Consider the following 288,358-nt stretch of genomic DNA (forward strand, 5'->3'; position numbering starts at 1 on the left):
TTTTGCACCTTGCTTGTGTGTTCACTAAAATTAGAAGTTTTTCAGAAATAAATGTACAATAATATATCTTGAAATTTTTTGTTGTAATGTTTTATATTCTGTGTAAGTTTAATGAACTACACTCCTGATTGTTTTAATGGAACATGTATAGGTGGGTAACATCAATCATTTTAGTTACAAGACCAAAATACCATGATTATATATTTTATCACAAAAAGTAAATCAGGGAAGGATTATGACTCCTTGCCCTTGGATCAGTAACATATAACACATGATTTCCTGGGTTAAATATGAATGAACTCTATGCCATGTATATGTTTAACTTTCATAAACTTATGACTTATACTCCAGATATTAATCTTACATTGTAAAAATTTAGTATATGTAAGAATATTTCACCTGAGTTATCAATTCATAAATTAATTGATCAAATTTTATACTTTTAATTTATGAAAACCAATATATACACTATTCTGATGAGATATTTATGAGAATAGTAAAATGAAAAATGGTGTCACTGCTCCCAAACCCCGTGGGAGAGAGAACTCAACGCCGGGATGGGTGGGCACTCCTGAGACTGCAGAGCGGAAGAGACCACCAACACTGCCCACCCCTGCCCACATCCCTGGCCCAAGAAGAAACTGTATATGGCCTCTGGGTTCCTGGAGATAAGCGCACAGGAGCAGCAGGTCCCCTGCATCTGAGACACCTCCGGAACCTGAAGGGACTGACCAGATAAACAGTTCTCTGCACCTAAATCCCATGGGAGGGAGAGGTAAACCTTCAGACAGGCAGATATGCATGGGAAACCAGAAGAGACTACACTCTGCCCACATTACTGATTCCAAAGGAAAACACCAAATGCCATTCTGGAACCCTGGTGCACGGAAGCTCCCGGAAAGGGCAGTGCAGATCTTCCTGGTTGCTGCCGCCGCAGAGAGCTCGTGGGCAGCACCCCACAAGCAAACATGAGCCTCGGGGCCACAGGTAAGATAAACCTTCCTGCTCCAAGCGACCTGCCTGGTGAACTCAAGACACAGGCCCACAGGAACAGCTGAAGACCTATAGATAGGAAAAACTACACGGCTGAAAGCAGAACACTCTGTTCCCATAACTGGCTGAAAGAAAACAGGAAAACAGGTCTACAGCACTCCTGACACAAAGGCTTATAGGACAGCCTAGCCACTGTCAGAAATAGCAGAACAAAGTAACACTAGAGATAATCTGATGGCGAGAGGCAAGCACAGGAAGTCAAGTAACAGAAACCAAGACTACATGGCACCATCGGAGCCCAATTCTCCCACCAAAATAAACGTGGAATATCCAAACACACCAGAAAAGCAACATCTAGTTTCAAAATCATATTTGATCATGATGCTGGAGGACTTCAAGAAAGATATGAAGAACTTTCTTAGAGAAACACAGGAAAACATAAATAAACAAGTAGAAGCCTACAGAGAGGAATCACAAAAATCCCTGAAAGAATTCCAGGAAAACACAATCAAACAGTTGAAGGAATTAAAAATGGAGATAGAAGCAATCAAGAAAGAACACATGGAAACAACCCTGGATATAGAAAACCAAAAGAAGAGACAAGGAGCCGTAGATACAAGCTTCACCAACAGAATACAAGAGATGGAAGGGAGAATCTCAGGAGCAGAAGATTCCATAGAAATCATCGACTCAACTGTCAAAGATAATGTAAAGCAGAAAAAGCTACTGGTCCAAAACATACAGGAAATCCAGGACTCAATGAGAAGATCAAACCTAAGGATAATAGGTATAGAAGAGAGTGAAGACTCCCAGCTCAAAGGACCAGTAAATATCTTCAACAAAATCATAGAAGAAAATTTCCCTAACCTAAAAAAAGAGATACCCATAGGCATACAAGAAGCCTACAGAACTCCAAATAGATTGGACCAGAAAAGAAACTCCTCCTGTCACATAATAGTCAAAACACAAAATGCACAAAATAAAGAAAGAATATTAAAAGCAGTAAGGGAAAAAGGTCAAGTAACATATAAAGGCAGACCTATCAGAATCACACCAGACTTTTCGCCAGAGACTATGAAAGCCAGAAGATCCTGGACAGATGTCATACAGACCCTAAGAGAACACAAATGCCAGCCCAGGTTACTGTATCCTGCAAAACTCTCAATTAACATAGATGGAGAAAACAAAATATTCCATGACAAAACCAAATTTACACAATATCTTTCTACAAATCCAGCACTACAAAGGATAATAAATGGTAAAGCCCAACATAAGGAGCCAAGCTATACCCTAGAAGAAGCAAGAAACTAATCGCCTTGGCAACAAAACAAAGAGAAGAAAAGCACACAAACATAACCTCATATCTAAATATGAATATAACAGGAAGCAATAATCACTATTCCTTAATATCTCTCAACATCAATGGCCTCAACTCCCCAATAAAAAGACATAGATTAACAAACTGGATACGCAACGAGGACCCTGCATTCTGCTGCCTACAGGAAACACACCTCAGAGACAAAGACAGACACTACCTCAGAGTGAAAGGCTGGAAAAAACTTTCCAAGCAAATGGTCGGAAGAAGCAAGCTGGAGTAGCCATTCTAATATCAAATAAAATCAATTTTCAACTAAAAGTCATCAAAAAAGTTAAGGAAGGACACTTCATATTCATCAAAGGAAAAATCTACCAAGATGAACTCACAATCCTAAATATCTATGCCCCAAATACAAGGGCACCTACATATGTAAAAGAAACCTTACTAAAGCTCAAAACACACATTGCACCTCACACAATAATAGTAGGAGATTTCAACACCCCACTCTCATCAATGGACAAATCATGGAAACAGAAATTAAACAGAGACATAGACAGACTAAGAGAAGTCATGAATCAAATGGACTTAACAGATATTTATAGAACATTCTATCCTAAAGCAAAAGGATATACCTTCTTCTCAGCTCCTCATGGTACTTTCTCCAAAATTGACCATATAATTGGTCAAAAAACGGGCCTCAACAGGTACACATATACATATATAGATACACATGCAACCAGCTGAAATATCAATTGAAAATTTGTGATGGGGAAATTGTGTAAATAAATCATACTCCCCCAGGTGCACTGAAAAATAAAACTTAATACATAAAGAAAAAATAACCATAAGTACAAGAAATAAGAGTGTAGATAAAGTGTAGAAATAATGAAAGCACAGTAGGAAAGGAAATAGGAAAAAAGGTTGGCTATTGTTAATGTTTTTAAGCATTTTGTTTATCATTGGAATTATAAAAATAAATTAAAAGAATTTGCTTAAAAGAATTAAGGGACAGGTAAGAATACTAGAAATAGAAACACACCAAAGTTATTGGATTCCAAGAAATCCAAGGAAAATTGTATGTAAATTTTTGAAGGTAATGATGTCCTGGCTGGGATTATCAGTGATATGCAGGACAGCAAGTGAAATATTAAATGCAGAAACAGCCAGAAAGAAAATTTTAAGAACAGTAAAAATTAAAACTGGTAGAAACCTTACTTTTTAAAAGTATAGGTAAGTTGATAAACATGGAAGACAAAATTGTTCATAGTGTAAATTTGAAGACAATGATATAGTGTTGAAATGTTAACATATCAGTATAAAATAAGAAATAGTATATATTTAGGTCAAAAACACAGTAAACACTTAACATGGCCTTGCGTGTAATGATTTTTTGTGAAGGTACGGAATGCAGTGAAGAAGAGAATCATGCCTATTGAAGTGTCGCATGCAGTACATGGAAAACTTAGGAGGGATAAATGACAGAAAACCCACATATACATAGAAGCTGAACTAAGCTCTATTCAATGAAATCTTTGTCAAGGAAAAAAAAGAAAGGAATTAAAGACTTTAACATTTAATGAAAATGAAGGAACAACCTACCCAGACATATAGGACACAATGAAAGCAGTGCTAAGAGGAAAACTCATACTGCTGAGTGCTTCCAAAAGAAACTGGAGAGAGCATACACTAGCAGCTTGACAGCACACCTAAAACCACTAGAACAAAAAGGAGCCAACATACCAAGTAGGGGTAGACCTCAGGAAATAATCAAACTCAGGGATGAAACCAACTAAGTAGAAACAAAAAAAGGAAAAAAAACTATACAAAGAATCAAAAAACAAAAACAAAAAAACAAAACAAAACAGGGGCTGTTTCTTCGAGAAGAGCGACAAGATAGGTAAACCCTTAGCTAGACTAACAGGAGGGCATAGAGCATCCAGATTAAGAAAATCAGAAATGATAAGAAGACATGAAACATGAAACTGAGGAAATTCAAGAAAATCATCAGATCCTACTAAAAAAGCCTATACTCAACAAAACTGAAAGAGATGGATGAAATGGACAATTTTCTAGACTGATACCAGGTACCAAGGTTAAATCAGGATCAGACAAACCATCTAAATAGTCCGAAAACTCCTACAGAAAAAGAATCACTCATTAAAAGTCTCCAAACCAAAATATCCCAGGACTAGATGGGTTTACTTCATAATTTTATCGACCTTAGCAGAAGACCTAGTAGCAATACCGTCGGAACTATTACAAAAAATAAAAACAGTAAGTTCATTACCCAATTCCTTTTATTAAACTACAATTCCACTATACCCAAACCACACATAGACCCAAAAAAGAAACACAACTTTAGAAAAATTTTCAAGAAAAACTATGCAAAAATCCTCAATAAAAATATTGCACTTTGAATTCAAGAACATATTAAAAAGATTGTTTACCATGATCAAGTAGGCTTCATCCCAGGCATATAGGGATATTTCAACATACAGAAATCCATCAACCTAATCCTCTATATAAATAAAATCAAAGAAAAAAGCCCACATGAACCTCTCACTAGATGTTGAGAAAGCACGTAACAAAATTATATACACCTTCATGTTAAAATTCTTTGAAATCTTAGGAATTCAAAACCCATACCTATACCACACGTGTAGATTTTATGATATCTTCTAGTTCCATCTATTTACTTGTGAGTGAAGTCATTCATTTCATGAAGTCATTGATTTTAATAGTTACGTAGTACTCCACTGGGTAAATTACCATATTTTCTGTATCCATTCCTCTGTTGAAGGGCATCTGGGTTCTTTCCAGCTTCTGGCTATTATAAATAAGTCCACTATGAACATAATGGAGCACGTGTCTTTTTTATATGTTGGGGCATCTTTTGGGTATATGCTCAGGAGAGGTATAACTGCGTCCTCAGGTAGTACTATGTCCAATTTGCTGAGGAACTGCCACAGTGGTCGGTTGTTCCAGCTTGTAATTCTAACAATAATGGAAGAGTGTTCCTCTTTGTCCATATCCTTGCCTGCATCGGCTATCAGCTGAGTGTTTGAACTTAGTAATTCTGACTGTGTAAGGTGGAATCTCAGGGTTTTTTTGATTTGTGTTCCCCTGATAACTAAGGATATCGAGCATTTCTTTAGGTGCTGCACAGCCAGTAGATATTCCTCAGCTGAAAATTCTTTGTTTAACTCTGTACCCCATTACTAATAGGCTTATTTGGTTTCGTGGAGTCTTAACTTCTTGAGTTCTTTGTGTTTATTGGACATTAGCCCTGTGTAAGACGTAGAATTGGTAAAGATTTTTTCTTAATCTGTGGTTGTCATTTTGTTTTATTGACAGTGTCCTTTGCCTTACAGAAGATTTGCAATTTTCTGAGTTCCCATTTGTTGATTCTTGATCCTAGCACAAAAGTAATTGGTGTTCTGTTCAGGAAATTTTCCCCTGTGCCCATGTGTTTGAGGCTCTTTCTTAATTTCTTTTCTATTAGTCTCAGTGTAACTGGTTTTATGTGGAGGTCCATGATCCACTTCGACTTGCACTTTTTACCAAAGGTAAGAATGGATCAATTTTTATTCTTCTATATGCTGATGTCCAGTTGAATTATTGAAAATGCTGTCTTTTCCCAATTGAGTTGTTTTAGCTCCTTTGTCAAAGATCAAGTGACTATTGATGAATGGGTTCACTTCTGAGTCTTCAATTCTATTCCATTTATGTACCTGCCTATGTCTGTATCAATACCATACAGTTTTTATCAATATTACTCTCTAAATAAGGCTTGAGGTCGGGGATGGTCTTTTATTGTTGAGGATAGTTTTTTCTCTCCTGGGTTTTTTTTTTATATTCTAAATGAATTTGCAAATTGTTCTTTCTAACTCTATGACGAACTGAATTGAGAGTTTGAAATGAGGATTGCATTGAATCTGTAGATTGCTTTCAGCAAGATGGCCATTTTTACTATATTAATCCTGCTAACCCATGAACATGGAAGGTCTTTCCATCTTCTGAGATCTTCTTCAATTCCTTCCTTCAGAGACGTGAAGTTCTTGTCATACAGTTATTTCATTCGCTTGATTAGAATCACACCAAGGTATTTGGTATTATTTGTGGCTACTGGGAAGGATGTCATTTCCCTAATTTCTTTCTCAGCTTCTTTATCCTTTGAGTAGAGGAAAGGTACTGATTTGTGAGTTAATTTTATACCCAGGCACTTAGCTGCAGTTGTTTACCAGGTTTAGGAGTTCTCTGGGGGAATTATTGGGGTCACTTAAGTATACCATCATATCATCTGCAAATAGTGATACTTTGACTTCCTCTTTTCTGACTTGTACCCCTTTGACTTCTTTTTGTTTAATTTCTCTGGCTAGGTTTTGAGTACAATATTAAATAGTGTTTTCTAATTAAAACACAGATTCTTTATTAGTGCCTACAACTGAAGAAAATGGCATCGTCTTTTCTAAAATCCATTAGCCGACAATAGATTTGTGTAGCCCTGTCTTGTGTATATTTTTTTATTTTTTGGTTACGATTTTCACTACTCCAGATCTTTCACTATTTTTGTCCCATTCTCAGTTCTGTTTCCCATGTCTAGGACAGTCTTAATGAAAGCATCCCAGGTATGGTTAAGCTTTATATCATATAACTTTATATCATATAATTTTATATCATATAACTTTATATCATATAACTTTTGCCACTTTGGTCAGTTATGACTCTTTTAGCTGTACATGCATCAGTAAAAACATTTTCTAATGAAACATGAGATCAACAATAATCTTTTTGTATAAACACTCCTTAAAAGTTTGCTTTACAGCATGTCTATGAGCAATAATATTACTAGGTCTCCTTCTAGCAACTATTAACTTCCAGCCATGGGTTCCTTGAAGCTTTGCAATACCAGCATATTTTTTTTCATGTGGAGAAGAATTCTAATCCAGTAGAAAAGTGGCTGATAACTTCTTTTTTTTTACATTTTATTTTTTTTATTAACTTGAGTATTTCTTATATACATTTCGAGTGTTATTCCCTTTCCCGGCTGCTAACTTCTTAACATTGTGCTTCTGTTGTACCAGTTAGCACATTTACTCAGAAAGGTGGTATTGTATCTAGACAGATGTATAGCTCCATGGGCCACTAATGGCTTTTCTCTTGCACCAGCCTTCTGGTGGGGAACCAACCAGCTCAATTCCATCTCTATTTCATTCTTGCTGTCTTCAATGTGTATGGGAGCATTCTTGAACAATGGATTCTTATAATGACATTCTCATAGACAACCAAGACATAAGTATTTTAGAGACCTCTGGGGCTTCCTGGAGGGAAAAACTATTAGAGAGAAGACATATTACATGTAGTAGAATTTTAATTTAATAATATATGTATTCTGTGATGTTTATTATTCATTGGTGCATGGACTTTCCACTCAAACTATTTTTTATTTTGTAAAGTTAAAGTTGTTAGGTTTTCATTTTTGTTCAAGTCATACAGAGTGTTGGTCACATATCTCTTATATTCACTTTCTGTTTGACTCATGCCTGATTAAAAACATTATTTCCAACACAGTTCCCCTATATCCTCTTTTAAGTCCATGTTTTAAACCCAAAGGACTTTAATTTCTCTTCTATCTCATTTTTCATGGTCTCCACAGGTACTCCAAATTGTGCAATCCTCCTCAATGCCTTCATAAGGAGACACAGTTCTTTCTTTTTTAGTTCTAAAGTTTCACTATTCCAGATCTTACTCCAACGTCTCAATTTTATTTTGAGATGGTATTTTTATATGGCGAGAAGCAAGGAAATAGTTTTACTCCTTACACATGGATATCTGGTTCACAGCATCAGTTGATAAAACTATATTTACTTATTATGCATATTTCTAATATTATGAAAAATTTCAGGTAGACACTGTTATGACTAATCCCTGTAATTAAAACAAGGACTCTATATCTGCTTCACCTTAGTCTTCATTAAGCATGTATAGTTTCTTTGAACTGTACAGCAATTTAATGTAGACTATTTTAAGAAATATTTTCCTTAATTATCCCAATGTATTGTACTCCAAGTATTAGATAAAAGAAGCAAAAATTAATTCCCGTGAATTCATATATGGATAAGAAAAAAAGGTTAGTGTCATTTATTTGTAAGTAAATCAGAGATCTCAAATGTGAAGAAATAAAACTTCTGTTAAGAAGGAGCAGAGTATAGACTTGTTGGAGGACCAGTGGAAGGAGAAGCCCTTGGTCTTGCCAAGGTTGGACCCCCAGTGCAGGGGAATGTGCGGGCCAGTAAGAGGGATGGATGGGGGGAACACCCATGTCGGGGAGGAGGAGGGGTTGGAGAGCTTATGGACAAGAAACCAGGAAAGTGAATAACATTTGAGATTTAAGTAAAAAAAAAATATCTAATAAAAAAAGATAATGTATCACCTTTGGATGTGGTGTAATAACAAGAAATCAAAATTGTCTTTGTTGGTGATAGGCTTAGAGTTTAATGATTTCAAAATACCATCCGTCCTCTTGAGTGTCAAATAAGAACTCAGTTTTTCACCATAGCAGATTATGCTGGGCCTGGCCTCACTGACCAAGCAATTGGATGACTACATGAGATCTCCTCAGGAAAGAAAAAGTTACATATTTTTGTCACACTTCTCTCATTCACGGAAGAGAAATTTATAAACATGAATATTTCACAAATTATGTATTTTTACATTAGCATGTAATAATGATTACAGGTTACATACAGTACTTTTGAATCAGAATAAAATAATTTTGTAAATTATGTTAATTTAATATTTTCTTCCAACACAATGCCTGGGTAATTAGTAGACAATATTATGTCAAATGTGGCTATATAAAATAGCTAGTTAGAAATTAGGTGGTTTAGTGGTAATTGAGGAATTATCTCAAACTCTTCTTCTAGGACCTGACATCTTTTGACCCTACTAACATTAATCACAATTACAAAACAATAAGAAGTGAATTCACAATTTACTGACTATGCATTGTCAAGAGGATTATCTCTTGTACAGAACTATGCACATTTGTCAGTTATTTTCAGCACACCGAACAGCACAATTTTCTTCATTCTTCTCCGTGCAATAGAAAATGCTCATTTACTAAAGCTTATGGGAGCATTTTCAACAGAAATAATCATAAGTATTTTAAAAGACTCTTGTGATCTATTTCCATTAAGCTAGAACAGTTTTTTTTTAAACTGGGGCTTATCATCTCTACCTTGCTGTAATTTTTAACAAACATAGAACACCATTACTTTTTTTCTTTCTGTGAAGCAGATCTCATTTCTTCACCTTTTGCCATAGTGCCACTGTTGTGCAGGTTGGAAGAAGTTCCTGGCACCTTTATCCCCATGGATCATAGGAATCAAAGATAGGCAAGGTGTGTCTCCTGGAGATCCATTAGTTACCCTCTAGAGACCAATGAACACAGCGATTAAATTACTCCTAACAACATCTTTTATCGCACAGTGCCTTGCACAGGCATCATCAGTAATTGGAAAAAATACAGAGATCCTCAGCCAGACAATATCCAAAGTTGGAGACATTGGCACAGTCAGTGTTTAAGAGAATCTCTCTGTCACCTGCTTGTCATATTTCAGAGATCTTTGTGGAAGAAGAAGTAAAGGGGCCATAAAAGCCAGGGGACAGGAGTGACAGCATGTAAACAAGACTTTCTAGAGGCAACAAGACGACACACAAATGTGGCACAGGGACAACATTCACAAAGCCTGCACGGGTCTGAGCATGATGCAGTACCAACAACACAGACTGTCACCAGCTGATAACTTTGGCAAAGGAAATATTGGTTTTCTTCAATGGAATCTCACTGGGTACATAAATCACAAGTAAGGGCCCCCACTTCCAACAGTAAATAAACAAAACAAAATAAACTCAATGATGTTTTTGGAGTTTTTATTATTTCTTATAATGCTCTAAACATTTTTTTCTTGCAAGTTCTTTGCTTGTAATGTTCCAATTTCGTGTTTAATGGGATTTCTGTTTGTGTCAAGGTGAATATCTCTATGTCTGTGTGTTTCTTCTGGTTTCTCATTGACTCCTACTTGTTTGTTTATGATTTTAAACATTTTTGTTTTCTAATGAAAGACAGAAAGAAAGGGTATGGACTTGGGTGGGTAGAAAAGTCATTTCGGTCCCCAGCCCCGAAAAAAAAGAACCAAAAAAAAAAAAAAAAGAAAAGTCATGTGGATCCAGGAGGGGTAGGGGAAGGTGAGATTGTGACCCATATGTATCGTACGATAGCCAACAACACTCAGAATAAAATAAAGAGAACAGGGCAGAAAGGCATAGCAGGTGATTTGTGCAGGAGATGATTTTCTCCCATTAAATAACTGTTAATTTGATAGGTTTTACTTTCACTTTCTTGCATAAAATGTATTGTGGTCTATAAAATGAGTTACCATCAAAAGTTTGGGATCTGATATTCGTCTTCAGCCAGAGTAGATAGATGGTTTTCTGCACTGCCAGAAAGTCTGAGTACAGCATCTGACAGGAGGCTTTTGTGAAAAGAGTGGTGATAACTTACTCTTGACCCATCTTTCTACAGTTAATCCAAATCATGGGCCTGAAAATCAACCAGGCCTAAAAGACACCTGAGCAGATCGGTTTTGCTAGAGATTCTAGAAAATACTACGTTTTGTGATAAGACAGGGATGTCAATAAAATGGCACCTTTGGACATTTTCTACATCCAAACATAAGAGCAGTGATCGTCAACCTATGGGTCATGACCTCATAGAGCTCAAAATGACTCTTTCACAGTGTCTGCATATTACATACTCTATATATTTAATATCTACATTATGAATTACTACAGTAGAAATTACACTTATTAAGTAATAGCAAAAAATAATTTAATACCTGGGGGAGGGTCACCCATAACAAGAGGAAGTGTATTAGAGGGTCAGGGCATTAGGAAGGTTGAGAAACACTGCCTTGTAGTCCTAACTTATAACAATCCTGGGCCATTGTGTTTGCCTCTGCACTGCACCCTAGAGTCATTTATCCCTCCTAAGTTTTCCATGTACTGCATGGACACTTCAATAGGCACGGTTCTCTTCTTCACTGCATTCTGTGCCTTCATAAAAAATCATTACACGCAAGGCCATGTTAAGTGTTTACTGTGTTTCTGACCTAAATATATACCATTTCTTATTTTGTACTGATATGTTAACATTTCAGCACTATATCATTGTCTTCAAACTTACACTATGAACAATTTTCTCGTCCATGTTTATCAACTTACCTATAGTTTTAAAAAGTAAGGTTTCTACCAGTTTTAATTTTTATTGTTTTTAAAATTTTCTTTCTGGCTGTTTCTGCATTTAATATTTCACTTGCTGTCCTGCATATCACTGATAATCCCAGCCAGGAAATCATTACCTTCAAAATTTTACATACAATTTTCCTTGGATTTCTTGGAATCCAATAACTTTGGTGTGTTTCTATTTCTAGTATTCTTACCTGTCCATACCCTTAATTCTTTTAAGCAAAGGCCATTAATTTATTTTTATAATTACAAAGATAAACAAAATGCTTAAAAACATTAACAATAGCCAACCTTTTTTCCTATTTCCTTTCCTACTCTGCTTTCATTATTTCTACACTTTATCTACACTCTTATTTCTTGTACTTATGGTTATTATTCTTTATGTATTAAGTTTTATTTTTCAGTGCACCTGGGGGAGTATGATTTATTTACACAATTTCCCCATCACAAATTTTCAATTGACATTTCAGCTGGTTGCGTGTGTATCTATATATGTATATGTGTGCGTGTGAGCATATACACATATATACACATATTTATACATCCACATGCTGATATTTACATTAAAATCATTAGAAATTATTCATGTACTAATTTTTAGGGTTATTTTAATTTCTAAAGTATGTAACAGCCTCGATAACCTTTCTATGTGAACTGGTTTTGTGAGGTATCTCCTTGTATATAATTCCCTCTCTTCTGATTTCTTATAGTATTTATTTTTAGAAATGTAAATTGACAGTTTTCTGTCTATTTCTTTGCAACATATTTCTGTTCCCAGTCTTCGACTAACTTCGTAAGAAAGAAATGTTTCTCAAGTGAGAACTTTCTCCCTAGAGGATTAACCTGGGAACAAAGCAAACCTATTTGGCAGTGTCTATGACAATTGGGGTTAAACTAATTAATTTCAATTCTCAAAAAAAGAAGGTTTAGCACACCGGGCAGAATAGTCCCTGGTGGACTTTGGTAATTTTCTGAGTTCAGCTAAAATATCCACTGGTGTTTCAGGCAAGTCCAACGAGACTACTTACTGCAACCTTCTAGATACTAATTGCAACCGTCAGTCCTAAAGGGAATATTTCTTAACTGATTATCTTGCCAAGTACTATTTCCAATTTTTCTTTGATACTAATATGATGTCTCAGAAGAATTATTTTAAAAATAACACGGATCTGATGGGTTGAGATGCAACTCAATAATACAGGCTTGCCTAGTTCTTGAAAAATGTTTTCAAGTGTTACCATCATAGAAAGAGGGATGCAAGATAATTAGGGAGGAGAAAAGAAGAAGAGAAAAATGAAGAAAGTAAAAAGAAAGAATGGGGATACAGTAGGGAAGGATTAAACACATCTGTATATATTAGCATCTTAAAAATATAATTTTAAATTAAAATTTTATGTATAGGTCAACACACTCATATTAAAAACATAATAAATTGCTTAAATCTAAAATGTATGCATGCATGTTTACAAGATAAAATAAAGGCTGAAGGACCACAATGTTTTAATTCATAGTGTTATAATCTCTAATATTCATTCTTCAGTAACAAAAAACAATAGTAAAATGGCCACGGAAGCCAATTGGATATACTATAAAAAGTTTAAAGAATATCTCACAATTGTGTTAATGTATATACATATAAGGGTATCACAAACCTCTATGATTTCTGATTCCCTTTTTAATTATACCTCTAAATGTCAATGTCAGACGTCCGTATTCGACTATCTATTATACACTTCATTGTTTATTTTCTGTTCACATTAAAGAATATCTGTTTTAAATTTAACTCAGTTGAAACTAATGGCAAAGTTGCAGCTTCCAAAAGTGTGAGGCTACTTGGGCCATCTAAGGATATATAGAGAGGAAGAGCATGGATCGGTGCATTAGAAAGCAGCTGTGCCTTCTGTTTGCTAAGCACAGGAATCCTGGGATTTTGACATAGTAGCCATCGGGAACTGTCATGAGTCAGAAAACCAGTAAGTCCCATAATCAGTTTCATAGGGCTCAGTGGTTTAGAACGTCCTGGCATGTCACTCTTTTTTTCATAGGTTTAGCATTTACAACAGAGCACAAGCTAATTGTTTACTCACTCAGGTGAAATGGATCCTTAAGGCGAAATACAGAAATAATGACCTGTATAATTAAGAAAAGAATGATGTTCTGAATAATTGGACCTGAGAATTTAATCTGTCTCCAAAGCAAGTGAGCAGCATGAGAGCAAGAGCACAGAATTGAGAGCAGTCTGCTTTTCCAGCAAACACTCAAATCGAGAACATTGGTGGTTAGAAAACCACCAAACGAATGAAAACCAAGTAGAGAACTTTAATATACCTCATGTTACACACTTTATAAACGTCACATTTATTCCCTGTAAAATATTGCAAGTTTCTTTAAAAACACTAATATTTTTAGTCTTTTTACAAGGCAGAGGAAAACAATGGTCATACAAGTTCATATAAATGCATTCTATGTGAACATAGGAAGTTCGTGTGCTGACCCGTTCTTATGGTTTTTCTTATTTCTGATTCTTTGTCTTCCTTCCTTCTCTTTTTCCCGTCTTTCCTTCCTCCTCTTCTCTTCGATTTCTTCTCTTCTTTTTTCTAGCTTCTCCTTCTTCCCTCTTCTCTCCTCTGCTTTTGCTCCCTTGAAAGTTGCTCTTACATTTAGTGAATATTATGAACACAAATTCTATTCCTGGATCTACAGTATCTATGCACATAAAATTCACATTAACACACTGAAAGCAAAAAATTTCAGATTGGGTTTACCTCTTACATTCATTTAAATATAAATGACTTGTGTATTTGGCTTGATTTATAAACATTAAATTTCATAATTTTTGTCTCAGATTGACACCCATTTTAGAAATATCATTAACTGTTAATATTGGCAGTTTTGCCTATAATAATTATAGGAAAATAGTCATAATTCCTATTGCATTGTCTTGCTTGAAAAATTATGAGTTTATGTGAAACTGTTGAATTGTGAAAATGTGTGAATTGTATAAATACAAAGAGAATGTCTTACTGTATAAAGACCTTTGGTTTTCTATTGCGTATGGCTGTATATTTTGTTAAAAAAGAACAAATGGGTTTAATATGGTGTTTCCTTATATAAATGCTGCTTCTCCAGTGTCTTATGCTAATAAATTCAATGTCATGTTATTAATTAATTCTTAAAGTAAACATTTCAATATAGTAGTTCTTGTTTTTTTTATTAATCCATAGAGAATAATTTAACTTATTTTGTCATTTTATTTCTATCCACCTTATCTTTATCCTTTTTAACTATTTTTTTTGTTTTGGAATACATTTATGATTTTATACACTTATACTGAGATAAACAAACACAACATTTTCTGATAAGTTAAAGAAAATAAGAGAATGCATTTCTCTCTCCAGCCTGTCAAGAAAAGAATAATCAAAAATTATTTTCACTTAATGAACATGTATAATAAAAATACTCAACGATTTACTTTTATATTACTGGTAAAAATCAACTTTAATACAACTCATTCATTTCTATTAATCTCATTTTCATTTAGATATATCAATTATACTTTTTCCATTAATTTATTCAATTTACATCCAATCACAGATCACAGCCCCCTTCCTCTCAGTCCCTCTCTTACACAGCTCTCCCCCCTGTACCTCCTTCTACTTTTCCTCTAGTTACCAACCTACTCTGGCACATAAAATCATTGAAGGACTGTGCCTATCCTCACACTGGGTTAGACAAGACAGCCCTGTTAGGAGGACAGGATCCATAGGCAGGCAACAGAATTCTGGGCATTCTCTGCTCCAGTTTTGAGGGATCCACATGGTCATCAAGCTGCACATCTGCTACAATTTGGCAGAGAGTGGTGGGGATTAGGTCCAGTCCATGTATATTATTGTTGGTTCAGACACTGGGAGAACCCAAACTCCAGGTTAGTTGACTCTGTTAGTCTTCCTTTGAAATTCCTAACCACCTGTGTCTCTTAGTCCTTCTTGGAAGTATTCCACATAACTCCCTTAGCTGCTCATGTTTGGTTTTGGTTCTCTGCATCAGTTTCAGTCATCTGCTGAGTGGATCCTCTCAGAAGACAGTTATGCCAGGATAAGGTCTGCAAGCATAATAGATTATTATTAATAGTGTCAGCAAATAGTTCTTGACCATGTATACGGCCATACTATACTGAACACACACAATCACATCTGATACATTTTCTTTTCTTTTATTATATATTTGTTATTTACATTTCAAATGTTATTCTCTTTCCTGGTTTCCTGCCCTCCAGAAACCTCCTATCCCATCCCACTCCCCCTGTTTCTACCAGGGTGCTCCTCCCACATCCAACCACTCCCTCCTGCTTCCCCGCCCTGACATTCTCCTACATTAGGGCATTGAGCCTTCACAGGACCAAGGGCCTCTCCTCCCACTGATGCCAGAGAAGCCATCCATCTTCTGTTATATATGTGGCTAGAGCCATGGGTGGCTCCATGTGTACTCTTTGGTTGGTAGTTTGATCCCTGGGAGCTTTAGTGGGTCTGGTTGTTTGATATTGTTGTTCTTCCTACGGGGTTGCAAACCCCTTCAATTCCTTCAGTCCTTTCTCTAACTTCTCCATTGGGGACCATGTTCTTAGTCCAATGGTTGGCCTCAAGTACTTGCCTCTGTATTTGTCAGGCTCTGACAGAACCTCTCAGGAAACATCCATAACAGGCTCCTGTCAGCAAGCACTTGTTGGCATCGGCAATAGTGTCTGGAATTGTTGACTGTATATGTGATGGATCCCCAGGTGGGGCAGACTCTGGATAGCCTTTTCTTCCATTTCTACTCCACACTTTGTCTCCTATTTCCTTCTGTGAGTATTCTGTTCCCACTTCCAAGAAGAGCTGAAGCATCCACTCTTTGGTCTTCATTCTTTTTGAGCTTCATGTGGTCCGTGAATTGTATCTTGGGAATTCCGATCTGAAATTCCACCTCATATCAGTCAGAATGGCTTAAGATCAAAACCGCAGGTGACAGCAGATGCTGGCGAGGATGTGGAGAAAGAGGAACACTCCTCCATTGTTGGTGGGATTGCAGACTGGTAAAACCATTCTGGAAATCAGTCTGGAGGTTCCTCAGAAAATTGGACATTGAACTGCCTGAGGATCCAGCTATACCTCTCTTGGGCATATACCCAAAAGATGCCTCAACATATAAAAGAGACACGTGCTCCACTATGTTCATCGCAATCTTATTTATAATAGCCAGAAGCTGGAAAGAACCCAGATGCCCTTCAACAGAGGAATGGATACAGAAAATGTGGTACATTTTCAGCTATCAAAAACAATGACTTCATGAAATTCATAGGCAAATGGATTGAACTAGAAAATATCATCCAGAGTGAGGTTACTCAATCATAGAAAAATACACATAGTATGCACCCATTGATAAGTGAATACAATCTGATATCTTTAAATGATGTATATATCTAATTTTCTTTTAAAATTATATCTTAATATTTTATTTAGTCATATACAACTCATTTATATGTATGATTTATAATTGTTAATCATAACTTAATTCTATCTTGTTATTTAAATTTTTCAATTTCATGATACTTCAATAATTACATGATTAACTAGAAAAAATTAACAACAAGCTAGCTATATGGGATATGACTGAAAGAAATAATATAAAAATAAAATCTTGAAATTGTGTATGTTTTGAAAATAACAAGTCAAAGAACTTTAATTTTTTGTACCATGTAATTAAAAGATACATGAAACTGTAATTGAGAGAGTATATCAGGAATTTTGAAACTTTAATTCTTTTGCTTTCTTCCTACTATTCAAATACATGTGTTTTCCTACATAGTATATACTGATTATGGTTACCGCTTCCTCTATTCCTCCCTTTGTAATTAGCACAAAAGAAACAAACAAAAGGAAAGGGAGGCTAAGGATTCTAAGGGAGGCTACAGGAAATATATTGATGCAAAAAGACATTTGTTCACAGACCCAGGAATTTCATAAAATATGGTATGCCACAGTAGATACACAAAGGACCAATAAAGTGCAATTATAATTCTTTATAATATATACATATATATAATATAGAACATAGAACATAAAATATATGATGTACAACATGTGATATATGACATACCATATACAATGTGAAGTATATGGCATATGATAAATATAAATTATAATATAAATAAAAAACTAAAATATATAACATGTGCAAATATATAAGTAAAATATATTATTTATAAATTAACAATGTGTGTGTATATATATATATGTGTGTGTGTGTGTGTGTGTGTGTGTGTGTGTGTGTGTATTCTAAAAGTTTTGATATGATATTATGCCATTGAGTTAATTTTCTGTTGGCCATGTAATACTGGACATGCAGCCTACCTGTAGTAATAGTTTATTTCAACATTGATACTTTCCTGGGGAAAATCAAATTTTTTTTGCAAGTGTTTATCAATTAGGGATAGGTTTTAGATTAGGGTCTACTTCTATCTTTAGCTCTAGGATCCCATTTGGTGCAGGTCGATGAAGGCTCTCGCATTCTGCCTCAGTCAAGTTCATACATGCATTGATCCATTTGTTGATATAAAGGACCTGGTTTTCTTTGTGTCCTCCACTATCTGTGTTTATCTGGGGCTCTTACAATCCTTCTGCATCTTCTCCTGCAGCATTTTCTGAGCACTTAGAGGAGGGATTTGATTGAAATATCCCTTTTAGAACTGTGATGCCAGGTATATTATTCTTTGCAAACTGTCGAACTGGTTTACTCTGTCAGTATTTGTTTTCATCTGTTGGAAGACAAAGTTTCCCGGATGATGGTTGAACAAGCATCTGGAATATGAGAATAACATTATAATTGATAATCATTTTATTGCTCCTTCAAAAGAAATTAGGATGTTAGTATTTGATTTTATACTAGGACCCTGTATCAACTCTCAGTTTCTTATTCACCCAAGTTCGTTATTGGTTCCATTCTGTGTAGTTGGCCTTAAAGCAAATCAGATATTCATTGATTATTCACTTAAGCTTTGTGCCACCATTATCTTAGCATATGTTCCAGGTCCTAAACCATCGTAAATCATATGGACTGTTGCTGGGTTGGTGCTTATGTTTCTCCTTTGGCCTTATGCAGAGTACCTTCTTGTACAAATAAGGCTAGCATATAAGAGACAAGGTTCTATGTAGACACCAGATATATATATATATATATATATATATATATATATATATATATATATATATATTCAATATATATATATTCAATGAGTTTTCTATGTGTGGGGCTTTTTTGGTGGCAGTTGGTGGCATTTTGTTCCTTCCACCAATGGGATTGAGACTTTGCTCTCATTTTGGGGATAATGACCATACAGCTTTGACCATAGTGTGGGTTGTTTGTGTACCTATGTACCTAATAAATGTACCATGTTTGAGATTCTGCACAAACTACATGGACAACCCTCTTCAATACCCAAACAGAGAATGTAATATTTAACAGTTTACTGATACCCTGGTGCGAAGATAGATCAAATGTGTCCTAATCCACCTTTTTTATGAAACCTTTACTATGTTGCACAAGGGATATCATTATTGCTATAGAAATATTAAATTGGTTGTTGAATTTATTATGAAATTAAATGAGCAGCTCTATAAGAAGTAATGTAAGAGTGAAGTAGACATTGGACAGGAATAGGCCCATTATAGCTTAGGAAATATTTGAAAACATTTATAAGATTGAGTGATCAATTATGTGAAATTGTTGTATAAATGGATAATGTAGACACAACTTCTCATTTTTCCCCATTATTACTGTAATTAGTTCATTGGATTTAAATATAAATGAGGAAATGTAGGTTGAAAATAGGAGTAAATTTCATGTAACACCAGAAAACATTCATTGATATCATCTGAGTACTGAAGAAATAAAAGGATAAAGTAACTGATGAAGAACATGTTATATTCTGAGATATTTGATTAAATACCAGTTTACACAAATAATGAATTATAGATTATATCATGTTTAAATATGAATGGTTAAGGTGATATGAGGACAGATTTTTGATATTTCTGCAATGGATGAAATAACATTATAAATCAATTAATACCTACCATAGAAATTAAGTAATAGTTAACCTTTTCAGAAGGATGAGTGTCTACTATTCAGAATGGCATATAGTTACTGTTAAGTGGTACAAAAAAATTGAAATCAAAAGATACAAATGTTAATTTTCAGCCTTCTAATATGTAAGTTTAAATATATTAAAGTAACCTGGTAGTGAATTCATGGTGATATTTGGCAAAAAAAAGCAACAATTACAGTTCTCCAAGATAATTAAAAATCTATAAAAGAGTACAAACTTAATATATTCTTCTACATGTGTATTGTTCACTTATTGAAGATTTAATTATGTATTAGGTGATTAAAATTTCTAAGTGAGGAGAGTGTATATTGACATACAAAAAGAAAAATATACTTATTATTTTTTACCACAATTAATTGTTGATAAATATATGTAAAGTTAACTTAAATTCCACAATCCTACCCCCATATTTCCCTTCCGTTTGCCACTGAGGGAGTAGGGACCAAGGTACTATATGACCTTAAAGTACCTCAACACATTATGTTGACACTAAACAGTGGAGAGTTCAGTCATGTGCATGAATGAACTATTAAATATCTCCCCTTTATTCATTCATGGGAATAGAAAGTTCACGACACCTAGTGGATATTTCTGTTATCCCAGTTAACAAAGTTCCTAATGGCCACACTACAGACCAACCTAGTTTAAACAATTTTACACTGAATATCATTTCCAAGGTTATTTCATATTGTGCCAAGTAAAATATGAAAACTATGAATCCTAACAAGGTAGATTATTTTTGGTTTTAACTTTTGAAATTTGTATTTCACTTACAATTGGCACCACTTGATTTTCAAGGCAGTTTTCTCACTAAAGTTGGCACCAAGGTAATATAAATCATTCAGGAGAAAATGTTTTTACATTTTGCAGTCAAGACAAGTTCCAAAATGTTTTTAAACTTATTGCAGCAATGGTTTTTATATTGTTGAAAATACAGATATTAAAAAGAAACATTTCTATATTTTTTCAAATTTAAAGTTATTGAAACATCTTATTTTATGTTATATTTTCCCTCCCTATATAGCGTGAACAACAAAATACCTAATTTGCAAACTTTATATCTTGCCAAAATACAATCTGTGAAAATTCAGTTTTAATTTGGTTTAGCATAATGAAAATTTAGAATATCTAGTTTAGCAGCACATTTTAGAGGTTGTATGAAGCGAGATATAAGAAACACCTGGCAGCCTTGGCTTGTGTTTTGTACACACACCATAACACACCAGATAAATGCAGATATCATAAAGAATATAACAATATGGTACAAAAAAAAAACCCACGCATTGTGTTAATCAGCTTATTCCTAATGAGACATTCACTATAATTTTTTTATTAAATTATTTTAGTAATTTGCTTTGGAAAAGTTCTCTCCTTACTGGTTTCCCCTCCCAAATTTCTTAATCTCATCACCTTTTCCCAAATTCTGAGAGGGTGCTCCCTCACCGACCCACTCACAGCCATATCATTCCCAGCAGGATACACCTTCCCTGGGACATCAAGACAGGATTATGCACATTCTATTTCTCTGAGGCCAGGCAAGGTAGTACTCTGCTACATATGTGCTGGGGGCCTCGGACCAACTCATGTGTGCTCCTTGGTTTGTGACTTAGTTTCTGAGTGTTCCCAAGGGTCTGGGGTAGTTGACATTGTCTTGGGTTGACATTCCCTTCAGCATCTTCAGATCTTCCCCTAACTCTTCCATAGTGGTCCCCAACTTTAGTCTAATGATTGACTGTTAGTATCTGCGTCTGCCTTAGTCAGCTGCTGGTAGAAGCACTCAGAGAACAGGGATGCTGGGCTCCTGTCTGCACCCACAACATAGCATCAGTAATAGAGTCAGGATTTGACTGTCACTGCATGTGGGACAGTTTCCAAGTTGGGTGGGTCACAGGACAGCCTTTCCTTAAGTCTTTGCTCCATTTTTGTTCCTGCATTTTTTCTGTTTGCTTTTTTGATAATTTTTTTATTAATTTGAGTATTTCTTATATACATTTCGAGTGTTATTCCCTTTCCCGGTTTCAGGGCAAACATCCCCCTCCCCCCTCCCCTTTCTTCTCCGTGTTCCCCTCCTCATCCTCCCCGCATTGCCGCCCTCCCCCAACAATCTAGTTCACTGGGGGTTCAGTCTTAGCAGAACCCAGGGCTTCCCCTTCCACTGGTGCTCTTACTAGGATATTCATTGCTACCTATGAGGTCAGAGTCCAGGGTCAGTCCATGTATAGTCTTTAGGTAGTGGCTTAGTCCCTGGAAGCTCTGGTTGCTTGGCATTGTTGTTCATAAGGGGTCTGGAGCCCCTTCAAGCTCTTCCAGTTCTTTCTCTGATTCCTTCAACGGGGGTCCTATTTTCAGTTCAGTGGTTTGCTGCTGGCAATCGCCTGTGTGTTTGCTGTGTTCTGGCTGTGTCTCTCAGGAGCGATCTACATCCGGTTCCTGTCAGCCTGCACTTCTTTGCTCCATCCATCTTGTCTAATTGGATGGCTGTATATGTATGGGCCACATGTGGGGCAGGCTCTGAATGGGTGTTCCTTCTGTGTCTGTTTTAATCTTTGCCTCTCTATTCCCTGCCAAGGGTATTCTTGTTTCCCTTTTAAAGAAGGAGTGAAGCATTCACATTTTGATCATCCGCCTTGAGTTGCATTTGTTCTAGGCATCTAGGGTAATTCGAGCATTTGGGCTAATAGCCACTTATCAATGAGTGCATATCATGTATGTCTTTCTGTGATTGGGTTACCTCACTCAGGATGATATTTTCCAGTTCCAACCATTTGTCTATGAATTTCATAAAGTCATTGTTTTTGATAGCTGAGTAATATTCCATTGTGTAGATGTACCACGTTTTCTGTATCCATTCCTCTGTTGAAGGGCATCTGGGTTCTTTCCAGCTTCTGGCTATTATAAATAAGGCTGCGATGAACATAGTGGAGCATGTGTCTTTTTTATATGTTGGGGCATCTTTTGGGTATATACCCAAGAGAGATATAGCTGGATCCTCAGGCAGTTCAATGTCCAATTTTCTGAGGAACCTCCAGACTGATTTCCAGAATGGTTGTACCAGTCTGCAATCCCACCAACAATGGAGGAGTGTTCCTCTTTCTCCGCATCCTCGCCAGCATTTGCTGTCACCTGAGTTTTTGATCTTTGCCATTCTCACTGGTGTGAGGTGAAATCTCAGGGTTGTTTTGATTTGCATTTCCCTTATGACTAAAGATGTTGAACATTTCTTTAGGTGTTTCTCAGCCATTCAGCAATCCTCAGCTGTGATTTCTTTGTTTAGCTCTGAACCCCATTTTTTAATAGGGTTATTTGTTTCCCTGTGGTCTAACTTCTTGAGTTCTTTGTATATTTTGGATATAAGGCCTCTATCTGTTGTAGGATTGGTAAAGATCTTTTCCCAATCTGTTGGTTGCCGTTTTGTCCTAACCACAGTGTCCTTTGCCTTACAGAAGCTTCCTGCATTTCTTTTAAACAGGAACAGTTTTGGGTCTTGTGAGTATTGGGAGAATCATATATCTGACTCATACTGTCAAATCTCTCTTTTTTTCCATCTTTATTAAATTGGGTATGTCTTACTTACATTTCAAATGTTATTCCCTTTCCCAGTTTCCAGGACAACATCACCCTAACCCCTCCGCCTCCCTTCTATATGTGTATTCCTCTCCTCATCCTCCCCCTATTACCTCCCTCCCCCCAAGAATCCCATTCAATGGAGTTCCAGATTTGGCAGGACAAAGGGCTTTCCTTTCCACTGGTACCCTTACTAGCCTGTTCATTGTCACATATGACATATGCAGTTGGAGACCAGGGTCAGCCCATGTAGAGTCTTTGGGTAGTGGCTTAGTCCCTGAAAGCTCAGGTTGGTTGGCATTGTTGTTTATATGGGGGCTCAAGCCCCTTCAGCTCTTCCAGTCCTTTCTCTTATTTGTTCAATGGGGGCCCCGTTCTCAGTTCAGTGGTTTGCTGCTGGCATTCACCTAGGTATTTGCCTTATTCTGGCTGTGTCTCTCAGAAGAGATTTACATCTGGTTCCTGCAGCCTGCACTTCTTTGCTTCATCCATCTTATCTAGCTTGGTGGCTGTATATGTATGAGCCACATGTGGGGCAGGCTCTGAATGGGTGTTCTTTCAGCCACTTTTCTAAACATTGCTTACCTATCCCCTCCTAAGGGTATTCTTGTTACCCTATTAAAGAAGGAGTGAAGCATCCACATTTTGGTCATTCTTGAGTTTCATGTGTTCTGTACATCTAGGGTAATTAGATCATTTGGCCTAATATCCACATATCAATGAATGCATTCCATTTGTGTTTTTCTATGATTGGGTTACCTCACTCAGGATGATATTTTCCAGTTCCATCCATTTGCCTATGAATTTCATAAAGTCATTGTTTTTGATAGCTGAGTTGTATTCCATTGTGCAGATGTGCCAGATTTTCTGTATCCATTCCTCTACTGAAGGGCATCTGGGTTCTTTTCAGCTTCTGGCTATTATAAAGAAGGCTGCTATGAACTTAGTGGAGCATGTGTCTTTGTTATATGTTGCGGCATCTTTTGGGTACATGCCCAAGAGAGGTATAGCTGGGTCCTCAGGTTGTGCAATGTCCAATTTTCTGAGGAACCTCCAGACTGATTTCAAGAATGGTTGTATCAGTCTGGAATCCTACCAACAATGGAGGAGTGTTCCTATTTCTCCACATACTCGCCAGCATCTGCTGTCGCCGGAGTTTTTGATCTTAGCCACTCTGATTGCTGTGAGGTAGAATCTCAGGTTGTTGTGATTTGCATTTCCTGTATGACTAAAGGTGTTGAACATTTCTTTAGGTGTTTCCCAGCCATTTTGGCATTCCTTAGCTGTGAATTATTTGTTTAGCTCTGAACCCCATTTTTAATAGGGTTATTTGTCTCCCTGCGGTATAACATCTAGAGTTCTTTGTATATTTTGGACACAAGCCCTCTATGTTTGGTAGGATTGGTAAAGATCTTTTCCCAATCTGTTGCTTGCCGTTTTGGCCTAACAACAGTGTCCTTTGCCTTACAAAAGCTTTGCAGTTTTATGAGATCTTTGTTGATTCTTAATGTTAGAGCATTCGGCATTGGTGTTTTGTTCAGGAAATTTTCTCTAATGCCCATATTTTCGAGTCTCTTCCTCACTTTTTCTTCTATTAGTTTGAGTGTATCTGGTTTGATGTGGAGGTCTTGATCCACTTGTACTTAAGCTTTGTACAGGGTGATAAGCATGGATCGATCTTATTCTTCTACATGTTGACCTCCAGTTGAACCAGCACCATTTGCTGAAAATGCTTTTTTTTTTCCCCATTGGATGGTTTTGGCTCCTTTTTCAAAAATCAAGTGGCCATAGGTGTGTGGGTTCAAATCTGGGTCTTCAATTCTATTCCACTGTTCTATCTGTCTGTCCCTGAACCAATACCATACAGTTTTTATCACTATTGCTCGGTAATATTGTTTTTGAGTTCAGGGATAGTGATTTCCCTGGAATTTCTTTTATTGTTGAGGATAGTTTTAGCTATCCTGGGTTTTTTGTTATTCCAGGTGAATTGGCAAATTGTTCTGTCTAACTCTATGAAGATTTGGATTAGAATTTTGAGTGGGATTGCATTAAATCTCTAAATTGCTTTTGGTAAAATGGCAATTTTTACTAAATAAATTCTGTCAATCCATGTGCATGGGAGATCTTTCCATCTTCTGAGAGCTTCTTCAATTTCTTTCAGAGGCTTGAAGTTCTTATACAGATCTTTCACTTGCTTGGTTAAAGTCACACCAAGGTATTTTATATTATTTAGGACTATTATGAATGGTGTCGCTTTACTAATTTCTTTCTCGGCTTATTTATCTTTTGTGTAGAGGAAGGCTACTGATTTATTTGAGTTAATTTTATACCCAGCCACTTTGCTGAAGGTTTTTATCAGGCTTAGTAGTTCTCTCGGGGAACTTTTTGGATCACTTTAACATACTATCATATCACCTGCAAATAGTGATATTTTGACTTCTTTTTTGCAATACGTATCCTTTTGTTGTTTTTTTTTTTGTTGTCTGATTGCTCTGTCTAGGACTTTGAAAACTATCTTGCATAAGTAGGGAGAGAGTTGGCAGCATTGTCTAGTTCCTGATTTTAGTGGGATTTTTTTCAAGTTTTTTTTTTCATTTGGTTTAATGTTAGTTATGGGTTTGCTGAATATGGCTTTTATTATGTTTAGGTATGGGCCTTGAATTCCTGTTCTTTCAAGGATTTTTATCATGAGGGGTATTGAATTTTGTCAAATCCTTTCTCAGCATCTAATGAAATGATTATGTGGTTTTTATCTTTCAGTTTGTTTATATAGAGGAATACATTGATGATTTTCCATATATTAAACCATCCCTGCATACCTGGGATAAAGCCTACTTGATCATGATGGATGATTGCTTTGATGTGTTCTTGGATTCGGTTTGCAAGAATTTTATTGATTATTTTTGCATCAATATTCATACGGGAAATTGGTCTGCAGTTCTCCTTCTTTGTTGGGTCTTTATGTGGTTTAGGTGCAAGAGTAATTGTGGCTTCATAGAAGGAATTTTTTAGCACACCGTCTGTTTCAATTTTTTGGAATAATTTGAACAGTATTGGCATGAGGTCTTCTATGAAGTTCTGATAGAATTCTGCAGTGAACCCATTTAGACCTGGGCTCTTTTTGCTTGGGACACGTTTAATGACTGCTTCTATTACGTTAGGAGTTATGGGGTTGTTTAAATACTTTATCTGTTCTTGATTTAACTTCAGTACCTGATATCTGCAAAGGAAATTGTCCATTTCCTCCAGATTTTCAAGATTTGTTGAATATAGGATTTTATACTAGGATCTGAATTTCTTCTGATTCTATTTGTATGTCTCCCTTTTCAATTCTGATTTTGTTAATTTGTACACACACTCTGTGTCCTGTGGTTAGTCTGCTAAGATTTTTATCTATCTTGTTGATTTTCTCAAAGAACCAGCTTTTGGTTCTGTTGATCCTTTGAATAGTCCTTTTTGTTTCTACTTGGTGGATTACAGCTCTGACTTTGATTATTTCCTGCCTTCTACTCCTCCTGGGTGTATTTGCTTCTTTTTGTTGTAGAGCTTTTAGGTGTGCAGTCAAACTGCTGATATATGCTCTCTCCTTTTTTTGTCTGCAGGCATTCAGAGCTATGAGTTTTCCTCTTAGCACAGCTCTTGTCATGTCCCATATGTTTGGGTATGTTGTGCCTTCATTGTCATTAAATTCTAAGAAGTCTTTAATTTCTTTCTTTATTTCTTCCTTGACCAGATTATCATTGAGTAGAACATTATTTAACTTCCATGTATATGTGGGCATTCTTTCCTTATTTTTATTGAAGACCAGCTTTAGCCCATGGTGTCTAATAGGACACATGGGATTATTTCTATCTTTCTGTACCTGTTGAGGCCTGTTTTGTGCCCAATTATACGGTCAATTTTGGAGAAAGTGCCACAAGGTTGTGAGAAGTAAGTATATCCTTTTGTTTTAGGATAGAAAGTTCTATAAATATCTGTTAAGTCCATTTGGTTCATGACTTCTCTTAGTCTGTCTATGTCTCTGTTTACTTTATGTTTTCATGATGTGTCCATTGATGAGAGTGGGGTGTAGAAATCTCCTACTATTATTGTGTGAGGTGTAATGTGTGCTTTGAGCTTTAGTAAGGTTTCTTTAATGCATGTAGGTGCCCTTGTATTTAGAGCATAGATATTTAGGATTGAGAGTTCATCTTGGTGGATTTTTTCCTTTGATGAATATAAAGTATCCTTCCTTACCTATTTTGGTGACTTTGGTTCAAAATTGATATTATTTGATATAGAATGGCTACTCCAGGTTGCTGCTTCAGACTATTTTCATGGAAAGTTCTTTTCCAGCCTTTTACTCCGATGTAATGTCTGACTTTGTCTCTGAGGTGTGTTTCTTGTAGACAGCAGAATGCAGGGTCCTCATTACGTATCCAGTTTGCTAATCTGTGTCTTTTTATTTGGGAATTTAATCCATAGATGTTGAGAGATATTAAGGAAGAGTCATTATTGCTTCCTGTTATCTTCGTATTTGGAGGTGAGGTTATGTTTTTGTTATTGTCTTCTCTTTGTTTTGTTGCAAAAACAATTAGTTTCTTGCTTTTTCTAGGGTGTAGCTTGCCTCCTTGTGCTGGGCTTTACCATTTATTATCCTTTGTAGGGCTGGATTTGTAGAAAGATATTGTGTTTGGTTTTGTCATGGAATATCTTGGTTTCTCCATCTATGTTAATTGAGAGTTTTGCTGGATACAGTAACCTGGGTTAGCATTTGTGTTCTCATAGGGTCCATATGACATCTGTCCAGGATCTTCTGTCATAGTCTCTGGTGAGAAATGTGATGTAATTCTGATAGGTCTGCCTTTTTGACTTTTTTCACTTACTGCTTTTAATATTCTTTCTTTGTTTTGTGCATTTGGTATTTTGAATATTATATTATGGGAGGAATTTCTTTTCTGGTCCAATCTATTTGGAGTTCTGTAGGCTTCTTGTATGTTTATGGGCATCTCTTTCTTTAGGTTAGGGATGTTTTCTTCTATGATTTTGTTGAAGATATTTACTGGTCCTTTGAGTTGGGAGTCTTCACTCTCTTCTATACCTATCATCCTTAGGTTTTATCTTTTCATTTTGTCCTGGATTTCCTGTATGTTTTTGGGCCAGTAGCTTTGTGTGTTTTACATTATCTTCGACAGCTGTGTGAAGATTTCTATGGAACCTTCTGCTCCTAAGATTCTCTCTTCTATCTCATGTATTCTGTTGTCCATTCAGATCCGGAGGCAGTATGGATGTCAGGGTTCCTGCAGCTTGACTGCCCCTATCTTCCTGTTCCCAGAGGCACTGTACAGTTTCCTCTTGGGGGAGGGATGTGGGCAAAGGTGGGCAGTAGTGGCGGTCTCTTCTGCCCTGCAGTCTCAGCATTGCCCACATGTCTGGCCAAATCTCTCTTTTATTTGCCACTTAGTATGCCACTCGATTTCATGTCACTTTCAAATATAGCTACTTCCTTCTACAAAACAGTTTTACCCTAAAGGTGTGAAGTAAGGTTATGTCTGTATTCCAGCCAGAGGGATTAAAAATATAGGATCTTATGCCAGAGCAGTCATTTTGCAGGATTAAAATTAATTTACAGATGGGAGACAGAAGGAGGAGTGACTAAGAGGGAGAGTGGAGGTAGGAAACATCTTGGAAAGGATGAGACTATGCTCAGGATGTATTATATGAGAAAAGAATATATTTTCAATTAAAAAACTGGGGAAAAAGAAATAATGCATGAATTTTTTGAAAAATAAAAGTCCTGAAATTAAAGTAAAATAAATAAACAATCAAATTTATAACAAAAAAAATTAAAGTGTGTATATTGAGAAAGTGCTGTGGATGCACTTTTACCAGTTTATAAAGTTGTTACCTTGTATGAACAGATCTCAGAGGTCAGTATCCAACACCATGTAAGCTTGATGTGGTAGAACACTCATAGAGTCCTACCATGAAATATTTTTTTCAACAATTGAACTATATATTGCTTATATTTAAAGATAAAAACTTTAAGATAGATAAAGAAGTAAGACATAATCAGTATTATAAATCTCCCATGTGCTAATAATATTTTATAATTAACTACATTGAAATAGTATATAAATAATAAATGTTAGGATTGCTGAGGTGTACTGTGACAGTCTATTAAAGGCAAATGATATTATTACAAATATGTATATAACAAAATTGAAAGCTAAACTGTTATACAAATTAAAAAGTACAGATATTAGGAAAAACATTTTATAAATTTTTTCAATGTCATATGTGAAATAATCTATCACTTTTAGTAATATAGTGTTACAAAAGGAGAAAAGCTAATTGAAAAAACTGATATTTAGTTCAAGTAATGGTTTCCTAGGCAACTTCAATTTGTACCAATTAATGTTTTTATTTTTTATTTACTTCAACAGATATTTTGAGTATTATTTACCAATTATATATTTATTTTGTTTCTTGTATTTGCTCTAAGAAAAATTCTTCATGATTAAATATTTTTAACATAGAAATGGATATAACATACATCTAAGAAGTTGGAAATTTTGGAAATTAAGTCAAAATGAGAATTCTGAAAAGTCAACTATGGTTTTAGAAGAAATTATTTGTTTTCTCACTAACTGTTATCTTTAACTGACTTGAAAACTTTAGGCTTTTTTCTAGATCAATAACCAAACAAAGCAAACATATCAATTTGAAAGTGAAATACTTTGTAAAACAATTTTTAAAGTAGAGTACTAGATGGTGTAAGTTGTAACAAGTCTCTAGAAGTTGATATACAGCCCTGGAAAAATGGAAAATGCAATTTTATAATCCAGCCTTTAAATATGAGTTCACTTCAACAGAACCAGAATTTCTTGCAAAGTGTTTTAAATAGGAGTATAGAAAAAAAGAATGTTATTAGAATTATAATTATTAGTGGTTTAAACGTATTAAGTATACACTGACTTGTACAGAAATGCATATAAAATGAAGGATAAATGTAATAGTGTGTATATTAGCATACATATATGCATATATAGATAAATATATAGAGATATACCTGTATAGGTATATATGTAGATATAGATATAAATCTTCCTATCTATATATAGGTCTACCTAACTATATCTTGATAGATAAATAGATAGACCTAGTTCTCAAGATTAAATATATCGATAGATAGATGATAGATAGATAGATAGATAGATAGATATAGATAGATAGATGATAAATGAAACACAAATACACATTTACTTATTGATAAATGTATGTATAAAGACTGAGACACTTTAAGAGCTATCAGAATGTTTCTTCAGAATAGTTATATTTTGTGCCAACTTCCTATAGTTTCGTTCTTTACTGCTTAATCTGATAAGAGCCAGATTTTATATGTTCATAGAGAACTATTTACACTGCAGAGAAAAATCACAGAGCTGACTAGCAACAGCTTGCCTATCATCTTTTAAGTTTGAGAAGAAATTCCCTTTTCTCTGGTATGCAAACTTATTATCTACTGAGCACATTAAAGCTCTAGCTTTTGTATGCACTGGAGATGAAGCAAGTGGCTCTATCATGACAAATCCTCATGCCTCTCAAGAGATATACACTGCCACTTATTTCCAGGATGGATGGGTCATTAATCACCCTTTGATAAAGAGAATGTGAGGTTTTTGTCCTGAAAACCTTGCCATTTCAGTAAAACAAACAAAAAAGAAAAGAAATAGTGTCAAGTGAGTCATCAGTCCATATTTACTATGAAATTTTCAAATATAACATGGAATTTTAACATGTATTTTATGGTTTAGATAGATTTTGATAGGAGTTGCAACTATATTCATTTTCCAGAAGAAAGGCTTTGGATACACAACAATCACTGATATAAAATTATGACAAAATAGTGTTGTGCTCAACAGGGTAAAACCTCAAATACTTGCTTTTGAGTTAAGGATGGTAGGAGGAATAATAGTCATACAATCATATTTTTAAAAACGTAATTTAGAACCATCACCTATTTTGACTAATACAATTATAATTATATGTCTTAAATAAATTAATCTTCAACCCAACAATGTGTTTTTAATTTTGCTTCTGTCTTGGAGAATATGAATAATCATTCAATGTTCAAGCAATATTTGCCTGGTTTATTGACTTCTAACACAGTGGCTCTCATTAATTACCAAAGATTTCCAGTGGACAGATGTAGCAAGTTACTCCCTTACTGGGACAGCTTTGAAAGACAACAGGGAAGGAACTCCCATTAGATAGAACTTTGAATAGTACATCTGGCTGCACAATTTCTTTAGAAGAATAAGTAGCCAGATATAGTTTGAATGAATCATGAACTGTAGTTAAAAGTGTCGTTTGCTGGTTAGTTGTTTCTGGAATGAAGAGTTTTGAAAACTGAGGAAAAGATAAAGAAGATTAAGAAAATGCTTGAATGGATCATTTTTGAAGATAAAATGCTTATGAGCCATATTAATATTTCTTAGAACAGTGGCTCTCTATCTTCCTAATGGTGTGACCCTTTAATATAGCTACTTGTGTTGTGAAACCACAACCACAAAATTATTTTAAGTGCCACTTCAGAACTATAAATTTGATGCTGTTATGAATTAAAATATAAACCGTGACCTACAGGTTGAGAACTGCTGATTTAGAGGATTTGCAAATATGTTTTGAAATGGTTCAGTTGTTCTATGTATTCAAGTTAGTTTTTTTTTCTTTTTTCTAGATAGCCTGCCATGCCCCACAGTTATACAGGAAGAGCCATAATTATAGGGATAGGACTATGCCTGGGTTCACAATATGTTCTTCAAATCATAAAGCTTGAAGGTTTCACAGTTCATAATGAGTTCCCAGTAAGCCTACAGCAGAATCCAAGGCTGAACATAGTTTCAAGGGACGAGTCCATTATTCTGTAGGCAGTGTGAATACAGTCGACCTCAGTAACTTCACTGTAGTGAAATAGAACAAGTGTTACAGTATATGATTCTAATCAAAGCTTTCACAGCAAAGAAAATAAATCAATGGCTATATGTATAGTAATGCATTAGCCTTACTACATCCATCTCTTATGGCTGCTAAAGTAGGACACTTGCCTTCTAAAACTTGGAAACAGCATTCAAGTTAAAATTATCTGTAAAGAACAGACAATTAAATTGAAAATATTATAGCATTTTTTCATTTTATTTTAATTTTTATTAATTTATTTATTCACTTTACATCCCAGTTGCCACCCCCTCCCAGTACCCCCTCACACAGTCCCTTCCCCTTTTCCTCTAAGAGGATTCAGGTCTCCCATGGTATCTACCCACTCTCGCACATCAAGTTTCTACAGCAATAGACACACTTCTCCAACTGTTGTAAGACAAAGTAGCCTGTTTGGGGGAACAGATTCCACAGACCAGCATCAGGTTTGGGAATAGGACCAGTTTCAATTGCTAGGAGACCCACGTGAATACTGAGCTGTACGTCTTATGCACATGTGCAGGGGTTCTAGGTCCAGCCCATCTATGCTCCTTGGCTGGTGGTTCAGCCTGTGAGAGCCCACAAGGGTCTGGGTTTATCGACTCTGTGGGTTTCCCTTCCCTTTCATGGCCCTCAATAGTTTTCTCAGCTCTTCCAAAAGAGCACCTGAGCTCATTCCTATATTTGGCTTTGGGTGTCTCTGCAAGCATAACAGAGTATGATTATTAGAGTCAGGGATTGGTGCTTGACCATAGGATGGAATTAAGTTAGGCTAGTTATTGATTAGCCATTCCCTCAGTGTCTGCTTCATCTTTATGTATGCATTTCTTGTAGACCTGACAATTTTGAATCAAAATTTTCGAAAACTATTCAGCTAGTTTTAGAAAAAAACAATATGGCGAATTTTGCTAGCAAATGGATGGCACTACAAAATGTCATTTTGATGAAGTTAACATAGTCACAAAGGCCATGCATGCTATGCACCCACTTATAAGTGGTTATTATCCATGAAAGTTAGGATACACACACTACACTTCACAGACCCAAAGACACTAAATAAGAAGGAGTGTCCAAGCAAGGATGCTTGAATCTCATTTTGAATGGATAATGAAATAATCATAGAAAATAGATGGAGGAAGAGAAGGGATGTAGAAGGGGGTGGAGGGTTCAGATTGGGTTTGGGGAGAGACAGGAAAGTGAACGGAGATGTGCACCCAACAGGGTTGGTGGAGTATCTCTAGGAAGTTTCAGAAACCTGGGGTTTGCGAGACTACCAGGAGTCTTTAAGTCTATGAGCTATAGACGGTGGCATTAGCTGAGACTCACAGTAGAGAGGATATCGAACTTGAAGAGGACACCTCCTGTAGCCAGGCGGGATCCACAGTGGAGAGATAAGGAAGCCAACCGACCCACAAAACTTTAGCCTCTATTTTAAATCATGATTTTGGTTGACTGATCGTGGTGATGTGGAACAAAAACAGTTATCATATTCAAGAGAGTCATTATATTAACCTAAAGTACACGTCACATCATGCCAACCGCCTGAGGTCATTCTGGTGACCATCCTTTCAAGAACTGTTCCACAAAGCCAGAGGAGTTGGGTTTTAGCACCTAACCAATTCAGATGCAGATGTTTTTTTTAGCTAACCATCATATTAAGCATGGGGACTCCAGTGGAAGAGTAAGGGGAAGGACTGAAGGAACTAAAGGATTTTGCAACCCCATTGAAAGAATGACATTATCAACCAAACAGATTAATGAGAGCACCAAGGGACTAAACCGCGAACCTTAGGGTACATGTGGAGAGACCCATGGCTCCAGCTGTATTTGTAGCAGAGGATGGCCTTGTCAGGCATCAATGGGAGACAGGCCTTTAGTCCTGTGGAGGATTAATTCCCCAGCATAGGGGAATAGTAGAGTAGTGAGATGGGAGTGAGTGGGTGAGTGGAGGAGCACCCTTGTAGAGAGAGTGGAAGGGGTATGGGAGAGGGAATTTTCAGAGAGGAAATCAGGAGAAGGGGACAACATTTGAAATGTAAGTAAATAAAATAACCAATTAAAAAGTATAAAAATAAATAAATAAAATAAATAATTCTGTAAATTCCTACTCTTGCATAAAATACATGCCTGTCCTTGTGGATCCAACCTGTTTGTTATCCCTGTGTAAATGCAGAATGACCAAAACAACATCCATAGAAACACTGATATTCAGAAGGCAAGAAAAGGGTTATGACTGTTTTGTCCCCATCCATATTGTAATTTTTATGGCTAAAGATAGCCTTGAGTTCTACAAAACTTCAACAATGTTTCTATTTCATAATGCTATTAGAACAACGAATTATTGTTTATTGTAGTCTGTAAAAGCTGATGTTTCAAACTGTGTGAGTAAAGAAATTGAGAACATAATTATAGAAAAATTAGAAAAGAAGAAAGGGTTTTTATGACTTGTCTACCTCTTCAATTAATTCAATAAATATTTCTCAAAGCATAATACAGAAAGGATTCACATACCCACTCCTGCTTCAAGCAAAAGGTTGTCAGCATGCTTTAAACAGTGCTTTTAACTCTCTCTGGGTGTAAACCCCTTTGGGAATGGAGAGAGGTTTTGAAAATATACTTCTGTGCTAATTGAAACCGTACCTCTGAAAACAGATGTCCACACTCTCCTGTTCTCCACAGTTCAACTGAGCCTCAAATACATAATTAATGGCTTTTATAAATAATTCACATGATATTTAATGTTTTTCCCTCAACATAATATTTATTATCAGGTGTAATTAATGAAAAACTACAATCACAGTAATGTTTAGTCTGATTTCTCTATTTAAAATAAATTAATCTCTGAATATCTGGATATTCTGATAAGGTGACAAATCATAGCTTAATATGAAAATATCCTCTGAATAGTCACAGGCATATCAGTCTTATAACTTTTTTTCAAAGGTCTTAATTACATTAAGATTCTTAGCATCTATACTATTTGCTAAGTTATGCTTTGCCATTGTTCCTAATTTTTTTATACCTTTTGCTTATTTCTGGAATCTTCCTTCCCATATTCAGGTAAGCACTGAATCTTTATCCTGATATATATTACTTTAGTTTTATTGATATTCTGATACATCTTGGAATTAGGAATGATAGCCATATTTTCATTTTTGAATGGGTAAATTTATGAACTATAGAACAAGCAAAGAAAACAAAAAAGTAAAGAATATCAGATATGTAGACAGATAAAGCTAGAGATAGATGATGGATATAGACAGTAGATAAATGACAAACATCATACATAGAAAGTACAAAGAAGAGTTGAGGATTTAGCTCAGTGGTAGAGCACTTGCCTAGTAAATGCAAGGCCCTGGGTTCAGTCCTTAGCTCTGAAAAAAAGAAAAAAAAAAGAAAGTACAAAGAAGAAAAAATAGATGATACATTGATAGATATATGGTAGATAGAAAGTAAAAGATCAATAGATGTATAGATAAATACCAAGTAGCATTAAATCTGATGCTCAAATATGCATCAGGAAATTACTGAGAAACCTTATTAAGAGTCCTAGTAAGAGACATCTGTCCTTGACCAACCTTTTCATGGACAAGTTGATACTATGGTAATAAGCAAGCGTGGCATCTTCTAGACAGGGTTTATAGTTCCTAAGGGCACAATGATTTCAGTCACGATATTTTGCTGATTCCTTACTGTCTTACCGTGGAGGCTCAACTGATTTTGAGAAAATAAGTCTTAAACCACTTCCAGACTCAGCTCTTCTATGAGCTTACACAGCACTGACAATTTTCAACATAAACAACTTCACAGTTGGAGATTGAGTTATATATAGATGATTTCATATATCATCGTGGACACAGTTGGACTGTCTGGATGAGAGTTGGTCATATACTTCCAAGATGTCCTTGGAAAATTATAAATGAATAGAATATTTGCTCTGGTCAATCAGGGTTGGAGTTTCCATGCCTTGCAAAATTGTTCCTTGAAACTGTCTACTTGATGTTTTTTTCTGTCACATAAATTTACCAGCAAATTCATACCAGCAATTCTTTTCTTTTTTATTATCTATCTATCTATCTATCTATCTATCTATCTATCTATCTCTATCTATCTATCTATCTATCTATCTATCTATCTATCTATCTATCTATTTCTATATATCTATATATCTATATATCTATATATCTATATATCTATATATCTATCTATATATCTATCTAAATATCTATATATCTATATCTATATCTATATCTATATCTATATCTATATCTATATCTATATCTATATCTATATCTATATCTATATATGTTAGGCCAGTCCAACATTATAAAGATGTATCAAAACAGTATATTTTACTAAAGAATGATGGGGAACTACAGAATGCTGAAACCAGGTAATTTCATCTTTCACAAGAATGAACTCCTTATTGGTTATCTAGTATCAAATGGTCAGCTCTGAAAATATATACATACAGCCATCATTAAATGGACTCTGTGGACTGTGTTTATATATGTGTATAAGTAAATATATGTAGACATAAATATATGAAAACAAAAATACTGTTTTATGTATAACTAAAAATGTCATTCAATATGTATTAATTTACTTCTTTTCAGTAATACATATTTTTTATAATGTCTCTTTTAAGATGTACAACTATCAGGTCATACATTTTACATAAAAACACTATTAATAAAGTTTCTACATTAAACAGAATCTCAAATCCAAATAATGTCACTGTAGTGAGCAGCAAAAGTATATTAAAACACAGAAATAAAAAATTATTATGCTTCAGACATTTATAATTTACCATGATCAGTTACTAATGCCATTAGTGGATTAATAATACTCCTTGAAAATTATAGTAAGTACTTAAGAACTAAATCTATATCCAAAAGAGAGCAACGACTAAAGGAACGGTCATTCAGAGCCTGCCCCACATGTGCCATATATATATATATATATATATATATATATATATATATATATATATATATATATATATATATCTCAAAACTAGATAAGATTGATGAAGCTAAAAAAATGCATGCTGAAAGGGGCTGGATATAAATCTCTCCTGGAAGACACATCTAGGGCATGTCCAAAACAGAGGTCAATGCTAGCAGCAAATTACTGAACTGAGAACAGGGGTTGGGGGTAATTAGAGGAAAGATTGAAAGAGCTGAAGGAGCTTGCAACCCCATAAGAACAACAATGCCAACCAACCAGAGCTTCCAGGGACTAACCCACTACCGAAAGACTATACATGGACTGACCCAGGGCTCCAACTGCATATGTAGCAGAGAATTCATTTGTTGGGGCACCAGTGGAAGGGGAAGCCCTTGGTTTTGCCAAGGACACCCATGTAGGGAATGTTGTGGTGGGGAAAGGGGGTGGGAGCGAACACCCTGTGGGGGAGGGGGAGGGGATAAGGGACTTATGGACAGGAAACTGGAAAAGGGAATAACATTTGAAATGTAAGTAAAGAAATATATCTAATAAAAAATAAAATAAAAGTATATTATAGCTAAAAGTAAATTTCATCTAATTTCTACATATTGTTAGTATGATATTCTAAAGGGAAATGGTACATATATTTAAGCACAGAGTTAATAGAAAATATATATGATGAAACATTTTTATGATAAAGTTATTCCTAATATTTTCATATTACCATCATGAAATTGCAATGGGTTTGAAGTGAAACTAATTTAAGTACCCAACTTTTTTCTACTTTTAAACTAGTATATTGACTTTTATAATTCTATATTTCTTCATTTGGAGTAAATTAAAATTTATAAAACCATTTATAGATTAAAAATAAAGTATAGATCAATTAATAGTACATAAATACAAATTTTGTTGATACAAAGTCTAGAAAATGTTATGCCTGCTCCAATATTTATTTGAATATTTTAGAGATTGTTCAGCTACTTCAAGAAAAGCATTGAAAAGCTATGGAAAGCATGATGATTGTGACTATCAAGTACACATAACTTTATATTGTTCTTCCATAAATCCGCCTTGCAGAACTACAGGCTAGTGGTCCTTTGGCAGAAGACAACCATTGTCTTTAACTGTGTGCTCACTGAGGAGCTCACCAGTATCCAGTGTATTGGAAAAATATCATTTTGTTTCAATTCACTGGGTCTCAGACAACACGGCAATGTAGTGATGAGTCATAGCAGGGATCTGTAGTTCAGAGAGACCAAGGTAGAGGGATGTTAGATGGTTAAATACAATGATATGAAGACAGGTTGCAAATGCATAAAATTGTCGAAGAATAAACCCAATAGAAATTTGATTGAACCAAATTGATTTGTAAAGAGGTTGTTGAATAAGAAACCTATGGAAATTCTAGGTTAGATAAGTTTTAATAATACACAAATTTCTAAGATTGCTTTTAAAACACTTCAAAATTAATTAATACATCTGAATTTATTAAGGTTCAATTAGATCATATAATAAAATTTCAATCTTGAAAGTTATATATGTATATATGAATATTATACCTGTTAATATATACATATACGGTATATATAGATATACATATATACACACATATATATATATAAGCATATATATGTTTGTGCTTATGAAAACAGTCACTGAAAGTATATTAGCCTCAATAATAGGGAACAAAAAATTAAACACTACAAATTTCTATTACAATTTAGTATTCACTTGTACTTCCAATTTGAACTATAGCTCTATTCATTAAAAATGATATCACTACATTGGCATTAATTTATTAAATATATTATACACTTATAAGTATATAAGTATATAAGTATATCAAATGATTAATCTTGTCAAGGACTATGTTAGTCATTTATTAGACTGGGTCATTTTTAACTGAGTGTAAAAATGTACTTGAAATGTATTTGGCACCACGCTATGGTCTGAACATCTGGAATGAATGCAAAAACATAAGAAGGGTGGATTAATACAGCATTTCTGCCCTTAGAGTAGAGATAAATGTGATGAACTATCTCATCGTTCAGTCGCCACTGTCACAAAGCATTGTCTCCAACTGTAAATCAAAGTAAGTAAGTGTCTTCCTTAAAAACAAACTAACGTGCCTAGAGTCTTTTCTTTTTCATTCTTTGAAAGTCATTCATATGGCTGTGCAGTCACAATGTAGCGTCACATGAACTTGGAATCATCCTCATATTAGAGGAAAGAGGAGGAAATGATTGAACTAGAAGGCCCTTTATGATTAAGTCTACTCATTTTGTAATGCAGTAAGGTTTCTGCAAACTTGGTTCTTCCCATAATTCAAATATTAATTTTTCTTTAACAAGAAAAGAAAAATGAAGGAAAGTGAAAGTTTGTGCCCAAGCAGTCTATGTTTTTTTCTATAGTAAAAGATTCTATTGTAGGTCAATACTGAACACGCTTGAATAGAAAATTAAGAATTGAAAGATACATGATATTTTGTTTAGTATTTATTGAAATATGTCTACATACATGCTATATTTTGAAAAGAAAAAGATTCTATGAATTTAAAATACATAAATATATATTCTAACCATTTTATTGAACATTGTGTGTGTGTATGTGTGTGTGTGAGTGTGTGTGTGTGTGTGTGTGTGTGTATAATGTGTAAGGTATAAAGTTTGACATATCACAACTTATTTTGCCTCTAAGATTCTGAGGATATTTTTTAAGACTTACTCTGATCTCAAATTTTGCTTTAAATGTCAGCCCATGATTTAGTCCTTTTATCATAATTGATTAACATCCTTTAAAGTTGACTATACTGCTAAAGTTATAATTTGATCACTATTACAATGTAAGTTGAAAAAAGTAAGTTTGTTTGGTGCACTGTCTTTTCTATTTGATCACCATTACTGATGTAACTATAGGAAACAAATGACAGATTGAGAAGTTGCATAAAACCATCTCCATTAGTTCTAGAGTGTTATTACCATCAGTGACACTGTTAACTATTTATCCTCTGATAGATATTCTATTCTCAAAAGTAATTTGCACCTAAAGCAGTAAACTAAGGTTTAGAAAATAAGCAATCAGGCAAATAACAAAGAAAACTGTATAAGAAGTATGTTTTCGTAAAATGTCTTTGAGAAAATGAGTGTTACAAAGTGATAGATAATTTCATATATTTCAGATATTTCAGTCTGAAGAGAAAGCCAGATCATTGTTCTGGCAATTTGAAAAGGAAGACAGTCATTACACTTTTGTATTTTATAAGATGTGTGCTGCATGGCACATTGTAATAGCACTGTGCATCATTGTACTGTGCTAGCAATCTGGGTAAGCCGCTTGGAAAATAACGTGGTATATGGCTTCTATTATCAGGGAAGGCCAATAAGAGAGATAAAAGCTCTATAAACAGAAGCAGAGAAAAATAATTAAAAGCAATTCTCACAGCCACATTTGTAAAACATTTTGTGCTAAAAATTATAAAACACATTTTATCCACATTATCACCATAGCCTTTTATATCCATATTATCACCATAGCCTTTATGAAGCACATTACTGTCAATAATAAAGAGCTAAATGTCTGCAAAATATTTTCTGAAACAAAATACCCAATTGTTTAAAAATGCCAAATTATTTCACATTTGATGTTGTATGTAACGAATTTATGCGAAGCCTAAAATACAGAATAATACTGTATACAAAAAAATCACAACTACAACATTAGTAGAGATATAAAACAGCTTCTAAATGTATTTTAGATCTTTTATGCTAATTAAGACAGGGCTTAGATTATAAAATTTTGTTGTCATTTTGAAATGTTTTGATTGAAGGATGAACATTTACATTTCAATCCTACATACAAATGCAGATTGGACTGTTGTTCAGTGGGAAAGTGAGAGTACCATGCTTGCAGTGACCCTGCTCTGAATTAGCCCCAACACTGAAAGACAAGGATCTGCTTGGAATGGATGTCCTGAGGAACTTGTCTATTCTGGACTTTATCTGAGTTCTTGACGCTACTGCGAATTGTTGCTCTTGGGATATACCTGTAGAATTCTCTTAAAAATTCTCTTTATTGTCTTTAAAGTAACCTTCCTAAACCCCTCACTAATGAGATGCATCTGGATTCTAGAGGAATCTGTACTGTTTGAGACGAAAGCCACAAACCCTTTCGCTTAAAAGGGGCTCTGAACTGCTTTGAATGAACAAAGGGACTCTAAACACTGAATGATGGAAGGAAGGACCACAGCGTGAATAAGCGCAGGTAATGAAAAGACATAAACTTTTGGAGTCATGACGTTTAAAAACGTCATCGTAAACAAAAAATAAACTTACAGATGGAGACACGTGAAACTAACAATGAGAACTAGCGATTTTCCATTGGCCTGACATTGCGTATCACCTAGTCCTTATAAATGCCAGTCTGGTGGTGACCTCTCAGAAATGCTGATTGGAGGGCTCATAGCCCTATCCCTTTCATGCTCATACGGTATCTGCACAAGGCCTATACAAAGTATTTTTAAACTGTGGTTGCTAAATACTTGACTGATGAAGCGCTCCATCCCACAGTACTTTTACTTGTGTGTATTCTGTGGACAGAAATGTGTTATTTAGAAATGGAGGTGTTACATATGGTAAATGTCAGGAAGAGCATCCACTGTTCGGTTCAATTTATCTCCTCTCTTCATATATCACAGTCTAGCTCTGTTCAACTCTGATTTTTCAGGGTTCAGACATATCTAGGGAAATATACTTATGTGTAACTTCTTAAATGTGGCATTTTCTCTCTTTCATGAGTAAGTATCTGTAAGATTTACTGGCAAATGTGTTCCATCAATGCTTCAACGTAAAAAACAAGCAAAATGAAACAGGAGTTCATATTTTAGGATATCAATCCAACCATCCAGTTTTTATGGTTTCCTTTATGATTTTAATTTTTTATTTTAGTTTGGTAACCTTGAAAACACGTTGCGACTATGTCAGTAACGTCTGCAAACACCATTATTGCTTTTCCTTTCTTGACAAGAGTCCACGAATGACCCTAGACATTTAAAATTTAAATAAAATTCATTTATGAATATAGATTCTCACAGCATGTATTGTGAATTAAATTACAGTGTTCATATTCTTAACCTCCAAAATAAAAAGAAATAGAGTCATTGAGTTAACTACATAGAGAATGAATATTTTAAATATTTAATTTAAGGGAGGAATTCAGGTTTTTTGTTCCAAAGAAATGAAAAGGGGAGGTACCTTGGGATATGTGTTTTCTTGATGTTTTGAGTTAAAATAAAATCTTTCAGTAATTAAGTTCTTGGGACAGTCTCTAAAATCACACAAACATGCATTGCAAACTTGTGCAGAGGAAATGACTTTTATCACGTACATTATGCCAATACCAGGAACACATACTTAATGTAAATGTGAGTGTGAGAGTAGAAAATAGTGTACATGAAAGGAAATAAGAAACAGTGAACGCACCAGCAATCTGGGCCCTTCAAGAGCATAGCCCAAAATACTTACTTAAGGAGAGCCAAGGACAAAATGTAAAACACTATCATTAACAAAAAAAAAGACACAAAATGTAAGCATAGTAAAATTGAAAAGAACAATCCATTAGTGAATACAAAGGCATATAAATATTCTATTCTGGTTTTTTAAAACATTTGTTATTATTTAATAAAATATTTAGACATTGCACTATAAATTATGAAGTTTGCAGACATGTCTACTTTTTCTTAATAAAACCAAGTCGATCTATTTTCTATCTATTTATTTATGTTCGACCCTTTGCTCTTCAGTTTTAGTCATTCAAAAACTAAATAAGAGTTTAATGTGGACAACAGTCACCTTCCATTTTGCTGAATACATCTTGTACCTAATTATCCTTTTGTCCTTCATTTAACTTTTTTTTTTGCCATGTTCAACTTTTCTAGGAAAAATGAATCATTATTCCCCTGCTGTTTGTTCTGAGACAGTATATTCAGTGTCCATTTATGAAAGAGAAGATGCAATGTTTGTCTTAATTCATTAAACATGCCCAGGTCTTTTGCATTGATATGGCTGAAAAAGTATTCCATTGTATATGGCTACCAGATTTTTGTATGCATGCATCTGAAAATGAACTTGTAGATTACCCTGCGGCTTGGCTATTGTGATTATTGGCACAATTACAAGGAGAGTAAAAAGATATCTTTTTGAAGTACTGATTTAAACTCCTTTGAATATAGACGTATACCCAGAAATGGGATGACTGAGTTTCCTAGTCAATATTCTTTGTTGCAAGGAGACAACATGGTCATGGTAACTCTAACCAAAAATCAGTGTGATTGGGACTTGTTTATAGTTTTAGATGTTAGTCCACATATGCCTATGACTGTGAGGTACCATGCACAAGAAACTGGACAAGTTAACAGAGGACACACGGCTGAGGAAAACTGATTATTGTCCCAAGCAGCCATCCAAGTTAATAGAACCATATATAGCTATAGAGACATGTGAGTTCCTCTGCTCTCCATGCTGGAGTGTTCATGGGCTTTTTCCTTATGCCATCTAAATTAGCATAGATTTGTCGACCTGGCACAGCCATTCAATATGTTATCAAATCATCTAGGTTTATATTTGCCAACAGCTCCCATGAGTTCTGTGCTAAAACTCCCTCTTTGGTTTAGTTCTGTAACAGTGAATACCAAAGCAGCTATATTTCTAAATGACCAAAACTTCAAGTTTCCAACTATTATTCATTTATTTTACATTGATAATGATTTAAATGACAGCGATAACATTTTAAAATAATATGATATTCACCTTTTGAAACAGTATTGACCATGTTCAAATGATTTAAAGTGAATTGTCTTAACTGCATAAATAAAAATCCTGCATATTATTACTAAAAATGACTGCAGTTTTATCAATAAAGATTATTTAAAGTTTAAAAAGTCAAAATATTTCTTTGGTGTGATAATTTACAATTAAATTCATCGATAAAAATACCTCCTTAATATGACTAACTTGAGCAAAACAACATCTGTCACAATAAAGTAATGTGATTTTAGACTTCACTTTTATTGGAAAAGATAATATATTTTAATAATATAAAGATGTATGAGTTCAAGAAATTTACTCATACTTATACTTCTGTAATCAAACCTTATGCTATAATTGCAAATCTCTTGAAGAATTCATAATGCTATACAATAAAAATCCTATATCTTAATTAATATACACTCTTTACAAGTGCATTTGAAAGTTAATGGAATGGCCAGTATGAATTTTCTATGATGGTCTATTCATTCAAAGAAATCACTGACCTATATGGTACCTTTCCATATGAATGTTTCACATATATACACATTAGTTCACAAAAGTTATATAGCCCAGTGACTTAACTTACGTCATACTTTAAAATTCATGAAGAAATAAATTTAACAATCTGAGGCCCTTCTCCTCTCCTTTAGACATGTCTTAATTTGCCATTTTTCTAAACTCATCACCAAGAAACTGTATTTATTTTTACTTACTTAGTGACTATCCCAAAGACAAGGTTCCACAGCACCAGCAAAAAATACAAGATTCTTATCTTGATAAACTGCCATGTTTCCAAATCTAAATTTAGTTTACACTTTAATGACATAATTTTTAAACATATTTTTATTCTCTTTGTGTTTTATTGCTTTCTTCTGGATATTATCTGGATGTCATTCTTTTCATATTAATCCCTTTAATTTTATTGTTGTCGTGTATTGGAGGCATCTTTAACTGTATCACAGGTTATCTGTCCATTTGAGTTTGTGATCAGAAGTTAACTTAGAATTAACAGTCTGCTTTGTAATATTATCCATTTAGGAAATGGTGTGAGGTGTTAAAATAATGGTGAGATTTTTTTAATTGTATTTTGTTGGTGTGTGTGTGTGTGTGTGTGTGTGTGTGTAGGAAAAATGTGAGAAGGATTGTCAGATTTTCAGGACCACGAGTTACATTTAGAGTCAGGCTTGCCTGTTGTGAATTCTGAGAGGCAAACTCAGATCTGACACAAGAAAATCAAGCCAGTCTCAGCCCCACTACAGAAATATAAATGTTTTATGTTTTTATCTCTGATCTATAGATTATCTTCAATGAATTTCATTTTGTTCAGAGAATAGTAAGTTTCAGTTAGGCTTTCTTCTTTTTTTTGATAAACTAATTGACCAAAATGACCAGTAATAGAGATTTTTACAACATTTAGTTTTTTTTTTTTTTTGCAAGACAAGACTGTACAAATTCTACTGACATGTTAAAACCACATTGATCCTGAAAGTCAAAATAAAATATGTAAACTGAACCTGCAACTGTTCCTCTTCCGGTCTGACTTTGCCTTGCTCAGTTGCTCTTGTTATTCTATGTGGACTTGAAAAGATCAAGGTTTGCTGAAAATTGAATACCATCTAACTTTTCTACATATCCTCAAGAGAAATAACACATTTCTCCTGGTGGATTGAGAATTAAGATATAGTATTGTTAAAAGACTTTCTCTCCTCAAAACTATCTACAGATATCAATTTTAGTTTCATGGTTTCTTTTATTTCTTTTATTTCTTTCTCTGTAAATCTTGATACTACATGAGGCATCGAATTACAAACATGTGAATATGTTCTACTTGTCACAATCTGTTACCTGAACCTTAAAATGCTATAATTTTCAATATTTCTTTCTATTTTCTGGATGGTCTGTTTGTTGTTCTTGAATAGAAATTCAGCAATAAACACTTCTACACAATATTTTTCTATCCTTCTTCAAGTATATTACCTCGTGACTAGCACTGCTCTGCAACACTTAATCTCTCTGTGTATGTAAGATTTGAAACAAAACTCTGTTTATATATGTGTTTTATTAAAATAAAAGATTTCATGTAAAGAATTGCAATTAATGAGAAAAATTTGGGGGGGAAGGGAGTTGAGAATCTGGGACTAGGGGAAGAGGGTGGAAGAGAAGCTGTGATTAGAATGTGACGTAAGGTAAGTTAATTAATGAAAAGAAAAGAAAATTTCCTGTATTTTACCTTTCACGTCCAGTTGTACACTAACAATTCAATTCTAGTAATTATATTTCACTCATAGAGTATTCCCTTTATCATACCTGGACAATCTTTTCTCCACAGTGAACATAATTTGTGAAGATTTTGAGGTCTGTATTCCAGGTAATTTGAAGAAAATGGCTAGAATAATTTTACCTCATAAGTTTATTGGGAATACATTCAAAGTGTCTTTTGAATTATTCATAAAGTATGAGCCTGTTTTCACAAGCTCTTTTGTTTCTCCATTATTCATACTATTGTTCACATATATCATTTACAATCAATGTTAAATGTTAAAATTTTAAACTCAAAGCACAAATATCTGATACTAATGTGTAATTTATCTTTCACAATACGGTGGTTATTATTGCATACTTTGAGATATACTTCAGTGCTTTTGTTATTTTGAGTTTGGTTTACTAATTTTTACGCAATATAATTCATCCATGGTTTCTGCTACCACAACTCCTCCCTGATTTGCCTTATCTCAGTATTCAACAGCATTGTTTTAGCTCATTTATAGCTTTACAAAAGAGAAAATAAGGAAGAAAGAAAGAAACAGAGGAGAAAGATAAAAAGTAATAAATCAAATGTAAGACAAAAATGAAAATTTAAAACAAATGGGTATAAGATTGATAAGAAAATATGCCGAAACAAAGAAAAATATATCTCAAAGTGAGCATACTATCATTGAAATTGTATAGCCCAATTATTTAGTCCCAGGCTCTACTTTGAAATGTGGTTGATATATCCTGGCATACTCCACTGGCTAAAACATTCTTCCCTCTTTCTACCAAATGTCACTGTAAATTAGTCTCATGATGAGGGGTGGGGTCCTTCATCTGCTTCTTCGACTTTGTTCTGTAACCAGTCTTGCTTGAACTTGTGGTGCCTTTGTATGGGCCATGGTTTCTGTGAGTTCATACCTGATTATTCCTGTTGTGTCTGAAAGGCACTCTTAAAAGTCATTAATCATCAATGATATTATATATTTTTACCTTTTTTTACTCATAGAACGGAGGGCCTAGGGGATTAATAAAAAAAAAAAAAACCTCTTTCTGTTTTAGAATTTAAACATATAATCTAATGAAAATTATATTAAATCACCAGACCTGATATACTCATTTTTTTCTAATAACTGATAAAAAACTACTAAGAGCTAAAATTTCTTAATAGGCAATTTTTTTCAAGTTGTCCTCTTGTTTCTTGTTTTCTTTAGATTCTGAGGTCAAAAAGCACTTGAATTTGCAATCATCCAACTTGTGAACCCTCATGTATACAATTTACATTCCTACCCCCATTATAATAGACTGAATGTTATGATACCTTAAGAGAAAATAAACCCTTATTTTGTTTTCTGTCTAATATGATTAAATATTAAAGTGTCTAAGTTATTTTGCTCTATAACTGACAGAACACATTTACTAAATATAGTCTTACATCAACATTATTGAGTCTACTTCATATTTTTCAAAATGTTTCTCAATTTTATTTTACAGTACAACAAAGACATTTTTATAATACTCTACTAACCAAAATGCAAGGCTCTCTTAAAGAAATAGCAAACCATGCTTCATTGTTACTGTTGTTCTACTTTTTTTTTAGTAAAATGGATTGACCATTGATAAATATATTTCTCACTTGTACCAAATTAAGTGTGAGTATCTGGCAAAATCCAATTTTCCAAGTATGGATTTAAACTTTTGCAGTGAGTCTTAGATTCATTCAAAGAATGATTGGTTACCACCACAATATTCATGCCACTATCACACTACATGGTGTATCAGGTCAACTCATTCATTATTACAGCTTGAAGTTTCACAACTGTAGAAGGCCGGTGATTACATACCTCCTATGGTAGCTGACCTAATACTTTCTTGCAATATGAAAGCTTTATGGTATAAATGGCTATTCCAAGTTAGTCCCAGTGTGAATTCTCTATTCTGATTCAAATTTACTGTGTCTTCAGGAATACAGTTAAATTTGGTAAAGTAATCAAGAACACTGTCATAAACTTCATTGCCCAACAACTTCAAATAAGTTTTCAAATATTTTTCTTCTTTTTCTCATTAATTAATTAATTAATTAATTAATTAATTAACTTTATATGCTGATCACAGCTTCCTCTCCTGCCCTTGCTCCTCTGAAAAGGGAAAGCTTGGTCTTTTCATAGGGTCCCAGATTTCATGGATATTTTGATGGAGGAACCTTTTAGATTTATCAGTTTTGCTGACCAAAGCATCAATTGCTATTGTATCCTCTGTGCCTGAGATTCTCTAGTCTGTCTCTTCTATTCTGTTGGTGATGATTAAATCTGTAGTTTCTTTAGTATGGCATCTAGAAATTAGAGTTGGGGAAAAAGAAGTACCTCATTGGTGCTGGGCTTGCCTAAGGGGACCAATCAGGCAGGGTATTGGAGTTGGGGAAAGGTCTCATTTAGTTGTCTCTGGTGCTTACAGTCCTCTCAAAATGAATGTGAAGCTTTGGCCTGGGAAATGCAGTATCCAGGGGACTGAGTGAAACTCCACTGATGCTGGGATTGCCACAGGACGACAGGCAAGCAGTGCACTGGGTGAAGGTGTCTCCTCTGGTGGTCACTGGTGGCTGCAGGCTTCCAGGAATGTATGCAGAGCTGTGAGCCAAAAGAGTGAGGCCTTCATGGGGCAGGGCACTCTCACTGCTGCTGGGCTTGCAGTTTGTATGTTCTGCCCCCTCAAATTTTCCTGATGGCCCCTTTCAAATTTTCTGCTGTGTATCTATATTCCAAATGAAAATCATATATCTGAAGATTCTAGCCTAACATTCAGAAATGACAAAACAAAAACATACATTTTTCGTGTTTCTTGGTTTGTCTTCTCTAACTAGATATAGCTCTCTAATAGAAATTCACCCCTTCCCATATAACAGTCACAATATTTATTTTTTCTTAGTATCTGAAAGTATTCAATTACAAAAGTAAATTCTATTGCTATCATCCATTCGTTATTGTGATCAGCAAGTCATGTATGTGTTTTGAGTATTGCGTGGGGAGCATAAATAAACACAGGTGAACAGATTTTTCTACAGCCAGATCTGGAGTAATTAGGGTAAATATCTGGAATTGTTTTGTTGGATAACAGTATACATTTATGCTATTTTGGAGAGTATCCACATGAATTGCCATAAAAGGTAAACCTGTTTATACTCCCACCCTTATCTGGGACAAGGGGCTGTAACTACCCAAATTGTAGGGTATAGGGGAGGAATTGTAACTGTTTCTTTGTTAGATAAAATATTATTATCTTATTTTATACTATAAGTTGTTGCATTTTTCATTAATCTTTTTTTCTTTGTTTTTCTTCTTTTTTAATACTTTTATTAGATGACGAGCGCACACACACACACACCCACACACACACACACACACACACACACCAGCTCAATCCAGACAAAAATTCCCACATGGAGAGTAGAGATAATTCCAGAAATCATTAACAGGGCACCTACTGGTAGTTGTAACATTCATGAACACAGAACGACATATAAATCTAAGCATGTATCCAAGTTAAGACAGTCATGCTCCAGAAGAAATCTACACATCCAAGCATATATGAGTAGCACAAATTGTACTTTATGAGTCTTCAAAAACAAAGAATATATAAACTTGTTTGGGTGAAAAGTAGGGTTTGATCTAGAGTGATTTTGGATCTGAAGGTGGATAAGTTCAACATATATTGGATAGAATTTTCTTTACTTTTTTTTTTTTTCTGGGGCTGGGGACCGAACCCAGGACCTTGCGCTTCCTAGGTAACCGCTCTACCACTGAGCCAAATCCCCAACCCCTGGATAGAATTTTCAATGAACTAATTTGCAGGAGCCATCTTTTGTCTCCTGGGAAAGATGCAAGAATATTCCATAATTGCCCTCCTCGAGATAAGACCCTTGGAATTTCTCCGCCACTTGGGAAGGAACAGTAGGACTGATATCCAGAACAACTGCATCAGTCCTCAGGAGACGGGGCCACAATTCCTGCTTACATAAAAGGTTAAGCTATTATTGATCAAGAACTTTAAAAAAGATTCCTTAGTGGATGTCCTCAAAAATTGATAGGATTATTTGAAGAAAAAGTAAGGGAATGTCAGGTACTTTTTCTGAGGACTTAAGCATACCAGTACATTATAGTGAGGGAAAGTTCAAACCCTACTATGAAAAGATAGGGTGTAAAGAGATAGGGCTTAAAGTCAACAGTAAAGATTTCATTCTCAGGACAAGTTCATCCTTAGGTAAAGTTGATAAGTAAAACTTACTATGCTCTTAAAAAATAACTTGGATAGATTCATCTTTCCCTTAGTTAAAGGGTTACATATAAGAAAGAAATAGTATGGGTTGATGGAAAAAAGTTAATTGTAAGTCTCTGCTCTTTATGGAAAGGCTGTGTAGAGCAGAAACATACTATAATACTAACACAGATAATAAAGCAACTTAAAACAGATGGTGGGCTTGTTAAATCAGATGGTGATTAAATATGAAGATTATATTTCTTTTAAAACTTTGTTTTGATTCTAATTGTCTTTTACTTTGACACTATAGGTCTGATGCCAACCAGTGCACAATCCAAACAGGATGTCCCTAGCTAGATATAACCACCTGGCTTGCAGTAGAATATTTAGATCATTTGGCTTGCAATATGTAGGTATACTGAGCTATGACATAATCATTCAGATTATAATAATATACTTCTTAGATATGGGAAAAGATTAATTACTGACCACAAGAAAATAAGGAGAATTTAAAGGGGATGTCATTAAGTACTTATTGAGATTCTTGGATAATAATTAAAGAAAATCTGATACTGCATCTAAAATTCTGTATAAAGAAAGATGGCTCCAGCTACTTGGGGACATTTGCTTGAACTTCAACAGGTAGTCAGTCTTTCTTTCTGCCGACTCCACACCTTTGTCCCAGGTTATTGAACTCACCAGACTAGATTCTTTAGTAACTAATAAAAATAGTAGAGAAGGACAGTCTGATCTAGGTTTGTGTTTTAAGTTATTATTTTGGTTTTGTTACTTTTCTAAACATTTGAAATGACTTCTTTAAAAAATAACTTAAAACAATATAGAGATTTAAGACCCCATGTTTACATGCCAAATTTATTGAACACATTTGCTAGATTACCTTTTTCAAAGAAAACTAACGAAGCAAGAGTAAACAAGTATTTGTTCTTCTCTGCGTATTTTCTATTGGGTTTATTTTTCTCTATTTCTCTTATTATTACTGCTATTTCCTGATAGATATTCTATATGAATATTCAAAGCTTAAAAATGTTAAAATACTAACTTTGTAAAAATTCTACTTACAAGTTATAGAAATAAAAACTTAGAGATTCGTTGTGTGTATAGAGTCTTTTTTTTTTTTTTTTTTTTTTTTTTTTTTTTTTTAGGAACAGAAAAAAGTCAGTGGCATAAGGGGAAAGAAAGGAATGAGCCATGTAGGTATAACAATAAGATATAAAACAGCAAAAGCAAACAATATCCAGAGAAATGTTTCAAGGACTCAGCACAGCTACATACAAGAAAGCCATCAGAACAGTAGATTGTTTTATCTTAACATTCATGAATCCCTTTGGAAGAAAATGCTCTTTGAAATTCAATTATCCTTGTGAGGTCACACAGATGCTTTAAAATTTTCCACAAGAAAAGGAAAAAAGGGTATGAGGTATGCCTCTCATAGTGGAAAGGATAATTCAGCCTCGGCTGTGCTACTAACGCAGCTGTATCAGTTCATAGTTTACTGCTTTATAATTTGCCTGGTTACTTTACACAGCCTATATGATAGATTGAAAACAGTACCTATCAGAGCAATTTTTATAACATTTACATTTAAACGAGAACAGTCATTAAAGCAAACATGCAGCATTTAGTTAATTATGAGTTCACTTTACCAACTTTATTCCACTTTATCAAAACAATATTCTAAAATGTTAATTGCGTGTGATATATTAAAGGAACACTATATTTATTTCTTTGTCCGAAGGTTAATTTGTCTTCCTGTACTACGTTCTCTCTCTTTTTAACAAGGTACACACACACACACACACACACACACACACACACACACACACACATATATATATATATATATATATATATATGTATATATGTGCATCATAAGCACCTTCGTCCAGAAATTTCCTTTTCATGATGCTTACTCAAGTCTTTCCCTGGTCCCACATCAGTCAAGAGCTCAGCATGTTCTTCTGGTTTGGGATTCCTGCATTGATTTAGCCACATAATGTAAAACACTATTTACCCTTTTTGGTTTTGTTTTAGTTGTATCTTTCTTTGTTTGTTCCCTAGGGACATGTAAGGAATTAGTTACAAATTATCCTCCTGCCAACAAGTATTTCAGTGTTTTGAAACGTTTTTAATTATTCACTTTATACAAGCACAATTAATCTGTGTACTTGAAATTTTGGACCTAAAACTCTTTCTCAACTGTTGTCTACAGTAGAAAATTATTTAAATCAACAAATGAATTTCAATTTTGTGATGAAATACAATTAAAAACCCTATATTCTAATTCCTCTTCCTTGGGAAATTCCTTCTTCCTTCTGGGAATATTAGTACACAGTAGAATATCTGTGGATATTCCACACGGACACACATATCCAAAGAATTTCGGAAATAATCAGCCACATATAAGGGAAGGCCTACAATGTTTGTCTTTTTGGACATGGATTATCCCATTCAAGTTGATTAACTCCATCCATTTTCCTCCAAATTTCAGAACTTTTCTTTCTTACTGAAAAGGGCCAAAGGGGATTCCAACCACATAGGAAGAACAAAAGTATCAACCAAACAGACCACCCAGACCTCCCAAGGTCTAAACCACCAACCAAAGAGTACACATGGAGGGACCCATGGCTCCAACTGCATATGTAGCAGAGAGTTGTCTTGTCTTGCAACAATGGGAGGGGAGGACCTTGGTCCTGTGGAGGCTTGGTGCCCCAGCCTAGGGGGATGTTAGGGTGGTGACAGAGGAGTCGGTGGATGGGTGGGTGGGGAAACACCCTCATAGAGGCAGGGGGATGGGGGAAAGGATGGGGGAGTTGTGGAAACCAGAAAGCGGGACAAGATTTGAAATGGAAATAAATAAAATAACCAATAAAAACAAGACGACTGATATTCCACTGTGAATAAGTACCTCATTTTCATTATCCATCAGTTGAAGAATATAAAGGCTGTTTCTTATTCCTTGCTATTGTGAATAGAGCAGCGATGATTATGATTGAATAAGCATCTGTGTAGTACAGGGCTAGCTGCAAGAGTGTCACAGCTATTTACCTGCATCCTTTTGAGGGACCTCCATACTGATTTCCATATTTCCTGTACCAGTTGTGATCCCATAAACAATGAGTACAAAGTAGATACTATGTATTTTGTGTGCATCTTTTGTTTGATTTGGTTAATTTACTTTTTTATTTTAGATTTTGGGCATAGAGAAATGGTATTAAGTTGTTTCTGTGGGAAGGAAATGGGTCTGGAAGGAGTTGGGAACAAGAAAATATTACAAAGTATAGGATTTGACAAGCATTTTAAGTTAAAGCATAAGAATATTTAAAAATGAATTAACAAAAATGTTTTAAATAATGCTTCTATACTTAAACTTATTAACTTTGAGCTTTTTTATGTTTATTTTAAAAAAAGTGTGAAGTGATCTTTTGAAGACAGAATTGGGTCAGAAAGCTCTGTTTTATTGGAAGCATTTCACAAGGAAAAGGTGATATGCAAAATACAGCTTTTCCAAATTAAGAGAAGGACTTGAGTTATCTTTTCAGGGAAGCCAGGAAACAGGTGGTTAAGAAGAAGAGGAAACCACAGGTGATTCTGAGCATGGAAAGAACAAGTCACAATAAAGGTAACCTTTTGAAAGGCCTCTCCCCAGCAACATTGAGAAAAAGGCCAAAAAGCAAGCTGTGATGTGCAAACCAAGCTAGACACAGTGGAGTTGTTGATTTTATTTAGTAAGAGATGAAACAGAATGGACAATGGCGGAAATATATTGTTTTAACCATAATATATATCCTCAGTGTGTGATCTAAAGTATAGAAATGAGTAGCTTAGTAATTTGAAATACTGCTTGGCCCCTCCCCTCACTTTATGGTTGAACTGGGTAACCTATGAGAAGAAAAGGGGTCCCAAAAGCAGGCAAAAGGGTCAGAGACAATTTCTCTTCCCACTTTTAAGATTTCCATAAATGCCACGCTTCACAATCATAGCGCATATGCAGAGGTTTTATAGGTTAGACCCGTGCAGGATCCCTTTTTTGTTATTTCAATCTCAGCCCTTATACGTCTAATTTTCTTGATTTTGTGGATATAGAGTGGTATCCTTGACCATTCTGGCCCCTACAATGTTTCCTCACCTTCTTCTTCAGGGCTTACCTGAATGAGCAGGATACATATTATTTGAATCTCTAATATACTGTGAAAGATTTTCAAATGCATAGAACATGGATTACTTCGGTGACAAGCGGTTTAAGTTCAGGAAGAAAAGCAAAATAATTACATTTTATATTTTTTCTAAATTCCAAGTCAGGAGCCATTGTGCAATTTGATACATAATAATAATGTCTGCTTTTTGTTCTTAGTGTTCTGACACTGATGTGCCTGGGGGATGTTTTTATTTTATTTTATTATTTATGATTTCAGGTTTTTTTATAATTTTACTTGGCTTGGATATTTTATGTATTTACATTTCAAATGATATCCCCTTTCCCTTCCCCTTCCCATGCTTCTATGAGGATGCTCCCACTACCACCCACCTACTCCAAACTTGCCCTGGCATTACACTACACTGGGGAAACAAGCCTTCACGAGACCAAGGACTTTTCCTCCCACTGATGCTGGACAATGCTACTCTCTGCCACATAGGTGTATTTGCTGTCTTCTGCTTCTCCAGGGAAATAAACTTTTACTTAATTTATAAATTACTGCAAGATTATAGAGATAATTTCCGTACAAATGTTGATACCTTCAAAGGACAACTACAGCGTCAACCCATTGTCATCTAAAGACAAAATATATCTAAAACCAAAATGAAAACATGAATGCTATCTAAATTTTGAGGAAAATTAAATTTTCTCTCACCTAAACTAAACCTAATTTGACTTTTGGAACAAATATTGAAAATGAGCATTTTAATTTATATTCATATATTTATGAGACACCAAACTAAGTAAACAGTTGATTTTAAGTATTTTATTCACAAATTATTCTGGCATATACTATAATAAATGAATGATCAGATAAAATGCAGTAAATCTTTCTTTGATTATTTACTTATAGCTAACTTATAACATATATATGTATATATATATTAAAAACATTTTCTATACATTATATTACCATTGGGTAATAAGAACATAGTTAATAAATGAAAATCAGATTATAAGTAGTCAATAATTTAGAGGTAATACACTTGTTTCAATTGATTGATGAAGTAAAATTCCTTACTGCAAAAAAGAAAATTAGCAAGTTTTAAAATATAAGTGGCTATACAAATAGTTATTTTATGCAAGTAAACTAAAATGTATTAAATCAAATATGTCTTTAAATATCTGAATTATAAACATTTGTTTATAATCCTGATATATTTCCCAGTATCATTTTTATTGTGTATCAATATTTTAGCCTAGCCAAGACAAATTGTTTATCTCTTCCACACTTTTACCCTTCCATTTATTTTCTTCAAATCAATATAAAATAGCTTAATACAAGCAGGAAGCAATATCATCATACTAGAAGTCAACTTATGATTCCTATATTCATTCATACCAATTAGAACAACAGCTTTAACTGTTGCAAACTTTGGATTCAGCCAACTTCTTGCCCTTTTATTCTGCTGCTTACATCTTCCACAAGCCAAACTATTTGCTTGTGTAATGAAATATCAGCTGACTTAGCCTTCAAATTGCAGCCTTGTATTATAAGAACAATAATAAAGTTATAAAAAATTAATTTAATTCTATGAAAACATTAAATATGTACCTTATTTTAAAGCTTTCCAAGAGTTTCATTTTCTTTAGAATATTTGAAAAAACACTAAATTCAACCATAAAAGTGAATCAGTCTAGACCTCCAATGCTGTTACTGCACCACCTCCCATGATTAGTTTTCATATGATGTCAAGAGGCATCTAGCAGATGATTTTCATGAGATGGTCCACTGTTTCTCCATAGTTTATAATGTGAGAGCTCTGGGAAGAAAGGCCTCAAGCGACTTCATGTCAGGATTGCTTCTTGCAGCTGATATGCCCTTTCTGCCATTTATAAATTAATATAACAATCTGTCAGCAATTTCCCACGCTACTAGGCAGATTTTCTACAGATAAACATTGTTGTACAATGTAAACAAATAGATATTTTCTTCCTTTTCTTTTTTCCAGAGCTGAGGACCGAACCCAATAGATGTTTTCTTAATTCTTAATAATGGTTCTATAGAATTACTATATTTATTCAAGTAATTTTTGGCCCTCTATAATACAAAAACTGTAATTAGGATTCTGCAAATTTTTGTGTGTCACAAGTTAATTGCACTAAGAATACAAGTGTGTAACAGATCCTCAATCAAGGAAGACATTGCTTTTGTGCTGCTGCAAAAGTCTTAAAGGAGAATGGATGATTTATGTGCAAGAACAGAAGATAAAATATTGACTGGGATTATCTATACAAAATTTTAATACTAATGAGACACTAGGCAAATGATTTGCCTCTTGACAGAATTGTGCTAACTTAGACATAAGAATTATAGCTTTTAACTTTTAATGAAGTTTTGGAACCAATGGCAGATAAGAAATATTTAGTTAGATGATTAGTCTTAATGGAAACTCATGTAAACACCTTCGTTGTGACTTCTTATTCAATTTATGATTTGAATTTGCATTTGAACTTGTAAACTTTTGAAAAAATATATATGTATTATTTAAAAAATAAAAAGTACGAGAACTAGGAATGATAACAATATTTGGTCAGAACAGAAGGAGAACTGAGGCTGAATAAAGGAGAGCAGAAATCAGAGGAAAGCGGAAAAGAGCAGAGCAGAGAGAGCAGTCAGGCTTTCAGTTAAGATCAGTAGAAAGTTAGTTCTCCCTGTTTCTTTCTCTTCTGAAATAAAAATTAGAATCTCTTTTCATTTCTTTTTCTTTTTGTGACTTTCTCTACCTGTCAAACAGTCTGTGAAGTCTTATCTCAGAGCCCCTGTTGTTTATCAGTTGAGTATTAATCTCCAAACTTGTATAGCTTCCAGTCTCAGAATAATTTAGAGTCAAGACAGGTAATGTTGAGCAATCTTTTGTCTGGCGAAACCAAGTTTTATCCTTTGCCTGATCTCTAGATTTCCAGAGATAGTTGGTGCTCAGGCAGGCTCCCAGTGACATGTTTAAATTCCTCCACTAATACTGGCCTATTGTTTTCATTAACTGATTTAGTATTCTCCTCCTCCTCCTCTTGTTCTCTTCCTCCTCCTCCTCCTCCTCCTCCTCCTCCTCCTCCTCCTCCTCCTCTTGTTCTCTTCCTCTGCCTCCTCCTCTTGTTCTCCTCCTCCTCCTCCTCCTCCTCCTCTTCCTCCTCCTCTTGTTCTCTTCCTCCGCCTCCTCCTCTTGTTCTCCTCCTCCTCCTTCTCCTCCTCTTTCTTCTTCTTCCTCTTTCTACTCCTTCTTCTTCTTAATATTTTTCTCTCAATAGTTCATATCATTCATTTTCTATCTATGATCCAACACTTTAACCATGTGATTTTACCCCATATAATCTTAAGTTTAATTTAGCATCATAAGGGCTAATGAGTACACTAATGTTTTGAAAAACTCAGGAGACATTTCAGACCACCCTTTAAAGTTTGAAGTGTATCAGATATGCATGAAACAAACTTAATAAAAAAAATGGGCCATGAAATAAAAAGAAAGTAGGGAGTGACATATTGAAACATTTGGAGTAAATAAAGAGCAAGGGAAAATGACAAAATTATATGATAATCTCAAGAATAAAAAATAATTTTAAAAATGGCATCTTCTGACAGACATTATAAGGTCATCTTTCTATTGCCATACCAAGGGGATTGATTGGTTTGTAGCTAGCGTATTGCACTCTCTGAATGTTTAAAAGATAAAAAGTTTCTATTTGATCAAATTAATCTCCATGTCTAGCTGTACAGCTTTGTACAAGATTATTATTAAATATTTTCTTTAAAGGAAGTGAAGTTTAAATGAAATAGAACCACAAATCATTAAGAAAAAGATCTGACATAATTGGTATATTATATTTTTTATTTTTTATAATAACTTCAGAAGTATAATTTGTAAATTTTATTGACTATGTATTTACATATAAATAACATTTATTTTTCTTGGATTTATGTTAGCATAAGGCACATTTATATTCAGTTCATAAGTGTGTTTTTTAATGCCTACATTCAAACTGCTATGACTTCTTCGAATGTAATACATATCCAAGGCAGTTCAATAAATATTTGGCATATAGGTAGTTGAATTTGAGAATATATTTGCCACTTTTCCCATTATAATAATTTGAAAACAATGCTTCTAAAAGTATCTGTATTTCAGTTAAGTAAATTAAAGCTATTTTCAAAAATTTATATAATTTTATCATCAGTAAATGGAGTTATTGCTTTAAAATATTTAAAATAAAACAATACATTGAAAATCTTTAGAGATTAAAATTTATGTACATAATTTAGAAATAATGGCAGTTTGTGAACAATTGTAAAATCTATATAGATCACATCATAAGTAATTGGAACTCACTATAGATGGGTAGCCAAATTTTACAACCAGAAAATTGCTACTGGCACAGCTAAGATACAAACTATTCAATGGCCACAAATATTTCATAGCATCTATTCAAACTCATTCTCACTTGCCTACTGCCACATGTTTCCTTCAACACTCGACAGTAAAGATTCTCCCCCAGTTTAAAAATATTTCTTTTATAAGTTTTCTAAAAGTACAATAATTTATTGTGTGTGTCAAATTCCTGCATACCAATATTATGTCATGAACGGCCCAAAATTATGACATGTACAACTCAACTCTCTACAGTTTCTCTTACGTTTGCTAACTAAATTTTTAAGGAAACTAATATATGATTATTTTTTCTTTTAAAAAACGTATTGGATATTTTCTTTATTTACACTTCAAATGTTATCTCCTTTCCCCTCCAGAAGCCCCTATCCCATCTCCCCTCCCCCTGCTTTCATAAGTGTGCTCCCTCCCTCCTCTCAACTCTGACCTTCCCCTACACTGGGAATCTTGATTCATGTCTTTAATTTTCTTTCAAATATTTCTAATATTAGAACTTGAGACCATTTTTTTTTTTTTTTTTGGAGCTGGGGACCGAACCCAGGGCCTTGTGGCTGCTAGGCAAGTGCTCTACCACTGAGCTAAATCCCCAACCCCGAGACCATTATTCTTAAATAGTTCTTATGAACCTACCTCTAAAGTAAAAATAATGACAGCTATTTAATCACTATATTATATAGTTCTGATTTAATGACCTAATATGAATGTTACTCATTGCCACTTATATTTCCTAGTAAACTGGAGAGATAAACCTTTGTACAAACATGTATACATTAACTTTAATAGTTAAACATTAACTATTAAAGTAGCTTAAATATTTTTAAATTATCATATTTATACTATTCAACTAATACCCCAAATAAGCAATAATTTTAGCAAGCGAGTTTTAATAATCTCTAATGATTAACAGGACCTGGTCAGTGCCTAAGAATGAAGGCAGACACCTATCGGTTTATTTAATCATCTCTTACACACTTACTGGTTGAATTACCCCTAACTGATCCTTCCATTTGATAGACTGTTAATTCCCCAGCTGCACTCCCTAAATGCTTGCTGTTTGAGTCTTACTTCTAATCCTGCAGTCTGTCCTGGGGGTGGGTGACCATTTCACTCTGGCACATGCTCCTGCCCATCATGTGCAATGGACACCTCCTGCTCTCTCCATCATCTTTCTCCTTTACCCTTCTTCCTTTTCTTCCTGACATGGTCCCTAGCTATGTCACCAAGCTTGGTAACTGAAACTCTGCCTGCCTCTATTCTCTCCAGTAATTGGATGCAGCCACCTTTATTTAACCAATAGTTTTAAATTGGGGAGCAAATTTACATAGCATAACTTGATGTACACAAGATTCTGCTTGACTGGGACAATCAGCTCTTGAGGGCTAATATTCAGCATTCAAATACATAGCAGCATCAGAACAAACCCCAACAAAATTTTATAAGTACATTAGGAAGGCACACTTGATCTTTGCCTAATATTGTGGAAACAAAATATTGCCAATCTCTAAATTATTGTGTTGGCTTCAGGAGACCTTTCTTACAATGCTTGGACTCTAAACAGGGCGTGTGTGATCTTGTCTATATTAACAATTTTCGCTATCTAAGTTGTAGCCAGTTCCTCTTCATTTCTCAAGGTTCAGTCCCGTCTCTTGTCTATTTAAAAATGTGATTTTGGTAAGAAAAATCTACCATGAACACATAGTAGATTTCGATTTTAGAAAACTTTTACTATATTACTCAATTCATGAAGAAGTTTTTATGTACTCTCACCATTGGTTACCTCTTGCTTCACATTTTTATCTAAAATAGTGACCTATTGCTTACTACAAAAGCCAGTTTGGTATGCTTTATGTATTTACAACAAAATCCATTTCTAAGACAAAAATGTACCACTTTGTTAAGGTAAAAACTATCAGATCTGATTTTAAACACTTGACCATTTTTTCAACAAGGGTATTTCTCAGTTTTGAATGCTTCAAGTACAGAAATGAAACGAACATAGAAATCTAAATTATAATTCAATATCTTTATTCTAGAGAAAATGAGTAAACAAATACATTGTAAGGATTGACCTGGTTCCTAAAATATAAAAATTTTCTGATGACTATGGTTATATATTTACCACCATTGCGGATAGTTTTGTTATGCATCTAAAGTGGCGAACATATGCTTAGTAAACAATTGTATAAGCCATTGGTGCATGGAAAGTCCCCTACCACCCTCATACTATCACCTGGTTTTAAATATGGAATAAATCTTATCTGCATATTCTGCTGTGTATTCTCATTTTATTGTATTATCTATAATCACATAAATCAGTGACTGTCAAGAGCTTAGTCTATGCCAGGGCAATTGAAAGAAAAGCTGACTCATTCTTTTTCCTTTCAAAGTGCATGGCATTTGTATGAAGAAACTAGGAAAAGTCTTTGTAATATCCCAGGAGAAAATGCAACTGAATGACTAAGATATTTGATGACACTATAAAAACTGATACTTAAATGACGATGATAACGACAAAGGGTTATCAAAATCTAATAGAAGTATTCTACTGAAAGAGCTTCAGCTAATAACAAGCTTTTATTTAACTGCATATGATTATTCCAAGGTCTAGAATTTATGTTTTGCAGGTAATTACATTTTTACACCTTTCAGTATGTTTCTAATCAGAAAGGATAGACAAAGTTATTATATAGTAACTTCTCAACAAGTTAATGATTTATGTTTAGAATAACAGGTCAAAAATTGTGCTCGGGAGTAATAAAGCTATGTATGAGTGTTCATTAGAGAAAGGGCAGCTGTGTCACAGACAAGAGTATAGGTTTGGACTCATCTTGCCTCTGGGAAATCATAAAAAGCTGTAAAAAGCTCTTACATCCTCAAATGAAAGGAGATATGAGATGAAAATACACGCTCAGAAAACAAATTTCATTTTTGTTACAATATTAGTGTTTAAAATCATTTCAGAGAAAATGACAACTAGATTGGATAGGTATGTCGAGAATTGATTTTATGTGTCTAAGTTAACAAATGGAATTAATCTCAAGATATGTAAATATGAAGCTATTAGTCTCATTGTCTTCTCTCTGGTTATTAAATGAGTATTTTTATGGACATCTAATTTTTTTATCTTACTAAAATATGAGAAAAGTAAGATAAATAACTTAAATCAAAGATAGCAGTTTGAGACTAATGAAAAAATATAAGACAGCATAAAATAGTGGTGTAATATTATATAATATGCACACATTTCTTCTTTTTTGATCCCTCTCCTGCCACAATGATGAATAAATGTGCATTTAAGAACAATAACATTTCCAGGATACATTCAGATGTAGACACATCACAAAAATTTTATTCAGTTCCTATCTAATTCTATATTAATTTCCTCTCTCAAATATGAGGCCTAACACAGATTTAGAGACACTTAGCCATTATTTTGAAAGTCACTTCTGTCAAATCCTACACCACATACTGGAAGCAAAGGAGGATTCAAAAGCTATATTGGGTTTTGTTGGGTAAACACAAAATGCACTTCCTTTTCAGCTGGAACCCAGGTGACAAGAAGATGCATCTATAACGACTAGTTCCTTCAACCTATATAATCTTTTATACAAATGCTTTCATCAACAACATAAAACAAGCATTGTTTAAGCAGAAGATAATTTCTGAGACCAAGTTTCCAGTAGCCATTATAACGAGCTAGAGTTCTCTTCTATTAAGACTTTCCCTTAAATAAGACCATGCATTTGACTCAAATTTTTCTTCCTAATTTGTAAATTCCATGATAGCAGGTGGGAGGAGGGGAAAAAATTCCATGATAGCTTTTTTGAAACAACAGAAAAAGGACAGGGCAAGAGTTAGGGTATAATCACAATTTACTAGTATGTATCTACATGTGACTTTATATACTGAGATTTTTTTTATAAAAATAATCCTAAGAAATTCTCACACCGAGTACTACTGCATGCCAAGGTGCTGGTGGCTACAACGAAGACACAGAATTAAACTCAAATTGCTGTATATTCAAAGGCTTGAAAATCCAAAACACATTGTGAACCATCCACAAAATGTTTGAAATTGACCCAAAACCCGTGGGGAAGAGAGCTGATCACCCAGGAGTGCAGACATCCTGAGACCAAAGTACAGGCTGCCACCCCTGCACACCCCTGCCCACATCCCTGGTCCAAGGGGAAAATGCAAAGTGCCTCTGGACACAGGGATATAGGACCAGACAGCTGCCTGTACCTGTGGTTCTGTTCTGCACCTAGGACCAAACTGAACCGGCCAAACATCTCCCTGCACCCAAATCCCATGGGGGAAACAGCTGGACCCTCAGAAGTGTGGATACTCCTCAGATGTCAGAGGAGACTACTCTCTGTGCCAACTGTGCTCGCTGGGCGCAAGGATCTAAACGAACAATCAGGGTCTGTACCCTTTGGTTCCTGCCCACACCGAGACAGTCTCCAGAAGCGCTATCACAGCTGAGAGCAAAGCTAAGGCCCACTTTTCTACTACCAAGTGACCTGCCTGGTGGATTCAGAATACCCAGAGGCAGAAGTCCTGTGGATCAGGGCAGTTCCAGTTTCTGTCTCTTCCTGGAAGTGAACTGATACAATCCCACAGTTCCCTGCACCAAAATCTCATGGAAAAGGGAGATGACCACCCAGGAATGTAGGCATCCTGAGACCACAGGACAGGCTGCCACCTCTGCACACCTCTGCCCACATACCTGGTCCAAGGGAAAACTGCACAGTGCCTCTGGACACAGGGATGTAGGAACGGACAGCTACCAGTACCTGTGGTTCTGTCCTAGCCAGAGCAATCAGACAGCAAAAGGAGGTCAAAGGGATACAAATTGGAAGGGAAGAAATCAAAATATCACTATTTGCAGATGATATGATAGTGTACTTAAAGTGACCCCAAAAGTTCCACCAGAGAACTACTAAACCTGATAAACAACTTCAGCAAAGTGTCTGGATATAAAATTAACTCAAACAAGTCAGTAGCCTTCCTCAACTCAAAGGATAAACAGGCTGAGAAAGAAATTGAGGAAATGACACCCTTCACAATAGTCCCAAACTATAAAAAATATCTTGGTGTGACTTTAACCAAGCAAGTGAAAGATCTATATGACAAGAACTTCAAGTCCCTGAAGAAAGAAATTGAGGAAGATCTCAGAAGATAATAAGATCTCCCATGCTCATGATTTGGCAGGATCAATATAGTAAAAATGGCCATTTTACCAAAATCGATCTACAGATTCAATGCAATCCCCATCAAAATACCAATCCAATTCTTCAGAGAGTTAGACATAACAATTTCCAAATTCATCTTGGATAACAAAAAACCCAGAATAGCGAAAACTATACTCAACAATAAAAGAACTTCTGGGGGAATCACCATCCCTGACTTCAAGCAGTATTACAGAGCAATAGTAATAAAAACTGTATGGTATTGGTATAAGAGACAGGCAGATAGATAGTGGAACAGATTTGAAGACCCAGAAATGAACCCACACACCTATGGTCACTTTATCTTTGACAAAGGAGCTAAAACCATCCAATGGAAGAAAGGTAGCATTTTCAGCAAATGGTGCTGGTTCAACTGGAGGTCAGCATGTAGAAGAATGCAAGTCGATCTATTCTTATCACCATGTACAAAGCTTAAGTCCAAGTGGATCAAGGACTTCCACATCAAACCAGATACACTCAAACTAATAGAAGAAAAAGTGGAGAAGAGTCTCATACACATGGACTCTGGGGAAAATTTCCTTAACAAAACACCAATGGTTCATGCTCTAAAATCAAGAATTGACAAATGGGACTTCATAAAACTGCAAAGCTTCTGTAAGGCAAAGGACAAAATGGCAACTAACAGATTGGGAAAAGATCTTTACCAATCTTACATCTAATAGAGGGCTAATATCCAAAATATACAAAGAACAAAAGAAGTTAAGACTCCAGAGAGCCAAATAACCCTATTAAAATTGGGGTACAGAGCTAAACAAAACATTCTCAGCTGAGGATTATTGAATGGCCAAAAAGCACCTAAAGAAATGTTCAACATTCTTAGTCATCAGGGGAATGCAACCCTGAGATTCCACCTCACTCCAGTCAGTCAGAATGGCCAAAAACAAAAACAAAAACAAAAACAAAAAAAAAAACAAAAAAAAAACAAAAAAACAAACAAAAAAGCAAACAAAAAAACAAAAGCAAAAACAAAACAAAACAAAAACTCAGGTGACTGCAGATGCTGGTGAGGATGTGGAGAAAGGACCATTTCTCTGATGACTATGAATTTTGAATATTTCTTTAGTTCTTCTTGGCCTTCCTTAGTTAAGAATTCTCTGTTTAGTTCTGTACCCCATTTTTAATTAGGATATTTGAATTTTGGGAGTTTAACTCTTTGAGTTTTTTATTTTGAATATTAGCCCTCTATTGGATGTAGGAATTGTGAAGATACTTTCCCAATCTGTAAGTTGTCAGTTCGATCTACTGACCTTTGCCTTACAGACACTTTTCAGTTTCTTGAAGTCCCATTTGTCAATTGTTGATCATAGAGCCTGTTCTACTGAGGAATTTTCTCCCATGACAATGCATTCTAAGCTTCCTTACTTTCTTCTCTATTAGAGTCAGTGTATCTGATTTTAGTTGAGGCCTTTAATCTACTTGGCTTAAGGTGACAAATATGTATCAATTAGCATTCCTCTACAAGCAAACTGCCAGTTAGATAACCATCATTTGTTGCAAATGCCTTTTTACCCCTATGGTAGGGTAGGGTTTAAGTCTTTTGTCAAAGATCAAGTATCTATTTACTATCTATGAGTCTGAGTTTATTTCTGTCTTCAATTATATTCAAATGATTGACCTGTCTGTCTCTGTACCAATAGTACAAAGTTTTTTGTTTTTTTTAATTTTTTTTATCACTATTGCTTTATAGAACAGCTTGAGGTCAGGGATGGTGATTCCATCAGATATTCTTTTATTTCTGAGAATTGTCTTGGCTATCTTGTGTTCTTTGTTTTACCACATGAGGTTGAGAATTGCTCTTCCCATGTCTGTGAAGAACTGTGTTAATATTTTGTTAGGGACTGCATCGAATCTGTAGATTCCTTCTGGTAAGACAGCCATTTTTATTATGCTAATCTTGCTGATCCATAACTAGGGAGATACTTCTGTCTTGTGAGGTCTTTTTCATTTTCCTTTTCCAGGGATCTTGTCATACAGATCTTTCCCTTGCTTGGTTTGAGATACTCTAAGATATTTTATATTATTTTTGCCTATTGTGAAAGGTATCGCTTCCCTAATTTCTTTCTTACCCTTTTATCTATTTGTATAAAAGAAGACTACTGTTTTTTGTTTTTTTTAAGAAAACTTTAAATCCAGCCACTTTGGTGAATCGTTTATCAGTTTTTGGAGTACTCTGGTAGAATTTTGGGGTCATGTATGTATACTATCATTCCATTCACAAATAGTGATACCATGACTTCTACCTTTCCAATTTGTATCCACTTGATCTAGGTTTGTTGTCTAATAAGAAGTAGGGTATGCACAACTCATATGAGAATAGCACAGGAAAGAAAGACAACTTGAGAGCTGCCCAGGTTCAGTAAAGTTCAGTTGCATTGAATTCAGTACAGTTGGATGCAAATGAGTTGGGTGCAGTTGAGTTCAGCTGAGTTTGTTCTATCCTGTTCAATTCCTTCCAGATCATACAATTCAGTGCAGTTCATTAGAGGCAGTAAAAGCCAAAGGGAGCCAGAAGATTAGAACAACTTATCATATTGTTAGTTTGAGGCAAAGCAGAGCAATTCAGTGAGAAGCTGAGAGAAGCCAGTCAGCTTGCAGAAGAGTTTAGGCCAGAATGGCTGAATTGATCCAGCTAGTAAGAGTTTTGACAGGCAGAAGGATGAATTTATTCAGAAGTAAGTCTTGGAAGCTAAAACATTCTAGGCCAAAGTTAGCACACATACGCTGGAAGCTAAATAATTTAAGATTCATATTTGCAGTAGATCAGATTATATGGAAGCTAGAAGCTTCATGTATTAGGCTAAGGGCTAAGTAGAGGGAAGAAAGAAATGCTCTGGGCTTAGTTAAATACAAGCTGTGTATTCCTACTACCTGAGTATGGCTACCATCACATCCCATCATCAGAAGCAATAAAAACAATTACATCTTATGCACAAAAGATACTTTTATATTTATGTATCTCAGTTTTTCCTATCTGTACAAAATGACATACTTATGCCTATTCTATTGAGGTTTACATTTCACGGTGCTCTATATGTGCATACATATACATTCAGTAGAAAAAAGAAACGTCATATTTTGAAATTTAAACTTTCTTCTTAGACAATGATCCTATTGTGCCTTTTCTCCCAATGGTGAGTGTATTACCACATGACATTCTGAGTAATCTTTTACTTAATAACCATCTCACTGTTCACATGGTATGTACCTGTCATGTTGATAAAACAAATGAGACTTATGTTACATATTTTTGTCCTACATTAATATATTTTCAGATTTTTATGCATTTTTATTGATAATAGACTTATCTCTTTATATGTGAGTGTGTGTGTGTGTGTGTGTGTGTGTGTGTGTGTGTGTGTGTGTGTGTGTGTGTGCAGCCTTGTCTAGTCCCTGATTTTAGTGGGATTGCTTCAAGTTTCTCTCCATTTAGTTTAATGTTAGCTACTGGCTTGCTCTATATGGCTTTTACTATGTTTAGGTATGGGCCTTGAATTCCTGTTCTTTCCAGGACTTTTATAATGAAGAGGTGTTGAATTTTGTCAAATGCTTTCTCATCATCTAATGAAATGATCATGTGGTTTTGTTCTTTCAGTTTGTTTATATAATGGATCACGTTGATGGTTTTTCATATTAAACCATCCCTGCATACCTGGGATGAAGCCTACTTGATCATGGGGGATGATTTTTTTGATGTGTTCTTGGATTCGGTTTTCAAGAATTTTATTGAGTATTTTTGCGTCAATATTCATGAGGGAAATTGGTCTGAAGTTCTCTTTCGTTGTTGGGTCTTTGTGTGGTTTAAGTATAAGAGTAATTGTGAATTCATAGAAGAAATTCTGTAGCACTCTGTCTATTTCAATTTTGTGGAATAGTTTGGATAGTATTGATATGAGGTCTTCTATGAAGGTCTGATAGAATTCTTCACTAAACCTATCTGGACCTGGGCTCTTTTGGGTTAGGAGACTTTTAATGACAGCTTTTATGTCTTTAGGAGGTATGGGTTTGTTTAAATGGTTTATCTATTTCTGATTACCTTTGGTACCTGGTATTGGTTCAGAAAATTATCCATTTCCTACAGATTTTCAAGTTTTGTTGAATATAGGCATTTGTAGTAGGATCTGATGATTTTTTTACATTCTTGTGGTTCTGTAATTATGTGTCTCTTTTCATTTCTGATATGATTAATTTGTACAAACTCTCTGTGATCTCTGGATAGTCTGGCTAAGAGTTTATCTATCTTATTGGTTTTCTCAAAGAACCAGCTTTTGGTTCTATTGGTTCTTTGTATAGTCCTTTTTTGTTTCTACTTGTTTGATTACAGCTCTGAGTTTGATTATTTCCTGCCTTCTACTCCTCCTGGGTGTATTTGCTTCTTTTTGTTCTAGAGCTTTTAGGTGTGTTGTCAAGCTGCTGATATATGCTCTCTCCTATTTCCTTCTGCAGGCACTCAGAGCTATGAGTTTTCCTCTTAGCACAGCTTTCATTGTGTCCCATAAGTTTGGGTATGTTGTACATTCATTTTCATTAAATTCTAAGAAGTCTTTAATTTTTTCTTTATTTCTTCCTTGACCAGGTTATCACTGAGTAGAACATTGTTCAACTTCCATGTATACATGGGCATTCTTTCCTTATTGATATTGGAGACCACCTTTAGGCCATGGTGGTCTGATAGGACGCATGGAATTATTTCTATCTTTCTGTATCTGTTGAAACCTGTTTTGTGCCTGATTATATGGTCAATTTTGGAGAAAGTACCATGAGTTGGTGAGAAGAAGGTATATCTTTTTGTTTTAGAATAGAATGTTCTATAAATATCTTTTAAGTTCATTTGGTTCATAACTTCTGTCTATGTCTGTTTAATTTCTATTTCCATGATCTGTCCATTGATGAGAATGGGTGATGAAATCTCATACTGTTATTGTGTGAGGTGCAAAGTGTGCTTTGAGCTTTAGTAAGGTTTCTTTTATGTGTGTAGGTGCCCTTGTATTTGGAGCATAGATATTTAGGATTGCATCTTGGTGGATTTTTCCTTTGATGAATATGCAGTGTCCTTCCTTATCTTTTTTGATGACTTTTGGTTGAAAATTCATTTTATTCGATATTAGAATAGCTACTCCAGCTTACATCTTTAGACCATTTGCTTGGAAAGTTGTTTTCCAGTCCTTTACTCTGAGGTAGTTTTTGAATTTGTGTATGAGGTATGTTTCCTGTAGGCAGCAAAATGCTGTGTCCTCCTTACGTATCCAGTTTGTTGATCTATGTCCTTTTATTGGGGCTTTGAGTCCATTGATGTTGAGAGATATTAAGGAATAGTGATTGTTGCTTTCTGCTATCTTCGTATTTGGATGTGAGGTTATGTTTGTGTGCTTGTCTTCTCTTTGTTTTGTTGCAGAATGATTAGTTTCTTCCCTTTTTTTAGGGTGTAGCTTGCCTCCTTGTGTTGGTCTTTACCATTTATTAACCTTTGTAGGGCTGGATTTGTAGAAAGATATTGTGTAAATTTGGTTTTGTCATGGAATATCTTGGTTTCTCCATCTATGTTAATTGAGAGTTTTGCTGGATACAGTAACCTGGACTAGCATTTGTGTTCTCTTAGGATCCGTATGACATTTGTCTAGGATCTTCTGGCTTTCATAGTCTCTGGTAAGAAGTCTGGTGTATTTCTGATAGCTTTGCCTTTACATGTCGGTTGACCTTTTTCCCTTACTGCTTTTAATAGTCTGGCTTTGTTTTGTGCATTTGGTGTTTTGACTATTATGTGACAGGAGGGGTTTCTTTTCTTGTCCAATCTATTTGGAGTTCTGTAGGCCTCTTGTGTGTTTATGTCCATCTCTTTCTTTAGGGAGGTTTTTTTTTTTCCTATAATTTTGTTGAAGATATTTACTGGTCCTTGAGTTGAGAGTCTTCACTCTCTTCTATAAGTATTATCCTTAGGTTTGATCTTCTCATTGTGTCCTAGATTTCCTGTATGTTTTGAGCTAGGAGCTTTTCTCGTTTTACATTATCTTTGACCGTTGTGTTGATAATTTCTATGGAATCTTCTGCTCCTGAAATTCTCTCTTCTATTTCTTGCATTCTGTTGGTTATGCTTACATCTGTGACTCCTGATCTCTTCCCTAGGTTTTCTATCTCCAGGGTTGTCTCCCTTTTTGCTTTCTTTATTGTTTCTATTTCCATTTTTAACTCCTGGATGGTCTTGCTCACTTCCTCCTCCCTTTTTGTTCCCCAGTAGTTCTTTAAGGGGTTTTTCTGTTTCCTCTTTAAGGGCTTCTTATTGTTTACTTGTGTTGTCCTGTATTTCCTTAGAGTTGTTTATGACCTTCTTAAAGTCCTCCATCATCATGATAAAATGTGATTTTGAATCTAGATCTTGCTTTTCTGGTGTGTTTGGATATTCAGTGCTTGCTTTGGTGGGAGAATTGGGCTCTGATGATTCCATGTAGTCTTGGTGTCTGTTGCTTGGGTTCCTGTGCTTGCCTCTCACCATCAGGTTGCCTCTGGCATTACCTTGTTTTGCTATTTCTGACAGTGGCTTGATCATCATTTAGACCTGTGTGTTAGGAGTGCTGTAGACTTCTTTTCCTGTTTTCTTTCAGCCAGTTATGGGAACAGAGTGTTCTGCTCTCAGGTGTGTAGTTAGTTTTTCCTGTCCACTGGCTTTCAGCTGTCCCTGTTGGTGGGAACCAGACAGGCCTGCCTCTCCTTTTCCTGGGTCCCTATGTGCAGGGGACCCAGATGGCACTAGGAATTTGCTTCTAGAGTCAGAAATGTGGGCAGAGTGTAGTCTCCTCTGGTTTCCCAGGCATGTCTGCCCCCTGAAGGTCTAGCTCTCCCTCCCACAGGATTTGGGTGCAGGGAGCTGTTTGACTGGGTCTGTTCAGATCCTGGCACAGTCTGTACTGCAGGGCTCCTGCAGCTTGACTACCCCTATCTTCCTGTCCCCAGAGGCCCTATACAGTTCTCTCTTGGGCCAGGGATATGGGCAAAGGTGGGCAGAAGTGGCTGTCTCTCCTGCCCTGCAGTCTCAAGATTGCCCACACTTCTGTGTGATCAGCTCTCTCTCCCAGCGGGGTTGGGGTGCCAGCTAGACATCTGTTTGATTTTTAATACATTTCATTCTTTTTCAAATCAATATTAAATTCATTATTCCTAAGTAATCATGCAAAAATAAAAACAAACAAAACACGAGTGAACTTAACTCCTAAGGAAATAGAAGCAGTCATTAAAGGTCTCCCAACCAAAAAGAGCCCAGGTCCAGACGGGTTTAGTGCAGAATTCTATCAAACCTTCATAGAAGACCTCATACCAATATTATCCAAACTATTCCACAAAATTGAAACAGATGGATCCAGCTATACCTCTCTTGGGCATATACCCAAAAGATGCCCCAACATATAAAAAAGGCACATGCTCCACTATGTTCATCGCAGCCTTATTTATAATAGCCAGAAGCTGGAAAGAACTCAGAGGCCTTCAACAGAGGAATGGATACAGAAAATATGGTACATCTACACAATGGAATATTACTCAGCTATCAAAAACAACGGCTTTATGAAATTCGTAGGCAAATGGTTGGAACTGGAAAATATCATCCTGAGTGAGCTAACCCAATCACAGAAAGACATACATGGTATGCACTCACTGATAAGTGGCTATTAGCCCAAATGCTTGAATTACCCTAGATGCCTAGAACAAATGAAACTCAAGACGGATGATCAAAATGTGAATGCTTCACTCCTTCTCTAAAAGGGAAACAAGAATACCCTTGGCAGGGAATAGAGAGGCAAAGATTAAAACAGAGACTGAAGGAACACCCATTCAGAGCCTGCCCCACATGTGGTCCATACATATACAGCCACCCAATTAGACATGATGGATGAAGCAAAGAAGTGCAGACCGACAGGAGCTGGATGTAGATCGCTCCTGAGAGACACAGCCAGAACACAGCAAACACAGAGGCGAATGCCAGCAGCAAACCACTGAACTGAGAATAGGACCCCCGTCGAAGGAATCAGAGAAAGAACTGGAAGAGCTTGAAGGGGCTCGAGACCCCTATGTACAACAATGCCAAGCAACCAGAGCTTCCATGGACTAAGCCACTACCTAAAGACTATACATGGACTGACCCTGGACTCTGACCTCATAGGTAGCAATGAATATCCTAGTAAGAGCACCAGTGGAAGGGGAAGTCCTGGGTCCTGCTAAGACTGGACCCCCAGTGAACTAGACTGTTGTGGGGAGGGCGGCAATGGGGGGAGGGTTGGGAGGGGAACACCCATAAGGAAGGGGAGGGGGGAGGGGGATGTTTGCCCGGAAACCGGGAAAGGGAATAACATTCGAAATGTATATAAGAAATACTCAAGTTAATAAAAAAAAATGAATAAAAAAAAATATGTTAAAATATTTGTAAATATTTTCCTAAATTATACTCAGACAAGGCAAGTTTAGATGTTGCTCTGTTTAATTTACAAATATTGACAAAAGTGATAAATTTAAAAATGGTTCATACAGAATCCTCAAGTTTAGGAATGTTCGATATATTTTGTTTGGTTAGAACTCTTGGAATTCTAAGACCTTTGGTATCTGTATGATATTTTACATGTCTTTTTTCTATTTTTTTTAAATATTGTTTTCTTCTACAGTACAACCAACTGCACCTTCCTTTCTCTTCTGTCATTCTACTGTCCCCCAACCTCCACTCTACCCCAAGTTCAGCCCCAATCCCAGCCAGTAAAGAAAAGTCCTCCTAGTTACTTCAACCACACATTGCACAAGATACAATACTCTAGCACAAACCCTCATATCAAGGCTGAGCAAGGCAAGGTAGCTGGGGTAAAACCAGCTCTAAGAATAGGCAGAAGAGTCAGAAAGACTCCCATTACTCACTGTGAGGAATCCCCTCCAAACAGCAAGGCAACTAAGTTAATGTTTATGCAGAGGACCTAGTGCAGACCCCTGCAGGATCTGTGAGCAGCCATGAGCCCTGGTTAATTGACTTCCTGCTTTCTTGGTGTCCTCAACAACTCTGGCTCTCACAATTCCTCCACCTTGCCTTTCATGGTCTTTCATTTTTCTTAATCATGATATTAGTGACTCCTAAACTCCAGTGCTACAATTCTATGCTTATTATTCTGAATTTATATTCACACTTTTCAGTGGATGGTTTCCCTGACAACTTTACCACATTTCCCCTACAGTGACCTCTGGGAAAACAAAACATACATTTTTCTTTAAATAACATTTTATCCTGACACATAATGGTATTTTTAGAATTGGCTTTAAAATAAAAGATTTCTGTGTAAATGTTGCTTTGAACATAGTGGGCCTTTATGAATAGTTTTAAGATAAAAGTCAGTTTATGGTATATGAAACTCTGGAGGTCTTTCTTGAGAGATATTTTTGTCCTTATTATAATTGTTCTGTCCTGGGATGTCCGTAGCCTCTTTGGATGTGGGGTCTGTAGTCCTGAAAATCTAAGACTATGCACATGTGACCCACTAAAAGTTCATGTTTCAAAAAGAAGTGTCATTTATGTCAGAATAGAGAAACTTGAAGACATTTTTGAGGTCACTTTTTACAAAGGGACTCAAAAGTGTTCCCTCTATGATGAACTGATTCATTGTTAAATTCTAAGTGACACATTATGGTATGACATTTCCTTGTCAAAGGAACATTATAGTCATTATCATTGTCTGTATCATCTGACAGAAATTTGAAGAATATTGACATTACCTAATGCATGCATAGATTAAGCTTGAAAATGGATGTTAATGACATTTTCATCTTATGAGAATGAAGAGGGACACAGAAATGAATAAACATAGCATATAAATACTATGTATATTCTCTTTTAAGGAAAATTCCATATAATACATAATACATAATAATTTTTAAATATTGGTTCAATATTTAAAATTTTAAATATTGATTCAATATTTAAAAATTATAGGAAACTGACATATTCTCTAGGCATTAATAGGATATATTTTACTTATGTAAGTACTTACCACTTTTTTATCATCTATTCACCTGATTAGATCATCTGAAGTTGTAAAGGAATTAATACTAATGACTCACAGAGTAGCCAAATTGTTTTATCAATATAAAATTCCAGATCAATTTTTTTGTTTAAATCACTGTTTCATTGAATATTTTACCAATGAGTGACAATCAGTGTATATTACAGTACTTGGACTTCTTAAAATTCAGCTTCTACTGGGTCACATTAAGCTACTCTTGGGCATGGCATCCAGCCTGCACTGCCACCCACCACTTCTACCTTTTCACCTCCTATCATTGTTTCACATGAGCGAGTTTCAGACTTTGTGCAGACATGTTAGCAGGATCTGAGACTCTTCCAAAAGAAGGATATGTGCATCTAGAGATAGTATGTGGAGAGTATTAGGGGGGAAGTACCACGTGCTACTCATAAAGTTCATCCAGATGAAAATACCAAGGAAAATAGATAATAAGACAGAAGAAACAAAAAGGCAGGCAAAATAAGTGAAGAGATTTGATCAAGAAATTGACAATGAAGGTATAATTGAGACAGACATTGATGCACTACAGAAATGGGAGAAATATATGCAGAGCTAACAGAAGTCATGGTGGATTGAGCAAATGAAAAGAAAGGAGCTTCCATCGAAGATTTACATTATGGGGAGCTGCAGTAAACCATTCACTTTTTCACCATCATCATCCAACTAAATCCTAGCTTGCCTATTACTTATGCTAAGAGCGCTACTGCCTTAATCAAACTATAGGAGCCAAGCACTGCCATTGGAGACTGTAACAGGGCCATTAAAATAAACCATGATTCAGCTCAGCCTTGCAAGGGTGGAGGAAAAGCAAAGAATCCAGGGTCACTGTGCAGAAGCAGCTCATGATTTTGCCTTTCTTGTAAACTGTATTATAATGACGCAATCCTGAAAGAAGTTTAAAAAAACATCCTGAACACTGGAAAAAGTATAAGTTAAAGAGTGAAGAATGAGAGGGAAAAAGACAGAATAGAGAGGCTGAAGAAAGCTCGAGAAGAGCATGATATGGTTTAGAGGAAGAGGAAGAAAAAAGACAGTTCAGAGTTCAAAATCGTGCTTTTTCAGTTGGTTTCCGGGGAATGCTCAGAATAGGAGGATGTGTTGAGAATGTCAGGGATGACAGAGCCAATGAAATCCTCATTGATCCAGATGTTCTTGAAGCATGCACAATCCAGAACTCATGGTAACTTTCAAGGATGTGGCCCAGAACCTAGTAAATATGTTAAAATATTAGAGGAACCCAAAGGTTATGCATCTAATTACTGACTTGTCAGCCAAGATTGGAGGTCAGCCACAGCAGTAACCTCAGCCCTTATTGAGTTTTGGTTTTTGCATTGTTATTATGTGTAAAATTTCTCAAAAATAAACAACCAGGGAAATTATCAAAGCAATGTTTTTGTTATTCATTACTTCTGTGGAAAGCAGTGTTAAATATATAGATGATAGCAATTTCAGATGTAGTAAGTCAAAACCATTATTAGAATGTTACAGGCATAAAAATGATGAAAATTATATTAATATTTCTAAAAATGGTGGGAATAGTCACTGAATATGTAAAAATCTATACTAAATCTATATTAAATCTATGTTAAATCTATATTAAGATACTTAACCGTTGTTGTCCTTTGGCAGAGATCCTCAGTGGAATTTATTCTTTTCCTTTTATTAGGGAAAAGAAAGAAGCAGAAATGAGAACCAGAGGGGAGGAAGAGGGTGGAACGTGAGTTATGTGAACACATGTTCCGTCTCTTACTTCTATGCCTGACACTCACCCAAGGCCCAGTACGTTCTGTGACGATTGAGCCCCTGTCCAATGTTTATGTCAACAACTCTCATCGTCATCAATACCACTATAGAAGCGCATAATTATTTGGAGCAAATCACCTCAGAATTTCTACACTTTTAAGTAACCTACTTGATATATTTATAAATTTGAAAGTATTGAAAAGATCCTGTATGCTCTCGCTCTTCTCTTTTTTGCTCTCGTGCCCTCTTTGTCCCAAGCTCTTCTCTCCCCATCCCCACCTTCCCTCCACGTGCCCATGGCTGGCCTTGGTTCCTCCCTTCCTCTACTCTTCTTCTCTCATTAAACCTCTCCTCATGGAAAAAAAATACTATACATGCATATTGAAATTTTTGTATGTTTACTATTTTTTCTTTTTTTCACAAAAAATAATTTTTCAGAGTATATTCTTACTGTAGATTACTCTGTCCCAACCTCCTTTTCCAATTTCCAAACCAACTGATACCAAGCCCCCCCCTCTTGTTTTTCTCATTAGATTACAGATAGGAATCCTATAGAAATAGTAATACCGATAAAATGAATTAAAATTTTTTTTAAAAATCAGAATAAAATGAGAGAGGGGGAAAAAGAAGCAAAGACAAAAGAAATACATGAAAAGTCTGAGATACATATATCCTTCCAAGCAAACAAAATATAAAATCAAATTTAGAAAGCATAACATATGAGCAAAATGTGTATTATCATATAGTCATTCCATAAAGTATCATGAGACTAAAATTCAGTAATGCAGGAACCTGTAGGCAGGAACTGATACAGAGGCCATGGAGGGGTGTACCTCACTAGTTTGCTCCTCGTGGCTCATAGCATGTTCAAGCTGTTTTTTGTTTTGTTTTTTGTTTTTTGTTTTGTTTTTTAATAGAACACAGAAATACCAGTCGAGGGATTGCATCACCCGCAGTAGTCTGGACCCTCCCACATTGATTACTAATTGAGAAAAGTCCTTACAACTGCATCTCGTGAAGGCGTTTTCCTCAACTGAGGCTTCTTTCTCTGTGATGACTCATGTTAACACAAAAACAGCCATTAAAACTGACCCCTTGTCAACTTGATACATCACTATTAAGCTACAACCCCTCCTTTCTTATTCATCTCCATGATGTCAGATTTAAAACGTAAATAACTCTCAGAGTCTCACAGACTTTATAAATTCAAAGACATTAAAATTTCAGTTCCTTTAGAGTAGCCAGTTTTGTTTAAAACCTGAAGTCTTTTAAAATTTAAAGTGTCTCCATTGTAGATTCCATTAAAATGAAAAATAAATCAAATACTTTCTTACTTCAGGAGGGTAAAAAAGAACAGTAATAATCAAATAAAAAGCAAAATCAAAGTCCAAATGTTTCATGTCTATGACCCACTAATGATTTTCAGGACTCTTCCAAAGGGATTGGGTCACCTCTCTGGCTCTAGTGTTTGCAGCACACACAGCTTGTCTTCTAGGCTCTGGCTGGCTCAACTCTGTCGATGCCCACACTGACACCGCATCATGAACCTGGGATAAGCCTGCAGGATTAAAACACACACACACGCACGCACGCACGCACGCACGCACGCACGCACGCACGCACGCGCGTGTTATTCGGTACTGAGGCTGCACCTTCACCAAAGACCATCCCTGGTCTCTCACAGTGCCAAGCCTCAGCTGCTCTCCATGATGCCTTCAGGCCTTTAAAGCAGGTACCTCCTAGGTGACTCTTAACATTTTACTAATCCTAGCCATTAAGGTACATCCTGGCTGCCACTGGGACACGGCTTCAATGTGCTCTCAGAAAATACTTTCCAGAAGAGTTTACCACAGGGAAGCTCGTATCTTCTTAATCACCACTAATTTCTTAGCTCCAGCTTACCAGCATTAATTAATTGTCTCAGTAATGCAAAGGTTTCACATCAATGGTGCTGTTTCATTTCCTGTTAGTTATGGGTGACTCCTCAGCCACAACTCTAACAAGAATTTCAGAATGTTAGTTCAAAAGAGGAAATGGCCTTAAAAGCATCTTTACTTTTCCCTTTGAAACGTCCTAAGCCCTGTCTCCATCTTGTGCACTGCTCTCAGCCTTCTTTAATTAATTATTTTATTTTATTTGTTTACATTCCAAATGTTGCCCATCTCCCGGGCCCCACTCCTAGAGCTCTTCACCCAATCACTCCTACCCCCTTCCTTTTGCCTCTGAGAGAGTGTTTCCCCCCACCGCCCACAGCTTCCACTCCCCTACCCATCCCCACTCCTCAAATATCTTTTAAATTTTACTTTCCCTCCATTTACACCCTTCCTGAATCTCTTTGTCCCTACTTCTCATTAAGAATCAGTTTTTCTTTCGCAAAATAAACATATTCAGGTATAAATATTAGTTTTTTTTTAAGTCCTTGCAATCATTCCATTAGTATACATATAATTTTAGTGTTCTAGGACTGATTGGCTGGACACCGCAAATCTTCCTTTGTTGAGTAAATGACATTCGATATGAAACATGCTCCCCTACAGCAGATGTATGTGCTGAACATCAATGATGGATTAACATTCGTTTCTACATGTTTGAATAGTGAGTATCCTTCATGAGAGTTAATAACCTTGGCTGGTCTCCCTGATGTTAAACATCAATGCTGCTAAGAAGGTAAATGATTATGCGTTGCATGGTTTCCAGCTGATATCACTTTATTTATGGCTCGACAATATGTAACTGTAATTTATTGTCAGGTTTTAATGTTTGGCACACTATAGATCCTGTGTGAATTGGTTTCCTTGAGGACTCTCCCTGAATTTGATAAGTAAGTGCTACTTACTGAAAGATTTGTGTCTGCTTTTGAAAGTTTAAAAAAAATAGAAGAAAGTATTTCATACACTGAATTTCACTTGACAGTTCAGGGTCTCCTTATATGATTACTAGTCTGTCTTGTATAGCATGAAGAAGATAAAACACCAAACACTAATCATTTGATGTGCAATACACTAATACACCTCCATATTTATATTGGTCTACACAGAGCAACTCACAAATTTGAAAGTCACATTTTACTCTGCCATGGAATACTCTTTAAGCATAACTTTAAATGTCTCCTATTAATTTCTGAATTTTCTATGAATGAATAAACATAGTTGGATACTAGTTTGCTATAATATAGGTGGGGAATTTAACATTTCCACAATATATTTTCCTATTTAATAAAATATTATATTTTTCTCTTGGTTGAAAAATTAGAATTTCTGTTTTTTTTACACTATGTATGAGAAATTTAGAATATCATTTGACTTACAACCAATTTTTGTAATTTATATACACTAATTATAAAATTAAACTGAAACAATCACAAAATATTATTTAAAAATAAATGACTTCAGTTTATGTGTGTTAAAGACACAATAGATTTGCTGTCAAATGATGCTTTATTTCTTTACATATTTGTGTTTATGTTTTTCAATTTAGTTTCACAGACAAGAATAAAGCAGGTATGTAGTTACAGAAATGAGGTATTAATATTATAAAAGGAAAAAAGGCAGTGAATTGTAAGTACTATTTTTCATTAATTATTTTTAGCTCAACATAAAGATACTTAAGTTATTCTTAAGTAGTTGTGTATGTGGCTTAGCATAGTTAAAAAAAAAATGGCTGAAGACTTCAAGTGGCTACCCAGGCTCCCAAACTCAAGCTACCCAAGTGGAAAGTTAATCCCCGCTCCACCCCGCGCCCCCCCACACACACTAATGCGATACAGGGCCAGTATTCTAGCAAGGAGTGGTGGCCACCTGCCTAACTTTTCCCTGGCCCTACTCATTTAAATGTAGAGATTAGGTTGTATCTTTCCCTCACTGGGTTGGAGTAAAGATATGCCTCAACCTGGGGTGTGGACACTTGCAGTGCCACAGTTGAGCCCACTGGCGCCACGTGGTTCTCATTTGGTAAGATGGTGATCTTATTGCCAAGTTCTTCCCACCTCCTGCTCACGGAGGGGCGGGGAGCTCAGAATCAGTGAGGTGGTATTGATTTTGCTTTATAAATGGCAGACCAGACCTGGCTGCCAGGTCTCAAACACAAGACAGACCGCTTCCTTTGCAAAGAATGAGCCATGAGCTTTTTGTTCAGGCTACCTCAGTGTATTGGGTTGAATCAGGCATAGGCCTTCCCCTGGGCTGTGTGTGCTGAGAAGAGTCAGCGGGTGTAGACTGCAGTTCTATTTTTGTACTGATACTGGCAAGAGACTGCATAGCATTTGTTTATTTAGGTGATTTATCTGGTAGTTGAGGCAAACATCATTTTAAACAATACATTAAAACGGCTTTAGAAACTTCAACATAAGAAAAAGAGAGATGGGGTTGGGGATTTAGCTCAGTGGTAGAGTGCTTGCCTAGGAAGCGCAAGGCCCTCGGTTTGGTCCCCAGCTCCGAAAAAAAAGAAAAAAAAAAAAAGAGAGAGAGAGAGAGCAATCAGTCATCTCAGTTCATTTAAGTTATCAAGATCGAAAACGTTTGAAGGATCGAACACCGTACTGGACAGCAGTCTATTCCCATGTGACTATGTTTCAGTATATCAGATTTGGCAATACCTGCGTATGAGTGATATGCAGCGTGATGAAGTAAGGATGACTGTCATATCAGTTACTAATAAATTTGGACTCCAATACAATCACATGGCTCTATGTAGTCACAAGTATACATGATCTAAGCTTAGCAAATATGTCATAATGCTATATGTCATAATTTTATTTATAAAATCTCAAGTAAACAATAATCTTATTGAAAATAATGAATAGAATGGATATACAAATATAACTAATGCCCAATTTAAGGTTTTAATAGGTATGACAAATATTCAAATTTTTCTAGATAGTAGATACACATTCACATATAAATTTCAAATAAACAGGAATTTTTAATTTAACAAGTCACCATTTTAGGTGACATAAAATGATAATGAAATTCACTATTTAGAAAATGTACAATTCAGCTAATATCATCCCAATGGGGTCCTGGGAGGCTCTTGCTTTCCTGGTATACACCACAAAGAGGAGGGAAACCTGTAAAGACCATATCCAGAGGTTAGGCATTGAGGGATGGGACCACCCATCCATCTCCAAAAATTTAACCCAGAATTTCTCCTGTGTAAAGGAAATACAGGGGCAAAGAGTGGAGCAGACACTGAAGGAAAGGTCATCCAGAGACTGCCTCACCTTGGGATTCATCCCACATGCAGATACCAAACCCAGACACTATTGCTGATACCAAGAAGTGCTTGCTGACAGGGCCTGATACAGCCGTCTCCTGAGAGGTTCTGCTAGATCCCGCCCAATATAGATAGGAATGCTCAAAACTAACCATCAGACTGATCACAATGGAGGAGTTAGGGAAAGGACCAAAGGAGCTGAAGGGGTCTTATCTGGCACCAAAGGGAGGTGAGGGAGTGGGTGGGTAGGTCGGGGAGTACCCTCACAGAAGCAGGGTAAGGGGGGATAGGATTGGGAGTTTGCAGAGGGAAAACCAAGAAAGAGGATAATATTTGAAATGAATGTAAATAAATAAAACACCCATTTTTTTTTAAAAAATGCACAGTTCATTTGCATCTAGTTCATTAACATTTTTTAACCAGCAACTTACTCATGCATGAAAAGTTTCTATTACCCTAAAAGAATGGCCATGAACATTAAGCAGCTAGTGACCAATTCTCCAGCAGCTACAAGTACACTTATTTCTTAATTAACTAATTTAGATTTGATGTGCAAAATAAATTGAATTTTAAAAATAAAAACATTTTTTTTCTCTTCAATTGTTCTCAGAGATTATGCTTTGGAGATCAATCTGTAGTGTAGAACATATCAATACTGGAGCACAAATAGTGGTTAGGAAATATTTCATCATTTGCATATATTATAACATGCTCATTGACTTGATAATTTATGCAAATTTAGGCTGATCATAACTTAGGCTGTTGTGAATAGCTTTGAGATTAACTCACAGATACATGGACTTAGTTTAGCACAAGTTTTACTTTGAATTTTCTAAAAAAAATATTGATGTCTGTGAGAGTTACATGCATTGTATTTTTATTTTGATCATTCTTCTTTCCCAGACCTTTACACATCTATCTTTTGCCACTCCATAACATACTCAACTTTCTGTCCTCTTCATTTTATTTTAACCCTTGAGTCAATATTGTGTTGTATATATGTCTTTAGGTTTGTGCTCACTTACTAAAAGTGTTAAACCTATCAGGAGTCATGTCCTTAAAAAAGCAGACTCTCTCTCTCTCCAAACAGGTATGAATTACAATTAGTTCGTAAGATAGTATATATTTTTAAAATATTGTTGTGCATAAGTAGAATTACAGAGTCACAGAGTATAACCTGTTTATTCATTTTGAAGTAAATGCACAATTATTTTGAACAGGTGGTACACCATTTAATATTACCACCAACAATAAATGAAGATACCAGGGTTTTCCCACCTTGTGAACTCTTTTATTTAACTCTAGTTGTTACTAGAGTTTTTGTTTTGGGTTTTAACCATCATGCAATGTTTTACTCAACCTGAGTTCTGTAATAGGTGGAGTAAGAGAGGTTGCCTGCTCAAAGTATAAAAAAACTCACTATTTTGTTCCTATAATTCTTCCATTTAATTTTGGAAGAGTCCATTGTCTGCATCACTATTGGCTAAAAGGTCATTAATTGAAAACCATATTGATTGTTAATGACAGGTCTTTATGTGATGACTAAGGGAAAACTATAAATATGTCTTCATTTTTTTACTTGATTGAATACATTTTATTAGTGGAGAGACCATGGCAGGGTAAAAGGTTTTATTTGCTACTAGGTATTTAATGGCCTTGTCATATGACATTATTCATCAGTAGGATTTTTTTTTTCTTTTTGTCAGAGCTGGGGACCGAACCCAGGGCCTTGCGGTTGCTAGGCAAGTGCTCTACCACTGAGCTAAATCCCCAACCCCATCAGTAGGATTTTTAATAACTTCCAATTCATCTCCTATTAATCCACTTTTTAAATCCATTTGCCTGTGAATGTATTTGCACATGTCTGTTCTTCTATACACATGTGTACATAGATGCATACAAACATGTGGTTGCATGACATATGTATGTAGAAGCCAGAGGTTGATATTATACAACTTCTACTTGTTTTTACATTTTTTTTCTTAAAATACAGATTTTCGCTGAACCTGGATTACACAAATTTAACTTCTTAACATTATTTGGGAGGGAAATGGAGTTATGGATGGAAGTGGGGAGCACTGGAATGGAAGAATCAGGTAGGGATACAGAGGGAAGAGGGGAGAGAGTGAGTTAATATAGGGCAACACAGTTAACACTAAGTGCCATTTGAGGGATGCTATGGAAATCTGCTACAAGTTTCTAAAATGTAGACATATATAAAGGTGATCTAAATGAAATTACTAAATAAAGGGGAGATAGAGCTCAACATGGGCATCTTCTATCACTAGGAATCGGTTGCATCTCATTGAGATCTTTTTGGTCAAAGAGGTACTATAAATACACAAATAGCCCATATCATTGCCAATGCTATAGGCTGATCTCCAGATACTAATGGAAAAGGCCCTTTTACCGAAGACAACACGTACAAACATCATTAAACAGGGAGAAGACCTGTTGTTGTGTGCCTAGTGCTACTGCCCCTGCTTACTAGTGTTTTTATTACCTAAAGTTACTCTGCGTGCTACCAAAGAAGAAACATACCAACCCAGTTAGAACACTCATCAGTCTACAATGGTATCCTACACAATATGTTAGAGTAATGGCGTCACAAAGCAGTGAGATATCTGATATGTCTTGAGATGCACTCCAGATCTCATACCTGAAGCTACTTGAGTAACCAAGAATCTGATTACACACACACACACACACACACACACACACACACACACACACACACACACATACACACATTCATTCCCAGGACCTAGAATAAAACCAACTACTCTCCTTCTCCTAAATGAACACAGCAATAAAATGATTCCAATTGATATTCTACTATATTCATGGATCAATTTCATCGTCAGTCATCATCTGAGAAGCTTCCTCTTGCACCGGGTGGGAGCAAATGCAGAGACCAACAGCCTGACAATATATTGAGAGTGAGAGATATTAGGACACTCAGCAATAAGCAGATGCCTCGATCACCACCTCTGCCCACAGGGCTCAGGGAGCCTTACAGAAGAGGAGGCAGAAAGTGTAAAGGCCAGAACTGATAGAGAATGCCACGAAAATAAGGGCTTCTATAAATGACAGAACATGTCATATACATGTGAGCTCACAGAATGTGAGACAGTACTCATAGAGCTTCCATGGGTTTGCATTAGATGGTGTCCTAATTCTGAGAGGTAAAATGAAGACATGCCCCAACTAGATCCTATTTCCTGTTGGTAGCAACATGCAAATGAAAATTTAGTTTTCTTCAAGGAATTCACAAAGGGCAAACAAACTACTATTAATGGTTAACCACATGCCCAGCAGTAGAGGGCCCAAAGTAACAATTCAAAGACAAATTCCCAGGTTCCTTATCAGTAACATTGTTATGTCAGGCCTTTTTTTGTTCTTTTATTTAATTTTATGTTTCATATTATATTATTTCTTTTATTTTTGTTATGTTTAAATTATTCTCTCTCTCTGTCTCCTCTCTCTCTCTCTCTCCCTCTGTTTCTCTCTCTCTCAAACACACACATACACACACACACACACACACACACATACACACACACACGCTTTTACCCTACATGTCCATCATTGTATACATATTACCTCTCCTGATTTTATAAGTTTATGGAGTTCATGGGAGTGCAAATGAATGGGATGATGCTGAAGCCTTTATATTTTTGACATTTTCTGTAGAGGGCCGCTATAATATTTGCCACCACAAGATGGCGCTGGCTTCCACTGCACCCCCCGCCCCCCCCCCCCCCCCCTGGAAGGCCAGGATAGCCTCTGCTATTACAAGATGGCGTTGGCCTCCGCCGCGCCAGCCAACTTCCTTTCAGGAAGTTAACTGTGTGCGCATGTGCAAGAGTGCCTTCGTGCCAGGTCTTTGCCCACTCCGGGAAGTGCGTGGCTTCTCCTTAAGATTGAATAAAAGTTTTGGCTGTAGCAAGGATCCGTATGTCCCCGCCTGTTTTCTTGCTGGCGAGGTCACGCGAGGGACAATTTTCGTTTCTGTTTGCTCTGTTCTTTTCTAATGTGTTCGTTTTTACTACATTTAACATATTTTATTATTGCCCTTTAGAAGCCTTTTCATTGTTGCTGTTCTAAAGACACCATGATGGGGTGGATTATGGTGGTATGGTGTGGGGTGTTATAGGAAGAAGGCTAAAGATGGGCAACCATGAACTAATTGCTAATATAGCAATTTAAGTACATATAAAGTGGAATCTTATTTTGGTTTTCATTTTCATTTTCTATTTTCTTTTTTTTTTTTGCATTTTTTTTATTGGATAGCTTATGTATTTACATTTCAAATGTTATCTCCTTCCCGGTTTTTCCCTCTCCAATCTCCATCCTATTGATGATGAAATGTCATCCTCTGCTACAGATGTATCTGGAGCCGTGTGTCCCTCCATGTGTACTCATTGGTTTGTGGTTTAGTCCCTGAGAGCTCTGATGGGGCCTGATTGGTTGGTTTCGTTGTTCTTCCTATGGGGTTGTAAACCCCTTCATCTCCTTCAGTCCTTTCTCTAAATCTTCCATTGGGGTCTCTGAGCTCAGTCTGAAGGTTGGCTGCAAGCATCCACATCCGTATCAGTAAGGCTCTGGCAGAGCCTCTCATTTTCTGGTTTGAGAATTTTTTGCATGTGTCTGCTTCATTTATGTAAATTCTCCAAATTTTCCCTTTTTTAAATTTTGTATCTGTTAAAATAGTTACCCATTTTGTTCAGCTGTACATATAGCCTCCAAAAATTACAGATTCTACTATCTTGTTATATCTGTGATCTAAAAGTGCTTTTTGCTCAGGTCTGTTGTGTGTTTGGCACGTTCTAGGTAGTATTCTTTGATGATCACAGATATTCATTTTACTTAACTGATTCTGAAGTTTGTTTTTGAGATAGAGTCCATTAAGTAGCCACAACAATCTTTGTGTTTTAGCCCCTCTCGAGCTGGGTATTACAGCACATACTACCAAACTCTAAGCTTCTAATGCACGCTTTTGTTATTGGTCCTCCCCACTTTTTAAATTCTATATTGATTTAGCTTGGAATTCTGTTCCTCTGTAGAAAATCGAAGCTTGGTTTTGAATTATTTTTCTTATAATACCACAAATATCGTTGGTATCTTCAGATGACTTGCATTGAGTATTTAAAGATCTTAAGGGATAAGTAATTTTAAAAGCAATTAAATCTGAATATGAGTTGGCCATTTATTTCTGCAAATAAATTTACTTTAGAAATGTCTCACAATGTTCAGTGTACATGTTTTTAATTACTAAAGTTTATTTTCAGGTTATTAATTATGTTGGATCTAATTTGCACCAAAGGTTATTTTCAATTTTTTGGATTAATTTATGTGAAAATGTTAGTTCATCTTACATACTGATAATTTACCCATAACCCTTTTGATTCTACTCTTAATATAAAAACTATTTCTCATTAGTATATACTTTCTACATGTAAAAATGTATTTTGATAAAATCTTTCAAAATGTCCAAATGTCATGTTGATCTAATGTACGTATTGTCCTTCATCCGATCCTTCTCTGCCCTTGGGTTTCTCTGTACTCAGACACATCAGTTTAAAAAGAGATTATTATAACCAAATGAAACAGTAAGTCTGGAATAGGAAAATATTAATCAAGACTCAAGGAACCGGGAAAGGGAATAACAGTCGAAATGTAAATAAGAAATACCCAAGTTAATAAAGATGGAAAAAAAACCTCAAGGAATATTGTGAAACAAGGAGTAAAATTAATGTCAGATACAGAAAATGAAAATAACAGCTACACAAGGCATTGCAACCCCATATTCACAGTTGGTAAAGACTCCTGCATTAGACTGAAAAAAAAAAAAGAATGAGTTGGTCAACTGTCAGTCATGGATGAAGGAGGGATGTAGTTGAGCCTACATATCAGTGTTGAACTATGTGCTAGTGTTTGCTTTGTATATATTACATTATCTCCTGCCACAACTTTTATTATTTCTGCCCATCGACTAATTGTGGATTGGTTAGTTTTTGTTTTAAAAACTATTGAATTACATCATTAAGTATTATTTATGCTCTTTGTTTTTAATGTAGGCACCTATAATTTCATATTTTTGAGGTTTCACTATACTATTTCTAAATTTTCATTTAGTTCCATGTTTTTTTTATAAAAAAGTCTTGATTTCTTTTGTTACTCATTATTCAATCAATAATGAGTTTTTTAATCTTTATCAACAGTGTTACAAACATGTGTAAATCCTGCAAAAAGATGTTGGTTGATGGTGACAATATAAAATGATATAACTATGGTGAAAAATAGTTGTTCACTTATTTAAAATTGTTAAGCATCCATTTTTTTCAGATTGAAATTCTACTGCAATGTATATAACAAAAAAATTAAAAGATACTAGATAACAAGCTATTGCTAATCAATAGCTGCTTGTAAAAGTAAAATCCATTTTCCTTAAGAGCATGGTTGATACTGTGATGCAGCGTCACGGTGAAGGAAAGCTTCAGTTATACACGCCCTGATGATATTACACTCGCCATCTCATGTTATGTCATGGGAATACTCATTTCAACCACCTTTTTTAGCCTAGGCAAGGATCTAGGTACATGTTAGAACTGAATAATCAGAAACCTATTTAAAAACACTTCTCTAGAGAAACTCCCCTCTTACAGTATAGAAATTTAACACTTGACCCACAACTGGACAATATTCAGAGAATGAAACCTTGAAATACTTAGTCCTCAATGGGATATCTTCATGATACCTCTCTCCTCTTGGCTCTTTGGAAGATGTTAGTAATCAGAGGTGATGTATGACTCCAAAGGAATAATGTCTTGCAGATTCCACAAGACTTGTGGACATATAAAGTCATAGAAACTGTGGCAGCATGGTCAAGTCTTACAGAGGCCCAAACTAGACAATGTCCTAGTATGAAGAGTAAGTGGACATAGGATCCCATTCCAAACCAAGAAGCCACTTCCCATTGGTATGTGCTACCAGAAATAAGATCAGTTTTCTCAAGTGGGGTGTCAGTGACCATACCAACGAAACTCCAGTGAAAGCCCATGACCGAGAGTACATGAACAACACAAAATTAACTTCATGTTTATTGGTACCTTTTTGACTTGTTTTGTTTTGTTTCTCATATCTTTGTCTTATTGATTTTGATCTGTTTTGTTTGTATGTATCACACACACACACACACACAACACAACACACTCATATTCAAACACACAGGTGTGGAAGGGATGAAATTGGGAGGTTAGCATCATAGAAAAGATCAGGGAGAAGTTGGGAGAGGGAAAAACATGATCAAGTATATTGTATAATAATTGATGTTTTATTTATCAAAAACTGTTTGTAGTTTCTAATTATATGATTATTTCAGTGGTAGGAATATATACAATCTGAGAAAACGAATACACAAAATCAAAAATCTTAAATTATTTCATAGCTTTGGAAAATTCCTTCTCAAACATATATTCATAAATGAGAAAAAACATTAAAGTTTGCCAAATTGTTATGTGCGCATGTTACAGTATTATCATTAAAATATTAGATTTTCATTAAAGTTTACCAAAGTAAGTATTTCAGAAAGTGGCTTATGCTAAGTAAATTATGTAAAATAATAACTAAATTAGACTTCATTGAAGAAATATGCTAATTTTAACCTACTGACTTATTCATAGAATGCTGCTAAGTGATAAAAGCATGTCGAAGCATTTCAATTTGACTAAATTATGAAAATGTAATGAGTTCCTTACCCAATTTTTACAGAACAACTGACATGATGACTTTATGCGATTCTAATTAAGCTCTTTAAACTTTCCATTAAAAAGGAGTTGTCTTATTTGTTTCTTATTGAGCTAAAAAGGAATTTATATTGATACTTGAAATACTTTCATATGTAAATGTTTCTATATAGCTTGATATCTGCAAGTCCTTTGTAATGATGCCTTTTTTGATGTCTTGCTATCACTAGGTATTATATTTTCTTCAAAGATCAGTTATGTTTTACCTAATAAAATGATGATTACTTGAAATGTTTCACTTCACCACAGGACAAAAGTTCACAAGAATTATATTATTATGTCACCATTAGTTCCTGAAAAATCATGATCTATATATTTATGCACGGTTGTGTTGAGAGCTACTACTAATAAAAACCAGACTAATCATCTTTATGCAAGTGCCATTACTAAACACTTGAATATGGTAGTTCTATGTTATATTTGAAGGGCTTTAACAGATCTAAAGAATGACAAACATGGAGGTCACAGGTTTTGCTTTTTATCCTTATTCACACTTTTAAATAGATTAGCAACCCGTATCTACACCCTTATTTGGCCACTGCCTTATTTCTGACACTAATCAACAAGATTCCATTATCAAAACATCAAGGTCCAGCAATCAAAATCCATTCGTTTGACTAATCTGGTTAATCTAATACCTAATAACCCAATAACCTAAATTTAATACCCAATCAAAACTTACCAACACATCCTAGCAAACCTATTACAGACCTCCCCAATTTCTCTCTTCAAATTAACACTCACAGAGCGATTTGCTGCCATTTCTGTCTGACTCAGATTCAGCCATCTTCTGCTTTTGCATGCCTTAATAAAGGATTTCTTTGCATTTGGTTTGTTTGGAAATTGGTGTTTGAGTGTTGTCTGTGGTCTAGGATCCAGAGGGGAGCACTTTGCAGAATGTGGGTCTCTTTGGTATTTATGAATTCAATATTATAAAATGTCCTATCAGGACAAATAAATAAAATATAACCTCTTTTACATTTGTGTGCTTTATATTATCAAAGTTGTCAAAAACATATTCTTAGTATAACTGGTAAGACATTTTATGATGATTTAAAGAAATGATTAAAATGAATTCTTTCATTGTCAGAATAGATGTCTACAACTGTACTTTTGCAGACCCATCAGCAGTATAAATAATGACATGAAGGCTTTAATTGTAGTTTAATCTTAGGCCTTTTGCTAGGCCAGTCTCTCAGGTCACTCATCTAACCTAATCCAACTATCTTGCCCATGACCTTCCACATGGCTTGCTCTATCTTTTCTGCTCTGCTCTGGTTCATGTGCACACCTAAATCTTATGCTTGTGCTGTCTTCCCATAAGTTCTGCCCCCTACGTCCTGCTCAACTTTTGTCAGTCTGATATCTATTACAACAGATCAGTAGTGAGATTACCTATCAAGATATTCTGGCTTGCCTGTAGGTAGATGAGGAATGATAAATATTTACAGAATAGAACACTCTGGTGACAGGCCATAGAAGTGATGATACCAAACTCCTGTCAGCATTTACTTCTCTGCCCATATATAATTAACAATTGAAAATAAAGAGACACACCTTGATACAATGAAAAATATTGTTATCCCAGCAGATGTTCTTAGGTAAGAAAATATCTAATTATACAACTAAAGCATGTGAATGTTTTTGAATTTTGCAGAAAGCACTAAGTAAGCATTGACTTGGACATCCCTACCATCCATTCTATAGTAAATATTTCATAATAAATTTTACTCATCTCAGAGACATTAAAAAACACAGCAAAATGTGTTTTAACTTATTCTTATTTTATTCAGTCTATGATGTTGTTAATACTTCCTTGAAAGCAAATGTAATGCTCAGATTTAAAGATGAATTCATATTGTGCAGGTCTGCCATGTGCAGAATCATTGTCTGGTAACAAAAGAAAAGAACCTGGAATATGTGCCGTACATGAAAACCAGTAACATCATAGCCATGTATTCTAGGAATAAAAACCTAAAAACAGGCTCAATAAATTACACAGATTACAAAAGTACTTCCTGAGTTAGGAACAGCAGAAACTATATAAAATCTGGATGCTATTACTTGTGTCCTTTCTCTTTTTTTTAATTGAAAGAAATAATATTTATCTAATATATTTTGATCATATATTTTCCAACTTCCAGCTCTTCTGAGAAAAGCCTCATCTGCCACACATCTAACTTACACGCAATGTTTTGCGAGTAGCAAACAATTCTCTGATAAGAATTAAGACTCACCATTGGATGGAGCCAATGCTTGGTACTGATAATGTGACCAGGAATCTCAAACCCTATAGACCATGAACCTAGGGGAAAATAAAATACAGTTATTCTACTAAAGTGATATAGAAATAAAATGACTACTAATAACATTCTACTATCCCCATAGGTATGTGAGTTATACATATTTTTACTCAAGCATCATCAGAGAAACATTTTGCTGTAGGTGGGAATTAAAGGAGACCCACAACAGGACAATAGGCAGAGTGAGATATTTTGAAGCACTCACTCTTAATCAGAAAGTATTCATAAAATTGATTCCCTAAGGGCTCAAGGATACACATGGAATAGAAAGTGGAAAGATTTTTTTTAATTTTTTTTATTATTTTTTTTATTAACTTGAGTATTTCTTATATACATTTCAAGTGTTATTCCCTTTCCCGGTTTCCGGGCAAACATCCCCCTCCCCCCTCCCCTTCCTTATGGGTGTCCCCCTCCCAACCCTCCCCCCATTGCCGCCCTCCCCCCATAGTCTAGTTCACTGGGGGTTCAGTCTTAGGAGGACCCAGGGCTTCCCCTTCCACTGGTGCTCTTACTAGGATATTCATTGCTACCTATGGGGTCAGAATCCAGGGTCAGTCCATGTATAGTATTTAGGTAGTGGCTTAGTCCCTGGAAGCTCTGGTTGCTTGACATTGTTGTACTTTTGGGGTCTCGAGCCCCTTCAAGCTCTTCCAGTTCTTTCTCTGATTCCTTCAACGGGGGACCTATTCTCAGTTCAGTGGTTTGCTGCTGGCATTCGCCTCTGTATTTGCTGTATTCTGGCTGTGTCTCTCAGGAGCGATCTACATCCGGCTGCTGTCGGTCTGAACTTCTTTGCTTCATCCATCTTGTCCAATTGGGTGGCTGTATATGTATGGGCCACCTGTGGGGCAGGCTCTGAATGGGTGTTCCTTCAGTCTCTGTTTTAATCTTTGCCTCTCCCTTCCCTGCCAAGGGTATTCTTTTTCCTCATTTAAAGAAGGAGTGAAGCATTCACATTTTGATCATCCGTCTTGAGTTTCGTTTGTTCTAGGGATCTAGGGTAATTCAAGCATTTGGGCTAATAGCCACTTATCAATGAGTGCATACCATGTATGTCTTTCTGTGATTGGGTTAGCTCACTCAGGATGATATTTTCCAGTTCCAACCATTTGCCTACGAATTTCATAAACTCGTTGTTTTTGATAGCTGAGTAATATTCCATTGTGTAGATGTACCACATTTTCTGTATCCATTCCTCTGTTGAAGGGCATCTGGGTTCTTTCCATTTTCTGGCTATTATAAATAGGGCTGCGATGAACATAGTGGAGCACGTGTCTCTTTTATATGTTGAGGCATCTTTTGGGTATATGCCCAAGAGAGGTATAGCTGGATCCTCAGGCAGTTCAATGTCCAATTTTCTGAGGAACCTCCAGACTGATTTCCAGAATGGTTTTACCAGTCTGCAATCCCACCAACAATGGAGGAGTGTTCCTCTTTCTCCACATCCTCACCAGCATCTGCTGTCACCTGAGTTTTTGATCTTAGCCATTCTCACTGGTGTGAGGTGAAATCTCAGGGTTGTTTTGATTTGCATTTCCCTTATGACTAAAGATGTTGAACATTTCTTTAGGTGTTTCTCAGCCATTCGGCATTCCTCAGCTGTGAATTCTTTGTTTAGCTCTGAACCCCATTTTTTAATAGGGTTATTTGTTTCCCTGCGGTCTAACTTCTTGAGTTCTTTGTATATTTTGGATATAAGGCCTCTATCTGTTGTAGGATTGGTAAAGATCTTTTCCCAATCTGTTGGTTGCCGTTTTGTCCTAACCACAGTGTCCTTTGCCTTACAGAAGCTTTGCAGTTTTATGAGATCCCGTTTGTCGATTCTTGATCTTAGAGCATAAGCCATTGGTGTTTTGTTCAGGAAATTTTTTCCAGTGCCCATGTGTTCCAGATGCTTCCCTAGTTTTTCTTCTATTAGTTTGAGTGTGTCTGGTTTGATGTGGAGGTCCTTGATCCACTTGGACTTAAGCTTTGTACAGGGTGATAAGCATGGATCGATCTGCATTCTTCTACATGTTGCCCTCCAGTTGAACCAGCACCATTTGCTGAAAATGCTATCTTTTTTCCATTGGATGGTTTTGGCTCCTTTGTCAAAAAACAAGTGACCATAGGTGTGTGGGTTCATTTCTGGGTCTTCAATTCTATTCCATTGGTCTATCTGTCTGTCTCTGTACCAATACCATGCAGTTTTTATCACTATTGCTCTGTAATACTGCTTGAGTTCAGGGATAGTGATTCCCCCTGAAGTCCTTTTATTGTTGTGGATAGCTTTAGCTATCCTGGTTTTTTTGTTATTCCAGATGAATTTGCAAATTGTTCTGTCTAACTCTTTGAAGAATTGGATTGGTATTTTGATGGGGATTGCATTGAATCTGTAGATTGCTTTTGGTAAAATGGCCATTTTTACTATATTAATCCTGCCAATCCATGAGCATGGGAGATCTTTCCATCTTCTGAGGTCTTCTTCAATTTCTTTCCTCAGTGTCTTGAAGTCTTATTGTACAGATCTTTTACTTGCTTGGTTAAAGTCACACCGAGGTACTTTATATTATTTGGGTCTATTATGAAGGGTGTCGTTTCCCTAATTTCTTTCTCGGCTTGTTTCTCTTTTGTATAGAGGAAGGCAACTGATTTATTTGAGTTAATTTTATACCCAGCCACTTTGCTGAAGTTGTTTATCAGCTTTAGTAGTTCTCTGGTGGAACTTTTTTTGAAAGACATGGTGGATAACCAAGGAAATAGTATCTTCCAGATATAGCAGCATGAACATATATTAGAACTTATGAAGACTTTGACAGCTTGTAGATTAAATTAGATTAGATTAAATTAGATTAAATTCAGGCAGGGTCTCAGCATTGAGAAGAGGACTTAGCATATCTTTCTAATCCCAGTGATTCAGGAGTAAGATAGAACCAGAAGCAGGGTTTTAAAAACTTATTAGTGTCTTTTTGCTGTCTTACAACAACACTGGGAAGAGTATGAAACTTAGATATGTAATATCACATGGTCAGGATTGAAAACAGAGACATGAGTAGCATAACAAAAACTGAGATGTGGTATTCTGTATTTGGAAATACATGTGTATACACATATATACATGTGTATTTATATATTATATATGTATGTATACACATGTACATGCATATATTTACATATATACATATATGTATGTTATATACATATATACATGCATGTAATAGCATACATAAAATGAAAAATGAGAAGACTTTAAAAGTAGTAATGAGGAGTAATTAAAAGTGTTTGAATGGAGGAAAGGAAGAGTGAAATGATATAACTAAATTAAAATGTCAAAATTAAAGGGTATAATTAAAAATAACAATCAAATGATGTCTATAGGAATTCTAATCCAGCAATATGGCTGAGTTGGTAAGGGATCACATACAAAGTCTGTGTGAACTGAAATGCACCCTCAGTTTTAAGCATAATGATTTTGCACTGTGTAAAAATTATCCTAGTGTTACTCAAATGCTGATTTCTCTGCACCCATATCTTACTGCCATCATGACATAACCATGTAATGCTTATTCTAATAGTCTAATTGCTCTCCATTTACCCTCTTAATTGTCAACAAAATCTGATCAGCAAATAGCTGGACACAAGAGAGAATAAGACTGGGCTTATGCTAGGTAGGAGAAGAAGAGAGGGAGAGAGAAGATAAAGGAGCGCTGAGAAGAGACATCAGGAAAAAGCACTGGAAGCACAAAGAGTCAGACCAATACTAAAATGCAACTCTCTCAGGGATTTTTTATTGGGAAGTAGCCAGATTATCTCAGAGTATTAGAATAGATTATTAACTGCTCAGTTATTGAGCCATAAAGTGTATCAAATAAATAATATAGTCTCTGTCTCATTCATTTGGGAGCAACCCATGGATAATGAAAAACTGCCATTTATACTTAGTGTACGCGTTTAAGGAAAAACTAGTTTGTTAAAAGAAACAGTCATGTTTCAAAGTGACATGTACTTGAGGGGCAGGCAAAATGATATGTCGGAGAAAGATTTGACAAAGTCAGAGATAGGATACACCTGATCCTCATAAGAACAGCACAGAAAAGAGAGGCTATTTATGAGAGGTGCAGGGAGAGAGGGGGGACAGTTGGGAGTCAATGCAGGGAGTGCAGTGCAGTGCAGTGCAGCTGAGTTCCTTCAGTTCATGCAGTTCACTGCAGGTCGGCAGAGGCGATTGAAACCAAAGAACAAGATGGAACCAGAAGATTAGAACAAATTGCCAGAGTCAGTTTGAGGTCAAGCCGAGAGATCCGGTGAGAAGCCGAGAGATCCGGTGAGAAGCCAAGAGATCCAGTGAGAAGCCGAGAGATCCAGTGAGAAGCCGAGAGATCCAGTGAGAAGCCGAGAGCAGCCAGATTGAATCAGTCAGCTTGGAAAGGAGTTGGAGCTGGAAGAATTTAGCTGAACCAGCCAGAGTTCAGAAAGAACTAAAAATGGTGAGTATAGTAAGCAGTAAGTCTGCAATACAACAATTATATCAGGCAAATACAAGTTAAGTGTATAATGTAGTGCCTCAAATGTGATGGAAAATTGAAGAACAGCTCAGATTAATTTCTGCCTCAAAAAAGTCAGAGTGGATAGATATATACAGAAAACACACACACACACACACACACACACACACACACACAGAGAGAGAGAGAGAGAGAGAGAGAGAGAGAGAGAGAGAGAGAGAGAGAGAGAGAAGAGAAACAGAGTGACAATGAGATTGAGAATTAGAGAGACAAAGACACAGAAAGACATACACACAGAGAGAGACAGTGAGTGTCAGGATCCATTTAGGACCAGGTTCAGGCATGCAAGTAAGGTTTCTGGAGATGACCCACCACTTTACATGGCTGCAATGGGTAAGCTCAGGGTTGCAGGCCTTCAGAGATTTTTAAAAAATAATTTTATTTACATCTTAAATGTTGCCCTTTCCCAGTCTCCTCTCTAAATGTTCTTGAGACAATTTCCCCTCCCCTTTGCCTCTGACAGAGTCCCCCCAGCCACTTCCCTACACCTACCACTCTGGGCATCTCACTTCCTTTGGCCATCAAAAAAGCCACCAACTAAAAAGTATACATGAGCTCTTCTGTGAACCCTGGCACATTCATAGCAGAGGACTTCCTTGTCTGCTCTCAATGAAAAAAGATAGGCCTAATACTGTAAAGCATACAGAGAGATTTACATTCCAGGATTGCTTCTGGTTACTGATACGCCTTTTCCTGTCGCTATTACAGAGCCTAATGACTCCTGGGCATTGGCCCATTCCATTGTACAGATTTTCTACAGATCAATGATGACTTACTATCATGGAGTAATGTTGTGTAGACAAATTGATGATTTCGTAATTCCTCATAATGATTTTATAGAACTTCCAAATTTACATAAGTAATTTCCAGATCTCTTAAAAGCTGTGAATATGTCTCGTTACACCTTTATCTGTCATGGGCTGATTGCACTAGTATAAGAAAGCAGGCTTCAAACAGATTTACAATCAGGAAAAATGTTCTTTCTAGGTTAGCTCTATGACTGCTATTTAATAACTAATGATTATAAACTGAGAATAGACAGATTTATTGTAGGTTTGAAGACAAAAACTAAATATTAACTGGTTTATCTATACAAAATTTCAAAACTATTATGACATAAGGCAGATGATTTGCCTCTTGACAAAAGCATGCTAATTTAAGACAAAAGAATTACTGTTTTAAACATTTAATGAACTTATGGAGCTACTAACTCATAATGAATGCTCAGTCAGGTAACAGTTAGTGGAAACACATATAAACAGTTCTGCTGTGACTCCTTATCAATTTATAACTTGAATTATTATCTTAAACTTACTATAAACTTATGGAATGTAAAGGGGTCTGAAAAACCACAACTATATTCCTCAGTGTCTGCAGCTGGGCTCAGTCCCTGGCATAAAAGATAGGGACAAATAGAAAAACAGAAAGGGAAAGCAAAAGCTGAAAAAATACAATAGAAAGATGCAGCCACAGACAGTTAAATGCACAAAACAGCTAAATGAGAAGGGCAAACTAGTTTAAAATTAAGAAAGAAAAGTGTGTATCATTATTAGGAAGGCTAAACTATGACTCAGCCTAGAAGCAAAACTGTATTCTGACAACACTGTAGAAAATCAGCACCTTCATAGAGATAGGGAGAGGGGAATTGGATAGGGGGTTCTGGAGGGAAAATCACGAAAGGGGATAACATTTGGAATGGAAATAAAGAAAATATCCAATAAAAATATTTTCCTGAAAAATAGATTCTCAGGGTAGAGGAGTAGGAGTAGTAGTAGTAGTAGTAGTAGTAGTAGTAGTAGTAGTAGTAGTAAGAGGAGTAGAAGTATGAGTAGTAGTAATAGTAGTAGTAGTAGTAGTAGTAGTAGTAGTAGTAGTAGTAGTAGAGGAGGAGGAGGAGGAGGAGGAGGTGGAGGAGGAGGAGGAGGAGGAGGAGGAGGAAGAGGAAGAAGAGAAAGAAGAAGAGAAAGAAGACTCATCCCCCTCATAAGTGCCCAGATGTGGTAACAAAGTATTCTCCATATATATGAACAAAAGCTTCTCCTTGGAACCACAATAGGAGTTATATGATATTAAGCAGCATCATATTTGTATGTAAGAAACTAGAAAGATATATATGGTCAATATATAACAAGAAAAGTCAACTGAGGAATCTCCTGAAGGATAAATTTCCAGAAGAAAAATAATGTGGCATTGAATATAACAAAATATAAATCTCTCTCTCTCTCTCTCTCTCTCTCTCCTTCCCTCCCTCTCTCCCTCCTTCCCTCCCTCCCTCTCTGTCTTTCTCTCTCTTGAAATATATCATTAATTACTGATTTATCTGAGAAATTCCTACAACACTGAATCTGCAACTATATATAAAACTATATATATATATAAATATATATATATATATATATATATTGTATTTAACTTGCTGAAGAAGAGGACCAAAGGGACAGAGAGAAAAACCAAAGTAGTGATATCCACAAAATAAAATATAATATGATTCATTGATTGCTGTATTCAGTCTTAGTTATTACATGTTATTTCTGTCAATAAGGACTGTCAAACTTAGATAAAATTAAAGTATGAGGATAAGAAATACCATTTTTAATTTTTAATGTAGTAAGTTATTGTCAAAACATGGTTGTTTTTTTTTTCGTTTTTGGTTTTGGGTTTTTTGTTTTTGTTTTTGTTTTGTTCTGTAAACCTGCAAGTAGAACATTGAAACTTAAAGGAACAATTATAATATTGGTTTTCAACTCTAAAGAGACAACATGAGCTAATATATAAACAATGTATATGATTTAATTTAGATCAAATTTGTAACAGAGTTGAGTAATGTGACTGAGCACTGAATATTATAGCAATGATTCAGAGTATTTATTTTGGAGCTCTACCCTTTTAAAGAACTCATCAACTGGGGCTGGGGATTTAGCTCAGTGGTAAAGCGCTTACCTAGGAAGCACAAGGCCCTGGGTTCGGTCCCCAGCTCCGAAAAAAAGAACCAAAAAAAAAAAAAAAAACTCATCAACTGCAGACCACACAGTTTCAAGCAATTGTTAAATCCCTTTTTAATGAATTTAATATAAATTTAATTATGAGGAGATATAATGATGAGATTTATTATAAAATATTTCAAATACAATGAATTATATTTTATATATGACTAAATTTGTCTGTGCACAAGAAACGAGGTCCTATCATATTTATTTTTCTTTTGGTTAAATTTCAAAAACAATGTTGCACAATAGAACTAATGGTAGAAAACAGTCCGTATTCTGAATATGATTTTTGAAACATTTTTTTCACTGTACAAATGTTTATTTGCTAATCCTTGTTTTGTTTCTTAAATTTGTCTCTGGAATACAATTCGATTTTACACATTTCATGACATTGTTCTAAAACGTGCAAAAATTAATCTTAAACGCACATTTCTGCATATTTGGGTCTCTGTTTTGGCAGAACACGTGACATGTAAGCGTCATTGCAGAACAACAACAATAGTTGAAGCAAATATAATTCGAAATCTCAATATATAAATTTTGAAAGTCGTGCATTTCCTTTGTCCGGTGTCGATACTGCTGGTCCCTTCCCCACTGTGAACTGTCTGTCGCTGCACTCCTTTTCTGTCCTAAAGCAGTGTAAATTAACTCTCACTTGCTGCCTCCTCACGGCTTCATTTTATCTAAACTCACTAATAAACAGTTTCCCAAAACACCAAATGGCTTCTTCTTGCAAGAATGTTTCAAATGTATCAAGGGATATTTTTCATGAGGCTATAAGTCAATGTAATAAATGTAAATAAGTATGTGAGCCTAACCATTAGCAATGTAGTGAAGACATAACATGCTACACTTTAAAATATATATCGGGGGGCTGGGGATTTAGCTCAGTGGTAGAACGCTTGCCTAGGAAGCGCAAGGCCCTGGGTTCGGTCCCCAGCTCCGAAAAGAAAAAAAAAAGAACCAAATATATATATATAATATATATATATATATATATATATATATCGGATCATTTTAAAAGATCATAACATGAATTATGCATACTTCATGGTATACACATTGCTATGGTATTTAGCTTTTTAATGTGCTGAATGTAGAAAATAGGAGATGGATGGCAGTATTTTAGAAATACGATATTTTAATAGTGTCACAGCTAAGTCTAAATATATTGGGAATATAAAACACATATACACTGAATATATATATGAAAGAAAGAATTTTAATGCAAATACATTCTTACTCAGAATAGCGGAAATTTCAAGAGAATTTTTTCTGAGAGAAAACTGAGGTGGGGCAACCAGAAGATCGTATTTGATTCAATTAGTATGTACTACTAAGAATATTCAGGACGTTCTGCAAATATAGACAAGAAATAATTGGATGATCTTTATATGAAAAATATAGTTCTCAAATGTGGAAAATTGGTTAAAAACTGATGAAATTCAGCCAATAGCAAAAGAAGAAGAAGAGACAAACACGGAGACGTAAATATAGAAAGACAGATGGACAATCAGACAGAAAGACAGAAAGACCGACAGGTAAACAACTACAGAGAGAAGATAGGAGTGATGTGTAGGTAGTTGGAACATTAGAGGGAGGAAGAAGATGTAGGAAGTAAGCATCTATCGAGCAGCAGTGTTTTAGCTACCATTTGCTCTCATGCAGAGCAGGAAAGGTACTTTACTTGACAGTCGACGAATTCTTTGCAGAGATGGCAACGCCAAAATTGATTGCCGACCCTTAACTGATGTCAAGTCCTGCTACACATTGCTTCCTCTCAGTTGCTATCCATGACTTCCTTTTTATTTTTTTTCCATCTTTATTAACTTGAGTATTTCTTATTTACATTTCGATTGTTATTCCCCTTCCCGGTTTTCGGGCCAACATCCCCCTAACCCCTCTCCCTTCCCTTCTATATGGGCTTCCCCTCCCCATTCTCCCCCCATTATCACCCTACCCACAACAACCACGTTCACTGGGGGTTCAGTCTTGGCAGGACGAAGGGCTTCCCCTTCCACTCGTGCTCTTACTAGACTATTCATTGCTATCCATGACTTCTTAAATTTCATGTCGTTCTTGCTGTCAAGAGATTACCATGTGGATGTACTTCTTAGTTCTCTTGAATTAATTTCTAAGATCATGAAAAATCTATATTTTGGTCCACACAATTGTTCACTTAAACTCTCACAGTAGTCTCCTGAATTTGGCTTCTATATAAGTGGATCCCTGGGTTGAATCCTACTTGCTAACAGAAGACGATCTTTTAGTGTTTTCTTGGATTTACTTGGCAATAATTTTATCGAGAACTTTAGAATCTATGATGAAAATGAGACTTGATCTCTAGTTTTTTTTTTCTTTTACAAATTTTATGTAGTTTGTATATAAGGGAAATTTTGGCCCCATAAAAAGAGTAAAGCAATGTTTTTTCTGTTTCTATTTTGTTAAAAAAAAATAGGGAGTATTGGTATTAACTCTTCATTGAAAGTTTAGAAAAAATATGTGATAAAACCCTGTGGCCCTCTGCTTTGACTAGGTCTATTTCAGTTTTGTTTATAGTCTATTTAAATTGCTAAATACTTACTTTATTTGAGTAAGTATTGAAAATTTATGTATTTCTTTCTTATTTTCCAATTTCTTGGAATACAATTTTTTTAAATTATGTTTAGACAATTCTCTGAATCTCCTCAGTGTCTGTTGTTATTTTAAACTTTTATTTCTGACATTGTTATTTTCTTTCTACCTTTTAATTAATTTTTAAGAGTTTGTTAATGTCATTGTTTTTTTCCCCAAGAAACAATTCTTTGTTACATTTACTTTTTTGCTTATATGTTTTTTCATAATTTATTGATTTCAGCCTTGGGTATAATTTCTTCCCATCTCCATCCATTTTTTGGCATTGAATGAGTTTTGTTGTTCTCAGTATTTATTATGTGCTGTTAAATTATCAGTATGAGGCCTGGCTCGCTCACTCACTCTTTCTTCTCTCTCTCTCTCTTTTTCTTTCTCCCTTTCTTTCTTATTTTCTTTCACTCCTTCTTATTTTCTTCCTTTCTTTCTTCCCTTCTTTTTTTCTTTACTGTACATACTTAATGCCATGCAGGTGCTTCCTCAAACTCCCTTCACTGTGCCGCATTAGTTTAGGTGTCTCATATATTCCTTTTTTACTCAATGCTAGAAAGACAATAATTTATTTACTTAATTTTTTTGGATGCATGATATTAAATATTTCAAGCATTTGAAATTTTAATAATGAATTAAAAGTATTTAAATATGAATCATTTTTATTATATATATTTAATTCAGTGCAATCTAGAACTTGATCTACTTTGCTCAATATACTGCCTAAATGTTTTGCATGCATTATTAAAGTATGTTATATCTATTTTATAACATTACTGAATTTCATTCTTTTAAAGTTGTAACATGTCATGGGAAATAAATTATATATATTATACTATATATTATATATAATGTATATAATATATTGTATAAATATATTATATTGTATAAATTATATATATTATATCTGTGGCAAATAATACCACAGATTTAATTCCTATGAGAAGTAACGATGAGGAATGTATTTGTATTCTAAATAAATATATTGAAGTCTAATATTTTAAAATCATATGGGGAGGCAACACTGTAAATCTCAATATCATTATGTAACATTTTTGATAAAATGTGATTACAGAATACTGAATTTCAAGTTATGACAGCAGGCCAGGCTGGAACACAGAAAGAAAATTTTAATGTAAATTGATAATATTGGTTATAAACACCAACAATCTTAATGAGGACACCATCCATATACTTAGTGCTATGAATAAGGAAAAGGGACACATCATGTTATAAATTGCAGAATTAACTATATTCCATTTTATGGCTTAGCAACCTGAAATGAGCAGTAGTATTCTGAAAGTTGTTAAAGAGCTCTTTTTTAAAGTGTTTTGTTTTAACAGATATATTCACATTTTGTTTTTGAACAGTTAATATTACAACCTGTAAAATGTGTAATTAAATGTATTTTACTGTATAAACTAGAATTAAACTTTCTTTCATGTAACATTAATTTATTCATGTAAGAAACATAACTGAGAATAATTGTTTTCACATAAGGGTGACTAAGATATGTAGTGTGAGATGCTACTTGAAATTTAGGAATAATGATAGAATTATAAATGTTAATTTAGGAAATTTTAACATATTTTCTGATAGTGATTTGAAACAGAAGTCACAATGTACTATATTTAAGATTCATTTGCACTGTGTATGCAGGTAACACAAAAAAATGTCATATTTTTAAGGGTGTTGGGTCACAGTCACAGTCTCAGAAATCCTGTTTTCTGTAAAAGTGCTGTTCTGTCCAAAATGACATTATTTTGAGCATAAAAATGAAATAAAAACAATAAAACAGATCAGTTTTCATCTTGGAGGGGACAATCTAGAGATGTACTTTGTGTGGCCGACTTAGTGTGAGGATAAGGTACCTGAGGTCAAAACTTTGTCGCATACTCAAAGCAAGGTAAGGTTCAATTATAATGTACAAATCTGCCCTTTTGCTTTCGTTTAATGGCACCATAGGCAATAAAACACCAGGAACCCCAGGATTACCATTTCTCCCTATGTGGTAAGAACCTTGGGCTAGGGTTGGATGTCTAAGTTGGCCTTAGAGTCAGCAGTTCTGTTTGCACTTATGGTATAGTTTGTCCAATCACATGAAATAGTTATTACTTATTAAATTGAATTACATTTAATAAAGGAAAATTGAAATGAATGTAACATATATGGTTAATGAAGAATTTCTAAATGTACCTGGTTTGCATAGTTTTGGAAATGTTTACATCATATTTTATGCACATATTTTAATTTTTTATACATTTATACCTTATGTTTTTTATTACTTATTCTTTAATCTATTTTTATAATTCAGACATTATTCCCCTACTGGCACACCCTCTGATTGTTCCACATCTCTTCCAACTAACCCCAACCCCTGTCTCCACTAGGATGTCTATAAACCCCATCTCCACCCCACCAGACCTCTCCACTCCCTGGAGCCTCAAGTATCTTGAGGATTAGGTGCATCTTCTCTGATTGAGTCCAGACCTGGGAGTCCTCTACTGTATATGTGTTGGGAGCCTCATCTCAGCTGATGTATGCTGCCTAGTTGGTGACTCAATGTCTGAGAAATCCCAGGGTCCAAGTTAGATGAGACTGCTGGTCTTCCTATAGGGTCACCCTTGTCTTCAGCTTCTTCAAGCTTTTCCCTAGTTCAACCACAGGGCTTACCAGCCTTTGTCCATTGGTTGGGTGTGCCTGTATCTGACTCTTTTCACTGCTTGTTGAGCCTCTCGGAGATCACCCATGGTAGTCCTCTCTTTGTAAACACACCATCACATCCAGAAGATGAACAATAGCCAGTTGAGGATGACCAATAGCTGCTCGAGGATGGAGATTAAATTAGGTTGTTCATGGATGACCAACAGTCATGTGTGAAAGGCACTATATTCATTCAATGTTTAGAAAGACAGACTGATGGATGGATAACTAGACAGACAAACAGGAATATAAAATTGGGGAAGTTTTGTTCATTGAGTTGGCTAATACTCAGTATGGGCCTTATGTTTTTGTAATATTTACTTCCTTTATCTCATACTCCACTGAGAATCATGGATCTTCTTGCTTCTTATGTTCATTCTGCCCCTTCTTAGTTCTCTGAGCTTTAAGTGTGGGAACTTGATACAATTGAGTCATCCAAAAGTGGGAAAACAATATCAATTATACTTTATACATCAATCAATTATGAGGCCGTGCATTGACATTACTAATGGTGAAAGCTTTGGCCAAAGATAAAAGTTACACAAATCTATAAACATAAGTACTTAGAACCCAGTTTAAAAGCATGACCATTCAGTAAAATAAGAGTAGATGTCCCTCTCAGGCCCACATTCTCCCTTTTGACTAGGTTTTCAGTGCCAGGCATGAAATTTGTCCTGTACAGCAGGCTTAGTAAAAGGAAACTAGAAATGTGTCACGCTGGAGGTGGATGCCGTGAAGTCTGGCTGAGTTTAAAAATAGGGGAAAGGAAAGTAAATGAGGAAGGCTTGAAGGATTAGGAAATGTATAAATAGACATTTTAACACATGAAAAAATATGAAAACTTTTAATCTTTCAATCCAAGGAAAATACTCAATTAGAGCACAGAAGACAGGAAAGGACAGGGAATGACAATTCTTGGTTAAAGTACTAAACGAAGATACAGCAAATGAGGGGAGAAAACGAGAACTAAATAAGTCTTAGAGAAACCCACTAATTTGTAAGCTAATTAAAAGCAAGACAGAATATTGCCATTATTCTTAGTTGTTCCTCATAATTAAATGATAAGCTACTATTCATGAAGACACCACTTACTTTGGATATATTTTGTACTGACAATAAAACTCTAAACTGGACTGATTACACATTAGGCAAAGATATTATATATATATTTCTGGGGGAGAAAAGCATCAAAGATCTTATGCAGTGCTGTATGGTACATGTTATTGTAGGTCATGTTGACAACATATTCTCTTTGAAGAACAATGAAACAACCAATATTACTTGCCTTGGATTTCTCATTTAATCGAAATGTTCAGCCTACACTTATGCATATCTTTAATATTACATTATGTAAGCATCCATGATCTTTCTGTAGTTCATAATGCATGTGTGCCTTTTTTATTATGGTGACAAGTGGAGAAAACAGCAATAGCATGAAAATAACTTTATAATCAAATATTCATCAAGAGTTGTGGATGTGACCTGGCAATAGCTTGATAAATCTATATGCAGTGCTTGGCGCAGAGCTGTGTGTCATCAGAATGAGTTGGGCCAGCTGTAGTAAATAAGGTTTAAAAGAGTAAAACTCTATTCACTATCTCTGTAAAGCACCTGCCACTCTCCATGCGACACATTCTGTGATTTAGATTTACAAAACATAAAACAAATGTCCTTTGGGTGGGTGTGTGCACGCGTGCAAGTGTGTGTGTGTGTGTGTGTGTGTGTGTGTGTGTGGTGTGTGGTGTGTGTGTGTGTGTGTTACATTTTATTCTTCCTTTGATATCTCTAAAATGCCTATTGAACAAAACATGAAGACAACATTTATAAGGATGCATGTTATAGTCAACTGAATAGAGAAATGTTTATACAAACAAGTTTTCTTAAAATTGTACAATAGGATGAAACTTAGTTTATCTCTTCTAAGGGGTTTCAGATTACAGTGTCATTTTTATTACCTAGAAAAGCCTCTCATACAATATAAATTGAAGTGATAGCATCAAACTTCCTGCTTCTATATACAACAGAAGTATACGGTGCATCTCTGCTACTGCATCTGAGAACCATTAACATAGGTCTTAATAAACTGCACACACACACACCTTAGTTGGAGAGTAGTCACTTACGGTGTCAGTGAAGGAATATATTTTAAAGGAGAAGAGCCTTCACTCAAGGTCTTTGTTTTTTCTAATATTCATTAAAATGCAGTAATAAGTCGAGGAAGATTATATGTTATGCAATTTAGGTTTGTTGAACATAACCTTTATATATACATGGTTGACATCTGTGAATAACTGTCAGTTGCCTAGGGTCAAAATTACTCATTGACTCACAGTTGGAATTAGGGGCATAGGTGTATCCTTAAGGATTTCTTTTTATCTCCACCTGGAGCAACTCCTGTGTGCTCACAACCACCACGGTCAGCACCTGGAACACCTCTTGTGTGCTCACACCCACTACAATCGCCTCACGCAACACATTCTGAATCCACTGTTTTCCTACTTTCATTTCTATTTTGATTCCAGCTCTTTTTCCCTACGGTTCCATTTACTACAGAGAATGCATCCTTACTGGTGTGGAGGCTGTAGCCCATGCTCCATTAATGCCTACAGAATGGCTCACAGTGTCAATATAGAGCAGCTCAGAAGTGGTTCCCTTTTGCCTTTTTATGTTTGCACGCACTGACAACTAAATTGGCTCATTTCATTCCCAGAGTGACCCTAGGATTCCCACAATTTACACAAATCCCTTAGTGGAACACATCTTTCATTATATCATATGGTATCTTCTCTTCTACCATTCAGATCCAGGCCTACAGATGTTAAAAAGAGAAATAAAATGTATATAATTCAGCAGCCTTCTGTTTAGGAGTTTACATACTTTACTGAGCTTCTATTCAGTAGCACAGGTGGATTAGGCAAATAACACACAGTCAGTGCATATTATTGCTTCTTATAAACTATAGGGGGCACCCTAGTCTGAAAAACAGCATAAATATACATTAAAAAAATACTCTCAAATATACAAAGAACACATTATATTCCAAACATTTAAAATAAAATATCAGGCCCATAACTAAACATAGTAAAGCAAAATACAGCAAAATACAAGTCAACATCAAACTAATGGAGAGAAATTGAAGCAATCCCCCTAAAATCTGGGACTAGACAAGGCTGCCCCATCTCTCTCTCTCTACCTATTCAATATAATGCTTGAAGAGCTAAGCAGAGCAATCAGACAACAAAAGGAGGCCAAAGGGATACAATTTGGAAAGAAAGAAATCAAAATATCACTATTTGCAGGTGATATTATACTTTAACCACCCCAAAAATTCCACCAGAGAAATCCTACAGCTAATAAACTTCAGCAAAGTGGGTAGATACAAAATTAACTCAAATAAATCATTAGATTTCACCTATTCAAAGGATAAACAGGCTGAGAAAGAAATGAGGGAAATGATACCCTCCACAATAGTCACAAACAATATAAAATAACTTGGTGTGACTCTTATCAAGCAAGTAAAAGATCTGCATGACAAATGCTTCAAGTTTCTTTAGAAAGAAATTGAAGAAGATTTCAGAAGATAGAAAGATCTCCCAGGCTCACGGATTGCAGGATTAATATTGTAAAAATGGCCATATTGCTAAAATCAATCTACAGATTCAGTGCAATCCCAATTAAAATTCCAACTGAATTCTTAATAGAGTTGGAAAGAGCAATTTTCAATTTTGTTTGGAATAACAAAAAACCCATGATAACAAAAACTACCCATAAGCATAAAAGACCTTCTGGTGAAATCACCATCCCTGACCTCAAGCAGTATATGGTATTGGTACAGAGACAGGCACGTAGATCAATGGAATAGAACTGAAGACCCAGAAATGAAACCAGCCCCTATGGTCACTTGATCTTTGACAAAGGAGCTAAAACCATCCAGTGGAAAAAAATATAACATTTTCAAAAGCTGCTGCTTGTTCAAGGGGCAGAAAGCATGTAGAAGAATGCAAATGGATCCATTCTTATCACCCTGGAAAACTTCAAGTCCAAGAGGATCAGCGACATCCACATAAAATCAGATACACTCAAACTAATAGAAGAAAAAGTGGGGAAGAGTCTCAAACACATGGGCATTTGGGCAAATTTCCAGAAGTGAACACCAATGGCTTATGCTTTAAGATCTAGAATCAACAAATGGGACTTCACAAAATTGCAAAGCTTCTCAAGGATAACCTGGTCAAGGAAGAAATAGAGAAAGAAATTAAAGACTTTAGAATTTAATGAAAATGAAGGCACAACGTACTCAAACTCATGGGACACAAAGAAAGCAATGCTAAGAGGAAAACTCATAGCTCTGAATCCCTCCAAATAAAAACTGGAGAGAGCATACATTTGGAGCTTGACAGCACACCTAAAATCTCTAGAACAAAAAGAAGCAAACACACACAAGAGGAGTAAAAGGCAGGAAATTATCAAACTCAGGGATGAAATGAACCAAGTAGAAACAAAAAGAACTATACAAAGGATCAACAAAACCAGGAGCTGGTTCTCTGTGAAAATCAACAAGGTAGATAAACCCTCAGTCAGACTAACCAGAGGGTATCCAAATGAACAATATGAGAAATAAAAATAGAGACAGAACAACAAAATCTGAGGAAATTAAAAAGCTCATCAGACCCTACTACAAAAGCCAATATTCAACTAAAGTGGAAAATCTGGATGAAATGGACAATTTTCTAGACAGATACCAGGCACTGAAGTCAAATCAGGATCACATAAACCATCTAAACAGTCCTGTAACTGCTACAGAAATAGTAGAAATTATTAAAAGTCTCACAACTAAAGAAAGCTCAGGAGCAGATGTGTGTCGTGCAGAGTTCTATCAGACCTTCATAAAAGACTTTATACCTATATGGTCCATACTATTCCACAAAATAGAAGCAGAAAGAACATTACCCAATCCCTTCTATGAAGCCACAGTTATGCTTATACCTAAACCACACAAAGACTCAACAAAGAAAGAGAACTGCAGACCAATTTCCCTTAAGACAATCTACTCAAAAATACTCATAAAATTCTTGCCAAACAAATTCAAGAATACAACAAAACGACCATCCATCATGATCAAGTAGGCTTTATCCCAGGGATGCGGGATGGTTCAATATATGTAAATCCATCAACATAATCCACTATTAAACAAACTCAAAGAAAAAAAAACACATGATCATTTTATTAGATACTGAGAAATCATTTGACAAAATTCAACACCCCTTCATGTTAACAGTCTTGGAAAGATCAGGAATTCAAGGCCCATACGTAAACATAGTAAAAGCAATATACAGCAAACCAGTAGCTAACATCAAATTAAATGGAGAGAAACTTGAAGCAATCCCACTAAAATAAGGGACTAGACAAGGCTGCCCACTCTCCCCCTACTTATTTGATACAGTACCCAAAGTCCTAAAAGGAACAGTCAAACAACAAGAAAAGTTCAAAGGGATACAAATTGAAAAGGAAGAAGTCACAATATCACTATTTGCAGATGATGTGATAGTATACATGAGTGACCCCAAAAGTTCCACCAGAGAACTACTAATAAACACCTTCAGCAAAGTGTCTGGGTATAAAATTACCTCAAACAAATCAGTGGCCTTCCTCTACTCTAAGGATAAGCCGGCTGAGAAAGATATTAGGGAAATGACACCCTTCACGATAGTCTCAAATAATATAAAATACCTAGGTTTAAAATTAATCAAGCAAATGAAAGATCTGTATGACAAGAACTTCAAGTCTCTGAGGAAAGAAATTGAAGAAGATCAAAGAATATGGAAAGATCTCCCATGCTCATGGATTGGCAGGATTAATATGGTAAAAATGGCCATTTTGCCAAAAAGCATTCTACATAATGCAATCAACATCAAAATTCCAACTCAATTCTTCATACAGTTAGAAACAGCAATTTGCAAATTCATTTGGAATAACAAAAAAACCTGGATAGTGAAAACTATCCTCAACAATAAAAGAACTTCTGGGGGAATCACCATCCCTCAAGCAGTATTACAGAGCAATAGTGATAAAAAATGAATGGTATTTTTACAGAGATAAGCAGGTAGATCGATGAAATAGAATTGAAAACCCAGATATGAACCCATACACCTAAGGTCACGTGATCTTTTACAAAGGAGCTAAAACCAACCAGTGGAAAAAAGAAAGCATTTTCAACAAATGGTGCTAGTTCAACTGGAGGTCAGCATGTACAAAACTGCAAATCAACCCATTCTTTTTTCCCTATACAAAACTCAAGTCCATGTTGATCAAGGACCTTCACATAAAAGCAGATATACTCAAACTGATAGAAGAAAATATGGGAAGTGCCTTGAACACATGGGAACTGGGGAAAATAACCTTAATAAAACATCAATGGCTTTTGCTGTAAGATCAAGAATGGACAAATGGGACCTCAGAAAATTTCAGAGCTTCTGTAAGGCAAAGGAAACTGTCATTAGGACAAATGGCAATGAACAGATTGGGAAAAATCTTTAACAATCCTACATCTAATAGACTGATAATATCGCCTATATACAAAGAACCCAAGAAGTTAGACTTTAGAGAGCCAAACAGCTCTATTAAAAATGGTGTACAGAACTAAACTAAGAATTCTTAGCTAGGAATATTGAATGGCTGAGAAGTACTAAAAGCAATCCTTAGCCATCAGGGAAATGCAAATCAAAACAACGCTGAAATTGCACCTCACAGCAGTCAGAATGGCTCAGTTCAAAAACTCAGGTGAAAACAGATGTCGGCGAAGATGTGGAGAAAGAGGAACACTCCTCCATTGTTGGTGGGATTGCAAACTGGTACAACCATTCTGGAAATCAGTCCGAAGGTTTCACAGAAATTTGGACATTGAACTGCCTGAGGACCCAGCTATACCACTCCTGGACATATACACAAAAGATGCCCCAACATATAACAAGGACACATGCTCCACTATGTTCATAGCAGCCTTATTTATAATAGCCAGAAGCGGGAAAGAACTCAGATGTCCTTCAACAGAGGAATAGATATAGAAAATGTGGTACATTTACACAATGGAGTACTTTTCAGCTATTAAAAACAATGACTTCATGAAATTCATATGCAAATTGATGGAACAGAAAATATCAACCTGAGTGAGGTAACCCAATCACAAAAGAACATACATGGTATCCCCTCACTGATAATTGGACATTAATCCAAAAGCTACAAAGGACTGACCCATAGCTCCATCTGCATATGTAGCAGAGGATTGCCTTGTGCCCCAGTGTAGCGGAATGTCAGGATGGGCAGGCAGGAAGGGTTGGATGGTTGAGTGAGGGAACACTCTCAAAGGAACAGGGGGAGGGGGGATGGGATAGGGGTTTATGGACTGGAAACTGGGAAAGGAAATAACATTTGAAATATAAATTAAAATTTTCCCATAAAAATATGAAGAAATAAGTAAAGCATTAATTGCAAATTTTACCTGTGCTGATCCTCTATAGGAAAATGTCTATCTACTTGAATACTTAAAATGAAATGAACTTCATTATTAATATCTGATTTTAAATACTAAAGTGTCACAATAAACATACTATAAGAAAATTGTTTTTTAGTCCTTCTGTTATTATTGTTATTATTAATTACTATCATTTATATTAATTAAAGATTGCACTTAGAAATTAGTACATGCTCAATATACAAGCTATTGGGCTATGTCCCTAACTCTTAGAGATAATTGACTGGTAGAACAGTTCTAAAGTATCTGATCTTTAATGAGATAGGTAAAATATGAAGTTAGAAACGCAACAAGACATTTAGACCCATTAGCAGTTTAAAATTAGTCACAATTCATTCTTTTAACCATATTTAATTTTGCTTACTTTCATATTTCATGATGGTATCATATTCTACTTCTGATGTTTGTCATAAGTGTTGCTACCTACAACCTCGTTTCTCTGTTTCTTTCATTTCCCATTAACTAAAAATTATAATTAAATTAACATCAACAAGAAAGGAAAGTAATTATCACTGAATTGGGTCCTTAGTTATTTTTTATCAATTTAAAGCACCAAAGATAGTTATTATTTACTAAACATGGGTTCAAATGCTTGAAACCTATTCTTTTGAGAAAATCATTAATTCATTGACTGAAGCTTATAGACACAGGCAAGCTAAGCATGGATATTGATTAGTTATCAACTTACAGGAGTGATTCCATCAATGAAGCAATGGATAAACATTTAGGTCATTTGTAATAGGAAATTAGATTCTCTTAGTGTCAAAAGAGTACATATTGAGTTCTTCATGAGTCATTTACTTGGAGAGACAGAACAGTTTGCATTTCATTTTAAAAGTATTCTGTATATGTGATACATTTATACAAACTTAGTATGACTCTTGTGTATTTATTTCTTGTCCTAGTTGAACATTTCCCATTGATATAAAATTCAGGTATTTTTTATTTTAGCTTTATTCTCAAGTATAAAGTTGTAGAAAATTTTCAAGTAACCAAAATTGTAAAAATGAATGTGGTTTAAAATCCATAACTATTTGAATAGACTACACAGATGTTTGAATTTTTTTCTGTGTGTGCAGATGTGACCTGCTTAGCTAGAATTGGCTTTGGTAACAAAATTCTGTATAATTGTTCTTAGATTTGTTTTGAAATTTTAAATAAATTGACTATTCATATACACAAAGAAAAACAATTTATTTATGTTGTTGCTCAAACTTCAATGAAAAACATAATAGTAGTTTTGGCTATGTATTGTAAAATCCCTCTGTTTGATCATATTTACCAATTATGTAGTTATGAGTAAACTACCTGAACATTGGGCTGCTTATCTAAATGTCTGAGGACCACTTCTTGTGCACAATGTTGAAGAAATATTTAAGATCATTTAAGAATGATGGAAAATGTATGAAATAAGTTCTAAATCTGATACTGGAATACTGACAAATAAAATCAGTTAAATTATATATTATTAAAATTATTACATTTGTACTACTACACTATGAACTGCCATAAAATAAGTTGGTTGATAACAAAAGTCTCATGCTTTCATTTACTGCCTATTTTCAGGATGATGGAAGTTCTTTATGTTGGTTCAGGTAAAAGTTTCTCACAAAACTGAAAAATGAATTCAGTTACATCGACATGGGTTTACCCATTGTCTTGTAGAAGAATACTCTTCTGACAAAAATGATGTGTTTCTTATTAGAAACCTTGCAAACCAAAAAGGTGTAGTGTTGGGAGAAGACCAGATCTCCTAACAAAGAAATGTGTCGTTTGCAAAAATATCCAAAGAAATATCAAAAATGAAGAAACTGTGCTGGTAACGCATGCCTTTAATAGAACACAATGGATATTGAAATCTGAAAAGTTTAATTTGTGGCCAGTGTGACAATTCAGAGATTTTTCAGGACATTCAGAGACTTACATTGAGATTCTGACCCAAATTACTAGGTAGATGATAGATAGATAGATGATAGATAGATGATAGATAGATGATAGATAGATAGATAGATAGATAGATAGATAGATAGATAGATAGATAGGTATATGAAGAACAAAGTATTTTAAGTGTAAAACTAATTCCTGTAACACTAGTAACTTTCATTTATAATGTCAAGACTACAGAGTGAGGGAAGAGAGAGTCAAACCAATAGAAATTATCGTGTTATCTCACGATAGCTACTGTTTTCAATATGTTAGGCACATTAGAGCTACAAATAAAAACATCTATGTATGATAAAAGTGAAAATGAAATAATAATCAAAGTATATCTAAAATGGAATGAAATAATGAGAAGCAACAAAAAATGGAAAAGAGAGACACAGTTTCAAAAAGTGGAAAAAATATTAATATAATCTTTGTCTCAAAATTACCTTGCCTGGTTAAACTTCCTAAACAAAAAGTGCAAATTCAACAAATAGATTTCACTTTATAAAAATGTTTTAAAATCTATTCTTCATACAATATATTTTCATCATGTTGCCCCACTCTTTAACTCCCCCCAGGTCTTTCAGACCTCCCAACAAACCCAACTTCATCTTCCTTCCTCCCTTCCTCCCTCCCGCCCTCCTTCCCTCTCTGTCTCTGTCTCTGGATTTGTCTCTGGCTCTCTTTCTTTCTTTCTTTCTTTCTTTCTTTCTTTCTTTCTTTCTTTCTTTCTTATCTCTTCAAGACAAAACAGCAACAAAAACAATCAAACTACAAGCAAAAAGTCAAATACAAGAACAAAACAAAAAGTAAAGAAAAAACTCTATAGTGTGCTGAAAATACTTACCTTTGATGGAAATACACACATTGTTCTAATGTATCCAATGCAATATGTAGCTGAAGAAATACGTTTTTATGGAAATGATGTAATGAGACCCAGTGGGAAAAAAAAGTTCCTTGAAAGGATGATGTCAAAGGAGTAGAAATTGCCCCCTCCATATATTTTTCTCTATTTAATACTAAGCATGAGTTGAGAATTACTGCTTTATCCCACCCTCTGTATTAATGTTCTGCTGATTCTCAACTAAATTGTCTTTAGAGACAAATAACTATTACCGTAAGCCTATAATACCATGGAACAAAATGAGGCTTTATTTTTCTCTGTTTAAATGACTGTTTTCTATCTGTTCCCCGTGGGTTATACTTCCCCCAAAATAAGAAGCTCTAATTTTCACTGCAATTTATAAATTATAACAAAAAGCCCAAGAAATGTTGTATAAATAGTCTAAATAATCAAATCTGTGAAATGTGTTAATATATAGCACAAACTAGCCTTATATTCATTCATCTTCCTTCCTCAGCCTCTGAGTTCTTACAATATAGGTAGGTGCCAGCCACCATGCTCAACTCCCAATTGTTGTTTCGTAGTATAATCAATTGTATTGGAGAAAGAGTTAGAGAAATGATTGAAGGAGCTAAAGGGGTTTGCAACCCCATAAGAACAAAAATACCAACCAATCAGAGCTCCCAGGGCCTAAACGACTACCCGAGGAGTACACATGGTCAGACCCCTGGCTGCAGCTCCATATGTAGCAGAGGATGGAATTGTTGGACATCTATTGGAGGTGAAGCCCTTGGTTCTGTCAAGGCTGGATCCTCCAGTGTAGGGGAATGACAGAGCAGGGAGGCAGGAAGGGGTGGGTGGGTAGGTGGGGGAACATCCTCACAGAAAAAGAAAGAAGAAAGATGGGATATTGGGTTTATGAATGGGAAATCGGGAAGGGGATAACATTTAAAATGTAAATTTTAAAAATCCAATAAAAATGTTTAAAATAAAGAAAGAAAATAGTAATTTGAAGACCCATAACAATTTACTTGATAGCAAAAAAATAAGAGTTAGGAGACAGTATTGATTTGTGGAATTGAGATGGGCACTATCGTTTTCACTCCTAGAAGAAATTAGGGCATAAACTTCTTTCTTTGAATAAAAAACAGATTGCTAAAGAGGAAGAAAAATCTCAATTATTAACCAGGGTATAATTAGCTAAGTCTGTGGAGAAGATTATTATGTGGAAATTTGAGATATTGAGTCCAATATTACGTTAAATGTAAGAGATGGACAGTTTTATTAAACACGATAATAGTAATTGCTGTATAGCATTTTCAATATACAAAAATTAGAAAGCACGGTTTTGCTATATCATTATGATCCAAGATTCCAATGGAAAATAGCACAAATGAAAAGCACAGAACTAAAAGTGGCTTTTTTTTTTGTTCTGTCCTATGCTGTGGTTTATGATTAAATGAGTAAGTTCCCAACCAGAATCTTGTGTGGTCCTATAGATATGCACTAAGCCTAGAAGAAGGCTGAATTGGTCTATAGAAGACTGGTACCTTGGTCTGTTTTAGAGTGAATCACACATCTAAGTTTTTAACACATCTTCTTTTACCAATGAGAGCCCCAAAAAGTATAAGCCAGCATGATTTAAAATAATTATACGAAGTATGGGTGGTGGCTATTCTTTTAGTTGACAACTTGACTATATCTAGTACCCACTAAAACCAAAAATGGCTGGACAAAGTTTTGAGGGATTTTCATTGACTGGAATATTTGAGATGGGAAGCCTCGTCTTTAAATTAGAGTTGTACCTTGTGGTAGCTCACAGAAAGGGACATGAAAGAATGAAGGGTTTGCTTTTTGAATGTTTGTCCTTACTCTTGCTCTTACTCTATCATGAGACACTATTTCACTGTCATTAAAAACATTTCAGAGGGGATGGATATTTAGCTCACTGGTAGAGTGCTTGCCTAGCAAGCACAAGTCCCTGGGTTCGGTCCCCAGCTCCGAAAAAAAAAGAAGAAAAAAAAATTTCAGGATTTCAAAGTATACTGAAGACAAAAAGAGACATCTAGTATAGTGAACTGCAAACTACTAAATACTTCACCTTTCCAATAGGAGAGAGTATTGCATTAGCCTGTAAGCCACTGTAATAAATACTTTTTATAAGTACACTGTAGACAGATTGAGAATTTTGGTAATGACGCACAGAAGACATTGTAGGTCTTTTCTTACTAGTCGTTGTAATTAGCTATAGGATACAGAAGAAGAGGGAATCCATTTCATGTTGCTAGTGTGAAAAATTGGCAGGTTTGCCTTAAAAGCTTTTTGAGACGGTATTTCCCAGGTGTATACATATAAAACTATAACAGCATATAAAAATGAACGTCCCTTTATAACACATTTTAAATAAATCAAAGAAGTGCAAATTACATTTCTTTTTTTTCTTTTTCTTTTTTTCCATTTTCTCTCTCCCTCTCCTCCCTTCCCCTCCCCCTCCCAGATACTTCGCTCTCTCCCTTGTGGTTGCTTTCTTCTTTCTACCAAGTGGCGGGACTGAGGTGTCCCCACTTGGGCTCCTCAGCTTGTTGACCTTTTTGAACTATGTGGACTGTATCTAGGATATGTTGTACTTTTCATCGCTAATATCCACTTAGTAGTGAGAACATACCATGCATGTTCTTCTGAGTCTGAGTTACCTCACTCAGGATAATATTTTCTGGTTCCATCCACTTGTCTGGACATCTCAGGATGTTCTAATTTTTAATAGCCTAGTAGCATTCCATTGTGTAAATGAACCACATTTTCGGTATCCATTCTTCTGTCATGGGCCATCTGGGTTGTTTCCAGCTTCTGGCTATCACAAACAAGGAGGAAGACATGTGCCCCTGTGGCATGGTGCTGAATCTTTTGCCAATATTCCCAAGAGTGGTATTGCTGGGTCTTCAGGTAGATCTGTTTCCAATTTTCTGAGGAACCTCCAAATAGATTTTCAGAGTGGTTGTACCAGTTTGCAATCCTTGCATACTAAAGCAGAATTCTAAATATGGCGTATACCATTTCTGTTATCCTTTGCTTATCTAAAATCTTTGTATTAAAATAGCAGCGAGAAAGCATCTATTCTTGCCACACAGAGCACTGCAGTAAGCTCCTGAAAATAATTTTAAAAAAATATTGAACTACTACAAAATATAAAATCACCAGAGAAGTCTAAAACTAAAGATCTGTAAAAAGAGAGACCAGAGGTGTGGGGCGCTAGAGGGAGAGCGAGGGTGGAGTGGGGTTGCGGGGACAAACGAGCCCAGACTTGGTAGTACATGTCTTTAGTCCTAGCACTCTCAAAACAAAGGCAGTTTGGTCTCAAGTTCAAGACCAGCATGGTCTACAGTAGGAGATCCAGGACTGATAGGGCTACACACAAAAACCCTGTCTCAATGTGCGGCAGGGGTTCGGACCCAAGCCATCATTATCTATAATGCATCCAAAACAGTTTTAGGTATGTGGTAATAAAAATTCTGGTTCTTGTGTGTAATATTTTTGTTGTTTTTAAAAATGAGGGGAGAACATAGGTTTTTTTTTGCGGGCGTGTTTGTGTATGTGTGTGTGTATGTGTGTGTGTGTGATAAGTATATCATACACTTATAAAAAGGAATTTTTCTAAAACAAACTGGAATCATCGAGATGTCAACATAAATACTGTAAATAAATGCTTTCCTCTCCAGCTTCAAAATAAATAAATAAATATTTTAAAAGATGATAGATGATACATAGATAGATAGATAGATAGATAGATAATAGATTAATCGATTAATCAAGTAACATGGTAGCTCAATAAATGACAGGGAGATAGATGATAGAGAGATAGATATAAATAAATGGTAGGTGGATGATTGACAAATGATTATGAAGATAGACAGGTAGATAGCTAGATGGTATAAACTGATTCATTAATTACATAAATTATGCTTCCCTAGAAAATGTAATACGGCTTATTCCTGATTGTGTAATTATGCTTTCAGCGTTGCCTGGAATATAGTACTTACGGTTTGTAGTATGGGTCTTCATGGAGGATGGCTGTAGTGGTCATTTCTCAGCTTTGTAAAGGTTGTTTGTATTTTAGAACTCTAAGTTCCATCAGCATTTGATTTATATTATGTGGCAAAAGTAGAAGGGAAATGACGTTTTCTCTTTATCAATTTATTTTGTAATTTATCTCAAAATTATTTTGAAAAAAAGACATTCTCCTTCCTCTCATAACTCTTAAAGATAAGCTACTCAGTGTTACCCAAAGCGCAGTCATTGTTCAGATTATTATTCTGACTTCTTTCATTTGTCTGCCTTTCAGGAGCACTCTCCTTTGTCTTATTGTTATCAGTTGCAACATTTTTCAGTTTTACTATCTGCCACCCTATCTGATCCATCATCTGGCTTGCTTCTGCATTACAAAGAACACATTATTAATTTTATTGTTGTTTCTCCTGGATGAACTATTTACCAGCATCAGATAAAACTTTTCCTTTCTCCCGAAGTAGCTTCCCAGCAGTCTTTGCTGCATTCACTTCTGTGTTAAGTAACTAAGTTAATCTTGACTATGTTGGCTCAGCTTAATAGTGTTGAGTTGAATTTCAGAGGTCATAATCCATGCTCTATCCATGAATAAAATATATTGCATTAATAGATGTGCTAATAATGAATAGCCTAGTAAGAGCACCAGTGGAAGGGGGAAGCCCTTGGTCCTGCTAAGACTGAACCCTCAGTGAATGTGATTGTTGGGGGGAGGGCAGTAATGGGGGGAGGATGGGGAGGGGAACACTCAGACAGAAGGAGAGGGGGAGGGGCTAGGGGGATGTTGGCCCAGAAACCGGGAAAGGGAATAACAATCGAAATGTAAATAAGAAATACTCAAGTTAATAAAGAAAAAAATAGAAGTGCTAATGTAATAATTTGATACTAAAGCTTGGTACATTATCTTTTCACCTTCCAACATTTCATATTTATGTAGAATACAGTATAATTGTAATTGTATTTTGATCACATGGTACTTATGTATTTCACAAGATTTTCTTGATTTTAAATTTAGGCAAAAAATTAGGCTATAATACCATGGGAGCAAAAATATTTAACATATTTGTCTTAAAGTATGCAAATGCAAGCAGTTTAAGCAACTCAAAATTGATGCTATGTGTTTATTTATATATAAACATTTATGTGCTGACAGTAGGAGTGTAAACTGTTATGAACACTACAGGAATAAGTGTGCAGGTTCTTTAATAATCTAAAATTAAAATTGCCATATGTCACTCTTGGTTAGAAACCTAAAGGATTATATGTCACAGTGGTAGGGATATACATGGCATCCACGTTTATCGATAAACTATTCATGACACCTACAAGTACCTTAGATGTCCATTTGTAGAAACAGAAAAGCAGATTCTGGTGTATATACAAATTTGATTTTATTTAGTTGACAAGAATACTGAAAGTATAATCTTACAGGAAAAAAAAATGGATGTAACTCAGTTTCTTCACATTGCAGATACATACAGCCAACCATTAGACTGAGGCCGGGGACCTCTGTGGAAGAGTTAGGGAAAGGACTGAAAGATCTGAAGGGGATGGCACCCACATAGGAAGACCAACAGTGTCAACTAACCAGGAAGGACCCCTGGGAGCTCTCATAGACTAAGCCACCAACAAAAAAGTGCATACTCTGGTCTGAAGTCCCTGGTATATATGTATCAGAGGACTTTCTTCCATGGCCTAAGTTGGAGAGGACCCACTTGATCCTGTAGAGACTTGAGACCCGAGGGAAGGGGGATGCCAGGGATAGGGGTTGGGGTATGGCCAGCACCCTCTCCAAGGCAAAGGGAAGGAGAATCAGATGAAGAACTGTGGGAGGTAGGACCGGGAGGGGGGCAAGGACTGGAATGTAAATAAATAAAATAATTAATTAAAAAACAATAGTCACTACATTTTATCTCATAAACAGAATCTATATTTTAGTTCACATGTAAATAAATAATATATATTTAAGTATGTAGGTTGTAAAAGGTATGAAACTTATGGAAAGACAAATAAGCACAGAAAAGTGAGTCATGAAGCATACTTAACAGGATCCAAAGGGAGGGTGACTAGGGAAAGGAGAGAAAAGCAATAGCTTGGAGATGAGATAGGATGGGACAGCTAGGGCCAGAGTTTTGTTATGCTTTACATACGTATATACTTATGAAAATTAACATTAAACAGTGAAAAGTTTTACGTGCTAGCTAAATCAATTAAAATCATTTATACTTAATATATATGTGAACCAGGCAAAATTTTACATGAAATATTGGCTATGGGTCAATCATTTTGTTGCAAAAAGAAGACAGAATACCATGAATATTAAAGAATACATATATTGAATTTCAGGAGTTATGGGAAAACAGTTAAGACTGTTTTTTTGCGTTTATTGATCCTATTTGTTACAGCATATGAAAAACCCTTATAGAATATATTATTTAAATATTCAAACCATCAAATAAATAGTAAGCAAATCCCTTTTATTAGAATCCTGTTAGTTAAAGGCCAATCAGGACAAATTTGTGACAATGTCTCTACAACAACACCAACAAAAGGGTCGGGCAATATACGGGTACATCTGTAAAGGAAATGGCCTCCTTTGAGTGCAGAAAGCTCTGAATTCACTTCCCAGTGGAAAAGAAGGATGAGGATGAGGATGAAAATGAGGAGGATGAGGATGAGGAGATTGATGAAGAGGAGCAGAAGCAGGAGGAGGAGAGAGGAATAAGCAAATGAATAAATATAAAAAACCAGAAACAAATATATTCCACTCTCACTTAAGTCTTTGTACTAGAAACAATGCAAAGAAAGGAGAGTTTTTATTTCATCCATGTGCAATGTAACAGTGACATGCTACTTTAAACAACTCCATACCCTAACCTGTGTGCTCTCTTCAGGGTCTATTCATAAATTATATCATTCAGACTGTCTAGTAATTAAGTAACATTTAACTGTTGCTTCTTTGAAGTTCTTCCTGGGAAGCTCCCAGTTAACATTTTCAATGGAATGGTCCTAACGGCAACAAAGAAACATTCCACCAATGCTCCTTTACAGATATTTACAAAGTAAATATGATTAATTATCCTCCTACTTAGAGAAGAATCTTAAATATAGCAAGCATGAGATAAACAAACAAAAGTCCTAGGTAAACAGAAATATGAAATAAAATCAGAAACAAAATGAAATTAAAATGTAAAATAAACCAAATTTAATTTAATCATTAGTTTCAAAATTCTGGTAAAACGTTGCTCAGAATGTAGGTAGAATAAACTTACAATACATTGTATATATGTTTCCTCAGATTCTGTGTTGATATCATTACAAAGACTTGATAAATGTTTGATAAGTTGAATATGCTAATAGGTACAAATTCCTTATACCATTGTGAACACATAAAATTCAGGATGTATCTCATAACTATTTATCAGTGTTAAGTGTCAATTAAATTTCAAAGATGATAATAAAAATTAGAAATTAAATAAAATGTTAAACCTTTAGAAAAATAAATAAATAAAAGTAGGTCATACACTAGTAAATAGTTTTAAATTTTCATAAAACTATTTTTACAAAAATCACATCTTAATATTATAAAAATCAACTTTAAAAATAACAAACAGAATTTTTTTTAATTTTATTTTTCTTGGATATTTTATGTATTTACATTTCAAATGTTATCACCTTCCCTGCATCTCCCATGAACCCCCCAACATTCTCCCCTGCTTCTATGAAGATGTTCCCATTCCCACTCACTCATTTCAACCACAATGCCTGGCATTCTCCTACACTGGGGAAATGAACCTTCACAGGACCAAAGGCTTTTCCTCCTATTGATGCTTGACAATGCCATTCTCTGCTATATACGTAGCTGGAGTCAAGGGGTTCCTCCATGGGTACTGCTTGGTTGGTGGTTTAGAGCCTGGGAGTTCTGGTGGGTCTGGTTGTTTGATTTTGTTGTTTTTTCTATGGTGTTGCAAACCCCTTCATCTCCTGCAGGCTTTTCTCTAACTCCTCCACTGGGGTCCTCTTGTTCAGTCCAAAGGTTAGGTGCAACAATCATCATCTATATCAGTAGGGCTCTGGCAGAGCCTCTCAGGAGACACCCATATCTGGCTCCTGTCAGCAAGCACTCCTTGGCATCAGCAATAGTGACTATGTTTGATGGCTGCTTATGCGATGAATCTCCAGGTGGGGCAGTCTCTGGATGACTTTTTCTTTATACCTTGCTCTAGTCTTTGTCCTTGTATTTCTTCCAATGAGTATTTTGTTCTCCCTTCTAAGAAGGGATGAAACATCACATTTCAGTCTTCCTTCTTCTTGGGCTTCATATGATTTGTGAATTTTTCCATAGATATTCCAAGCCTTAGGGCTAGTAACTATTTTTCAGTGAGCACATATCATGTGTGTTCTTTTGTGACTGAATTACCTCACTCAGGATGATATTTTCTAGTTCCATCCTTTGCCTAATAATTTCATGTAGTCATTTTTAATAGTTGAATATTACTCCATTGTGTAGATGTACCACATTTTCTGTATCCATTCCTCTGTTGAAAGACATCAGGGTTCTTTCCAGCTTCTGGCTATAATAAATCAGACTGCTATGAACATAGTGGAGCATGTGTCCTTGTTATATACTGGACAATGTTTTGGGTGTATGTTCAGGAGAGGTATAGCTGAGTCCTCAGGTAGTACAATGTCTAATTTTCTGAGGAATCACCACACTGATTTCCAGAGTGGTTATACTAGCTTGCAATCCCACCAACAATGGAGTTCCTATTTATCCACATCCTTGCCAGCATCTGCTATCACCTGAGTTTTTGATCTTAGCCATTCTAACTGGTGTCCAGTGTAATCTCAGCGTCGTTTTGATTTGCCTTTCCCTGATGACTAAGGATGTTTAACATTTCTTCAGGTGCTTCACAGCCGTTTGTGAGATACACAGTGCTTCTCACTCAGATATTGCCTGAGAGAGGAAATCTAAAGTGTATCAAGGTTCTTATGTCTTCACAACATCCAAAGGTGAGGTGCAGAAAGCTTGATTTAGGGTTTCTCCTCTCTCCTTCGATCTTCTACCATCAGCTGCTTGACTGGCAGAATCAGTGTCAGGTCTACGCTCCAGTCTTTCCTGACACATAGTTCTAACCAGGCAGTTTGGAAACTAGCAGAACAGGGTAAAAGATTCCCTTCTCTCTCATCTAGGGAAGCTCCCTGAGTTTGCTCCCCAGGCAGTATGGCATATAGGGAAGGGCACGCTTTATCTCTGCCTAAACTGGGGGCTTCAGGTGCAGCAGGCTCTTATACACCTCCAGACAGGGTCTTGAAACTTTTCTGTGGAGACTGCAACGTCTCATCTGTTTCCCTCTCCATTATTTCTGGTGGAAAAGAGAGACTGTCTTGCTAGTCGGAGGAAAGGGAACACTCTGTGGCTAGGTGTTGGGGACAGTAGTATTCATTTCCACAACACTCAGAGCCCCACTCTGCTCCTCTCAAACCATCTCAGATTGTACAGGTTTTCTGTCGGGCACATAAAATGTGTCTGAGAGTTATATATAAGAAGGTAAGGTTTCATGTATAAATAAGATAATGCCTCTTTTCCTTTTTGAATATAAGCAGTGGGTTGAGTAATACAGGTAATTTTTTTTCTTTTTGTTTTAATCTCAGAGCACAAAATGGAATCCAATTCTGAATTTTGAATACTTCAAAATAGTAATAATAATAATAATAATAATAATGATGATAAATAGCCATTGAAAAAATAAAAATGAGCATTCAGTTTAATTTTCTGAAGAAGCACACACACAAACGATCCTAGCAATAAAAAACTATATGGAAATATTTATACTTTAAAATAACTATTTTTACTCTGTTGGTTATAAAAAACTAAGACAAACTAGAAACCTTTACTCTCATTTATTAGTGCCTGATGTGCTGAATTATAAAGCTTCAAGGTCTATTTTGCTTCTGTGTTTTCAAGCGAGCCTTGAGCCTGAGTTGGGATGTTTGTCTCTGATGTTTCCTCTAAAGGATTTCAGTTAATGGTTATTGTTAGGTGACTAAAAAATGAAACATTTGTTACAATGCTGTTGGCTGACCATTCTACTAGCAAAGGAAAATACATATAATGTGGTTTTCATTACGTGTTTATATACAGTTAAATTATTTCATGAACTGCTACTTTACATTACCAAAGGAAAGTAAATGGAGTGGCTTTGTGTGTATGTGTATATATAGTTAAAATATTTCATGAACTGCCTATTATTTAAAAAATGTCTTCAACTTTTAAAATACTAGTGTTTACTCACACTTTAATTTGCATATGTTTTGTGTGTGTGTGTGCAAAATTTATTTCTCTATATAATTTTCATATTTTCAAAACTGCTTGCCTAATAGTTTAAAGAAACTACAAAATGCTATTTTCATTTTCAAAAGGAAGCTTCACATATTATATATTTTACTTTTATCATCCTCTAATTACACTGCATATTTGATCTCTAGGTCACAGTTCAGGAAAGACAGCATTTCATAATGGAGGAACTAAATATACTAAAGTCACTGGAATCATAAAAATTGTGCAATATTTGTGCATACCTTAACTATGCTCAAAATGACTGTTGTGTATTGTAAGTTTAAAGGAAGCTTGAAACATTGTATCTTAACCTTCTGTAAAAGGCACACATTTAAATGGGATTTATGGTCAATAAATTGAATCAAGCCATTACTTTCCTGCTTTTATTGATGGGTGTGAATGATCTCTTTATCGTGGTTGTTATTGTAGCACAGTGGAGAAATCTAAACAGATAGATACCATTTTCTCTAAAAACAAGATCAATTTCACTTCTTTGTCAGTTTCTAAATTGTATTTGTCAATTGTAAGTGAAATTATGGAGATAAATGATCACAGACCTTGACCTTTCATTACTCCAAGGCCACCACGCTAAGGAACAGGTTGTTGCCTTCAAGTTCTTCTGATTTGTTTCAATTTACAGACTCTGGAGTTGACTGCTCAAGGCTCAGGGTAATACAGCTGCCTGGAAACTCTTCTGAAACTCCAATACTTAGGCTGTAAGCGCTATATCTAACCCTTACGGTTTTCACCCTTTCTCTCATTCTACTGTGCATATTTTAGTTCATGTTGTTTCCGTTATGCAACTCTACAGCTAGATTATCAATTGATTTTATCAAACAGCACCTGGCCACTGTACTTACGTATAACTTTTGTTCATTGTATATAGGAAATAAAGTCAGATGCTTTTGTTACACAAATTGATGAGCAAGAATTGTTTTTTGCACATTTCATTAACTGTCCAGGTTTTAAACTCAAAGTTCTAAATAAAGCAGCATTCAACTTAACTGTAATCAAATGTTAAATGCATGTTGTAAGTACTTTGACCTGTAATCCTAGCAGTAATGTAATGTTGGAACATGGTGACTGCCAAAGTCTGTGGTCTAATTGACCCACAAAACAGTCTGAATCCAGCATAGGCTGCAAAATAAGACTCTATTTAAACAAAGAAACAAACAAACAAAAAACAATCACACATACAGAGAGAGAGAGAGAGAGCATAAACACACACAAAGCATACATACAGACACCACATGACACACACATAAACACAAGTGCGCGCACACACACACACACATACACACACACACACACACACACACACACACACACCACTCCAACAACAGCCACACTCCGAAGAAACAGAACCATAGGGAAGCACAAGTGTGTGACTGTATTTAATGCGATGGAATGTTTTAGCATATTCTAGTGATGTTACAATGAAAATTAACATTATATACATAGTTTGTTTTCTTTAATTTGTTATTTTAAAATATCTCTTCTTTTTGTTTTATGAAATGACAACCGAACTGTGTCTCAAATTTATTCTTTTCTTTTAGTTACTAAAATTGTATCTTTCTGTGGGGGAATGAGCATGGCGAACATGCCTGAGAAGGTAGATGTACAGCTACAGATTCCGTCCTCTGTCTCTACCTTCATGTGGGTACAAGAATTCAAGCTCAGCTTTCCAGACTTAGATTTAACATATAATCAACATTACATGACTATATATGGTGAATCTAAGATCTCCTTAAAGTTGCATTTGGTATTTCATTGTTCCTATGGCATTTATTACACTTTTTATTAATCTCTCTAGAATCCAACATTTAGATGGTATTCCTGATATCTTACGAGTTTAATTTCCAGAAAACTTAATGCAATCCCCTGTCTATCTCAAATAGATAATTAAGTTGTATTAATTGAAAATGCATATGTATGCCAGAAATGCCAGGTAACCAAGAATGAAATGCAAAATATTTTCACTTCATTTTTTAACAACACTATAAATTTGGGAGTCATATGTCCATAATCACCAGTTTTTATGATTTCATATTGAGAGGTAAATAGCTAAATTAGTGGTGTTTTTCCATAAATATATTAGAATTATTCATGTATTCTTTTAAAACATAAATAAATACCCATGCATTTTACATAGACCCTACAACTTTATGTGTATATTTCTCTAGGCTTCTTGATATTCTTATGGTAATAACTGCAATTGCTAGGCTATATTTAGAAATCAGAATCTACTGTCTTTAAGCTATGTTTGGTGAATGGTAACATGGATGATTTTGCACACCAATGAATCTATTTATAGAGCAGATATGATATATATAATGGTAGAAATTACATATTCTTTCAGAATTGCAAATAAAATATTCTTGAATCTCATTATAAAGATGGAGCTGAAATCAGAGTCAAATTGCCTAAAGTGTGGTATTTGGTATAATACTTTTCAAAGACTCCTCTAAGAAACAATAGTTATCGAAGAATTCATTACATGTATTTTATTCTTTGTGAGATTGCTTTTGGAGTGAATAACCAAAATGAAAACAATAAGGAATTTGAATAGTAGTTGTACTTCTGAATGTATAATAATAACCAAAATAGCTACTCAAGATTACAAACTGATATCATAGGAGACAGGTTCATTTCCCGGGTATGCATCAACTATGCATCTGGACCCTGGCTTTCAGTGCATTTTAAAACATATCTCTGCAATATATTTTTGCTTTCTCACATTAAAAAATGATCTGCAAGTATGATCCAATTAAATATACGTATTAGTATTTTCCTTTGATTCATATCAAAAATAATCAAATTAATCAAATAATATTTGATAATGCATATATCCTTCCTTCTTACTTTCCAAAATCTCTGTTGCTGAAGAGGTCTATTTTTCTTACAAGTATTATTGATTTATATCTGGAGAAAGTGGTTTGAGTTTTATTATGACAGTCTTTATTTAATTCTTAAAGGCAAGACATAATTATGTACAGCTTAAATTATGTAACCTTTTAATATTTCTTTCGCATTTATTTTTTTATTTATTTTCTCTCCTTTGCATCTATCTCTCTGTGTCTGTCTCTGTCTCTGCCTCTCTGTCTCTGTCTCTCTTTCAAGTGAAACCTGATCAGGATCTTGAAATTTTTCCTTTATGGTTTCCCCAATAAAATCAGTCTATTTAAGTGTCATGAACTGCTTGTCACAGACTTGTACATTCTTCCAGGAATCTCTTGACCTCATGTAAAGTGGTCATTGTTCAAACTCATCAACAGCCTATTGAAGACATTTTTTCCCCAGAGAACATAAGTCTTGCACAACCATTAGATATTAAAGAGTATAAGTTACTGATGTGATCCGTAGAAAATGTTATTCCCCACAGAATAAGCAAACTATAGCCAGGCTGTGTTAATTGGACTGTCAACATTTCTTATTTCTTCACCACTAGCAGTACATGGTCTAAAGATAAAGAAGAAGAGGTTAGAGATAGATGCTACTGATACACGTGTCATGAAGTCTTCACTTCTGATGTGGAGTCACTTTTCAATGAGGCAGCTGGTTTTAAGTCACCCAATGCTCTAGTAAATGATACCCTAGCCATCCTGCTATTAATAAGTCTAATGAACATATTTGTTAGCACACACAGTCAGATAGAATAGTGATTTGCCCTGTCTCCTAGATGGACAGATTATTTAATGGTGGTGGTAATTTTAGTTGAATCCTTCTAGGAGAAACTAGATCATAAGGATAATGACTGATAATCCCACCCTCTCTAGCAAGGACTATGTTAGCAGCTTTCTCTTTTCTATGCCCATCCACAGTGAGGTTCCTTCCTCTCCACAGGCTTGAAAATCATTGGGTCATCTAGCTGTGGACTGAAACCAGTCTAAAAAATAAGTTTACTGTGGCTTGTGGTTTCATCAGTATTTTGTCACAATTCTAGAAAAAAATATAACAACCTGGGTAGAAAAAAACAATATTTGCAAAAAAACAAAAAAAAAAAAAAAAAAACAAAAAACAAAAAAAAACAGTATTTTGCAATAGTACATCCATTTAAGAAATAAATAAATGATGTTTATGAATGGTGGTGGTTGGGAAGATGCTTCCACAGGTGGAGTACTAGATGCTTAAATACAAGATCCTGAGAATGGATATAGAATACTTATGTAAAAAGCCAGGGTTTGGGGCTGGGGATTTAGCTCAGTGGTAGAGCGCTTACCTAGGAAGCGCAAGGTCCTGGGTTCGGTCCCCAGCTCCGAAAAAAAGAACAAAAAAAAAAAAAAAAAAAAAAAAAAAAAAAGAACGCTGTCGTCGCTCTTAAAAAAAAAAAAAAAAAAAAAAAGCCAGGGTTTACTTTCCTTTCGTCACCGTAGTTGACCAGAATTAGGAAGAGGAAAGCATTTCTATAGCTGATTGGCTGGCTACCCAAGCCATGTTTAAGAAATTGGCCAACAACAAGCTCAATGAAAGAACCTGTATCAAATTTATAATATAAAAACAACAAAGAAAGACACCTGCATTCACATATGGCTTCTTTACAAATGCATGCATGTGTGCTGGCACTCCCTCAACATGTCTACACATTAATACCTGTATAAACACATGCATATTTACAAAATATAAATACATAATACTTACTTATAACCTTGCTTCTAGTTTGTCATGAACATACCAGGCAGATTAATATTACCTTGAAAAATAAATCTTAACATTATATTAATAAAAAAGTTAATATGTATTCGAGTAAGAGGGATTAAGGCTATGTCTTTCCACCCAGGTCACACAGACCTAGAATATCTCTGGATCTGATTCCTTGCCAGGGCAGCCATCTTGCTGGATTAACATTCCTCTACACCTACTAATTCTTTTCAACAGCTCCATTTCCTGGCCTCCAACCTTTCAAATACATGAGCCTATAGTGTGTCATTCTCATTAAAACCACTACAACCACTGAGCTATTTCCAATGTTGCTGGGTAAAGGAGACTTCTTTTTGTGTCTAAAAATTTTTATAATCTTCCCTAATTTCTGATAATATCTTCTAGTTTTAGAGTCACTGTGTAGAGAGGAATAGAGGCACCCCCCCAACCAGTAATAACTAACCAATAATTATCTCATGTGTAAGGAAAGCTAATTCAATTTAAATATATCAAATTTTATTTTCAATATAGATAAAGGTAGATTAAGAAACACACATTTTAAACTTTTCCCCCCGCAAAATTATAATATTGGAACCAATGGAACCAATAGAAAATTGAATTGAATATAGTGTTTGCTTGAAAACTGGAAGCCTACAAGAAATGGTCACATTAGACTTTAAAAGTTATCACTATTCATAAATATGAACAGCATTGTCAGGAATACCAAACCACACACACACACACACACACACACATGCACACACTCTAAAAAAATGGCATCATAAATATGAACAGCATTGTCAGGAAAAGTTATCACTATTAGAGAATGACTATTCTTAATATACCTTATAGCATCTCTTTGTCAGAGGAATGATCAACTCATGTTAAATCTCAATAACAAGAAAACACTTTTATACTCTTTAAAATAGAACAAAAAGTCATGTTTTTCTTTCTCATTCTTTCAGTAACATTGAACTCACTGCTAAATGATTTTAGACGACTTGAGTTAAATGTCATCTGTATTTACATATAGATCATATGATCATTTCTGTTTTCATCAATACTTACTTGATGTAATGTATGAATAGATGCAAAAATCAGGAAATGAAATATATAAGAACACAATGTGATCACAGTTATGCAAAGGAATGAAAAGAAGAAGACAGAGTCCTGTGTGTTTTGACTTACAAGACTCTGCTTCCTGTCTGGAATTCAGGCTGTGAGGCCATGTTAGCTTTCAGCTGAGCAATTATTCACTCCAGGGGGTGTCTCCACCTGGGGTCAGACCCTGCTGTGTGCACAAAGAGAATCCCTGTAGAAATTTTTCTTTTAAGAAGTTTTCATCTACTTTTTAAGTGGGAAAAAGCAACAACAGAAACTGAAATGAAATAAAACAAAAACTCATGAAGTTATCCTAAGAGGATTTTCAATAAAAATGTTTACTTTAGTGATGATGATGATGATGATGATATGATGATGATGATGATATGATGATGATGGTTTCTTGTGAGAAAGAACATTTAAAATTAATACTTTTCCAAATTGGTGATGATCTTGTTCTATTTACTTTATTTATTTTATATTTATGAATAAAATATATAAAACTCTTCTTAAATGCATTAGAAAAATAAATTAAATAAATAAACTGCAGTACGGTCCTGGATGCTCAAAATAATATAATTTTTAAAAGGTTCAACTTAAATACTACATTAAAATCTAAACAATGCATTCTGAAATGTCAGTAGAATGCATGTGATTAATACAACTTTCTTATAACAAAACATATTTAAAGGATTAATAAAACTTGAAGATGTGGTGCATTAATTCTTAAGCATGCCCCCTGCAATATATGATATTGGTCATTTAATTATGATGATTATTATTAATGATAACTTATTGTGAACACACAAAAGATCATTAAAACAGAATTATCCTTGTTCTTTCATTTTTGCAAACTTGCTGTTTACTGAAAGTGTCTACTGGGAAAATCAAATGGATATTGTAGTCAAATTCTTGATTTTTGTTCTAATGCTAGTATATATTCCTCATAGCATAGATTCATTTTCAGTTAGATTTCAGTATTGCCTAAGAGTTGATGAGTGGGCGTTAGCAACAAATAGGTAATTTAGGACAGACAATTGATAACTTTTGTTTCTTGGGCTTTGCTATGGTCACTAGGGTTCCATCTGCTAGAGGATTGATTTCTTATGTTGTGATGGTGGGAAGTGCTGTCAACAGAAGATGTCTCAGGAAAATGTCCTCAGGTAACCAGTGCGGTCTTGGATGATTGTTGGACCCTTGGCATTTTCTCTGCTTCCATTGTTTCTTTTCTCACAAGGTGAATTTAATTCACTACTTCTGTCTTATGAGCCACCCAAACTATCAGAATTTTTTATATCGAAGAGGGAATTAGAAGTCAAAATGTAAACTGAAGTTTTCTCTTAATGAATTTATTCTTTCAAGCATTTTATTACATTGAAGCAGAGCTGGGTAACACACATTTTGCACCTTGATTTTTGTTAAGCCAGATACTCTAAACATGGCACAAGGATGCCACAGACCACAGCTTGTGGTCAAATACTCTCAGGCAAGAATGTGCTATTTCCACACAGGATTTGTTACCTAGAGATGACTATTGTCTTTATAGACAAGCCCACAGAACTCATAAAAGGATCGATTCATCCATATATAAAAGTATACACCATAAGGGTCCTTATTCATTTGCAAGTAATATTTTATACAAACTCACCACTTACCCAAGACCTTATCTCCATCTCTCATTCAGCTATATGTGAGGTTTAAGGGGGAGACTTAATGTGGACCAGAGCTTTATAGATGGTTAAGTAATTTGAGGTCAAATGCTTGGCATTTACCAACACAATTAAGTGCTGTCTGCAGCTTGGTGGGTTTGTTTCCTTTTTCTCTTCCATTTCCTTCATCTACCGATCTAAGGTTCATTACATATAGTCTTACAGCACAGTTATCTTTATGATCTTAAAGCCATAAGGACATTTGTTGTCTTCATCACCATACTTGCTTCTAATCAACATGAATTGCAACAAAAACAATGATGGATACTTAATTTTTTTCAAAACATTATTGTACATACTCCAGACATATATGATAGAATAAGTCACTATTAAATAGATATTCATAAAGATCTCCATATTTCATTCTGTATATATATTCCTAAAATTAGATAATGGCATGCTCATGTTCATTAAACATGAATGAAATTAGACAAAAACAGACTTAAATACATGTATCCATCAACGTTATGAGAAATATTTAATTGTTCATATGCTAGAGAAAGCCAGTTAAAAATAATAGAATACTCTTATCAATGGGGCCAGTATAAAAGAAGTATAACCCTTCCCATTAAGTTGTGTTTTCTCTGTTGCTTTAAAAGTATCAATATAAACAGTTTCAGAGTTTTAAATTTAGGATACCTGATATTAACAGGTCCAGGGGGCAATTATTTTCAGTCAGGAAGTTATTAAAAATGTGATAGCTTATATATTTACTCAAACTTGTATTATGATTGATAATTCACTTAATTAGTCACTCATCGCATCTATCCTGAATCCCACATTTTCAACAAAAATAACTAGTTCTTTGAAATATATGTCATTCGCTTTGTGATGAGTAATATATGAGTTTGCACTTCCAGCAACATATGAGTTTCCCTTCACATTGTCATTAGAATGAGGTGTTGCTTTCTTGGCAATGGTAGCACAAAGCTTCCAGGAGTAACCACCAATGACTTCTTTGAATTAAGTCCAAGCTCCAAAATAGAATCCACACCCAAACTGCTTTGATGAGAAATAATCTGAAACTAAATAGTCCAGGATTCTAGGGTACAAACATATCATTCTGGTTTTAATGAGGAAAAGATGTTCTAGAAAAATTACTCCTAATTATATCCTGCTAGTCTCACAGATCAGTGCTCTGTATAGCTATCAACACAAAAACTTCCTCCTGCACTGGATGAAGTCAAGTCCCACAGTCTATTATGCAGAGAACAAGAGATCTTAGAACACCTGATAATAATGGAATGTCTCCATTATCTGATGTCTCCTTTCAGAGCTAAGGAAAACCAGCAGAAGAGGAGGCAGGAAAACTGGAAGGACTAGATTGGATGGAGGACATCAAGAAAACAAATCCTTCTAAGTCAACATGAACAAAGCTTGTGTAAATTCACAGAGGTGGAAACAGCATGCACAATGCTTACATAGGTCTGCACCTGGTCCTCTGCAATTATATTATAAGTTTCAGTTTAGTGTTTTTATGAAGTCCCTGAGTGTGTGAATGTGTAATCTCTGATACTTCTGCCTTTGCTTGATCTCTTCTCTTTGTTTACCATGTCCAACCTAAATGTGATAATTTTGTTTCATCTTATATTTTATTGTGTTTTACTTTCTAAAAACACGAATGAATGAATTAATGAATGTGTGAATGAAAAACTAGCCACTAGTGAATTAAAATTCGTGAGTGAACTATCACTTATACCTGCTGGGAGAAGGAAAGTCAGTTTTCCTCAATGGAGTAACACATCGGGTGTATCAACAACTCCAGTGCAGGTCTCATAGTTCAGTTGTTGACCAGCATAAAATGGTCTCCAAAGAATTTATGTGTATGTGTTTATTTGGTTACAACTTGATTTTAATTTTCTTTTAAGGTGTGATTTTATTTTGTTTTCTTGGTTTGGGGGATTTTTCTATTGTATTGGGTTTTTGTTTGTTTATCCAGAAGGAACTTACAGTACAGCAGGAAGGGAGAGGATCTTGAAGGACTTGGGGAGTTTTAGAATATGATCAAAATATACTTAATTTATGTAAATAAAACCTTAAATGTAGATGCAGAGTGTGGGCAGAACAAAATAAAGAGGAAAAGGAAAATAATGTTTCATATGATTTCTTTTAAGTTTTTATAAGATTACTCAATTTTAATCAGAAGACTTACATAATCTAAACAGTAGGTTTTATTGTAGCATTTCTTAGAAGAAACACCCATGGTTCCATAATGCATTTTAAAAATAGGTTTCTTGTGTTCTCTTCTGCTGGAAACAGCGTTTGCATAAACCAAAATTAAGTTAATAATGCATACCTTCTCAAAAATCTTACTGTATCTAAATGAAATGACTCACTGGCCTTATCTCTCTTCTCACAGATATAGTAAGCATAAGTACGGATAGTGGGATAGATAGTTTCATTCTCACAAATGTGCGGTTTATTATTATTATATCTTTGGGATAGAAATTAGAAAGCAAAAAGATCTAACTATAAGAAAGCTTACATACTACCAAACTGCAATGGTTGATCTTCCAGAATATTCTAGTTCCCAAACGTAGTACTTAGGATTTGGTTAAGGGTCTAATACAATTTGCTATGTCCTATTCTGATTCCTACTAAAAGGACAAATTACGATGTCCCATCCTCACATATAGTTCCATCAATTAAAATTATGGTTTGTTGCTTACAATGCCTAAGTTCATAGGAAACAATTCCATGCAAATATTTTAAACAGACTAGAAAGTTCCATGCTGGCATTATTGATCCCTGCACGGCTGGTGTCTTTTATCCTTGTGTCTGGAGTGTTTCTTTTAATGTTCTGATTTTCTACCTGCAGAGATATGTAATTATTTCTAATTTCCTGAAATTTATGTTTTTTCCAAATGCTTAAATATTACCAGGAGTTTGTTTTCTTAGTTAATGATTTTTTTAAATTATTATTATATTTTTAATGACAAAGGAAAGGGCACGAGGAAAAAAAACAATGTGGAATAAGCAAACTGTAGACATTTGTTCTTCCTTCTCTATTTGCTTTTGGGAGAGTATCTCACATGTAGCTGGGGATGGTTTGAACTTGCAGACTCCTTCTACATTAAGCTCCTTAGTGTTAGCATTACACAGCAAACTATGCTGCCTAGAAACTTTTCACTACATGTGTAGTTCAAGACTATGTGATCCTAACCTTCGAGCCAGGGAAGAAGGCTAGCAGGATAAAGTCACTGCTAAAAGGAACCATAAACAAATGGGACATACTTTAACCACTGGTTCACAGGTTGACAGGCAAGCTGAAACTAGTAAGCTCAGACGAACATTCTGGCATATACAGATACCTCACAAGTGTGTGCAGAGAAAAGCAGGTTGACACCCAGACCTTCCAAAGACAGGGACCCAAAGAGAGGATGGTAATTTCAGGAGACAGCAATAACAAAGCCATTCGCCTCTCACCTGAAAACCACAATTATATAAAAAAAATTTTTTCAGAAGACTATTGCTTCACAGAAATAGTTTAAAATAGTTTATACTATGTCAGTCACCTTTAACTGACTAGCATTTCCGTACATATCTATTGTTAGGCATCTAAGGCCCACTCAGGATATATATATATATATATATATATATATATATATATATATATATATATATATCTCAACAACATGTTGTGTAAACTTTGGTTGGCCTTAGGGCTTTCTGTTTACCCTTCGTATGTGTGTATGCTTCATGAAATCTAATATCTTCTTTGAAAAAACATACAATTTTATTAAAGTTGTTAAAATGCATTCCTTAAATTGGAGTGAGTTTTCCACATCTGAATAAACCCAAGAAGCTGTTAGAAGAACATCTAATGGCTACAGGTTGTTGCAGGTGAACTTATTGATTGATTGATTGATTGTTTTTACACTCCAGATTTTATTCCCCTCCCGCTCTGCCCTCCAACTGTTCCACATCCCATACCTCTTCACAGCCCACCTTACCTCCACAAGGATAGCCCCACTGGCACCCAACCCACAAGACCTCTAAACTCCCTGGGGCCTCCAGTCTCTTAAGGATTAGGTGCATCTTCTCTGACTGAACCCAGACCCAGGAGTCCTCTGATGTAAATGTGTTGGTGACCTCATATCAGCTGGTGTATGATGCCTGGTTGGTGGTCCAGTGTCTGAGAAATCTTGGAGGTTCAGGTTAAATTGAGAATGTTGTTAATCCTATAGGGTCGCCCTCCTCCTCAGCTTTCAACCAGAGGGGTTAGAAGCTTCTGATAATTGGTTGGTTACAAATATCTGCATCTGTCTCTTTTGGCTGCTTGTTGGGTCTTATGGAGGAAGTCATAATAGGTCCCTTTTTGTGAGCTCTCCATAGCCTCAGTAGTAGTGTGAGGCCTTGGGGCCTCCTCTGGAGCTAGATCCCACTTTGGGCCTGTCCCTGAACCTTTCTTTTCCTCAGGCTCTTCTCCATTTCTATCCCATTTCAGATAGTAACAATTATGGGTAAGAGTTTTAACTGTGGAATAACAAGCCCATCCCTCACTTGATGCCCTGTCTTTCTGCTGGAGGTAGGCTCTCCAAGTTCCCTCTCCCCACTGTAGGGTATTTCATCTAGGGTTCCCCCCTCTTTGAATCCTGAGAGTCTCTCACCTCCCAGGTCTCTGGTACATTCTAGAGGGTCCTCCCAAACTTTACTTTCCAAGGTTGCCTGTTTCCATCCTTTCTGCTGGCCCCCTGGGCTTCATAGTTCTTTTCCTCCACCCAATCCCAGACCATGTTCCATGTTCCCCTCTCCCCACACCCTCATTCCTTTCACATCCAGGTCCCTCTCTCCCTCCCCCATTGTGGTTACCTTCTTCTTTTTCCCAAGTGGAACTGAGGTGTCCTTCAGCTTGTTGACCTTTTTGAGTTCTGTGGACTGTGTCTTCGGTATCCTGCACTTTTTTTTATTGGCTCTTGTCCAATGAGTAGTGAGTACATACCATGTATGTCATTTGGGTCTGAGTTACCTCACTCAGGATGACATTTTCTATTTCCATCCATTTGCTTAAAAAACTCAGAATGTCCTCATTTTTCATAGCTGAGTAGTATTCCATTGTGTAAATCAAACCACATTTTCTATATCCATTTTTCTGTTATGGGGCATCTGGCTGGTGCCAGCTTCTGGCTATCACAAATAAGGCCACTATGAATTTAGTGAAACATGTCTGGCTGTGGTTTGGTGGTCATCTTTTGGGTATATTCCCAAGAGTGGTATTTCTGGGTCTTCAAGTAGATTTAGTTTCAATTTTCTGAGGAACCTCTAAATTTTTTTCCAGAGTGGTTATACCAGTTTGCATTCCACCAGTAATGGAGGAGTGTTCCTCTTTCTCCACATCCTCACCAACATATGTTGTCACCTGAGGTTTCAATAGCCTTTCTGATTGGTGTAAGGTAGAATTTCAGGGTTATTTTGATTTGCATTTCTCTGGTCACTAAGAACTTTGAACATTTCTTTAGGTGCTTCTCAGCCATTCGAGATTCCTCTGATGTGAATCAATATAGTTCTATGCACCGTTTTTTGATTGGGTTGTTTAGTGTTTTAGTGGTTAGCTTCTTAATTTCTTTATATATTTTAGATATTAGTCCTTTATCAGATGTGGGGTTAGTAAAGTTTTTTCCCCTATCTGCAGGTTGCTGATTTGTTATATTGACTGTGTCCTTTGCATTAGTTTCTTAGTTTCATGAGGTCCCATTTATCAATTATTGTAGAGCATGAGCCATTAGGGCTCGGTTTAGGATATTTTCCCCTGTGCCAATGAGTTCAAGGCTCTTTCCCAGTTATTCTTTTATTAGATTCAGCGTATCTGGTTTTATGTTGAGGTCCTTGATCCACATGGACTTGAGCTTTGTGCAAGGTGACAAATATGGTCCTATTTTCACTTTTCTACATACAGACATCCAGTTAGACCAGCACCATTTATTGAAGATGCTTTCTTTTTCCATTATATACTTTTGGCTTCCTTTTCAGAGATCTAGTGTGTGTAAGTGAATGATTTTATTTCTGGGTCTTCAGTTCTATTCCATTGATCAACATGTCTGTCTCTTTACTAATACCATGCAGGTTTTTTTTCACTAATGTTCTGTAATAAAGCATTAGTTCAGGGATAGTGATTCGTTTTCACTATTCTGTTTTTTTTTTTTTTTTTTTTTTTTTTTTTTTTTTTTTGCCTTTCCAGATGAATTTGAGAATTGCTTTTTCCAAGTCTTTGAAGAATAGTGGTAGAATTTTGATGGGGATTCCAGTGAATCTGTAGATTGCCTTTGCCAGGCTAGCCATTGTTACTATGTTAATTTTGCCAATCCATGTGCATGGGGATATCTCCATTTTCTGAGATCTTCTTCAATTTCTTTATTGAGAGACTTCAAGTTATTTTCACACAGATCTTTCACTTGTTTGGTTAGACTCACCCCAAGATTTTATATTATTTGTGGCTATTCTGAAAGGAGTTGTTTCCCTAATTTCTTTCTCAGCCTGTTTTTGTCTTGTATAAAGGAAGACTGCTGATGAACTTGAGTTAATTTTATATCTGGCCACTTTGCTGAAGTCATTTATCAGTTTGAGAAGTTCTCTGGTAGAAATTTTGGGTTCGTTTATGTATGCTATCGTATCATCTACAAATACTGATATCTTCATGTCTTCTTGGCCAATTTGAATCCCCTGGATCTCTGTTTGTTGTCTCATTGTTCTAGCTAGCACTTCAGATATTATATGGGATAGATATGGGAAGAGTGGTCATCCTTGTCTTGTCCCTAATTTATTGGGATTGTTTCAATTGTCTTTCGTTTTAACTTGATATTGGCTGTTGGTTTCAGTAAATTGCCTTCATTATGTTTAGGTATAGGCCTTAGATTCCTGACTTCTCCAATACTTTTAACCTGAAGTGGTGTTGTATTTTGTCAAATGCTTTTGTTACATCTAAGAAAATGTTCATGTGATTTTTTTTTCTCTTTGATTTTGTTTATATGGTATATTATGCTAATGGATTTTCATGAATTGAACCAGCCTTGCATCATTGGGATGGAGCCTACTTGATCCTTGATCTTGGCAAATGATGGTTTTGATGTGTTTTTGGATTCAGTTTACAAGAATTTTATTGATTATTTTTGCATCCATATTCACAAGGGAGATTGGTCTGAAGTTCTTTTTCTTGGTTAGGTCCTTGTGTGGTTTAGGTATCAAAGTAGTTGTGGTTTCAGATTTTATTTTCCTTACAATTCCATCTGTTGGGAAATTAACAAGAGAAGCATCAGGAAATCAACTGTTAATGAATTATTATGTTATTTCAATATAAATGAAATATGCACTTTAAGAACCCATAAAATTTTTAAATTTATCTTCTTATGTTTTGCTTTTAAGTTCTTTGCATCAACATAGCTCACTCCTTTCTAGGTTGGGGCCTCATTATTGGCTGTACGACTTGTTATCAATGTGTAAAGGAATTTCCTAACCATTGTTACCAGTGGGGAATGAAAATGTTTCCTTAAAAAGTGACAACAAAACCACTATCACAAAACCAATTAGCATTGAATACCCCCAAGATATTATGTATACGTATAAGACCCAGAAAGTCAAAAAGTTCATGTAACTCAAATTTAGAGTGGGTTTTTAAGATATGTAGTGAAACACTGAAATGTATAAGAGATATAAGTGTTACATTATCCAGGGTATGTTCTCCTTGTTCACTCATGCAGAATTCCACTGTTTACATAACTGCAAATGGACTACATTATAACTCTCTATGACCATGTACCCCATGTTGAGAACTATTTTCTCTGTTTTGCAATTTAGAAATTAGCCTGGTGCATCAGAGATGGCATGAGTGAGGGAATGGACAGTGTGAATTGATTCATTTAAGTTTACATTAGTTTTGCTTAGAAAGTGTACATAAATACATAAATACTTTTTACTCTATACATATATGTTGTAATCCTGTCTCAATAAGATTACCTATATGTTGTAATCCTGTGTTGAGATTCTTACCTGTTTTCAATGCAAATTCATATTTTTACGCATGTACTCTTATGTAACAGAATATTGAACCCACTCAGATTTTAATTGACAAGGCCATCACAAGTGCTGTGACAGAAACTTGGAAACAGCCATTGCTGTAAAATTCAAACTGCTCACTTGTGGTTGGAGATGGGTTATTAAAAACCTAGACATTTTCGTCTGTCTCACTTCAGGTCACCTTCTTACTTCTAACATAGAAGTATGTTAATCACTCAAAGATATTTGGAAATCAAAGGGGCACATACAAGAGCAACAGAAAACATCTTCTGTGACTTAGCTTTGTGTCATTTGATTTTACAGTGTTTTCCACATCGTTAATAAATGCCTAAAAGTCTCTAGTCACCATTCTTTTTTTATAGGACATTTTATGTATTTAGAATTTAAGAGCTATCCCTTTTCCTACTTACCCCCTCTCCCATACCCCTCCCCCTGCTTCTATGAAGATACTCCTCCTCCCACCCACTCACTCCCAAGTCAACACCCTGTCATTCAAACACTCTGAGGAAAAAAGCCTTCTTCACAGGACCAAGGGTGAAGCCAGACAATGCCATCCTTTTAATATTCAGTCAGCTTGGATACCTAGGAAGAGAAAAGTCTTAGTGTATAGAATACCCCTCCTAAAATACTTCTGCAAAATAAGGTAATCATCTATTTAAAAAAATCATCACACGGGAGTATGGTGATCATCTCCCAAGAACAAGCTTGAAATCTAAAGCAATAAGAACTTTTTCAAACTCTTGAAAAGAACAACAAAGAATACCTTCTTCTGGGCTGCTTAATTATGCACATTTCATAATCACAATACACCCATTACTCCTCTATTTAAAGGAGACCCTTAAGTCACTATCCTGAAAATGAACTTGGGTTGCTGTACACTTTTATTTGTATCTATTTCAGATGAATATTAATTAAGTCTCTTTTCATTAAATCTTTTTTCTCTGCTTTCCATGTTTTTTTTCCCCTCTTTAGCATGTCCTCGGGTGAATAACTTAGTTGGGCCTATCAATACTGCTAGAACTGAGAGTTTTGTACTAAAGCAGGGGTTACTATATTACTGGGTAGATGCTATTAAATCCTACCCATCATTTGACTGCTGCAGAAGTCAAAAATTCATAACAATTTAAGAATGTCAGGTTTTTGGACTTTTGCTTACTGGATTGCATACTGAGTAATAAAGCAACTTGTAGAACTACTATATCTTTCTCTGTTGGTAGCTGTTTTTATTTCAGCAAAAAATGTTTTGTGTTTTACTGTTTCTAACAATCTAGTCTTCACTGTAAGCTAAGCTATCTGCAAACAAAGTGATCATTCAAAGAATTGAAACAGAAACTCTATTCTATTTTCACTAAATGAAAGAAAGATTGATTATCAGATTTCTAAAGTTTCACACAACTCAAACAGAACAAAACCATGAAAAAAGTGGTAAAGATGAACATGACTGTACAGCGATGCCAGATATCATTATTAAAATAATAAATTATAAATAAAAATTAAGTCATTAATGACTATGCATTTCGTTGAAATTTTTAAAAATGCAAAAATATTTGCATGTAAATATGTGTATATGTATATGAATATATGTTTATACTGTGTGCGTGTGTGTGTGTGTGTGTGTGTGTGTGTGTGTGTGTGTGAGTTCACGCAATGATTTCTCCTTAGTGTTATGTTGGTGGGTTAGTTTTGACTATACGAGCCTTCCAGTAGCTTTTCCCTTTATAAAATAGTTACCTAAAATAATCTCAGAATTTATTTATTATGCCTATGATTTTTTTTACTCAAATGCACTTAAGAAATTTCTTCTGAAAGTCTTCTATCTTAAATAAATATCCATTAATAGTGAGGAAAAAATGGGCGATGTGTACCTCTGTGTACATGTGCCTGGTTGTTCTCTAATCAGCCCTGCCTTGTGCTGTGCCTTCGGTTAATTTTGAAAGGTCTAATCATCTGTTTCCCTATTCTGTGATTTTATTTCCAGTTGAAAATGTTTCTCACTGTTACACCCTGAGGACCTGAGTTTTTATTAGAGATCATTATACTACTGGGGAGGAATCATATCTTAGAAAAGATATGAATGTGGTTTTTTTTCCATCGTTGATTACATTGTATTGTGTTTTATAAAATTAATATCTGTACACCGAGATCAATTAACATTTTTAAAGAAACCATTTCTTGTAAAACAAATTGCCGTGAATTGTCTTGTGAATTCTTTGTCACGGTGATTTATAAATTAAGAAAACACCTATCATGCTTGGCTGAGATGATACTGAAAGTCAGATGGATCCCGTCAGCTTGAATCAGATAAGGAGAACAGGAAATGAAAGTTCTCCTTCAGGTTTTCAAATGTTTCGGGATCATAGTCCCTGTCAGAGATTGATCTAATCGCACAAACTAAAGCCACATGTTTAAGTAGCTAAAAAGAGAAATAATCGTGATGGCAGGGCCTGGAGGATCTGGAATATTGAGCAGGATAGCTCGCTGGCCTTTATCTACAGCCGTGATACCTGAACACAATCTTCAGAATTTCCTTTTTCTATTGAAAAAAACACATGGAATATTCACTTCTATTGGATCAGAAAAAGAAACATCCAAAGAACATAAAACATTTCTCATACTCTATCAGAATTCAATGTGCGAAATAACCTTTGCCCCACAACCCAAGAACAGATGTTTCAGTTTCCAAAACATATAAACAACCTCAGTAAGACAAAGCTTCTATTATACACATATCAAATCCACGAGCATCGCTGAATTACAACTTGCTGCTCCGATTAAAATTTTGAAAGATGCATTATCTTGAGCCATAAAAAGGAAGACTGATGTAATTTTCACCGACTGATGCTGAATGGGCATCTCTATAAAATGAACTGGACATAGACCAACTTATTCTGAGAACGCTTTGATTTACTCACTGGCTTAAGGACAAAGAGAAGCTCTATCCCTTATAGTTAATCGAAAAGAGTACAGCAAATTCAAATGAGGAAAAAATTATATACTCTCTTCACCTGAACTTTGCCACTGTGATATCACGGCTCTGGATGTCAAAGGGGGACAAATTTTTATCTGAGACATTGAAAGGGTTTTTTCCTCAATTATATATGCATTATGTGTTGACTCAGCTTTTATATAAGATTTTGATGTCCGGTATTTATATTTAGCTTACTACGACACATATATAAATGTTGTAAGATACTTTTTTATTTATTTTTCTCTCATATAATACATTCTGACCACAGCCTCGCCTCCTCCGACACCATCCACTGTCCCGCCTTTCCACTTCCGCTCTCCCCCAGAGTCACTCCTCCCTCTCCCTTCAGCAAAGAGCACATCTCCCGGAGATATTAACTGCATACAACATAACAGAGTGCAATAAGACTAAGCACAAAGCCTCATATCAAGTTGAATTGGGCAATCCAACAACAGGATAATGTTCAGGATAGAGTCACGGACACCCCACTCCCATTGTATGGAGTTGCACGAAAACCGCGAGTTAAACAACCATAGCACATATGCGAAGCACTGAACACAGACCTCTGCAGTAGCTTCTGTGATTCCTGCTTCAGCCTCAGGGAGCCACTATAAGCCGCGTAGTCTGTAGTCTGCTTTCACCACCCCTTTGGCTCTTACAATCATTCAGTCCTCCCTTCTCATCTTGCATGACTTTCTCCAAGAGCTGCCTAAAGTTTGGCTGTGGGTCTTTGAGGCTGTTCCTGTCAGCCACTGGAGGGAGTCTCTTTGATGACCTCTGGGCTGAGCACCAATCTATGAGTATAGGAAAATGTACTACTAATCAGTTTATTGACTTTTTATTAACCATTTTATTCTTTTACATTTCATATGATATTCCCCTTCCGGGTTACCCCTCCACAAACTCCCTATCCCATCCCCTCTCTTCTCCCTCCCCGTTGCCTCAGTGTGAGTCTTCCTCCACCCGTTCCCTTACTCTGGCCTCACTGCTCTAGCATCCCTCTATGTTGGAGCATCAAACTTCCACAGGACCAAGGACTTCCCCTCCCATTGGTGTCAGATATGGCCATCCTCTGCTACATATGTATCTGAAGCCATTGATCCCTCTAAGAATATTCTATGGTTGGTGGTTTAGTCTATGGGAGCTCTGGTTGGTCTGGTTAGTTGATATTGTTCTTCCTCTGGGGTCATAAACCCCTTCAGCTCCTTCAGTCCTTCCCCTAGTTCCTCCTTTGGAGTCCACTGGCTCAGTCCAATGTTTATCTTTCAGTATCTGTATCAGTATTTGTCAGGCTCTGGCAGAGTCTCTCAGGGGACAGCGATATCAGGCTCCTGTCAACAAGCGCTTCTTTTTTTTTTTTTTTTTTTGGTTCTTTTTTTCGGAGCTGGGGACCGAACCCAGGGCCTTGCGCTTCCTAGGTAAGCGCTCTACCACTGAGCTAAATCCCCAGCCCCTCAACAAGCGCTTCTTGACATCAGTAATAGTGTCCGGTGACTTTTCTTTCTTGTCATTTGTGTTGGTTCTATCCTAGATCTCGGGGCCAGTCAGCTTCAGGTTCCTTGGGCATCCAGAAAGTGTATTGTATGCGTTCCGTCTGAGATGGTGTGGGCATCAATTTCAACCTGTAATTGGTTGGTCATTCATGGCTCAACAGTTAAAGGCTAGGATCACAACCAAAACTATTGTGAAATTTGATAATCTAATCAGGTATGCAGTCTAAGTCCAGATGAAAAAATGGTATAACTAGGAGCCTTCTGAGCACAGAGAAGTCTGTAATTGTGGGGTCTACTTAAATGTTGTTGCACCATATACCACTCATTGCTGCATAAATTAAATATTCCATAAATGATTGAATATAAATGTGTGGTATAGATTTTAAAGAACTTATCCTTTAATACCTTAAATTGTGAGCTTGTATTTTACCAAATAAAATAGTGATTTAGAGAAAACTTAAAAATTTAGAAAGCATATATATATGAAAATATCTTGTTACAAATGTAAATCAGTGTTACCATTTGTAAGCATACATAAAGGCATCACTGTTTTAAGTACACTGATATTTTCCTTAGATGGTGGCTAAAGGGGAAGCCTTAGAAAAAAATAAAAGTCCTTAGTGTTAACCTTAGATTTTCACTCTGATTGTTCGATAAAATGTTTCACTTTAGTATCACGATGTTCAATGGGAAGGAAAATGCTGACTTCAAACATTATTCAGAAGGACCAATGAGTCATAGCAACAAAAGCTCTCATGCCTAATGAAAGTGCAAAAGCAAATGGCTTTTCCTGTTTCAACTGCATAAAACCCCAATAAAAATGCTCATAATTACAAATATTTAAATATTTCATACAGGCCCGAAAAGTAAAATAAATTAATATTGAAAATATTTCTATATTGAAGCATAATAGAACATAGATAATTAAAATAAGGGTCTAGAATGTTTTAACTGCTTTTACATTCACTTTATATTTAACATTCATTATTAATAATAAAAATAAATTTCTAAGTTTGTGTAGCACTCCTCCCCATGAATTTTTTGTTTGCTCCTAGTTTTGCTTGTTGTGGTTTATATTTGTCCTTTGGTTGAAGATAGAGGCTTTGCTCATTCAGTATATCCTGATTATAGCTTCCCCTCCCTGTTCTTCTCCCAGCTCATCCCCACCTTCCCTCCCATCCAGCTCCAATTTAATCTCTGATTTAAAAAGAAAGAGACAACAACCAAGCATGACAAAATAAAAAACAGTAAGACAAAAATCATTGTATGAATCCTGGCAAAGCAAATATAATAGAAGGAAAAGAATCTAAACAACAGCCACAAGAACCAGTCATCCAACAGTTCACACACTCAGGAATCACACAAAAATATTAAGCTCAAAACTGTATTACATATTCAGAGGACCTTGTACAGAACCATGTAACACATTGCCTATAACTGGGAATGCATGCTATTAAGTAGTTTTGCTATCAAGTGTTGTTTTAAAATTCCCCATTTTTCCTTTTACTGGAAATAATTTTTAGCACATAATACATCCTATAATCCCTTGCTATATTCCTTCTAACTCTCTCTTACTTTCCCTTGAATCTATATTCAAAAACAAATGGGATTCTGAGTCCTTATAATAGCATTGCATTGTGTGTGTGTGTGTGTGTGTGTGTGTGTGTGTGTGTGTGTGTGTGAAAATGTATATATTAGAATAGGATAAAATAAATAGTAACAGAAGATCTCAAGAAAAGACTCAAGAAATTGTTATGGACATAAACATAAAGACCCACCCATTTTCATACTCAGGGAAATATGAAGTAGAATTGGTATTATGTACTCAAAAGATCTATAGTATAAAAAGAAAGAAAATGTAGATAAAAAGAAATAGAAACAAAAATATGAGGTTAAAATAAGAAAGAAAAGGAGAGAGAGAGAGAGAGAGAGAGAGAGAGAGAGAGAGAGAGAGAGAGAGAACTGACACAATTATATGAGAAAAGAAACTTTTAAAAAGGTCTTTGAGTTCCTTTGCTCTAAGGATTATGTTATAGTTTCTTTCCCCACTGAGACTCCCTTGGCAAAAGTATGCCTCTCTCTCTCTCTCTCTCTCTCTCTCTCTCTCTCTCTCTCTCTCCCTCCCTCCCTCCCTCCCTCCTTCCCTCTCTCCCTCTCTCTCTCTCTCTCTCTCTGTGTGTGTGTGTGTGTGTGTGTGTGTGTGTGTGTGTGATTGGATAATTGGTTATCAATATGAGGTAGCTTCTAGGATAAGGATGGGGCATGTGTCCATTTTTCTTTCAGTTCTTTTTTCTTTCCACATGGAGAGGTTTAATGGGAAAAGAAGAGGAGAGGAGAGGAAAGGCCAGTCCCTGAGCATGTCGGGAGAAGGGGGAGGATGGGGAGAGAAGGGACAGGGACAAAGAGGGCACCAGAAGAAGAGCAAGAAAGAGCAAGGGCTTTCTTTCAGCTCTTGGCTCCCATTTGATACAAACCTATGGAGGTCTTGTGCACACTTTCTCTGTCTCTGTGAGTTCATAGGAACATTGTCCTGTTGATTTAGACAATCATGCTTCCTTGGTGACTACCATCACCTTTGATTCTTACACTTTTTCTGCTTCCCCTTACACTTTTTCTGCTTCCCCTTTCTGATAGTTTGCTGAGCCTTCAGGAGACAGGTTAATGAAGATATTCTGCTCAAGTCAGAGTATTCAGAGGTTTCTCACTCTGTGTTTATTTTATGCCTATGGGTTTCTGTTATTTGTTCTCCTCTGCTACCAGAGAGAGTTTCTCTGAAAACGACTGAGCAAAGCACTAATCCTTTAATATATATTTACATGTCATTAGGAGTCATTTTATTGCTTTCTTTTAGTAGAATGACAGAATTTGGCTTTACCTTATGTCCTGAGGCTGTGTAGCCTCAGGATCAAAACAGTCTATTCTGCAACTTACTTCCCTGTACAAAAGTTGTTTGCACAGAGTAGTGAAGATTCTATGTAGAAACCAGTTGACTTCTCCTTGTTGAATATGTAGGTGCTGTCTTAAGCAAACAAAAATCTTGCCAACAGTTTGAGGAGAACAAACTATAGTATGGGAAACAGAATGTGTTTTGGGGTGGGGGAAGGGTTGTTGCATGAAGCCCCATTGGTCAACAAGTAAAATAGATGAATCCCAATCTGGATAAAGAAGCTTCATTTTGGAGAAAATAGATGACTAGTTCTCTCTCTCTCTCTCTCTCTCTCTCTCTCTCTCTCTCTCTCTCTCTCTCTCTCTCTCCTTATTATTTAATTATTTAATTGAGATCTCTATGCTATATGTTTTGATATTAGAAAGAGTCCACTCTATTATGTTTTTACAGTAACCCTCAAATGGTACTTAATTTAGATGTCTCTTCCCATATTTCCTCTCTCCTCTGCACCTTCATTCCTCCTGTTGACTTAGTCTTCATGTCCACTCCCACACTCATCCATCTATAACTATGTATTAGTTCTATCTTTTTGGGAGGTATCTATTTATTTCCCTAGGCACTTACTAAGTGTTCAGTCTATGTGAGTCTGTGGATTGTAGATGGACTATAGCCAATATCCTAAGTAAGTGAATATATTTCATATTTGTCCTCCTGAGGGTGGGCTGCCTCACTCAAGATATTCTTTCTAGTTTTAAAAATATGCCTGAAATTTTTATTTTTTAAATGGCTGAGCAATATTCTATTCTCTAAATGTACATTTTCTTTAACTATTAATCTGTTGAGAAAGATCAACATTGTTTCTAGTTTCTGTCTTCTATAAATAAAAGAGCGATGGGTATGGTTGAGTGTCTCTGGGTTCATGAAAAACTTCTTTGGTTATATTACCAGGAGTAATAGCCACACAGATTTCCATAGTGGCTGTATGACTTCTTAATAACAACAGCAATGGAAAAATATTCCTCTAACTCTACATCCTCCCAATATGAGCAGTCAGTTGTTTTCACATTCTTACTCCTTCTGACAGGAAAGATAAAAAATAAAAAAACAACGTAGTTTGATTTCCAATTTATTGAGGAGTAAGGATTTTGAACATTGCTCTAAACTCTTCTCTGCCATTTGTTTTTCATCATCTACTGAGAACGCGCATAGATCTAGACACCATTTTTAGTTGGGTTAATTGTTTTCTTGATCTCTGATTTCTTGTGTTCCTTACATATTTTGGATATTAGCCTTCTATTAGATGTTTAGATGTGGAAAAAATAATTTCTCATGTTGTAGACTACTTTTATTTTGTCTGAGCGAATGTGTCCTTTTCCTTGCAGAAGATTTCCCGTTTTAAGAGTCCTAATCTTTAATGGTCGATCTTAGTCCCTATGCTAATGGTCTTCTGTTCAGGAAATCGTTTTCTGTGCCAACAAGCACAAGAGTATTCTGCATTTTGTTTTATCACATTCAGGGTATCTGATTTCAGTTGAAGGCTTCAATCCTTTTGGAATCAAGATTGGTGCAGAGAAAAAGTATGGACCTATTTTTATTCTCTTGCATATAGACATCCATTTTGACAATCACCAGTTGTTGAAGACACTGTTTTACTAGTGTATATTTATGGCTTCTTTATAAAACTCAGGTGTGCATAGATTTGTGGATTTAAGCCTGAATCTCTCCAGGTCGAATCCATTGATCAACATATCTTTTTGTGCCAACATCATGATTTTTTTAGATTATCAAAACTCTATAATATATATGAAATCGGGGTGGTGAAACACCCAGTAAGGCTTTATTGTCTGTTTTATTTTGTATTAGCTATGCTGAGTGTTTTGTGTCTCCATATGAAGCTAAAAATTGTTTCCTCAAAATCTGTGAAGAATAGTGTAGGAATTTTGAGGGGGCTGCATTTTATATGTAGATGGCTTTGGTAGAACTGTGATTTTTACAGTATGAATACTGCATTCCGTAAGCATGAGATAATTATATCTTCTGATATCCTTTCCAATTTCTTTCCTCAATTACTTGAAGTTTTGATCATATAAGTCCTTCACTTGGTTAGTTATATATTCCTCATATCTTTTATTGTTTGAGCCTATTGTCAAAGGTGTTATTTACCTAATATTTTTCTTAGATGATTTGTCATTTATATATGCTAGGGATCTAATTAATGTGAACAAATTTCCTATCCAGATACTTTGTTAAAATTGTTTGTCAACTGCAGAATTTCCCTGGTAAAAATGTGGCTTACTTATAATAAAACAAAACAAAAGAAAACAAAAAAACCTCCCCAAAACAACAACAATAGAGGTAAAAATATACAGAATCCTATAAGAAATTGTTAAAATATTTAAAATACACTTCTTAAGTATGGTCACATCAAAAATTCACCTATAACATTATTAATAAGAGGAATATTACATAAGAAATGATATGTCAAGAAAGATTGACCTACCAATTTATATTATTTAGTAACTCAGAAAACACAATGGTTATAAAGACATTTAGGAAAAGTGAAACATATATATGGATGTATCATTGGGGTGAGAATTAGACTCCTAAACATAGCACAGTGCTGAACAAATTCAAACATTTTCCTGATTTGACACATAAATATTCAACTCCCAGGCATCACCAAGAGGAACAGTTACATACATGAATATTGAAATGAGAAAAATATTTCCAATAAAACAATCACAGGTTTTATACATGGTCATCATGATTGATTTTCCTTCAAATACCACAAAGGACTTCTTGGTACAAGAACACTGTTCTGCACTGAATACAAGCTGTGTGGCTTTAAGTTACTATAGAACAACATGTTTCCCTTCCTGTTATAACAAATAAATTTATATAATTAGAACCATGAGCTGAGTCATAGGTAATAAACTAATGTTATGGCTTACAAATATTCCTTTGAGGTAATTGAATCATGTACACAATTTATTTTAAAATAAATCTATATAAGTGAAAGCTGACAACTTATATTGAGCAGACTGTATTTTTTTAAATGATCATTTTAAAAATTGCAAGAATTATAGTGATAGGGATAATCCATTGTTGATTGGAGTAATCCTTGTATCAATATAAGCAACAACATGATTTCAACCAATTGAAATAGGGACGGCGAATGCACCACACACTATTACATTTTTTATTTGAGAACATAAACAAATTTTGTAAATGTAGCAAAGATATTGAATGAATAGACTATGAGCTAATATAAGTAAAGACTACCTACTTCTTAGGCCAGGCATAATTTAATTAGCTATTTGAGAGAATGTCTAGAAGTCATGATTTCTTCCTTAGCCAATAATCATCAAGAAGTAGTATTCCAAAATTTGTATAATGAATTCTGTAAATACACACATGAGCTGGGACCTTAGAAATGGACCTGGAACCTCAGATCAGTAGGAGCCTTAGCCAACATTATTACAGGACTCAGGTTTGTCCTGCCCATTCCATATACAATTACAGAAACTGCGTGACAAGGAATGAAAGCAATAGAGGTATCCTTGTTTGAAATATGGATATCGATGATCATTGTATAATAATGTACTTCATTTCGGTTAACTTAAAAAAGTTAGTATATGCCCAGGAATAGCATAGCTGAGGTAGATCAATTCTCAGTCACCTGAGAAACCACCATATTGAATTCTAAAGTGGCTGTACAAGTTTTCACACCCATCAGAAATGGAAGAGTTTTTCCTTGCTCCATGCCCAAGCTACATGGGCTGTCCCTTGAGGTTTTGACCTTGGCCATTCTGAAATATGTAAGAGGAAATCTCAAAGTTGTTTTGACTTGCATTTCCCTGACAGCTAAAGATGTTCAGCATTTCCTTTTCTCAGCCATTTAAGATTCCTCTGTTGAGAGCTTCCTGTTTAGGTCTCCACCTCGTTCCTGTATGCTGATCATTTGTTTTCTTCATGACTAGTTTCTTTTTTTAATTGGATATTTTATGTATTTACATTTCAAATGTTATCCCCTTTCCAGTTATCTCCTCTCCCATACTCCTACCCCCAGCTACTTATCATAGTGCTTTCCCTCTTACCCACCCACTTCAACCTCACCTACCTGCCATTTGCCTATACTGGAGAATCCAGCCTTCACAGAATCCTGGGCTTCTCCTCCTTCTGATGCCAGACAATAACATCCTCTGCTACTTATGCATCTGGAGCCATGAGTCCCTCCATGTGTGCTCTTTGGTTGGTGGTTTCGTCCCTGGGAGCTCTGGGGTGTCTGGTTGGTTGATATTGTTTTTCCTATGGGGTTGCAAACCCCTTCAGTTCCTTCATTCCCTTCTCTAACACCTTCATTGGAGTCCTCGTGCTCAGTCTGATGGTTAGCTGCAAATATCCTCATCTGTATCAATAAGGCTCTGGCAGAGCCTCTCAGGATACATCCATATCAGGCTTCTGTCAGCAAGCACTTCTTTACATCAGCAATAGTGGCTGGGTTTGATGGAGTCATATGGGATCGATGCATATGGGGCAGTCTCTGGATGGCCTTTCCTTCAGTCTCTAGTCCACTCTTCGATCCTGTATTTCCTCCGTGAGAATTTTGTTCCCCTTTCTAAGAAAAGCTGAAGCATTTACATTTTGGTCTTCCTTCTTCTTGAGCTTCATTGGTCTGTGAATTGTATCTTGGGTATTCCAAGCTTGAGTTCTTTACATAATTTGGAAATCAGGCCTCTGTCAGATGTGGGCTTGGTAAACATCTTTTCCTGTTCTGTAGGATGCGGCTTTATTTCTGTTGAGAGTGATCTTTGCCTTATAAAAGCCTTTCACTTTCATAAGTTCTTACTTTTTCCCTGTACTACTTAGTTTATTAGTATTTTATTCAGGAGGTTGTCTCCTGTGCAGAGGCATTCAAGGCTATTCCACATTTTCTCCTCTATGAGCTTCAGTGCATCTGGTTTTATGTGGAAATCTTTGACCAATTATATATGTATATATTTGCATTCTTCTTCATCCCAACGTTCAGTTAATATTTGGTAATAATTTTTGTTCTATAATTATGCCATCTTTGTAAAAATTCATGTATCCATGTGTGTGTAGACTTAGTTCTGGGTCTTCAATTTGTTCCCTCTGATTAACAAGTCTGATTTTCTGCAATACCACATGGTTTTCATTACCGAAGCTCTGCAGCCAAGTTTGGTTTTCTTTTATTGAACAAGTTTCTTTTAGCTATCTTGGGGTTTGGGGTTTGTTTGTTTGTTTGTTTGTTTGCTGGTTTTCTATAGGAGTTGAATATTGTTCTTTCAAGGTCTGTAAGAATTATGTTTGAATTTTAATGCATTTTGTAAAAGGAACTTTTATCCTCCAGGTGTAACTCTCATCTCAGAGGCCTATGGCTGAATAGATTCACCTTTCTGGGTCCTTCAGAACTCTGGGCACCTAATTCATCTCTGCTGCTCTAGCTCAATTCCTCTCAAAGTTGCCTCAATCAATCCATCTTTTCTTGGCTTCTGACTGAATTGCTCTGCTTTGCCTAAAACTGACTTTGGCAGTCTGTTCTAACCTTCTGGCTCATTCTCATTCTCTCGCTCACTCTGTCTTCGCCTGTGCCTAGCTTGTCTCTCTGCCACCTGTCTTTGTAACACTGTCCCACTAGAACTGGCTCTGACTCCTTTCTCCCTCCTGCTCTCTCTGTGCTACACTTAGTAGCCCCTCTTTCCTGTCCTCACAGGAGTTGGGCATATCCTATCTCTGAATCCTTATGTTAATTTTTTTCTAATTCATCACTTTGACCCTTAAATGATATTCAGCTATACTCATAGATCGGTGCCTAGCACAAGCCATCAGAAATGCTGCACACAGCGACTGATGGAAACAGATGTAGACATCCAGTCAAACATTAGGCAAAGCATGGGGAATCCTGAGGAAAATGTGGAGAAAATATTTTAGGAGCCATGGCAGTGGGGTGGGAGAGGTTGTCGAGGATGGCTCCAGAAAACCCACATACTGAGAGCAGTTTTCCTTCCTCCTCTCCTCTCAGTCCACCCACTCTACTTCTCCTCTCCTGCTTGCGTCCACTCAGTCTTCATTTCTCTTCAGAAAAAGACATGGCTTCCATTGATCTTAACCAAACATGGCATTTCAAGTTGCAGGAAGACTGAGCCACCAACCAATGGTCTGGTCCCAGGCTTCCCACCACATATGTAGCAGAAGGCTGCCCTGTCTGCCTTCAGTCAGTCAGAGAGGATTCTAATCCTGTAGAGGTTTGATACTATAGGGTGAGAGAATACCTGGGCGAGGGGGCATGCAAACTCTTAAAGGAAAAGAGGAAGGGGACCAGGAGGGGGCCGCATTTGGGGTATAAATAAATAAAATCACTAATTAATAATAAAAAGACTTTAATGTGATATTTGCATGGAAGACATAAAAATAAAACAATGAATTTCCATGAGGCATGAACCAAGTTTTCAACTGTTTCTCATTATAAAATTTTAGAGATACATGTATTTCCTTTTCTAGAAATACTTGGGAATAACTTAGCTATACCGTTTCCCTTAACTAGAAAATATAGATGTTAATTTTCTAATATATTCATAGTAATATAAAATGATGGGAATTTATCACTAAATACCATATAGCCTGCCATTCCTAATTAAATGTTGGTTATTCAAATAATATCCTTGAGAACTTATGGTACTTGTTTCTTTGCAGTGATCTAGACAATCATAATTGACATTTACTCCGTGTTTCCGTTAGTCCTCAATCGATTCATGACCATTTTATGATCACTGTGTCTATTGTTAAACATTAAAACTGTTTAAAAAGAAATAAACAAACAAACAAACAAACAAAAACATTAGGGTGAATTATTATTAAGTATTAAATAAATTTAAAAAAATTTACAAAAAAAAAACATTAGGGTAATCTTTTTCCTGGTGCCTATGTGTAGAGCGTCGTGTATATGTCAATAAGTAGGCTCAGATTGTGTTCTTTTCCAGGTGTAACCTGGTTTTGCCAATTATCGTTTTATTTTGTCTAGAAACTTGGTTTTCTTTGACTCTACTTTCAAGGGTTACCTGCTTGCCATAGATAATTTTTCACGTAGGACAATTTAAAATAGTGATTCTCTTTGTAACATTAGGAAAAACTGAAATTTAACTAAGAAAGATGCTTTCTAATGTTCACATATATTAAAGTGAATTAAGATTTTCTCTAAAGTTTTGTAAAAACTAAAAATTAAGGACATCACCCAGGACAAACTTATTCTAACAATAACATTGATGTGGATTATTATTAGTAACCAAGATAGATCAATTTGAATTTAAAGACTTGATATATAAATTTTTATTTGCTTAATGAGTATTGGCATATGTGTGTGCATGTGTGCGTGTGTGTGTGTGTGTGTGTGTGTGTGTGTGAGAGTGTATGTGTGTATACACATATATAATGTACAACTCATGGGCTTATCATCACACTGCTTACTACAGTGTCAAAATCTTTGTGCATTCATGATATCTTACCATTCCCATCTCATGAATTTATGTGTGTGTGTGTGTGTGTGTGTGTGTGTGTGTGTGTGTGTGTGTGTGTAATGCAGCTGGATCTGATGCTATGATCCTACTCATATCCAATTTTAAGACAGAAAGGAGGTCATGAATGTATTCTTTCCTGTCTGAGTTTGCCGCGAACTTCAATGATTCCCAGAGAATCTTCCTAAAAATTTCTCCTCACCAATCATATTAGGGACAGTAATTTTATCTCAATAATCCAGTTCGGATTTGCCTTTCCAATCTCCCTTGTACTCTTACCTTCTTCCCTCTTCCCAGGTGATTCCCACAGCTCACACAAACAATGTAAAACTTTACAGTCTCCTTGCTCAGGTAAATTACCTGAAGACAATGCATCTTCATTTACGTTGTGTAATTAGCGGTAAGGCTTGGATATGAGCTCATTTAATGGCCGCACTACCATCAACACTTCAAGTACTTTGTATGTACTTTCCTGATTTCATTTTAATCAGAATAAGAACTTGCAATTTGTACAGAAGACTGAATAATGACTGGTTTATATGTGAAACAATGTTAATTTCTTAATGTTTTAGTTTTTTTATGTCCTGAAAATTCTGTGTTTCATTTCAAGACATTATCTTGATGTAAGGGGGCGGAAGGCCCTGTGACTAATAAGTGGTCTTTTCAAAGTGTCGTTTGCTTTTAATCAGTATTGTACCACTTATGCTTCTGAGTATATAATTGCCTGTGCACTCCTCAAAGGAAAAAAGAATCAGTTTTTGTGAGACAAAGATTTTCTTCCCAAATGTGGAAAATTTTTTTTAAATTCCCTAAATTATAATCATATATGTTTTCTTGCAATCCATAATTAAGTCCCCCTATAATTTGTGTTGGTACAGATTTAGCTCTGCCTTCTGTATGATCATTGTACAGCCAAAATACAATAGCATTTCCTCATGCGACTCATGCAGTGGCTGGCTCTTTGGTCCAAATTAGCATAGAAGGCATGATAAAATGCCAGAAGTTGGCCTAAGAAGGAAAAAGTAATTCTCTCAGAGTTTTGATAGCCATATTTGGACTCATTATTTAAAAACCCCATAGTAGTACTTTGATATGCGTATAACCTTATGACATAGAAATTACTTATTTGAAAATCAAGTGTTTTACAATTTGTATTCAGAAAAATTACCAAAGTAAGTTTAAAATATTTATGGACATCCCTTTCTTCATTCAATAAATATATTTATACGATGTTGTAAAAACAAATAAATTCTAAAAATCAGATTAAGAAAACTGAAATTTCACTATTAAAGTATTTTAAATCTTTTATTTTAAAAAAACATGTATTTTGACATTATTTCAATCCATTTATGTATTTCTTCCAGATCCTTCCATATTCTGATTCATCTAAATCATGTTCTTTTTATCAAAAATGTGAAAGAAAAAATATAATCAAAACAAGCTCGCTTGTTTTGTGCTTTAACTTCATGGTATTCCAAAGGTTCATATATTAACTTTAACTTTTCCTCAATTTTCTGCTTACTGTACCAGCAGGTGGCAGGATTGAGGCACAAAAGTACTAGAATAATTGAAAAGCCTAACCAGAATACAACGTTATGCTTCAGAGTCTGGGGGAGAGAACCATTTCTCTTCCTGTGCTTGTAGATGAAGATTCATTCTTTTCTTTAAAGTAGCAGAGGTTCAGCTCTGTTAAGACTCTAAATTGTCATTGGGAGGCAATAATTCCCAGTTTTAGCTATAAAAACTGTGGAAAGCATCTGTTCTACATAAATTTGCATCATTTTCATTCTGACAAATACTGTCTGCTTTCATCAACTTAAGTCAGGCTTCGGAAACTTCTTCTAATCCTGAGTTTAAACATCCTTTGTAAATCCTGGTCCTAGCAAAGACCCCTTGCTAAGTCAGCCTATGAAGAGTCTACTCCGATCATGGGGATTCAAACCCTTGCTATCTATCCAATGTTTTCTTCCTTCATCCTCTGTTAAGTAACGTCTAATCAGTGTGATTGGCCGCAGCATGACTTCTTCTAGGATGAATTAACTAGACTCTTCCTGAATGGTGGCATTTCCCTCTTTGTAATTTACCAATAATTTTTCATTTACTAACACTCAGCCTGCACTGTATCATAAATCCTACTAGTTCATGTCATAAGTCTGTCTCTCTGTAAACCTGAAAATTCCAATTCCTATGACTTTATCTTCTACAACCCTGTGTATGAACTGTGGATCACTTAAACAAGTACCATTGATTTCCTTTTCTAAAACCATGTTTTCATCTAGGACAATTTAGAATAATGAATGTGTTCATGACATTAGGAAAAACTGAAATCCAATTAAGAAAGATGCTTTCTAATGTTCACATATATTAAAGTGAATTAAAAATCTCTCTAAATTTTTGTAAAAACTCAAAATTAAGAACATCATACAGGACAAGCTTATTCTAACAATAACTTTGATGTGAATTATTAGTAGTAACCAAGATAGATCAACCATCTGTCAATAAAACTCAGCACAGCTTGTCCAAGAGGCCTACGTGATAGGGTGTTTTCTCACTTCATATTTCCTGTCCCCAAATGACTTTATACTGTATCATCTTGACATAAAAAGTAGACAGTACAATAGGCAATCAAAGTACAGAACCTCCCTGTATTACCTGTACTGACAGATGGTGTTGCAGTACACTAACAAAATAAGAACAAAATCATATTCTCTAAGCCCTATAGGGCTAGATTAAAGGACAGAAAAATCCACATGATGAATAAAGTCACCATTTGGGTGAAACAGTGGTGTTTCTGATTTGAATTAGAAACCTAGAGCCTTAAGCTTTAGTTCTTCTTTTTTCTCATTTCTATATTGCCTGTCAACAGATATTCAAAAACTTTGGTGATAGAGAGGAGGTGTTTGATGCTTACCATGTTTGACTGTGTCAATATACCTTATTTAATTTTCTAGGGTAGGGTATGATGGCACAATTCTCTGTGCTATTCAATAGAATAAATGAATTTCAAACAACCTGTTGAAAACATTTGCACAAAGGTATCTGTACAGATATTAGGTAAGAGTGTATAGTAAGAATACTTTCTAAAAATTTATGCCCTACATGACTAAAGACTACAGTGAAAATATGAGAAAACAAGTAGGTAGTATACAAGGGAAGAAAAGTCACTATGCCCACTTTTATAATACCCCTGTGTATGCAGAATCTACTTTAATTCACTTAAAGAAAAAAATCATATATTTTCATATTAATCAAATGCTTGTAAAAATAAACTGATATGTCTTCTATTACCATAGCCACAGAGGAGTGAGTTGCTGCTAAAAAGGGATCTGGTAACATGAAAATATTATCACCTGTGTTCGTGTCATTGTTATTGATACACACATCACTTTTATCAACACACATATTTTGTCTTTTAATTTACATATTAACAATTTAAAACCAAAACATATACCATAACACTCATAAATATCAACCTCAATTCTTTGTGTTTTCAGTAGACAGTGGCGTTATAATTATTAAAATATCTTCCTTCTCATGCAAGAAGCACTGAAACCTTGGTTGTGCTAAACAGCATTATCTCCTCGCCCTTTACTTCTACAAAGTAAATAAAAGCAATAAAAACCAGGCATCTCAGTCTTAGCTTTTTTATATGGTTGTTGCCTTTTCTCCCTGGATTACTTCTGCATATAATAATTACTTATTTCATAAAGGAAGATGTTTCTGTGTAAACCTCTTTCTATCCACCTCAACGAGGAAGACAAAAATAGTATGCCATTTCCTAAAATCAGCAACCATATTAGATGTCAAGAAGAGCAATAAATGGACTGTTAGCATAATCATAATACTTTTCTATGTTGGAGAGGCTACAATACAGAGCAGATCGTTCTGCAATATCTTATCAGTGTCCCTACAGCATGAGCGACTAACAGACTAGCAATTTATCTGATCATTTCTTTAGGATGGACCAGAGCCATAGTGTTCATTGGCAGAACAACATTTTGTTCAAGATTTCTTTATTAATTATATCTTTTGTCTTGTGATTTAATTTTGGAATTTAAATTTCAATCTCAGGTCAGTATTCCAAAGAAAATATGAAGTTAATAGATCTCTTCATTGGATCATCTTCCTAATATGTTTATTACATTTCATTTGTCTACTTTGCTCCATACTCACTTATTTTCCTCTTTTTTTTGGCATACTATGACGGGCATGGCAATGCCAAAGTTCCATATTGTGCTCTTGAAGGACCATATTTGGTTTAATTGGAATTTGATCTTGATAAAGAATCCATTGGTTCTATTCTAGGAAATCAGGTCACAATGCCTGAGTTGTTATCTTAGCTTCTACTACAGTGTCTGCTTTTGCAACCCCCCCCCTAAGCTAACAGTTTATCTTAGCTTCATTATTTATTTACTTATATATCCCAATCGCTGCCTACCCCCCTACCTGGTCCTCACTCACATGGTCCCTCCCCCATCCTCCCTCTTGTTCTGCTCTGAGAAGGTTCCCCACCCTGATTAATTAACTATGAAGGGTTAGGTACATCCTCTCCCACTGAGGTCAGAGAAGGCAGCCCAGTTAGGCAAACAGATTCCACAGGTAGGCAACAACTTTTGGGCTACCCCCTTCTGGCTGAGCAAAAATAATAAAACCTACAGCCATTGTTATAGAAGCAGACATGTTGATCAATGGAATTGAATCAAAGACCCTGAAATAAACCCACACACCTGGGGACACATGATTCTTGACAAGGTACTAAAACTATGGGGAAAAAAAGCATCATCAAAAAAATGGTGATAATCTAACTGGATGTCTTCAAGTAGAAGAATGCAAATAGAACCATATTTATCACCTGCACAAAACTCAACTCCATGTGGATCTAAGACCTCAACATAAAACCAGGCACAGTAAATCTCATAGAACAGAAAGTGGGGAATGGTCTCAAACACGTTTTTACAGGAGACAATTTCTCAAACAAAACACCAGTGGCTCAGGCTGTAAGACCAACAATTGATAAATGGGATCCTAGCTTCTTTTAAACTGCTTGCTTGCAAGAAACCTACCTTGCAGCTGCTGAGAAAAATACCATTATGTGGTTTTTGGCTTTAAACACCCCAGGATACACTTGGGACCTGAATCCCTGAGGATAGTCTAGCCAGCTGGAATAAAGACTTTCAACTGGCTATAAACTGTATCTGAGTGATTATCTCTGGTGCAATTCCCTTAACAAGAGTGGGACAGGTGGCTGAATCTAGCCTTCTGTAACTGCTAGAAGCAGGGCATTTGTGATAAGATGTTTGCTATAATCCTTTGTATATACTATACTAATCATAGAAATCATAATAATATTGAAAAGGTTCAAATAGTTTTGACACCTAAGATTCTAAATTTATTTGGGCTTTCAGCATGCTACGTGATTTAATTTGTAAAAAACACAAATGTAAGCAATGCTATTCATCACCAAATGAATTATATTTTATGCATTGTCAGAAAAATAGAATTGCACTAAACTTGACTAACACTCTACAGAGGGACAAACAAATTTGAAACTAGGTAATTTATCCAGAGCCCTTTCTTTTGTAATGCCCAAAGAAAAGGAAGTAGGTTCTGTAGAGTTCTTGTATATAACTTTTTGGAAAAACATGTTTTTTCATTGCTAAAGGAGATAAACAAAATCATTTCTAAATGTGTATGCAATCGTTATAAAAAGGATGCAGGTGGCAGTGGCTAGAGGAGTCAACAGGAAGGAAGTGGATAGAAGTCACCATTCTCTACTCGGAAGAGGAATTGTAACAAACACATGAAGCAGATAAGTGCCACAATAAACACCTTTGTAGACAGGAAAAAATAAAAGAATATTTACATTTTGATCCTAGAGTGATCTGAAAAGAGAAGCTGGGAAATATGACTGTTGTATTATTCTGCAATTGGTTTCTAATTAATACACAAGCATATGTAATATTACAAACATTATCAGAGTGAGCAAAGAAATATTCTTGTCACATTCTTCTCAAAATGCACCTTTTATAAATAAACATGTAAATAAAATCTTACAGTCTGATCACTGACTTTTCTGTATCACAAATGTGATAGCCCGTAAAAAATAAAAAGTCCAAATGCTGGGCTTTTAATTTCAATTCTTTTACATTTATTTACTTTGGGGTTGTGTATGTATGTGTTTGTGTATGTGTGTGTGTGTGAGTGTGTGTGTGTGTGTGTGTGTGTGTGTCTGTGTGTCTGTGTGTGTGTGTGGTTTTCCCATGTCATATTGTAGATGTAGAAATCAGAGTAGAAATAGGGAAATTGCTTCTCTCAACCTACCACATAGGTCCCAAGGATAATTCATAGGCTCACAGGCTTGCTGGCTAGTACCCTTACCTGACTAGCTGACTAGTCATTCTCACAGTGTTGTTTCCTTTTTTAAAAAAATTTACTTTGTGTTTTTTTTTCTTTTTAACAATCCAGTCATTGCTCCCCTTCTGATATACTTTGCCAGAGTTCCTCATTCCATTCCACCTCCCCACTGTCTCCAAGAGTATGCTTCCCTCCTGCCCCCAGACAGGCCTTCCCACTCCCTGGGGCTTCAAGTCTCTAGATGATGGTCAGGGGTATGTTTTCCCACTGAGGGCGAGTCAAGCAGTCCTCTGCTGTATACATGTCCGGGGCCTTGGATCAGTTAGTGTATGTTGCCTGGTTGGTGGCTCAGTGTGTGAGAGATCTCAGCAGTCCCTGTTATTTGAGACTTGCTATGGTGTTGGCCTACTCCTCGACTTCTTCTAGCCTTTCCCTAATCCAACCACACTCTTTCGTAAAAAGTATGACATGAAAGTGTTTCTTTGGCCACTATGATAAAGTTTGTAATGTTACATATTATTGTATATTAATTAGAAACCAATTACAGACTAATTCAGAAATCATATTCCCGTTTTTTTTCTTTTCTGATTACCCTAGGATCAAAGTGGAAATGTTCATTTTCTTTTTTCTGTCTACAAAGACAGATGAATATGATAGGGTCCTGACTTCAGTTCAGTGATTGCATGTAAGTCCTTGCCTCTGTCTCAGTCAGCTGCTTGATAAGCCTCTAAAAGTCTTAAAGGACAGCCATGCGAGGCTCCTGTCTGTAAGCACAGCATATCATCAGTAGTAGTCTCAGGCCTTGGATCCTCCCCTGGAGATGGATCCCAGGTTGGATGAGTCACCGGAGTTACTTTCTCTTGGGTTCCTTTCCATTTTTGTTCCATCAGATCTTTTAGACAGGAACAATTCTGGATCAGAGTTTTTGACTGTGGAATGGCAACCCCATCCCAGCACTGGATACCCTGTCTTTCTGCTGGAGGTGGACTCTATGAGTTCCCTCTCTCCACTGTTAGACTTTTCATCAAAGATCTTCCCTTTGAGTCCTGAGATTCTCTCACCTCCCAAGTCTCTGGTATTTTCCAGAAGGTCCTCTAACCTCCTGCCCCTGGAGGTTGCCTGTTTCCATTCTTTCTGCTGGTCCTCAATGCTTCTCTCCTGTTCCACTCTCACCACCATGCCTGATAATGTTCTCCGATTCCATTCCCTGTCCTTTCTCCTGCCCAGGTCCCTACCTCCCTCTGCATCTCCTGACTGTCTTTTTTTCCTCCCTCCCAGGTGGGATTGAAGCAGGCACATTTAGGCTCTTCTGCGTGTTAGCCTTCTTAAGTTCTATGGATTGTACCATAGGTATTCCATACTTCTTTGGCTATTATCCACTTATTACTGAGTAAATACCATGCCTGTACATTTGGGTCTGAGAAACCTCACTCAGGATGATATTTTCTAGTCCCATCCATTTGCCTGCAAACCTCAAGATGTCCTCATTCTTAATAGCTGAGTAATATTCCATTATGTAAATGGCCCACATTTTCTGTATCCATTCTTCCATTGTGGGACATCTGGGCTGTTTTCAGCTTCTTACTATCTCAGATAAGTCCACTGTGAAAATTGAGAAATACATGTCTATCTGTTATGATCGGGCATCTTTTGGGTATATGCCCAAGAATGTTATAGCTAGATCTTCAGGTAGATCTACTTCCATTTTTCTGAGGAACCTCCAAATTGATTTCCAGATTGGTGTTACCAGTTTGCAATCTTACCAGCAATGGAGAAGTGTTCTTCCTTCTCCACATCATTGCTCATATGTGTTGTCACCTACGTTTTTGATCTTAGCCTTTCTGATTGTGTAAGGTGGAATCTCAGGGTCGTTAAATTTTCATTTCTCTGATGACTAAGGACTTTGAACATTTCTTTAAGTGCTTCTCGGGCATTTGAAATTCTTCTGTTGTGAAGTCTCTGTTTAGCTCTACACCCCATCTTTTGATTGGGTTGTTTTTTATTTTTTGTTTTGTTTTTGTTTGTTTAGCTCTTTTGTGGTTAGCTTCTTGACTTCTTTATATGTTTTGGATATTAGTCCTCTATCAGATGTAGGGTATGCATAAGCCACCCTGACAATTCTACCAGAGAACTTCCACAGCTGATAAACAACTAAATCAAAGTAGCTGGATAGAAAATTAACTCAAACAAATAAGGTGCCTTCCTAAATACAAATCATAAACAGGCTGAGAAAGAAAATAGGTAAACAAAACCATTCACATAGTAACAAATAATATAACATATCTTGGGGTAACTCTAACAAAGCAAGTGAAAGATCTGCATGAGAAGAACTTCACATCTCTCAAGGAAGAAGTGGAGGAAGACCTCAGAAAATGGAGAAATCTCCCATGTTCATGGATTGGCAGGATTGACATAGTAAAGATGTCCAAACCACCAAAAGCAATCTACAGATTTAACACAATCCCCATCAAAAATTTCAACACAGTTCTTCACAGGAAGGAAAGAGAAATTCTCAATTTCATATGGAAAACAACAAACTCAGGATAGCGAAAACAATTCTTAATAACAATAAAAGAACTTCTTGGGGGGGAAGGGAGATGACTATTCTTGACCTCTAACTGCACTACAGAGCTATAGTGATAAAAAACGGCATGCTATTGGTACAGAGACAGACAGGTACATCAATGGAATAGAATTGAAGACAAGGAAATAAAACCACAGACTTATCGACACTTGATCTTTGACAAATACATACATACATACATACATACATACATACATACATACATACATACATACATCATGGAAAAAAGAAAGCATCTCTAATAATTGGTGCTAATCTAACTGGCAGTCTTTACATAGGAAAATGAAAATAGATTCATAATTGCCACCTTGTGCAAAGCTCAAGTCCAAGTGGATCTCAAGTCCAAGGACCTCAACATAAAATCAGATACACTGAATAAAAAAGAAAGTAGGAAAGAGCCTTGAACTCATTAGCATGGGAAGTGTGGGGATCTCCTAAACAGAACTCCAATGGCTCAGGTTCTAAAATGGAGAACTGATAAATGGAACCTCATTAAACTGAAAAGCTTCTGTAAGGCAAAGGACAAAATCAATAATGGCAACCTGCAATTTCGGAAAAAAATCTTTTTTTTTAAAATTACCTTTAATTTAATATGAGAATAAATAAAATATTCTTCTAAATAATACCGCACTTAAGGAAATTCCTTCTGGAATTGAAAAGTATCCATGAACAAGGATTCAATTCAAGAATTAAAAAAATGATAGGATTTGTTTAAAAAATATAGAAAAACGAGATTTTTTTTCTTTAACGTGGCACCAGCTAAGACAGATGACACAATGTTCTCAAAGCAAGTTTCACTGTAAGTGTGCTTCTTAGAATAACCTTTTCTTATGGAAAAGTGATGCAAAATAATTTACTAGTTAAAGCTCATCTAAGATGAGAAGAATTTGAATGTTTTAAACTTTTATTCTGAGATTGTCTGTGTGCCTTAATTAAGCATATTCATGAGATTTAAAAAAAATATCAACACTGTTAGCCAAATTTCCAGGAGAAAGCAAACTATAGAATGAATCGATTTACTTATATGCAAAATGTCTTCTTAACTTGCCTCTTCCTTTGCACTACTAAAACAGTAAATCTGGAGATATTGTCATAGATGGCCAGATGAAAATAGCATAGTTACATAGATATAGACTATGTAATCTATATAAATCTAATGTGTAAAGAAAAATATTGATGACTTTACTTATTACATGTTACTTTCTGAATGTAATCAGCTGTGGATCCTAAAATATCAGTTAGCATTTCCTTGTACATATTGCAAGCTAAGAGAGGAATGGATATACAGCAAAAGGTGAGCAACGGCGTCAGAGATGCAAAGAACTGAGCAGAAGTTTCTCTCTCTTATAGTAAATGTATCAGTGCCCTAGTGTAGAAAAACCCAGAGTAAACCACATCACTCAGTATTGATGCCAATATTTTAATATTGCTTCTATTTACTGATCATTACACTTACCATTGCATGTGGACAGTCATATTGCCGATAGTTTATAGGCTAAGCTGCTGATGTTATAAGGACGTTGCATTCTAAGTATATGCCCTACCTCAAATTTATCTTGAGTTAGAGAAAATAAAGATCAAATACTAGATCATAGTGCCCATGCTCCATTAATATTTTTAACAAGATTGTTACTTGATATCTAAAATTTCATGTTTAGTTAGTCATCTATTAAAGAAACCTCTCATGAATAGACTGTGGTATTCTTCTCGGGGGATCCTATTGCTATAGCTAATGATCGTCAATAGGATAATTAGTCATGGAGCAAATAGGAAATATAGGGATGATTATTGTAACTCAAATTTTATATTCCCTAGGATAAAATTATAGCACATTTTCACTTATCTGAGAGCACAGATGCTATCCAGCTTAGTGAATTCTAACAGAAGATATTGTCATCGCATGCTTCTTAGCTGGGTTTGCTGTCTGAAAATTTCATACTTACAGAATTTCATACTCACAGAAAACACATTCTTATTACTGCAGCCCTCGCCGTCTATTTCGTCTGCACTCTAAATTTCACACCTACAGCTCCACTGCTCCATTCACATAATCATAACTTTGACATGTTTTCTGAGACACCTGGATTTCAATCATATTCATAGTGTAATTCTCAGTTTTGATTTATTCATTGTAGTCTGGTGGATTCCAACACACACACACACACACACACACACACACACACACACACACACACACACACAGCTGAAGACAATGAGAGAGCCTCTCTCAAAGTTTTTTAAATAGGGAATAGTTCACAAGAGAGGTTAAAAGCATTGCATTTTCTGGAAGAAGGAAACGAACAAGAGGAACAAAAATGTTGAGTCAGAATAGCAGTACACATTAAGATTGTAAGACTATTTTTGGTTTCAATATCAGTGCATACATATTAGAGTAAGTGAAGCTCATGTTGATTGTTTTACAGTTTTATAAAGCAAATTGGAATGATCATAATTGTCTGGAAGTAAGAATACTAATTGACACATTTTTTTAATGTTTCACTATTTAAAAATTCGTTAATCATTTTTTTTACACTCCAGACTTTATCCCTCTCCTGGTCCACCCACTGACAGCTCCACATCCTACCCCTCCTCCCCAATCTCCATTTCCAAGAGGATGTCCCCACCCCACCTCATCCCACCAGACCTCCACATACCCTGGGGCACCAAGTCTCTCAAGGGTTAGGTGCATCTTCTCTGACTGGGTCTAGACCCAGCAGTTCTCTGCTGAGTATGTGTTGGGGGACTGATATCAGCTAGTGTATGCTGACTAGTTGGTGGTCCAGTGTCCCTTGTAGATATCTGTGTGAGGTTAAGACCTGACTTTATTGGTGCAGCTTCTATCATTAGTAGGAGATACAATTTCAGAGCAAGCTCCATTCATCATTAAACACACACACACACACACACACACACACACACACACACACTCACTCACTCACACCACTTCATTTTGCAACACAAGAAGTCCACTAATGAAAGCAGCAATCAGCCTGTAAGGCCGCTTTAACATCAACGCTATTTATTCCACCAGATTTTATTCTCACTTTCTGGCTGATATATTTTCGAAATAATTATTTTGAATGGAGCTTGCTCTGAGACTTTGTCTCCCACTAATGACAGAAGCTGCACCAGTGAAGAGAAGTCTGAACCTCACACAGAAATCTATATACAACCGAAGAAAGCTGGGAATGTGTCTGTTGCTTTCCCAAGGAAGAACACATTAATTGGTTGTCCAGTGCCGAACAGTCATGCCTGAAATCATGCAATGCAGGGCGCAAGGTATAGACTGAAGAGATCATTTGGAAATATATATGTTCCTGTATGCACATACATATGCACTTAAACATAAGTGATGGAGTGCCAATTACTGAAAAGGGCAGCCATGAATTTATAGGACAGCTGGGCTGGCTATTGTCATCTACCTTTCTGTTTCCCTTCAGTCTGACCTCATGCCCTGTCACCACTGTGCCTGGATGACTGCATTTTATTAAGAAATTCCAAAACCAGCAGGACAAAATGTAAAATTCATTGGAAATTTTTGGAGAGCTTTTCTTTGGAGAGTTTTTGATCTCACTGAGATGAACACTGTGCGCCTATGAGGTGTTAACCAATACTCTGGCTATTTTTGTCTGTACTTTGTAGATTATTGCTTAAAGATTTGCTTAATTTTTTAAATAAAAAATTACCTAAATATACGTTTAAAATATGATATGGATAAACATAAACGCCAGTCCATAGTATAAAACAGTAATACGTTTCCTATAAAGATTATCTGTGTTCATTTAGACAGAAGTCTAATTTAATAGTAAGAACCTCCCAGGAAAGCAGCAGCTGATGGCATGGAACTACAGGGGCGTTCAGAGTATATAAGAGCAGTTTATTTCAGCGATACTTGTGATTAAACTGGGAGCTTTAAGAACGTGTGTGATATGCCAAAATCTTTAAACTGTCATTTCAAGGAAAATGTTTAAGTAAGCCCCGGATGACTCACTTTTTCTCATTTTTATGGAGTTACAATAGACAAACAAGATGTTTTAATTATCAGCGGAGGCTATTAAACCACGATGTTAATTGAAATTTCAGCTACTTTATATGAAAGTCATAACACCAATAACAAAGGAATAACTTTTAAGAAGCAAAATAGAGACCGTGGAGGACTAGCTGCGGTTCTCAAAATCTATTAAGTTTTCGCTCTACAAAGAAGCACTCCACTTCTCCCGGGAGTCAGGCCTCTATCTCATTTCAGGAATTGTAATGATTTTGCAAAGACGGTGATTACCTTCAATGGGAAGATTAATGTCTTCATTTCTCACATTTTCTCAATTTTTCTTTGAACATAATCATCCACAGAGGCCAAATTATGCAGTATGAATTACAATTAAGATGAAATATGATGTGTTGTTTTGATATGCGCTGAAATTAGGAGAACTTCAAATAGCCTAACCACGAGGTCTGCTCTCTGGTACCTGTGGGCAGGACTTCCCTAAAGTACTTAGTCCGAAAAGGACCAGACCAACGTCCTGCTTACACTGAGCAGGGAACTACAGGAGACCCCTATGTTTTCTCTCACTGTCTGTTTACCATCATGCCCGCTTTTTTTTTTTCCTTTCTTTATTGTGTACTCCTTTTCCCAACAATTTGTAAAGTAATGGGTTTCTTCAGTGCCACCTCTATGTAGTCAGGCATGTTGTGCCTGGCATTTTCCTTTCCTGGGATATAGCTGTAATAAAATACAATACTAAACAAACAAACGCAGCTGCCATTATAATCTGTAACTCAGGCGTCATGTTCAGTTATTTCCATGAAATAAAAAAAGAAATTAATGCATCATAAACACGGTGAAAAGGAAATGTTTTTACCGCACTATTGAAGAAGACAAATTCAAGATGAGAATTAAACGAGACAAAAGGAAATTGGGGTCTTTTAATTTTTGTTTAAAATACGTTTTTCGGCATTTTTTTTTCAGGCGTTCCAATCTTAATTTCATGTTTGGACCATGAAGTGTAAGTTTGGAATGTTATTAATATGCCAGTGTCTAGATACAATAAGTTTGAAAACTGTGTTCAGTAGTTTCAAATGGGAAATGTAAGGCAGTAGACTAGCATGCTTCTTGCTTAGAGTAGAAAATAATTGTTCTCAACACCGTGTGGTCGTGGTCGCTAATTTAAGACCAGTTTAACATAGCTAGAGTCATTTGGGAAGAGAGACACTCAAGAATGTGCCTCCCTAAGGTCAGGCTGTAGACAGCAAGTGAGCCTCTTCTCAGTTATGGATGGATGCGAGAGGGTGGGGTCCCTCTTAGCTCATGTTTTGGGATGAAATATAAAAAAGAGAATGAAGTAAGTCAGGATGAACCTGCTAGTAAGCAGCCCTCAGTCCTCCACGGTCTCTGTTCCTGTTCTCCTCCAGGTTCCTGATCTGAATTTTTTGTTTCAGTTTCTCTCAAAGACAGGTTTACCAATGTAAGGTGAATAAAGACGTTTCTGCCAAGTTATTTTGGTAAGTGTGCTTTATCACAGCAAGAGATACCCTGATTAAGATATTATAAAATTGAAAACAGCATTTCCTACAGAAGGTCTGTTCCTTCAAAGCATTAATTATACTACTTCTTTGAAATGCTTTTTTTTCTTTTTCTTTGCTTCTATTTATGCAAGATGTAAATTACTCCAGCATGGGAGCAGTTTGCTTGGACTCAGTAAGAAAGTGTACCTGGGGAGTTCAGTCCACCTCAAAGATGTACACCTCAAAGATGAAATAGTAACGGTAACTTTAATTAAATGACAATCAAACTGGGACTTCAAGTTGTATGAGCTACAAGGATGTTAGTGATTGCTAATTATTTATGGCCTTATTAAAAAAAATACAAGGACAGTCCCTTAAACCTTAATGATATTGGTGCAAACAACCTGTTGTGATTCTCTTTTTGAACAGATATTTGGCTTAGGGCGAGTAACAAAATAACCGTGGATAATAATTCACCCTAACTTCTGGCCATGGGCTTAAGATGTCTTCAGCCATCTGCATTCTTCCAATTTACCATATGACAGGGATTTGCTCTTTCTCCTGTATCTTCCCTATCTTTAAGAGGCTCCTGAATCACAGAATCTTAAGTAAAACAGGGAGTGCACGTTTGTTTTATAAACTGTTGTTTTAATTAGTGAATTATCAATGAACTAAAGAATGTTTCTTTTTAAAAAAAGATGTTTTCTTTATAATTAGCTTTGAGGCAAATTTAGAAGTTCGGACAAATGAGCAAGGAAGCCAAAACAGAATGCTGTACCTGAGCAGCAGTAAAAATGAAGCAAATGATTTCAGTTAAATTCCTAGACACTGTTAGATATCTATATAGACAAAAGTTTTTTACACATTTACCCCGTGTATAAAATACAATGTTAAGCCATGGTAGACTTTAAATAAGAATATTAACACATTAAAAAGACAGAATAATTTAATGTAGCACATAAAATATCCTCATAAATTTGACTTACAAAATATTTTAAATATTTCACAAGATTTCCAGCAAAAAATAATTGTTTAATTCTGGCATGCTTAACTTGGAGCTTCTTCTAAGTAAAAATAATAACATTGATCATGAAAATGAAAATAATAATAGTAATAATAATAATAATAATAATTTTGAAAAGAGATGTATGACAGAAAAACAATAGTACTGAAACTATAGTCTCACATTTTCAATTTATATAAAAACCTTATGAGGAAATAATGAATCAGTGAGCTAAAGAAATAAATCAAAATCACAAAATTTAAGCAAAAAATAAGTTCTCAGAAATAAGGCTATCAAAATCACTGACTTAAATTCATAGCAGTTTTTTTATTACTTGCTTGCAAAGTTAAAACTGACAAATCCAATTAACAATATGTATGGTGACTGGTAGCAGGCATGCTTGGTTGGTTTTGTTTTGCTGTTGCTGTTTTAAATATTTCTTAACCATAGAAACTAAAACTTAACATTTCAAACACACACACACACACACACACACACACACACACACACACACACGAATATATAACTGGTCCAAACGTCATCTCTGCTAAGTTTCATAGCAGACTTAGTTGTAATATTCAGAAGCTGGAAAGAACCCAGATGCCCTTCAGCAGAGGAATGGATACAGAAAATGTGGTACATCTACACAATGGAATATTACTCAGCTATCAAAAACAATGACTTTGTGAAATTCATAGGCAAATGGATGGAACTGGAAAATATCATCCTGAGTGAGGTAAACCAATCACAGGAAAACACACATGGTATGCACTCAGTGATAAGTGGCTATTAGCCCAAAAGCTTGAATTATGCACGAGAAAATCCACAGACTATATGAAGCTCAAGAAGAAGGACGACCAAAGGGTGAGTGCTTCAGTCCATCTTAAAAGGGGGAACAAAAATATTCATAGGAGGAATGTGGAAGCAAAGTTTGGACCAATGACTGAAGGAATGGCCGTTCAGATCCTGCCTCACCTTGGGATCCAGCCCATATACATAGAGCCACCAAACCCAAACAATATTGATGAATCCAAGAAGTGCATGCTGACAGGAGCCTGATACAGTTATCTCCTGAGAAGCACACAGCCAGAGCATGACAAATACAGAGGTGAATGCTAGCTAGCAGCAAACCATTGAAATGAGAATGGGGACGCTGTTGGAGGAATTAGAGAATGGATCGAAGGAGCTAAAGTGGCTTGCAACCCCATAAGAGCAACAATGCCAACCAACCAGAGCTCCCAGGGACTAAATCACCATCCAAAGAGTACATTTGGACAGACCCATGGCTCCAGCAGCATATGTAGCTACATATGCCCTGCCAAGGCTTGACACCCCAGTGTAAGGTAATGTCAGGGTAGGGAGATGGAAAGGGGTAGTAGGGGAACACCCTAGTAGAAGAAGGGAGTAGGGGGATGGTTTAGGGAGTTTATGTATGAGAAACCAAGAAAGGGGATGACATTTCAAATGTAAATAAAAAGTAAATGTAAACTAAAAATGTTTTTAAAAAAGAAAGTGCAAAATTTGACACTGAAATGGAAATTTGTTGAAGGACCTATCTTTATACAGAAATTTGGACTGTTAATATTATGGGCTTAGGATCTTCACATCAATGGATCTTTATAAGAATATTTGCATGCTTAAGATTATGTGACTGATAATTGTTTCTGTTGTAATATTTAAACTATTTGTTTTATCTTAAATAGAAATGGGGACAATGTAGAGACATTTTAATCCAGTTAGGGAATCATATGCAAAAAATCTTCTTGGTCTGTGATATCAGGCTGGAATGACACACTTTAACTGTTCTGGTCATGCTTAGTAGACTCAATTCCAAACAATGTAAAATTAGTTTGTAGAAGTAGCTGTGTTTGAAAGTGACATCTATTTGAGGGGACAACAAAATGACAAATCAGAGAAAGATTTGGCAGAATGAGTCAGAGATAAAACATGACTAACTCTGATGTGAAAAACAGGAAAGAGAGGTGATGGAAGAGGAAACACATGGAAGAGGATACTTGAGAAAGTATGGAGACACACACACACACACACACACACACACAGAGAGAGAGAGAGAGAGAGAGAGAGAGAGAGAGAGAGAGAGAGAGAGAGAGAGAGAGAGTGTGTCAGTTCAGTGAGTTCAGTACATAATGTTCAGTGAAGGAAAAGGAAGCAATTTTACCTGGAGAATTTTAGAGACAGATTGAATGTGCAGATAGAATAAGCCAGAGAGCAAGAAGGGGCCAGAGAATTAAGACAGATTGCCAGAGTCAGTTTGAGGCCAATCAGAGCTAATATACCTAAATCCAATCTTCTCAGTATGTATAATGTTATGTGTATGTGTGTTTTCAGGGCTGACCATTTAGCATTTGGTAAGCAATTGCTGTGCTCCTTCCTGAAAAGACTATTCCCCTGCTCTCAGCATCACTTGGTTTCCTGCAGTTCTCTCTAGAGGATTAACTTTTCACACTTTCAACTGTCCTCTTTGATAGGTCTTTGGTGTCAATCCTGTGCAGCTCACATGTGGGCAGTCACATTGTTAAGACTTTTTCAGGCACATATTCAATCATGCCGAAATCATAGTGTGTCAATTGAAATTTGATATACAGACTTTCAAATCCTTGCCTGTAGAATATGAAATGGTTAAGATACAAGGACATTGCCTCCTGGTTGAGTGTTACAGATAACTATACATGCACCAGAGAACTTGATATTAATTTTCATTATCTACTCACTCTAAATGAAAGAAATACATTTTATCCTCTCCAGTATATTTCAAATACTGTATTTATATGTCCTGGTCTTATTTTTAAACTTATGCTTTTTAAAAGCTACACAGCTGAGCAGCCATTCGACAACTAGAACCAGCTGGATACAAAGGAGGCAGTGAGGCTAAGAGTCTGGCAGATAAGGAGAGCAGAGGAAATACCTGAGCGCTATGATCTTCACGTTTTTGTAATAATGGATCAGCTCCTGCAATGGGACAAAGCCTAGGCAGGAAGGAATTTACAAAGCTTCCTATGAAACATAGCCTGGCCTTAAGATGAGCACGCTCTGTAGCCAGTACTCTACCACAGTACCATAAAAATTAATGTGCAGTATTCACAACCATGATCTCTGGATGGGCAGGTTTGTGGTCTCATAGCTAATTTCATCCTTACAAAGGTACGCGTTTCTGATAGCGTGCAAGAAAGTAGACACAGCACTGAAACCCAAGGTTACACATTCAGCTCGTAGGAAGCATTAGTATTAATGCTGTTATGAAGAAGAGAAAGGAGGAAGGATGATTCATCAAATACTAGCATTCAATGGGCCAGCAATGAATAAATTTGTTAAACCAATAGCTGAGGGAAGCTGTTAGCATAGAAATAAACATCTGAAAAGTTGGCTTTCATTCTGAATCATGTCGTTAGTCTGAGCTAAGCATTTCTTTCTCCAGGCAAAATGACACGGATTTATGGCTAACAAAATATTTAGTTCTACATAATGATAATACCCAGCTGAGTGTGTAAAACAGACGCTTTTTGGTGGCATATATCAAGACAAGCATCACAGAGATTTGATGCATGGTGATACAACACTGAACCTGCGGTGCCCTTACCAAGATTTTTGAAAAACAAAAACCTATTATTTTGAAAAATGCACTCATAAATAACTGCCTATTTCAAAAAGCTATGATTTGATTTCTGTTTGGAAATGCATTGGGCTAATAGATTCGATTAAAGGGAATTGACATCTGTAGAATATTGTATATCCTCAGAGAATGGAGTTAGAAGTTTAGGGAATTGAAAGCAGACGGTTTAAAGTAAAATGTGTAGAAAGGAAACTGCTGACACAGAGAAGTTCTACAAGCCTTAGAGATGCTTATTTTTCTTTGAATATACAATGGCCAAAATTAATGTGTTTGGCGTGAAGTATGAACTACCAAATGCGACAGGCGAGGTGTCTTAACAATAACGCATATTTCCTCAATAGTTTTTAAAGTTTGGAAGACCATGTTGTTAACAGATATGATTTCTTTCTGAATTTATATTTACTTGTTCACAATAAATCCATCTTTTAGTTTCCGGGGAGACAGCCCAGTAGCTGAAGGATTTACTGTTTTGCCAAGAAGACTGTAATTTTAATAATCTTCCAGATCCACATAAAAGCAAGAGAAATGTGACCGTTGTTTCTATTTTTAGCATTTATGAAATACAGATAGGACAGATCTCTGGGACAAGATGTGTGGATAAGTTAACAAGACTGGGCTAGATCCGGATAGATTGAGAGTTACCACTTCAATAAAATAAACAGGGAGTGTCTGAGGAAGGTACCAGGTATCAAGTTCAGACCCCCCCCCACATATTCATACACAATCACGAATCTACACACATAAATTTACCTCACACATGAAAATATATACACATGTAAAGCATACCCAAATACGCATGCCAAAACATAAAATGAAGACATATCTTGAGTTCTCTCTTATCTATTTCTGAAGCTATGTGGTATTTGGTTTTTTTCCAATGAGAGTATCAGCCACAATAGATCAATGCCTTATGCCTTGATCAGTAAAACTTTATATATCGATTTATAGCTGAATTAAATACAACAGCCAAGATAATTAGCCAACCTGGTATACTAGCAGTTAATTAGTGAGGAATATATAGTCTATATATAAAATAGACTTATAATTCCAAGAAAAGTGAAGTTATTTTATACAAAAATAGATGGAAATGAATAGATCATTATGTTACATAAAGTTAATTGGAATCAGAAAACATATGCTTTCAGTCCTCCTAAAATAACGTTTTGTTATCTCAAGTATATTTGAAATGGACTTGGCAGGATGAATTTATGTATAAGTATCAATAATATTCAAAAAGAGGCCATCAATTTGATAGAGAGTTCAAAGAGGGTTTGGAGGAAAGACAGAGATGAGGAAAAGTGATGTAACTATATTTCAATAAATTATTTTTTATAATTTTAGGCAAATTGTTGTAATCCACATTAATGAAAAATATAGAATTTGATTACTAGTATCATCGTTGATTTCATATTCGCTAAATCCAGTTAATTTCAATAATCATTGGCTACTATTCACGAAATTGACATCAGAGATAAATAATATCTCCTTGTTATTAAATCATAGCTACTTTACAGGTTATTACTCTTTGGTACTATAGCTTAGTAACTTAATCATACTTAATCTTATGCTGCTTGTCATTATTCTGCTGAATGTTTATTTTTAAAAGAGTAGTCTTACTAACATCTCTTAAATAATTATCTTTTATAATTAATGTATGTCTTCTGAGGCAATGTTGTTTGATTGTAATATATATAAAATGATTTTTATAATATGTTTAAATTAACATGTGATCCAAAAACTATGCATTTTCTCATTGGATATACAAAATATGCATATTTAAAAATGTATGTTCATCTATTATATACATTATATCACCAGAACTTCATTTTAAGGCTTTTCATATTTAAAGGTCATTCTATATTGATAAACATACTTTAAAATAAACATATAATTTTATATTTTCTGAATAAACTCTGACTTAATAGCTGATATTCATGAAAAAGAAAGACCATAATTTATTTTGATAAATAGTAACATAGAACACGGAAAAAGAATGTTGTAGGAAACAGTATCAGTAGGCATCACAAGTAATAGCTAGTTTGGGTGTGAGTTATTTTGAGAACTCTGCAGCCTGACCTGATGGCTTCAGTTCCCCAATGCACTATAAACCATCACAGCTCAATTCAAAGCCATCTGTGTCTTGCTTTTCAGAATTGCTTCTCATTTAACTACTAAAGTTACCTAAATTGGTGAATTCCCACTGGCCACAACTGATTGAATATGTATTGAAACCTTCTTTACCTCTATATTTTTAAGATATTTATTGAATCAAACATTTGTTAGACACTATTTTAGGCACTCAAATGAAAAAATAAATACGTATAACCAGACATTGTTCCAGAGTATAGAAAGCTCGTAAGTTAACATTTGAATGTGTCTTGTAAGTTGTCTATTTCAATAGAAAAGGTGTTAGCATTTTTCTATCACCTAATACAAATTGATTGCCATGGCAAAAATTAATTTTGAACAACCTGGACTGAGCCTGAGGACCCCAATAGAAGATTTAGGGGAAGGACTGAAGAAGCTCACAGGGATTGCAACCCCATAGGAAGAACAACAGTATCAACAGTATCAGAGCTCCCAGGGACAAAACCACCAACCAACCAGTCAAACAAACAAACAAACAAACAAACAAATACTAATCTATTAAAAAAATAACAATATTGAATCATGAAAAAAGAAAGAAAACCCAAGGTAGCACTGAAGTTTCACAATTTTTGTAAATGAAGTTCTGTGTCATAATTATACTAATTTTCAAACATTTCAGTGATGTTTATAAATACTTTTTGAAGGACATATTATCCTCCCCTTTTTACATGGGTTAAAACTAAGGCTTAAAGAGAAAGAGTAATCTTGCTGTGCCCGCCATATGTGCATGGCAGTCTCATCCCACGGTATTGTGCTGCAGTCCATCCCGTTCCCATTCTCTCATCCCGCCCCGCTGCTTAGCTAGCTACTCGGCAGAAAATCCACTTATGGTGATGAGACTTAAGCCATCTCTAAAATAGTGGCAGAAATTGTGCAGATCTTCTTTAATCCTCAACTCAATACATTTCGGGGATTGGGGAAGGGAATCATCCCTAGAAGGGAGTCTTATTATTTTGTTTGACACAAGATAGATACCATGAATAATAGAATCTTAAGTACAGAGTGTGACTCACACTGTACTACCTGTTGTGTGACCATTGTCATACATCCTCAGATTTCCAATAATCTCTACGGTGCTTATATAATTTGAGAAACTGATAAATAGCAGTATTATCAAATATTGTATTGTTAGAAATTAGCCAAGACTACAGGTAGAATTAAAATCTGTGGAATCATAGTTGGGTTCTTATGAACTGTATTTTTTTTTCAGATCATATGTCTCAAAATATATTTAATTAACTAAGAGTTCCATGTGTGTGTGTGCTTACATGCCTGTCTGTCCTGTGTGTGTGTGTGTGTGTGAGTGTGAGTGTGTGTGTGTCTGTGTGTGTGAGTGTGTGTGTGAGTGTGTGTGTGTGTGCCTACATACCCAGGTGTCCCTCTGTGTGTGTGTCTGTGTGTGTGAGTGTGTGTGAGTGTATGTGTGTGTGTGAGTGTGTGTGTGTCTGTGTGTGAGTGTGTGTGACTGTGTGTGTCTGTGTGTGTGAGTGTGTGTGTGTCTGTGTGTGTGAGTGTGTGTGTGAGTGTGTGTGTGTGCCACATACCCAGGTGTCCCTGTGTGTGTGTGTCTGTGTGTGTGAATGTGTGTGAGTGTATGTGTGTGTGTGTGTCTGTGTGTGTGAGTGTGTGTGTGAGTGTGTGTGTGAGTGTGTGTGTCTGTGTGTGAGTGTGTGTGTGACTGTGTGTGTCTGTGTGTGTGAGTGTGTGTGTGTCTGTGTGTGTGAGTGTGTGTGTGAGTGTGTGTGTGTGCCACATACCCAGGTGTCCCTGTGTGTGTGTGTGTCTGTGTGTGTGAGTGTGTGTGTGAGTGTGTGTGTGTGCCTACATACCCAGGTGTCCCTGTGTGTGTGTGTCTGTGTGTGTGAGTGTGTGTGTGTGTGTGTGTGTGTGTGTGTGACTGTGTGTGAGTGTGTGTGTGACTGTGTGTGTCTGTGTGTGTGTCTGTGTGTGTGAGTGTGTGTGTGAGTGTGTGTGTGTCTGTGTATGTGAATGTGTGTGAGTGTATGTGTGTGTGTGTGTCTGTGTGTGTGAGTGTGTGTGTGAGTGTGTGTGTGTGCCTACATACCCAGGTGTCCCTGTGTGTGTGTGTCTGTGTGTGTGAGTGTGTGTGTGTGTGTGTGTGTGTGTGTGTTTGGATGCTGTGGGAACCTTACTACTTGCCTCTTTAAATTTCTGCTCTAGCTTTTCCCTGTGCAGTTCAGAAGGCAGGCTTTGCACTGTTGTCATCTTTCTGCTTTATTTACAAGGGTATTAAATCTTGGTAAGTTAAGTGTTATACAAACTGTTTAATGGCCAGCTGAGGATGAACTTGCTCTCTGATGACTTTCCTTATTTAACATGATCAAGATGGAATTTTTATCTATGTTAAGTCCGTTACTGCATTTTCAAAACCTTTACATTGGCTTTGAAGCATAAAGTTGTTTTATGTATTTATTTGATCTCACCTAATGCATAAATTCTTTTTGATGAAACTATCCTACTCTGCTTTATCAAGTACAAAAAAAACTCAATAAATTCTTAAATTCTTTACTAGTGGTCTTTTAGAGAGAGTTTTAAAAATAAAAGCAAAAGCATATCAGTTTCATTAAGATCCAAGTTTATGTATTATCTTTATAAGTATGAAACCTTAAGATCATAGTCTAATTACCTCATTTTATAGGTAACAATTTACTACATGTACTTATTACATTTATTTTATTCGTTTATGTATCATTAACATTTAAATTCAGTTTTAACCTTTGAAAATGTATTACATAGATATTGAACATTTAAACTTCATATGACAGGTCCTACTCATTTGAATTGCGGAAAATGACAGCTGTGAAAAGTGTTCAAACTTTCATCATGTATTTTAGACTACATCATTATAGATCAGCCACTCCCTAGCCCTAGAAAGTAACTCCATTAAAATGTCAAAGCTCTTGTCAGTCCTTTTAGCACTGAATTAGAAACACTCACAGTTGATATGACCTGGAAGCTTAGCCTTCATAACAAAGACCAAACCTTTCTACTGCTGAGAGAATGTGAGAAAACTTACTGCATTGCAAGTGTGCTCCTGAATGAATATGTTACCAAGATCTGATAATATTAACCTCTGAGTAGCAGAGATCATTTACAGAACAAACAGTTTTCAGTGACACATACACTCACAGACTCTCACTTTCAGTTTTGCCACGAGTATTTATAAGATTAGTAAACGAGTTATCCGGGACAAGAAGTGATGTGAAGGAAAGATTTTCAGTATACTCTGAGAAATTTCAAAATGCCAGAAGAGTACAAATTTAATTTTCATAGAAGTCAGTTACACTACAGATCAGAAAGCCCTTGTCTTGTTAAGGACAAAGCATTATAAAAGAAAGCTGCCTGGGAATGAGACAGGGGAAAACCTGTGAGACATCAACTCCACATAAAGAGGTAAAGACAACTCAGGAAAGCTGGGACCAGAAGAGTTTGCACTGAAAAAGGAAGAGCATACCATTGCCAAATGGTCAGCCTGAAAACGTACATACATGTAACAATATATAGAACCAGAGCTTCCATGGGCTGACCCAGGGCTCCTATTGCATATGTAGCAGAGGATGGCCTGTCGGGCGCCAGTGGAAGGAGAAGTCCTTTTGTACAGCCAAGGTTGGATCCCAGTGCAGCGGAATGTCGAGGTGGTGACGGTGGTGGTGGTAATAACGGGGGGGGGGGTGAATCAGGGGAATACCTGTATGGGGAGGGGGAAGGGAGGGAATGGGGACTTATGGACAGGAAACCGGGAAGGGGAATAACATTTGAAATGTTAAGTAAAAAAATAATCTAACAATTTTTAAAAAAAAATGAAAAAAAAATAGTTTCAGGGATTGGTGCTTGCCCATGGGATGGGTCTCAAGTTGGGCCAGTTATTGGTTGGCCATTCAGCCAGTCTCTGCTTCACCCCGCATGCCTGCATTTCCTGTAGACAGGATACATTTTGGACTGAAACTTTTGTGGATCTGTTGGTGTCCCTATTGCTCCCCTGGGGTTCCTGCCTGGCTACAGTAGGTAGCCACTTCAGATGCCATATTCCCAATGCTATGAGTCACTGCTAAGGCCAACCTCTTTGATTCTTAGGCACCTCCCTAATCCCAATTCTCTCTTATGTCCTGCATATGCCTGCCCCCACTCTTCCCGACACCAGTCAGTTGCAGATTTCCATTTACTCTCTGGCCATCTGGTCTTCTTTCCTGTTCCTCCCCACGCCTTATCCAGAAGTGCTCCCCCAATTTCCCTCCTTATCTCTGCTCCCACCCAGTTTCCTCTTCCATTGGCCTCTTATGAGTATTTTACTTCCCCTTCTATATGAGATTTAAGCATCCTTGCTAATGCCTTTCTTCTTGTTTATGCTCTTTGGGTTTGTAAAGTGTACCTAATCTTGATTTAATTTTGGTAAGTAGTATCAGTCTAGAAAATTGTCCATTTTATTAACATGGTCCAATTTTGTGGAGTACATGAGTAAGGCCTAATAATTTTTAAATTTCCTCAAAGTCTGATGTTATGACTCTCTTTTCATCTCTGGTTCACTTATTGGGATAATCTCTTCTGTGTCTGTCTTTTGATTAGTTTGTCTTGTTGATTTTCTCAAAGAACCAGCCTTTGGTTTTATTGGTTCTTTGTATTGTTTCCTGTGTCTTTAATTGATTGATTTCAGTGTCAACATTGATTATTTCCTATCTTCTACTCATCTCTGAGGTCCTTGCTTCTTCTTTTTCTTATTTTCTTTCTCTTTCTTCCTTCCATTCTTTCTTTCTTTCTCTTTCTCTCTTTCTTTCTCTCTCTCTTTCTTTCTTTTGTATTCTGCAGCTTTCACTTGTACTTTTAAATTGAAGATATGAGAATGTTCAAAATTCTTTATGGATTACTTAGTGCTATTAACTTTCCTCTTATTACTGCTTTCATTGTTTTCCATAAATTGAGGTATGTTGTGCCTTCATTTTTATTGAATTCTATTAAGTCTTTAATTTCTTTCTTTATTAGTTCCCTGACCATATTTCTAATAAATCATAGAAGAAAACATTTTTAACCTAAAGAAGGAGTTGCCTATCAACCTAAAGATATATGCAGAACACCAAATACATTGGACCAGTAATGAAAGTTCCCCTAGCACATAATAATCAAATCATGACAATTACAGATCAAAAATAAAGTATATAAAAAGCTTCATGGACAAAACCAAACATTAATTAACATATAAAGGCATTCCTATTACTTCCTGACTTTTCTTAGAAGACTGTATAAGTCAGAAGCGCATGAATAGTACGTCTACAAACTTGAAGAGATCACAGATATCAGCCCATATTATTATATCCACCTTCATTCTTAATTATAGTATCTGAAGAAAGTAAGATGCCCTGTGATAAAATCAGATTCAAGCAGTTTATATCCACAAATCCAGTCCTACAGAAGGCTCCAAGAAACACTTCAGCCTGAAGAGGTTAACTAAACCAAAGGAACACAAGTCATTTAGATAAGCAAATCCTAATTACCAAACCACAAAAGCAGAATAATGGGAAGTAATAAAAACTGCTTCTGGTTCAATCTCAACATTAATGGTATCTTCCCCAATAAACAGACACAGAATAACAGAGTAGAGAAGAAAACAATATCTGTCTTTCTTCTGTACCCACTAAATTCACCTTAACTTCAAGGATAGGTATTACCTCGGGGTAAAATGATGGAAAATGTTATTTCAAGCAAATACACCTCAGATGCATGATGTTACAGCCATTTTAATACTTGACAAATATACTTCAAAACAACACAAATCAGAAGAGATAAGGAAGTACACTTCATATTCATCAAAGAGAAAATCCACCAAGATGATATTACAGATCTTAATATCTATCTACGAAACACAGGGGCATGCATGCTCATAAAATAAACACCAATGCAGCTTAAATCACACACCCAACCTCATATATTGACATGAATACCCTATCAGAAAACACTTAGTTCATCCTTGTGTAAACTAAACATAAAAATTCTGCAGCCAATGATGTTATAATCCATTCATCTAAAAGATAGTGACAGAGTATTTCAGCCAAACATGAAAGTATAGGTATTTTCCTCAGCACATCGTGTAATTTTTTCCAAAATTGACCACATATTCAGATACAAAGCAAACCTCAATAGAAGAAAAAGAAAACAGGAAAAGGAAATAGCATACTATCTAACTACGACAGTTTAATCCTACAGAAATCTGTGTGGTAATTCCTCAGAATCTGGTGAGAGATCTATCTATATTACCCTTGGGTACATACTTAAAGAATTCTACACACTGCTAGAGACACTTGTTCAATTACATGTATTGCTGCTCTATTCAAAACAACCTGAAATTGGAAACAACCTAAATGTATGCCAATTTGAGGTTGTATAAAGAAAATATATATTTATATAATGGGATTATATAAATTGGTCATTAAAATTGAAATCATAAAATCTTAAGGTAAATGTATAGAACTAGAAAAAAATGTGTATTTACTTATATTTGTATATTTACTTGCTGTTAAGATTAATATGAAAGCTACAACTTTTATGACCACAGAGGTTACACATACAGTAAGATACTAGAGGGGAGTGATGAATCCCTCTAAGACTAAAAACAGAATGGATAGATCTGATTTGATGAGATGGGAAACTGAAAACAGAGGTGGAGTGAAGAGGTGTTTGAGGGAGGAAATGCAGAGAGGGACTTCTGAATCTGGATTTCGTTTAGGTCACATAGGAACCTCCAGATAATGAGGCAAAGTTACTGTTGTTGTTGTTACCACAAAACAAAAACAAAAAAAAACAGCAAACAAACAAAAACCCTGAAGATCCTACTGCTGAAGACAGTACCTATATAATTCATGGAGCCAGAGGAAGTCAAACTGAAACCTTCTCAGGCATTTTCATCCTAAGCACAAGGATTCTCGGAACTGGGAGGTACCCTGCACATTTTAAAGCAGAAAGGTAAAAACCAACTTACCTATCAACCTTTGATCTTCAATGGTGTCCTGATTACAAGATGTTTTAGTGAGAGTGGGACAAAGCTTGTAGAAGTGGCCAACCAATCTGTCTGGATCTAAGCATACTCCATTAGATGAAACCTATCCTGGATACTGCTGGGATGACAAGGAACCTGAGACTAGAAAGGCCAGAGACTTAAGGGAAAACCAAAGATTGTTCTGCTAAAGCAATGTAGCTACAAAATGACTTCTACCTGCAGTCTGCTGTACTCATTGATCAACCTCCTGCTCAGTCACCATCACGAAAAATCCTTGTTCAGTATATTGGAACAAATCTAGTGACCCAAAGCTGGACTATGTGGAGAGAGAGAGAGAGAGAGAGAGAGAGAGAGAGAGAGAGAGAGAGAGAGAGAGAGATTAAAACATTCATTTCTTAATTGGACACCTTCATCTAATCCCTACCCTTAGCCATGAAGGAATTTTATAAAACAGGAAGCAGAAAGAGGGTAGGAGCATGTGTGGATGGAAGATACAAAGAAAATAATAAAATAATAATGTTAAACACAGCCTGGCCAATTTATCTATGAACTCACATGAAGTCAGCATGCTCAGGACCTGAAAGGATCTTGGCTAGCTTGGGTACCAATACTGAGAAGGTGAGTAGTCCCAATCCCTAACCCAGAAGGAACTCGCAATTAATGACCACTTGCAATTGAAAAATAAATTCCCTTCAAGGGACTTTCACTGAGGAAACAAACCACTTAATGGTAGGCCCAGTGGCTAACAGTAGGGTGTCAACACATAAAGAAAACATCAGTCTTGGAGGATCTGTGTTTCATAATGTGTCAAAACTTACTGTTTTATTTCAGTCTTACAGATTCTTCGATAATGTGTTATGGCTTCAGGAACATTTTTTATGGAATTGCTGTGAGTGGGAGCATGTATATAGCTGTATCTATGTGTGTTTTTTATGTTTTGTCTTTGGCTCTTTTTTCTCCTGTTTGTTTTGTCCTTGTTCTTGTATGTTTCTGTTTTACTTTTTTGTTTTATTTATGTTGATTTTATTACTATTCCTTGGCTATGCATTTGTCTTCTAAAGAGAGGCAGACAGAGTATGGATCTGACAAGAAGTACAACTGAGGAAAGATGTGGAAGGGGCAAATGTAATCATGTACATGTGATTAAAGTGTGCACATATATGAAATTTACCTGACAATATGATTTGTAATAAACTGCATAGTGAAACAACGCATATCTTTAAAATAGAAAGCAAATAAAGAAGCTGATTAAATCTTAATAAATTAAACTCATAAAGTAAAATATATACAAACATTTCATTTTGTAACATTTTACTGAAATGTATTTTTGCTATGATATGTGTTTAAACTGACTTACTAATAAATACATCATTTTTAATAAAATTATTTTATTTCACCTTATTTATATTGTTTAAAGAAACTAAAAATTATATAGACCACACCTCTTCATCCAAATACTAGGGGATTGTAATAAGGAGAGCCGGGAAGTGTCAGAGGAAAGGTAATAGATGAGTAGAGGAACATATTTTTTTTTTGTGCACACAGCAGGATATCTGAAATTATGAACTCACAGACAGTAGTAATAGCGTACATAAAACTTGTGTCCATATCTGACCAAATCCAGATATGGAGAGGAGAGATGTACCCATAGCTCCAGTGAAGTACGTCAACTGATGGTAGAGAAAATGGTCAGTGTTTTCTTTTTTTTTTTTTTTTATGATGAATTGATTTTTTTTTTATTAACTTGAGTATTTCTTATATACATTTCGAGTGTTATTCCCTTTCCCGGTTTCCGGGCAAACATCCCCCTCCCCCCTCCCCTTCCTTATGGGTGTTCCCCTCCCAACCCTCCCCCCATTGCCGCCCTCCCCCCATAGACTAGTTCACTGGGGGTTCAGTCTTAGCAGGACCCAGGGCTTCCCCTTCCACTGGTGCTCTTACTAGGATATTTATTGCTACCTATGGGGACAGAGTCCAGGGTCAGTCCATGTATAGTCTTTAGGTAGTGGCTTAGTCCCTGGAAGCTCTGGTTGCTTGACATTGTTGTACTTTTGGGGTCTCGAGCCCCTTCAAGCTCTTCCAGTTCTTTCTCTGATTCCTTCAATAGGGGACCTATTCTCAGTTCAGTGGTTTGCTGCTGGCATTCGCCTCTGTATTTGCTGTATTCTGGCTGTGTCTCTCAGGAGCGATCTACATCCGGCTCCTGTCGGTCTGCACTTCTTTGCTTCATCCATCTTGTCTAATTGGGTGGCTGTATATGTATGGGCCACATGTGTGAGAAAATGGTCAGTGTTTTCTAAGAGTTTCAACCTTAATAATTCAATTAAACTTCAGTAAAAGACCACGCAGCCAAGAGGATTTGAACAGAACAAATTGACCTTGGTAAAATAAGAGACTAGGGACATAGCTGGGTGGAAAGGAACAAAGGTATATACGGGAAGTGTTGTTGAGGGCCAGGAGCAGGTATGATTGTTTTGTTTGTGTAGACATATGAGCATTTGAGCATGTCTTCTTCCCATGAAGGTCAAGCACGACATCAGATCCCCAGGAATTACAAATAAAATGGCTTTCAGCAACCACATTAGATCTGAGAACTGAAGCAAGGTCCTGTGTGAGAGAAACATGTGTTCTTAACTTCTGAGAGATCATCTCTCCAGTGCTTAATATCATTTATATGATTATACGTGAATAGAGAACTCACATTTGGGTGAAAATGTCAACAATAATTGCAGAAATGTATATCATTGTATTTATACACTACAATTCATTCTCACTTGCTGGATTCCTTACAATTTTACACACACACACACACACACACACACACACACACACACACACGACAGAGAGAGAGACTGAAAACACACACACACACACACACACACACACACACACACACAAACACATACAATCTAAGAACTTCCATGTACAGAATTTTTTATGTCAGATTTTATGTTTTTGTTTCTTTTCTTGTTCTTTTTTATTCATTATCTTCAATCTTTTCTTTACAGTCAAATTCATATCCCCCTCTTGGTCTGTCCTTTGACATTTCCTCATCCCATTTGTCTTCCCTGTCTCCAAGAGGACATTATATGGATATGTGGGTTTAATTTTTAATGGTGTGATTGTATGTTCAGTGAATGCTTAAGGACTAAGATTATCTCTCTTTGGTTTAATTTTACTATTCCTTTAAATTTGTCACTTTCCTTCGTTAATTGAAATAGCTATTTATTAATTTCCCAGGCTAGTTGAGCACATCTCCATACAATTGCTTTTCAGTCGGTGTAGTTCGGTTATTCAAAAGAGTGTAATTCACTGCTTCATTTCTTTCTCACTTTCCTTTTCATTTTAAAATGTGTACGTGCCTTCTTGTTTTAGTATATTATCCACTTTCTATAATGACCAAGGCATTGGATGGCATGGGTTCCACCTGTAACTTCCATGATCCTGACATATTAATGGTCTGCAGCTCATCTAGTCATTATGCTCTGCATATGTGTAGTGATCAATACTCACTATGAAAATCGAATGTTTTGGTATCACTGTAGAGCCTAAACCCAAAAGGACCATTTTTTCACATTATAAGCATGAGCTTGCTTTGCTTATATGAGTATTAACATCAATTAAAATAGATTTCTCCTGTTAAGCATCTCTGAGTTTCGTCACTACTGTTTACGTTGAAAATATAATGTAGTAGCTCTTTGACTAATGGTGATAACCTCTGAGTATTAATAGGTATTACTAAAAAAAATTAAAGCTATGGGGATACTTTCACCAAAAGTGTGTTATAATGTCTGATATGTAGAATCATATTGAAAAGAATTACTTTGATTTTAAATGTAACTACATGGCAGGATATCATTTTATATAAAATAAAACTTCAGGAGTTAATCTCTGGAGGTAATTACTTAATCAAAGTGCAAATACGAGTGTCTCAAAGAAAATTTTCATTCATTATTTTTGTGTTCTTGCAAGCGAACACAAAGCACAAGCGAACACAGGTTGGTATCAGTCTAAACTCTAATCGGTAAGCTAAATATTCGATTTGTAAGAAAAATGATAGTAGGCTGGATAGGTGATTCAATGATTCAAGTGTTTTCTCTACAAGCAAGAGGGCTAGAGCTTTTCAAATTCCATTCTCAGAAGGCAGAAAAGGGGTACCCAAGATATATATGCATAAAAAAGAAAACAATGATACTTCCTATATTAGACATGTTTTATATCTTGTTGAGACACCCTAACTCTACATAATGAACTACAGAAATCTAAGACATGCTGAGAGCAAGAGATAGTCTTTTGTCTAGAGACAATTGCACCAATTGGTTATCCCATATCAAAGAGTCAGCTTGGAAAACATATGTATGAGTGACATTATACACATTGATCTGGTAGCATTTAAAACTGTAAATGTATATACATATAACCATATCATAACTATTATTGAAAAAAGGTCTTAAATTTGAAAACCAGCAGGAATATATGAAAGGGTGGATAGGAAAGGGAAAACAGAAATTATGTAATCATATTATAACCTCAAAATTAAAAGAATTGAATATGAAACTAGGAAAAAACATAAAAACCCACAGAAAAACGTTCCCTCAAACCTTGATTTCTATTTTTCCATACCCCTCCCTTTGTTATTAAAAGACAGAGAGGCAAGAAGGTAGAGTGATAGAATATAAAAGAAAAAAATGTTGGATTGCTTGGATAGGGAAAAATGTCTAAATATATAGGAAAGGAAAAACAGATCCAATTATAATTTTATGCAAATCATTTTGTTAATAAATAAAATAATAGAGTAAATTCATTAAATAAAATTTTAAAATAAACATACAGAGGCCTGATAATTTTCACACTTGAATGGTGTATTATCATATTGCTTTATGTTGATGCACATATTTGTTTTTCATACATGTATGCATTCTTACATGATTTTTGATATGATGTCTATGTTCATTTCTATCCATAACACTGTCAATGCCATCTGTGGTCAATAAGAATAATGAGTTCTTCACTGGGGTCTTGGTGTTGATAAGCTTGTTATTGTACACTTTCTCTTCAGAATATATATATATATATATATATATATCATATCATGTGTAAATTTTAATTGATTAATATTTTTTCTTAGAAACTTCTAAAAAACCTAACAGAAGAAAGATATTCTCTTTAGATAACTCACTTCTTTCACTTACCATCTTTCATTTTATAAATGTTTTAAATTATGATTATCTGTGCTAATCATTAACTTCAGTTATCTGTAACACCTTGTCGTCTGTTAATTATAATGACTATGCTATTACAAAATATCATTGCATTTATTATGCATAATATTGACATGTAGAATCCCTGTAGTTATCATAAAGTAATATCAAGTTAGTTTTTTGTTTGTTCGTTTGTTTTGTTAAGGAGATTTTCCCATAATGAACTAAAAGCTTGCACTTTTGGTCAATTTTGGAGCTTTACTTTTAATAGGTTACTTCTTCTTATAGGCTAACATGAAATCACATGGAGGCTAATAACTTAGTCAGTTTTAACATATCTATCATGATAATTATTTAAATGCATTCATTTCTTCCTATGTCTATTGTTAATGTAGCTCTACTCCTCTAGGCTGAACTAGAAACAAGGGAGTTTATTGCTAATATGTGTCAACTCAGAGTAAATTGTTTGAAAGTCACACACAAAGATTCAGGAAATAGGATTCACAGTCATAGATAAGAGATGCCTGAGTCAGCAGTAAGGTTAGACTTCCTCCAACTCGGTCAGAAAGGATTTGGAAAGGCACTGGTCTTTGACTTCTGATAACCACAGTCATTGCACAATTCATCATGATACCCACACTTGTATCTTTGAAAAATTACAAAATATGATAATAATAATAATAATAATAATTCTGACTGTATATGCTGTATTTGCATATTCATGTGCATACATGTGTTTCTTTATATAAAAAAAAACATGTTCATGGAAACCTGGCTTTTTATCAGAGAAGCCTACTGTTCAACAGTATTTAATTGAAGAACACTTGGCAATACCCAGCTGTGATTATCCAGGAACTACTAGCATATGATCCCTGCCCTGCTTGTTTTTCCTAAACAGTAAACAGCTTTAATCCATGGACTCTGGATGGTGACTTACTTATTTGCCTGTCCCAGCTCTGACCTTGCTCAGAAATCCAGCTTCTTCCCATCTACCACACAGCACATTGCTACCCACAGTGGCAATGCAGGGAAGAAATTTGCTCTGTTGGAACTGCCCTTGTAGAAACTATATATATATAGTTTCATATATATATATATATATATATATAGTACATATACATATACATATACATATACATATATATATATATATGCTTTTCTTAAATGTATTAGTAATTTTAAATATCCTGATATCTTTAAAACACCTCCTGCATCAAATTTTGGCTTGGCTCCTCTTTGTAGGCCAGAGGCAGTGCACTGTAGGATCAATAACACCTAACAGTTGTGCCATCAATAAGCATGACATGTTCTTCATCGGGGTCTTGGTGTCAACCAGCTTGTTACTGGATGCTTATGGGCCAGTTCTCTATTGCATGTTCACTGTTTGATAAAAGAAGAGGACCTAACATTAGTATTCTGCTAAGGGCACACAGTAATAAATGGCTACCTAGGTTGTTATCTTTATAGTCATAGATTAATACATCTCTCAGACGTCTCAAGGGAAACCTCCTTTTGCAGTAGATATCAACTGATACAAAGATGCATAACTGGTCAAAGTGCACAGAATAATAGACGCTGGGATGCTCAGCTCGAAAAGAGCATCCATATCACCAGATCCCCAAGGCTCAGGGATAATTTCAGAAGAGGAAGCAGAAAAATTACGTGTAAGAATCAACCGATGTTTGTAAGTAAATGGTATTTGCCAGACATAACCATGCATAGGCACACATGAATTACCACTGGCTTTGATTGAATGAATGCTTGAATCCCATGGAGGCTGGGGATGGGTTAAAAAGCAGCCAAAATCTCAGAAATGATAGGAGAGAAGTCAGGATGTCTGATCACTACCTACAAAGTTATTGAAAAAGAAGCGCTTACTGTGAGAGAGGCAATCAGGTTTCTCTGGAGATGTGCTACCTGAGAAACTAGCTATTGTACATGATATGTCCTATACACATTTGCATACAGATGACACAGCTGAGTGAATGTCTTCTGTTCTCATTTTTTTGTTGTTTTGCTTATTAAAGGGGAGAAGGAACAATAAGTTGTGTGTTGAAAATGCTAGGTGAGATGGGGTAGGTCCTGGGACATGGCTTTAATCTAAACAAATTAAATGCATGTATACATAGTAAGTAAATGTTTTAAAATAGCTTTAAATGAAATAGTTACATCGACTGATTTCCAAATCCCACGACTTAATGTTCTTTAGAGCAAAATAGATATCATTTGTACATATGTTAACTCACTTTTCTTCATAATCCACCATTTGATTTTTTTTTCCTATTGTGGATAAAGAGGCAATTGACAGGTCTGAATGTATATCACTGTAACGGTATATCAAATCATCATGGCATACGCAAGTGGATAGTATACCTGTGTTTCCTGGGGATCCATGTATAGCTTTTGAGAATTCTTCACATTAATTTCTGTAAGGACTGCAAATATTTGTGATCTCATTACCAGTAAAGGAGCCCTCTCTTATCCCCACAACATCACCAGCATTTGTGGATCAACTCCTTTAGCTGGACTGAAGTCTAAAAAGCTTAAAAATACTTCATTATATTTCATAATAGCCTGAAAGAGTAATATTTTCTATATGCATTCTTTTATGAGGGCAAGAATTGCACTATGTTATTTTGTCCTGTTTTGCTCTAAAAAATGTTGACACAATATATTTTCATCACAATTTCTCTCTCCCAGCACTTCCTAGATTCTTCCCACCTCACTCATACCTCTTTCTCCCTCCCTTCCCCTGACCACCCCCCTTCCTTCATTTTCACTCTCTGGTTCTCACTCACTCACTCTTCCAAAGCACATAAAACAAAAATAAGAGAAAAAATCAATAAAACAAGCAATAAAGAAAAATACATGGAACTGTGTGCCTCTTGCCCATTATTTCAGTGATGTTTAGAATTTAATCTGATTTTATTTTTACTTTTTTACAAATTAAACAGAAGTACAAAATGTCCCCTTATCTTCTTTTCCTCTACTTTATATCTTTCCCAATCTGACACTTGCTTTCTCTCAGATTTATGGCTTCTGTCTTTTCCTTAATTGGTGTGTGTGTGTGTGTGTGTGTGTGTGTGTGTGTGTGTGTGTGTGTAATTTGCCCCACTCTTATTTTCTTTTTCTTTCATTAAGTATCTCACATTGACTAATCTAATTCTCTAGGGCAAATTCTTATCACTATATCTCTCTTTGTTTCTTTCTCCTACAGCCACCATAATATTTTAAGGTGTGTCTGCTTATTTTTCTGTGAATACACTGTCTCAAGCATCAACTATTTTTTATATGACCAACAGAATTCTTCTTGACAATTCTGGCTTTGTCTCAATTTTGTTTGTTTGTTACAATGATATAAAAGAGCTCAACTAAAAGGGACAGGGCATCTATTAAGAACTTCAGAAATTTCATTCCATGATCAGTTGGTCTAGCTTTTTGGGGTTCTGAACAATCTTAGAGTTGAGCAAAGTTATTCACCTCTTGATGACCAAGAAGCAACTAGGAAGAAGTGGCCAGGAATAGGGAAGATGAATGTTATACTGTGGTCTACTTCCTCTTGTTGGACCCCACCTCCCAAAATGTGCTACTGACCAGACACCATGCATTAAAAGCATGAGCATTTTGAAAACATCTTATATCTACAACACTATGCTACTGAAAAACATTTTCTCTAAGCTCTCCTGAATCCCTGAATTCAATTGGCATTTTTTCTTCTTTGAGTCTTTAAGATTTTCATACCTAACTAAATTAAATGTTGTAAGCATCCCTCTCTATTCATATGTAGATATGAGTATGTATGTACATCTAATGCTTTCTTCATCCTTTACTGACTGTCTCCCTTTCCACATTTCCTCATATTTATATTTATTTTTACCATATTATTTTTCTTTTGTATACAAGATTCAAATGATCTGTACAATTTCAATTTGTTCAGCAGACAAACAGTTGGGAAATATTCTTCCACTAATTAGCTTACTAAATTACTTAGCTAGAAATATTTAAATATAGTAAGTGGTTTGATTCAGGATTTTGTATTAAGTTGCTATTTTTTCACAGAGGAGTTTTTAACTTCAATTCAGAGATAATTCTGCTAGAATTCAACCTAAATCAACAGTCTGTTGACATCCAAAACCATATCTAAACTACATAGACTAGATACTTTGTCTATGTCTTTTTTTTTATTAGTGGAGGTATAGAAAATATGAAAATATTTAATTTATTGAAGGTATATACACTTAGTTGATGTTGAATTACTTCATGTAATGGCTAGTTTGGTATGTCAACTTGACACAAGCTGGAGTCTTAACAGAAAAAGGAGCCTCAGTTGTGGAAATGCCTTCATGAGACCCAGCCGTAAGGCATTTTCTCAATTAGTGATCAAGAAAGGAGGATCCAGCCCATTGTGAGTGGTGCCGTCCCTGGGCTGGTGGTCTTGGGTTCTATAAGAGAGAAAGCTGAGCAAGCCAGGAGAAGCAAGCCAGTAAGTGACATCTGTCCATCAGATTCTGCTTCCTGACCTGCTTGAGTTCCAGTCCTGACTTCCTTTGGTGATGAGCATCAACTTGGAAGTGTAAGCAGAATAAACCCTTTCCTCCCCAGCTAGCTTCTAGGTCATGATGTTTGTGAAGGAATAGAAACCTTGACTAAGACACTGCCTTATGTAAGTTTAGTATTTTAAAAATCTGCAAATTAGTTAACTTGACAATTGCATTGGGTAGTGTCAAGAGCAGATTCAAGTTCAGTTGTACTGTTGTACCATAACTTATAATGTTCACTTCTTACATATTGTCATTTCAGATTATTCTGACGGTATGGAACACAATGAAAATAAAGATGAAAAACAACAGTATTTTTTCTGAGAGATTATAGATTGTATATTCTAAGTATTAATTTAATGGCAAAAAATTTTTGAGCACTTTTGAAATGAAATGTAAGATATGGATCTCAATTTAAAACATAACCAAACATTTTTTAATACAAAGGACACTATCATTAGGACAAAATGGCAACCAACAGGTTGGGAAAAGATCTTTAGCTACATCTGGTAGAGGGCTAATATCCAAAACATACAAAGAACTCAAAAAGTTAGACTCCAGAGAGCCAAATAACCCTATTAAAAATGGGGTACACAGCTAAACAAAAAATTCTCCATTGAGGAATATAAAATGGCTGAAAAGGGCCTAAAGAAATGTTCAACACCCTTACTCATCAGGGAAATGCAAATCAAAACAAGCCTGGATTCCATCACACACCAGTCAGAATGGCTGAGATTTAAAATTCAGGTGACAGCAGATGCTGCCAAGGATGCGGAGAAAGAGGAACACTCCTCCATTGTTGGTGGGATTGCAAACTGGTACAACCACTCTGGAAATCAGTCTGGAGGTTCCTCAGAAAATTGGACATTGCACTACCTGAGGACCCAGCTATATCTCTCTTGAGCATAAACCCAAAAGATGCTCCAACATATAACAAAGACACGTGCTCTACTATGTTCATAGCAGCCTTATTTATAATAGCCAGAAGCTGGAAAGAACCCAGATGCTCTTCAACAGAGGAATGGATAGAAAATGTGGTACATCTACACAATGGAATATTACTCAGCTATCAAAAACAACGCCTTTATGAATTCATAGGCAAATTGATGGAACTGGAAAATATCATCCTGAGTGAGGTAACCCAATCACAGAAAAACACACATGGTATGCACTCAGTGATAAGTGGATATTAGCCCAAAAACTCGAATTACCCAAGATAAAATCCACAGACAATATGAAGCTCAAGTAGAAGGACGACCAAAGTGCAGATGCTTTACTCCATCTTAAAAGGAGAAACAAAGTCATTCATAGGAAGAGATTTGGGGACAAAGTTTGGAGCAGAGACTGAAGGAACAGCCATTCAGAGACTGTCCCACATGGGTATACAGCATATATATATATATATATATATATATATATATATATATATATATCCACCAAAACTAGATAAGATTGATGAAGCTAAGAGGTGCGTGCTGACAGGAGCCTGATATAGCTGTCTCCTGAGAACCACAGCCAGAGCATGTCAAATACACAGGTGAAAGCTAGCAGCAAACCACTGAACTGAAAATGTGACCCCCCATTGGAGGAATTAGAGAAAGTTTTTATAGAGCCAAATGGTCTAGCAACCCCATAAGAACAACAATGCCAACCAACCAGAGCTTCCAGGGACTAAACCACTACCCAAAGACTATACATGGACTGACCCTGGGCTCCAGCTGCATTTGTCATTTGTGCAGAGGATGACCTTGTTGAGCACCAATGGAAGGAGAAGCCTTTGATCCTGCTAAGGCTGGACCCCCACCCCGCGTAGATGAATGTCAGGGGAGGAAGGGAAGGGGGATTGCATGGGGAGGGTAACACCCTTACAGAAGAAGGGAAGGGGGATAGGAGAGGGGGCTTTTATCTGGGAAACCAGGAAAGGAAATAACATTTGAAATGCAAATAAAAAATCCAACAAAATAGTGAAAATAAAGTCTTGTAACTCTTCCAAATTTGGATAATGCTATTGTCTCCTACAGATAAAGGGTACTACATTTTTAAAAACAGAAAGTTACAAGATAAAAAGTCTGCTAGATATAAAGAGAGCACAGGAGTCAGATATTTTAAAATAACTATAAATGTGATTGAGAATAAAATCAATATAAAAGTTTTAAATATTCCAAAACTCACTTAGTTTTTTCAACTCTGTCTGGAGAAATTACTTGGGAATGAACTTCAAGCAACTACAAATGACTAGGGAAATTACATCCAAGTGTGATGATTGAATATGTTTTATATGAAGAGTATATAAAACAAACATAGATTTGAAAAATAATGAGATTACCAAACAATCTTCTAAATATGTAAACACAATAAAATAACAACTAATTAACTAATGAATCACAGAGCATGAGGAATAAAATGAGATCATAATATTATAAACAAAGTACTATCGCTTCATTAGAACATAAATATTGGAGAATAAGAACATACATAGTATATTGATATTTTTTGCCCTAGACAGATGCATGAGCATACAATACATATTTCATCATTTCTCATTTAAAAGCTATTTTTCCATGTGTCTTATTGCTATAGCTAAAACTTCACTAAGTATATTGAACAGAATTGAGGAGAGGGGGCATTGCCCCATTACAGAGAATGATGGAAATGTTATTAGTTTTTCTCTATTTAACAAAAGGTCTTTTTTGGAATAGGCTTGAACATATTGCTATGCTTAACAAGATATACTTGTTTTGGACTTGTACCTATTGCTGGTTTTGGTAAAGTATGGCACACATATCCCTATCTATGAACCATCTCTGGGAATAAGTATGAGAGTTCTGCACAAGAGTTAGATAGAGAACTGCATCATGATCCAGTGATACCTCTCTTGACTTCATTGCCAAAGATTACATATACTTTAGATGTACTTGTTCCTTCAAGTTCATTGTTTCTTTATTCACAAAATCCACGAAGTGAAAAGAGGATAGATATGCACTAAGTGCTGAAAGGATATACTTAAGTCTTAGAACATGGAGTAGTCACCTAGAAGCCTTATCTCCTTTAATGGTTTTCCTTTTTTTTTTTTGTATTCCCTTTCCCAGTTTCCTGGACCTAAGCCCCCTATACCATTCCCCTCCCCTTCTTCTATAAGGGTGGCCCCCTCCCCAACCACCCCCCTTCCCGTCTCCTCAGCCTCACTTTCCCATATGCTGTGGTGTCCAGCCTTGGCAGGACTATGGGCTTCTCCTCCCACAGGTGCCCGAAAAGGCCATCCTCTGCTATATATGCAGATGGAGTCTTGGATGTTTCCATGTGTAGTCTTTGGGTATTGGTTTAGTCCCTGGGAGCTCTGGTTGTTTGGGATTATTGTTTTTTTTTTTTCCTCCATCTTTACTAAATTGGGTATTTCTTATTTATACTTCGATTGTTATTCCCTTTCCCGGTTTCCAGGCCAACATCCCCCTAACCCCTTCCCCTCCCCTTCAATATGGGTGTTCCCCTCCTCATCCTCCCCCATTGCCGCCCTCCCCCCAACAATCACATTAACTGGGGTTTCAGTCTTGGCAAGACCAAGGGCTTCCCCTTCCACTGGTGCTCTTACTAGGATATTCATTGCTACCTATGAGGTCAGAGTCCAGGGTCAGTTCATGTATAGTCTTTGGGTAGTGGCTTAGTCCCTGGAAGCTCTGGTTGCTTGGCATTCATTGTTGTTCATATGGGGTCTCAAGCCCCTTCAAGCTCTTCCAGTCCTTTCTCTGATTCCTTCAACGGAGGTCCCGTTCTCAGTTCTGTGGTTTAATGATGGCACTCGCCTGTGTATTTGCCATATTCTGGCTGTGTCTCTCAGGAGAGATCTTCATCCAGTTCCTGTCGGCCTGCACTTCCTTGCTTCATCCATCTTATCTAATTTGGTGGGTGCGTATGTATGGGCCACATGTGGGACAGGCTCTGAATGGGTATTCCTTCAGCCTCTGTTCTAAACTTTGCCTCCCTATTCCCTCCTTTAATGGTTTTCTTAATGCCAGGATGCATTATGCAATACTAGGACAGGAGAATAGAAATCACGTATTTCCCTGCTGTGAGTTTAATAACAACAACAACAATAATGATGTTTCTATCATGAAATATACTCTCTGATACAATACAATGGTAAAAAACGTTAAAAATTATATACATTGCTGGTGTTATTTTCAGGACAAAAATCTGTAATTTGATCAAAGATCTTAAGGCAAGACCTACTGTTATTATTCTGCAGAATGCACTTGGTGTTAAGTTGATTTCTAATGACATATCATTTTAGTCATGAATGATTACATCTCTCAACCGTCATTGGGTAAGTTTCTACTTGTCGTAGATAGTGATCAATACAAAACCCACAACTGACCACAGTTTAATTATATACTAGAGAAATATCAGAGATAAAATTATATATATACCTTGCCATTCCAGAGATAATTTAAAATGGGAGACAGAAGGCATGTAACAGCCAGAGATAATGCATTACTACAAATAAAGAATGTCTTCTGGAAACAGTGACAGCACTTATGGATAGTATCTAGAGTTCATTTTATATCATAAGAAGCTGAAAATACTTACAGTGTAAAAACTTTTACTTGCATCCTCTCTTTCTTTATACTCTGAAACTTTTCCTGAAAAAATTGGATTCTCATGAAAATATATCTTTTGATTCAGACAGAATTAGTTTGATACAAAAATGTATGGGGTATTCTCATTTCCATGCAAATAATGCTCACTCTTCTAGATGGCATTTGTTGTATGAATAGATAATACTTCATACAGATTAAGTTCAGTTAAATTTGGGTAATGAATGGTTCCTACCTTAGGCAGCACTAAGAAGCTGAAAAAGTTGAAAACATTCTATACAGTACTAAGACAGAGGACTCTGAGAGGGAAAGACATGAGGATAGAACAGGGAACTTTTTAAATTTTTCTTAAAAAATATTTATTTATCTATTCACATTACAGCCCAATATCAGCCTCCTGCTTTTTCCAGTCATGACCATTCTATTAAAGTAAACCCACATAAACTAAAGCTAAGAGAAGAGAAAGTGAGGAATATCCTTGGAGACATTGGTTCAGAAGACAACTTCCTGAACAGAACATCAAAGGCTCAGGCACCAAGGTCAACAACTGATAAGTGGGACCTCATGAAACTCAATATTTCTGCAAGGCAGAGGACACCGTTGATAGGACAAAACAACAGGCTACGAATTGGGAAAAGGTCCTCACCAATCCTCAAAAAGTTAGATATCAACAAACTAAGTAAGCCAATTAAAAAATGGGTCACAGTGATAAACAGAATTCTTAACACAGAGAGCTCTTGATTGTTTAAATCTGGATTTGATTTATTCAGAGAAGATGAGAATTTATTGCCTGAAGTTGAATAAAGTCTATTTGCTTCTGACTCCTTGAAACAGTTTTATGTTTTTCTGCCTGGGTTGTACTTCATCCCTGTTCTAAGTAAGGCTGCATCTTGTTGCCTTGGAGTTTTACATATGAAGATAGTATAATTTCCTAGTTTTAGTTGCATAAGGCACATTGCTCATTGAAACTAAGAGTTTCAAACTCTACAGCCATCTAGGACGATAGATATATCCTCAAAGAAATGTGTTTAATTGCACTCTTACTTATAAAAATTATTTTTTATTATTGAATTGAAAACAATATAAAATTGTTCAACCTATCATTATCCTAAATATCTCTGATCTTTATATTATCTATACTTCATTGATATTACATAGAACTATTGTACAGTTAAAACTATTTAGGTACAGTTTTAAAAGGCATTGGTATAATTAATCTTAACAATATTTTTTATACCCTTGCTTCCAAATTCCAACATATCTACGATTACAATTGAATATATTTTGTTAGATATTAATAATTAAAGAGAAGCAATACAGTGATTACTTTATAAATAATTTATCTTATTATGGTCAGAAAGGCAACATAACTGCATGTACAGTTAAATATATAAAATTGAATATTTGTGTAGACTGAAGACAAAGATCCTTTTAAATGTGAATGTTATTAACAATAATATTTCAAATCCAGTTCAGTCAATTTGATCCATTATTATAGCATTGTTAAATTATCAAAATATTTTTGGACTATTACAAATAACAAAACTGTTTTGATTAAAATAATCTTCCTAGACTAAAAATATTCTAAATAAAAGAAACTCATGACAGGTATTCCCCAGGTGACTTTAATGTGTGTCTTATTTTGCTAAGACATTTATAAAGATCAATATATACATTTTCATTCACATTTTCAAATTATATTCCTATGTGGAATTAAAAAAGATTGATCTCAATGTACTCATTAAAACATCCATGTAAGGAGATCACTTCACAAAGAAACTGAATTCTCCAACTTGGAGAGTCTAACAATATCAATAATTAAAGGGTTGAGGTACATTTTATATAAGTGTTCTAAGAAGTTTGCTCAAGCATTAAGAACATTAAGAAAAAGTTTTACTTTCAGATGTCAATTATAGATTCTATTGAAAATACTACATAGCTTATTAAAATATTAAAAATCTCATTTAAGTTGAAATTATTATGTAAAATTCCATTAAAATCACTTGCTCTCCTGGTAATCAATGTTCAGTTGAAGAATGGTTAAGCCTAACTTTCAGACTCTTTCTATTTATGGAAAGTCTTCACAGAAAAGTTTTTAATTATTTCGGCATCCCCAATTTATTATTCAATACAGAAAAAATTATATGTATAATGCAATTTCCTGTAACAAAATTGGAAATATATGAAGTTTTGATCAATGAGAGGAACCAATTGTTGGGAAATTCTGATTAGATATTTATAAGAGGTCCTTTGCCTTTCTGCAAAGTATCTTTGTTTTAGATCATTTATCTGTGAAATGCGAGTAATTATTTCTATTTCTGGTTTGAGTTTAACTGGAAACAGGATAATCTGGAAAAATAAATGATAAGATATTTTTGGCAGTTAGTAAAATGAGCATAATTGTTTTTGATTATTTTTAGAGATTAAATGCATTAAAATTATTTAGCATATTATAAACATCAAATAAAAATAATCGGGATACCCAGAACATAATACAGCTTGTCTAACCTTCTATGTCTTCTGAAGATAAATGACATGCAGATATCTTCGATTTATTACTTAATAAAATTGGAGGAAAACTGTTTTCATATAGTTTCTCCTCTTACTGCCACTCTAAAGCTCTTTAACACGGTAAGCAGTCCAATACTGAGTGCAGTCAGTGAGGCCACATAGGTTTTAGCTTTTCTGCTTTCTAGTCTCCATTGCAGGAATACTGACAAGGACAACTTTGCTTTCAAAAGAACAAGCCACCAATCCCAGAACACCTTTAACTCTACCCAGGAGCTCCTAGGTATGAAGTGATTTACGAGCTTGGGAATTGGCACATAACTTCTGTTTTAGTTGTAGAGCACATTTTGATAAAGAGAGTAAAATCAAAGTGTTGTTAAGAACCAACAAATGATCCTCGTGAGCTCTGCCTATGATATTTCTGAGAAAAACTACTTCTGAGTCTTGACAGGGTCTTTGAAAAGTTGCAATTAAGTTAAACAGATTGTAGTAAAAATTTAGATGTTATATGTCTAGTCTCTGTAAGTTCTAAGGCTACTTAAAAATTAAATAAATTTGCACATTTGACTGTTATTAATAAAGGACTTCTGAGCTAAGTTGAGATAATAGAGCGGAAAATGCTGTGTAAACTACCAATTCTACTGCTCATGCTCTCAAGTACATTGCAAACTCAGGGCATAAGATTTTAGAATGTTCATCATTGTCTGTAGGCTAGTGTTATATATGTGCCTATATGTACCTTTGGTATTTGACATGGAAGATGGATACGTTGGTTGGTATTTAAACAATGTCTAATCTAATCTGTCTAGTAATCTAAACTAAATAATAAAAGAACTATACAATAAGACATTACATAGGTTAATGTGAGAAATCATCCTTTCAAAATGATTATTTTTTTAATATCACTAAAATTGATTTTTACTATGGCATTCAATTCAGTGATTTCAAAGTCAGGTTGCAGATCAGTCATTTTTTTTTCCTTTTCCATCCCATCATAGCATAGCTTGCTAAAGCTAGCTGTGGATTAGACCTGAACTGGCAGTTACAATTTCCAAAACAATACTATGTAATATACATATAGAGTGAAGAATTTGATGAAAGGAAAATCCTTGGGAAATATTAAGAAATTGGCTGGATGTACAATGAAGACATAAGGAGGATAGAGCAATCTGAAGCTCCTGTTTCACACTGTCCAAGTGACATTGTAGAGAAACAGTAAACAGGGATTAAGAAATGAAAACTATAAAAATCATAAGAAAATTAAGCCTTTTCCCATTTGCCCTACAGCTGTGCCTCAAGCCTGTGTCTATTGACACAAATAAAAATCATCAGATGATATTCAGTTGGGTGTTTCTTCTTTTGTGACAAATAGGAGGAAGTCACAACTTTGATTAACTTCACCAAAGAAAAATCAAAATGATAGACTTGAGGGAGATGTTAAATAAAATGTACCAAAACCCAGTCTCTTTTCAGGAATTATCAGAATTTTTTAGTTTATCTGACAGAATAATGTGTATTTCGTAATAGTTTAAAATATGTTTTCTAAAAAAAAAATAAAATATGTTTTCTATAGGAGGAGAAAATGATAATAAGCACAATTAAACTAAACATATCCAAGTATTTTAAATGTTTTTTGTCAAAATAATACACTGTTGTTTGGAGTAAATCTGTCTACAGATTAGAGTGCAGGATTATGAAGAATGGATCAAGAAAGCGTGGTTAATTCACAAAATACATGTGTTAATCTACACTGGATTATAATGGCTTTAAACCATTATAAAAGGGAAGGGAGGAATATAATTATATTACGGTCCCCCAAATTTAAGAAAGAGAAGAAAAGAAGAAAAGAAAAGAACAGGGGAAGTCTTGTTATGTTGGTTCACTTGTGCAGAACTTTACCATTCTGTTGTAGAACAGTGAGCCTTCACAGAACCAAGGGCCCCCCTTCCATTGATGCCATATCAGGCAATCCTTTGCTTCATAAGCAGCTGGAACTTCTTCAGCTCCTTCAATTCTTTCTCTAACTCCTCCAATGGGGACCCCGTTCTCAGTTTAAAGGTTTGCTGCTAGCATTCACCTCTGTATTCTTCATGCTCTGGCAGAGCCTCTCAGGAGACAGCTATATCAGGCTGTCAGCATGCACTTCTTGGCATCCACAGTAATGTGTGTGTTTGGTAACATTTGAAATGCAATTTAAAAATATCCAATAAAAGAAAAAATCAATTAAAATAGACTGCAGTCCTCAGACACTATACTTATGCAACAAGCCCCTAGACCTTAACACAACTGACTGCATGACAGAAGAACCATCCGGGTCATAAACTCAACACATAGATAGTGCCAAAATTGAACACAAAGACCTAATTCATCAAAGTATATGTGCATAACACACCACACACACACACACACACACACACACACACACACACACACACACAAATGAGACCGGGTGTGGGGAGATTACATTAAGTCTATAAGACACATGCCACCTTTTGGTCTTTTGTGTTACTAAGCCTTGCAAATAAAGAAATGTTCTACTGTTTTTCTAAACTGGGTGCACCTAAATGTATGTAATTGTATCATGTGCAAGATAATCTTTTACTGTTTTGGTTGTTTTCATAGGTTGTATTATGGACAAAAATTCCTCAAAAGAACCTGTGCCTGGTTTTGAAAAAATAAAAAAAGGCCTAAAAGGAACCTGTGGCTGCAGAGATTGACAAACAGATCGGAATTCCGTATTGTGGAGAGATTTGAATCTTGCAGGTTCAGAAGCTCAATACTTTATTGTAGGCTAGTTTTAGTCTTCTGGGCCAGGCCTTTGTCATGATAAAAGTTCAAAGCTATCAATGTAGCATAACACTTCTGCTAATCCAAGAGGTAACAAAGTCATCAGGTAACATCTTGCACCTGCAGAGTAGCTACTGCCATCATGCAATACCTTCCTGTCCAGTGTACCCAACAATGTATTTAAGCTTGCCTTGATTTATGTCTTTATTTTGTAAAACTTCATAAAACTGGAAAAACCCAAAACAGCAACAACAAAAAATCCAAGAGTTTGGTTTTTATCTCCTCTTATTTTCACTTCTAAAACAGTTGACGTAATTATTTTCTAAATAAAATACTTTATTTATGTTAATATCTACTTTAATTATGTTTTCTTGTTATTTAAAATGTTAGTTTTCTATGGTTCTTCAGCAATTTTATGCTCTACTCTCTTACTTAGCAGCTACAGCAACAGCACTTTGCCATTATATAGACAGTTCATCAGTTATAGATTGTCAATTTCCTTTATATATGCAACAAATGACCTTTGAGTGGGAAAAATTATGATATTTCTCATTCAGAGTTTCCTTTAGTTTTGCAGTAAATACAATTATTTAAAATGTAATATTATTTTCTGTATCAGTTTTTTGAAGAGACAAGGACAATCAGTACATGACTTAATGTGATTAAACATTTACATTTAAGAAAATAGCACTGTACTTAAATTATCTTTTACAATTATCATGGGAAATGACTTCTGAGTGGCTTATCCATTGTGGCTTTTACAAGAGGGCTTCTTTTGTCCATTTTTTAAAAAAAATTTGAGATGATGTAATTACATAATTTCTCCTTTCCTTTCATGCCCTCAATCCCTCTCATGTGCCTCTGTTCGTTCTTTTTCAATTTAAGGCCTTTTAAAACTATTGGCTGTATGTACATATACACACACCCAGATATACATATACTCACATACACACACACACACACACACACACACACACACACACACACACACACCACCATCACCGCTACCACCACTACCACCACCACATCACACACACACATCATCCATACAAACACATCACACACACACACACACACACGTGTGTTGCATACATACCTGTGTGTGTAAATACATGGAAATAGAGGATTACACAAGGTGTTCTGCTCTATCATGGTCTTCTCTAACATTCTCTGTCTTATTCTATGGAGTAATTGTTTCTCAATGTACCCATAACTGAGCAAGTTATCTTTAATCTTCAACTATTGGATAGAGTTCAAGAGTCTAATGGAAGAGTTGTGGGTAGGATTGAGGGCCCTGGAAAGGATAAAAACTTCATCAGAAGTCAACTAATCATGACCCCTGTGGGCTCTTACAGAATGAACCACCAACCCAAGAGGATGCAGAACCTGGACCTAGGACCCTTGCAGACATGTAACAGATGTGCAGCTTGGACTTCATGTAGATCTCGATAACTGGAGCACAGGCTGTCCCTAATGCTGTTGCCTGTCAGTAGAATCTGTTTCCCTAAATGGGCTACCTTGTCTTGTCTTAATGAGAAAGGATGCACTTAGTCCTGCATAGACTTGATGTGCCATGCTGAGGGTATAACCAGAGGAGCCTCTACCCTGCCAGAGGCAAAATGGAGGGGGTTCAGAAGAGAAACTCTGTAGGGGGCAAGCATGGAGGGTGCAACGATCAGGATGTGAAGTGAATAAATTAATGGATAAATGGAAAAATAAGAGAAAATCTGGGGAAATAGAGGGAATCCGTTTAAATGATGAAAGGAATTTTAAAAACTGATATATTGAACCAAAATTTGACACATTATGTAAAAAGCCATATTTACAGCTCTCTCTTATATGAAAAAATGGTCAAATTATTACATATGTAAGAAGGAAACATATCATTAGATTTGTTGTAATATAAATTAGTTAACTCTCATTCTACATGTATAGCCCAGGTAAAAGCTAGTGAATAATACACATACACATTGTTAATTTCTGAATATGCAATCAATATTTTTATTAAACAAGAGGAAATGTTTATATGAATGAATTTGTTATATCATATCTAAAATCTCCACTCATGAACCTATACACTCACACAAAAACAAAACACTATGACTGCATTATAGCTATGTAACTGTTCATGTACAGGTTTAGTTCTATATCAGAGTGAAGGTGAGATGAACATGCAATTTTCTTTGACCAATTAATGTAGAAAGGCTTTCAGTATAAACAAAGCCCACACTTTGAGTAGTTCTGACTTCAAAATATCACATCCAACTTAATTGTCAATGAATGGTTTTAATGTGCTTTATAAAGAGATTCAGTTGGTATGTACTTTGATCATTAACTTCCTTTGGTCTGTTTTATATTCTGGTTGAAGGATTAGCCCTTCACAGCTAAATATTCCCTTATTAGTATTCACAAAGTCTGGAGACTAATTGTATCCCTCAGTTTCTCTAATGTTGGTTGTGTACCCTTACGGTACATAGATGAAAGATCATACAGATTGCTGTAGTTATTTCGTACATTGTTAAAAAGAGAAAGTTAGAAGTCTTTTAATCACATGGTATGAATAAAACATTTTCCCTCATTTTTCTCTTACCTATCCCAGAAACTTATATTCTTTAATTTTTCTCATTTCACATAGATATGCATGGGAAATCCATTGAAAGATGTCTTTCCTGAAATGGGATTCTTTTTATCTTCACCTTTAAACATAGGCTCACAAACGTTCTTTTCTGTGACTCTAAACTTGAATAACGAAGAAGAGATGACAGGATGACAGTCAACAGTGATTAACAGATTCATACACACTTATTTCTCTAGATTCCCCTGTGAGACTGGCTTGGAGAAAAGAGTATCCAAATCGCACTAATATTTACATTTCAGGACTCTGTTTTGGTTTATAAATTATTAGCTATTAAGAACAATTGGAATAAATCAAGCAGAATTAGCCAAAAGATTTTACAATTTTTAGTGCTTCTATCTCTAACATAATGTGCAACTTCAAACAAACATAAATTAGATCCGTCCCAAAGGTTCTTTGTAGCTTTCTGCATCAGTCAGAATACCCAATAGTAGCAGGAATAAAAACTGTTTTATTAATTATACTAAGGTGTTGTATGTTAAATATTTACATTAAAAATCTTATGAAATTTAGGCTGAAGACATGGTTCAATGGTTGAGGACATATTTATTGCTCATGCAGAGTGCAGAGGATCCTACAGAACATGATTCAAATCAACTTACAAACAGTTGTTCAACTAAAGGGATTGAATACATTCTGCTGCTCTGTTGGTACACACACACACACACACACACACACACACACACACACACACGTCCTTAAATATATGTTTCATATAAATAAAAACTGACACATTTAAGAACAAATGCATAGGAAAATATAGTTCAATCACTTAAAATGTATTAGAATTTTTTACATGTCCACTCCCAGTGTTAGTAGTACCTTAAGAAGACCACCTAAGCTATAATCAAAAGCATTGATGTGAGTGGAAACTCAGGCAGGATTCATGCGTACCACTGCATTTTCTGTGAGCCCATATGATTCAGCTGCTTAGTTGATTCAGTGGACCATGTTCTTGTGGTGTCTTCCATCACATCTATTCCTTAAAATTTTTTTCTCCCCCTTTCTGCAGGGTCACCAAAGCTTGAAAAGGAGAGACCCAATGGAGACTTCCAATCTAGACTTTGCAAAATGTCTGATTGTGGCACAATCTTTAAGATATTTTAGAACGTATTTATTCCAGGACAAGCTTTACAGTGAAGAGAGACACTTTCTTAGTTAAGGAGGAATGCCAGAGTGGTGAGGTGGGTGGATGGGTGAGGGAGCACCCTCATAGAAGGAGGGGCAATAGGGATGGGATAGGTGATCTGTGGAGGGAAAACCAGGAAAGGGGATAACATTTGAAATGTACATAAATAAACTGTCCAATGAAAAATGAAAAAAAAAAGATATTTGTTGCCAAATTTTATGTACTTTTAAGTTAAAGCTAAAAGTTTTAAGTATTTGCTATAAAAGTTGAAGATATATATTTTCATTATGTTCTATAGCTTCTATTTCATTCATGTTTTCTTTCTGCATTTCTTGATTAATAAGATGTCTGCCAATAAAAGACTAGCCCTCAGCACCACAGTGCATGATTGCTGACAATCAGAAAGCTAAACAAACTCATGAATATTTAATGTTTAATAACAATTTACAAAATTAAAAACTATTACAATCAGAAAGGACCGTGGGTCTTGCATTAAATTTCTTGTTCATGTGGCACAAATGAAAGCATTAGAAAATACACTTAAAAAAGAATTTGTTTGCTACTATATTTTACCAGCATTTTCAAAAATAGCTTCCCTGATTTCTGTGAACTCAACATTTATCTGAAGGGTTGTTTTCATAGAACACAAACTCATGGCCAGATTCTTTAATTCCTAGAATTAGAAATGAAGGTCAATATTAAAATTGGTCCCAAAAGACCTAGCCATGAATAAAAATGCAAGAGGCTAATAAGGTTCATTTCATTAAGCATCAAATGAAGTTGAAATTCTCTCCTCAGAATGAAAACTATCACTAGTTTCATTACTATTATTATACAGCATAGTTAGCACATGACTAAAATTTCAACATTGGGTTACAGTATATGATGAAAAACTTGAACACAAATTTCTCTCCTGTGTGTCTTCTATTTTACCTAGGATTTAATAATAGAATTGAACCTGTATTTACATGTGTTTAATAACATAAATTCATCCTTCCTCTGAAAGTCTGCAAAAGTAAGGTTTGCTAAAGAATGTGATTTGCACATGATGCAAATTGTGTTTGGGCAAAAAGCCAGAGACATATGTAAAAGCCAGAATAATGTATAATGGCCCAAAATATTATCTGTATAACCACTGTAACCCTTGTTCTTTTAACTCATAACAATGCAGTAATCTATGTTGGTCTGTACAAGGCTTGTCTGGTCAACTGGAAGTCATGGGAAGGTGTAAAGAGCTAGTTTGTCAGCTCTAAGTGACCTAGAATTACTTGGTAAGTCTTGATACACAATTATACAATTTGGGTTGGTTTGTGAGCTTTTCTATTGGGGAATTGAATTAACTGATTGGAAAGATCCAGCTCAGTATAATACCTGAGAAAAAGCACAATAAAGAAGTTTAGACGGGCATAATAAAGCCAACCCAGGAACACAGCAATCTTACTTTCTTAACTGGGTTTGTGACTTGATTGTTGTTGCAGGCCCTTACCACTATGTCTTCCTTGCATGAATTAGGAGCTTAAATAAAATTGCTCCCATAAGTTGTTTTGTTTGTTTGTTTGTTTGTTTCGTTTTTTGGTTAGGAAAATCTTATCCCACCACAGGAAAAAAAAATAGAGGTGCTCACCGAGCTCAATGCCTGACTTCTGATATACTGGCACTGGCACATCCAGAATTCAGTGAGAGGCTAAATCATTGTCTTCACCTGAATATTGATTTTTGAATCTATCTGACTTCATTGGATAGATCCAAACTCATCATAACAAAAGATGACTTTGGTTAAACACAGTTGGTTACAAAACAATGATCAGATGTGCATATAAGAAAGTGAATGGTTCTGGAGGGAGGGAGTTGAGTTGGGTAGTAGAGAAATGAGAGAGTAAGAGGTGAGAAATATCTGTACACATTATATATGTGAAATTAAAAACATTTATTTAATAAGGATATTAAGTCATTATTGTATATACCTTTAACTCCAAATAAGTTATAAGGAGCCCTGCAATTTTCTCCCTTCATTGTATTTTTTCAGACTCTTTCTCATGCCTGTTGCCCTCAACAGAGTAACCTCTATTTTAGCCTCAAGTAAGTTAGCTTTCACAGAATCCCTGATGATTAAGACACTACATGTTTGCATGTTAGAAATTTCAACATAAATATAAGAAACCCTTGAAGCTAACACTACTTCCACATCCTGAGATTCCACTTCAGTAGGGTTTGTTCCAGTCACAAGCCCCTCAGACAATTTATAAAGGCTTTAGACACACCATTCTAGTCAATAGAAATTTCTAAGAATTCTAGGAGTTCCAGTTTACCATGCATCTATTGTCCTTAAATGTATGAGGGAGAGCGTATCTGCATTCAATAAAAACATTCTGATTGATAAAATAAAATTCTTGAGATTCAGTCTTACAAGGGAATGCATATGGTTGTTCTATATGCATATCTCATGATTTGTGGAAATAGAAGTTCTATATGTTTGATGAAGCTCCTTTCCTTGTTAAACATGCCATGTTCATTTCTTATTCAATAAAGTTTGTTTCTTTACTATTTTCTTTAGTATAAGGCTTTCTCCTGTGGGCTATCCTATCCATCTCTACATCTATTACTCGATCCTCTAAATACTCCTAAATGATCACTTTGTATAATTCCGGTATGTGTCACAAGTAGAGTAGACAGCGCTCATTGTAGAAACAACAGAAATAATAGTACTAGCAACAGTAGTATTTAGGGGCTTGATCAGTGACAGAGACCAACAGGAACTTTGGGCCTTAATTAATAGAGTTGTGACTTTGTAACCCAGTAGGTGATTGAAAAGCTCTACAAAACATCAATAGTAGAAACTTCAAGATAAGATGGTGTGCTGTGTAAGAATTGCCAAGGCAAAAGGCTATTAGAACATAGAGAATGAAATTACACTTCCTAGAAGAGAGACAGCTAAAAATGATAAAGAATTGAGAGACTCGGGGTTGGGGATTTAGCTCAGTGGTAGAGCGCTTTCCTAGCAAGCTCAAGGCCCTGGGTTCGGTCCCCAGCTCTGAAAAAAAGAAAAGAAAAGAAAAGAAAAGAAAAGAAAAGAAAAGAAAAGAAAAGAAAAGAAAAGGAAAGAAAAGAAAAGAATAAAGAATTGAGAGACTCCACAAGAGGCTGACCTGTACAGATGCGGATGCCCACACTCAACCATCGGACTGAACACAGGGACCCCATTGGAGGAGTTAGGGAAAGGACTGAAGGAGCTGAAAGGGTTTGCAACTCCATAGGAAGAAGAGCAATATCAACCAACCAGAGCTTCCAGGTACTAAACCACCAACCGAAGTGTACACATAAAGGGACCCATGGCTCCACATGTATATGTAGCAGAGGATGGCCTTGTTGGGCACCAATGGGAGAAGCCCTTGGTCCTTCCAAGGCTCTACTCCCCAATCCCCAGTATAGGGGAATGTCAGGGTAGGAAGGGGGGATAGGGGGTATTTGGGGTGGGGGAACACCCTCATAGAAGAAGGGGGAAGGGGATGGGGATAAAAAGCTTATGGATGGGAAACCTGGAAAGGGAATACCATTTGAAGTGTAAATAAAAAATAGCCAATAAAAATAAACGACAAAGAGAAAAAAAGAAAAAAGTAAATAAATACAATATATATATTAAATAAATAATACAATAAATATAATAGATACAATAAATACAATAGATATATATATCTTAGAGTACAACAAATAATATAATTTAGGACATAAAAGTGGAAACCTCATTCCCCTTTTTCTTTAATTCCTCATACTTTCATATTTTATAAGACAGATTAATCTATAAGAAATGCTTTTAGGAAGGCAATCGTTTCTGCTGTAGCAGCCTAAGCTGGAATTGTCTTGAAGAAAATTGTGATTCTCCGGCGCATTTAAGCAGTTTTCACTTACAAATGTGGAATGAGGGGAAGGTGAAGACAAACCCGTTTGCTTTAGCTTCTGGCATGAGTTTCCACAAAACATTAAATATTACTTGAAGAAAAATTTTTTTTGGTTCTTTTTTTTTTTTTTTTTTTTTTTTTTTGGAGCTGGGGACCGAACCCAGGGCCTTGCGCTTCCTAGGCAAGCGCTCTACCACTGAGCTAAATCCCCAACCCACTTGAAGAAAATTTAATAAACATATAGATGGTAGAGGCAAATTAATGCCAATTTCCCCCTTTAACAATTTCTTTTGACAATAGAGAAAGAAAGCAATTATTCATGTGAACTGTGCTTACAAATCCATGGCATGCTTTTCCAAATGTGCTCGAATAAGTAAAACCGGTGGAGAAGGAATATTTTTCTCCTTCTTAAAAATCAGATACCAGTCGGTTGAAGTCACTGTTCAGTGTATTTTCGAAATTGCAGTATTCTGATTCTGAACACCATAGTTTAGCTCTTACAAATGCAAGAACATGCTCCATATTAATTCTTTCTGCTTAGCCTCTCAGCAGGATGAATTCTAAGTCCTCTCAGTGGCCCCAAGCAATATTTTAAAAAAAGAAGCACAGAAATCGTAATAGATCATCAGGTTCTTTCTGACACCAGAAACATCATTGCTGCTAAATAGAGCGCTCCACTGCTGTCGTTTAGACTCACTTTCCACTTCCAGAGAAATGGAACTTTAATCTTAGGAAAAGATGTTAATCAAGAGCAAATCTTTAGAGTGACGCAAAAATAGTTCAGAGGGAATTGGATCTTTGTGGTACTGAATAAGAGCTGATCTCTGCACATATTCCAAAGGGATTGCAATAATAAGTACGAAAATATAAAAAAAATTCACCCTCTGTGGGCATCAATAAGATAGGAAGAATCTACAAAATTGACCTACATTATGGTCAAACCAAAGAGAGAATCTAAGTAATCAATCAAGACCACATTATTTATATTTAGGTTGAAACATTCGGTTGTTATTTTACATAAAATTCGACCAATGTTTCTCTTTAGACATTGAAAGTCTATTTTGACCTTAAATGACAAGTCTCTTAATTTATAAACTATACAACAACAATATAAACATTGTTTACTATGAATATTTTGTGTCAAATATGAAGACAAAATAAACATTTTATTATGAATGTATTTTGAGAGCCTGAAATTATCTAAAAGTTTTCAGATATCATTTTTCAATATCTATTTATTGAAACTTGAAAATTACTTACTGAAACTTGGAATTAACTACATACTACGTGAATATTGTTCTTACCATAAGGAAAGGTTATAAACTACCACAAACCTAAAGCCGAATAAGAGTCCTTTATTTAGCGTGAGGACCTGCTCCTGCCACAAAGATTCTTCTCTCTTAAATGAGTCAAGGGAGAGTTTCTGAAGCCAAAATCCACAATTACAGAACACCAAGTGTAGGAGGAGGACTTTCTTCATAAGAAATCGCTTCCTGGGCAGAATCAAAAAACCCTTGATTGTTTAAACAACTTAAAGACGTCATTACTCAGAAGAGAGTAGAAATCTTTTGTTCCATCACACAGAATTTGCTTCTGGAGGGGAGGAACTATTGGGTCAGGATAGCCTGAACTTTCCCAGATCATTTTACTGTAAGGCATAAATATGTTGTGTACTAAGAAAAAGAAGCATCGCTCTGCACCCAAATCCTGTGGGAGGGAGAGCTAAACCTTCAGAGAGGCAGACAAGCCTGGGAAACCAGAAGAGACTGCTCTCTGCACACACATCTCAGACGCCAGAGGAAAAAGCCAAAGACCATCTGGAACCCTGGTGCACTGAAGCTCCCAGAAGAGGCGGCACAGGTCTTCCTGGTTGCTGCCTCTGCAGAGAGCCCGTGGGCAGCACCCCACGAGCGAACTTGAGCCTCGGGACCACAGGTAAGACCAACTTTTCTGCTGCAAGAAAGCTGCCTGGTGAGCTTGGGACACACGGAAGCAGAATTTCTCTAGGACCAGCACGTTCTGTGTTTACCGGAAGTCCCACACCCACTGATCCCGGCCCGCACCAGCTCTCTGCTCCCAGACCCCTTGGGAGAGAGACCCAACCGCCTGGTCAGGTGGGCACTCCTGAGGCTGCAGAGCAGAAGAGACCACCAACACTGCTCACCCCTGCCCACATCCCTGGCCCAAGAGGAAACTGTATAAGGCCTCTGGGCTCCCGTGGGGGAGGGCCCAGGAGCGGCAGGACCCCTGCCAGAGACACCACCGGAACCTGAAGGAAACAGACCGGATAAACAGTTCTCTGCACCCAAATCCCATGGGAGGGAGAGCTAAACCTTCAGAGAGGCAGACAAGCCTGGGAAACCAGAAGAGACTGCTCTTTGCACACACATCTCGGACGCCAGAGGAAAAAGCCAAAGACCATCTGGAACCCTGGTGCACTGAAGCTCCCAGAAGAGGCGGCACAGGTCTTCCTGGTTGCTGCCACTGCAGAGAGCCCGTGGGCAGTACCCCACGAGCGAACTTGAGCCTCGGGACCACAGGTAAGACCAACTTTTCTGCTGCAAGAAAGCTGCCTGGTGAGCTTGGGACACACGGAAGCAGAATTCCTCTACGACCAGCAGGTTCTGTGTTTACCGGAAGTCCCACACCCACTGATCCCGGCCCGCACCAGCTCTCTGCTCCCAGACCCCTTGGGAGAGAGACCCAACCGCCTGGTCAGGTGGGCACTCCTGAGGCTGCAGAGCAGAAGAGACCACCAACACTGCTCACCCCTGCCCACATCCCTGGCCCAAGAGGAAACTGTATAAGGCCTCTGGGCTCCCGTGGGGGAGGGCCCAGGAGCGGCAGGACCCCTGCCTGAGACACCGCTGGAACCTGAAGGAAACAGACCGGATAAACAGTTCTCTGCACCCAAATCCCGTGGGAGGGAGAGCTAAACCTTCAGAGAGGCAGACAAGCCTGGGAAACCAGAAGAGACTGCTCTTTGCACACACATCTCGGACGCCAGAGGAAAAAGCCAAAGACCATCTGGAACCCTGGTGCACTGAAGCTCCCGGAAGGGGCCGTACAGGGTTCCTGGTTGCTGCCGCTGCAGAGAACCCGTGGGCAGCACCCCACGAGCGAACTTGAGCCTCGGGACCACAGGTAAGACCAAATTTTCTGCTGCAAGAAAGCTGCCTGGTGAACTCAAGACACAGGCCCACAGGAACAGCTGAAGACCTGTAGAGAGGAAAAACTACACGCCCGAAAGCAGAACACTCTGTCCCCATAACTGACTGAAAGAGAGGAAAACAGGTCTACAACACTCCTGACACACAGGCTTATAGGACAGTCTAGCCACTGTCAGAAATAGCAGAACAAAGTAACACTAGAGATAATCTGATGGCGAGAGGCAAGCGCAGGAACCCAAGCAACAGAAACCAAGACTACATGGCACCATCGGAGCCTAATTCTCCATCAAAACAAACATGGAATATCCAAACACACCAGAAAAGCAAGATCTAGTTTCAAAATCATTTTTGATCATGATGCTGGAGGACTTCAAGAAAGACGTGAAGAACTCCCTTAGAGAACAAGTAGAAGCTTACAGAGAGGAATCGCAAAAATGCCTGAAAAAATTCAAGGAAAACATAAATAAACAAGTAGAAGCCCATAGAGAGGAGACACAAAAATCTCTGAAAGAATTCCAGGAAAACATAAATAAACAAGTAGAAACCCATAGAGAGGAGACACAAAAATCCCTGAAAGAATTCCAGGAAAACACAATCAAACAGTTGAAGGAATTAAAAATGGAAGTAGAAGCAATCAAGAAAGAACACATGGAAACAACCCTGGATATAGAAAACCAAAAGAAGAGACAAGGAGCTGTAGATACAAGCTTCACCAACAGAATACAAGAGATGGAAGAGAGAATCTCAGGAGCAGAAGATTCCATAGAAATCATTGACTCAACTGTCAAAGATAATGTAAAGCGGAAAAAGCTACTGGTCCAAAACATACAGGAAATCCAGGACTCAATGAGAAGATCAAACCTAAGGATAATAGGTATAGAAGAGAGTGAAGACTCCCAGCTCAAAGGACCAGTAAATATCTTCAACAAAATCATAGAAGAAAACTTCCCTAACCTAAAAAAAGAGATACCCATAGACATACAAGAAGCCTACAGGACTCCAAATAGATTGGACCAGAAAAGAAACTCCTCCCGTCACATAATTGTCAAAACACCAAATGCACAAAATAAAGAAAGAATATTAAAAGCAGTAAGGGAAAAAGGTCAAGTAACATATAAAGTCAGAATCACACCAGACTTCTCGCCAGAAACTATGAAGGCTAGAAGATTCTGGACTGATGTCATACAGACCCTAAGAGAACACAAATGCCAGCCCAGGTTACTGTATCCAGCAAAACTCTCAATTAGCATTGATGGAGAAACCAAGATATTCCATGACAAAACCAAATTTACACAATATCTTTCTACAAATCCAGCACTACAAAGGATAATAAATGGTAGAGCCCGGGGTTGGGGATTTAGCTCAGTGGTAGAGCGCTTGCCTAGGAAGTGCAAGGCCCTGGGTTCGGTCCCCAGCTCCGAAAAATAGAACCAAAAAAAAATGGTAGAGCCCAACATAAGGAGGCAAGCTATACCCTAGAAGAAGCAAGAAACTAATCGTCTTGGCAACAAAACAAAGAGAATGAAAGCACACAAACATAACCTCACATCCAAATATGAATATAACGGGAAGCAATAATCACTATTCCTTAATATCTCTCAATATCAATGGCCTCAACTCCCCAATAAAAAGACATAGATTAACAAACTGGATATGCAATGAGGACCCTGCATTCTGCTGCCTACAGGAAACACACCTCAGAGACAAAGACAGACACTACCTCAGAGTGAAAGGCTGGAAAACAACTTTCCAAGCAAATGGTCAGAAGAAGCAAGCTGGAGTAGCCATTCTAATATCAAATGAAATCAATTTCCAACTAAAAGTCATCAAAAAAGATAAGGAAGGACACTTCATATTCATCAAAGGAAAAATCCACCAAGATGAACTCTCAATCCTAAATATCTATGACCCAAATACAAGGGCACCTACATACGTAAAATAAACCTTACTAAAGCTCAAAACACACATTGCACCTCACACAATAATAGTGGGAGATTTCAACACCCCACTCTCGTCAATGGACAGATCATGGAAACAGAAATTAAACAGTGATGTCGACAGACTAAGAGAAGTCATGAGCCAAATGGACTTAATGGATATTTATAGAACATTCTATCCTAAAGAAAAAGGATATACCTTCTTCTCAGCTCCTCATGGTACTTTCTCCAAAATTGACCATATAATTGGTCAAAAAACGGGCCTCAACAGGTACAGAAAGATAGAAAAATCCCATGCGTGCTATCGGACCACCACGGCCTAAAACTGGTCTTCAATAACAATAAGGGAAGAATGCCCACATATACGTGGAAATTGAACAATGCTCTACTCAATGATAACCTGGTCAAGGAAGAAATAAAGAAAGAAATTAAAAACTTTTTAGAATTTAATGAAAATGAAGGTACAACATACCCAAACTTATGGGACACAATGAAAGCTGTGCTAAGAGGAAAAGTCATAGCGCTGAGTGCCTGCAGAAAGAAACAGGAAAGAGCATATGTCAGCAGCTTGACAGCACACCTAAAAGCTCTAGAACAAAAAGAAGCAAATACACCCAGGAGGAGTAGAAGGCAGGAAATAATCAAATTCAAAGCTGAAATCAACCAAGTAGAAAAAAAAGGACCATAGAAAGAATAAACAGAACCAAAAGTTGGTTCTTTGAGAAAATCAACAAGATAGATAAACCCTTAGCCAGACTAACGAGAGGACACGGAGAGTGCGTCCAAATTAACAAAATCAGAAATGAAAGGGAGACATAACTACAGATTCAGAGGAAATTCAAAAAATCATCAGATCTTACTATAAAAATGTATATTCAACAAAACTTGAAAATCTTCAGGAAATGGACAATTTCCTAGACAGATACCAGGTATCGAAGTTAAATCAGGAACAGATAAACCAGTTAAACAACCCCATAACTCCTAAGGAAATAGAAGCAGTCATTAAAGGTCTCCCAACCAAAAAGAGCCCAGGTCCAGACGGGTTTAGTGCAGAATTCTATCAAACCTTCATAAAAGACCTCATACCAATATTATCCAAACTATTCCACAAAATTGAAACAGATGGAGCCCTACCGAATTCCTTCTACGAAGCCACAATTACTCTTATACCTAATGCACACAAAGACCCAACAAAGAAAGAGAACTTCAGACCAATTTCCCTTATGAATATCGACGCAAAAATAGTCAATAAAATTCTGGCAAACTGAATTCAAGAGCAAATCAAAACAATCATCCACCATGATCAAGTAGGCTTCATCCCAGGCATGCAGGGATGATTTAATATATGGAAAACCATCAACGTGATCCATTACATAAACAAACTGAAAGAACAGAACCACATGATCATTTCATTAGATGCTGAGAAAGCATTTGACAAAATTCAACACCCCTTCATGATAAAAGTCCTGGAAAGAATAGGAATTCAAGGCCCATACCTAAACATAGTAAAAGCCATATACAGCAAACCAGTTGCTAACATTAAACTAAATGGAGCGAAACTGGAAGCAATCCCACTAAAATCAGGGACTAGACAAGGCTGCCCACTCTCTCCCTACTTATTCAATATAGTTCTTGAAGTTCTAGCCAGAGCAATCAGACAACAAAAGGAGATCAAGTGGATACAGATCGGAAAAGAAGAGATCAAAATATCACTATTTGCAGATGACATGATTGTATATTTAAGTGATCCCAAAAGTTCCACCAGAGAACTACTAAAGCTGATAAACAACTTCAGAAAAGTGGCTGGGTATAAAATTAACTCAAATAAATCAGTTGCCTTCCTCTATACAAAAGAGAAACAAGCCGAGACAGAAATTAGGGAAACGACACCCTTCATAATAGACCCAAATAATATAAAGTACCTCGGTGTGACTTTAACCAAGCAAGTAAAAGATCTGTACAATAAGAACTTCAAGACACTGAAGAAGGAAATTGAAGAAGACCTCAGAAGATGGAAAGATCTCCCATGCTCATGGATTGGCAGGATTAATATAGTAAAAATGTCCATTTTACCAAAAGCAATCTACAGATTCAATGCAATCCCCATCAAAATACCAATCCAATTCTTCAAAGAGTTAGACAGAACAATTTGCAAATTCATCTGGAATAACAAAAAACCCAGGATAGCTAAAGCTATCTTCAACAATAAAAGGACTTCAGGGGGAATCACTATCCCTGAACTCAAGCAGTATAACAGAGCAATAGTGATAAAAACTGCATGGTATTGGTACAGAGACAGACAGATAGACCAATGGAATAGAATTGAAGACCCAGAAATGAACCCACACACCTATGGTCACTTAATTTTTGACAAAGGAGCCAAAACCATCCAATAGAAAAAAGATAGCATTTTCAGCAAATGGTCCTGGTTCAACTGGAGGGCAACATGTAGAAGAATGCAGATCGATCCATGCTTATCACCCTGTACAAAGCTTAAGTCCAAGTGGATCAAGGACCTCCACATCAAACCAGACACACTCAAACTAATAGAAGAAAAACTAGGGAAGCATCTGGAACACATGGGCACTGGAAAAAATTTCCTGAACAAAACACCAATGGCTTATACTCTAAGATCAAGAATCGACAAATGGGATCTCATAAAACTGTAAAGCTTCTGTAAGGCAAAGGACACTGTGGTTAGGACAAAACGGCAACCAACAGATTGGGAAAAGATCTTTACCAATCCTACAACAGATAGAGGCCTTATATCCAAAATATACAAAGAACTCAAGAAGTTAGACCGCAGGGAAACAAATAACCCTATTAAAAAATGGGGTTCAGAGCTAAACAAAGAATTCACAGCTGAGGAATGCCGAATGGCTGAGAAACACCTAAAGAAATGTTCAACATCTTTAGTCATAAGGGAAATGCAAATCAAAACAACCCTGAGATTTCACCTCACACCAGTGAGAATGGCTAAGATCAAAAACTCAGGTGACAGCAGATGCTGGCGAGGATGTGGAGAAAGAGGAACACTCCTCCATTGTTGGTGGGATTGCAGACTGGTAAAACCATTCTGGAAATCAGTCTGGAGGTTCCTCAGAAAATTGGACATTGAACTGCCTGAGGATCCAGCTATACCTCTCTTGGGCATATACCCAAAAGATGCCTCAACATATAAAAGAGACACGTGCTCCACTATGTTCATCGCAGCCTTATTTATAATAGCCAGAAACTGGAAAGAACCCAGATGCCCTTCAACAGAGGAATAGATACAGAAAATGTGGTCCATCTACACAATGGAATATTACTCAGCTATCAAAAACAACGAGTTTATGAAATTCGTAGGCAAATGGTTGGAACTGGAAAATATCATCCTGAGTGAGCTAACCCAATCACAGAAAGACATACATGGTATGCACTCATTGATAAGTGGCTATTAGCCCAAATGCTTGAATTACCCTAGATCCCTAGAACAAAGGAAACTCAAGACGGATGATCAAAATGTGAATGCTTCACTCCTTCTTTAAATGAGGAAAAAGAATACCCTTGGCAGGGAAGGGAGAGGCAAAGATTAAAACAGAGACTGAAGGAACACCCATTCAGAGCCTGCCCCACATGTGGCCCATACATATACAGCCACCCAATTAGACAAGATGGATGAATCAAAGTAGTGCAGACCGACAGGGGCCGGATGTAGATCGCTCCTGAGAGACACAGCCAGAATACAGCAAATACAGAGGCGAATGCCAGCAGCAAACCACTGAACTGAGAATAGGTCCCCCGTTGAAGGAATCAGAGAAAGAACTGCAAGAGCTTGAAGGGGCTCGAGACCCCAAAAGTACAACAATATCAAGCAACCAGAGCTTCCAGGGACTAAGCCACTACCTAAAGACTATACATGGACTGACCCTGGACTCTGACCCCATAGGTAGCAATGAATATCCTAGTAAGAGCACCAGTGGAAGGGGAAGCCCTGGGTCCTGCTAAGACTGAACCCCCAGTGAACTAGTCTATGGGGGGAGGGCGGCAATGGGGGGAGGGTTGGGAGGGGAACACCCATAAGGAAGGGGAGGGGGACAGGGGGATGTTTGCCCAGAAACCGGGAAAGGGAATAACACTTGAAATGTATATAAGAAATACTCAAGTTAATAAAAAAAAAAGAAAAAGAAGCATCATGTCTTTCCTTCCTTTTAAATATTCATAAATGGAGAAAGTGTGTGTGTGTGTGTGTGTGTGTGTGTGTGTGTGTGTGTGTGTGTGTGTGTTTGTGTGTGTGTTTTCTGGATTTTTGGAGGAGAAACATAACTTTTCTTTAGATGAAACAGTTGTTTTATGCATAGAGGTATAAGGTAAACTATTGTATGTATGTCATTAATCATTGTATTAAAAAGCAGGTGTTATTAAACTGAAAAGGAAATGTATTAATTATTTGTCTAAGAGATTTGAACTGGTTGTCATTAAGGAGCTACTGCTTGGGGAATTCTAGTATAGGACAGCAGTAAAGCATAAAGGCTCAATGTAAAAAGAGAGGAAAGACAGGATGCATAAGGAGTTCCAAGTTGAGTTTTCTGATTACATCATAGACATTCCATTGAAAGGGATGCCTATGACTGCGAGACATATACCTTGCCATTTCTTGACATAATCTTGTCATAGCTCTGTGATTTTACTCAGTGTGCACAATGAAAACACAAACTACCTCTATTGCTAAAAGAGGCCAGGGAAATACTATCTAACAATATTATATCATTTTTTTCATTCATCGCACATGGTCTCTTAGTACATATGTACGAGTCTGTGTATTTTCTGAGTGTAATTTTTGTCTTATTGGATCTGAGAAAGGATCACCACATTTTATATTGCCTTGCCACTTAAAAGAGAAATCTGAAAAAAAAAAAAAAAGAGGATGGAGTTGCCATGTGAAAGATTGGAAACAATACAAAGTTAATGGTGGGTCATGAATATTTCCAGTGTCTTCATCTCCCTAACAAACATGAGTGTGGACCAGAATAGTAAGCTCTGAGGAGTGTAGCTGGGACAGTACCAGGCAATTTCCCTGTTTTAAAGAGATCAGACACTACACTCCCAAAGACCTCAGAGCAAAGTAAGGCACATAGAGCCGGAAAGCAATAAGGTATAACCAAGAAGACCTTCCTCCTGTTTGGCTAATCTGTGGTCCAAGGACATGGAAACAGAACTCCTTTGCTTTAGTCCCTTTCTGTCATTTTAACCCTTAGCCACAGATGCTAGTGAATTATTAAACATAAAATACAGATATGAAAAATCTAAGTTTTCTTTACAGAGAAACCAAAGGAAAATCCCAATGGATTAGTATGTCTCGGCACGATAATAAAGATATACGTTTGTGGAAAAGTGACTGATCATGACATCTGTTAACTCCTGGGTTCACTGTTGAAGTAAACTAACACACGTAAATGGAAGATGTGAAATAAAATTATGAAGGTCACATATTAAATTAAAATAAAAATCATGAAAAATCTACTCTACTAAGCAGAGAGGTCAATATAAATGGTGTTAAGTATACAGTTATTTTGATGTTACTGCAATAGACATTACCTGCTCTGGATACACAAACAGAAAAAAATAATATAGTAATATTAAACAAAAATATCAGATACCTATTGTCAGTTTTAAAAGGCTAAATTAATAGTTAATATTTTCAGGCAGAAAAAATGGGGGGAAAATACTTTTGTTTTTTATACAGCCCCGATGTCTATAAAATGGGTGTGTTTCTTCATACTCACTCCCTGGTCTTTCAAGTATCTGTGAAGCAACCTGAATAATTACTATTAACCCCAGGTTGACTGACTTGAGTTAAATATATTATATGCTTATCATAGAATATGCAGCAGGTCTTCTCTATATGCAATGTGCATCATGAAGTATAATCACATGCTGGAAAATTGAAAAGCCATGGGCTTTTCCACTGCCTTATTTTGCTATCACTGGCTTTCTAAGGAGAAATACCATGTAGGCATCTCCACCTATCTCTGACTAAAGTGGCAAGGTTATATGCATAAAGACCAGATCACGTCTTTAAGAATTGCTTTCTTGCACAATGTTAGGAACCTGGTTGTTGCACCGAACTCATTCTCTTTGTTTCTACTATACTTTACCCATACCATTACCGATACTGGGATGAGAAAATTCAGGCTGTCTGAGGATAACAGTGCTGAACACTTGCCACGCTGTCTCTGTACAAACATCTATTCAGGAAGTTCTGCTTGGCATTTGCTCACAATCCTTCAGGACCACAACAGATCACGTAATTGTTTAAAATTTGTATGATGGTACTTTATTCACATAGATAAAAGTGATTTTACCCATAATTTTCACACATATTTGTCAGTAGGAAAAAAACCAAACTTTTGTGCTGCCTTCTTTTGTTTGCAAAAGCCTCCTCCACATTTAAAATTACAATCAGTGGGTTAATAAAATAGATAAAGAAGAGAATGTTATCAAATATAAACCAAAGTAAAAATGAAATTCAAGTAACTATTGATTAAAATACAATATTTTAATTATTCTCTTTTAAAATATTTGTATAATTTAAAACATTAACTTTTCTAACAAAACGTTATTGCTGTGAAGTTTTCCTGTTTTTCTGGGTTACTGTGTATGTTAGCCATTATTTCTTGAGTAACGACCTGTAGCTGCTGATGCCTATGGTTTTTCTTGAAGTTTCTTCTTGTGTCTTCATACTGATGCTGTACTTTTCCATATATATTTCAGAATAAAGATCATGTTGCATTTAAAAAAAATAAAATGCTACTTCCCAAAGAACAAATTCTCCTAAGAGGCTAAAAAGAAGGCACAGAGGGGAATATTCATAAAGTTACAAGTCATTGAAATTATTGCCCAAAACCAAATCGACAAAATTCCTAAAATATTTTGTTCTTACACAAAATTGTTTCTTTAATTTGACTATATTATAAAACTTGCAAGACAAAACCTTTCATTTATTTTATGAGATATTCAGTGTCCAACATATTAAATAGAGAAAAGTTTAAAAGTGCATAAGTACTTTATAGATACAAGCAAATATTTATATTAACCTATAAATGTTCTCACTATAAATATATAATAGTAGACATTAAAGTAAATCAATGTGAGAGATCAAGTTTTTACAAAAAGTAATAAATGTGAATAATGATGCATATATTGAATGCATTGAAAAATAAGTGAACATACATTTATTTTAAAGGGAAATTTAAAGATACTCTCGTGATAGGAACGTTTTGTGGTGACAGTTTCTTACAATCTCTGCTTCAGCGCCACAGCAGTCATTTAGCATGGATGTGTAATTCCCAGAGAAACAAAACGGCAAATGAAAATTTGATTTTAATATTGCACAGGAGTAGCCAAAATTAGATTGCTAATTATAGACTCTCTAATTAGAAGTACGGCATCCCTATACATAAAACATGTTTTATAAAAATGTCAGTGCGTATTGTCATTTAGAGATGAGCATTAGGTAGAGTCTGATCCTCAGTACAAATTTCAAATTTCTCTAATGCCACATAGAAATGTTAGGGAAAATATTGGAAAGTGTTATTTGGCTTCAGCTCTTCTGCTATTTACTGCAAGAAGCATGATGCTCTCTGCATATTGAAAAGCTTTATCCCTGGGTGGAAATCATTTAAATCCCTGCAAAAAAGTACATTTCAATTTTGGGTTTCATAATTAGCTTTGCATTATATGCACATTTTCAGTAATCAAACCCTAACTTGTGGTACCAGACATCAATTTGTTTGGGAAGAATTGTTTATGGTGAATACATCCCTTGAGCCATACACAACTTGAACAACATACCCAAACAGGCAACAGTAGCCTGTAGGGAAATTTAAAACTTTATTGTTCTTATATCCACCACATTATAATACCACGTCTTGTGCAATACTGACTTATAATTTGTGTTACCTCTCTCTGCTTAAAGTTTTAATTGAGAGTGACTCTTGGGATAATGTCTAACTTATATCAGATTTATATTAAAATGGGAAGCTAAAACATGAAGTCTTTTCATAATATTTTTTGCCTCAACTATATTAACAATTAGCCTAAATACATATGCTTACTTTGAGAAATGCATATTCAGTATATATCCTATTTGTCTAAAATTGAAAGATGAATGAGTAAAAGGAATACACGTACCATCCAGAAGCCACACAGTCAATCTCAGGAGAAATGAGTATTTCAAGGCCATTTCTAAGGAAGCCACTATTTTAAATTTATTTAATTATTTTTATTTCTTTATTTTATCTATTTCATTTCAAATATTATTCCTCTTCCCAGTATACCCTCCACAAGCCCCCTATTCCCTCCTCCCTCCCCCTGACTCTATGAGGGTGCTCCCATACCAGCCCACCTCCTGCCTCAGCAGCCTAGCGTTCCCCTATCCTGGCTCATCAAGCCTCCAGAAGACCAAGGGGTTCCCCTCCCAGTGATGCCAGATAAGGATATCTTCTGCTACATATCTAGTTGGGGTTATGGTGTATTATCAGGGTTCTTTAGAGTCACAGAAATTATGGGTAGTCTTTATAGTAAGGGAATTTGTTGATGTCTTACTGTCTGTAGTCCAGCTCCCTAACAATGGTCAGCAGCAGCTATAGATGGAAGTCCAAGGATCTAGCAGTTGCTCAGTCCCACAAGGCAGGCAGGCAAAGGGAGAATCTTCCTTCTTCCAATGTCCTTATGTAATGTCTCCAGATTATGGTGTGTCCCAGATTAAAGGTGTGTACCACGCTGCCTGGATCTGGGACTTGCTCTGTTCCAGATGACCTCGAACTCAGAGACTTCTTTGCTTTAGTCTCCTGGGATTCATAGCCACTATGCCTCAAGGTCTCCATGCCAAGATCTAGGTCAGAACCCTGTATTTCCAAGCCTCAAGATCAGGATCACAGGTGAGCCTTCAAATCTGGAGTGTAGTTCATTCCAGATATAGTCAAGTTGACAACCAGGAATAGTCACTACACGTGGGTACCCCCTATGTACTCTTTGGTTGGTGCTTTAGTCCTTGGGAGCTCTGGGGTATCTGGTTGGTTGGCATTGTTGTTTTTCCTATGGGGTTGTAAATAACTTCAGTTCCTACAGTCCTTGCCCTGTGTTCTCCACTGGGGTTCCTGCACTCAGTCTAATGTTTGGCTGTGTATATCTGTAGCTGTATTGGTCAGGCTTTCGCAGAGCCTTTCAGGAGACAGCTATACCAGGCTCCTATCAGTAAGCAATTCTTGGCATCATCAATAGTATCTGGGTTTGGTGTCAGCAGATGGGAAGGATCCCTAGGTGGGGCAGTCTCTGAATGACCTTTCCTTCAGTTTCTGCTTCACTCTTTGTCCCTGTATTTCCTTTTGACAGGAGAAGACAATGAGAAAAGGGACTAGCAGCAAACCAAAATAAAATGCAGCTGCAGGAAGAGCTACATATCTACTTACCAGAGAAAAGGCACTTGTTTATATTTCATCCTTATTTAATAATGAAGAACACAAAAGAAATAAGTCTCCAAATAACCAAAGACAATTTGAATTATGCACGTTACTGTACCTACAAAAGTATTTAAATTACCTTTTATATGGGATGGAGAACCAGAAAATATAGCAATAATATTAACATATGTCTGTATAAAATGAAATTTTAGTAACATGCATTTCTTCTTACTGCAATTTGTATTCAAAATGCTACAGCATGTTTAGGTTTGTTTGATTTTGTTTCAGTTAAACAGGACCTTGAGGTTAATTGTTTAAGAGTCTAATTCTTCCTGGTTTAACTGTCATTGTTGTATTTACTATTTTCCTAAATAATACATGATATGTTATGAGATGAAATGTGTTCTGATATGGCTGCAAGTGATACAAATCAATGCATTAAAATATCATAGTAGTGTATCTACCATCACTTACAGTAAAATGATTAATAGTGAGTTCTCACATGCAGTGTTAAAATATTATGTATTTATTACCAAGATTTTTCTTTTAAAATGATGGGTATTTTATTAGAATATCTTATGATGAGCTTTATACTTTAAAAACAGTTTGGATAAGTAAGTGTTTCAATTACTTTAAATACTTAACAAAATATCTAATGTTACACAATATGGATAATACATTTACCTGTCTTATTTTATTTTTATTAAAACTAGTTTTCAAAATATTCTGATTACTGATTCCCCTTCCTCAATTCCTTCTGGACACTCTCCACTTCCCTCCCATCAAAATCCATACCCTTTCTTTTCCACTTTCATTAGAAAACAACCATGATCTTAAAAAAAGAAAAAGGAACAAACAAACAGATAAACAGAGGAGTAATAGCCAAAGAAAATATATACACAAAAGATCTGTAATGGAAAAAAATAAAGCCTGGAGAAACTGCTGTGATACAAAGTATCTTCAAAAAATATCATAGAGATGATGTTTTGGCCATCTAGTGCTGTACATGGGATGTGAAATTAAGAGTATTTTGTAAACCCTGAGAGATTCTGTTAAGAAAACTAATTTTTCAGAGAGACCTCACCGCCTGGTCAGGTGGGCACTCTTGAGGCTGCAGAGCGGAAGAGACCACCAACACTCACCCCTGCCCACAACCCTGGCCCAAGAGGAAACTGTATAAGGCCTCTGGGTTCCCGTGGGGGAGGGCCCAGGAGCAGCAGGACCCCTGCGCCTGAGACACCGCCAGAACCTAAAGGAACAGACCAGATAAACAGTTCTCTGCACCCAAATCCCATGGGAGGGAGAGCTAAACCTTCAGAGAGGCAGACACGCCTGGGAAACCAGAAGAGACTGCACTCTGCACACATTACTGATTCCAGAGGAAAACACCAAACGCCACCTGGAACCCTGGTGCATGGAGGCTCCCGGAAACGGCGGCGCAGATCTTCCTGGTTGCTGCCGCCACAGAGAGTTCGTGGGCAGCACCCTGCGAGTGAACGTGAGCCTCGGGACCACAGGTAAGACCAACTTTTCTGCTGCATGTTACCTGCCTGGTGAACTCAAGACACAGGCCCACAGGAACAGCTGAAGACCTGTAGAGAGGAAAAACTACACGCCCGAAAGCAGAACACTCTGTCCCCATAACAGGCTGAAAGAAAACAGGAAAACAGGTCTACAGGACTCCTGACACACAGGCTTATAGGACAGTCTAGCCACTGTCAGAAATAGCAGAACAAAGTAACACTAGAGATAATCTGATGGCGAGAGGCAAGCACAGGAACCCAAGCAACAGAAACCAAGACTACATGGCACCATCGTAGCCCAATTCTCCCAGCAAAACAAACATGGAATATCCAAACACACCAGAAAAGCAAGATCTAGTTTCAAAATCATATTTGATCATGATGCTGGAGGACTTCAAGAAAGATGTGAAGAAGTCCCTTAGAGAAACACAGGAAAACATTAATAAACAAGTAGAAGACTACAGAGCAGAATCGCAAAAATGCCTGAAAAAATTCCAGGAAAACACAATCAAACAGTTGAAGGAATTAAAAATGGAAATAGAAGCAATCAAGAAAGAACACATGTAAACAACCCTGTATATAGAAAACCAAAAGAAGAGACAAGGAGCTGTAGATACGAGCTTCACCAACAGAATACAAGAGATGGAAAAGAGAATCTCAGGAGCAGAAGATTCCATAGAAATCATCGACACAACTGTCAAAGATAATGTAAAGCAGAAAAAGCTACTGGTCCAAAACATACAGGAAATCCAGGACTCAATGAGAAGATCAAACCTAAGGATAATAGGTATAGAAGAGAGTGAAGACTCCCAGCTCAAAGGACCAGTAAATATCTTCAACAAAATCATAGAAGAAAACTTCCATAACCTAAAGAAAGAGTTACCCATAAGCATACAAGAAGCCTACAGGACTCCAAATAGATTGGACCAGAAAAGAAACTCCTCCCGTCACATAATAGTCAAAACACCAAACGCACAAAATAAAGAAAGAATATTAAAAGCAGTAAGAGAAAAAGGTCAAGTAACATATAAAGGCTGACCTATCAAAATCACACCAGAATTTTCGCCAGAGAATATGAAAGCCAGAAGGTCCTGGACAGATGTCATACAGACCATAAGAGAACACAACTGCCAGCCCAGGTTACAGTATCCTGCAAAACTCTCAATTAACATAGATGGACAAACCAAGATATTCCATGACAAATCCAAATTTACACAATATCTTTCTACAAATCCAGCACTACAAAGGATAATAAATGGTAAAGCCCAACATAAGGAGGCACGCTACACCCTAGAAGAAGCAAGAAACTAATCATCTTGGCCTCAAAACAAAGAGAAGAAAAGCACAGAAACATAACCTCATATCTAAATATGAATATAACAGGAAGCAATAATCACTATTCCTTAATATCTCTCAACATCAATGGCCTCAACTCCCCAATAAAAAGACATAGATTAACAAACTGGATACGCAATGAGGACCCTGCATTCTGCTGCCTACAGGAAACAAACCTCAGAGACAAAGACGGACACTACCTCAGAGTGCAAGCCTGGAAAACAACTTTCAAAGCAAATGGTGAGAAGAAGCAAGCTGGAGCATTCTAATACCACATAAAATCAATTTTCAACTACAATTCATCAAAAAGATAACGAAGGACACTTCATATTCATCAAAGGAAAAATCCACCAAGATGAAATCTCAATCCTAAATATCTATGCCCCAAATGCAAGGGCACCTACATATGTAAAAGTAACCTTACTAAAGCTCAAAACACACATTGCCCCTCACACAATAATAGTAGGAGATTTCAACACCCCACTCTCATCAATTGACAGATAATGGAAACAGAAATTAAACAGAGACGTAGACAGACCAAGAGAAGTCATGAGTCAAATGGACTTAACAGATATTTATAGTACATTCTATCCTAAAGAAAAAGATATACCTTCTTCTCAGCTCCTCATGGTACTTTCTCCAAAATTGACCATAAAATTGGTCAAAAAACGGGCCTCAACCGGTACAGAAAGATAGACATAGTCCCATGCCTACTATCAGACCACCACGGCCTAAATCTGGTCTTCAATAACAATAAGGGAAGAATGCCCACATATACGTGGAAATTGAACAATGCTCTACTCAATGATAACCTGGTCAAGGAAGAAATAAAGAAAGAAATTAAAGACTTTTTAGAATTTAATGAAAATGAAGTTACAACATACCCAAACTTATGGGACACAATGAAAGCTGTGCTAAGAGGAAAACTCATAGCGCTGAGTGCCTGCAGAAAGAAACAGGAAAGAGCATATGTCAGCAGCTTGACAGCACACCTAAAAGCTCTAGAACAAAAAGAAGCAAATATACCCAGGAGGAGTAGAAGGCAGGAAATAATCAAACTCAAAGCTGAAATCAACCAAGTAGAAACAAAAAGGACCATAGAAAGAATCAACAGAACCAAAAGGTGGTTCTTTGAGAAAATCAACAAGATAGATAAACCCTTAGCCAGACTAACAAGAGGACACAGAGAGTGTTTCCAAATTAACAAAATCAGAAATGAAAAGGGAGACATAACTACAGATTCAGAGGAAATTCAAAAAATCATCAGATCTTACTATAAAAGCCTATATTCAACAAAACTTGAAAATCTGCAGGAAATGGACAATTTCCTAGACAAATACCAGGTACTGAAGTTGAATCAGGAGCAGATAAACCAGTTAAACAACCCCATAACTTCTAAGGAAATAGAAACAGTCATTAAAGTCTCCCAACCAAAAAGAGCCCAGGTCCAGACGGGTTTAGTGCAGAATTCTATCAGACCTTCATTGAAGACCTCATACCAATATTATCCACACTATTCCACAAAATTGAAACAGATGGAGCACTACCGAATTCCTTCTCTGAAGCCACAATTACTCTTATACCTAAAACACACAAAGACCCAACAAAGAAAGAGAACTTCAGACCAATTTCCCTTATGAATATCGACGCAAAAATACTCAATAAAATTCTGGCAAACCGAATTCAAGAGCACATCAAAACAATCATCCACCATGATCAAGTAGGCTTCATCCCAGGCATGCAGAGATGGTTTAATATACAGAAAACCATCAACGTGATCCATTATATAAACAAACTGAAAGAACAGAACCACATTATCATTTCATTAGATGCTGAGAAAGCATTTGACAAAATTCAACACCCCTTCATGATAAAAGTCCTGGAAAGAATAGGAATTCAAGGCCCATACCTAAACATAGTAAAAGCCATATACAGCAAACCACTTGCTAACATTAAACTAAATGGGGAGAAACTTGAAGCAATCCCACTAAAATCAGGGACTAGACAAGGCTGCCCACTCTCTCCCTACTTATTCAATATAGTTCTTGAAGTTCTAGCCAGAGCAATCAGACAACAAAAGGAGGTCAAGGGGATACAGATTAGAAAAGAAGAAGTCAAAATATCACTATTAGTAGATGATATGATAGTATATTTAAGTGATCCCAAAAGTTCCACCAGAGAACTACTAAAGCTGATAAACAACTTCAGCAAAGTGGCTGGGTATAAAATTAACTCAAATAAATCAGTAGCCTTCCTCTACACAAAAGAGAAACAAGCTGAGAAAGAAATTAGGGAAAGGACACCTTTCATAATAGCCCCAAATAATATAAAGTACCTCGGTGTGACTTTAACCAGGCAAGTAAAAGATCTGAACAATAAGAACTTCAAGACACTGAAGAAAGAAATTGAAGAAGACCTCAGAAGAAGGAAAGATCTCCCATGCTCATGGATTGGCAGGATTAATATAGTAAAAATGACCATTTTACCAAAAGCGATCTACAGATTCAATGCAATCCCCATCAAAATACCAATCCAATTCTTCAAAGAGTTAGACAGAACAATTTGCAAATTCATCTGGAATAACAAAAAACCCAGGATAGCTAAAACTATCCTCAACAATAAAAGGAATTCAGGGGGAATCACTATCCCTGAACTCAAGCAGTATTACAGAGCAATAGTGATAAAAACTGCATGGTATTGGTACAGAGACAGACAGATAGACCAATGGAATAGAATTGAAGACCCAGAAATGAACCCACACACCTATGGTCACTTGATTTTTGACAAAGGAGCCAAAACCATCCAATGGAAAAAAGATAGCCTTTTCAGCAAATGGTGCTGGTTCAACTGGAGGTCAACATGTAGAAGAATGCAGATCGATCCATGCTTATCACCCTGTACAAAGCTTAAGTCCAAGTGGATCAAGGACCTCCACATCAAACCAGACACACTCAAACTAATAGAAGAAAAACTAGGGAAGCATCTGGAACACATGGGCACTGGAAAAAATTTCCTGAACAAAACACCAATGGCTTATGCTCTAAGATCAAGAATCGACAAATGGGATCTCATAAAACTGCAAAGCTTCTGTAAGGCAAAGGACACTGTGGCTAGGACAAAACGGCAACCAACAGATTGGGAAAAGATCTTCACCAATCCCACAACAGATAGAGGCCTTGTATCCAAAATATACAAAGAACTCAAGAAGTTAGACCGCAGGGAGACAAATAACCCTATTAAAAATGGGGTTCAGAGCTAAACAAAGAATTCACAGCTGAGGAATGCCGAATGGCTGAGAAACACCTAAAGAAATGTTCAACATCTTTAGTCATAAGGGAAATGCAAATCAAAACAACCCTGAGATTTCACCTCACACCAGTGAGAATGGCTAAGATCAAAAACTCAGGTGACAGCAGATGCTGGCGAGGATGCGGAGAAAGAGGAACACTCCTCCATTGTTGGTGGGATTGCAGACTGGTACAACCATTCTGGAAATCAGTCTGGAGGTTCCTCAGAAAATTGGACATTGAACTGCCTGAGGATCCAGCTATACCTCTCTTGGGCATATACCCAAAAGATGCCCCAACAGATAAAAAAGACACATGCTCCACTATATTCATCGCAGCCTTATTCATAATAGCCAGACGCTGGAACGAACCCAGATGCCCTTCAACAGAGGAATGGATACAGAAAATGTGGTACATCTACACAATGGAATATTACTCAGCTATCAAAAACAATGACTTTATGAAATTCGTAGGCAAATGGTTGGAACTGGAAAATTTCATCCTGAGTGAGCTAACCCAATCACAGAAAGACATACATGGTATGCACTCATTGATAAGTGGCTATTAGCCCAAATGCTTGAATTACCCTAGATGCCTAGAAAAAATGAAGCTCAGGATGGATGATCAAAATGTGAATGCTTCGCTCCTTCTTTAAAAGGGGAGCAAGAATACCCTTGGCAGGGAAGAGAGAGGTAAAGATTAAAACAGCGACTGAAGGAACACCCATTTAGAGCCTGCCCCACATGTGGCCCATACATATACAGCCACCCAATTAGACAAGATGGATGAAGCAAAGAAGTGCAGGCCGACAGGAGCCGGATGTAGATCGCTCCTGAGAGACACAGCCAGAATACAGCAAATACAGAGGCGAATGCCAGCAGCAAACCACTGAACTGAGAATAGGACCCCCATTGAAGGAATCAGAGAAAGAACTGGAAGAGCTTGAAGGGTCTAGAGACCCCATATGTACAACAATGCCAAGCAACCAGAGCTTCCAGGGACTAAGCCACTACCTAAAGACTATACATGGACTGACCCTGGACTCTGACCTCATAGGTAGCAATGAATATCCTAGTAAGAGCACCAGTGGAAGTGGAAGCCCTGGGTACTGCTAAGACTGATCCCCCAGTGAACTAGACTGTTGGGGGGAGGGAGGCAATGGGGGTGGATGGGGAGGGGAACACCCATAAGGAAGGGGAGGGGGGAGGGTGATGTTTGTCCGAATACCGGGAAAGGGAATAACACTCGAAATGTATATAAGAAATACTCAAGTGAATAAAAAAAAAGAAAAGAAAATTAATTTTTCAGTTTTGAGTGGTTATCCCTTTCAGGTAGATTCTGAGTAAGGAATGGAGCTTGTGTCCATTTTCTCTCTCATGCCTGGAACCCCTCTGGCTCAGGCCCATATAGTTGTTGTGTATGGCACCTGGCTCTTTATTGATACATGCATTGGTTTGGAGGCTGTGTTTTGGAGGCTTACATTCCCTGTAGTCCTTACCCTCTTACTTCCTTCCTAATCAGGTAGCAATATCCTGAGGGTAGGGACTAAATAAACTAAGACTTCCCCACTAAAGACTGAGGGTCCCCAGTTCCCCCACCCTCTGCACTCCATCCACCTGTGTGTCACAGTATTTGTTCACATCTGCTACAGGAGTAATCTTTGATGATTACTGAGTGAGACATTGATCTATGAGTGTAGCAGAATGCCATTAGAAGTCATTTTATGGCAATGTCTGTGGAGCAGAACAAAAATATTTGTTTTTCCCCTAGGTTCCTGGAGTCTCTGTTCTCACATTCTTGATCATCCCAAGAGTATCTGGGATGATAGGTTTCAAATCATGGACTTAAATCTAGTTAGATATGTGTCAGTGACTCATGAAAGCTTTGTATCACTACTACACTAGTATATCTCTCAGGCAGTTTACCCTTGAAGGTGGAAGTTTTTATAGTTGGCTTGATTTTTACTGTTCTCCTTTGGTTGCATGAAGAGTTGATCCATGTCCATAAACACTATTCAATAGGGGTTAAGTCTTAGGCACCAGCTTGACTTCTGTAAGTTCAATGTGTTACGTGGGTCCTGTTATCAGCAATAGGTTCTTCTCAGTTTCTGGACAGTACCCAGTATTGTTACCAATAGCTTGGGATTTGGGACGTTCCACATACCCCTTTGTCTATAAACTTGATTAGAAGTAATCCATTGTTATTCCTGTGAGCTTCAATTGGTAACACATGCCAAATTGGGGTTCCATTTCCATGGTTATTTTGCTTTATATCACCTTCATACATGTAGATATTTAGGAACTTTCAACTGTGTTAGGTTTCCAAAAGACTCCTCAAATGTTATTAATTTTAGCTTTCCCTTCCTGTTCTCTCTACTTCACCCTGTCTTACCTTCCTGTCCTCATTTGATCCTCCAGGTCCATTACCTTCCTCCCCTTATTTACCCACAAACATCAATTCTATTTCCCCTTCCTAGGGTGATCACAACCCTATTTATCCTTTATTTTATGCCAAGCCTACATGGTTGTATGGTTGTTTACTGAAGATGTAACAGCTAATGTATTGACACAATTAAAATAAAACAATGGGTTCCAACATTATACAGAATTTTAAAATGTGCTGAATAGTTTCAGAGGCTTTAAAAATCATTTTCCGAGAGTGTTTGATCTTACACCCTTTCTATTCCAACTTTTCACACTGTTAGCTAATAGTTATAGAGTGATTTATCTGCCACTTTCTTCCATTTTCAAAGGATACCAAGATTTGAATTGCTAAGCTGGATGGATAGCAAATGACATTATCTAGGAAATTATAAAACATCCTATTGTTTATTTACCTGGCAATTACCTAATAAGGAACAATGAAGTTTTAGTTATATTTGACTCACATTTAAATTATGTGCCTTTTAGGTAACGAAGCTATGAATATTAAATAATCAGTTTTATTTTTTTATTGAAAATGTCTGATATACCGTTAGAATAAGTGGAAAGAAAACTATGGTATTATGATATCTGGGGTACAGTCTGATATAAAACAGAAAATGTTATTTTTGCCTCATTTACTTTTCTATGAATAAATAGAATTTCTACAGTAACGATGTGACTGTATAAATAAACTAAAGTATGATCATACTTGAGAATTTACTTCTGTGTCAGATATTTTGAATATAAAATTATTACATTTTAAAAATATATTATACATTACAAATTTCTTCAGAGTTAATAAAGGAAAATTGAGTTAAAAAGAGAATCGTATGAGGATTTTAAAACTTAGAGAACCCCAGCCCCCACAACCATCATGGATGAGTATGAGAAATGACTGTAAAAGCCAGAAGTTTCAAAGGACTAGCCATAAGTGCCTTCTGCGTAGATATTAACAAATTCTGTGAATATCAAATAAATTCCAACCTTATCTGATTATGTTGGGAAACCCACATAAGGACTCACCTGCACATATGTGTGGGAAGCCTATGTCCAGACTTTGTATGGTCTTTAGTTGGTGGTTCAGTGTATGAAAGTCCACAAGGGTACATGTTAGTTGAATCTGATGGTCTTTTTCTGGTGTCTCTATCACCTCTGTGTTCCTCAATCCTTCCTCCAACTCTTCCATAAGACTTCTCCAGCCTGGTCTAATGTTTGGCTGTGAGTTTCTGATTCTGTTTCAATCAGCTGCTGGGTGGAATCTCTAAGAGGACAGTTATGCTAAGCTCCTTTCTGTGAATCCAAGCTGACCAATACAAACAGCCTGAAAAATGCACACTTGAATGTGGCTCTATTGATTCTGTGAGGTCAGCTCCCCACCACCACCACCACCACCACCACCACCACCAAATTGGCAGGGTTTGCTCTTTCATTTATGTCTGTCTTACATAGGCCACCTGTGTATCCAGGTCAGGAGTGACAAATGTAGCTGTCAACAATGTCTTCACACATTGTATCACTGTGACAAGGCCCTGCTCAACAATGAGGTATCAAAGTCTCACAGTGTGTCCCTGTAAACCCACTCCCTGTGCAGTCAAAGTAGTAGTTGTTTCCTCCATACGCACGCAGACCTCAAAGTAGAGTTCACAGTGGTCACTAAGGAATCCAGGTACATAGTCACAGAAGTAAGCTCCAAGAGCATCCTGACACATGCTACCATATAGATATGGCTGGGATCCACATTTCCAACTCACAGGTCACATCAGAATACTTTTTAGGACAGACACATGCGAATGTTCCTATCATACTGAGTCATACAATATCATTAATGTGGATATAAAAAATATTTTAATCTAATTCCAAGTTACAAAGCCTGCCTTAGTATCCAGGAACACAGAAGCATGAATAACCATTGATTCCATCTTGGCATATAAGCCCCATTGTGGTAAGGACTAGAAGCGCACTCATGATCTGTCTCCCAGAATCTTCCGGTACATTCAGCATGACAGATACAGACAGAGTGCTCAGGGTATTTATGGCATGTACCTCCATGTTGCCAGACATTTTCTCCACAGGAATAAGTCGCAGTCAGTTTCACAGTTCCGTCCTCTCTACCCAGGAGGGCTTCATCACAGGGAGTCCCTTTCTAAGACTTTCTTTTGTTGAACCTAGAGACACACTGTAGGCCTGCATTCACACAAGAGTGGCAAGTCCTTGGAAGAGACTAGAGAAGCTATGGTCTTTTAGATCTTCACCATCTTTGTCTAAATTGTTGGCTATGTCCAAACAACAATTATAAGGTTCTACCTTACACACATCATATTGGTTAAGATAAAAAAAAACTCAAGGGGCAACACACATGAAGCAAAGGCAACACTCCTCTACTGGGAGTGTTCTACAACTACTCTGCAATTCAATTTGGCACTCTCTTATAAAATTGGGAATAGTACTACCTCAAGACCCAGCAATTCCCACTCCTGGGTATATACCCAAAAGATGCTCCACAGACCACAAGGACATGTGCTCCACTATGTTCATAGCAGCTTTATTTGAAATAACCAGAAACTGGAAACAACCCAGATGTCCCTCAACTAAAGAATGGATAAAATAAATGAATGGAAACAACCCAGATGTCCCTCAACTAAAGAATGGATAAAATAAATGTGGTTCATTTACATAGGGGAATACTACTCAGCTATTAAAAAAAAGGACATCATAAGTTTTCCAGGCAGATGGATGGATATAGAAAATATCATCTTGAGTAAGGAAACCTAAACACTAAAGGACATGGATGGTGTGTACATATTAATATTAGCTCTATCAATATTCATTAATAAATGAAAATTAGTTATAAATTACAGAGTAATCAGGATACAATCCACAGACCAAAAGAAGCTAAATAAAAAGGAAGGCACAAGGGAGGATGCTTGAACCTCACTCAGAAGGGGAAACAAAATTACTATCAGAAGGGGACAGAGGGAGGGAACTGAGTGCGAAGTGGAGGGGAAGGGAAATGGGCTAGGGGAGCATAAGATGTATGAAGAACCAAGCACAGAGAACTAGAAGAGTGAACAGAAAATGAGCAGTGAGGAGGGAGAGAATCTTTAGCATGCTTCAGAGACTTAGGATGAGGAAGAATCCCCAGAACAACATGAAGTTGACTCTGGCTGAGACTCCTAGCAGTAGAAGATATGGAGCCTGAAGTGGCTACTTCCTGAAGTTAGGTAGAACTCCCAGTGGAGGGTTAAGGATACCAACCCACCCACAAAATCTTCTACCCAAATTTGTTCTTTCTAGAAGAATTTCAGGGACGAAGATGTCATAGCAAATAGGCAATGAACAAGAAATAGCTCACCCAATGGAGACCTATCTCATGGGCCATCACCAGTCCCTGACACTATTAATGATACTCTGTTATGCTTTTAGACAGGAGTCTAGTATAACTAGAAGCTCCACTCAGCAGCTGACCAAAAATTATGCAGATACCCAGAGCCAGACATTCGACCAAGCTCACAATGTCTTGTGAAGTGTTGGGCGTTGTAAAAATATAAAAAATAAAAACTGTCTTTTATCTCCCATTAGGTCCGGCACTGTGGTGCCCCCAAAATATCTGATCTCAGTCAGCAAAGCCTCTCACCTGCTTTGCTCCATCCCATATCACACTGCCGAAGGCCTCTCTCTGAGCCTGGCAGCAATCTCTCTACCTACCTAGTTCCCAAGGCAGGTTTCCAAGCCAGAAACACACATCTAAATTCTGCAGCAGCCCAGACCAACCATTCCACACTCCCTTACACTTAAATCTACACATGAAAAACCACACAACACAATAACCTTTAATCCAATTGACAAGATGTAATTGTCCACCTAAACGTAAAAGGCTCAGTAGACATCCATCCCTTGAGGACATTTATAACAACTTGTAAGGATACAGCATGGAATCTTAACATCAGCTCCCACGTTGTCTCAACCGTGGCTTCTCTCCCTCCTCTCTTTTGTTCCGGTCTCTTCCTCTTCCTTCAAACTTTTCTCCCTCCCATCCTTCCTTCTCATCCAAGGACAGGCTTCATTCTATCTTGTGCCTGCCTCACCTGTGACATCATCCCACAATGGGAGAAGGATTGAGGAAACTAGGGATGCAAGGAGGTGGGGTAGAATAATGACTCTACAGGAAGACCAACAGAGTCAACTAACCTCAACCCTTAGGTGTTCCCAGAGACTGAAACAACAACCAAAAAGAATACAGAGGCTTGACCTAGGCACCCTGCATATATATAGCAGACATACAGAAAGGTCTTCATGTGGGTCCCCCAAGAAGTGGTCAGGGGCCTACCTTAACTTTGTCCTCTGCCTGTGAATCATGCTCCTCTAACCCAACTCTCTAGATTGGCCATGGTGGGACAGGATTTATCTGTGTCTTGACCATTTTAATACATAAGTTCCTAGAATAAGTACATTCCAAAACAGAATCTTCCTTACAGAAATATCTTAGGATTGTGCAGCTGATAAAAATACTGAAACAAAAGCTCTACTTTTTAAATGACAGAGGAGGCAGAAGAAACAAAAGGAAATTAAAACATACAGTTGCATACATTATAAGTCTGGAAAGATGGCTCAGGAATTTAGACCCCAGAACGCTTATTCAGAGGATGTCAGCTTTGTTCTAAACATCTACTTTGACTACTCACAGAACTGTTTTCTAACTAAGGATGTAAACTTCCAAGAATGTGTGTATGAGCATGTGTGTGTGCACATGCTTGCTTGCGTGCGTGCGTGCATGCATGCGTGCATGTGTGTGTGTGCAAACACAAAGCACAAAGCACTTAAAAATGAGGTAACAGTTTTAAAAATAGAATTCAATCCAAAACTGTCTTCACTTCCTTCTGATATTGAAGCACTGGCTGCAGGGTAATATTAAGTTAATAAATTGAAATAAGCCTAGAATATTAATTTTTCTCTGTCCTAAATCTTATATGTTTTGCTCACAGGTTATTTGGCAGAGTCTATTTCTTCATTGTGATTACTACATGGAAATGGAAAGGAAGAAAATGGAATTTCTGTGATTTAACATTCAGGACATCTATCGAGTAAGTAATTTGTCACTGAGGCACTTGTACTAAGTCTGGACATACGAAGAGAGCATTGATATCTGTCATTTTATTTTAAAACATCTTCCCATATTTTAGGAAACTTGTCTGGAAAAAATTACTCTAAATAAACCTAATTTATTTTTCTGATTTTTTTGGTGGTACTGGAGTACAAAGCTGGGGCTTTATGCATGAAAGAAAACCATTAAACCCCTGAGAAATGCCAAAGCACCGGGTTTCATTCTTTAGAAAACAAGACATCCAATACAAACCATGAGAGATAACATTTGAAATAATATTTTAGCTGCAGTGTCGTCAGACATAAGACCATAGCGTTAGAGGCTGATTTTTGTTTTGTGGTTATTAGGTGGACATGAGCAAACTTGGTGAATTTGTACTCTTTTAGGATATATTGATTTTGCAGATGCAATTATATTTCTTGTGGTAATCATCATGAGTTAAATTCTAATTGTCCCCTTCATTGATTTAAGAGCTAAGATTAACTAATGTTGTAAATTGAGCTTTCACCAGAACTATGCTATGCGATTTTATAAAACTAAGATGGGAACCTTGTTCTCCGGGAGCTCTCACACACCATTTCTGCTTAGAGTCCTTGTTTCCTGCTGGGGGTTGGAACTATGCCTGGAGAATGAAGTAAGTAAGCAACAGGAAGCAGTAATGAGAGTGGTGAGATATGAAATGACCGAGAGTTGAGGGCAAATACCCAAGTGGCGTGTGGTGCGGTGGCAGAGCTCTTGTCTTTCCTTTTCTCAGTGTACGTTAGTTTTGTCGTGCATGGTTTTGTTCCACAAATGCTTTGATTTGAGATTTCTTTCAGTTATCCTATTGAAGCAAAGACTAAGATAGGAATTAGATATGACGACTTCTGACGAATGGCTTTAACACTACTATACCTCACTATTGTGATATTCCAAAAGTAGATATAACTTACTATTCAGTGTGTAACAGCAAAGCTAACAAATGGGTCATTTTGTACTTGTTTTCTCATGTTAGTTACAATTTCATTCATTTTGCTTGGTAGAGGCCTCTTTTACATGAGGAAGTTTATCTAGCCTGTTTTCCTCATAGCCTCAAAATGTAGCCAAAATTAATTAATCAATGAATTTGGTTTTAATTCTAATATATTTTGCATTTGATTGAAATCTGTAAAGGAGGACACACGATTCAGTTGGGTTAGTTATGAAGTAGAAATTATTTATAGTGAAAGGTTTTTCTTGACCTTGACCTTACTGTGTAAGCTTTTGGATTGATTGTGCACATGAGCCTATTTTATTGATCATTTAAAATGTGCTGTCAGTTGAGAATTTATTATGTCTACATAAAATTATGTAAGATGGGCTCTAATTTTCATGAATTCCCTTATGACTCCAGAGGAAACTGTAAATTGATACCTTTGCTGTTGAGCTAAGTGGCTGACAAGTGAACTTCACCACAGAGGAAGGTGATGATTTCTTCCTCTCTGCATTGAACACAATAGCATATACTATGATAGGGGCTGTACACTTCATGCTTCAAAGGAAGGAGTGAATGTAGGACCTTCTTCCCCTGCAAGCAAAGCATTTCTACCATTAGGCCGGGTGGTACAGTTAGCCTCTTTCTTCATTCACAATTTTCAAGTGAGCAAAGGCTCTATTTTCAGCATGAAAATTTATTATTTATGACGTCTTATAATTTAAGTTCAACAGAATAGTCTCAGTACTGGTTTCTAAAAATACTAATAAGTTCAGGAGGAAAACTAAAACTATTTCTTACAGGATATGTGTTTAAAAATCACAGTGACATGAACATGAACATCTGTGTTCTAGAACAGCAGGAAAAAGCACGTCCTTAACTACTACATGTAGGAAAAGAAAAAAATAAAACAGTGTGTCAGAGAGAGATGGATGAAGTACTCCACACTAACTGTGCTGGTGTGGCTCCTATAGATAAGTCTAAGAGGATAAAACAGCCATTAGTGAGTAATACTTGTCAACAAGTGATATCAAACGACTTACAACATTGAGTATAGAAAGATTACTTACATGTTACATTGTAACATGTAATTGAAATGAATTTGAAAATTAATATGAAAATATTATATTTGAAATGAATATGAAAATATCAAGATACCTTAAACAATATATCTGTTAAAACAGAGAAAATGTGTGTGTGTGTGTGTGTGTGTGTGTGTGTGTGTGTGTGTTTGTGTGTGTGTGTATGTGCTATAGGAGTGTCTGTTTGCACATATTTACACTGTTGTTTGTTGGAAGGATTCATGACTAGACCAACACATGAAATTTTAACTTGCAAAATTGAAAGATATAAAACTTCAAATTCAACTTAATAAAGAATATTTTAAAAATGCCTAATTTTTCTATGTCTTAATCATTTTCCTTTTTTTATTTTAGAAAATATGAAACATGCCCATATTTTGAGGGCCCAGAAGGTGATAGGGACTCCATAGAAAGACCAACAGAACATGAACCCTTAAGGGCCCTTTGAAGACAAACCACCAACTGAGGAGCACACATACACAGGCTTGGCAAAGGCATCCCTCACAAATGTAGCAAGTGTGCCTGGTGTCAATTTCCATGTGGATACTGAACAACTGGAGTAAGGTCTGTCCCTAAATCTGTTGCCTGCCTGTGGATCCTGTTTCTCTAATTGGACTGTCTTTTCTGGCCTCTGACAGAAGATTTGCCAAGCCAGAAGTCTTGCTGTGCCTGAGGGTTGGAGATACCCATGAGAAATTCTATCCTCTCAAAGGAGAAGGGTCATAGGAGATGGGATGAGGAACTGTGTAAGGTAGAGCCAGTGATAGGTATGTAAAGTGAATAAATAAATATATTAGTGGATAAAAGGTTGTGATTTCCTTGACAATGAGGCAAACATAAGTAACAAAAACAAAACCAAAAAAAAAAGAGTTATAGATTGCATCATGAAAAAAACACATCAACATCTATGAGGAAATGGCCCATTCTGAGCAGTCATAGACCTCAGCTTGGATCTCTATCAGAGGACTTCCATTTTAACAGTGGGAAGGAGAGACATTCAAATGAAGGGTGTACAGGAAGCATGATTATATTAGATATTTTCTAATGCTAATAAAAAACTTTATGAACAAGGCAACTTATAGAAGAAAGTGTTTATTTAAACATACAGTCTAAAAAAGGTAGTGTCCATATTATATGAAGAAGCTGAGAGCTGAGATTTAATATCTCAAACAACTAACATTGGGAATGGCTACTGGTTTTGAAACCTCAAGGCTTACCCCAGGAAAATACTTCCTCCAGCAAGTGCAGACATTCCAAACCTATGCATTCTACCAAATGGAAATGATATTTTCATATCTCAAGATGATGGAGAGCCTTTCTTCCAAACATCTCTCTGGTGTATGGTCTTTTTTATGTATGCCAAACACATGACACAGGACACAGATAATAATAGGACTGTGCTTGTGAGTAATGAGACTTTTCTCAGAAAACAACAAATTCTCTGATTCAGGAACTAAATGGACAAGAAAATGTAGGAATGTCATTGGGTTAGTTAGGATTTTACTGCTGTAAACAGACACCATGACCAAGACAACTCTTATAAAGACAACATCTAATTGGGCCTGGCTTTCAGGTTCAGAGGTTCACTCCATTACCTTCAAGGAAAGTGTGTGGCAACATGGAGGCAGGCATGGTACAGAAGGAGCTGAGAATTCTACATCATCATCTGAAGGCTTCTGGTAGAATACTGACATCCAGGAAGCTAGGGTGAGGGCCTTAAACCCACATGCACAGTGACACATCCACTTCAACAAGCCCACATCTCCCAATAGTGCCACTCTGTGGGCCAAGCATATTCAAACCACCACATTCCACTCCCTGACCCTCATAGGCTTGTTCAAACAACACAGGAGTATATGGGGGCCATACCTATACATACCAGGATGCAAAATACACTTAGTCCAACTTCCAAAATCCCCATAGTCTATAGCAGTATCAACAATGTTAAAAATCCAAAGTTCAAGGTCTCTTCTAAGATTCATCACAATCATTTAACTATAATCCTCAACACAAGACAGGAAAACAGCTAGACAAAGTTCAAACTCTGCTTCTCCGTATCTGGTGTTAAAGTGGTCTTCAGACAACCAAGTCCTTTTTTACCTTTTTTGACTGCAACAAACTTCTTCCTCCTGAGTTGGTTCCATTTCCTATTAGCAGCTTTTCTCAGCAGATAGCCCATAGCTCTGGCATCTTGAACATATTGGGGTCTCCAAGGCAACTTCAATGTTACAGCTTCATGTTTCAATTTCTGGTATCCACACATGGTCTTCTGGGCTCTTCCAAAGGGCTGCTGTCACGTCTCCAGCTCTGCCCACTATAAACTCAGATTGATCCATTCTATTGGCACTGTTTTTGGTGATCATCCCATGGTACTGACAGTTCCAATATGCTGGAGTCTTCTGCTGCATTTAGACTTCATCAGTAGCCTCTCCAAGGTCCTTTGTAGGATGCTAACCCTCAATCCCTTTACATAAACCTTTCAGTCCTGGGTCATCAACTGCAAAAGAGGCTGCACCTTCACTGAAAAAATAAAGTTTCATAAATGTGAAAAGCAAAGTTGTAAAAGCAAGGTTTTGAAAAATACATCTAATGTCAGAATGCCTAATGTTATAACAAAATTGTAGTAGTCAGAATTACCAGGCTTACTGACCAAGGCCAAGCTAATTAAGACAAAACAAAAATAACTGTTCTCAGAAAAAAAAAAACCCTACCCCTCCCTGTGGTAAATCCCAATAACAACTACAAGATGCCATCCTGACCCTGTCCAACCACTCAGTTCCTCCCCCCATTCTAAGGGACTTGTTAACTTAGCCCTTTCTCAGTGATTCCCCAAGGCCAGGTGCAGGGCTGGATGAGGAAGTTACTGACTAGACCAAGAAGAGCCCCTTGAGCAGGCGAGCCAATACCTGAAAAGATCCTTTGTCCTGTGTTCTACCAATAAATATAGGCCAGCTAACCCTGTTGCTGAAGTCTGCCCTCTGTAGAGAATAAAAGATGTGTGCTTTTTGGGTTTGGGGTTGCCTCTCCCTGTGAGAATGAGCAACCCCACATACGTGGATCATTAAACCTCTTGCTGTTGCATCGGCCCCTTTGTCAAGTTGTGATCTGTGAGTTGCACTCCTGAGGTAAGACCACTATGGCGTCTTACAACATCACAAATGGCCTTCTATGACCTCTCACAGTGCCAAGCCTCAGCTGTTCTTCATGACCCCTTTATGCCTTCAAAACCAGTACTACCTGGGTGACTCTTACTTATTACCAACTACAGCTGCTGCAGGAGGTACATGCAACCTTGACTATCTCTGGAATATAGCTTCTTTGTGCTCCCAGAAAACATTTCCCTGAAGATTTCACCTCAGTGATGCTGGTCTCTTCTTTATCACAACTAATTTCTTAGCTCCAGCTAACCAGCACCAATTGTCCCAGTAATCTCCATCTCCTCTTGATTACCAAGTCAGAGACACATGGCTGAAGCTGATGAGTTCTGCTGCTTGTTGGAGCTGGAACATGAGCCCCCAGATCTATTACATTATCATTAGCTTCCTCTTTTCCAACTCCTTCACTTCCTAATCTTGGCTGTCCTGGATCTTGCTCTGTAGTGTCCTTGATCTCAGAGATCTACATGCCTATCTCCTGGGAATAAGCCTGTGTACCACCAAATGTGGATTCAAGCTTTTCATCACCTAGAACTTGTGGTGTCTCAGGATGGCCTTGAATTCAGATATCTGCTTGGCTTTATCTCCTGGGATTAAAAGTGTGCACCACCATGCCTGGATCTAAATTTAACTGGTTAAGATCTTGCCCCAAGGAACCCACTCACTTAATTCAATTTAATATCCTTGAGCACAGATTCAATTTCATTTCATTTCCTGGTACCCTGTTTAATACTCAGAACATACATTTTATATTTTTCCTTTCATAGCTTGTTATGCTTGTTCAAAATGCTCTTCTTGAGACTTAACCAAAGAATAAAGTTTCTATTGGGCTTTTTTCCGACTTCCTTTGCCAATACAATTATTATAAATCTCTTTATCTTAGCTTCAGGAAGACTCTTTTGACAAGGGCTAAAAGCAGCCAAAATCTTCACCAAAATGCCATAAAAACAGTCTCTATGTCACATACAGAAAGTTTCTTCTGAAACTTCTTGGGTCAAATCTCCACAGTTCAAATTACTCTCATCCACAAAGTCTTCCATAGTCCTACTAGTATGACTCATTAAACCCCATTTAAAACATTTCACTGCTTTCCAAAACCAAAGTCCCAAAATCCACATTCTTCCAAACAAAAGCATTGTTAGGCCTATCACAGCAATACCCAAGTCCCAGGTACTAATTTCTGTCTTAGGGTTTTCCTGCTGTGAACAGACACAATGATGAAGGCAACTCTTATAAAGACAACATTTAAGTGGGGCTGGTTTACAGGTCCAGAGAGTCAGTCCATTATCATCAAGGAAAGATCTTGGAAGCATTTAGGCAGGAATGGTACAGGAGTCGCTAGGAGCTCAACATCCTCATCTGAAGGCAGCTAGTAGAATACTGACTTCCAGGCAAGTAGGGTGAGGGTCTTAAGCCTATGGCCAAAGTGATGTACCTACTCCAACAAGGTTATACCTTCTAATAGTGCCACTCCCTGTGTCAAGCATATACAAACCATCACAGTCGTGTTTTAAATACCAAAAAATGCTTCTGTTTTAACTAAAAATACATGACATAACAATACAAAATGATGTTGTTTCTGTGCGTGTGTGTGTGTGTGTGTGTGTGTGTGTGTGTGTGTGTGTGTGTATAAACCGTGTATATGAAGACAAGGTTTCAATGGTAAATAAATATATATTGAAACTTGATACAGTCATAAGCAATATAGAGGTAGTCCATAGTCAGAAGTCATTACTTGTTTGCCATGATACTTCTTAGTTCTTTATATGTCTATTTTCCCTGAACATTTTTATACATGATGATAAAATATACACTCATCTTACTAAGTATAGAGTAAGTGCACCATTAAAATTGAAGCAATGGATGAGTGAATGAATATTCTGGTTAGTCAAAGCTTGATCTTGGCATTCCTTTTTAAAAAAAGAATGAAAGGCCATCCAGAGACTGCCACACAGGAAGATCCATCCCACAAGCAGTCACCAAACCCAAACACTATTGGGGATGCCAAGAGGTGCATGCTGAAATGAGCCTGATATAGCTGTCTCCTGAGAGGCTCTACCAGAGCCTGACAAATAGAGGTGCATGCTCACAGTCAACCATTGGGCTAAGGTGGGGGCCCCAATGGAGGAGTTAGAGAAAGGATTGAAGGAGCTGAAGAGGGTTTGCAACTTCATAGAAAGAACAACAATATCACCCGACCATATACCCCAGAGCTCCCAGGGACTAATCCATCAACCAAAGAATACATGTGGAAGGACCTGTGGCTATAGCTGCATGTGTAGCAGCGGATGACCTTAACTGGAATCAATGGGAGGGGAGGTCCTTGGTCTTGTGAAGACTTGATGCCCCAGTATATGGGAATGCCAGGATGTTGAGGTGGGAGTGGGTGGGTGGATAGGAAAGCAACCTCGTAGAAGCATGGAGATGGGGGTAAATTGGGGGTTTTCAGAGGGGAAACTGGGAAAGGGGATAACATTTGAGCTGATCAAGGTATTGGGCAAATCTATTTGTTTCTTCTCCCTATTGGAATTATAAGGATGTGCTGTTATTGCTTCCCCAGTAACCTTGCACTCACCATACAATCTGTCCCCAAAATCGCTAGTTCTTATCTATCACAACTTTTTGTAACCACTATTTTATTTACCATATCTATTAAATACACTTATATAAAAATTTCATATGTAAGTAATATACATACTTGTGCATATGCATATTTCAAAATATTTCAAGCCTGTACTGTATTTTAAATATATAAAAATGATATGCAAGTCACGAATAAAACATTCATATTCCCTGTGGAATAAAGAACTATCACTAAGTCAACTGACTAAGCATAAATATCAACAATGCAGTATGATCAACCCTGAAGAGAAAAAGGAGCATGTAAGAGTGATGAAGCTGAGGATTCTGTTGCCTCATAGATGAGTCATTCTTTGTTTTATACAGGAATCTACGTATAGGAATCTGTTCATATAAACTACTCATTAATTGAGGTCTTTCTTCTGTATCTCCTTTTACTTTCACCAAAGCATTTATGGAAGAGATGATATTAAACACGTTATAAACATTGTTGCATAGAAGACAGCTTTTGAACTCTCAGTGTATGTAAAACCTTATAAAATTGTGTTTTGCTATCAGTAAGCTTTAATTACAGCATAGAAATTTAAAATTCAATATCAAATGATCTTAAAATAATATATATTATTAAATCAAAGTACATAGAGCATTAAAGTGCATATATATTATTATTCATATAATAAATAATCTGTCTAATACTATGCCTCGAGAGAAACACAGGATTTACACACTCATCTTGACAAACATGCATAAATGGAATCAACTGAAAAGGTCTAACAGAAGTATTGCCTACAAAATTTCTTAGCTATGCTTTTCAGAAATGACAAGATCCTAAAATCTAGAACTAATTACAAACGAAAAAGAAGTATAAAAGCTAACGTAAACAGTTATTCTTAATTATACAGATGTCAAATGGGTTTTCCTACTCTGTTATAAACTCTCCTTGGTTTTGTTCTTTTATCTGCATACAGAGCAGTGGAGAAATAGCACTGACAATGCAACCAAGTGTGTTTAAATCATAAGCTCACGTCATAATCAAGCACTCCAAATGCATCTAGTCACTGTACAGTTCAACTATACAGTTGAACAAAAGGTTCATGTCCCTGATGGGTTTTCCAATGTCAAGAACAATATTTTTTATCTTTTTTGATTAAAAAAAAGATTTTCTCCTATGATAGTTCTAGGCAATGGTTCTCTTCCTGTAGTATGGATATCAGAGCACCAAGACAGACTGACTTCAACCTGGTAGTTCAGAAGACTAGGCCTAAATTTCTTTCCCATAATTGGGCAAGTTCAAGCAAGTCAGTTACCGGAAAAACCACAGGCCTCAGGCAACCAATCAAAATCTGCCCTAATACATGGCCAGAGGCAAGAACAATGAGTCATTAACAGGTTCCAGCCCCTCCCTCCACCCTTAAAGGTTCTGGAATGTCCCCATCCTTTCCTAAAGACCCTCATACCCCTAGAGAGCAATCAAGATCAAGGTCATATACCCCTCCCAGGAACTGCCTTAATCTGCTTTAAACTGGGCCTGCCCATTCACCTGGGCATTTCCATCTTGGTAAATAGTAGACACCCCTGCCCCTGTAATACTGGACTTCTGCAGAATAAAACACTATTTGGTTTTGCATATGATTTGAGGGTGGGGTATCATTCTTCAGGGAATCATGGACCCTTACAGATTCAACAGGAATAAAATCTGCTAGGACTTCATGGTACTAGTTTCACTGTGATAATTCCGAGAAATCATAATGGATATGATTTTAATAATAAAAAATCAAGCACTAGAGTGCTTACTGATAATTCACCTGCAAGTGAAAGACCTAATCATGTCAGTATTCCCATGGCAGAATTTGTGTATCATGGAGAAGATAGGGAAAAAATAGTCATCAAGTGAGCTAAAATGTGGCAAGAAAATTTTCTTTATGGGAAGTTCTGACATGGAGAAGACCATTTCAATGGTGTGACTTAAACATCCTCTCAAACTCTTACTGTTCCTTATTCTAAGTTCAGGTATGGAAAAGCAGTAATTCATAGAAATATCAGAAAATTAAATTAAATTTTAATATAGAGTACATGAATTGATAATTTTGCCTATGGGTGGATATATAGTGAATAAGTAAAAAAATTAATTAATTAATAGAAAAAATAAAATAATGTAAAAATTTCTCATATCCTAAGAAAATATAACACTAAATAAAAATTTTGCTTAAAATATTTATTAATTTTAATGTAATAGTAATATTATTTTGTGGTTAAATAAATTAGAACAAATATCACAAGAAACAAATGTTCAAAAATCTGAGTAATTTGTCTCTCTATGCGATAAATTAGTATATATAAAAAACAAAAACACATATATACATGCACAAACATGTGTATGCATATTTGTGTGTCAGTGTTCATATTTATCTATAGGGATATATAAAAATATTATATTTTCATTAACAAAGTATATGATGGGCCTGGAGAAATGTTTCAGTGGTTAAAATCACATAGTGCTCTTCCAGAAGAACCGAGTTTGGCTCCAAAATACATTAGTTACCTCACAATATCATACTATCTACCACAGGATCTGAAAGTGTATATACCCATACACAGACACCCATGAAGATACATGATTAAAAATAATTTTAAAAAAGAAATATGTGGTAATCCAGATGAATAAGTTACTTCTTGAATATAGTCACACATTTCTTTTCAAAAGTTGACATAATAGCGTGTAGATGACATATGGTGACACAAATACTTTAACTCTTATTTACATAAGGATAAAGAAAGTATCCACTCTTATCCAGTAGCAGCCTAAATGCTACAGTGTTCTCTGTGGGGGATGGAAGAGCTTTTGTTTAATGTACCCCTAAAAGTATGCACTGTCATTCTGATCAAAGACTCCAAGCAGCATCCAGCATCCCAGGGATTTTTATGTTTCGGTGGGCAATTACATCTTATCAATTGGATCAGAGGTTATTGTGTTGTGTGTTCTTTCTTGTGGAGAATTGAATGTGGGCGAGTGTGCGGTGGCAGAGACACTGGGCTGCCATGGAGTTGGGATTTGTCTTTCTGGTACGACATCTGGCAGATATCTTGGGGCACTGCAGTACCGGACCTAGAGCGAGATAAAAGGAAGCCATAACATAATTTTACAACAACATAGGACTGTCTTATCTTCTATGTCAAATTAAAACATATCAGCTTATTGAGCCATTCAGTAAATGATGCAGAAATTATCAGGTTCAATTTCCCTGCAAATCCAAAGAAGCCCCCTGATATCCGTGTCTTAGTATACATGGTCAGATGCAAACCTTACCCGTCTGTTCATGTGGGATAGATCCACAGGTGTAAACCACTAGTTTTCTAGAAATTTTAGTGAAGAGTAGTGCCCTAAGATTTATTTCCTATTGCCTGGTTGAAGCTATCTTTGCAATTGGTCTAGAATAGACTGCCTCCAACTGGTTCAGTGTCATGAAATGCACCAGGGTGATACATTATAGGCAGGGATTACAATCAGGGTCTCTACGACATAAGTGATGACTTACAGTACGGGGACCGTTACCAGTCTGAGGTTTGTCAGTGAAGGTATATCGCGTCCTTGCTTCATGAGATTAAATACGAGATAGGATCTATTAATTGCAGAATTTCGTACAATGTATCTTGATTATTGCCACCCTTCCTACCAATTCTTAGATAATCTACTCCTTCCTCCCTAACAACATAACGCTGTGATTTCTTTTTTCTTTTTTTTTTAAGGTTTTAGGAATTTTATACCTGTTTACCCCACTCAACCCCTTCCCTTACCTCCATCTCTTATCTCTGATACCTTTCCACCCATCTTTGAGAATATTTCGTATAACTATTTATTCTTCTTTCCCCATTGTGTCCAATTTGTCTTGCCTAGCTTGTCTTGGGACGGGGACTTCCTCTAGGACATGATCAGCATATCTGAATTGGTGTAATGACAGGAAAATCTGACTTTCCCTCTCTTGAAGCAATTAAATCCTAATAGAGTCTTAGCTAGGTAGGAGTGGGATTACAGATCCATGTAGACCCTCTGCGATGGGATTTTGTTTGCAGGAAGCTTAAAACATCTTGTATGTGCTGTCACAACCACTTTGGGTTCATATGTGCCTTTGCACTGCTGCATTTGCAAAACTCTCTTGCCTTTACATGTTACTCCATCTCTGGCTATAAATTATTTCTGCTTCCTCTTCTGCAAAAACTCGTGAGCTTGGTGTGAGTTATGAATGTCCAATCCAGGGCTGAAATACCCCTCAGGGTTCACAGCTGGACCAGCCTGATGATGATTTCTCTCCTGGATCAGCATGTGTTCCCACTCCAAAATGCTGGAATGAAGGCCCACACTGTCACACCCAGCTAGAGCTTTATAACTGAAAATAAATAAGATATGTACTAAACGTTTCTCACCTAAGTACTTTCATTTGTCTACTTTTAAAAGAGAAACGAGCACTACAATTTAACCTTTACTCTGTTGAAACTATTTCTCCAAAGCTTGTCTACTTTGGAATTTTTTTTTCATTAGCTACCTATGGCTCTGTCCACTGCAATTTTCAGTGCATGGTTGTCTGTTCACTTTATTTGCTTAGCAACAATTCCTCTTTTAGTGAATGGGTTTTCCCCAGATTGAAGACATTACTGTAGACTGTGAAATAAACAGGCATCTAAGAATCAATTGCTTGGTACTAATAATTATACTTCATAGAATCTAGGAATTACAAGTGGATGATGAATGTTTTCACCGGAAATAGATGATACCTGATTGAGGATATAGATTTAATTTAATTACAATAACAAATTATGCATATATGCAGGGAAATAATGTATTTTTTATTAATTCATGAACTGTAGTTTTGGATTGGTTTTCATATGTATGAATGTGTGGTGTATGCTTGTATAATTTTTTCTGTTTGTGGGGCCACACACATGTATGTTTTATGCATGTGAGTATGTGAAACTCATGATATGATTCCAGAAATCTTCCTTATCACTTTTCTGCCTCAGTTTTTGAGATAAGTTCTCTCAAACATGCCCAGAGCTTACCGGAGCAGCTAGGCTCCCAAGGCAGTTTCCTGTGTGGAAGCTGTCTCTGCATTCTAAGGCTGAGATTACAGGCAGTGACCTTCTCTACCTAGCCTTATGTAGGGTTAACGTACCCACAGTGTAATCTTCTTGCTTGAAGCACAAATGTTTCAACCTGGGAGTTAGATCTCCATGTCCGTTTCTGTAGTTTTTGTATGTCATTTAGTACATTTTATTTAAAAACTGTATTTTAATTTGGAAACCTAAATCACCAATCACCTCTAACAGTTCAGGAAAAAATTCTTCATAAGAGATTGATCATCATTACAATGCATTTCCCTCTGAGGTATGACATCATTGAGTTTCCAAATTAACTGAAGAGGAAGGGCATGGCCTTTTAAGTTTTCAGTCATTTACCAGTAAAACAGAGTAAAACATTAACATTCACGAGGCTATTTGAAACTAGCTCACAGTCTCATAATTTAGTGCTCTATTTTACTATCCTAAATTTGTACTAAAGTATGTCTTCTTTTGTGAACAGACATCATTATACTCATAATTTATATTACCATTAAAATGCTTTCTTTAAAGGAAGTTGAAACTACCAGCATTGTTATACACACATACATATACATTTACACACATACATATTATGTACAAATATGACACGACCTATGGACACTTTAATTCTTCTCTGCCTACATTTCATTAGGACATGTAATTTTGTGCACACATGTATGCAGACATAGGCACAAACACATTACACATATGCATAACTCAAATATGAAAAGTATCATAATACTATGATGTATTTGCATATGAAGAGTTTCAGGCAAGCTGTCTACTCTTTTTCAAAAGAGAATAATATATTATTAGAATAGTACATACTCTTAGTCACCTAAGCAAATGTAATGCTATCTTCCAGGAAATACTGATATCATGGTTCCAAAGAAACTTAATATATTTTAGCTTATAATAAAAATAACAGCAATCTCAAAGCCAAATAACAGTACAGTGGTCTCTCTGCTTATTCTTTTAATATATTTTATTAATGAATTCAATGAAACTTTACTATCACTATATGCATTTAACAAATGGGACAGTAATGAATGAAAATTTAAGCAACGACTAGAATCAGTGTAACCTATGGTGTATTTTGGTTTAAGGATGCATTTTTTTAGTATGTATAATGGCATAATTCTGGCAATTTACTTTTAAATTCATATGATAGGAAATTTAAAGTCAACTTCAAATAACAGCTAAATCGAGATTTTATTTCAATAATTACTAACCTAGAAGCACAACTTTGTGAATACGTCCCATAGTTTTATTAGAGTTTTTCACTATCCTAGTTTTGTGCAAGCCTTGATTATGCTTCAGACCTACTGCCAGTTTATATTTGCTAAGGTGGCTTGAAGAAAGACTCCGTTTCCACATGAGAGCTTACATAGGGCTCAGATCCTTTGCTTATGTGCATACAAGAAAACAATGCTAAATGGACTCGATGAGTTAAGAAAAACAAGAAAAGCAAATCAATGCAAAAAAATCCAAAAAATTTGGAAGAAATAATGGTAAGGTAAAAATTAAATAATTTGATGGAAGAGAATTAGGGACTAAGCTTGATCAGAATGTGTACAGAACATCCTACTGTTTTCAAAAGATGAAAGTGTTATTTCACTGGAAATGAAAATAAGCATGGGCTGGAGAAATGGCTCAGCGGTTAAGAGTTCCGACTGTTCTTCCAGAGGTCCTGAGTTCAATTCCCAGCAACCACATGGTGGCTCATAACCATCTGTAATGAGGTCTGAAGACAGCTACAGTGTACTTGTATACATTAAATAAATAAATAAATCTTTAAAAAAAAAGGGGGGATGTTGGGGATTCAGCTCAGTGGTAGGGCGCTTGCCTAGGAAGCGCAAGGCCCTGGGTTCGGTCCCCAGCTCCGAAAAAAAGAAAAAAAAAAGAAAATAAGCATAATTTGAGCACTATTTAGTGTATGAAGAAGCATTTTATATGTTCACATTATTAAATTAATGAACTTTAGTTCTAAAAAATCAAAAGGGCATGTAGGACAAAATAAATAGCTAATAAACTCATTTTATTAAATATTACTAAATGAAATTCAGCTTGTTCTCATTAACAGATTCATACTAGTTAACAATTTACTATCTTCTGCCAGATTTAAGTAGTTTAAAATAGTTAAGACCAAATACATTGTAGACTCATATTTATGCATTTATTTCAGTAATAATACAACTGGCTTTGAGGTAGGAAAATAATAAAAGTACTGTTTTCTTCTTACAATACCTAAAGTAAAGACCACTACTGCCAAATAAAGAATGACAATGACATTTTGTCATAAATCCAAAAATCCCTTTCAGTGAATCTAATCATATGCCTTAATTAATTAATACCTAGAATGTGGAAATATTTTTTTCTAAAGTACATTTTTCTTGAAACACTTAGTCACAAGAGTAAATGCAACAAAACTTTCCCTGTAACCAAAGTAAACTCCATTAGGCATGTAGTTCACTACAAGGAAGAGACCTTGAAAATGAGGGTAAGTAGAAAAGAAATGTGAATGCAAGAGGAAGACTTTGCAGGATTTGCCTAATAAAGAGGCGACTTCATCCTGCAAGGCAGGTATTGAATCAATGCAAGTGCTTCTTTTCATGAAATAAAAACACCATAGCACGCCATCCACAGGCAGTGTCACTTATGCATCAATATGCAAATGAGTAGACAGAGGCTGGCTGCTTTTGGTATGGAACACCATGTTCTCAAGTTCACAGGGTTATCATATATATATTACCTCAGTATTTTACAATAGAAGAATGTGCCTTCTATTTCTCTATTTTTTGAATCTTTTATTGCCTTCCCTCTTTCCTCTTTGGCCTCTTCATCTATAATGGTTATTGATCTGTCTGTCTGTCTGTCTGACTGACTGACTATCTTCAGCATTCTTTTTTTTTAAAAAAATATTTATTTGTTTATTTTATGTGAGTACACCTCTACTGTCTTCAGACACATCAGAAGAGGGCATCAGATCCTATTACACATGGTTGTGAGGCACCATATTGTTTTCTGGGAATTGAACTCAGGACCTCTGAAAGAGCAGTCATTGTTCTTAACTGCTTAACCATCTCTCCAGTTCCTATCCTTTTTACAAAAAATACAATTTACTTATTTTTGATTTTTTAATTGGATATTTTTTATTTACATTTCAAATGTTATCTCCTTGCCTGATTTCCTATTCATAAACCCCCTATCCCATCCCCATCCCCCTTCTTGGATGAGGGTGTTCCCCTCCCCAACCACCCACTCTCTCCCACCTCCCCGAGCTGACATTCCCCTACACTGGGGATGGGGGTCCAGACTTGGCGGAGCCAAGGGCTTCTCCTCCCATTGATGCCCCACAAGGCCATCCTCTGCTACATATGCAGCTGGAGCCACGGGTCTGCTCATGTGTAGTCTTTGGATGGTGGTTTCATCCCTGTAAGCTCTGGTTGGTTGGTATTGTGGTTCTTATGGGGATGCAAGCCCCTTCATCTTATTTATATTTCAAATGTTATTCCCTTTCCCAGTTTTCAGCTCCTTCAAATGTTTCTCTAACTCCTCCAATGGGGACACTGTTCTCAGTTCAATGGTTTGCTGCTAGCATTCTTCTCTGTATTTGTCATGCTCTGGCAGAGCCTCTCAGGAGACAGCTATATCCGGATCCTGTCAGCATGCACTTCTTGGCATCAGCAATAGTGGCTGGGTTTGGTGACTCTATGTATATGGACTGGATCCCCAGTTAGCCGTTCCTTCAGTCTCTGCTCCACACTTTGTCTCCATATGCCCTCCTATGAGTATTTTCGCTCCCCCTTTTAAGAAGGACTGAAGCATCCATACTTTAGTTGTCCTGTTTCTTGAGCTTCAAGTGGTCTGTGGATTGAATCTTGGATAATTCTGGTTTTTGAGTTAATATCCACTTACCAGTGAGTACATAACATGTGTGTTTTATCACTCAGCATGATAATTTCTAGTTCCAACCATTTGCCTAAGAATTTCATGAGTCATTGTTCTTGATAGCTGAGTAGTACTTCATTGTGTAGATGTACCACATTCTCTGTATCCATTCCTCTGTTGAAGGGCATCTGGGTTCTTTCCAGCTTCTGGCTATTATAAATAAGGCTGCGATGAACATAGTGGAGCACGTGTCCTTGTTATATGTTGAGGAATCTTTTGGGTATATGCCCAAGAGAGGTATAGCTGGATCCTCAGGCAGTTCAATGTCCAATTTTCTGAGGAAACTCCAGACTGATTTCCAGAGTAGTTGAGACACTATCCTGCAGCAGCTGTTCTTGTCTTCTGGTTCTGACAGCATTTCCAGCACCCCATTTCTCTAACGTTCCTTATATTTTAAATGTAAACATTCAACAAATTGCTAATGTCAACAGAAACCTCAATATATATTGTTTTTGTGATTTTTATTATTTTTGTCATTCCTCAATGTTTGTCTCTTTCCCACATTATATTCTATTAAACAGTATTCTCACATTATTATTACCTTAAAATATTTGCATAATCCAACATACATATTCCTACATCATCTCTTTGGTCTTGAAATATCTATAATGAAGAGTCATTATAATATTTCATAACAGGTAATTCTATGTTTTCCAAGTGTGTTATATTTCATATTTCATACAGAGAAAAGACTTCCTCTTCTTAAAAAATATTTTCTTTTACTGTGTTTTAGCTATTTCTCTACTCAGACATGTTTTTGACATGTTTGGAATTGGTACTCCCAGGAATTTCAGATGTAATTCTAAACGACTCATTAAAAAAATAGTTATCAAAACTTCAGGTACAAGGTACCTTTTCTTTGTCCATTCTTGGTCTCATGTTTTATGTCTGTATTGTGCAAGTCAATCTTGTTTGAGGCACAATTTTTTGCTCACCGCTAGTGCTCCATAATAAATGCCTTCCAGGTTTCCAGAGATTCTCCTGTCCTTGCCCTCCATCAAAATCTAGAACTTCTGAATTAGAGTTACCAGCTACATGGTCTATCTAACGTTAGCTTTGTCCTTTGAATGTAAACTCTGGTCCTCAATTATACGTGATAAGCATTTGCTAATAGCTATGTCCAGTTCCGCTTACAATTCTGACTTAAATAGTCTACCTATAGACTAAGCAGTATTTTTTAGCATTAGCAATATGAAGCAAGTATGAGACATGATTTTACTATTTTGCTTTAGGTATGTAACAATTTTAAATCTTATTGCACCAGCCTGTGACCGTAGAGATTTCATATGTGTCACAGTTTCCCAAGCAAGTGGTTATTTTCCATGATGATTGTGACATTTTATGGTTCTAAAGTTGGAAATGTATTCAAGATTTACATTTTTATTCCTCATATATTATTGTTTTGGGGATTACTTATTCATGAGCATGAATGCCATAGTGCGTATGAGGAGATCAGAAAATGAGTGAGTTCTAATGCTCGAGCTGTGGTCATCAGACTTGACGTCAGGTATTATTCCTACTGAGTCACCTTTCTGAGCCTCATCATCAATTCTGAGTTCACTATACTTTAGGCCAGAGCTTCAGCAAAACGTTTTGCTTTTCTGTAAGTCACTGAGCTCCTGAATGAAGTAACAACATCTGTTAAAGGGCTAAGTCCATTGAATGACCCATATATATTAGTCAGAAATCAATTGCGGTTGTTTCTATGGATGTACACCTAAAGTCTCTTCTTTGTTCTATTGATGTCTGAGTCTAATCTTCAGCTAATATCAGCATTAAGTATTTCACGTAAGCTATTTTATAAATTTTGAATTTGTGTACTTATTTATGTTATGTTCTTTTATATTTTTTTAACTTTTCTATATACTCTTTAATTTTAATAAATCCTTTAACAATACGTTTGTTTAAATCTACAATTTTAAGGATACATGCACATCAATTAACACCTTTGATTTTTTTAAACTTTCAGATTCAGGAATGCATGAATTTCCCCATTTATTTAACATTTGAATTTGACTTATTAACAATGAGAATTTTCAGTTAATTAGACCTTTTTTTTCCATATTTGCACATAACTGTTTTCTATTTTTGAGTTTTTGCTCTAAAGGGCCTCTCTTTTAAGGATTTGAATAAATCCATTACAAACATGTAGAAAATGGCATTAATAATATGCTGTCTTGTATTATATCACCTCATTCAAATTTTAATTCTAAGAATTTAGACTTCTTATATTTTATTTCATTTTTGAAAATTCCATGATATATTTCATAGGCCATATTTCCCCTCATTCAACTTCTTCCAGACTCTCTCACCTCCCTCTATATACACCCTCATATAATTTCTCCTTCAGATAAAGTGAGCAACACATTTTTTAAAAGTAGATCAAGACAAAAACAAACGTATCAAAATAGAAAAATCAGTAGACCGGAGAGTCCCAAACCAAACCAAAATGACACACACACTCAAACATAACGCAAACCAAAACAAAAATCTAAGGAGCAAGCTTTGTGCATACCAAGCACGTTTGTATATGGTACCTGTTCTAAACTGAGGCTGATATTAATTTTGTTTATTTTATTATTCCATGTTGTGAATCTCCATAGACAGTTTCATGTGCACTTATTACATGTGAATAGAGAGTACTATATTGTCAGTACTAATATGAATATTTTTATTCTTTTTGCTACCTTCTGTTAGTAATTCTAGAAATATGTATTAAAACAAACAAACAAACAACAACAAAGAAAAGTAATGGAAACAAGTGACTCCATCCCTTTCCTAATTCTTTTTTAAAATTTGTTTTGTTTTTGTGTTTTTTCTTTTATTGGATATTCTATGTATTTACATTTCAAATGTTATCCCCTTTCCCTCCTCTCCCATCCTGTCTTCCACTGCATCTATGAAGATGCTCCCACTGTCATCCACCCACTCCCAGTTCAATGTCCTGTCATTACCCTACACTGGAGCAATGAACCTTCATAGGGCCAAGGGCTTCTCTTCCTATTGATGCTAGACAAGGCCATCCTCTGCTACATATGTAGCTGGAGCCATGGATCTGTCCATGTGTACTCTTTGGTTGGCAGTTTAGTCCCTGGGAGCTCTGGTTGGTTGGTATTGTTGTTCTTATGGAGTTGCAAACTCCTCCAGCTCTTTCAATCCTTTCTCTAACTTCTCCATTAACCCTCCTAGTATCTTCAGGACATATTTCTTGTTGCCCTTTCTATACACATGTGGTAGTCTTTTAAAACTCATTTTGAATGTAAGATGAATATTTTGTAAGGGAATTTTCATTTAAGCATTCTGATTCTATTATATGCTAAAATTTATTAACTTGATCATTTGTTTTAATAAAACAATTATATTCCCCACATATAATTTCACTAGGTAAAAGGCAACTTGTGTTGTCTAGCATTTATTTCATAAGAGATTACTTTCAGAGACCATAGTTGTTCCATTTATTTATCCCATTGCATTTACTAATGGAAACAAAATGTTTGTAGTTGTTTGTGTTGTTGTTATTGTTGTCCTGGGAAGTCACAAGTTTTACATGCAATGTTGCCAGGAAAAACAATGAATCAAGATAAAAGATTCAAGTATTAACAACAGGAAAATGTGCTTCCTCTTCTGCGGTTCTGGAATCCTCCTTCAAAGCTCCTCACATTGGAGCTTCACATATTAAAGATGAAATTCAATGTAGGAAATGTGGGAAAAATTGGGAAGCTCTTGTTCTTTGGAGCTCTGCACTATTTCCATATTTTGTTTCCCTTCTGCTCTTGTGGAATTGCAATGTTCTTCCTTTTAACTACAATCTGGGAAGCTCATTCAAATGCGTACTCCTTATCCATATAAATATTTTTAATACCAAACAAAGAGTGAGCAAGAGAGAGTCAGTCATTGCTTCTGAGCAACAACAACAACAAAAAAAGCAGAGTTCAAAGATCCTCTCTGTTCAATTACAAATTTCCATATCATTATTCTTTTATAAAGCTCTGAGGGATTTTTGAAGAACACAGTGCATATTTCAGGTTTCTCAGATCTTCGTGGTGTAGAATTCTACTCATAACATGTATGAAATAATTCCCTCTCCTTTTGGATAAAATGTTTTATTTGTTATTAAGATCCTGTAACCAAGGATGAGATGGGTGGTTTAGATGTCGAATGTGTTCCTGGACACACAGAGAAACAGAGTTCATTTCCGTGCACCCACATCAGTCAAGTGAGAAAAGGGAATCCTATATTCTCTTTTTGCCTTTGTGAGTATGAACACATACATGCAAATATGCACAGACACATTTACATACATGTAAGTAAAAATAAATTAAAACTTAGGAAAAGTTCCATATCATAATATAAACTTGCTAAGTATATATATATATATATATATATATATATATATATATATATATATAAAGAGAGAGAGAGAGATATGATAGATAGATAGATAGATAGATAGATAGATATCAGTAAAGACAATAGTAATAAATATACAAACACACAATATAGTCTTTCGACAAATAGCCATTATTTGCAGTTTCTACATCTCTGGATATCATTACAAGTTTTAATTTGGGGAAATGAAAAAAATCACTGAATAATCTACGTTTTGAACCAATGTGTATTTTTAACATGGACACAACGATTTCAAAGACCATAACCTTAGAAGTAAGGAAAATAATAAAACTAGTTTAATGTACAATGGTGAGTCTCATAAGAAGAACAAGCTTTCCTCTCATCCTTGTGTAGATATCAAGAGTGTGTGCAGAAAATAACCCACTATCTTTCTTTCCCCAGATACTTTGGACATTAAGACTGGTCTCCTTCAGGGACTACTTCTACCAAGAGTAGCTAAAGAAGTTTTCTTGATCCAGACATAATAAATAAATCTGCCTTCTTGTTTTTTCTGTATGTAGCAACCCAGTCTGCCCAACACCAGCTGTTTCTCTGAGAGTGTCTCATAGGTCTTCACTCTCTGGAATGCCGCTAGTCAGTTTACTCCCTGGAGCCTTGCACAAACTTAGCATGTGATAAGTAGATGTATGAGCCACAGGTAACTTGATCATACATCATTCCACTGCTAGAATTTAGAGTTTGAACCTAAATAGCAATAGTCTATTTTATTACTTGTAAACCAAACTGGGTTTGTTCATTTAAATGTCTTATTTCAGGATGATACAAATATTCACCCAATCCTACTTTTACTACCTAAATAAAACCTGGCCATGTTCAATATGTTTTTCAACTTAAGGATTTGAATATGGGTAACATACAGAAGTTATACAAAAAATATTAATCTAATTGTTTTTCTAGTTTTTATGTTGTCGGGGAATTTTTGTTTTGGTGGTAGAGTAGTACTTAAACTTATTTGATACTAGATGTAAAATTGAATACAAATTTCCATAGCTTCTCTCTTGAGGGATGAAATATACAGAATGTGGGTCTGGTTAATTTTGTTATGCGATGTTTTAATTTACTTACAAGTTTTTTAATGATAAACTTCATAAAATTTAAAATAAATAAAATTTTAAATCAATTCATTTAAGGTTGTTTGAGGAACGTCAAACTCAAACTGTATGTTTTGATCACTGTTTGTATAATTTTTGGTCAACTAAATTTTCTCTCTTTTTAGTTGTGGCATAATGAAAAGGTTTAGTTAAAAACCATCAAACAAAGAGTACACATGGAATGACCCATGGCTCCAGTTGCATGTGTAGCAGAGGATGGCCTTGTTTAGCACCAATGGGAGAGGAGCCTCTTGGTCCAGTTGAGGTTTGATGTTCCAGCATAAAGAAATGCTAGGGCCCTGAGGAGGAGGGATGGATAGGTGGGTAGGTGAGCACTCTCATAGAAGCAGGAGGACTGAGAAGGGGATGGGGGCTTGTGGAGGCAAAACTTGGAAGTGGGATAACATTTAAAATGTAAATAAATAAAATAACCAATAAAAATAAAAAAACAAAAAATTTACTCAAAAGACCGATAATACATACCTCCTCTCTATTTGGGAATACAAGGGGAACTGAAACAATACCAGCTATAAAACTTCACGTGAAGTTCTTCATATTTAAATTATCATAACACTGTATTTTCTTTTTTTATTAATCTCCTATTTATTTACATGTCAAATGTTGCCCCCATAATTGTCCTCCTACCAGAGTTATTTTCCCAACCCCTTTTCCTCTAAGAAGGTGACCCTACCCCGGGGCATCCCCATTCCCTGGGGCATCAAGTCGATACAGAAATAGGTGCGCCCTCTTCGACAGAGGCCAACAAGGCAGTCCTCTGCTACATGTGTATCAGGGATCTCTGACCAGCTTTGCTATACTCTTTTGTTGGGGGCTACATCTCTGGGAGCACCAGGATGTTCCAGGATAGTAGACACTGTTGGCCTTCTTTCGGGGGTGCCATCCCCTTCAGCTCCTTCAGTCCTTCACCTAACTCTTCCATTTGGGTCCCTGACCTCAGTCCAGTGCTTGGCTGACTCAGTCAGCTGCTGATCCAGCCCCTCAGAGGACAGCCCTACTGGGCTGCTGTCCTAAAGTACAATACAGCATCAGTAATAGTGAAGAGTTTGGTGCCAACTCATGGGATGGATCCCAAGTTGGGCCAGTCACTGCTCTGCCATTGAATGGCCAAACACTGTATTTTCTTAACCACAACTTATCATCTATTAAATGATTTAATTTAATTAAAGATTTTTATGCCAATGATTACTAATTTGGCTTAGAAGACAAAAAATACATGCCAACATATAACATCATTTAAATGTGAATAAAATCTATCCAATTACAATAAACACTGCAAAACATTGAACTATGTGTATGGTAAACCCAATTTGTTATGTATTATATAATATTTCCAAATCACTAAATTAGATAATATTGAACATTTGTCAGCAGATCATATATATATATATATATATATATCACTGTGAGTCTATGATAATATTTCAATTGTTGAACAATGCATAATTGAGTTTTATGAGTGTTTGTGTTTATTATTATTTTATTTAATCATTCTTGCTATAGTAATATAAACTCTTGACAAATGGCATTAGAATTCATGTTTTCATATTTCACCTTTTTTATTCTTTTCTTCCCCCCTATGTGTGTGTGTGTGTGTGTGTATATACATACATATATATATATATATATATCTCACAGCTTTTTTTGAGATTAAGGGCACTTATAAAATTCCTATAATAGCTATGCTATTCATTTTATGCAGTTAAACCATTGAGCACCAAATTCAAACATCACCATCTTAAATATATTATGAAAAAGACAGAGCACGAGCGCTCATTCAGGAAGACAAAGCACTCCTTAGTTTGACACAAGCTGTGAACACATTTCAGGTGATTATAATGTCTTAGTGTTCCACATGTAGGAATGAGTATGTGTGGAAGTGAGAATGGAAGAAAAATTGCAAATATGTATTATTAAATATTATTTCAATGTGTAAGCATTGCTTTGTATATTGGGAGTTTAGTATTAAACAATATGTTGATGCTGCTGTTACATCATGGATTAATAATGTCTTTTGATTATTTTGTATATACAAACAAAAGTTTTACATCAATGCATGGATGACATTAGATTTATAGTAACACATAAAATAAATTAGTTAAAGTTATAGTTTTTAACTTATATGTTAATATATGTCTTTTAATTTTAATTTAAAAATGTATTCTTTTCTCATATATTGTATCCCAATATACTGCAGCTTGCCCTTCCCCTTCTTTCCCTAGTTCCTTCTCCTACATTCCCTCTTTCACAGATCCACTCCTCCTCTGTCTTCTTTCAGAACAAAGGCAGTCCTCCTAGGGATACCAACCAAACGTAGTCTATAAAGTTCTAATAACAGCAGGCACATCCCTACATCTCAAGGCTGGATAGACAGTAGCCTGGTAGTTGAGTAGACAAACTAATTCGTTTAAGAATGATGAGTGAGTTTCATGTGCTCAAGATAGCTAAAATTGAATGGGAGCTAATAAAACTTTCCTTGTATTCAAATTCTATCAGTTACTTGAGTCAGAAAGGACGCTGAAAGTTTGACCCTCTTTCTTTCAAAGGCACTTGTCTAATTCTGATTTTGTAGCATAGGATGAACAAGATGCTAGTTTGAAATGTCTGAGTCCCAGGGAAAGTAGAGTATTTATAAAGAAGGAAGGAAGTTTAGATAACATGACCTCACTAGCATATTTTTTTCCTCTCTCTTTTTTTAAATGGGTATTTCTTATTTACATTTCAAATGTTATTCCCTTTCCTGGATTCCTGTCCTTAAGCCCCCTAGCCCCTCTCCCTCCCCTTCTAAAAGGGTGCTCCTCCCTTATTCCTTCCCCTTACTGCCCTCTCCCTACAATCACCTACATTGGGCATCCAAACTTGGGAGGACCAAGGGCTTCTCCTCCCATTGGCGCCAAACAAGACCATCCTTTGCTGCATATGCAGCTGGAACCATGGGTCTTTGGGTAGTGGCTATTTACATTTTTTCTCCGAAAAAAAATTTCATTTCATTTTTTTCTTTAGTGTCTTCACATAAGTTGCAGCCACACACTGAGAATTCTAAAACTGATTCCAACTTGTGCAGGGTTGAAGGTTCACGTAAATTAACAGAACCAATGCCCCAACATATAAAAAAGACATGTGCTCCACTATGTTCATCGTAGCCTTATTTATAATAGCCAGAAGCTGGAAAGAACTCAGATGCCCTTCAACAGAGGAATGGATACAGAAAATGTGGTACATCTACACAATGGAATATTACTCAGATTACTCAGCTATCAAAAACAATGACTTTATGAAATTCGTAGGCAAATGGTTGGAACTGGAAAATATCATCCTGAGTGAGCTAACCCAATCACAGAAAAACACACATGGTATGCACTCATTGATAAGTGGCTATTAGCCCAAATGCTTGAATTACCCTAGATGCCTAGAACAAATGAAACTCAAGACGGATGATCAAAATGTGAATGGTTCACTCCTTCTTTAAAAGGGGAACAAGAATACCCCTGGCAGGGAATAGAGGCATAACGATTAAAACAGACACAGAAGGAACACCCATTCAGAGCCTGCCCCACATGTGGCCCATGCATATACAGCCATCCAATTAGACAAGATGGATGAAGCAAAGAAGTGCAGCCCGACAGGAGCCGGATGTAGATCGCTCCTGAGAGACACAGCCAGAATACAGCAAACACAGAGGCGAACGCCAGCAGCAAACCACTGAATTGAGAATAGGACCCCCATTGAAGGAATCAGAGAAAGAACTGGAAGAGCTTGAAGGGGCTCGAGACCCCATATGTACAACAATGCCAGCAACCAGAGCTTCCAGGGACTAAGCCACTACCTAAAGACTATACATGGACTGACCCTGGACTCTGACCTCATAGGAAGCAATGAATATCCTAGTAAGAGCACCAGTGGAAGGGGAAGCCCTGGGTCCTGCTAAGACTGAACCCCCAGTGAACTAGATTGTTGGGGGGAGGGCGGCAAGGGGGGGATGGGGAGGGGAACACCCATAACGAAGGGGAGGGTGGAGGGTGATGTTGCTCGGAAACTGGGAAAGGGAATAACACTCGAAATGTATATAAGAAATACTCAAGTTAAAAAAAAAAAGAAGGAGGGGAAGAAAAAGAACTAAGGATAGCTGTCTACGAAGGAGCATGATAAATCTTTATCCTTTATCTTGTTCAGAGTTTTAGCTGATGTCAACCTTTATTGGCACTCCTGCTTGGATCTGTTTCTCTTGGGCTCACCAGCTGACTGAGACAGAGGCAAATAAACCCAGCCATTGAACTGAAGTCAGGGACCCCTGTGGTTGAATTAGGACATGGATGGACAAAGCAGGGAAGGGCAGGTGTCCTGTAGGAAGACCAGCGGTCTCAACTAATCCAGCCCCAGAGACTGGGCCACCAACCAGGAACATACAGGAGCTGGTCCGAGGCCCCTGGTACACATGTAACAGAGAACAGCCTGGTCTAGCCTCAGTGAGAGAAGATGCGCTTAACGTTGGAGAGACTTGAGGCATTAGCAAAGGGAGAGGCTGGTGGCGGGGGGGGGGGGGGGGGTGGGGAGCATCCTCTCAGAGACTGTGGGGGTGGAGGAAAGAAGAATGGGATGAGGAAACTTGGGAGATGAAACAGGGAAGTGGGCAATGACTGGATTGTTAATTTAAAACACACACACACACACACACACACACACACACACACACAAACAGAAACAACAAAACAAAAAACAAAACCAACGAAAAAACTTTCATAAAATATGTTCTCTAAATTTAAATAATTCTGTTTCTCTTTCATATAAAAATTTGTTGTGTCTGTCACATTCAATTTTATCCTTAGATATTTTTTAATCAGTGTCTTGAATACTTCTGAACACATGTATATACATATATATATATATGCAGTATATATTAGCTGTAACTTACTTTTGCAGACCAACTGTATATTACATAATAATAATAATAGTAATAGTAATACACTCTACACTTTAAAATATATTCATGACAGCAAAGTATGTTTAATATTTCATGATTCTTACTATTTGTTTCTTTTAGGTAAAGTAAAAAAATAGACCTTTTATGTCATCATTCAGGTATTGATTACATTTTTCTATAATCATAAAAGAGAATATTAGCATGTCTGAAGACAGAATCAATTTTTGCTGCTGTGTCAGATGTGAAGTCTGTGCTGTAGTTTGCTCCTTAGTACTGTTTCAGTCCTAACATGGGTGTATAGTTTATATGATTTGAAGTTAACTTTTTCAATTGATTAATTTCATTTCACATCTCTCTAAAGTATAATATTTCTCATTTATATATGTTTTCTGATGGGTACACTTCTTGCTTAATGAATATTTAGAAAATATTATTGATTTAATGACTGCTAGATTCACGTTTATAGACATACCCCAAAGCATTAAACATTCTAAAATCAAAAATGTTTATTTCAAATCAAAAGCAGAAGCGTGACTGTGTCTCAGTTTTGATTCAGTATTAACACAGATTTAGTGACAATCTTCTATTAGGCTAGTTTATTATTATATGTTTATTTTATAGGTCTATCAAGATTAATCAATGTAACAAGTAATGACACAAAATTATGCATATAAGGACATAAAGTATTATGTAATTGAAATTTAGAGAAAGTACACTCCCTATCTATTCATATTCTAATACTATAAAATGTGAATTCACTACAAAAATATGGTGTACTATGTTACCTGCTAAGAAGGCTCCTTCCTACACATGATGATGAAAATTTTGTAGGACTGATTATTGAACAGGAGGCATTCAACATGATTTTAAATGTTTTTTTTGAATCTTTGTTTTACTTCATCGGGAAGAAATTATGAAAATAGACACAGCCAGCATTATTTATACTGTGGAATTTTATTTCTATGGTAGTAGCCTTTTATTTCTATGCTAGCTGACACAATTCATATGCTTTGACCTACACAAATAAAAAAAATCACATTAATAATTGAAAGTCACTAGAGAGTATTATGTTCTTAGTCCCTCTACTTTTGGATACTGATTTTTAATATACTTTCTCATGCATGTATTATTTTAAGCAACGTTCTGTAAGAAACCGTAGAAGCACAAAAGCAAAAAGTATCAGATGAGAATATGTTTCAGAAGAAGTAATTAAATAAGAGGAAGGGAGAGAAAATTTGGGACAAACAGGGAGGATTTGTGCTATCTCTGTGATATCGCCTCTGGCAAATTAAAAAGAAAGAATTTCAACTTTGCAATGCCATTTCCTGGCAGAAGAGAACAGATAGAAACTGAATATGTGTTACGTTTGCCAGGATTCTAAATTGACGCTGTCACAGACTGATCCAAACCACTTTCATCAGAGCAGGGCGCCGAGAGCTACGCACCTCAGGGGTACATCATTCCACCAAGAGCACTAGGAACAGTACAACAGATTTTATGTCATCAAGTAACATTATTTATTTAAATATCTTAAAAAATTTAATATAGTTGAAAATCTTGTCTCCACTGTGCAACAGTTCCCTTTGTAATATTATTTTACTCCAGTGTCTGGGGTTCTGAAGCTTTCAAATGCTGAAATGTATTGAATTTAATAATATTATTCAAAATCCACCAGAAAAGCACTGGAAATTGCAGAAGAAATAAATAAATAGCAACCCTAAATATCACATATAGCCAAAGTAACTAGCATAATACTTCCCTGATGATTATAGATGATTATGTAATAGCTATCTCCATATTTTTCTATATCTATGTTTCATCTATCTCTGTATCATCTATTGTCTATCATCAATTTATCAATCTATTTCTATATTTATCATATATTATCAACTGTCTGTGCAAAAATAGATCCTTCATTTTGATGCGATTTTGTTTAGTATGTTGATTTTGATCATTTTAACACAGTACCAATAATGTTTCTTTGTATAAATATGCACCAGGGATAACTAATTTTTTTTGCACTTCTCATAAATTTCAAAACCTCAATGGCAAGGGAAGGTAATATGTTCATGCATCATCACTTCCTGTTCCCCAAGGGATAACTGATGGCTTTACTCCATGCGAATCACACATTAATGCTGCCTGTGACAGTTCCCCACCGTGGTTCCTCTCATTTCATCAGTCGCGTGTGTTGTGATATGAAACACTGCCTCAGCGAACACTTGCTGGATGTTTTCTGCATACTGTGTGTTGATATTTTCTCTCCTCGCCTTACAACCATGCAGCCATGCCTGTCAGGCTGTTCTCATCTGTCTTGTGGGGACATCTTCCTCAATACTGCAGTTACAATGAGCGTTGCATCATTGCTCAGCGATTGGCTGTGATCCAAGAACTTGAGTGTTGATGAATGAAAGCCTTTGCCAACGCTCTGACTCATCTGAAGCATATTGAAATTTTACATAGAATAGATAGAGCTCAGCTGATTTAGGCGTTGCCACAGACTTGAATACAAAGAACTTTACTGAATTTACTGAACATTTACATGTAGATTTAGAAGCGGGTAGGGAACAGCAGTAAAGACTCTGTTAGGGTTATTGAAAGAAAACATTAAGAGGATTAGAATATTTTTAGAAAGAATATTACTAAAAGGAACTGCTTCATGGTGTTATAGAGGCTGGCAAAACAAGGTACAATGTAGAACCAGAAGTTTACAAAAAAACAATATGTCTGAAAGCCAGGAAGCTAGCCCTGGGGCGATGCAATATATTCTAAAGTTAGTCAATGATGGAGTTTAGTTGTTTGTTGTTTCTTTCCTTTTTTCCTTCTTTCGCCTTTTGCTTGGGTTTTAAAACATAAAGCTCAGTAATATTGTGAAGAATATTTATATCTGCACAAACTTACCAATTGCACTTTTCCTGTTGAACTAAAATAAACCATTATGCGTGAGCACTGTAGTATTTGGAATACATTTGAATAAACTCATATTAAATTAATTTTTCGGTACTATTGACCAAATGTAATTAACTGTGTTTAGGTTGCAAACCTATCCTAGACCCAACTTCAAATTTCATTGACTTCTATTGTACTGTATAATATGTATAAATGACCTAGTTATGGGTGCATTTGGTCATCCAGATTTTTTTAGGAATAATTTATTTTTTAGGAATAATTTATTTTTTCATTTGGATTTATACTAAAAAGGGAATAAATCACTTTTAATAAGCATACTATATTTAGTGCAAAATTTGAGGCCATAGTTATTATTTAAGTGTTGTGATCAAATCAAAATTTATTCATAAGATTTCAACCAGTTGAGGTTCATATAGAAAAAGGACTTTTTGTTCAGGGGCAGAATATGTCTGTTTCAATGTGGGACCATTTTCAACGTATTGTATTATATATATAAGTTATCACCTGCATGTTTTCTTGAATCTTTTGAACACATTTTACATTTTTAAAAGTAACTTGAAATTTAGAAATATTTTCTTTCTTGAAAGCAATGCCATGATTTGCATTTAAATACTATGAGGGATGATGAAAATGTTATAATTTGCTAATATCAATACTAACTCAGTCATCTTAGTTATCATCTTTTTGAAATTTTCCTTCTACCATGAAGTAAAGCTCTTTCTCTCAGCCCAATGCTCCCAGACATAAGACTCAGACTCAAAAATATGCTTAAAAATACCTTGTTCACATATCTAGGCTCCTCTCTGACCAGATCATAATAATTTACAATAACCCATTTATTTTATCTTAAATTCTGCCACTTGGCTGGTTATGTGCACTCAGGTACCATGCATCCATCCAGTCACATCTTCCGAGGCCAAGCTCTCACACCAGGCTCTTTCCCAGAATTCTTTCTGCCTCATGGACATCCTACCTTCTATTCTACCCTTTCCTATAGGCCATAGGTGTTTTCCTAGACAGTTGATATAACTATAGAATACACTAGATGTTCTCTCTAAACATCTAAGACTATTAATTTGAGGTTACATTTACATTTATCTTTTGCAAATAAATGAAGATATCTGTAGCTGTATTTGAATTAATTATTTGTCATTACAGGCTTAGTTCAATATTTGACAAACTCAAAATATTTTAAAATAATTGAATGCATTCTGTTGAATTCCTGGTAGATTTCTGAAAAATAAAAAAAATGTAAATCAAAGTATAAGATATTTCTAACTTTTAGTCTTTTGGCTACATGTCTTTTAAATTTTTTAACTTAATCACTTTGATTTGTAATGGCTAATATGCATTGTGCCTATTTTTCTAGTATTTAATAAGGACAAAGCGAGACAGAATAATGGCCATTTATATTCGCTATGGAGAAAATAGGATAAAGCCAAAAAAATCTGGGAAATATAAGATGAATAAAATTCAGTGCCAAACCCATCATCAGGCCGAAGAACATTTCAAAAGCATTTAGTTGCTACTGAATTTACACCTTGGTTCAGGTGCAGCATGGGCGCCCCCTGCTCTCCACATTAGAACACTAAATGAGCAGTCAACTACTGAATGAACTGCTGTTTCCATACACAGGATGCCAGCATACAAAGTCCGTGTTGCTAAGTGCCTGATTGTCCTTAGACAATGGGCTGCCGAGCCATTCCTTTATTTCATCTTTAACACTCCAGCCAAGAGACATTCTGTATTCAAAGCTGAAACAAGCTAACAGGAGCAACTGAAGATTTAAATTGCCTTGTTTCCACTTAATCTCCTTTCCAACACACACAAATTCTTCAGTGGCTTAACTAAAAGGCCTCTAGGACTCATATACGTTTATAAGAAAAAATTAAAAGATTCAGTAAAAGTAGTCCAACGTGTATGTCTTTAGTCATCAAACTTCAAAGTAGAATTAAATCTTAGCACATACAATTTCAGTTAACCCGAATGCTGATATTCCTTCCAGGCGTCCTTCATTGCAGTTAAAAACCTTGCAATCATTTGATAATATTTGTATTAGGTACTCATAAAATGATTTTATTCCAGTATACATATGGATAACATATTCTAAATTATTTTTTATTTTGTTGTTATAATACAATTAAATCATTTCCTTCCTCCCTTTCATCCCTCTAAATCCTCTCACAGACTCCATTTTGATCTCCTTCAAGTCCCTGACCTCTTTTCCTTAAACTGTTGTGTGTATATACATATATATATACACTGACAAATACAGGCCGAATTCCAGACACAAAAGGTACAAAAGTGATTTCAGGGAATGCTGTTCACAAGTGGTTGTGAGATAATTTAATGAGTACAGAGACTAGGAGTGTAAGACAAGTTCTGAGACTTGTCAAAACGACAGTTCATAGTCACATACAAATATGAATCGTGCACGATTAAGGAGACACATAATATGTTATCTATGCCTTTATATACTTATTTTATTTTTTCATTAGTTTATTCTCTTCACATTCTGACTGCTCCCTCATCACAGCCAGTCCCCCCTCACACAATTCCACCCACCGCCATTCCCCATCCCCCATCTCCCATCCTCTTCTCTGAGACGGTGAAAGCCAAACACACCTCCAGGCCCCAGGGTAACCCTGACCTTAGTGCATCACATCTTTGCCAGATTAGGGGCCTCCTCTACCACTGAGGCCAGACAAGGCAGCCCAGCCAGTTAAGGAAATGGATTCCATATACAGGCAACAACTTTAGGGACAGCCCCCGCTCCAGTTGTTGGGGAACCCATATGAAGATTGAGCTGCACATCTGCTACATACATGTGGGGAGGCCTAGGTCAAGCCTATGTATGTTCTTTCGTTGGTGGTTCAATCTTTAAGAGCCCCAAAGGACCAGGTTAGTTGACTGTTCATCTTCCTCTGGAGTTCCTGTCCCCTTCAGGGTCTGCAATCCTCCCCACAATTCTTCCATCAGAGTCCCTGGTCTCTCTCATGCATTGCAACCTGACTACAGTTTATCCTCCCTCCTGCCCTCTTATGTCCTTTTACCACCTCCCCTCTTCCCAGATCTACTGTTCCTCTGTTTCCCTTCAGAAAAGGACAGGCTTCCTACAGATATCAACATAATACAGCTTAGCACATCGCAATAATAGCGGGCACAAGGCTGGACAAGGCAACCCAGTAGGAGGATAAAGATCCTTAGCAAATGAGCCAGAGATAACTTCTGTTCCCACTGTTTAGAATCCCATTAGAAAGCAAGATATATAACCATAGCACATATGCAGAGAACCTAGTGTTCACATACAAGGTTCACATACAGCGTCTGTGTTTGCTGCTTCAGATTCTGTGAGTCCCTATGAGCCCAGCTTATTTGATTCCATAGGCTGTTTCCTCACTGTGTCCGTCATTTCTCTGGCTCCTTCAATACACAGTATTCCTCAAGCATCACCGTATGTGTGTGCATCTCTGCATCTGCTCCCATCACCTTCTTGATGAAACCTCTTATCACATTGGGTCAAGGACATTTCTATGAGTGTACCAGAATAATAGTAGATATCATTTCTTTGACATTTTTTCCTCTTTCACCAGTTGTGTTTGCTTTTTTTTTTACGTAAATCTAATATTTAATGTAACATGACTAAATTATAAATGCAGGTGTGAGCTACCTTCTTCTAACATTATAGAAGGAAAAGTCTTACATTTAATAAAATATACATAATGTATAAAAGCTCTAATCACATGTAGACTACCAAGTGTAAATGACGTAATGTGAGGTTTCCATATGAAGACACCCTGTTCAGAAAGAAACCAATCTGAAGTAAACCCATCAACACCCATATTGCAAAGGTACACAAAGTGTTATTATCATTTACCATTGTACATAGATAATAAACTGTAAAAATTAACATTAGAGTCTTATAAGGGACAATACAGCGACCAATCTAAGTACATTTTACTTACGGAGCATAAATAGCAGAGGTCAAAGAAATTAAATAATGTATGAGTGAGATGACATACAATGTACCATAACAAGGAGTTAGAAAACTGAATATTGTGGAAAAAATTTATTAATCTGTACAGGTTGGTTTTTAACAAACTACTGGCTACTTGTTACAGTAACTTATCAACGATCTCACTGCAATAACATCTCCCCACCAGTCAGAATTTGGAACAATAGACCTTTCTCAAATTGTCATTTATAGTGTTTCCCTTCCCCATCTTCAAATCACAAAAATGTGTTTCTGAATAGCAACTAGCCATTTATGGAAGCCATAAGAAACAGACAGTAGGCCCTAGAGCCCTAGAATTCTTTTAGTCTGGGTCATCAAGCCTCCACAGACCCAAGGGGCTCCCCTCCCAGTGATGCCGGATAAGGCATTCCTCTGTTATATATACAACTGGAGCTAAGGGTTCCCATCTGTGTATGCTTTGGTCGGAGGTTTTGTCCCTGACACCTTTGGGAGTCTGGTTGGATGATATTGTTGTTCTTCCTATGGGGTTACAAACCCCTTCAGATCCTACACTCCTTACCCTAACTTTTCCATCGGGGTCCCTGTGCTCAGTCCAACGTTTGGCTGTGTACATCTGTATTTGCATTGTTCAGGCTCTGGCAGAGTCTCTCATGGGACAGCTATATAGGGCTCCTATCTGTAAGCACTTCTTGGCATCAACAATATTGTCTTGGTTTGGTGTCAGCAGATGGGATGGATCCCTAGGTGGGATATGAACGGACTTTCTTTCAGTTTCTGCTCCACTCTTTGTCCCTGCATTTTCTTTTGACATGAGAAATTCTGGATTAATATTTTTCAGGTGGGCGGATGGCCCCATCCCTCAACCAGAGGCCTATCCACTGGCTATGGTCTCTACAGGTTCTGCCTCTCCTTTGTTGGTTATGTTGGATAATGTCCTCCCTGTTAAGTCCTGGGAACCTCTTGGGTCCCTGGCATCTGGGACTTTCTAGTGGCTACCCACAGTTTCCCTCTCCCACTGCTACATACCTACTTTCAAATTCCTGAACCTCTGTAGTTCTTTCCCATCTCCTCTCATATCTGAACTATCCCCCCTTCCCTCCCTCTCCACTCTGTCTCCCAGATCCCTTTTTCCATGTCCCAGAGTTTATTTTGTTCCCCTTTCTGAGTAAGACTGTAGCATCCACACTTTGGTTTAATCTTCTTTCTTCTTGAAATTTATATCATCTGTGAGTTGTATTGGGGGTATTCTGAGCTTCCTTTTGGCTAATAGCAACTTATCAGTGAGTACATGCCATGTGTGTTCTTTTGTGACTGGGTTACCTCACTCAGGATGGTATTTTCAAGTTCCACCCATTTGCCTACGAATTAAGTCACTGTTTTTAATAGCTGAGTAGTACTCCATTGTGTAGATGTACCACATTTTCTGTACTCATTCCTCTGTTGAGGGACATCTGAGTTGTTTCCAGCTTCTGGCTATTATAAATAAGGCTGCTATGAACATAGTGGAGCATGTGTCCTTGTTGTATGCTGAAGCATCTTTTGGGTATATGTCTAGTAGTAGTATAGCTGGGTCCTCAAGTAGAAAAATTTCCAATTTTCTGAGGATCCACCAGATTGATTTCCAGAGTGGTTGTACCAGTTTGCAATCCCACTAGCAATGGCGAAATGTTCTTTTTTCTTTCCATCCTTGGCAGTATCTCCTGTCAACTGAGTTTCTGATCTTAGCCATTCTGACTGATGTAAGGTAGAATCTCAGGGTTGTTTTGATTTGCATTTCCCTGTAATTAAGGATGTTGAACATTTCTACTTTTTTTTACTTGATATTGTATGTATTTCCCATTCAGATGGTATCCTCTTTCCTGGTTCTCACCTCTCCCATCCTTCCTTTCCTGCCACTATAAGGATACTCCCCTCCCACTCACCCACTCTCACTTCACCACACTGGCATTCCCAGACAGTAAGGAAATGAGCCTTCATATGACCAAGAGCTTCTTCTCTTATTGTTGCCAGACAATGCCATCCTCTGCTACATACATGACTGGAACCATGGGTCCCTCCATGTGTACTCTTTGTTTGGTGAACGTTTCTTTAAGATGACTTCTTTGAACAGAACATGCTTTATTCATAAACTTCATGTAATACAACTTTGCAAGTTACCTACAAATTTATAATTTGTAGGACTTTACAGAGTATTTAAAAATTAATTTAAACTGTTTATAAACATAAGTTTATTACAATTATCTATTTGTTTAAATGTCTTGATGTCATTTACAAATGAAGAAAAAACTTGTTATAGATGCCAAAATATTTTAATTTTTCTCACAAACATAGAAGCTTTGGCAACCAATTAATGAGCCTTATTCACATTTACCTTTGTGTAAATGCATACCCTTCCTGAAAATAAATTGTTTCAGAACAAAAGTGGAAACTCTTCTTTTGTCCCTGATTTTAGTGGAAATGCTTTAAGTTTCTCTCTGCAAAAATTGATGCTGACTATTGGCTTGCTATATATTGCCTTTATTGTGTTTAGGTATGCCACTTGCATTTGTGATCTCTCCTTGACTTTTATCATGAATGGTGTTGGACATTGTTGAATGCTTTTTCAACATGAGATGGTCATATGGTTTTTTTTGGGGGGGGAGTTGATTTTATGGTGGCTTACATTGATGGATTTTCTTATATTGAACCACCCCAGCATCCCTAGAATGAACTGTGCATGATCATGATGGATGATGTCTATGTAGTGTTTTTGGATTCAGTTTGCTAGTACTCTATTGAGTATTCTTGCACCAGTGTTCATAAGGGAGGTTGTACTGAAAATCTCTTTCTTTGTTGACTGTTTATGTGGTTTAGATATCAGGGTAACTGTGGCCTCATAGAATGAATTGAGCAGTGTTCCTTTGGTTGCTATTTTGTGGAATAGAGTGAAGAGTATTGATTGGCATTAGGTCTTCTGGTAGAATTCTGCACTTAAACTATCTGGTCCGGACTTCTTTTTGGTTGGGAGATGTTTAATGATTGTTTATATCTCCTTAGGGGTTATAGGCCTATTCAGATAGTTTACCTGCCCTTGATTTAGCTTTGGTAATCCGTCTCTGTGTAGAAAATCATCCATTTCATTTACATTTTCCAATTCTGTTGAGTACAGGCTTTTAAAACAAGACCTAAAAATTCTTTGGTACTCTAGCTAAAACTGGACTAAAATTACGGCACATAAAAGTAAAAATTGTGTTTGTCAATGAAAAATCCTGCACCATTGTCTTCATTTCAAGAATTGTCAGCAACTTTCCAACACTGACATGGAGCATGAGACAGAACAGGTCCAGGCTTGTGGATAAAGTGCATCAGGGAATTTGGAAAATGAAGTAGACATCAATTCTGGATTTTCTACTTGTATATTAAGCTCCTACTATTTATTAAATATGTTTTCAATATTTTTAAGATTGTTACATTTATGATAATTTTGGAGATATCTAAATTATACAAATGGGAGAAAAGGCCTTTGTCATTTTGGATCACTGAGAAACTGAATGCTCTTACGCTAGCATTTCCCATATTTTCAATAGCTGAAAATTTTGAAATCATGAAAAGTAATGTTCAGCACTTTGTATGGCACTTACTAATTGTGTGATGATGCCCAAAGATTTTACTTTTGCACTATTCAGTTTTCTCACTTGGAAAAAAGCTGCAATAGTAACAACCTTTTTAAAACTTCAAAGAAATGAACAAAATGACCCAGATTTAGAAGTGACCATGTACCCACTATATCTCCATTATGTTGTTCTATATTATATTTAAAACCCCAGACACTTGCTTATAGTATATTTACATTTTAGTACTGTATAGATATCTGCGTACAGATAAATACAGGCTTCAACCCTTACAAAGGATATTTCCCTTTGTAATAGATGACGATCAGAAAACAAAAGTCAACCAGTATGCATTGTTGTGGATCCCAATACAATGGATAGATCTAAAAAAAACCAATCAACCAACCAAACAAACAAAACAGAAAGCAATCCTGCACCTAAATCTCAAGAAATATTGCATAAGAGGAGAATAGGCACCAGAAATATTGTAAGAACCAGAGGTTCAGGGAGTTTTTCATGGGATTCCTTCACCTAATAATATCAGACACTCTGTCCGTATAGTCTCAGCAGCACCAGGATTCAAACTAGAGCAGGTCACATATGATGCCACTTAATATGGAAAGTGGTCATCAGAAAGCTCAAAGGTGGCTACAGATAGAAGTGCAGGCATTCAGAAATGATGGAAGTTGGAGTAATAATCTTTGTTGTGCCAATTTGTTGTGTTGGTGGTTTAGTCCCTGGGAGCTCTGGGGTGTCTGGTTGGTTGATATTGCTGTTTTTTCCTATCAGGTTGAAAACTCCCTCAGCTATTTCAATCCTTTATCTAACTCCTCCACTGGGGATCCTATTCTTAGTCCAATGGTTGGCTACAAGCATCAGCCTCTGTATTTGTCAGTCTCTGGCAGAGCCTCAGTAGATACAGCTATATCAGGCTCCTGTCTGCATGTACCTCTTGGCATCCACTATAGTTACTGCATGTGGGATGCATCCCCATGTGTGGCAGTCTCTGGTTGGCCTTTCCTTCAATCTCTTCGAAATCATGTATCTAGTGTTCTTTCCCATAAGTTGTCCTGAAGAATCCAGCATTTACCATTTTATAGAGCTGTAGCAACCCCCTAAAATCTTGGACTCCTGCTATCTCTAATTCTCATGGAAGAATTAGTGTTAACAGGGAAGACATTGCTTAGAGGGAAGTGAAAATATGTACATTTTTATCCAAACAAGCTTATGCCCACAGTAGCCGTTGACACTCAGGGAGTCTCTCACCAGGTCTCTGTCCCAGGACCATGTCCACATGAGGGCAATACCGGGCTTGGCAGAGGATAATTGTGATCAGAATGTAGAGGTCATGGTGGGTGGAAGAGTACTGTGATCAGAATGCAAAGCCATGATATATAGAAGACAACTGTCTTGATGAAGTCATGATAAAGTGAGAGTCAGAAGAGTTTATATGTATATTTGATTTGACTAAGAAGAGACAACAGACATGCTTACAAAGTGACAAACACATTCTAAAAAACTGGAAGAGAATAAGATATATTAATATACAGATTCCAGGACTGATAAATTCTAATCAATAATTAGTGTATAACTTAATATGCTAATGTTTCTTCAATAAAAGTAAATAAAGAAGCTCACTGATCCTGGCCCACAGCTCCCTGCTCCCAAACCCTGAGGGAGAGAGAGCTGATTGCCCAGAAGTGTGGGCAATCCTGAGACTGCAGGGTGGAAGAGACCACCACTTCTGTCCACCTTTGCCCACATCCCTGGCCCAAGAGGAAATTGTATAGTGCAGATGAGAACAGGAAGAAAGGGGCAGTCAAGCTGCAGGAGCCCTGCTGTCCAGACTGCACCCAGACCTGAAAGGACCCAGTCTAACAGCTCCCTGCACTCAAATCCGGCGGGAGGGAGAGTTAGACCTTCAGAAGGGCAGACATGCCTGGGAAACCAGAGGAGACTTCTCTCTGCCCACATTTCTGACTCTGTAGGAAAACGCCTAGCACCATCTGGGTCCCATGCACACAGGGACCCAGGAGAAGGAGGGGCAGGCCTTTCTGGTTCCCACCCACAGGGACAGCTGAAAGTCAGTGGACAGAATGCCTGAGAGCAGAACACTCTGTACCCATATCTGGCTGAAAGAAAACAGGAAAACAGGGCTATAGCACTCCTGACACACAGGCATATAGGATGGTCAAGCCTCTGTCAGAAATAGCAAAACAAGGTAACAACAGAGACAACATGATGGCAAGATGCAAGAACAGGCACCCAAGCAACAAAATCCAAGAATGCATGGCATCATCAGAGCCTAATTCTCCCACCAAAGCAAACAATGAATATCCAAACACACCAGAAAAGCAAGACCTAGATTCAAATCACATTTTATCATGAGATGCAGGACTTTAAGAAGGTCATAAATAACTCCCTTAAGGAAATACAGGACAACACAATTAAACAACTGGAAGCCCTTAAAGATGAAGCACAAAACCCTTAAGGAACTACTGAAAAAAATAACAAAACAGGAGAAGGAAATGAACAAAATCATCCAGGAGTGAAAAATGGAAATAGAAACAATAAAGAAAGCACAAAGGGAGACAACCCTGGAGATAGAAAAACTAGGGAAGAGATCAGGAGTCATAGATGCGAGCATCACCAACAGAATGAAAGAGGTAGAAGAGAGAATCTCAGGAGCAGAAGGTTCCATAGAAATTGTTGACACAACTGTCAAAGATAATGGAAAATGGAAAAAGTTATTACCCCAAAACATACAGGAAATCCAGGACACAATGAGAAGATCAAACCTAAGGTTAATAGGTATAGAAGAGAGTGAAGACTCCCAACTCAAAGGACCAGTAAATATCTTGGACAAAATCAGAGAGCAAAACTTCCCTAACCTAAAGAAAGAGATGCCCATAAACATATAAGAAGCCTACAGAACTCCAAAGAGATTGAACCAGAAAAGAAACTCCTCCCGTCACATAATAGTCAAAACACCAAATGCACAAAACAAAGAAAGAATATTAAAAGCAGTAAGGGAAAAAGGTCAAGTAACATATAAAGGCAGACCTATCAGAATTACACCAGACTTCTCACCAGAGTCTATGAAAGCCAGAAAATCCTGGACAGATGCCATAAAGACCCTAAGATAGACGAAATGCCAGCCGAGGTTATTGTAACCAGCAAAACTCTAAATTAACATAGATGGAGAAACTAGGATATTCCATGACAAAACCAAATTTGCACAATATCTTTCTACAAATCCAGTGCTACAAAGGATAATAAATGGTAAAGCCCAACACAAGGAAGCAAGCTACACCCTAGAAAAAGCAAGAAACTAATTGTTTTGCAACAAAACAAACAAGAAAGCACACAAACATAATCTCACCTCCAAATATAAAAATAACAGGAAGCAGCAATCAATATTCCTTAATATATCTCAACATCAATGGAATAAATTCCCCAATAAAAAGACACAGATTAACAATCTGGATAAGTAGTGAGGAACCAGCATTTTGCTGCCTACAGGAAACATACCTCAGAGACAAAGACAGATATTACATCAGAGGGAAAGGCTGTAAAACAACTTTCCAAGCAAATGGTCTAAAGAAGCAAGCTGGAGTAGCCATTCTAATATCAAATAAAATCATTTTTTCAACCAAAAGTCATCAAAAAAGATAAAGAAGGACACTTCATATTCATTAAAGTAAAAATCTACCAAGATGTACTCTCAATTCTAAATATCTATGCTCCAAATACAAGGGCACCTACATACATAAAAGAAACCTTACTAAAGCTCAAAAGCACACATTGCATCTCACACAATAATAGTGGAAGATTTCAATACCCCAGTCTCATCAATGGACAGATCATGGAAGCAGAAATTAAACAGAGACATAGACAGACTAATAGAAGTTATGAACCAAATGGACTTAAAGGATATTTATAGAGCATTCTATTCTAAAACAAAAGGATATACCTTCTTCTCACCACCTCATGGTGCTTTCTCCAAATCTGACCATGTAATTGGGCACAAAACAGACATTAACAGATACAGAAAGATAGAAATAATCCCATGCATCCTATCAGACCACCATGGGCTAAAGCTGGTCTTCAATAACAATAAGGAAAGAATGCCCACATATACATGGAAGTTGAACAATGCTCTACTCGATGATAACCTGGTCAAGGAAGAAATAAAGAAAGAAATTAAAGACTTCTTAGAATTTAGTGAAAATGAAGGTACGACATATCCAAACTTATGGGACACAATGAAAGCTGGGCTAAGAGGAAAACTCATAGCTCTGAGTGCCTACAGAAAGATACAGGAGAGAGCATATATCAGCAGCTTGACAGCATACCTTAAAAGCTCTAGAACAAAAAGAAGCAAATACAACTAGAAGGAGTAGAAGGCAGGAAATAATCAAACTCAGAGCTGAAATCAACCAAGTAGAAACAAAAAGGACTATACAAAGAATCAACAAAACTGGGAGCTGGTTCTTTGAGAAAACAAACAAGAAAGATAAACCCTTAGCCAGACTAATGAGAGGACACAGAGAGTGTGTCAAAATTAACCATATCAGAAATGAAAACGGAGACATAACTACAGAATCAGAGGAAATTAAAAAAAAACATCAAATGCTTCTACAAAACTTATATTCAACAAAACTTGAAAATCTGGAGAAAATGGACAATTTCCTACACATACCAGTTTCTGAAGTTAAATCAGAAACAAATTAAACCTTTTAAACAACCCCATAACTCCTAAAGAAATAGAAGAAGTCATTATAATTCTCCAAACAAAAAGAGCCCAGGTCCACATGGGTTCAGTGCAGAATTCTATCAGACCTTCATAGAAGACCTCATACCAATACTATCCAAACTATTACACAAAATTGAAACAGAAGGAGTGCTACTGAATTCCTTCTCTGAAGCCACAATTACTCTTATACCTAAACCACACAAAGTATCAACAAAGAATGAGTACTTCATACCAATTTCCCTTTTGAATATTGACGCAAAAATACTCCATAAAATTCCTGCAAACTGAATCCAAGAACACATCAAAAGAATCATCCATCATGATCAAGTAGACTTCATCCCAGGTATGCAGGGTTGGTTTAATAGACAGAACACCATTAACGTAATCCACTATATAAACAAACTGAAAGATAAAAACCACATGATCATTTCATTAGATGCTGAGAATGCATTTGACAAAATTCAACACCCCTACATGATAAACATCCTGGAAAGAACAGGAATTCAAGGCCCATGCCTAAACCAAGCAAAAGTCATATATAGCAAACCATTAGCTAACATTAAACTAAATGGAGAGAAACTTAAAGCAACCCCACAAAAATCAGGGACTAGACAAGCCTGCCCACTCTCTTCCTACTTATTCAAAATTTAACCAGAGCAATCCGACAACAAAAGGAGATCAAAGGGACACAGATTTTAAAGGAATAAGTCAAAATATCACTATTTGCAATTGATATGATGGTATATTTAAGTGATCCCAAAAGTTCCACCAGAGAACTACTAAACCTGATAAACACCTTCAGCAAAGTACCTGGGTAAAAAATTAACTCAAATAAATCAGTTACCTTCCTCTACACAAAAGAGAAACAAGCGGAGAAAGAAATTAGGGAAACAACACTCATCATAATAGACCCAAATAATATAAAATACCTCAGTATGCCTTTAACCAAGCATGCGAAAGATCTGTATGATAAGAACTTCAAGCCTATGAAGAAAGAAATTGAAGAAGATCTCCGAGTATGGAAAGATCTTTCTTGCTGATGGATTGGCAGGATTAATATAGTAAAAATGGCCATTTTACCAAAAGCAATCTACAAATTCAATGCAATCCCCATCAAAATACCAATCCAACTCTTCAGAGAATTAGACCGAACAATTTGCAAATTCATCTGGAATAACAAAAAACCCAGGATAGCTAAAACTATCCTAAAAAATAAAAGGACTTCCAGGGGAATCACTATCCCTGAACTCAAGCAATATTACAGAGCAATAGTGAAAAAACTGTGTGGTATTGGTACAGAGACAGGCAGATAGACCAGTGGAATAGAATTGAAGACCCAGAAATGAACCCACACACCTATGGTCACTTGATTTTTGACAAAGGAGCCAAAACCATCCAATGGAAAAAGATAGCATTTTCAGCAAATGGTGCTGGTTCAATTGGAGGTCAACATGTAGAAGAATGCAGATCGATCCATTCTTATTACCTTGCACAAAGCTTAAGTTCAAGTGGATCAAGGACCTCCTCATCAAACCAGATATGTTCAAACTAATAGAAGAAAAGTGGAGAAGAATCTTGAACACATGGACACTGGAGAAAATTTCCTGACCAAACACCAATGACTTATGCTCAATGATTAAGAATCAACAAATGGGATCTCACAAAACTACAAACTTTTGTAAGGCAAAGGATACTGTCCTTAGGACAATGTGGCAACCAACAGATTCAGAAAAGATCTTTACCAATCCTACAACTGATAGAGTGTTTATATCCAAAATATAGAAAGAACTCACGAAATTCAGCTGCAGAGAACGAAATAACCTTATTGAAGTGGGGTTCAGAGCTAAACAAAGAATTCACAGCTAAGGAATATCGAAGACTGAGAAGCACCTAAAGAAATGTTCAACATCTTTAGTCATAAGGGAAATGCAAATCAAAACAACCCTTAGATTCCACCTCACACCAGTGAGAATGGCTAAGATCAAAAACTCCAGCAACAGCAGATGCTAGCGAGCATGTGGAGAAAGCGGAACACTCCTCCATTGTTGGTGGGATTGCAGACTAGTACAACCGTTCTAGAAATCAGTCTTGAGGTTCCTCAGAAAATTGGACATTGCACTACCTGAGGACCAAGCTATACCTCTCTTAGGCATGTACCCAAAAGATGCCCCAACATATAAAAAAGACACGTGTTCCACCTTGTTTTCGTAGCAGCCCTATTTATAATAGCCAGAATCTGGAAAGAATGCAGATACCTGTCAACAGAGGAATAGGTACAGAAAATATGGTACATCTACACAATGGAATACTCTTCACCTATCAAAAACAATGACTTTATGAAATTCATAGGCAAATGGATGAAAATGGAAAATATCATCCTGAGTGAGCTAACCCAAACACAGAAAACACACATGGTATGCACTCATTGATAAGTGGCTATTAGCCCAAATGCTTGAATTACCCTAGATGCACAGAACACATGAAACTCAAGAAGGATGACCAAAATGCAGATGATTCACTCCTTCTTTAAAAGGAGAACAAGAATACCCTTAGGAGGGGATAGAGAGGCAAAGTTTAGTACAGAGACTGAAGGAACACCCATTCAGAGCCTGCTCCACATGTGACCCATACATATACAGCCACCAAACAAGATAAGATGGATGAAGCAAAATAGTGCAGGCTGATAGGAACTGGATTTAGATTTCTCCTGAGAGACACAGCCAGAATATGGCAAATACATAGGCAAATGCCAGCAGCAAACCACTGAGCTGAGAACAGGACCCCTGTTGAAGGAATCAGAGAAATGACTGAAAGAGCTGAAGGGGCTTGAGACCCCGTGTGAACAACAATGCCAACCAACCAGAGCTTCCAGGGACTAAGCCACTACCCAAAGACTATACATGGACTGACACTGGGCTCCAATTGCATAGGTAGCAATGACTAGCCTAGTAAGGGCACCAGTGGAAGGGGAAGCCGTTGTTCCTGCCACACTGGATCCCCAGTGAACAGGATTCTCATGGGGAGTGCATTAATGGGGGGAGGGTGGGGAGAGGAACACCCATATTGAAGGGAAGGGGTGTTAGGGCGATGTTGGTATGGAAACTGGGAAAGGGAATAACATTTGAAATGTAAATAAGAAATATCCAATTTAATAAAGATGGGGGAAAAGTAAATAAAATTAAAAAAAAAAAGAAAATTGGCTCTCTATGGGCATTATAACTTAGGAATCATTTTTTCACATGATTTCCTTCTCTTAAGCCATTTTATCTCTAATATTTATGACAGAAAAACCCTGTGAAGCTATTAAAAACACAAAAAAGTTTAATAATTTCCTAGTTTATAGCAAGTCACTCCATAATATTTCTATCAATCTACAGAGAAATTCCAGTAAATGGCAAACTTATAATCTTATTAGTTATCTAATTCACATAGCAATACTCTGTTTCAATAAGCATTGTCCCCAAAGTGTAATTATTATATAACTAAATCATGACATTGAGTTTTAGGATATTATTATAGTTTCCTGTTGGAATGGAGAGGCTTATAGTATTGTTAACAAAAGTTTGAATTTACTCTGCTGGCCTTGGTACTAGCAATTTTCCTTAATCGTAAGAAGTCCTTATGTTTAGAGCACAATGCACACACAGATAAGGGGAAATGTTAGCAATTAATTTGGAAGTGGAGAGCCATGTGAGCACAATGAAGCAGGACGTGTTCTATATCAATGTAAGTCCCACAAAGGGGCACTGTCACCAAGAGGTTCAAAATCACTGGCTTCAAACATATACTTAGAATTAATACAAAGAGTTTTGTCCTTGGCACCCAGTATGAGCTACAAAAGCCATTTCAAACATATGCTTAGTCTAATCTCACAGCAACTATAAATCATGAACTTTTCTCATTTCAATGCTATTAAATTCTTGCTTGATTTTCTGTTGAGTATTTATTTGAATCATATAATTAAAATGCTGAAGAAAGGCCCTAATGCTTTGAAGAAGCCTAAAATATTTCTTGAGTTTATCGATGGTCCGTTTATAATACTAATCTCTTTAGTGGTACACTTAACATTTTAAATTCTAGATTTCATCGACTCTTTCTTTCTTAAGAACAGAACCTGTCATAATTTATTAGAACTATTCTTCATATTTATTGTCATAATGTTAAAACTCAATATTCTATGCACACATTATGGATAGTATTTTTCAATTCATTAACTAGTTATATTATATGTAAAAATACTTTTTCAAGGATGGTTGAGAAAGGGTCACAGGTCTTCCAGGACTGGCTTCCAATATCTAAATATCCATGGGCAGCCTTAAATCCCTGACCTTCTCTTTGTCACCCATGTAGGATTTAATATATATATGGCTATTAGCTATTAAATATACATATATATATATGGCTATTAGCTATTAAATATATATATATATGGCTATTAGCTATTAAATATACATATATATATATGGCTATTAGCTATTAAATATACATACATATATATTCTCTTTATCTAAGCACATTTGGGTGTACCTGTAGGATAGACTAGTCCTAATATGCTCCAGGAACACATACTCTGTGCCTGAGGTAACAGTGCTTTTTCCTGATATAGCTGAGTTCCATCTGAAGAAATGAGCAGGCAGGATTCCATAGATTTTTCCACAGGGAAAACGACTTAGCTCATTATGAAAATGACCAAGTTACCTTGAGCAATAACATGTATGCCAGGTACAAATCAATCTCTAGATTATGATACAGCAAAAACTGGAGGCAAGTCGAGAACAATCCACATCTAAGGAAGGATTATGGGTTCTTTTGTGGTTATCTCTATCCTGAGTTAAAAATAGTACAGTGTGATGTTAAAATTTGACACAGCATTTCAGGGTATCTAAGTGGCATCTAAGTGGACATGACAAAGTACCACAGCTCTGTTTTTATACTTGATAATGTGAGAAAAGTCTATTTCTACTCTGTATATGACCTTGGTTTCCACCTCATAGAACAGATTTGGATGGAAACTAGGACTTAGTAAAATATTGTTGATTATTGTTTTGTCTATCACTTGAGGATATTTCTGTTTGTTCACACAATAAAATGTTTCCCATGACATATACATGTATATTTCATTTTGTTGAAGTCCGTAATGTCTTCAGACATGTCTTTGTCTTCTGTTTCTCTGCATGGAAGTGTTGAATCTCTAAGAGTTACCTATCTATTCTTGCTAATTTCATTTTTCTGTAATTCCATTCTTCCTCCTCAACCACCTGTCTCCACAAGGATGTCCCCATCCCCAACAATACCACCCCATCAAACCTCCCCACTCCCCGGGGGCCCTCAGTCTCCTGAGGGTCAGGTGCATCTTCTCTGACTGAGCTCAGACCAGAGAGTCCTCCACTGTATATGTGTTGGGAGCCTCATATCTGCTGGTGTACTCTGCCTTGCCTATGGTCCAATGTCTGAGAGATCTCAGGGATCCAGGCTAGCTAACATTGATAGTCCTTCTACAGAGCCACCTTCCCACCACCTCAGCTTCTTCCAGCCTCTCCCCAACTCAGTCCCAGAGGAAAGCAACCTCTGTCCATTGGCTGTGTTAAAACATTTGCATCTAACTCCTTCAGTGGCCCACTGGGTCTTTCAGAGGGCAGTCCTGATAGGTCTCCCCCTGTGAATACACCATAGCCTCAGCAACAGTGTCAGGCCTCAGGACCTCCCCTTGGGCTGGATGCCACTTTTGGCACGTCACTGGTCCTCCATTACCTCAGGCTTCTTTCCATTTCCATGCAATTCTTTCAGACAAGAAGAATTATGGTTCAGACTTTTAACTGAGGAATGAAAACCCCATCCCTCAGTTGATGCCTTGTCTTTCTCCTGGAACTGGGCTCTACAACTTCCCTCTCTGCACTTGTAGGGCATTTCATCTTCCCTTTAAGTCTGAGAGTCTCTCAACTTCCAGGTCTCTGGTACATTCTAGAGCCAAACCCCCATCTCCCATCTCCCAAGGCTACCTGTTTCCATTTTTTCTGCTGACCCTCAGGGCTTCAGTCCTTTTCCACCACCCAATAACAGATTATGTTTCCATCTTCCCCGGCTTCCTGTACCATTTCCACCTGGGTCCCTCCCTCCCTCAACCTTGGGATGTTTTCTTCTCCCTCACAAGTAGAATTGAGTAGTCCTCTCTGGGGCCATTCAGTTTGTTGACCTTTTATAGATTTTTTTTAAAATTTATTTTTTGCTATCATCCACTTATTAGTGAAGACAGACCATGCATGTGATTTTGGGCCCGAGTTTTCTAACTCAGGATATTATTTTCTAGTTCTAACCATTTGCCTGCAAAACTCATGGGTTGTTTCCAGCTTCTGGCTATCACAAACAAGGTTGCTATGAACATGGTGAAACATGTGTCCCTGTGGCTTAGTGGGGCATCTTTTGGGTATATTCCCAAGAGTGGTATTGATAGGTCTTCTGGTACATCTATTTCCAATTTTCAGAGGACACTCCATAATGATTTCCAGAGTGGTTGAACCAGTTTCCAATTCCAACAGAAATGGAAGAGTGTTCCTCTTTCTTCACATTCTCTCCAACATGTACCTTTCCCTGGGTTCTTAATCATTGCCATTCTGATTGATGTAAAGTAGAATCTCGGGATTGTTTTGATTTGCATTTCTCTGATCACTAAGGACTTTGAACATTTCTTTAGGTGCTTCTCATCTATTTGAGATTCATCTGTTGTAAATTCTCTGCTTAGTTCTAT

General features: G+C 36.3%; 1 long non-coding RNA gene and 1 pseudogene across 3 annotated transcripts; both read left to right on the forward strand.

Annotated features, from left to right (window-relative positions):
• Nucleotides 1-67,003: 67,003 nt before the first annotated feature.
• St13-ps4 (ST13, Hsp70 interacting protein, pseudogene 4) lies at nucleotides 67,004-75,332 on the forward strand (annotated as a pseudogene).
• A 2,475-nt stretch (nucleotides 75,333-77,807) lies between these two features.
• On the forward strand, nucleotides 77,808-199,057 carry LOC108352970 (uncharacterized). 3 transcript variants are annotated; one of them, XR_001841440.3, is made up of 4 exons: nucleotides 77,808-77,907; nucleotides 78,630-78,770; nucleotides 131,870-131,955; nucleotides 133,776-135,950. It is a non-coding gene; the product is annotated as an uncharacterized LOC108352970 (long non-coding RNA). The 3 variants fall into 3 exon arrangements; XR_005494269.1 differs by lacking the exons at nucleotides 131,870-131,955; nucleotides 133,776-135,950 and adding an exon at nucleotides 198,333-199,057; XR_010058011.1 differs by lacking the exon at nucleotides 131,870-131,955.
• The last annotated feature ends 89,301 nt before the right edge of the window (nucleotides 199,058-288,358 follow it).

The sequence above is a fragment of the Rattus norvegicus genome, chromosome 15 (genome assembly GCF_036323735.1).
Source record: "Rattus norvegicus strain BN/NHsdMcwi chromosome 15, GRCr8, whole genome shotgun sequence".
NCBI lineage: Eukaryota > Metazoa > Chordata > Mammalia > Rodentia > Muridae > Rattus > Rattus norvegicus.